At 42.3% G+C, this 288,358-nt stretch overlaps 8 protein-coding genes and 3 pseudogenes across 21 annotated transcripts; 6 read left to right on the top strand and 5 right to left on the bottom strand.

Moving 5' to 3' along the window:
- Positions 1–9,865: 9,865 nt before the first annotated feature.
- Positions 9,866–9,983, top strand: LOC118601527 (annotated as a pseudogene).
- Positions 9,984–25,260: 15,277 nt separating this feature from the next.
- GRHPR (glyoxylate and hydroxypyruvate reductase) lies at positions 25,261–35,530 on the top strand. Its single transcript, XM_016146224.2, has 9 exons — positions 25,261–25,418; positions 27,006–27,136; positions 27,551–27,623; positions 28,176–28,292; positions 29,582–29,670; positions 30,813–30,917; positions 31,670–31,805; positions 33,181–33,311; positions 35,190–35,530. Exons 1-9 carry the CDS (start codon positions 25,336–25,338, stop codon positions 35,309–35,311), a joined length of 987 nt encoding a protein of 328 aa, XP_016001710.2. The 5' UTR covers positions 25,261–25,335; the 3' UTR covers positions 35,312–35,530.
- An 820-nt stretch (positions 35,531–36,350) lies between these two features.
- Positions 36,351–57,680, bottom strand: ZBTB5 (zinc finger and BTB domain containing 5). 3 transcript variants are annotated; one of them, XM_016146222.2, is made up of 2 exons: positions 57,447–57,680; positions 36,351–40,770 (listed from the first exon to the last, which is right to left on the bottom strand). In XM_016146222.2, the coding sequence occupies exon 2, from the start codon at positions 40,764–40,766 to the stop codon at positions 38,736–38,738; it is 2,031 nt and encodes a 676-aa protein (XP_016001708.1). In that variant the 5' UTR covers positions 40,767–40,770; positions 57,447–57,680; the 3' UTR covers positions 36,351–38,735. The 3 variants fall into 3 exon arrangements, with proteins under 3 accessions (XP_016001708.1, XP_036095235.1, XP_016001709.1); XM_036239342.1 differs by lacking the exon at positions 57,447–57,680 and adding an exon at positions 57,313–57,415; XM_016146223.2 differs by lacking the exon at positions 57,447–57,680 and adding an exon at positions 56,111–57,259.
- On the top strand, positions 52,238–52,356 carry LOC118601419 (annotated as a pseudogene).
- A 5,493-nt stretch (positions 57,681–63,173) lies between the features above and the next one.
- On the top strand, positions 63,174–81,674 carry POLR1E (RNA polymerase I subunit E). Of its 2 annotated transcripts, XR_004956245.1 has the most exons (13): positions 63,174–63,443; positions 64,056–64,159; positions 65,431–65,507; positions 66,651–66,736; positions 67,918–67,976; positions 68,785–68,929; positions 70,582–70,689; positions 71,319–71,415; positions 72,878–73,011; positions 73,923–74,004; positions 74,792–74,923; positions 76,050–77,098; positions 79,494–81,674. XR_004956245.1 is itself a non-coding variant. In XM_016146227.2 (12 exons), the coding sequence occupies exons 1-12, from the start codon at positions 63,368–63,370 to the stop codon at positions 76,207–76,209; spliced, it is 1,260 nt and encodes a 419-aa protein (XP_016001713.2). In that variant the 5' UTR covers positions 63,174–63,367; the 3' UTR covers positions 76,210–81,674. The 2 variants fall into 2 exon arrangements, 1 of the variants encoding a protein (XP_016001713.2); XM_016146227.2 differs by having other exon boundaries at positions 76,050–81,674.
- Positions 81,675–82,233: 559 nt separating this feature from the next.
- On the bottom strand, positions 82,234–135,537 carry FBXO10 (F-box protein 10). Of its 3 annotated transcripts, none has more exons than XM_016146226.2 (11): positions 128,015–135,537; positions 105,772–106,362; positions 101,882–102,715; positions 99,280–99,429; positions 97,138–97,274; positions 92,997–93,067; positions 90,965–91,117; positions 89,652–89,921; positions 87,546–87,859; positions 86,267–86,448; positions 82,234–84,135 (listed from the first exon to the last, which is right to left on the bottom strand). In XM_016146226.2, exons 2-11 carry the CDS (start codon positions 106,354–106,356, stop codon positions 83,961–83,963), a joined length of 2,871 nt encoding a protein of 956 aa, XP_016001712.1. In that variant the 5' UTR covers positions 106,357–106,362; positions 128,015–135,537; the 3' UTR covers positions 82,234–83,960. The 3 variants fall into 3 exon arrangements, with proteins under 3 accessions (XP_016001712.1, XP_016001711.1, XP_036094711.1); XM_016146225.2 differs by lacking the exon at positions 128,015–135,537 and adding an exon at positions 118,204–118,829; XM_036238818.1 differs by lacking the exons at positions 101,882–102,715; positions 128,015–135,537 and adding an exon at positions 118,204–118,826.
- LOC118600854 lies at positions 115,277–115,395 on the bottom strand (annotated as a pseudogene).
- A 3,006-nt stretch (positions 135,538–138,543) lies between the features above and the next one.
- On the bottom strand, positions 138,544–142,304 carry TOMM5 (translocase of outer mitochondrial membrane 5). Its single transcript, XM_016146228.2, has 2 exons — positions 142,109–142,304; positions 138,544–139,079 (listed from the first exon to the last, which is right to left on the bottom strand). Exons 1-2 carry the CDS (start codon positions 142,227–142,229, stop codon positions 139,045–139,047), a joined length of 156 nt encoding a protein of 51 aa, XP_016001714.1. The 5' UTR covers positions 142,230–142,304; the 3' UTR covers positions 138,544–139,044.
- An 8,447-nt stretch (positions 142,305–150,751) lies between these two features.
- On the top strand, positions 150,752–267,353 carry FRMPD1 (FERM and PDZ domain containing 1). Of its 8 annotated transcripts, none has more exons than XM_016146230.2 (17): positions 194,416–194,521; positions 228,743–228,847; positions 237,234–237,391; positions 238,267–238,369; positions 241,191–241,236; positions 245,133–245,267; positions 246,799–246,906; positions 248,884–248,979; positions 252,471–252,596; positions 253,671–253,790; positions 254,628–254,764; positions 255,910–256,036; positions 256,177–256,272; positions 258,132–258,314; positions 259,162–259,309; positions 261,293–262,087; positions 264,860–267,337. In XM_016146230.2, exons 2-17 carry the CDS (start codon positions 228,747–228,749, stop codon positions 267,229–267,231), a joined length of 4,851 nt encoding a protein of 1,616 aa, XP_016001716.2. In that variant the 5' UTR covers positions 194,416–194,521; positions 228,743–228,746; the 3' UTR covers positions 267,232–267,337. The 8 variants fall into 8 exon arrangements, with proteins under 8 accessions (XP_036094897.1, XP_016001718.2, XP_016001716.2 ...); XM_036239003.1 differs by lacking the exon at positions 194,416–194,521 and adding an exon at positions 198,657–201,237; XM_016146231.2 differs by lacking the exon at positions 194,416–194,521 and adding an exon at positions 206,621–208,879.
- Positions 267,354–271,324: 3,971 nt separating this feature from the next.
- TRMT10B (tRNA methyltransferase 10B) lies at positions 271,325–281,497 on the top strand. Of its 2 annotated transcripts, none has more exons than XM_016146236.2 (9): positions 271,325–271,391; positions 273,620–273,822; positions 274,261–274,369; positions 274,985–275,109; positions 276,617–276,769; positions 277,881–277,959; positions 278,594–278,661; positions 280,383–280,506; positions 281,061–281,497. In XM_016146236.2, the coding sequence occupies exons 1-9, from the start codon at positions 271,382–271,384 to the stop codon at positions 281,165–281,167; spliced, it is 978 nt and encodes a 325-aa protein (XP_016001722.1). In that variant the 5' UTR covers positions 271,325–271,381; the 3' UTR covers positions 281,168–281,497. The 2 variants fall into 2 exon arrangements, with proteins under 2 accessions (XP_016001722.1, XP_016001723.1); XM_016146237.2 differs by lacking the exon at positions 271,325–271,391 and adding an exon at positions 271,495–271,784.
- A 1,557-nt stretch (positions 281,498–283,054) lies between these two features.
- On the bottom strand, positions 283,055–287,829 carry EXOSC3 (exosome component 3). Its single transcript, XM_016146238.2, has 4 exons — positions 287,395–287,829; positions 286,481–286,630; positions 284,551–284,702; positions 283,055–283,517 (listed from the first exon to the last, which is right to left on the bottom strand). Exons 1-4 carry the CDS (start codon positions 287,710–287,712, stop codon positions 283,316–283,318), a joined length of 822 nt encoding a protein of 273 aa, XP_016001724.1. The 5' UTR covers positions 287,713–287,829; the 3' UTR covers positions 283,055–283,315.
- Between the last annotated feature and the right edge of the window lie 529 nt (positions 287,830–288,358).

Here is a 288,358-nt window from a genome sequence, read left to right as displayed (position 1 = left end):
TATAACACTAGAGGGGTGGACTAAATGTTTGGGCATTTGGACTAGAACAATATTTCTCAGATGAGGTCGCTCAGGTCTAAAAGCCAAAAAGACACCAGTGACATCCTTCCATGTGTTTCTAAATGCATAAGAAACACAAGGCACATCTGTATCATTCTTCCTGCCCTGCAGCGACCCACCTGTAAAGGCTGTCCTGTGCAGAGCAGAGGGGGCAGTGAGAGAGTGCCCAGCGGCGAGGGGGATGTTAGATGCGTGTATCACATGGCTGCCGATGATTGCTGGTTTCCGTTCAGTGTCTTGTCTTGTAATCTCAACATGTATCTGTGACCTTGTTCGATGTTCATTGTCTGTTAAATGCACTATAAAATTTAATTCCCATGGTTTGTGGCTGAGCAAAGGAGCTTTGAAAAGAAAGGTGTGTGCATTCTAGCTCACGAGCTCTTCTCCTTTTTTAAAGATTTTATTTTTTTAAGAGCAGTTTTAGATTCACAGCAAAATTGAGAAGGTACGGAGATTTCCCATTGACCCCTCCCCCACACATGCACAGCCTTCCTCATTATCAACCTCCTACATCAGAGTGCTACATTTTTAATCAAGGATGATTAAAAATCCATGAACATATCGTAATCACTCAAAGTCCATAGTTTAAGTTAGGGTCCACTCTTGGTGATGTACATTCTATGGATTTAGACAAGTGTATAATAACATGTATCCATTATTATAGTATCAGTATGTTCACTGCCTTAAAAATTCTCTGTGCTCCATCTGTTCATCCCTCCCCATCACCCTTCCACACCCCAGCCCCACAAACGCTGATCTCTTTATCATCTCAATAGTTTCACCTTTTCCAGAATGCCATATAGTTGGAATCGTACAGTATGTAGCCTCGTCAGATTGGCTTCTTTCACTTAGTAATATGCATCAAAGTTTCCTCCATATCTTCTCATGGATTCATAGCTCACTCCTTTTTAATGCTGGATAATAGTCCATCCTCTGAATGTACCACAGTTTATCCATTCATTTCACTTACTGAATCACGTATGGAAAGCCCTTGGTTAGACACCGTGGTTGCTTCCAAATTCGGGCAATCGTGAATAAAGCTGCTATAAATATCTGTGCAGGTTTCTGTGTGGACATAAGTTTGCAACTCCTTTGGGTAAATACCAAGGAACACAATGATTGAATCGTATGGTAAGAAGAGTATGTTTAGTTTTCTAAGAAACCACAAAACTGTCTTCCAAAATGGCTGTATCATTTTGCATTCCCACCGGAAGTTCCTGTTCCACATTCTTGTCACCTTTTGTGTTGTCAGTGTTCTGATTTTGGCCATTCCAATCCGTGTGTAATAGTACGTCATCGCCGTTTTCATTTGCCTGATGACATATGATGTGGAACATCTTTTCTTGTGTTTATTTGCCATCTGTATATCTTTTTTGGCGTAGTGTCTTTTAAGGTCTTTGGCCTATTTTTTAAATTGGATAGTTTGTTTCACTACTGTCAAGTTTTCAGAGTTCTTCGTATATTTTGCATAATAGTCCTTCATTTTATGTGTTTTTTACAAATACTGTAGTGTCTCCCAGCCAGTGGCTGGTCTTGCACCATTTTAAAGAGCTTCGTGGACCAAATAAGTGGGTTCCAAGCACCTTTGAGCTGTAAGAGCTTAGAGAAGAGGTGGTGGTTAAGGCAGGAACGGGGATGAGGGGTGCGGTGCCTACTTTCTCTTCCCCAGCTAGGTTCAGAGGTCAGTAGTCCTCACTGACTGGGAATAAGCAGGGTGTCCAGTGGTACATATCAAGGGTCACTGCTCATGATGGCCTCATGGAGTGCAGTTTCTGAGGATAGAACTAGTAGTGTCCTGGTTACAGATTTTTCCTGCCTGGTCTGCCAGAAGAGATCTTTCTGACTTTTTGTGGCAGATGTATGGTTTAGTTTGCAAATTTCCTTGTGATAACCACTCCTCCTCAACATCATAAGGCTGTCAATCCGGTGGTTCCACCCTCCAACTCTGGCCCTCTGAGATAGATGATCCCAAGGATCACTGTGCCCCACCCCTCAGCACAGTGATTGGTTCATGTGACTCAAACAGCCAATCAGAATCCTTTTCTGGGTTGTTATATAGACCCCGGGAGAAAGGGATGTTCCTCTGGATAGTCTATCCAAGAAGTTATCTATCCAAGCTGCCCACCATCATCTTGCCTAACTTGTAGAAGGATAAAAGCCACACAGAGGCAAGAGATGGGGCTAGAAAGACAAGACTTTGACAACACTGCCTGATCCCCCACATCCTCCCATGCCTGGTTGACCCTAGACTTATTCCTTTCAGGAGCTAATAAATCCCTTGATTGCCTAGCCTCAAGTGAGTTAGTTCTCTCTCGTTTGCAACCAAGAGTCCCTCAAAACCCACTCGACAGGGTAACCATTTACAGTTGTGCAGCTTTGCATTGTATTACCATAGGGGTACCCTAAACTTATGTGATACATAGTCTGTTTGGCTGAATGCAGCATGGTGCTCAATCATTGCTCAATCATCACCTCCTCTCAGAAGCCCTCTTCGATTTCTCCAGGCAGAGTCAGTCACACCCTCCTATCTGTTTCCAAGTACCTTATAAAAAATATACAACATGGAGCTACACTCTCTGTATTGCAATTTACATACACATCTGCCTGTCTCATCACGCTGGGACCTTACCTTCTTCAGGATAGGGACTATGACTTATCTCTGTGTCCCCATTGACCCAACCAAGAAGTGCTTAAGTGTTTATTAAATGAATTATAATCAAATATCAGTACAGTACACAATTGGGATGTCCCATCTAGTTTATCGTAAAGAAAATTCCCCTTGTAATTGTCATGGAAAAGCACCATAGAGCAGGAGTCAACAGCCATTTTCCTATAAAAGGCCAGATAGTATTTTAGGCTTTGCTGGCCACTTGGTCTTTTCACAACTTCCCCACTCTACTGTGGTGGCACAAAAGTGCTACAGACAATGTGTAGACAGATGAGCCTAGCTGTGTTCCTATAAAACTGCATTCATAAACGCTGTAATTTCATATAATTTTCATGTGTTACAAAATATTAATCTTCTGTTGATTTTTTTCAACCATTTAAAAATGTAAAAATAATTTTCAGTTCTCAAGCCACATGAAAAGAGTCACCTGGCAGTATTTGGCCCACAGGCCTTAGTTTGCTGACCCTTGCAGACAATCACTGGGCATCTCCACTCACAAGGAATGCTGGGAGAGTTGGCATCCCTCCCTTGATTGTGGGTCCAGGAGCTGGTACAGCGGCCTCAGCTGTGGCCTGCTCTTACCATGTGGAAGGGAGATTTGGGCCAACCTCTGAGTGATTCACAGATTCTCAGGAGGTCAGAGCAGAAAGGACCTTGGATGACTACACAGCACAACCTCCTCACCGTACACCCAGGGAACTGAGGCCGTTTTATGCCTGCCAACTGTCCCGAGGCTACACACTTTGCTGAGTCTGGGTCCACAGGACTGGGTATGTGGTCCTCTAGGCTTTCACCAAACCATCCAGATGTGACAAAAGGAGATTTTCTGAACCATAACCTTCCAGGTGCTGGCTTCACGTTCGCACACCCTTGTGAGTTTGGGTTTTAGCTGCACCTACCTCCCCTCATCCCAGATTCTATCAAGCTGTGACAGTGCAACAGTGGCCTTCCCCACTCACCTGTGAGGCCCACGTCTATGCCGCATGCTGTGGGCCTCACACTCCAGGGCCCTCTCATTCCCCACATTCCCGAGAGCCCGGCCCATAGAGCCAAGAAGGCTGTACAAAGGTCTGCTTCAGAGGCCCAGATGGCTCCAAATGTGTCTTCTCCATCTTCAGGAGATAACAGACATGTATGTAAAAAAAAAAAAAAAAGAAAGAAAGAAAGAATAAATACATACTTAATGATTTAGTTTAAGTAACTGAGCAAATATTCATTTTCTTAAAATGTTAATACATAATAAAATTAATTGAGTAAAACAGTCTAAAAATAATGCAATACTTATTACATGAGGGAACATAACTGCATAGGAAGAGGTTTAATTGTTCCAGAGACCGACGAGTCCCCAGAAGCAGAAAAGGGAGGAGGCTTTCTTCTGACCCTTCTGCAAGAGCGGAGGAGGTGAAGACGGCCTCTTATACCTCAGCAACTTGACAATGGATTTAGAGCACATCTCAGCGTCCAGCCCAGCCCTGGCAGCACCCCTTCGCCACCACCAGTTCCAAAAAGAGGCAAGAAAAGAATAAATCCGCCAGACACATCCTTTTGTTATGGTATAAAGGGGTAGGCATGGGGGCTGGGGTGCAGTCAGAGGAGGGAGGACATGATCAGGGACTGGCTGGGACCGGGGGGCGGGGCATGGACAGTGCAGGTCAAGGTGGAGCATGAGCAAAGGCAGAGGCGGAGAGGCACAGGTGAGCCGCGGGAAACAGCTAGGATTTTGCCTGGCTGAAACAGAACACAGAAAGGGAAGGGCGCAGGGAGAGGTGGGGCTGGAGGGGTGTGCTGGGGAAGGGTGTCAGGGCACGAGAGCAAAGCAGCTGGGCTCCGCTGCCGCGCACAGGACAACCCGGCGGGCTCAGGGGCCCGCTGCAAGCCCTGCCTTTGATTATTAATCTCTCTTGTGAATTCAGGTGGGGAAAGGTCTGCTGAGAGTCATGCCAGAATTCACAGGAGAAAGATTCTGTAATTTCTTTTAGCTCTGTGACTCAGGACAAAGTATTCAGTATTAATGCAGCTGACCATGACGTCTTCTGTGTGTGCGACTGACAGACCAAATTACCTTTTCTTATCTCCCGGGGAGAAAAAAAGGACCATTTATTTGACATATTTCATAATCATTTCACCTGCTTGCCCCCTACAGAGAGCACCGGTGACCTGGCTCCCTCCTCTCCCACAAGATGCAGGAAGCATGTCGTCTAATAAAGCCCCGTTTCTAAAGAATGTTTTTAATCTTAGAATAGCGAGCATAATTTTCTATTGTATTTTTAATTCTCTATCTGCTTTTTAAAAGCCCACGTTTCCATTTTCTCTAATTTTCACCCCGCCTCATCAGAGCCGGGAGGGAGCGCGGATATCACGCTTCCATCTCCTTCTTGGTGTTTGACGCGTGGGGCAGTGGAGAGCAAGCTGGGGGTTCAGGACTCTGCCCTCGGTGCCCACCGGGCAGTTTTCTAAGTGGTGGCTTGGAAATACTCAGCTTGGGCAACTACAACACCCCAGAAACAATTTTTTTAATTGTGGTAACACACGACAAAATTTACCATCTCAACCATTTTTTAAGGGTAGAGTTCAGTGGCTGAGTACATTCATATTGTCATGCAATCATCACCACCATCCGTCTCTAGAACTTTTTCATCTTGCAAAACTGAAACTGCACACCCAGCAAACAACATCTCCCAATTCTCCCCCTACCCCAAGCCCTGATAAACATCGTTCTACTTTTTGCCTCTGTGAATTTGATTACTGTAAGTACCTCATATAAGTGGAATCATACAATAATCGTCTTTTTGTGACTAGCTTATTTCACTTAGTATAAAGTCCTCAAGTTTCACTCATGTTATAGAATGTGTCAGAATTTCCTTCCTTTTTAAGACTGAATAATATTCCATGGTAGGTTTATGCCACATTTTGTTTATCCATTCATCTATTGAGGGACACTGAGGTTGGTTCCATCTTTTGGATATTGTGAATAATGCTGCTGTGAACAGAAATATCTTTTTGAGTCCCCGCTTTCAACTCTTTTGGGCACATACTCAGAAGTGAGATTGATGGATCTTATAATAACTCCATTTTTAATTTTTTTGAGCAGAAGCATTTTTTACTTACCACCTTCTGTCCTTCTTTCATTCCTCGGGCCGAAGGCCAAGCCAGGTGGCACATGAGAGCATGAGAAAGCAACCTTCACCCAGAGGTTCCTGGGCCCACCAGGTTCCTGAGGGCTTCTCCAAAGGAAGGGAAAACTAACTGTGGGGTGTTCTGCACCCACCCACTTGGTTCCGTACATGGCCTCCTGGGGCTTCTTCTATGGATTTCAGGTCAGTGTTTCCTTGGATTACCGAGACCTTGGCTTTGGATCCTGCCCTTGGGAGCCAGTGGAGGACACACTCACACATCGCATAGAATAGTAAGTGCCAGGGGACTTTCATGCAATATCTCATTGAATCCTCACCCCAGCCCTGGAAGGTAGGAACAGTCATTATCCCATTTTACAGACGAGAGCACTGATGCTCAGAGAGGTTAGATAAAAGGCCCAAGGCCCCCAGCTAGAAAGTGACAAGGCTCAGACAGACACGCACTCAGCTCTGTCTCTCCCTGTTCTTTCCCCCTCAGGCTGCCTCTAGCGGCGTTTAGGTGCAGTGATGAGAGGTACTTTGTACTGCAGAACAGAGTGTGTAAGGGCGGGAATAGGGGAGACCACTTCTGTATTTTACTGGGACCTTGAAGAACAGATAGATGTTGGAAAGTGGAGAAGGTGGAGGGAACTGTGTGAAGAACTCCTCTGTTGGTTCTCTCTGGATGCAGACAAAGAAGGGCGACAGATCTTAAATGCGGTAGAGATTTTTTTAAAGATTATAACTAGCAAATTTGAAAGGTTTCCAGAATGGGTAATTTTCTATGAAAATAAACATTTTCAAGATTGACTCAAAAAAGATTAAAAGCATAAAAAGATCATGGAAGGAATCAGAAAGCTTTGACTTTCTGCATTGTATATTTTTATAATATTTGAACTATATAATAAAAATATGTTTCTTTTGGAATCTGAAAAATAAGTATATAAAAATTAAATTGATATATTATTATGGAAATGTATGTGATATATTGTTAAGTGTAAAAAGCAGATTGCATGTTGGTATACATAGAGAATGATCCCATTTATGTACGTGAACGTGAATGTGTATTTGAAAGAATATGCATCAAAATTCTATCAATATGTGTTCCTGAGAAGTAGAATTATGTGTGACTTTCTTTTTCTATTATTTGTATTTTACAACTAAGGAAGAAAAATTAATTTGAAGTGAAAAACTTAGATGACCTTGGATATAGTGAGGCCTTTTCAGATATAGCACCAAAGACATAATTTATGAAAGAAATAATTGATAAGCTGGACTTCATTAAAATTAAAAACTTCTGCTCTGCAAAACACAATATCAAAAGAGTCAGAAGACAAGACACGGAGTGCGAGAAAATATTTGCAAAAGACACATCTGACAAAAGATGAAGAACTCCAAAAACTCAACAATAACAAAACAAACTACCCAGTAAAAAAAAAAAAAGGGCCAAATACCTTAACAGACAGCTCACCAAGGAAGGTATACAAAAAAACAAATTAAAAAAACAAATAAGCTCCACATCATATGTCTTCAGGGAAATGCAAATGAAAACAACAAAGACATATTATTACACTTGGATTGGAATGGCCAAAATCAGAACACTGACTACACCAAACGCTGGCAAGAATGTGGAACACGAACTCCCGGTGGGAATGCGAAATGATACAGCCATTTTGGAAGACAGTTTTGTGGTTTCTTAGAAAACTGAACATACTCTTACCATAGGATCCAATAATTATGCTTCTTGGTATTTATCCAAAGGAGTTGAAAACTTATGTCCACACAGAAACCTGCACACAGATATTTATAGCAGCTTTATTCATGATTGCCTGAATGTGGAAGCAAACAACATGTCCTTCAATAGGTGAATGGATAAACTGTGGTACATCCAGAGGATGGACTACTATTTAGCACTAAAAAGAAATGAGCTATGAATCCATGAGAAGACATGGAGGAAACTTTAATGCATATTAGCAAGTGAAAGAAGCCAGTCTGGAGAAGCGGCACACTGTCCGATTCCAACTGTGCGACATTCTGGAAAAGGCAAAACCATGGAGACGGTGAAGCGGTCAGCGGCTGCCTGGGGTGCGTGGGGAGTGTGAGTGGAGGAACAGGTGGAGTAAGAGGGTTTTTAGGGAAATGAAAATATTTTTTTTTATATTATAAGGGTGGATATCCATCATTATACATTCGTCCAAACCCATAGAATGCATAACACCGGGAATGAACCCTGATGCAAACGATAGACTTTGGGAGATAATGATGTGTCCATGGAGGTTCGTCCTCGGTTAAAAATGTACCATACCGGTGGGGAACGTTGATAATAAGGGAGGCCGTGCATGCATGGGGGAGGAGGTATATGGAAAACCTCTATACCATCCTCTCAATTTTGTTGTAAACCTAAAACTGCTCTAAAAATATAAAGACTTTGTTTGAAAAAGAAAGAAAGAAAGAAAGTAAAGCTTGTTCGAGCGCTACTTGTGCAAAGGATACAGGCAGTTCTCAGGATGAATATTGTCAAAGTTTATGTAACAGTTAATACCTATGCAATAAACCTTTCCAGGGATTAGGAAATGTTTAAATGTTTCCAGTTAATTTTATACACTTAGAATAATTTGGATACCAAGACTTGATATACAAAAAAAATAAAAGAGCATAAGATAAAGTACATCTATCTAAAATCAAGGGCCAACATCATACTCCATGATAAAACATTCAGTTCTAGTCTAAAAGGATTCAGATTTGAGTCAGAATTGAGACTGGGTGTCAGGTATCAGCAGTGCTAGCTGCAATATAACAAACAAAACCCCAAATCTCAATGGCTTAACAGAATAACAGTTTATTTCTTATACATACAAAGAACAATGAGGGTTCCTAGTCAGCAGGCACCTCCCATGTGGCCTTTCAGAGACCCGTACCCTTTCTGCCTTCTGGCTCTGCCATCTTCTAGAACCTCTGCTGGACCATCTGACAACAGGCGGAAGAAAGAGAGAAGAGGATCGAGTAGGAGGTTTCCTGGGCCAAGTAGGGAAGCCCTGTACATCACTTTCAGTCACAATCCAATGTCTAGAACCCAGTCACGTGGTCACACCTAACTGCAAAGGGGGCGGGAAGTGGAGTCTAGCTTTGTGCCCAGGAGGAAAAAGAAACACAGGTGATGATGCATTGTTTCTTAACGAGTGCCCCGCTATTGTCTGCTGGACTTGTTCACAAGTGGCTGACACTTTCCACATATTTCGATGTGTGTAAGGCAGACAACAATGGCTGCCTGAACACCGGCGATGATAAACACATCCCAATTTCAAAGATTTAAAGTGTGGAAAACAGAATCAATGAAATACTGTATAGAAATATTAGACAAAATTATAAGAGATGCTGTCTTTCTAAAAACCTGTGGATAAGCAAGAACTTCCCATATATGATCTCAAAGGCAAAAAGCATAAAAGATAGACTTAACTACATAAAAATAAAAAATCCCTCACACCAAAAAAGAAAATTAAAAGCAGAAGGACCCATCGAGAAGGAAGTATTTGTAACATGTGTGATAGACAAAGAATTAGCAAGATTACTATTTTAAGGGCCCTTACAAATCAACAGTGAAAAGATAAAAATAGACAAAGAACTGTAACAGGAAATCAAAGAAGAACTAAAAATGGTTAAGTATATTAACTATGTAAATTATTTGGTAGTCAAAGAAATGCAAATTAAAACCACAAGATGATACCTTTTTTAAAAAATCATTATACTGGCAGAGATCTGAAAATTGATAATGGTGTTGGCAAAGACTGGGAACAACAGATTTACCTTTCTGGGAGGGGCGAAGTTGGTGCACTTTCCAGCACCGTGGCTAAGATCTCAAAAACAGGCCCATTGAGCCAGCAATCCCATGTTTGGAATTTAGTCTACGGAAACAAATGAAGAAATCTTAAAGATATACATACGAGGCTGCTAATCAGAGGGGTTTTTTTTTATTCGGTTTTTATTTTTTATCAAAGTTAGACATGTACATAATTTTAACAGTTGAGTTTACAGCCATGCCACCCTGAATAAGCCTGATCCCGTCTGATCTCGGAAGCTAAGCAGGTCTGACCTGGTCAGTACTTGGATGGGAGACCACTTGGGAAGACCAAGTGCTGTAGGCGTAAAATATTTTTAGAAAATAATAAGGGATTGTAAAATGACAAGGTCCTTGCAATCTGTGAAGTCAACCAAGGGTTGCTTTGCCTAAATTAAAAAAAAAAAATTATAAGTTGAGAAATTTCGCATGGAATTCCCGGAGGCCTCCCCTGCTCCCCCTACTCCTCCTCTTAGTCCCAGAGATAACTGCTTTCAATCCTTCTGGTATTTACTGTATTTTTGCTAAATAACGTACTTGTAATGCTACTTCTTTATTTTTGAGGTTCGGGCACTATCTAATGATTTCTCGTCAAGGAAAGAGAGGATTAACTCTCTCAGCAACCCTCTCCACTTTAACGTCCCCCACACGAAGCACATGTACAGACTCCGCCCTCCCTACCTCTCCCCCCAAATGCATATAACCCCTGGTCATCAGCCTCCCAATATAGTTATTTGTCATTCTGGTTAGATCAGTATTCATTATTTGCCTTATTTTGACTGTAAATCTGTTATCAAATGAAGAAGGTAGGATTCTATCATTTTATTTTCCTGTACAACACTTCATTTTCCCTGAAGTTAATAATTGACTTATTTTTTTTATCATTGGCTTAGTTTGCTTATTTTTATCACCAATTTATTTCTTTAACTTTTTTCAGTTACAGTTGACATTCAATATTGTTTTTATTATCACAAATTTAACTACAAACTCTCATTCAGAATTGACTGTATTACTCCATTGTGTTGTCTTCCACTGATGCTGTTTTAGAACTTCGATACCATTCTGAATTCTAATCCGTTGTATACAATATACTTTTCCTCTACAAGCTTATAGGATCTTTTCTCTGTCCACCTCATCCCATCCATACTAAGCCCAGTTCCAACATACTTGACATGCCTGGTTCTGGGGTCTCTTCAAGGTATAGTGGTACAAATCAAGCTTCTTTTTCAAGTTTGAGATTTGGCTTTCTTAGGCCTATTAAATACACCTTTTCAACTTACAAAATGCTGTTGCCGATGACTCCTCTATTATTCTCTTTTTCCTTATAGGTTTTTACTTTTTTAATCAGTTTACTACAATTTGTAGAGAAAGCAACAGTGAACCAAGGTTTGGCCTTTGGGTCCCGCTTTGTGTGGAAGGTCTCTGATTAGACATCCCCCATCCCACTGGATCCTGGGCCTCCACATCCATCTTCCTCTTCCCATAGTTCTCTGAAAGCAAGTGTTGTTCAGCTCAATTCAGCTGGGAGGCAAATACCCGCAGGGCAAATTAATAACCTAAATGTGTAATCTAAGAAGTTAAAACAAAACCTATAAACCTCAAAACAATAAAAGGAAAGAAATGATAAACAAAATGGAATTCAACGAAATAAAAAAATTCAATAGAAAGACCAACAAAACCAATAGTTGATTTCTTTGAAAAGACAAAATAGACATTTCTGGGAAGAATGGTCAAGAAAAAAAAAAAGAGAGAAGATACAAATAAATGACATCATACATGAAAAAGAATAATGTAACTATAGTTAAAACAGGTTTAAAAGATAAGAAGATAAAGACAGTCAACTCTCTGGAGATTTTGTCTTTTCATGTGACTATATTTGCAAATAAAACTTATTGAGAAAAAATAGTAAGAGAATGCTATCAAAAGCTCTATGACGACAAATCTGAAGATTTAGTAGAAATAAATTCCTACCAAAACTGAAAAAAAACCCAAATATTCCAAATAATCCTAAAACTTTTAAAGAAATTGAAGCAATAACTAAAAACATTTTCACAAGGCTCAGTTGGTTTTATAGCTGAATTCTACCAACGTTTCATACAAGATAATTCCAATCTTATATGAATTATTCTAGAGAATAGAAAAATAAGGAATACTCTCAAATTCATTCTTGAGGCCAGTATAATCTTAATACCAAAACTGGACAATGAAAGCATGAGAAAGGAAACATTACAGGCCTATTTCATAAATATAGATGTAATAATCCTAAATAACATGTAAGTAGAATAATACAACTATGTGTGAAAAAGGTAATGTACCATACCCAAGCTTATCCCAGGAATACAAAGATGGCTTAATATTAGAAAATCTATAAAGGTAATTTACCATATTAATAGATTAAAGAATAAAATCCATATGATCATCTAAGTAGATACAGAAAAGGTATCTGATAAATGTATATACTAATTGATGATAAACCTCTAAGCAGATTGGAAATAGATGAGATTTTCTTAACCTGATAAAGGATATCTATTTTAAAATTCTGAAGGGAACATTACTTGATATATAAGCAGAAATATTTTCTTTAAAATTAAAAAAGGAATCTTTGGCCATGCTACCCTTCAACAAACCTGACCTCGTCTAATCTTAGAAGATAACTAGGGTCAGGTCTGGTTAGTACTTGGATGGGAGACCACCTAGAAATACCGGGTGCTATAGGCATAAAAAATAAAAAAAATAAGCTATTGTAAGCTGACAAGGTCCTTGCAATCTGTGAGGTCAACCAAGGTTTGCCTTGCCCATAAAAATAATTAATTAATTAATTAATTAATGAAATTTTTAGAAGATAAGGATGCCTACTTTTTTTTATTCAACAATGTGCTTCAAAATTTTTTTCTTAAATAAATTAATACATTTAATGGCAGAAGTTTTTTAAATTAATTAATAAAATAAATTAATGGCATATATTTGAAAGGAAAGAAACTGTCATTATTTGCAGATGATATGACTATTTAGAAGACCCAAAGGAATCTACAGACCAATTATTAATTAGCAAGATTAGCAGATATGAAATCAATAGATAAAATTCAGTGACATTTCTAGTCATTAAAGAAGAAACATAAATGGTAAATAAACAAATGCAAAGATACACAATCTTGATACTTATCTCGGAAATTCAGATTTAAACAAAGATATAGCATTTTATACTTATCAGATTAGAAAGCGTTTTTAAAAATCTGACACCACCAAGTACTGGAGAAGACGTGGAACAGTGAGAACCCTCGCACACTGCTGTTAGGAGAGCCATTGGCACAACCACCTTGGGGAGCCATTGGTACCTTCTTGCTAAGGTGGAGAAGTCCCGGACCCAGAAAATCTATACTAGGGCACATGCCCCAGAAAATCTCTTCCCAGTGAGCACAAAGAGACATTTACAGGAATGCTTATGGCAATATTGTTTATAATGACCTCCCAAAAAAGAAATCTGAAGTGTTTATTGACAAGGGAATGAATAAAGATGGTACATTCATAAAAAAGAAAAATATAATATTGAGTAAATAAACAAGATACGGAAGGATATAATCTTACTTAAAATTGCAACATTCCACCTGCCTGGCTTTATTTTTCCCCTTTGCACCTCTTACATTCAAACATATTAGATAATTTATCTATAGTTCATAAACTTTGCTTATTGTTCGGCTCACTCCACAAGAATGTACACACCACAAAAGCATTGATCTTGTCTGTTTTGTTCACCAGTGTTCCCAGAGCTTAGAATGGTGCCTCACATACAGTAGGCACTCAATAAATATTTGTTGAGTGAATTTGTTAAATGAATACAAGACAGTATGAAATCACATACTGAAAGTTTTAAAGCATGCAAAACAGTACTCTTTAACATTTATTGATAAACATCCCATCTGGCTTGGGTCACCTCTGTGACACGGGTGGGGAGTGGGATCAGGAAGGAGCACCCACCCAGCTGCCTTGAAGTGTCCCTGTGAAGCTTTATTTCCTAAGGGGGCAATGGAGGTAGGAATATTTGGTATATTATTACCAACAAGTTTTGCATAATGAAGAAACTTCACACAGCAACTTCTTTGTTTAATCATAGGAACATCAAGCACCTGCAGCAGGCATTAGAGTTTCTAAGGGTTTCCCCACATGATGGTTTGGGTCGAGCGTGCAGAAGAGGATTCCTATAAGCCCAGCTCAGAGCAAGATGGGGTCTGGGGCTCAGGGTTCCTCCAAACCTCCTGAGGGGGAACACCTCAGGCTGAGAGAGAGGAAGGGCCAGTCCAGGGGCCACCTATCCTGGACGAGACAGATGGGGAAGGTGGGCGAGGACCCGGCTTTGTCTTGCAGTGTCCTCCCCTGGCTCTGGGGGTTTCGTTGCTGGGTCCCTCTGGAGGCAGCACTGGGTTCTACGTTACCTGCCTCCCTGAAAAATGATCATTTTTATTGGTTGAAGAACCATCAAAGACTCAAGCATACTTTACTCAGTCGTCTCATCAATCTCACATCAATCATTATGATTGAGTGTGCTCGCCTTTTCCCTCAACTATGAACAACACTGTGATTAACATCTGTGTGGGCTTCAATTTTTGCTTTGCTTTTTTAAAAAAAGTTATTTCACTAGGACAAATACCATAGGGAACAACTGGCCAAAGCATACAAATGGTTTCTAAGGCTCTTGATACGTTCTGTCAAATTGCTGTCCACCAAAGGGCTGGCCTTGGTGACATTAGGTGTGTATAGGACATTGCATCTCATGTTGAGAAGGTCTACTCCTGCTGTAGCACAATTCAAAATTCACCGAACTCAAAACTAATCCTGCTAAAAGATGGGAGAAGACATTTATATTTGTTTGCCACTTTGAAAAATGCCCTATTTGGCAATATCGTAAATCCAGTTTGCTGCTCAGTTAACCAGAGTTTTGAAATTGTTTCTTAACATGCATTTCAAAAGTTGGGAGAATTCAGACAAAATGAGGCTTTATTAATATTTAACATTTGATTAAATATTTACCCGGCAAGTTTAAAATGCTCACAAAAATGCTATCACACTGTGCTATTTTTGCCATACCATTTCCATTATTGGGTATTATTTTGGTTTTCTTTTTCTAGACAAATAGATAATTTAATGACTCAGTTTGCAGCTCCAAGCCCGTGAGATCCGTATGCAAGGCGGGGAATGAGGAGGCAATGTAACATGCGTACTTCTGTTGGAGCCAACTAATAATTATATGCTCCACCTAGTGAGAATTTACTGACTGCCAGGCAAGTTTCTTATGTTATTTATCTCATTTCATCTTTGATCCAGTTAGACAAGTACAATTGCCCCTGCTTCATAAATAAGGAAACTGAGGCACGGGTCCTAGGGATATAGCCATTACGGATGTCATGGCAGAGAACGAAAATTAGACTGATGCCAAGAGGCAGGGGCCCTGGTCCTGGCGCTGTTCCTTGTTTCTGACTCATCATTCAACCCTCCTGAGCCTTGTCTTCACCCCAGGGAGAGGCTGAGGACAAGCGCATGGTCATGCGACTCCTTCACACCCCACAGGCGGGTCCCCCTAGAAAGAAGACCGACTTCCTTTTTTTTCTCCTACGGAACAGCAGGAGAATTGCAATCTCAGGGCTCAGCCGAGCACAGGTTGGGCCACACCGGTCGCTGCGACATCATGCGCTGTGATTACAGCACCTTCTTCATCGTCTTTATCGCTCACTCAGGAGCCCTGGAGCTCAGGTAAACACTTTTCTTCATTTTTCAAAAACTTTTCAAGCACCAAGTGCAAACACAGCAGGGCTGCCATGAGGCCAAAAAGCCCAACTCCACTTCACCTTGTGACGCCAGGGATGAGGCTCGTAAGTCACTTCTGTGGCCTCTGACTGCAGTTTCCTCATCTGTAAAATGAGGATAATAATGACTACCTCAGAGGCTTGCTGTGAGGCTTAAATAAGGAAAAGGGCGTGACCAATGCCACGTGAGCTGAGCAGAAGCAGGCTCTCCAGGTGTTCTCTGGGCATGACTCAAGGGCCCACTAGGGAGCTCACCGATACCCAAAGAAACCACACCAGACGAATGGGGGCAGTGGGAGGTTAAAAAGGGGGGTAGGACGAACTTTCCCCAAGGGTTGGGAAGGGTTCTTGGAGGGCTCCCCGGAAGAGGTGGCGTTTGCACCAAAATCAGTCCTATTGAGTGATCAGAGCTGTCACCTGCCACCAGAACTTCCATTTAGAACCTGGACAGCAGATTTCACACAGGAGGGAATGTCAGGCTAACTCCACACACCCAGAGGGGACACCCCAGAACGTCTAGGGGAACTCTGTCAAATGACAGGTGTGCTCCATTCATTCATTAGATAAATATTTCTTGAGCACTTGCTACAGTCCAGGCATTGTCCTTGGTACTGGAGATACGTCAACGAACAAACAACCCCCCCCCCCCCCCCCGCCCGGGCTCTCAGAGTTTACATTCTTGCGGGGAACAGAGAGAAACTAAACAATAAACAAAAAAATAAAACTATATCAGGTCGGTGTGAGTGCTAAGGGGATAAAGCAGGGGGAGGGGGTAGAGCAATGAATGGTGGGGGGAGGGTGGTGCAATCAGGGAAGTCTGTGAAGGGCTGTTTTTTGAGTGAGATCTGTAGGAAACGAGAGGCAGAATGTCCCGGGCAATGGGAACGAGTGCGGGAGCCGCGCACACTCACTTGGCACAGTGTGAGACGGCAAGGGAGGGAGGTTAAGGGCACCTTGTGGGTGTGATGGGCTGAGACTGGACTCCAGCTTCCCTCGGGTGATGCGAGTCCTCAGTGAGCTCCTCGGAGGAGCCGAGGGCTCTGGCGGCCTGTGAGAAGAGACCGGAGCAGGCCAAGGCAGAAGCAGGGAGGGAGATGCCAGGAAGCCATTGCACAGGTGATGGTGGATTAGACCTGAATGGAAGTAGTGGAAGGGGAGAAGAGGTCAGATTCTGGGTGTGCTTAACAGTAAAGCCAAGAGGATTTTTGATAACCTAGATTCTCCCCACCCCACCCTGATGACCCTCATTCCCAGGCCCTCCCGGGGCTGCAGGACTGTGAGGTTCCCTGCGGCCTCACCTTGGAGCCTCCTCATTCCGCAGGTGATTGAGGAAATCAGACCTTAAATGGTTCATTTTTTTTTTTTCTCAGAAATAAAACCAAATGTAAGCACTGTATGAAATCCACCTCCAGGATGCTGCTCCCTCAGGTAGAGGCAGGGATTAGATGAGATTTGCAGGACTGTGTTGACTCCCAGTTTAGACGTTTTCCATAAATTAATTACAGAGACAAAGCCGGAGAGGGAGGCCTGAGGCCCGGTCCCAGGGCAGATCTTCCCAGACAATGGGGCTGCTTCCCCCGCCCCCCAATGCCCTGTGGGCTCTGGAAGCTGCTGGGACTCCTGATCGCTGCCTGAAGTTTGCTGCTGTCCGTCACTGTGGCTTAAGCACCTTCATCACCAGGAGAGGACTTGGAAGAACACTGGGGCTGAGGGTTTTCTCTCGAGGGCAATGGGGAGCCATGGAGGGTGGCAGACAGGGATGGGACAGGAGCAGATTTGCTTTTTAGAAGGGACTCCAGGAGACGGGATTATAGGAGGAAAGGCTGGAGGCCAGGAGATCCTGGTAGGGCCTGGAGGGAGGGAAGGAGAGAAGGGAAGTGGGGTCAAGGTACAGGAGTTGCCACTAACACAGGTGCACCCCTCCGGGTGCCCCTAGTCACTTGCAGCTCTGCCCTTTGGGCCCAGACCTGATGCCCACCTCATCCAGGGCCCTGAGCTCCTGTTGGCGCAGCCTCTTGGGGCCCGGGTCAGGCCAGTGACTCATTTCTGAATGGTTTTAGCTGAATAAGAGTTCTATCTTTCACTTGAGCTATTTGTCCTTCTTCGTCACAGTTCAGGGTTTTGGCCCCAAACAGCAGCACCTGAGAAAGGATTTCCGGAGGTGGTTTATGGGACTTTTGCTGAAACAGTTGAGTGAACTTCACCTGCAGCCTAGAGGAAGCTGACCCATTCCTCTGAGCTCCATGAGCCTCCTTAGCCTGTCCTAAATCAGGGATGGGGCCTTGGTCCTCCCCCACGTAGGAAGTGCCGACCTTGGCCCTCCGGTAATGTGTCTGAGCTCCAGCCTCAGCTCCTGCTCAAACCCATTTCCTCAGCAAATCTGCGTGTCCTGCTTGGTCATCACACATCACCTCGTGGCAAGGATGCGCCTCCTCCGGCAGGAAGCTGCCCAGATCTCCCTAGACAGTGCCGACTGGTGGCATAGGGGGAGTGCGGAAGCCTAGCTCAGTTACCTGGGGTTTCGACACCCCTGAGATGTAACTATATCCTCTACCGGACTCAGCCAGAAATGGGGCCACTTGTCATCCTCCCCTCTCCTGCTTCCTACTCCTTTTCTGTCTTGTTCTGGGAGCACTTCCTGGGTAAATCACTTGCACATGAATCCTCAGCTAAGAGCCTGCTTCTAGGTAACGGACCCAGGACGAGCTTCCATGCTTTTGCTCCTGCTGTTTCCTTTTCTTAGGCCATCTTCCTCGGCAGCTCCCACATGAACTAAAATAATGCCTGCCAGTCCCCACACAACCTCTCCTCCTGCAGTGACCTTCCCAGTGGGAATGGCCTACGCTGAGGTCCCCTGGCTCCTGATGGCCAGCCGGGGCCTCCTGGGAGGCAGCCGCTCCCCTTGGCTTTGCCCCGTGCACCCGCAGTCCAGTCTGCATATGGAATTGTGCTGCCCCCATTGGCTCTTGGCTCTGCTGCCAACCTCACAGCCTCCTTAGGCCTCCGTGGGTCCATTTGCATAATAGGGGTGCTGGGCTCTGGCTGGTGAGAGCATTGCTGCCGCTCCAGTCCTGGATATCTGCTCCCTAGTCCCCTTACAATATCTGAGCTCATAAAAAAAGAGGAGCTGGGCTCACTTAAGAAGGAACAGTTGTTCCCCATGCACAGAACTAAATACTCCGGCTGTTACGGCTCATTACTAAGTCCCAGCTATGCCCTGAGAAGGATTAAGGAAACAGCTCTGGTAAAAATCCCCAGAAATAGCATGCTCCTGCCACAGGGAGCCCCAGAACTCTGGATTGTCTCCTGGCCCCCTCCACCAAAGCGCATTCCAGTGTTTGCGAGTCAGCCGCATCTGGGCAATTGCCTCTGCCTGGCCTTTGGGCGGCACAGATGCCGGGGCAGCTTTGTTAGGCCGACTGCCCCGTGGGAGAACCTGAGTCCTGACAGCGAGAGGCCTGGTCAAGGCACCACTCTGCCTGGAGCCTGCTCGTGACCCAGGCAAGTCACTTCCACAACCCTCAGTTTTCCCGTTTGAAAAATGGGGCGGCGTCCACCCTTGCAGGGGTTTATTCACAGAGAACATGTTTACCCAGTGTCCACCTTGGCTGGGTGCTGGGGCCTCGGCAAAGGTTTGGATCCCACCCTGTCCTTGCCCTGGTATGGCTGCTGGTTCATCAGCAAGATGGGCAGGGAAGGGGAGTGGTGAGGGTCAGAGGGGAAATGGGGTGTGTATGGTGGGGGCCACATCAGCACACACCAGAGGCTCGCAGCCAGCATTCCAGGTGTTAGGGCAGAAGCAGGTGCCCAATATCTGAGGCCGTGGATGAATCAGCAGCTGGAGATGTGCCTGAAGGCGCCACCGGAGCTGGCTGGTGGCTCGGGTCAGGGGCAGTCATGGGTATTGTGGTCACGCTTAAGTTCACTCTGACCTGGCTCAGCTCAAACCTGATGACCTCGGGCAAGTCTTTCTACCTCTCTGAGACTCGGTTTTCTCTACTTGAAAGTAAGAATCATAACGGTGCCCACTCTGAGGCCTGTGTGGTGGTGAAGATCACAGAGTGAAACCCCACACAGATCCGGGCTCATTTTGGGTAGAGATGGCTCCCCGTGCCCCCAAGTCCCCAGAAGAGTAAGCGAAGGGGCCGAAAAAGGGGCAGGTGGCTTCTCACGCTGGATGCAGGGCTGCAGCAGGGCTGAAAGTCTAAAGGCAATCCAGGTCCACGGCCGAGCTGGGAGAAGTGAGTGCCCTACCCCCGGGCCTGAAGGGTCTAGCCTCTGAAAAGTCTGTGGGACAGGTTCAGTTAAGCATCCCTTCCTTTCTTAGGGAGGCCCTGACCCCTTAGCCAGTGGTTCCATACACTCACCCCATCCCCAGGGACACGTGTCACTGGGAAGTAAAACTCAAACACATTTCCCCAGGGCCTGGGCTGGCCAAGAGGGCCCAACTGGGCCCTGTACTACCCTCTGTAGCCAGGGCTCAGGTCCCTTGTCTGGTAGCAGCAGCTTCCAGCTACCAGATGAAAGCCCAGGCAGGGGCCAGGATGAAAGCCACACTGAACCTAGCTTGGTGTGCATCATCCGGAAGTTCCTTCCTCTCCCTGGGCATCAGTTTCCATACCGGTATAACAGGTGAATCAGAGATCTCTGCGGTCCCTTTACAAGTCATTATAGCCATTGTACTCTGTGGCCCACAGAGGTGAAGTGAGCCCAGATAGAGCTGAGACTCAGTGGTATCCTGCCACCCAGGCGGGGGCTCTAGGCCCATAAGGGTGAGCATAGGAAGGGCCCCAGATGTGCTGTCAAGCTTGAGACATAGAGATCAGTGCTCTGCGGCGCAGTCCCTACCTTCTCACATATGCCCTACCAACATGCCTTCCCATGCAGGCACAAGCCAGGGGCAGGCATTCCCATCAGGAAGGAGAGAAACAGTCACATGGTCTAGACCAAATCTAGTTCTGTTCCTTGCCAGCTGTGTGACTTTGGCTCAAGGCACTTCATCCAGCTGCGTCAGTTGGCTTATCTGTAAAATAGGGGCCCTAAAATCTACCTCATGGGGCTTTGCAAGAATTAAATGAACTCCTGTGTGTGTGAGGTGCCTGGCATGAATCAAACACTAAGATCAAATACTGACTTTCCTTGGGGCCTCTTTTCCTCCTCCTGTGTCACTATCCAGCCTCATCTTCCTCTGCCCACCTCAGCAGCTTCTACTTCTCGTCCCTTTTGGCATATGCCCTTGCTTTCCAGCCTCCAGACCTTTGCTCATGCTGTTCATCCTGCTAGGAATGCCTTTTCTCCCTCTCTCATTCCCACCATTACAAACCTTATTGCCTTCTCTGTTCAGCTCAAATGCCACCTCCTCCAGGAAGCCTCTTCTCCAAGGAGCTCTGTGCCTTAGGGAGGAACACAGATAACAGGAGCACCACAAGGGGCCGCTCTCGGCCCACGCTGGCCTCCGCCACCTTCTGTCTGGGCCAGATTCAAAACAAGTAGAGCATTTTTCTCCCCCACCCCGCAGTACACAAAAGTGTCCACTAGGTGGTGACAAAATGACAAATTCCCAGTGGGGGATGAGCAATAAGGGAGGCTCACCACCTGCCTCATTCATTGTTTCTTAAACAAATACTTACTGAGCACCTGTCCTATGCAAGACTGTGGCACAACTGTGGTAAACAAAGTAACAAGGTTCTGGCTCTCAGGGAGTTTATGTTCTCCTGGAGGGGCGGGGGCGGGGGGGGGGGAATAAATAAAGCAAGGAAAACATAGAACAGAGGTGAAGGCTACAAATGGTGGGGCCCACTTCATCTGCACCTCTCGGTGATCAAGTTTTCATTGAACAGTGGGATCAGTAAGCAAAGAGTCACTTGGGATCTCACAGGCTGGCCAAGTTGGAAGATTCCCTAGCCCCTTGGTATTCAAAGTGCAGTCTGTGGACCAGCAGCATCAGCATCACAGTGCAGGTACCCATAAAGGCTGATTCGGAATTAGGGGCAACTGCACTGTGCCGAGTCCTGGTGGGCACTTTTCTATATGTTGCCTCTTTTTCTCTATGTCGCCCTTCCCCATGGCCTGGGGAGTGGGTAGCTGTACTCTCCCTGTCTCTTACCCTGCAGCTGCCCCTGGCTATTCGATCTTCAGGGGTCTCTGGGACATATGCCCAGGCTGAGTTATTCTCTGCTGGAGTGGGTGGTGAGGGGACTAGGTTAGAAGTTCATCCCTGGGGTGCTACGGTGGGACCCCAGCCCAGAGGACCAAGGCTGGACTCTAGCCAGGGCTAGGGGGGACAGTGGAGATGAGAGTGAGGTCTCCAAAACAGCCGATCAGGGCTCAGGAAGGTAACTGTGTTGGCTCAGGCACCCAAGGTTCCAGATTCCAGAAGCCGGGAGTGGGGGCAAGTCTTAGAGATCAGACAGAAGCCAGATGACCAGAACAGATGCCCAAGGGCTAAGTAGACACCTCAGCCAGGCTGCCCTTAGCCAAGACCCCTGAGCACTCCACATCCCCTGACCAAGGGCAGGAGGGGTCCAAGGCCTGGAGCAGGAGAAGGTTCTGCAGGGGGCAAGTACCACAGCTATGGGGACAGGGAGGCGGGAAATGCCTGGCATGGTTTTGGACATGCCTTGGGCCCATTTTCTTCTCCTGGCTAAAGGGGTGAAATTGAAAGTCAATTCCATTCCGTCAACATTTCCTGTGTATCCTCTGAAGCCTCAACCCTGCACTCAGTTCATACTAACCACCGCGATATCAAAAGATTGTCCCTGTTCTGTAGTTTGAAAACCAAGAATAGGACAGAAGAAACGTTTTGCCTAATGCTACCTGGCCAGTTTGTGGCAGATCTTTGGAGCCAGCCTTGTCCTCGGAAAGCCTCGGAAACAACACAAGCCCTAGGTACCTACCTTTCTGCTGCTAACAAGCCCTTCAGATGTGTCCTCACCTGTATCAGTGCACTATTGCTGCATAACAAATGACCACACACTTAGTGGTTTAAACAACACCCCTTTACTATCTCACATATGACTAGTCACATATACTAGATAGATAGCTCAACAGAACAGAATATGAAGTTCAGAAATCGACCCTAGTAGACCCAAATTTAGTATATGATAGTGGTAGAATTTCAAATCAGTGGGAAAAAGATGGATTATCTCATAAAAGGTATTGAACAACTTGCTGGCTACCAGAAAAAAATAGAGAGAGAGATCAAAATTTTAGTGAAAAATTAAACCGTAAACATACTAGGCCTTATGATAGAGGCCTTGGAAAGCTCCCTTGCCCCTTCCACCATGTAAGGATACAGTGAGAAGATGAGCCTCTACAAGCCAGGAAGATGGCTCTCACAGGGAACTAAATCTGCCAGCACTTTGATGTGGGACTTGCAAGCTTCTAGAACTGTGAGAAATAAATGTCGGATGTTTAAGCCACCCAGTCTGAGGTATTTTGTTACCACAGCCCAAATGGAACAAGACGCTCTCCCCACTCCCACAAGGCTTACACAGTGGTTAAGAGCTTGGGTCTGGAGTCAGGGTGCTGGGCTTACATCCAAGCTCTGCCTCTCACTAGCTGTGTGACCCTAAGCAAATGACTTCATCGTTCTTGCCCTCAGCTTTCTCATCTATGGAGTGGGGCAAGTAACAGTATGTGCCTTACAAGGTGTTGAGAGGTTTAAATTATAGAAAGTTGCTTAGGACAGTGCTGGGAACTTTCTAAGAGCTCCGTCAATCTTAGTTACTTATTAGATGATCGGTTTTAGCCTGCAAAGTCCAGGCCAGCCCTCTGAATCCCGTCCAGTTTAGATTCTTCCTCTCCTGACCACTTTACTTGATGCCTCCTCCAGGGCCCTCAGCTGGCTCCATGTTCTGTCTCATGCCTATCACCCAGTAGAACTTACTAAGCGCCAGCTGGGGGCTTCATCTTAGAGGAGGGGGCCCACTGACCTGTCATGCTCCCCCTTCTGACCCTGGCAGACAGGCTTGTCCAGTGTCCTCACCTATCCTAGTGTGTGCGAGGAGCTGGGCTCAGGTGTCACCACTGATTAACAAAGGTTAGAGCCACAGAGACAGTGCTGTCGCCAGAGGGCCTGGCCTAGGAAAAGAAAAACATCTCATTGTGTCAATGTTTGAGGTGTTTCAGAAAGTGTCCCTGAGGTGCCCTAGCAGATAACAGTCTGTGGGAAAGACATTTTGGTAATCTGTTACTTAAGAGGGAGAGATGACAGGGTGGAGCCCTGGCCAGGGATCCAGGTGGCCCCAGATGCCAGCTCTGGCCTCTCCTGAGACTTGCTGTGTTGCCCTAAGCTAGAGATGTCACCTTTCTGTTCCTATCTCTGTTTCCCGTCTGGGCACTAAGTTGGCTGAATTGATTCAGGTAAAATCAACAGAGAAGAGACCACCAGGCAGGGATTTTTGCCCTCTGGGTGCTCCCAGGCCTGGGAACAAGTACTTGAACAGCCTCTAGCAGAGACAAAGGCAGCCGAACTGAGGGACAGGTCTGGGCCCTCCCACTTGTCCTGAGTCTGGCTTTAGTATCTGCATCTCTGACCAACTGTCGGTCCCAGGGCACTAGCATGTGGGGTTCCTGGGATGTGTTACTAGTTGTCAAGCACCCACTAGGTGTGTTACCTGCTGTCGTAGCACTACACCTAGTTCATCTTCTCAACAAGCCATGAAGCAGGTACTACCATTACAGGTGAGGAAACTGAGGCACACAGAGGTCCAATGACTTGTCTTTAGTCCGCGGCAGAGCTGGAATGTAAACCCAGTCTGTGTTCAAAGCCTGAGCTCCTCACCTCTCTCCTCCATGGTCTCCATGCTTAGTGAACATGGCCTGGGGTCAGTGCAAATATTGCTTGTTTAATAATCACAATAACCCTCAAAGTAAGTGCTCATAACCCCATGTTGTAGCTAAAGAAATTGAGCCTTAGGAAGATGATGGGAACTAAGACCACGCAGCTTGTAACCAGACCAGGATCCGGACCCATCTGACTGCAAATTCCTGGTCTGCCCATGATGACCCCACACAGCCCCATCCAGCACATCCTGCGCTGGCCCTAAGATGACCTGCCTCCAGCCAGACAGCAGGTGTCCAGGACGCTGGGTGGCCCATGACAGATTAAACTCCCCATCACAACTGTGAGCTTCATTTGGGAACTGCTCCAAGTATTAAAGAGGCCATTCCTGGACGCAGACTGCCCTGGTCCAGCCTCCTGTGTGTGTACAATACACTAGGTTCAGAGCCAGTCCCGGTGACCAAAGGACTCTGCCAGGAAGAGTGTGACCGTGATGGAAAAGACCCAGCAAGGATGGTCAGGGCACTCAGGGACGGTCCCTGATTGCACCCCCACTCCCGGAACACAGACACGCTCTCCCAGCTGTGGGCACCCTCACAGACATCCACACACTCCCACAGGACTCTCCCCTGGATGCACCGTGACCCACCCCAGACTCCAGACCCCCCTGCCAGTCACGGAGACCCTGAGGCAGTGGGTTCCCAGAGGGAGGCCCTGCGGGGCCAAGGGCCAAAGCATCAGCCTGGCCCCATCACCTCCCGAACAGTTCCAGATCCATTAAGGCTTAATCGCACACCTACAGCTGCAGCGAGGCACACAGTCGGGGCCCCACAGTCACACCGCACGCAAACACACGCTGTCACCGCCTGAACACGCGGTCCCCACGCCGCCGCAGCCCCCCACGCCGCGACTCAGGCCCACCCGCGCCCCGCCCACACCCGGCCAGCCCTCCCCAGCCCCGGGCCCGCCCCCTCCAGCCCCGGGCCCGCCCCTTCCGAGGCCCGGGGCCCGCCTCCACGTCGCGTGCCCCTTCCGGCCGCAGTGGTCCGGGTCGGTGTCCAGCGGCAGCCGGTTGGATGAGGCCAGTGCGACTCATGAAGGTGTTCATTACCTGCAGGATCTCCCCCGAGGGCAGGGCCGCCCTCGCGCGAGCCTCAGAGTAAGAGCCCGGCAGCCCGCGCCACTCTGCGCCCCGAGCCACCCTGCCCCCCCGCGCGGTGCTGGGGGTGGTCTCGGGGAAGGGGCTGCGGAGCCCCGGCACCTCCCCAGGATCTCCGGCACCCCCGCACACAGGGCCTCCAAGAGCTACTTTGGGGGTGCGCGGGTTATTTTTGGTGAGGAGAATGGGGCGGTTGCGGGGGCCAGATAGAGCCGGAATCCTGCTCTTGGGCCTTGACCAGACTTTCCAACCTTTGACCGGCGGGGGCAGTCTTGGAGTTTTGGGGAAGCGTAAAGTTTTTTACGGCGCAGCTTTCTCCAGGCGCGTTGCAGTGACGTTGGGACCTGCGCTCCTCTGGCGCTTGCAGTGGGGGTGAGGCCTGGGGAGAGGGGCGACCGCTCAGGATCCAAGGTCCAGGCTGTTAATCCTTTACCCTCCAAGGTCACTTAACGGGGTCAGAGACCTTGGCAGTCTCCCATATGGTCCCTTGCACGGTAGGCAGCGGCCTTTTGTGACACTTCTTAAATTGAAGCCCGTGTGCCAGCTTTGCCAAGTGCTTCACCAAGTGCTTCATATGTATATTAAACTCTTTTAATCCTTGCAACACCGTGAGGTGGGTATTATGGTTCCTGTTTTACAGATGAGAAAATGGAGGCTGGGAGAGGTTAAGTTTTTTTGCGGAAAGTCAGCTATGCATGTGGCAGGGCCGGGGTTTGAACTCGCTGTCTAGCCGCGGTCAGCGCTGCAGTCTACTGGTCTGCCCTGCTAATGTCAGGAAGGGAGAACTTTGCTGGGGACCTGTCAGGTACCAAGCATTGAGGGGAAGGGAAAGGCAGAAAAAGCGGCAGTATCTCACACTGCTGTAGCACAGAGCCATGCTCGTGGGAAGGAATGTGAAAGGGAGCTTGTGCCTGGGGCTTAGTTGGCCAGGTACTGCAGCAGGGTGCTCTGAGAGATGCCAGCAGCCATCTCGTGATCGGCATATGTAGATGCTCCATACATATTGGCTGCACAGAGTTTAATGGTCAGGACTTGGAAACATGCCCAGTGTCCATAAGTACACTGCTTTATGTTACATTGCTTTGATCTTGCAAAGTCCAAGTACTAGAATTTTTCATTTCATGGACTCACAGGACAGGACATGCAACAGAACGTGGAATCCACTCTCTTCTGATTCAGGAACAGCCCCCCCCCCCCACCCTGCCCCCCCACACGCGCGCCTTCCCAACAGTTCACCACCTCGGGCCAGGAGGCTCACTACCTGTGAGGCTTCCTGTGAGAGTGAGAAAGCTCTTTCTTGTGTTGAGCTGAGAACTGTCCCCATGACTTTCTCCTTTCAGTTTAGGCTCTTCTCATCCCTCTCTGCTCTGTGATAGCCCTTCAGCCACCCTCTCAGGATAGTTCTGTAGTTGCCCATAGCTGACCCCAGCTCCCTTCAGCCAGCCTCAGGGAGCCTGAGGCCAGAGGAAGCAAAAGGCAATGTTTCCCACTCTGAGAGGGGGCTGCAGATGTGGCTGGGGGTACTTTCGGGCCTGGGAGCATCTAAGGGGCTCTCCTACTTCTGAGTGGTCTTTCCTTTGCCTTTAGCTGTGAAGTGGAACAGTGGGATTCGGAGGAGCCCATCACCTACAAGGATCTGGAGCGAGGTCTGACTGGAGCACACGGCCTGCTTTGCATCCTCTCTAACCGTGTGGACAAGAAGCTCCTAGATACTGCAGGTGTGTGCCCCGGGCAGGTCTGGGGAGGATTCCGAGGGTGGCTTGGCCTATAGGGCACATCAGCTTGCCGCCACTAGCTCCCTGAGCAGGCCTGCAGTGACCTCTTTGAGTTGAGGCATTGGCTATAGGACTAGGCAAGAGGGAGCAGTTGTGCGCAGCTGCATCTGGCAAACGCATTGCTCCTCTCCTGCCTGCAAATCTCTGGAGGATGGACCTCAGAGGGCAAAGACCATGCATGGAGGCAGCAGGGTGTGGGGGAGGGCATCCCAAGGCCCTGGGCCCTTGTCCAGCCAAGACACAGCCTTGCTTTATGGACCCTAGCAAATCCCTGCTCTTTTGAGGCCCATCTGGAGTGCGTGGGAGAGTTTGAATCCCACAAGGAAAGATCGAAACAATGCTTTCTCTGAACAACAGGAGCCAATCTCAAAGTCATCAGCACGCTGTCCGTGGGCGTCGACCACTTGGCTTTGGATGAAATCAAGAAGCGGTAAATGCAGCTTGGGTTCTGGAAGGGGACCTAGGGTGAGGGGTGACTACCAGGCAAGGAGGAAGAGGAGCTGAGTCTTCGTTTTTATTTCATATCCTTGACCATTCAGTGAGACTGTGAGGTGGCTGATGAACAAAATCTGTCCACATATGCACAGGTCAGTTAAAATAAACCCAAGAAGTCAAAGACAGTGGTTAATCTCTGGCCAGGTAGCAAGCACCCTTTCACCTTCATTATCTTTTTGACCCCTCACCCCTGCAATAATCCCTTGAAGTAGGAAAGGCAAGTATTATGTGCTTCTTTAGATGAAGAAATTCAGAAAAGTTAAGAAATTACTTGCCCCAGACTTTGGACCCTCAGCTCCCATTTTCATGTCCTTCCCAAAATGGGAGCTACTGAAATGGAATGAGGGCTGACCACTCCTGAGTACTCATTACAGCTCCTGGCAGGCAGCACAAAGAAGGAGCCAAGCGGCAGCATGGAAATGTCCCAGCATTAGAAACTGGTGAAGGCGCTTGAGGCCAGTGTTACCACCAGATGTTTGATTTATAGCGGGATCCGTGTGGGCTACACCCCAGATGTCCTGACAGACGCCACTGCAGAACTTGCCGTCTCCCTGCTGCTCACCACCTGTCGCCGGCTGCCGGAAGCCATCGGGGAAGTGAAGAAGTGAGTGAACACCTGGCAGAAAGGTTGGCTCCACTCAGCAGCTGGCTCTGAGCAGTGCCTCCCTAGCCCAGATATGATCCCTGTCCCCAGATATGATCCCTGTCCCCAGATGTGCCCTATCCAGTGAGGGGGGTGGGGTCAGACAAAGCCAAAATACTAAAGCGCAAGGCAGAGCTGAAATAAATAGGACATGAAGGGAAATCCTAAGAGAAGAGAATAATAGAGATGAGAAGACGGGTCGAGGAGTGTAGATCAGGGGAGGCTTTACAGAAGTAGCAGGTGGGCATACTCTTGAGCGCTTAGACAGGTCCACCATTCTTTGCAATGCGGAAATCCAAAAGCTCTGAAATCTGAAGATTGTTTCATAAATCTTTTGGTAGCAAAACTTGATTTGAACTTACAGGAGGCTGCTCATGGTTTTTATTCCTCCAAGTCAGTGTGACTATTCATGTTTTGCTGCAGATATAGCATGGTGTTTGATACAGTATACCACCCCAGATGCCGCTGAGGGTGTTAGGTAGAATATAGCATATGCACCATACTACCTTTCTAAAATCTGAAAAATTTTGAAATCTGGCCTGCGGGTTTCCGATCAGGGATTTGGGTCTGTATATCCAGAAATGGGGAAGGTATTCCAGGTGCCGGGACCAGCCTGAACAAAGTCCAGGAGGCATGCAAGTGCAGGTGCTCGGAGAATGTGGACCCAGGAGCATAGGCTCTGCACAGGGGATGTGGCAGGGGCGGAGCTGGAAAGCAGCATGGGGCTGATCACACGCAATGCCTAATCTCCCACTCACCCTCCTATTTGGGGTGTCAGCACCTTCAATGGAGGTAGCTCAAGACAGGCTCTGTTCCTGTGTCCACCCAAGGCAACAGGGATGGGGCTATGGCTTTACTTTTTTTACCTTCCTGGGGTGCTGAGAATACTAATTTTGGAATCGGAGATCCCAAGTTTGCAACCCACTGTTCCCAACCCTGTGTGACCTCAGACAGGTCACCCTTTCTGGTCTCAGTTTCCCATCTGAAAAAATGGGGTGAGAACTTCTTTGGCCCCTTCCAGATTCTCTGTCCCCAGTGGCTTTAAAGGATGAGTCATTCCTGCTGCTTGTCAGCAGTGCTGAGTGGCTGAGGGGGTAACTTATGCCACCCTCAGCCGTTTGACCTGGAGGGAAGGGGTTACCCCTTGGACCACAGCCCCTGTCCCAGGGTGCTGGGTAAGTGCATTCACAGTGGGCCCTCATCTTTGCTCAAGGCTGGAGCCTCTTATCTACCCCTCTCCCTCCCTGCAGTGGTGGCTGGACCTCATGGCAGCCCCTGTGGATGTGTGGCTACGGCCTCACGGAGAGCACCGTCGGCATCATCGGGCTGGGGCGCATAGGTGAGGCCCCAACTTACCCTCTTGCCCACTCCGGCTCGCATGGCTTGGTTAGTCTCCAGTTCCATGTGTCTGGATACTGACAGTCCTTCTTTGGAAAGCGTTGCCATAACTGTATGTTATCAGTGCACTTTGCATGCAGTAGGGATACCTCTAATGAGAAGACACAGCTTCATAAAACAGGCAAAAACAAAACTGAAAAAAAGAAACACTGGAGTTCTTTAAGAACTCACTAGGTGGAAGGGCCAAGGTTCTTAATGACCACAGCGCCATACAACACAGGTGAAAGCAATGATGGCTGAGGTGGAGTCTTTAGGAAGGGATTCCTGGGGGAGAGCCCGTGCTGGGTTCTGGAAGGCATCTGACTTATAAAGCCTTAACTCAGGAACCCGAGGGTGCCATGGGCAGAGCTTACCTGTGAACCTGAGGATGGGGCAGATCTGTTTTTCTTCCAGTGTCCCCCATTTGGAGAAGCCTGGCATAAAGGCTCAAGCCTTTATGGTTCTCTGGCATCCTGCCTGGTGCAGAAGTGAGAGTGAGGATGGCAAGTGTGGATAATCTGTCTGGTCAGCTAGCAGCCCTGCCTTTCACACTGGAGAGTCGTTTGGAAGAACTCTCCAGCTTTGGGGCATGTGCTGAGTCTAAAATCCAACTGCTCAAGCCTGTCTCAGCAGCAGCATATGTGAAAAGGTCTTACAGATTGGGATGAGTTGGCAGTTTGGCAATGCCCTCGAGAAGTGAAATGAGGTCTGAGGCTGCATTAACGAAAGCAGAAGGTCCAGAAAGATGGGAGGAGACTGTTTGGTCAGACCTCTCCTGGGGTACTAGGCCCCATACTCAAGGTTAGTAAATGCCCCTCAGGGTGGCGGGGGCCGTGTAAGGACAGCAGAAGCCAGTCACAGCCACCGAGGAGGTGTGGTGCTGCCTCCAGCTCTTTGAAGGGCTGTCGCGTGGACCCCTGAAGGCTGTGAGCTGGCTGGGGTCTGGTTACACAGGCCGGACCAGTTAGTGTTGGGACTGTGCTGAGGAAGGGATCTGTCTCCCTCTCCCACCAAGGGCTCCCTGTCCCTTTAGCTGCTGGGTGCTGCTGCCCCTTCCCTCTGAGGTCCTGGGAATAAGCCATGACTTTGACTCCTTGTCTCCAGGCCAGGCCATTGCTCGGCGTCTGAAACCATTTGGCGTCCAGAGATTTCTATACACAGGGCGCCAACCCAAGCCTAAGGAAGCAGCAGAATTCCAGGCAGAGTTTGGTAGGTAAAACTTTGATTTCCACAGGAGCCCCATCTGCATGGTCAGAGCATTCTCCCTATTTTCTGTAATAGTAGCATTTGCAGGCAGAATGCAGGAGCTTCAGGTGTGTCCAGGGCCTGTGGTGTCCCTTAGGTGTTACCTAATCTACCTGCCCTGGACAGAGGCCCACTGAGGGAGCACAGAGACTTATCTAGGCCACACGGTGAGTTCTCTCCGTGCCAGCAGAACACTCAGGTCTACCTTTCAGAGTCCCTTGTAACCATGGGCAGAGCAGCAGGAATGAGGACAGACGGAAGGAACTGCTGGAAACTTTCACTCAGTTTCCTTAATAAACTGATGAGCACTATGCCCCCAGCCCATGTCCAGGTGGATCCAGCCCCTCGGTGGGATGCACAGCTTGGCGTTCAAAGGGTGGGGTGGGTTTCAGCCATTCCTTAGCGCCTTGGCACATTGGGCCCTGAAGTTGGTGAAAGCCAGAGTGGCCCAGTTCCTACTGTGTGACCTTGAACAAATTCCTGCCTCTCTTTAGCCTCAGTTTCCCCATCAGTTAGACCAAGAGGCTGGGTGAATATACTAGGATCCCATGAGTGGCTGTCGACTTTGTACAGCTATCAGAGTAGTCCAGGTGGAGACAAGGCCTTCAGGAAACACCTGGGGAGTTTCCATTATGGGAGGAGGAGGGAAGGGTCTGGTCTCCTACCCTCTTGCTGTCTCTAACCTGCGACTCAGCATCAGCCCCTCCCTCCCCCAGTGACCACCCCCCAGCTGGCCGCCGCGTCTGATTTCATCATCGTGGCCTGCTCCTTAACGCCTGCAACCAAGGGGCTCTGCAACAAGGACTTCTTCCAGCAAATGAAGAAAACAGCTGTGTTTGTCAACATCAGCAGGTATCCTGGGGCTGCCTGACTCCCATGGGTCACGGTGAGCCTACAGAGGGGTTGTCCCTGCTGCTGTAGTCTGAGGTTTTTCGTCCCCATGGGTTGTCGATGAGACCTCAGGCTGAGTTTGGCGGTCTCCACAAACCAACCAACCAGCCAACTCAGAAATACATACAGTAAAACGCCCAGGCTGGGTGGAGGAGCCATGAGAGCAAGGCCTGGTCTGTCTGGTTTCCGGCAGTCCCTCCGGCCTTGCTCAGGGCTGGGCACAGCACAGTGTTGGTTCAGTAAATGGAGGCATGATGGCAGCAGGTTCCCAGGTAACCTTGGGCAGCCCCTGTTCCTCTGTACTGCAGTCGGTCAAACGTCACTGTCTTACAGCCCTTCAGAGGCCACTTTCCTTTGTGTTGAGCCTGGGTTTGTCTGTGTGTCAGTGACAGCTTGAACCTTCATGCTTCTGGGAAGACAGACCTAAAATTCAGGCTGTCTTGGTTCCTCAGAATGTCCCAAGGTTGCCTTAAGGCCACTGGGCATATGAAGGGGGCTGACCTTCCTCTCTGCCTCTAACCCCTTCCTAACTGGTACCCTTAGAACCTGCTTAAATCAGTTTGGAGGCAAACAAAGGTGAGGGAAGGGGTTGGATGAAGTCATCCCTAGGGCTCTCCACTCCAGAGGCTCCCACAGTTACTAATGTTTAGCTACAAAGGAGGTATCTGGAGGTGGCGTGAACACAGGGCTCATACTGATGGCCTACAATGTCACAGCTTCCATATACGGACCACCCACTTGGACCCAATACTGTACAGGATGCTGTATTATTTATGACTGCTTGAGTATTATTTAGTGCACGATATGAAGTCTCTAGCAAATCAGTTCTTGAGTCATAGGAAGGAAGACTGCTTACTCAGATGGGTATAGTTAGGTGTATCCTCGTGCCTCTGCCCTCGGTTAGGCAGGTGTCTAATGGCATGCTGTGGTGCTTCTTAGCAGGTGGTCTGGGGACTCACTAGATCAGAAACACCTGGATGGGGCCCTATACAAATGCAGACTTCCGGGTTCATGCAGTAGTGCATGTCAGTACTCCTGGGAGTTAGTTAGGTGGTATTTTCCTGTCTTATGAAAGAGGAACCTGAGACAGAGAATTTGAGACACTTGTTCAAGGTCACACAGCTAGAAAGTGGCAGGGCTGGGCTTTTCTGATTGTTAAGACCTGAATTACTATACAGACATATACAAGTATATATAAAATTTTCCGCTTTAGAAGTCAGCGCCAAGGTTGGTGGGAAAATTCATTCTTTGGGTTGTTCTGCCCTAAAGGGTAGAGAGAGAGGGAGGCTGGGTTGAGGGAGCTTTGGGGCACCCACATCCCCACTGTCATTCCCAGGGGAGATGTGGTAAACCAGGACGACCTGTACCAGGCCTTGGTCAGCAACCAGATTGCAGCTGCTGGACTGGACGTGACGACCCCAGAACCACTGCCCACAAACCACCCTCTCCTGACCCTGAAGAACTGTGGTAAGAACTGTGCTTTCCCAACTCAGTTATCTCCCGTCTGACAGGACCGCAATAGTAGGTGGTCTGGAGGTGCTGTGTGTGAAGCTGCTGCGAACAGTACCAAACACAAAGGGACCGTAAACGTTTGTGCCGTTAGTGGCACTGGTATATAACGACACAGGGGAAGGACCTGCTGAGTGTGCTCACCTAGGTCTGTGTCCTTAAAGGAGTGAATGGAGGTGGGGGGGAGTGGGGAGTAAGTTTGTTTAAAAAGAGGGGTTTGACTGTGTGTCTTATATTCATAGCTAGTCACAGGTAACAGGTACAACCCATTACTATAAATTGCCGTTGTCAGTTTAAGTGTGAGAAGTCACATATGTAATTACAATACCTATTTGTAACTTGTGCCCATTCTTAAGCTCGTCTCCAAACCCACCCTTGTGTATTCTGCTTTGTGGTGCAGCGGCTGGGACTCTGCACACCCCGTTTCTGCTGGGCCCTGTCGGTATGGACGCCGGAGGCAGCCCGGCAGGCTGGAGGCAGCAGCCTTGGCTCCCTCCTGCCCTCCTGTCTGTGAGCGGCGTACAGCAGCTTCTTCACTAGCAGGAGCAGTTCCTTCCTGTAGTGGCTGGGGAATCCGGTTTGCAGTTTTCCCAGGACCCGGTTAACCATTGTGCCCCCTCAGACACAAGCCAGTCAGTGCCCTGGCCGCAGAGGTCTGAGTTGCAGAGGCCCTTCCTTCAGTCTTCTAAGTGTTAACAATCCCATCCTTTGCCTCTGTCCCCCTAGTCCTAGGGAGGTAGATGCTTCCGCCAGTCACTGTCTCTGTCACCTTAGTGCAGGGTTTCTTAAACTGTTACATTCCTCAGTTACTTGGAAGGACTGATCAAACACAGGTTGCTGGGCCCCCAAGGGTTTCTGCTGCAAGAGATCGGGAGTGAGGGGACCGGGGAATGTTTTCTTCTATCTAACATGCTCCCACGCCAGTGCTGCTGGGCCTGGGACTACCCTTTGAGAACTACTGCCTTGGTGTTCTCTTTTTAGCTTCCTCAGTTTTCTAGTTAACAACTTCATACCTAGTTAATAGTTCTTATATTAAGTTCTGTCTGTTCAGGTGGCTGGTATGGTTTCTGTCTCTAGACTGATACAAAGCCTGAGTGGCAAGGGCCTTAGGGCCCTTGTCTAGGCCAGTCCGTCCTTTATTTATATTCCGGAATAGAAAGCCAAAGAGAAGGTCCTTGGTTGCCTTCCCCAGTGAATGCTCCCATTATTGTAGCCCTTGGGAACTCTACCATCCCCACGCCCCCATACCAGCTGAAAAGGAATATTGGCTGTGTTGTCAAGCCTGTGCCCGCAGCCTAGAAAACTGCCCCATCCCCCCAGGGCCTTGGAGTTCAGCTCAGTGCTCCAGGGAACGGCTTTCGAGAGGCACTCTTTGGGAATAAGTGGCCTCACTTGCTGTGCAGTAAGTGGGGCCAGTGTGCTGTCCAGTATTTCATCTCGTCACCGTTTCTGTAGATCAGAAGCCAGGCGGTATCACTTTCAGGGAGCATAGGGTGTGGATGAGCAGTGAAATTGGCACCATTCACTATCTGATAACCAAAGGGTTGGATTCCAGATAAGCTCCAAGACCCCTTCTGGGTCAGCATTCTTGTTTATAGGAGACATACCCCTCGTCATCCTTGTGTCTGGTTGTCAGTAACCTGGATTCTCTTTGCTCTTACTCTAACCCTCGGCCTGAGGGTAGTGAAGTGCTTAGCGACAGCAGGAGAAAAGGCAGATCAAGGACTATTGAGGCAGGCTGTTTGTTCTCATGGGCAAGCCCTAGCCATGAAAGCAGTGACTGCCTTATGGCTCGTGACCCACCCTCTTACTTCGCTCTCGACCTCTTTTTTCCAGTGATCCTGCCCCACATTGGCAGTGCTACCTATGCAACCCGAAACACCATGTCCTTGTTAGCAGTTAACAACTTGCTGGCTGGCCTGAGAGGGGAGCCAATGCCCAGCGAACTCAAGCTGTAGCCAGATGAGACTGCGAGGGCCAGGAATCAAACTGGCCCAGGGTGGTGTCAGGTGCTTCAGGTGCTTGATTTGGACCCACAGGACGGGAGCTACGGAAAAGTTTGATCTCTTCTGATTCCATGGAGGGAACACTGGAGCTGACAGATGTGCTTGCCACTTCTGTGGTTGGAAACATCTCAGCCAAAAGCATGTAATTCTATTAAATAATTCTCTGAGAGACTGTGTTGGCCTGTAACTGCCAGAAGCTAATGACAAGAGCGTCTGCTTTACCTTTTCTAAATCAGGGCTTCTAGTGACCTGCAGGTTCAGCTTCCCATCTCAGTCCTTAAACCTCTAGCACTTTAATTATTAGAACCCTCCAAACCACTTTACCCCTCTTCCTCTGCTCAAATTCCTTCATGTGTCTGTCACTGAAAACAGGACAACCACACCCCCATTCATGAACATGGCATTTGAATCTGCAACCTAGATCATCAGGGCAAATTAAATATTCATGGCGAAGAGAACCAGGTAAGAATAACTAGAAGTAGGTGACTTTCTTAATTTTTATTTTAAAATTAGGTTCAGCACCTTCACACTTTGCTCCTTTTATCTATCTCAGCCTCATCCCGACCTCCAGGTGGATGCCCTTTTTCTAATCACCTCATTCCTCCCCAAGGCCCAGGCCCCTACTCCTGCCGAAAGTCAGGTTCCAGCTATTCCCCATAGCCAAGCCAAACTTGCAGGTGGAGGTTTTCAGCCTGGGAGGCAAGGAAAGGACCAGCAGAAAGCACATGATTAAGCAGGCGCTCCAAGAGTAAACTGGGAGGTCTGAGAATAAAACCTCACACATGTCCCTGGCTCAAAGACAGAAAGAGAGCAGGCAAGGCAGAAAGGGCTCAACAGAGGGGAATGACCGATAATTGTTTCTGACAGTACAGAATATTTTCCAGGTTTGATTTAAAAAAATACTGGTCAAAGCAGCATTAGCAAAGAAAACAATATTACTTCCCTTTTTTGTTTTAACATTAATAACCTAAACAAAGAAAAAGAACACATATTTAGTTAGAGGCATGAATGTTAACAATTTTTTTATTTCAAAATCTCAAATTGTGACCAGCATAGCACCACTGACATGGGTGCTCTGATAGAACTTTACAATTTAATCACCAGAAATGATTATGCCAGGCTATAATTAAGGCTAACCAATCAAAATCCAGGTACCCAATACGAGTGTAATTCAGGTAGAAACTATGGATCACAGGAACCCTGGGACTGGTTTTTCAGGGAACCTCTGAATTATCTTTTAAGTACTACGTAGCTTGTATGAGGACACTGGCCCGCAAGCTTGCTTCTCACACACAGAAACGGACTAAGAGGTAGATGAGCAATTCTAGATTCCATGTAGCAGAGGAGAGGCTGGGCTCCAGCCACTGTATCGGAGATAGGCCCCAAAGCAAAGTCCACTTGAGCCCAAGCTGAGGTGAGGGGTCAGCCTCTTAGCACCACCTCCTCAAGATGGAAGGGAAGAAGGGCTGCCACTGCTCTTCCCGGTGTCACTGGCTCCTGTCCCCAGGTAGGGCCTCTTATTGTCCATGCCGACCCACCTGCCTCCAAAGGGTAATCTCACAAGATATTGGTCCCTGCGTCGTGTAGAGGGGTAAATGTAGAGCCTCCTCCCATCGTCAGAAAACAGCTGCTCACAATTAGCCACACATACAACTGAATTTCACAAGTGACCCCATGTCTTCCTTTCCCAAATTTGCTGGAAAGGAGAGGAATTCCAGAGGTTTCCTTTCCTCCCTGGGAATCTGTTCAAAGAAGATGCTAAACCCGACCATGAACGTTTTGAGTTTATCCGCAGACAGATGTGAACTGCACACACTAGATTAAGAGGAGAAAACACGCTGATTTTCTTTCAGGCTACACATACTTAGCTTTCTAAATGTAAGAACTGAAGGATTGCTCTCAATTATGCACAATAGTTGGTGTCTAAAAAAGCGGTATAAAAAATGAACTCATGTTCATGCATGAATTATACTGACTTCATGAGCTCTACAGAGACACAGAACCTGTGCTGTTTACCAGGTGTCACCAACAGCCCTGATGACAGGATCAGAAGACTGCAAGGTGGGCTGGGGAACTGAGGCGGTGGGACCCAAAGAGGCCTGGGGCAGTGACCCAAATGTCTCTTTCAACAGTCTCAGATGTTACTTAGTAACTTCTGTACTGTGAGCTCCCCAATCCTCTTATAGAATCTGGAAAATATTTACCCATGAACAATGCTACGTTCGGATTTCAAACATTCAGTATTGGGCTGGGGCAACAACAAAAGTTCAGGTTCTACATTTTAAACTATATAACAGTAATAACGCCCATAGTGAAGAGGGTTGACCTTATTTTTGGTTAGTCTGTAACTGAAAACACCAACCTAGGCCTTGGAATGATGCCATACAGGATGAGAGTATGAAGAAGCGAAGCAGAGAACGGGCTTGTCATTGGGTGAGAGGTGTCAGGCTGGACTGGCCCCCAAAGTCTGGACGGAGCAAAGGGTAAATGCGCTATGAAAGATCCCACACGACAGGACTCCACGTCATCAGAACAAAGACAAACGCTAGCTCTTTTCTGACTTCCAAACATGGAACTGCAACATATGTATACAAGCTGGTTAAAATACTGCTAAAACAGCACAGAAACAATACCTTACTTGTTGTCACTCCCTACAAGTACATACTCCATTTACAACTTTGTTTTTAAAACCAGGAAAAATGTGTTAAAAACATCTATCCAACAGTGATGTTTTCAAAAGTATATATACACCTAACAGTCCAGAGAATGCTTGCTCCGGACCCAGTGTCAGCACCTTCAAAGTGCAGTGTCTGCGACTGCAAATCAGACACAAATAAAAAATACAGTACTTTCTGAGGCCTAGGACTAGCTCCTGATAGACTTTAAAGCATTTGTGGCAGACAGGCATGTCCTCAACGGCCTTTTAGACGGGCACAAAGTCGCCACTGGTTACACATAAGTGTGTTTTGCATCACTGTACAGTTACATAATATTCCCATTGGGGTTATAGGAAATTTAATTAAATGCTTCAGAGTTTTATAAAAATTGCTAAAAAAAATTTTTTTTGCACTTCAATTTTTAATTTTTACATGTGCCACTTTTAACATCAATTACAAACTACTTTCTGGCTGCGTTACTCAATCCTAAGGAAGAAGTTGGTTTGGGGGATTGCATCCCTCTCTGACAGCGTACATTTCACTTAGAAATGCAGCAGCACAAGTGCTACACATATTAGTTCTCCACTTATTAGTCATCGAAATTTGCAAGAGCCATTGGGCAGCCGGAAGCCTCAAACCCAAGGTCATTAGCTCCCGGCCAAAAGAGATTTTAGTTTCATTCCTACAACTGGCATCGGTGCTATCTCAAAAGGTCAGGGTTAGAGCAAAGTGCTGGGGAGACTGCTGCTCTGCCAGCGTAGGCAGGTAGTCTTCGAATGTTTATACAGGTGGCTGGACTGACTGAACCTCTTGCCACACTTGAGGCAGGCGTAGGGTTTTTCACCTGTGTGAACACGGATGTGCTTCTTGCAATCTGTCAAGGTCAGGAAAGTCTTGCAGCAGATTTTGCAGGCGTACTTGCGAGCGCCCTCTACAACCAAGACATTGTGCTCTGATAAGGCCTTCTTGCACTTTGACAGGACATCAGCAGATGCCCTGGTCAACTGCGGAGGGCCAGGCTGGGAGGGATGGCCGTTTTCAAATGAGGACGTGGCCCCATTCATTATTAGCTGGGAACTGGCAGAGTTTTCTGGGATCTGTGAGCTCCTGACAGAAGTTACAATTGGCATTTTGGGAGCTATGCGGCGGTAGTACGGAAAGTTACTGGCCTTTCCTCTTGAGGAGCCCATCATTACCCTGGAGAAGGAGGAGTGAAGGCCCAAACCAGATCTGGAAAAATCCATCCCAAACTGTTCTCCTTGATAGCCTGAAGTCTGCACACACGGCAGGCCCATCGCTTCCTGCATAGGCCTAACAAAGTGGGAATCTGCAGGCTCACTGAATGGGTTCTCCACATGAGGGCCAGTGGCTGAGGAGGGCCCGCCTGCAGGCCCAGCCTCTGGACTCAACAAATAAGGGGGCTCACACTCCAGCCTGCAGTCACTAGTGGTATTTGGGATATTATCGTCATTGTTCTGATTTGCACTGAAGTTACTTCCTCTGCTTTTGTTAAGAAAATTTGAAATGCTAAAAGTGGACTTATGATCCAAGTTATTTGTGACTTCCAAAATATGGATGTCACCTACCCTGTCAGTGCTAGACTGAGGATCTGAAAAACTCCGATCGCTGCTTTCAGGGCTGAGGTCTATCTTCTCAGCACTGACCACAACTCCTTCCACTTCCACAGATTCGCTGCCTTCTGCTTGTGAGGTGACATCACTCACTTCATCCTGAGGCTCAGGTGAGCTCAGGGGCTCAGATTTAACCACCACTCTCATGTGCTCCTTCTCACCAAGGCCAACCTCGGCATTTTCACACTGAAAACCACTTTTCTCAGTTGCACCTTCCTGCTCAAAACTACTTTCAACCTGAGTTGCACGAGAGGCCATGGACAACTGCGCCATGTTGCCGGCACTGTTGTCAGACTGGCTGGGCACCTGGGCATCTTCTTGAGCACCAAAAGACTGGTCAAACATGATGGTACCATCTTCCTGGTTGTCGGTCATTCCGTCGGCCTTAGGGTTATCCACAATTTTCAGAGAATCTGGGGAGAAGAACTCCTCCCGAGAATGAACCCCTGATGGCCCATTCTCTGGAGCAACGTTGGAAATGGCAGACTCATCCATGGCCGGTCGGAGGCGCTGCCTGGCTCGCTCCTCTGCAGACTGCTTGCGCTTATGAAGGCGTCTCATGGGGAAGGGTGTCCGCTGGTCCAGGTTACTGCGCATTGATGAGCTCATGGGGGCCGGCTGCTCCTCACCACCCTGGTTGGAATTGAGGGCTGAGCTCACGATGCTTAGCCCCAGCTGCTGCAACATAAAGAAGCGCTGCATGCGAGCACTCTGCTCCTGAACACGCTCACTGGGGGGAGACATGGGCAGTGTCCTTGTCGTTAGGTAATGTTTACATGCCTTAACAACAGAGTTCAAATGCAGGTGAGAGGCTGCCAATAAGACATCCATAACATTGCTCTCTCCCAGCATGAGGGTGGAGGTGTACATCATGTCAATCAGTGCGGCAAAGGCCTCCGCTGTCACTACCTCGCTATCCAGCTGGATCATGTTCATGGTCTGATCTCCCTCTGCCACTGAGAACAGGGCTCGGAAATGTGTGCTGCAGGCTGCCAGTACGGAGCGGTGGGCTTTAAAATGTCTATTCCCCACTACGATGACGCAATCACAGAGCTGGCCATGAAGTCTTTGGTAGTTCAGTTGCTGGAAGATCTGTTCAAAGTGTCCAGGAAAATCCATGATCCTATGGGAAAATAAAGAAGGTATTGAGACTTGGAAAAGCTTAAGACAAAGCCAGAGTACAGAGGGTGTGATGAAAAAAGAGGCGTAGATGGCCAAGCTTAAACATTTAAAAGCTTGTAATGTTTCTGATGATGGGCACACAGACAACCTGTCAAATAAGGAACAAATGCTCATTCAGCTACAGCCCTGGAAGCACGCGCACATGTGGGACCAGCTACTGTTTACAGGCTCCCTTTCACTCTTCCTAAGACCAACGTGTGAATGATAGAATATCTACCCCACATGAGTTCTACATTCCCTAAGGGCGATGAATAAACTCCAAGATATTCCAGTCACTTAGCAACCTTAAATAAGTGAAAAGGGTAAATCAATCTCAGTGGGGAAGATTTCTAGTTATAGATGGTAGTAGATTACACACATTCATTTACCCCCAACTCGTTCCTGAAACCCCATTAAAAATATGCTAAAGTTTTTTGGTTTTGTTGTTGTTTTAAAGGTAGAAACTCACAAGGAAAAAAACAATGGGAAAGAAATATCAGTAGCATTTGGGAAGCTAGTAAATACATGAATGAATGAGTGTGAGCTGACTTAGCACATCCAGAAAGCTAAACCCTAAACTGGTAGTGGATAAAACACCCTAACTTATATAAGCCTCCTATCCACCCAAAGGCTCAGGAACTGGTTGCTAAGGTACAAGCTGAAGTGGACTGAAGGTGATACTAAGACAGGAGGACTAGATGGAAGTCTATTCAATAAAAACATGATCTAATGGAAGCTCTGTGCCTGTGACACAGAAAAGGTACATCTATAGAAACAGAGTACATTAGTAGTTATCCGGGGCTGGGGGTGGGATCACAGAAGGACTGTCAATGGGAAAAGGGACTTTTGGAGGGGGATGATGGAAATGTTCTAAAATTGGATTGTGGTTATGACTGTACAACTCATAACTTTTCTAAAAATATTTGAATTGTACATTTAAAACAAGGAATTTTACGGTGTGTACATTATGCTTCAACGCTTCAATTAAAAAAATGAGATGAACAAGACTCAGACAAGGAGAACAGTAAAGACTAACTTTCCAAATAAATGATATTTCAACCCAGCATACTGATTTAAAAAGATGATATTCTGTCTAATGCCTTCTTCAACAAGCGGCAGAAGTATGATTATCTGAGAGCCTCCTTGTTTTCAGAAATGTCAGTTATCTTGGGTATAAGAAGAAACCACTACTCTTTCCCACAAAAGGTCATTCACTAGAATGTCAAACTTAATGTTCAAACCCTACTTTTTATAGGAAAGGCTTAAGCAGCAAGAAAATCATGGTCCCAGAAGTACCATTTTGAGGAAATTCCCAGTGCTCAGAGACCTTTGAGAAGAGACTACTGAGGTAGCTAAACATGACCCAACAAGGACAGAGGCTGAAATAAAGTTGGAAGATACATAAACAGTCCATACAATCATTTACCTTCTCATTTGCCTCAAGGCTGTCAGCCCTACACTAAATGCCTCAACATAGTCCTTTAGATTAACTCAAGTTCTCCAAGCTCTTCACAAACACCTTAGGGATGCCTGGAATGTCCTGCTACGCCTATTGGCAGGCCATCTGCAGGACAGTACAAAGTCTAAGGCTTCCTTTTCTCTTAAGGGGCTCTGGAAGTTGTGAAATGGTGATTTCACATGGTGACATTACAGATGATCAAAATGCAGAGAAACAGCTGTTCTCTAAGTTAGTAACAGTGTGCAATTATCCATTTAGAGATACTCCAGACTAATTTCTCCTTAATGGCAATATTCTTGCATCTCAATATCATTTAATCAATTTATGATCATTTAGATAAGCAATGGAAATCAAATCCACCAGATCAAAGCTAATGTAAGCCATAAAACTGACTAATTATTCAACTGTCCTTCTTTCCAATCTGGAGTGTCAGAAAGCACCTCACATAAATCAGAGTCCTTAACTGAATACAATAGTCTACTATTCAACTGATTTAAGAACAAAGAGATTTATGATTAAAGGATGTTGGGAAGCTCACAAAATCTCAGGAGGGTGGGAGAGCTATACACAAGTGCCCCCAGGGCACCGAACACTTGCTACATCGGCACTGTCAAACAGAACCTTCTATGATGATGGAAATTATAAGCATTGTTGCTATGCTGTCCACCAGTCACATGTGGCTACTGAGCACTTGAAATATGGCTAGTGCAACTGAGGAACTGAATTTTTAATTTTATTTAATTTTAATTAATTGGAATAGCTACTGTATTGGGCACATCTGCATCTAAACCCCACTCAGGTACATATGACCAAAGGAACCTAGTTCTTATATCTGTACTGTAGCTATGATTCTACCTTGGGAGAGTGGGGCTCACAATTTGCAGGCTATCCAAATATAAAGGAGGGGATATTCAAAAGATTCTGGGCAGCTGCAAATGATAAATGTCTACTACAATGTTCCTCTGACAATTAGAGCCCCTTTACATGTAAGTAATGTGCAGATGACTTTGGAAATGCATAGCTGTATTGTGTAAGAGGCAATCATCTAGAAGTGAAAGAAAAACAAAACAACAGAGGCCAAAAGAACTGGTGTTACAATACACATGTGCAGGTACTGTAGACATCTTCAACTAGCATTTCTTGAGCCCTGGCTCCTCTTTCATGGGCTGCAATAAGAAATTAGGGTAAATATTTAAAATTCAGGGGAATTTAAAACTAAAAATTTTAAAAATATTTGTTAACTTATTTTAAATTACATATTAATATAAATGACTTTTATGAAAAATATATCCTGCCCAAAAATAACAAGAGTCACACCATTTTACACTTTTGCATTAACAGAAGACATGTAGATTTTTATATGTGCTTGTGCATTCAGGCTTTTGCAGTTATCACACATCACATGGCCTCCGGAAAGCTCCACTGTGTACTCTGTATTATTATGAAAACAGTTTTGGCCTCACAGACCCCTTGAAAGTCTCAGGGTCTCTTATGGGTCCTTGGACTATACTTTGAGAACTGCTAATCTAATGAAAAATCTAACTACACTGGGAAGATGGAGAAATGGGGAGTGCGCATTGAAATGCAAAGAGCAGAACTAGTAGAATTAAAAGGAGAAAGTAACAAATACATTTTAAAAATCAAAATTTTTATCATTAACCAAGGGGAAGTCAATAAATAACGATAACTGAAAAATTAAGGTGCTCCATGTATGTTATTTTATATATGTTTGTAAATATCAAAAGAATTAGCTGAGAGTTGAAATGGTAGTATTAGGGAAGAGAAAATGGGGAACAGAGAGGCTAGGGTCTAGTGTATGTCTTAGCAAAGCGTTTGGAACTATTTGATTTTTTTCAGTGGTGTGTACTTAGAAAACTACATATACCTTTGGTAAAATTTCTTTTTAAAAATCAAAAAAGCATGAACAGACCATAGCCAGCTCCTCCCACACACACACTCTTAGAAAATTTGCCAACAAATTATTCCACCCGCCCTCCCCCCATACTCCCTGCTCGAGGCATCAGTACCAAATAGTTTTGTAGGAAACATCTACCAAATGCAATGGAAAAGATAACTACTATATTATTTAAGCCATTTTAGGCAAGGAAGCTTCCAATGATCCAATATTGAAATAGTTATTATAGCACATGCTAGGCAATGAAATTAAAGTAAAATATTGACCAATCTTTCTGAATGGATAAGTAAGGATAAGTTATACAGAGAGGACAACCTATGCTGACAAACTTTTAAGAGAAGTTATTTAATTTTAGTAACACATGCATAACTCGATTAAGGTTAAAGTGGAATCACGAGTTAAACCAAATGAGAAATGCAGCTGATGCACTAGCATCATTTTAAATATGTTTCAGCTATCCCAAAGTGCTACATTAAATATTCCAAGAATGAGTTGGAAATAGCAGGACATTACTGTGATGCCCCAAAATGATTCCAAAAACTATGAACATGAAGGTTTAGATTCATACCATCTTAGATAAGGTTTCCCAGAAGCAGATCATAAAAGAACTAGAGTGCAAATGATTTCTCAATGAGGTGTTCCCAAGAGAAACTGGGAGTGGGGAGCATAAGAAGGAAGCAGTAGTAGCCAAGCAAGGGTGCCATCTGGGGCAAAATCCCAGACTTAGCTTCTTCTAGCAGGGGAGCTCAGAAGTATGAGTTTGAGCCACTTCAAGACAAGGGAACTGGTCTTTTGTAGCCCTGCATTAGTCAGTCAATAGCTAAGAGCCTCTCCAGGGGGATGGAAACTGCCAGCCACTGCTTGGCTCTCTGGACCCATGAACAAAGTGATGCCAGTCACCCAAAGACCCAGTCCTGAAAAGGATCATAGATGCAAGCCATTAGAAGAAAAAGCATAAAGAAGCTGTACAACGGGCGTACAGAACCGGTAAAAAGAATCAAGGGGATCTGGTCAGAGACCAGACAGTATCTGCTACACATATTTGGTGATACTAAAGCATAAAGTGATGTGTAACCATATAAACAGATGCTACTGCCTTTTAGGAAAGGATATTTTGTATATATACTTATTATGTTTTATTTCCAATCCCTCATTACTGTCCTAAAACTATTATATCAAAGACAAATCTCAATTCTTTAATTCTAAGATGCCACTTAGCATTAAGAGACCTCACCGTAGTAAAAGTTAGTAAACACTGTTTTAACAAAAGTCATTAACAAAATAATATATCATAACAAACTTTCTCAATTGAGCTTTTTTATTTTTCAATTACAGTTGACATTCAATATTATTTTATATTAGTTTCAGGTGTACAGCATAGTGGTGACACTTCGTATAATTTACAAAGTGATCCCCCATTCAGTCTAGTACCCACCTGGCACTGTACACAGTTATTACAATATTATTGACTATATTCCTTACGCTGTACTTCACATCCCTATGACTATTTTATAACTACCAATTTGTACTTATTAATCTCTTGGCCTTTTTTCACCCAGCCCCCAACTCGCCTCCCAGCAATTGAGCATTCTAACATAACTAAAGAAATCTAATTAGTCTGGGACATTAAAATACAGCTAGTTGTAGTTATGATGGTCTGTCGGTTAAGGCTTTGTACTTACAACCAACAGAACCCAACTCTGACTTACTTGAACAAAAAATATCTGAGAGCTCAAAGTTTTGAGAGGTTGAAGAACCAGAAAGCAGTCAAAAGAACTTGGAAGGGCTAGGATGCAAAATCCACAGTCACACTGGTACAGGAGGAAGGGTCTCCTTGGGCTACAGCCTCTGCAAAAAATCGCTTCCGACAGTTCCTTCGGTATGGCTATCACATGCTCAAGATTAAAAGTTCCAGGGAGAGTTTCTACATACTGAGCTTAGGAACCCACCTGCCCCAACCCCTGACTGTGCTGGAGAAGCAAAGAGGAAGGGCATTTCTTTGTTTTTACTTCTGTAGTGGAAGGCTGGTTGCTGATTTATCCACCTAACAAGATTATACATAAAGGAAGTCAAGATATTTCATAAATAGGAAATCAGAGTGCTATTAGGGAGAAAATGCCAGAGAACTTTTTAGTGATACTATATGATACATTAAGCAACAAAGTGATTTGGTTAATATAAGGACAACCAAAGAACTGCCATAGCCTAACTAATATTTCATATTCTTTATGTAAACTAGTCATGTGAAATAAGGCAATGTATATAGCGGAGTGTATTTTCCAAGATGGCTGGCCATGCTAAGATTTCTCATCCCTCATGCTTTCTTACAAAATGATACTGATACTCCTTTCATCAATAAGTAGAGTCTATGTTCACTCCCCTTGAAACCAGGCAAAAATTACACTATGTGGCTTGTGAGCTAGGTCATGAAAGGCAACACAGCTTTCACTTGGTCTTTCTGGAACCCAGCCATCATGCTGTAAGGAAGCCCAGATGAAGTCTAGCTGACAGCACCAGGCATGAGTATGCCTTCAAGGTGACTTCAGCCCCTGTCAAAATATGACTACAAACACATGACAGCCCCCAAGAGAGAATCTAGCTGAGTCTAGTCAACTTCTAGAGCTGTTAGAATAATAAAATGATTTTTGTTGTTTTAAGCCATTAAATTTTAAATTTATTACACAGCAACAAAATTGCGACAATGTGAAATTGGTTAACATCTTCCCACAAATCAACATTCAAATATTATCATTAAGGGACACATCTTTTGATATTTTTTTTTGTTCTTATTTTTTCGTTTCTTGTCTGTCTACTACATCTTTGGGGAAAATCACTTTTCACCCATTCTTAGTCCATATGGTACATACATATCAGACTGCCCCAAACTTCTGAGTTCCAGGGACGGGCAGATGATCCAGGGAGGTCTGGCAATTTGGTATCCACTCCCCTTGATTACAGTGATTGTTTCAGAGATGGCTATGTGACCCAAGCCAATGAGAGTCTGTCCTGGAGACTTTTTTGGTACTGCCAAGAAAGATATGTTCTCTTCACCCAGATTGCAAGCTATGAAGAAGTACGTTTAACACTGATGGTAGCCACTTTTGCCTACCTAAGAATGAAGCCAACACAAAAGAAAGCAGCACCAAAGACAATGTCTTCATGACAACATCGAGACCCTGGGATCCAGCAATGACTGCTTAGCATCACCCCAGGATTTCCTATTTCATGAGCCAATGAATTCCTCTTTTACCTTAACCTGGTTTATATTGGATCTCTGTCACACTGTGAGGCTTAAGTCATAATCTCAGGAAAATCTAAATAACATGGCTATCTTGAAACCTTTTTGGATCTAGAAGAAATATTTTAAAAATTTAGTTAGTTTGGGAGAAATAAAATTTCTTACTTTGCTCCGATGGAAGGTAATCATGAATCAAGATCATTGTTCTTGAAAACTCTCAAGCAATTCTAGCAAACACAGAAGCCCAGCCTAAAAGCTATAAAAGAGCTCACAGTGAGATGTTTTACCAAAGGCTGCCTCTGAAGCCTTCGAACCAAAGAAAAAAGCTTCAGGTCTCTTTAAAAGATTTCAAAATGTGACTATATATGAGTGTATATAGCTGGGGGAGATATGGCAAGTATTCTATCAATTTATAACTGTGTCTGACCTGAAGCAAGTATATACTACAGTATTTGTTATCTGCAGGAACAGATTTTTAGTAATTTCCAAATTAAATATAATTAATACTTATACCACTGCTCATTAACATGAATAATCAAGAGTTGACTGCTTTATCAACAGATTTACTTAGACTAATAAAAATGTTCATTTGTGTTTTAAAATAAGTAAGTTAATAGCACATTTTAAACTATTTGATTTATATATTGACCTGCCCATATGCCTTTCAATAACATACTTAGTTCACAAAGAAAAGTACACCCATACTCAAACATCATCTACCACCATAGCAAGTGACTTGCTGCCTGTCTGCCAGGAAGGACACGCTAAGTTGCCACCTGCAGGAAGTATCTTAACATTCTAAGGAGCTCTTAACATTTGATGTCCCTAAATCTAGCAGAAAAATAACATAACTTTCCCTCTACTTGTAAAAATGATACAGATTAAAAAAATAAATGTTAAAAGAATAAAACTAGGCAAGGTCCCAGCTAAGCAGGTTAGGAACTTTGACAGGTCTCCAACTCCTGAATAAAGTCCTGGGACATTCACCCATTGTTCTGATTTGACCAACTAAGCGGAAGTCGGTAAAGGCTGGGACTAGGTGGGCGCGCAGGTTCCCAAGGTTAACCCCAGATACCAGATTTGTAAGCATGACTAATTTGATAATTGCTCAGTTTCTGCTCTGTCAGTGCTGGCTCAGAAACTGGACAGATTACATCTGTTAAAATGAAAATTCATCGATGACTAAAGGTGAGCACCACTGAGGAAGTCATGTTAATGCCAGAAGCTCCGACATTAACTTACCTTCCAACTCTCCTCACTTTACCACCTTGTTTTCCAGGTCAACTTTCCTGGAGATTAGTTGACCTAGAACTTCATAACTCAGTTTGAATAAGAAAATGTATTAGTGCCCTGTTATATTCCTAGTGCAAACTCAGTATGTGTTTTCTACTAAAATAGCCTGTTAAGGCCAGGGACTATATTTTCTCTCTCTCCCACAAAGTGTCTAACATACAGATCAGCAAATTATTTGTTGAACAAACTTGAATATACATCGATGAAATGTAACATCATATTACCCAACAGTCATTTTTCTGAGAGTCCCAAATATCCCTAAAATCAGCCAAAAACCAGAAAGAAAAAAGGCTCAGAATATCCAAAATAAATATCTAAGCTTATGTATGAAAGATTTCCTCACTGGAAAGTCCCTCAAGCCCTCAAACACTCTTTTGTTTTAAACAAAATTCAAGTTTTTTCTAGTTTTTTAAGCGACTGACGATGAGTGGCAGCAATTCTAGAATAAAGGCAAGAGGTAGCTGCAGGTTGACAACTGAAAAATGACAACTGAAAAAAGAGACAGCATCCACTAAGGGGGAAGAAACCCAGCAACCTGGAGCCATGTACTGGAGGGGCTATACAGCCCTGGAGATATCAACAGCCCAAGAAGGTGCTTGTGTATCTAGTATACAAATTCATTTATCCAAGTGCTTACTTCATTCAAGGTTAAACGCTGTGGAACAGAGATTTGTATGGCATAATCTAACTGCCACAGGTGCTTAGTAGAAACAAGACATACATAAATAACCATATTATAAAGTAGAAAGAATCGAGCGCCACGTAAGTAATGACGTGTACTTGGTGGCTCAGAGAAGGCAAGTTATTTCCAGCTTCATAGTGACAATGATAACAGAGCTAAGAATTGGTTTGAATTTGGATAAAATGAGATATAAAGTACGTTCTAGTCAGAGGTAAAGGTGGGAAGAGGTTTGAGGTGGGGGAAGCTATGTATCCATTCTAGCTGTTAAGAAGGTAAGGGTAAAAAGGTAAGTATTGGATAGTGAATACTCAGTAATTGATATTAATGATTATTGCAAGTCATCAGAAAAGTTAGCCATGAGAAATATAATTTAGAACTAAAAACTATCATCACTTTTCAGATAACTTTTATATAAAAAAAAAAACTTTTAAGTACAGTAGCAATCAGGGTTCTTGGTTACAGCAACAGAAATCGATTCTAGCTAACTTAACCAAAAACTCGGTTGCTGAAATGTTACTGGCTTATTTACAGAATTGATGGGAAAGGCTGGACACCTGAGCTTGGACTGGGCAGCTGGAACAACCTGGCCAGAATGCTGTCTCTGTCTGTGCCAGACACAGCTACTATTACAAGAATGCTGACTCTACAGGGGTCCTTATTGCCTCTTCCTTGCATTATTATTTAGTCTCAAATCTTGAATACATGTCTTTTTAAATACTACATGAGATGAAATAAAAAATACACTTGGGGTAATTGTGCTGCATACTGAAATATGATGTTGCCCCCAAGGAAAAATATTTGTGCAATTTTTGAGTCACAAGCTGCACTCATTGCTTCTTTCATGGAACACTTTTTATTTGGAAGAATGAATGACAAACTATGGTTATTCAGAATTGAGTATTTGCCAGACATTTTTTTGGAAATAAATAAAACGAGCTTGTCATTTCAAGGAAAACAATGTACAGTATTTCTTGCCTGTGATGAAAATCTGAGCTTTCAGGTGAAATTAGAACTCTAGAATATCTGTATCTGTCATGGTGAGCTTGACAACTTCCCAATGCTCAAACCCTTCTGATGAGATCATTAGTGATATTAATGAAATGTAATTTTTAAAAATATTGTATAGTAAATGTGTCAACAATGGGAAGACCTGCATAACTCAGTGAATCAATATTTTCCAAATGATTAATGTTGTAGCCATGATGTTACAAAATAAGTTATGGGTAAAAAATTCATTCAAAGTGCAAGATGAAAACTTATGCATTTTAATGTAACAATATGAAAAGTTCATTGATATACTTTCAGATTCTACTTTGCAACTAACCACATAAGAAAATATCATTTGCTGGGGGGCTGGGTGAAAAAGTGAAGGAATGAAGTATAAATCAATAGTTAAATAACAGTCTCGGGGATGTAGAGTATGGAATAGAGAATATAGTCAATAATATTGTAATAACTACATATCGTGCCAGGTGGGTATTAGACTAATCGGGGGATCACTTCATAAATTATGTAAATGTATAAACACTGTACCTGAAACTAATATAAAAAGAAAAAAATGAAATACCATTCGCTGAGTTTTGTTATAGTATCAGAAAAGAATATCCAAAATTATCTGGAAAAGCTACTAAAATACTTATCCCTTTTCCAACTACATATTTGTGTGATGCTAGAGTTTCCTGGTATACTTTAACCAAAAGTAAATCACAACAAATTGAATATGGAAAAGGTATAAGAAACCACTTGTTTTTTATTAAGCTAGACATTTAAGAGATTTTCAAAAAATGTAAAACAATGACACTCTGAGCATTTCCGGTACCCAGATTTTGGTTTCAAATACCATTTATTTAATAAAAGGAACTAAGGTTCCTTGGAGAAATGGCTGATTCTAGAAATGAGGTAGGAAATGTACAAGAATCTCATAGTGCCAAAAAGTAAAAAAAATGCTTCAAACAAACAAACATTAGTTTGTGAGAGTATGTGAAAGGGACATAGGGCCCAATAGGAAAAAGGAGTTCCAAAGGCCAAAGCTAGAACAGTTTGAGAAAAAGATAAATAAAATAGTATTAGATTATAACCCAAAGTATGAAATAAATATCCATAGGTCCATACTGATATAAAAAGTTGGGTAAATAAATGGGAGATATGAGAAAAATCTGTGCAGGAGAATTTATATAGCTACTCTACCCTCAAGGAGATGTAGCATGACTTCCTACTCAAGCATGGGCTGTACATAGAGACTTCCTTCCAGAGTGTAATAGGGAAAGGGAGAGGAAAAGAGTAACTTCATTGTGGAGAAATGTGAAAAACATTATCTAAGCCAGGTGACCAAGGGCAACATCAATGGTGATAAGTCATGTTGACAGTATGCATGTTAGTAGGCATCATGTATTGATGTTATGAGAATGGCACTTTTTCTCTGTGGCCTTTCCCCAAAAAACCCATAACCCCGGTTTCATCATGAGAAAAACATCAGAAAAATTCCTATTGGACATTCTACAAAATAAGTGACCAGTACTCAAAATTATCAAGGTCACCGAAAAGAAGGAAAGTCTGAGAAAATGTCACAGCCAACAGGAGCCTAAGGATACAAGATGACTAAATGTAATGTGCTGTACTTGCTGAGATCTTAGAACAGAAAAAGGATGGGAGGCAAAAACTAAAGATAACCTGAATAAAGAACGGACTTTAGTTAATAAAATGTATCAATAATCATTCATTAATTTTAACAACTGTACCACACTAATGGTCAGATGTTAATAACAGGGAAACTGGATGTGGGTATATGGGAACTCTTTGTACTGTCTTCACAATCTCTCTATGAATCAAAACTGTTCTAAAAGTCTACGGCCAAGACATCCTGAATATGCCCAATTCCATCTGATCTCGGAAGCTAAGCAGGGTCAAGCCTGGTTAGTACTTGGATGGGAGACCACCTAGGAAGACTGGGTGCTGTAGGCTTAAAAACAAACAAACAAACACTGTTCTAAAAAGTAAAGGCATTTTTTAATCCCATTCTTTTCACTAAATATTCATTTTTAAAAGTTATTTTTTATAAAAATGTTATTTCTGTTAACATGTAATGGGTTTATTATTTTCAATGAATGCTTAAATTTTTCTCAATTTTGATTTCTAATATGTTAAATACTGATAACTATAACTCACAAAAAAGCTCTTCGGAGTCATCAGTAATTTTTAAATGTGTACAGGATCCTTAAGTCAAAAGTTTGAAAACAACTGAAGTAGATAAGTTTCACATATATGGAAAATATATGTATGTGGAATCTTTCTTCAAAATATAGGATAAATGAGAATTTAGTGTAAAGGCAGACTTAAATTTATATACATATTGTGCTACTCAAGTTTGTGAAATAAATTGCCTAGAATTTTCTCAGCAATATTACTTTCCAGGATCATCAGAAAGTATTCCTGTTACTATGATAACAAACCGTCAAAGCACCTGTGCAGCATAAGTAACACTGCCCCACACTTACCATTATACTTCTATTAGCTGGGTAGGATGAGAGGGTTGAATGCCTACTAAGAGCCAGGTTCTGTCGGTACTTTACATATATTCTCTGTTATGGATGGTTGTCAAGCAGTGACTCGTCACCATGTCTAGGGCCAACATCACCCAACTAATAAGTACAGTAAGTGAAAAAGAGTTATAACCCAGGTCCAACCACGAAACCTCACTTTGCTGTAATGAGAGCAGCCCCCAGATAGACATGGGCCAGGTGGATGATGATAACAGGATACTTAGAAGAGAGGAGAGAACAGTATGTAGTTACAAGTGTGAGCAAAGGCTAGGTATAAGGGTTAAGAGATTGCGGGAGTAAGGAGATGAAGCTGAAAAGCAGTGTCAAAGATTGGGGGTGAGAATGAAAAGACAGGTGTGTAAAATAACAGCTAAGGGAGTGAAAACTAGAGCAAGGTTTCTGGAAGAGATGGCAGGAGGGGCATATCTTCTCCTCTTCTTTTACTCAGATCCTTCCTTGCTGTCATAGCCACATGCCACCACCACCAACCACTTGCCAAGTCTTCCCCACAGCCAACAGACCCCAGTTTGAAAGGTGAGGAGGATGCAGGAGGAGCTCTGTCTTCTCCTCTCACTGTCCTTTGCATTGTCTCCTCCCCTGACCCTGCCTTCCATGAGGCTGGTGCAGAATAAGAATCAGGGATCAGAGCTTTGGGGAGAAGAAGAAGGTAACAAAATACATTCCTGGCAGCAGGCTCACCTGTCATAAGGGGAAAATCTAGGTCTGCCCAAGCCTGTCAGGGAGGTGGTCTGTCAAGGAGGTGGCCCGCCAGCAGAGTGCTATCTGAAAGGTGGGCATGACCAAGACAGTTACATGACTGACTCTGAAAACACTGCATTTAAACTTAAAAATAACTTATGACAAATTTCACTGCATTATCCTGTTTAGAATTTTACACTTGCATTGTAACTGCCCTAAAATTTCTCTTTCTTGAGTACTTTTCTGGAGCCAGTTAGTGCTCTAAAAATCAAACTTCACAAAATTATCATCAATCTATAAAAACCAAACATAAATGGCTTCTTTTAGCTACTTGTAAATCTGAAACTGTATCTATTTTAGCATATGTTTAAGAAGTCTAAATGTATCTTCCCTCTATTACTTAAAAAATGTTGCCTGCCACCCCTCCGCTTCCCCTCAACACACAACCTTTTCAACAATTTTTAAAAATAGCTTTCATTGCCTTTTACTTGACAGATCAATAAATATATTTCTTAATGAACAAAAAATACTTTATCAAGAAAAAAGCCATGCCAAAGCATTTAAGACACTATTACTGATGGTGCCTTTCCAGTAGAAAAAATGAAAAATAGATTTAATTCATTTTTATACCTAGTTTACTTTCAAAGTAGTGTATTCCTGCACTTCTGAACCATTTATCAAAGCAATAGCATTCGGCAAGCAACTGATACTTTACCTGCTGAGTTGCTTTTGACATTCCACTCAAAATAAAAAATACAATGTATGTTACTAAATGTGTTTAGATTTTTGTACTATCCTTTCACAACTGAACCCCCAAATAGTGAGATTTTGTCTCCCTGTCCTCCTTCCTCAAATCCTCTCTGCAGTAGACTAAAACAAAAGGTGTAAATATGCAGGGTCTTGCATTTTTAGTGGAAGACTGAGTGGATTTTAAATTATAATAAAAAAATTAAGATATAGTGATGAATCAATTACCCCAAGTTAATAACGTATATTCAGAAGAAAAAGGATAGCAACTCACCCTAATCATTTTAAACTTAAGAAGTTGGAAATAAAGCATTTATAAACTTGTGTCAAGTACACAAAGTAACAGACTACCACTCACCAGGCAATCATCCTTTAAAGTTAGTAAAACAAAACACTTTGTTATTTTCCATTTATGTAAGAAAAAAGTATCACTTCCAATAGGATTCCTTTCAATAACAAATTTTCTTCAGAGTACAAAGACACTTTTGGAAAATTAATCGTTTATAATTACAGTGAATTAATTGCGTACAAAAGTCTTTTAACTGGACCAAATGTCAGTGATTATAAAATGCAACATATTTAATGTAACATTAGGAAAGAAAAAAAAAGCTGTTAATTAGGCTGGAGTATACTGCTTACCAACGGCATTCTGTCTTCAAGATTAAAATGAGAACAGAATTGTTTTTAAATCAAGGAAATACTGGAACCTTAAACATATCATTCAAATATATTAGAATTCAGAAGTAAAATTCTCTAAGATAAAATACAATCTTGAATACTAAGAAAGTAATCTATGCCCACTACATTGCAATAAAGTCAGTGCTTCAACACAATTCCTAATCTGTTTGAACTGTCTGAAAGTTAAAGCTTTTAGCAAATATATATGTAATTAATCAAATGAAAGGCATTCCCTGAAATTGATCTTGAGATTAAAAGCCACTATTCAGTGATGAAAATGATGAAAACAACTGTAAAGAGCAGCAGTTCACTCAGAAACAGCTGGTGTTTCAGCATATAAATTCACTGTATATACTTAGACCAAAGGTGCAGTATAGTGTTACATTCCATCCCAACTGCTACACTAACAAACACGGGCTCTACCACACAACATCCATGTTTGAGAAATGTCAAGTAAAGTAAGAGGAATCATGCTTAAAAGTGATGGGGGAGGGGCAAGGGAGTATTTGTTTACAAATTTACATTTTAAAAAATGTTGAAAGCCAACACGGAATCAATACTTTGGGGTTTTCCTTTTCTATTTCCAAGGAGAAACTGAGACAGATTCAAGTCTGTGCAAGCACTACAGGAAGCTCTGTTGTATCTTACCCACACTGAAGAACTCAATATTAATTCATGCTAAGTATTTTAAATACTAAAACATTTACATGCACTTTGTATTCAAGTGATTTTCTAAAATGACTTCAACTTCTTAGGATAGTCTTGTGACAAAGTTTCTTTGAGAGCACTGACCCCTTAATTTAGGAAAATACTCCATTTTAAGATGCTTTTCTTCCAAATCTTATCACTTTTCAGACTTTTGCTAGATACACCTCAATTACCTAGAAAACAGCTTGCTAGTATCTCCAGCTAAATACACTGTTTTGACACAATTTACAGGAGAAAAAAGGCAGAGGAAAAAACAAGTTGATTTCAGGACTTCTTGAAGTCCTGATTCACTTATTCAGCAAAACCTAAGGGCCCAGAACAAGTCTCTAACCAATTAGTCTTACCTGGCAAGTCATCAAGCTGGCTGCAGTAGCCCGGCCAGTCTTCCCAAGTTTGCTGGGATTTCCAGAGGAGGTTAAAGCAATAATGGGAAGCCTTCACTCGGTTTAGGGACTTTTCTCTAAAATTCTTTCTTCTCTCCCCATCTGATCTCTTTCCTTCAATTCTACTCGTTTAGCTTATGGCCAATCACCCTCACCATGGAAAACCTAAGACTTTAGCAAATGAAAAGCAAGTTCTCCAGAAAACAGAGGCACTCAGCCCATCCTTTATAATTATCTAAGGCACAAAAGCCCGTACAAAAATAACAAATCATCAATAATTCTCTTCAACCTCTAAAGAAAGATCTCAATGTATGTAATATCTTCTACTCAACGACTGAAAAGTATATTAACGTACTTTGGAATAATGTTTGCTTCAATTTTTGAATATGAAGGGTTTCTTCTATTCATTTAAATTAACCAAAACCCCAGCATACTATTTAGTAATCAAGACTACTGTGCCTTTACCTAAAAATTTTTCTCCAATTTAAATTAGAATTTGTCTTTAACGAAATTAGTTTCTGCAGTCCCTCCACTACACCGGAATGTCTAAGTAACAAGTGACCTTTTTTGGAAGGAAAAACAACTAATCTTCAACCCCCATCCTCCTGCCTTAATTCACTGCCTTATGTATTTATGTACAAATCTGCCTCAGCTCCAAACAAGAGAAGGTAGAACAGCTGTTCTTACACGAAGGCTAGAAGTAAAGGGCATTCAATAAGTGCCCATAAACACTTCAGCCCTCTGATAACAAGTTGGGGCATTCCAAAACACTGGCTCCACCCCTCCAGGGTCAACCGCCAGTTCTCAATTCCAGACCGCCTTGGCCTTGCTCTAGTGAGATGAAACCTTGTCGCTCAAGGAGAAACAGGGTGGGGGAAAGGGAGCCACTCGACCCCATCTCGCGGGGTGGCAAATGCTCTATTCACCCCTCCAGGATATTGGTCCAGAGACCTACCCCACCCCATCCCGGTAACCAGCGTCTTCAGCCCTAGGATCCGAGGGGGTAAGAGCCCCCGCCCCACCCCGCAGACAGACAGCCTGGCGTCGGGACACGGGGGACGCCTGCGCAGAAGAACCCGCCTCCCATCCTCCTGGCCCCTCCGCTAGGAAGGGTAACAATACCCCCTCAGAAAGACAGGCAGGGTAGGCTGGGGGCACCGTACGCGTCTTCGCGCTCTCCAGACGCCTGGTCGCGACCCTGCTTGCGCCACCAGCCCAGCGCCGCTGGTGCTCAACCGTCTCCACGTGAGCGCGCCCGCGCGCGCCACCACCACTCTAGCTGACAGGGTCTCCTCACCTGAGCCGGGCTCCGCCCCCCTTCTCCCTGGAGGAGGCAGTGACCCTTCTCCGATCCGACCCGACAGTGTCGGAGGAGGCGGGAACGTCCAGACTGGCGTCTCCGTGATGAGATTTCCTCTCCCTTCCGCCCACCCTCCCCGCCCACCCCGCCTCTCGTATGCCAGCTCCTTCAGCCCGTTCGCCACCGCACTCTGAGAGCACCGCCGCGGCGGCCGACAGTAAACGGAAGTGACGCAATGCGAGATCACCTACTCCTCCCCCTTTGGCCGCACTGCAACCAATCAGCAGGGGAGGGGGCGAGGCCAGGGCAAGGGAGCAGCCAGCCGGCGCGCGGAATCCGGAGGAATTTACTGAGCTACCCCGGAACACTGACCAATCTGCGGTCCCAGGAGCTTCACTGTGTTTACTACCGACCGAATCTGTGAACGCTGTGACCAATCACCGTTTTCCTTACAACACGCAAAATTGTTATCAAACGCCTTTAAGGCGGGATTTAGCACTAAGCGGTCCTAGGTTTGGACTATAGACAAGCAAATGTGTGTGTCGCCGCCAATCAAGATACGTTGTGGTTGGGGGAAACGGGTATTCTGCCTCATTTCACCAATCACAATCACGACTGCCGGGAGGCGGGCCCTCAGGGTAGTGCGTCCCACCATTCGCGGGACCTGAAGGATTTCCCCACCCTCTCGGTGCCGCCCCTACTGTAATGCCCAGCTACCTAACCAAAGCGAATGCCTTTGCGGGACTCACAGGAGCGCTGGGGGGAAGGTTGAGTTCCCACGTCGTAGACTCTGGAAAAAATAAAATTCCAAAAAGCTGTTTAGGTTGAACTAGCTGAAGTTCAGGCTAAAAACGCTGAACCCAAAATATTGTCCATCTGACAGCAGTTGGGTCCGACAGCTCTTCAAGTCCAAACCTGGGGGTGGCTTCTCGCAGCTCTGGCACCTGAGAGTGACGGATGGGTACGGGCTTCCGACTCGCTCATTGCTCCACATTTCTTGCTGCAGGTCACGGAAGTCTGCAGTCTCCTAACCAACCTCCCCCAAAACAAAGCTGGACACGTGGAACGGTCGCGGACTTCTCTGGGACGCTGTCAGAAAAGAGCAAGCTCTGGGGCGGCTCCCGGAATCCCAGGTGCATTCGGATGGAGAACCCGAGCCCGGAGGGAGACCGGCCGGCGTGTCCTCCGAGCGCGCCCGGCACTGGGGCAGGAAAAAGCCCTCCTTCCTCCGAGGGGAGAAGAGGAAAGAAGAACGCTCGTAAGGGGCCTTCTGGGGCGGTTAGGGGTGGAGGTGGGGTTTGTAGGTTGGAGCGACACAGCTGTCCGGGAGCTGGGAGGCTTGGCTCTGGAGACAAAAGCAGGTTGGGGAATGCCTCTGTATTCTTTTAGGGAGAGGAATGGAAGGAGGCGACTATTTTTTTTTTTAAAAAAAAGAACATCCCTCTGTGTCAGAACTTAACACCCAAATATTATTACAGCTGATCCGTCTCTTCAGACGTTACTGGTTGGAAATACTGCCCTTGGAGTTTTATTCTTTAAGGCCTCAATGAAGTCTGATGGTATATTCTGTTCTTTAAGAGTCCCTGACAGTTATAGCCCTTACAGATGTTTTATTGCCAGATTGAACAGTAAAATAATAATAATAATAATAATAATAATAATAAATACATGGAATGCTGACAATAAGCCAAGCGATGCAAGATTCAAAACAAAGGCAATGAAACTGATGGAACAGAGACGTTCTAAAGACTTAACGGTATTTGCCCTTGAGTGTGCTCTTTTCCGTTTTTTTTTTGTTTGTTTTTTTTTGGTTCCTCCTAGGAAGTTAATTCCTGAGGAAATGATCATGTGTTTTCATTCTTATATCTTCCAAAGTGCTTTGGATAGTGTTAGAAGACAGAATGAGGGTTTTAAAAGGTCTGAACGTTGTTTTGGAGTGAAATTGGACAGTGCGTATTAAGAATTTTTTGACATGTTCATGTTCGTTGACTCATTAATTCACACCCTAGGACTCCAACAAAAGGAATCCATCCAAAAAAGGCAGACAAAGTTTTATGCTTAAAAAGGTTGCAAGCAATGTGGCACGTAACAGTAAAAAAAATTGGGAATAGCCTAAATGATCAACTAAAGGATTGGATGTATAAACTCTGTGGCAACAGTTAATGGTAATGTGAGATTTGAGGAAATACTTACAGGATGACATTAAATTTTTTAAAAGGAGGATACAAAATTGAGTACAATAATATATCAAAGATATAAACATTCACAGAGACCAGTCTGGAAAGAAATAAAACAATGTTAACAATGTTTGCCTTTGGGCAGGGAAGGGATCATGGGTTACTATAGTTGCATTCTTTATATTTTTCTGTATTTTCCTCAATATTGGACATCAAAATTACATTGGTTTGATATTATTTTTGAATCTAATAAATGTTGGGAAAAATTAAAGTATCTGAGTAAGCTAAATCTATAAAGCTCTTGAATCTTTGTTTTACAAAAAGATGCATGGATGATGTGACTTAGCAGAAGCAATGTCAAGAAACTTTATTTATTAACCCTAAATAAGTTAACTGAACAGTAAAAATGCTTAGAATAAAAGCACTTATTGATTTCATTAGGAGAGGCATGGAAAGTAGCAAAAGAGAGGTAATGATGAGTCCTCTTTGTTCTGTTACCCATCCTTGAGCTAGAGTATTGATCCATGTGGGAACTCACAGTTTGAAAAAGATCCAGATGTATTGGTGTGTGTCCAGCAGTAGTGGCCAGAATGAAGAGAGACCTAGAAACATTGGTGTGTAAAATAGCTGAGGGGATGAAGGAGTTGCTGAGGAGAAGAGCAGATACATAGAAAGTATGATCAGAGTAGTCAGACTTGAAGGGCTCAGGGCGGAGGAGTTGGTTGTGTTCTATCCGGCCCTGGAGAGCAGAACTGGAACCACAGGGGAAAGCTACAGAAGACAGATTCAGCTCCGTGTAGCAAACAACTTGTCCAAGATGAAAAGTCTTCCTTATAATAAATGAGTTGTCCATGTCTGAAGGTATGCAAACAGAATCTGCATCAGAAATATGAAGGAAGAGAAAGGGAAAGACAGAAGGGAGAACAGGAGAGAGATAAACAGAAAAAGAGAGAAAGGAATAAAAAGAGGCAGGGGCCAAAGACAGGAAGAGAAAAGGTGAAGCAGAAGAAACATTTCTAGAGTACACAGTAAGTTGCTGCAAATACACTGTGGCATCTAAACTAACTGCCTTTTCAGGTCTTCATTAGCGATATCTTGAAATGCCAGCAGATGGAGATATTACCCCAGGAAAAGAGGACTCTGCCTTCTTATTCCTTACTTTCAAAATATGTATCAAGTTTTCCTTTTTTGAAAAATGATGCTAAGAGACAACTCCAGGAGTCTCTGAATTTCCAAAGTAAATTTATAAACATTTGCTATAAATTCTGCTTGTTATTACCCTGATTCTGATTTAGAAGAGGTCACTATAGTTTTTTGCATTTTAGTCACTAAGTAGGGCTCCATTTTGCCTCTATCCCACTATCTATACATGTGTGTATATATATATATATATGTGTATATATATATATATATATATGGTGTATATGTGTTTTGAATCATTGTTAAATAAGTGAACAACACAGGTATACCATAGTCCCCTTCTCAACCATCCTGTCATTAACACTTCCCTTCCCCAGAGACAACTTCTGTCACTTTGAATTCTTGCCTGTGGTAATTCTGGGAGTCTTTGTTCTTACTCCACCTGTGGTACTCTTTACTCTCTAACCCAGCTATAAAGTAGCTAGTTCTGAGGACTTTCATAGTTTTTGTCTATTGGTGAAGATGTATCTTTAAAGGGAAACGGTCTTGTACAAGAGTACTTCCCAAACCTCAAGAGCACACGAATCACCTAGGGATCTTATTAAAGTACAGATTTTGATTCAGAAAATTTGATAGGGCTGGAGATTCTGCACTGCTAATGACTTCCCAGGCGATGTCAATGCTGCTGGCCTGAGGCCCACATTTTGGGAAGCAAGGTCATACAATAAGTCTCTGGGGGGGGGGGGGGGCAGGACAATTCTCTCAAGAACTAAAACTGACTCCTTGAAGCCAATGCTGTCTTATTTGTCACCTCTTAATTTCGATTTGACTGTTCATATTTTCATTCAATCAATCAACATATACAGATTATCTGTTATGAGTAAACTCAATGGCAGTTAATTTAACCAACATTAAGCATCTTGAGTTCCAGTCCCTATGCTAGGCTCCGAGGATTAGTGAAGATTCAGAAAATAGCTTGATGGAGTTTCCTCTGGCCTAATCTGCAAAAATGTGAACAATGATAGTAGCATATTCTAATTTATTGAATAAAGTAGGAATTCACAATTCCATACTGATGTAAATAAATGAATGAATAAATTAGAAGTAAGACAGGATTTTTTCTATAAGTACCTGCCCATAAAATACTTATTAATTACAAAGGGAAAAGAATAAATTTACAGTGGTAAAGCCAGGTTGTTACCACTTTAAAAAGTTAATATAATCAGTAATAGGACAAATTGAAATTGTGTGTCACCTGATAGGATACAATGAGAACAGCTTCATATCTGTGATAACCTGAAACTAATCGCTTGGTAACATTAGACAGAGACTAAGGGACATTCTACAAAAAAACCTGACCTGTGATCTTTTAAATTGTCAAAGTTATAAAAGTCAAGGTAAAAGTAAAGAGCTGTTCCAGGTTGAAAGAGACTAAAGAGCTATAACAACTAAAAATGGACTATGATGATTATATGGTAGCAATGTATCAGTATTAATTTCCTGATTTTAATGGCTGTATGTAGTTATCTAGGGAACGTCCCTATCTGTAGGAAATACTGTAATTTTCAGGGGATGATGAGGCATCAGGTTGACAACTTACTTTGAACGATTCAGGGCAAAAAAAGAAGTTCTTTGCATTATATTTGCAATGTTCCTGTAAGTTTGAGATTAGGAAAAGCATGACAAGTGCTCAAAGGGGAGCTCAGGTGTTAGGGTTATTTGAAGCATCCGAGATGAGTGTCCCTGGCTGGATACATCCTTTAAGACCCTGGTTTGGCCTTCTTTCTGCTTTGATAACTCCCCTTGTGGAGGGATGGTTTAATCTGCAGGGACAATGGAATATGCCCATTATATCGCGCTCCCCACTTCTAGTCTACTGAAGAATCCACTGCTCAAATGCTCTTGGGCTTGCTGAGCCTCTCCTCTGGTCCATCTTCCCAGGGTTGAATGGGACCACAGGTGTATTCACGCTTGGGCCCAATGATCATGGCTAGGAGCTGTTGGCAGCGTTGTGAACGAAGCTTAGACTTAAAGACTGGATATCCCCGTATGTGGGTGGAGGCCCTAGAGAGCAACTGCTCTCTAGAGCCAGCTGCCACATCTAGCTGGGGCTTAAAGAGTGCCTGTCAGAGAATTCTAAATTTGAACTTGGCATTTCAGGTCTTAGTAAGATATATATGTCACCGTAGGAGAGATAGATCACACTCTATCTAGTCCATGCTGAGCAGGAAGAAATCCCACCAAACTGTTAAGCAAAAGCTTCTAAACTTTAGAGCTTCGGACCTTGTCCCACACGATCCTTAATGCGCAGGCGGAGTTGTGAGCCAATCAGGTGGTGTGCTCTGAAGGAAGTCAAAGGATGAGGCGGGGCACGGTGTGTAGGCCACGCCTCTTCGAGCGGAGGGTTGTGGCGAAGGGTGAGCGCGGTTGGCGCTCTCAGCGTTCAGGGCAAGGGCACAGAGTGGGAGGTGTCTTTGGGGGCCCGAACGGGGCGGTGCCGTGAGGCCACACCTTTTCCTGCCTGCTGCACTGCTTCCGCGTGGTACCAACGCGCAGGTTGCTGAGACTGTGTTAACTCGTGGGCTTGGCCGGAGAAGCGAGATGGCGGAGGAGGCGTTGCGAAGTGCGAAGTGGCTGTACTGTGGAGAGCCGGACGAGAGCCAGAGAGCTGTACTGGGTAAAGATTGCGGAGCTGGAGCAGTTCCCCGTAACTCTCACTTCCGTCTCGGTACCGTTACAGCCCTCCCGCCTCCTCGCCGGACCCTATTCCCAGCAGGGCCCTAATCACCTCTCCCCCCGCCCTTCCCCCCCGCCACCTCCCCGCGCCCCGCCGCTAGTGTCTACCACTACTTAGGGCTCGGCCAGAGCTCCTCTGTCATCCCACCATCTTTCACCACCTCACACCAGATGAGGACGTCTCTTTCACTCTCTCCCTAGGACTATCCAGTCTACTGTCATCTCCTCACTCACCAGGTCTTAGACTTGCTGCATTTTTTTCTCTCCACGGGAGGGGTATTTCCGCTCTCTCTAGGACTGAATGAGACCTCCTCAGTCGGTCGGTACCCCTAGTTATTCCTGTTGCAGCCCCACCCCAGGACTTCCCTCACTTCCCCATCCCCTGTTCCCAGCTGGACCAGGTCCTCCTTCATTCCCACTTCAGGTCAGGACCTGGGCTTCCTTGCCATTCTCATTCCTTCAGTCACTCTCTCACATTGACAGTCCAGTTCATCCCCAACATACATCGTGGGTTCTTCTGATCTCATCTCATTCTTGGGCTGTGATCTTACAGTCCAGTTCTCCAATGGGAAACTGCAGAATCCAGGCAACATTCGCTTTACCTTGTACAAGAGCAACGACTCCACAAACCCCAGGAAGAAGAGTCAGCGGATCCTGGTAAGTGCTGCAGTAGCCAGTTGCTCCACTCTGCAGGCCTTGGGAGACCCATGGACTGTGGTGGATGTGGGAGGGAGTAAGAGGAGAAAAGGGGGAGATAGCAAATGAGCCTTCGAAGGACTCTTCTGAGCTCCAGCAGGTTGGGATGTAGGGACAGGCTGCATTCAGTTTCATACTTTGAGTGAAGTTATAGCCTTGTATTCATTTGTTCATACAACAGCATTTATTGAGCAGCCACTGAGGCTATGTGCTGTAAGCTGCTAGGGAAACAGCTACATCAGGCCTGGTCCCACTCTGTGGGAGCTCATACTGTAGAGCAGGGTTTCTCAACCTTGGCACTATTGACCTTTTGATCCAGATAACTCTTTGTTGTGGGGGCAGTCCTATGCAACATAGGCTATTACCAGCTTCCCTGGCCTCTACCCGCTAGATACTGGTGGCACCTCCTAGTTGTGACAACCAGAATGTCAGACGTTCCCAGATGTCTCCAGAAGGAGGATTTCCTTGGGTTGAGAGCCACTGCTTTAGAGAGTTCTTTGAGCTTTTACCCAATCTCAAACTTAAAGAAACATTGCAAGTACAGTGCAAAGAACTCTAGAGAGGTGAGAGCTGGATGTGAGGGACGCTCATACAAATAAACAAAACTCAGGGCCCGAGGGAGGGAGAGTACAAGGCATAGTGGGCATGGTCAAACTTTCTGCTTACCAGAATGTTTTCCTGGGGAGGGCACAGGGAGCTGAGCACTGAAGGATGGAGGATTTGACAGCCGAGGTTTAGTATTCCAAGTGAAGAGGATAGCGAGGACAGACATAGGGAAGCTGGAATGCTTGGCTATGTTTGAGAAGTGAATTAGCCATTTCCATGGTCCTAACAGCATATGAGGAACAGCCATGGGTGAGGTGGGCAAAGAGGTTCAAGAAGGGCTTGGACTTTGGATCCAGGAGGTTGCCTGCAGAATCATTTTTTTTATATGCCTTTAAATGTAGAGGAGCCCAGGGTCTCCCAAGTCTTGTGATACAGTTTCCCCCAAGAACTTTTCAGACCAGCTAGAAGTCAGCACTATCTGGGGCTTCTCCCTCAAAAGACCTCTTGCCTTTTCCCCAGGGGCATCCCAAATTCAGTTAGTGGGGCTGGATCTTCTCCCAGAGGCTCTCTAATTCTAATCTGTGGTTTGGATTCTAAAGCTTTTTGCAAATGTGGAAAAGGGAAACAGTCTGCTTAATACCTTTCAACATTGTTTGTAATGGAGTTTTTCCCCCTTTACATTTTAGGCAGCTGAAACAGACAGACTTTCCTATGTGGGAAACAATTTTGGGACTGGAGCCCTCAAGTGCAACACTCTGTGCAGGTAGGGACAGGGGAAGGGACAGCTGGAAGGAGAGGGTAATGGTGGTGGCCCTGGCATTGCTGTTCTCAGTCTTTAGCGGTAGTAGGGGAAATCTAGAAAAGTCTCTGTGTTCCTAGACCCAGCCGCCCTCACCCATTCTTGAAAGTTGACTTACATTTGTTGAATTTCCTAAAAAACTCATTCATTAGTAATAGTCTTAAAATGTTTTAATTGAGATGATTGACATGTTTCAGGTATACAACATAATGATTAGATATATGTATAATGAAATGGTTACCAGAATAAATCTAGTTAACATCCATCACTGCACATAGTTATACAAATTTTTTTCTTGTAAGAACTTTTAAGATTTACTCTTAGCAACTTTCAAATATATAATACAGTGTTGTTAGCTATAGTCACTATGCTATACGTTATATCCCCAGGACTTATTTATAACTGTCTTATTTCCAAAAGGCAGCTTTCTTCGCTAATATGGTATGTATAATCAGTAGACTAAAGCTTGCAAGAACTTTGCTTTAGGACCGACTGCAAGAAAGAGATTTGGTAGTGTCAAAGGATCCAGCGTTTCTGTCCAGCTCTGCCACTGACCAACTGTCTGACTTTGAGCAGTTTTTCCCTTCACTGACCCCTAGTCGATTGCCCAGCCTGAACAGACTATAACTGACAGGGGCTGGCATAATGCAGTGTCCCTGTGATGGTATCCAATAGTGAACCCCAGTGGACCACCCTGATAGAAGTCAGATTCATGAATATGCTTAAAACTATTAATACCACATTATCCCTTTAGAAAGATTCTCTAGTTCAGACTGGTCTTCTCCCATTATTACCAAGGTTTTACTTGTCTTTGCTTCCATAAAATTTACATGTGCAGTAAATTCTAGTAAAATTCTAGATTCTAACAACTCAAAAGAGTTTCTCACTATAGCAGTGAGCCCAAATGTGGTCACCTACCAAAATCACCTGTAGATTTTTTTTCCCCAGAACCCCTCTCCCCAGCTATTGTGACTCCTGAGCAGGTGATGCATTCCTCAGGTGTATTGAGACAGAAAGGTTGAGAACTTTTAGGCAAAGTAATGAAGTTGCAAAATTAATACCTTTTGAATAATCCATTGTTACTGGTATTATTCCTTCTTTGTTTAGGCACTTTGTGGGAATTTTGAACAAGACCTCTGGCCAAATGGAAGTATATGATGCTGAATTGTTCAACATGCAGCCACTGTTTTCAGGTAGGCCCCAGTCAAGACTCACAGAAATGCTGCATATTTTAGGTTTGCAGGATGAGTTGGTTTGAGTTTTTGATTTGTAAAATACATTTTATAGTTATTTTTAAAAGGGTGCCTTTCTGCCAAGTTTTTTGAATAAGTTTTAAGAGTATTTTTACTCAGCACATATTTATTGAGGACCTATGTACTCTAGGCACAAATTAGAGGCTGCGAATGTAGCAAAATAGACACAGATCCTGTCCTCACAGTGTTTACAGTCTTGCGATCAGAAACTAGTCTTAATTAAAGCAAATTGAGCAATGATCAGAGCAGAATGTTGGAGGGCATGTCTGGTACTCTTTTCTATTGAAGGCCTTTGTTAATTCTTAACTGTTCTAGGTGGGGAGAGGTTTTAGAATCTCTGGTAAGTGCTGGAAGTTGCTTATATGTTGGACAGTAACTTTCATGTTCATGAAAAGTCTATGCTTCCTAATTTGGGAGGAGATCCTTTTCTTTTCCTTAAGCAGTGGGAGAAATTGCGTTGTTTCTCTGCTTTGGCATCTTAGCCATGATGCTTAGTCATCATGCCCATGGCTAGAGTGAGATCTTCCGAAATGATAGATAAGAGGGTCAGACTCAAGGGGCTCCCTAAATCTTAAATACTGAGAACCATGGTGGGCAGCATGTTTGATAAGGAGGGATCTTTAGGATTATGGTGAGTATGCCTGATGTCTTCAGAGGCATTTGTTCTAACTTTTTTCTCTCAAAGCAGTGGCCCTGACCCTTTTTAATCTGATAAAGATTAAATTATCTTCCAAATGCTCTTCTAACTTTAAAAGAAGCAAAAAAAAAAAAAAAAGTCATTTATTTCCTGATAAACTAAATTTTTGTTTTAACATGTAAAAAAAATTGTAAATATTGATTTATTCTATCTAGCATATTGACCTGGGGCAAGTCATTTCATCTGGAGGACTCATTTTTTTTTATTTGTAAAATGAAGAAGTTGGACCAGATGGCCCCTTTGTAAGACTCCTTAATTCTTTGAATTCTCTAAGTGTATACTAAAGCTACATACTAAATGTTCACAGTATACACTCATGTTAAGCACTGCAAAGTCCTGGAGAAAAGTTTCTTGAACACTATTACTATCTGTAGGCCTTACAGGTTGCTTTTTCTTTTTCCTGTTTTTGTTTGTGTTTTGATAGATGAATCAGTTGAGAGTGAATCATCATTAGAGAGTCAAGTCAAAACTTTTAGAGAGAAGGTAAGTGTGACGGAACTAAGACATGGGATCGTAAGTAAGTTCCTTCTAGGCCTGGGTTTTTCCATCAGTAAAATGAGCTGGTTGAACAAAGCGGTCTCCCCGGTTGCTCCCAGCTCATTCATTTGTGGTTGTCTGGATAGTTTCTACCTGCAGAGGCCTCCTTGGCTTCATAAAGAATAGTTTTCGTGTCTAGGGCAGCTGCGCACGGCTCTGTGCTGGTGTTTCGAACTGGTTCTCTAGGCTGATTTAGGTGTAGCATAACTCTTGTTTTTAAGATTTAATACAGGTTTCAGGGAATATAGGTTGCAGCCTGGAACCTTTCATATTAAAACAAAGTAAACTTTAGATTTTCAATGTAGAAGGTTCCTACAAAGCTAATCTCATCCCAGGATGGCAAATCTTCATTGCTGCCTGGAGAGCTTTATTGAGAAGGGGTGTGAGGCTATCTTCAAACTCAGAGAGAAAGAGTGAGTGCTCTATTAACAATGTCTGTTATGGGTGTAAGGTTGGAAAATGGTAAGCTGTGTGCCCAGATTTACGAATCTTAATTCAAGTCAAGTTTTTACATTTTCTAGGTAGAGACTATTGATTTGTAAATGGTCCATTACAGCTTACAAAGGAAGTTCTTCGGATCTGTTAGTATCACTTGTTTCTTACAGCAAGCCTCTGAAGTAGATAACTATGATTCAGCCCAATTTACAAATGAGGTCATGGTGGCTCAGAGAGGCTGAGAGTTTCCCCATAGTCACACAGCTAGGAGTGGCCATGCCCAGCCTGTCCCCAGTAATCAGATTTGTCTCTTGTACAGATGGACTCTTGCATTGAAGCCTTTGGTACCACCAAACAGAAACGGGCTCTGAACTCCAGGAGAATGAACAAAGTTGGCAGTGAATCTTTGAATCATGCAGTAGCTAAAGCTGCAGAGAATATTATTGATACAAAGGGTGTGACTGGTAAGCAGCTGGAACTTGGGGTAAGAATCCAGTCACAGAGACAGCCTTCTCTTGAGATCTTTTACCCATCCCACAAATGGAAGTGGTGGGAGTTAGGGCTGGATTCCTTCCTGCTTCTCTCTGAGGGCCTTTGCAGAAACAGACTCTGGAAGTAGTAAGAAACACCTGACATGACCTGCCCTAAGAGAACACACAGTTAGGTAGAGGAGATAGGCATGGGAACGGATATGTGCGAGCTGTGTCCTAGGTACCAGGGTTACAGCGTGCAGGGCACAGAGGAGGGAGGGAGAAGGCTTCAAGTCTCTCTGAGTCACAAGGAGGTTTTGGTCAAAAAGCCTGATGTGATAACAATGAACTGAGCCTCATGAGACAATGTTTCACTTTGGGGTCAATAGATCTTTTTCTGCTCATAAATTTCTCAGCAGCTTGAGTATATGTGTATTATTTTAAAATGTATTTATTGTTTTAATGTATTATAAGAACATAAGAGAAAGTTTATATAAGCAGTTTTTCAATTAAAATGGAAGTTTAGTAATTTTTAGAAAGTCTTTTCATACCCTATAATAATATATTTTCTTGTGTTTTCTTTCTATACTTTTATAATTTTATTTTTACATCTAAATCTTAATTAAGAATTTTTTTGGTAGATGGTACATACCTGATTTTATGTTTTCCAAATGATTAGCCAGTTGTTCCCAATTCCGTCCTTTCCTTTTCTAAAAGATGATTTAAGAAGTAGTGTTTATCATTTTACCACATTCTTAGTTGTGTTCTGGTCCATCGTTCTGACCAGTCATTCCTATAGCAGCACTAGGCTCTTTTGGTTATAGTAGCGTCATCATCCAGTTCATTGTCTGACAGGGCAAATCCATCTCCCTCTTTTGTTCTTATCTTTCACACACGTATTAGTTAGTGTAGCATGCTTTTTCTTCCAGGTACTCTTAAAAATTATTTTGTCAAATTCCCTCAGAATCCAGCTGGGATTAATATGGAGAGAATCAACATCTTTACAGTATTATATTTTTCCATCTGGGAACAGAAATATGTCTCCATTTATTCAAAGATGTCCTTTAATGTCTAAGTAAAATTTTTAATTTTTTCGTTCGGCTATTAGAGGATATATAAAAAGAAAAATAATTCACTTATTTCTTCATCATTCTGCCAGACCAACAATTATAATATTCTTGTTTTCCCCTATGTTCTTGTCTATATGCATACTTAATTCTTACATGGTTATTCCTGTATGGTAGTTAGTTTTATAATTGATATTTTTTTTCACTCGTATAATATGTGGAGAAATTTTCTGGAAGTTAAGCCATTAGAGGCTACTTTGAATATCCTTCACTTTTAGTTTCTCTCATGTATTATAAATATTTATTAGCATACCTGTCTCTCCCAACTATACTTTGAGTTACTTGAGGGGAGACCACACTGGATCCACCTTCCAGGGTTCCTCTTTAGGTGTGAGTCATCAGCGGACATTGTAGCACTGGAACTGTCAGCCTCATGGGGGATCAGGCTTTGGGTTGGGAGCATTCAGATTAGAGGTTCCCTGACTGATTAAGATCTTGAGTGCACAGGTTGCAAGGAGTATTGTGGAACCTGAAGCCATACAGGTTGATACTCATACCGACTCTTCTTTTATTGCAAAGCTCTGGTCAGTGATGCCATCCATGATGACTTGCAAGACGACTCCCTCTTCCTTCCTCCCTGCCATGCTGATGCAGCCAAGCCTGAAGACGTGTATAAATTTGAAGACCGTATCCTTTTGCCTTATTTCACAGGTTGGGATATTTGCACATCAGTGGAATAGCCAGGCTTCTGGAGGTGTCTGGTCCCTCAGTGCTCACAGAAGCTACATCCAAACTTCTGCAGTTGCCCAGTGCTGTTGCTGGGAAGTCAGCCAAGCTTACTCACTAGCTGAGGGACTAGCTCCAGCCCCAGCCTCTAAGCCCCTGGGATTCAAACCCATCCCTAGCAAAACACCAAATACCCACAGCTCAGCCCTGTTTGTGTGTGGGGGGGTCACTCTCCATAAATAGTCCAAATATGACTTAAGTCACCCAATGCCCAAAGTCTAGGACAGACTGATTTTGTACAAGGAATGGTTAGAGCACAGAATTTCCCTACTCATAGGTCTAATCAGATGGAAAATGCCCATAGTAAGTGTGTGATAAGAAAGAGAAGGTGGAAAAGCCCAGGCAGGGAATGAGGTCTGGGGTGGGAGTCTGGAGAACCGAGGCCCCAAGCTCTGCCCCAAAGTGCTGTGTGATCTTCCCCTCTCTGAGCCTTAGCTCTCCCGTCTCTAAAATGAGGCCACTAGGAGCAGATGATCCAGCTAGTTGAATATTTCCATTTTGGTCAGACTGAATTCTTGACAAGTCACTAGTTCTTTCTTCTGCGGAGTATGAAGCTCTTCAGAGTCCTTCTGAAGCTTTCAGGAATGTCACATCAGAAGAAATACTGAAGATGATTGAAGAGAACAGGTACCCTCACTTGGGCAGATGGAGTGTCTGGGGTGTGATGTCAGGACACAGCAGTAGTCAGTCATTGAGTGTCAAAGTCTATTCATCATTGAACATGAATGGATCAGTGTTTTCTTGAATGTGTGGGCTTCACGGCCTGTTGACCCAAGACTGTGGGTGGCATTCAAGGGAGAGAGTTGGCCTGAGCGCATGGAACCTGTGGCTGGGCAGAGGGTGGTGAAGCCTTATAGTTTGGATGGGAACTAGAGATGGCCTATATTCCTGAATGTTATATTTGACGCTGATTGTCACTATGGGGCCCAAGGGCTGGCTTGAGAGGAGATGCCAGCTGAAGTGATAATTTATCTGTGATAATGTGCTGCGCGAGCTTTTCTAAAGTAAAATTTATGTATTTTTTTATGATGATAGTGTTTTTTTTGTTTGTTTTTTTTTTTGCTTTTGAGTTTTTTTGTTTTGTTTTTAAAATAATTCCATCTTGAGAAAATAAAAAATTATCATCCCTAGGTTGGTTCCCTGATTTTTGTTTGGGAATTTTACTGGTCAGTGAAATCCAAGGCTTGGGAAAATATTTTTTTCCTCCAAAGATCCATCTCCAAAAAAAAAAAAAAACTCATTGCTGGTCATTACTGGTTCTTAGTTATCTTAATGTGGTTGTGGCTCAGGGGCAGGTACAGGCATGAGCTCTGGGCTGGGAGTCTAGAGAACTGAGTCCCTGAGCTCTGCAGGATAGACTGTGTGATCGTCCCCTCCCTGAGCTGTAGGGTTTCCTGTCTGTGAAATGAGGCCGCTACAAGATGATCTTGAAGACCCTTTAAATCTCTGCGAGCCCAGGATCCTGATAATGTTAGAACAGTACATAAAAATAATAGCTAACATTGATCAAGCTCTTATAGGTGCCAAGCACTGTTCTAAGCAGTTACTTGCATTGTCTTTTTTAATCCACAAAACACTATGAGGAGGGTACTATCATTGGTCTCAATTTATATGTAAAGATGATGCACAGAGATGTATAGAAGCTGTACAGAAACTTGTCCAAGCCACTAAAAGGAAGAGAGGGGATTCAAACCCAGGCAGTCTGACTTGAGAGACTATGCTCCAAACCACTATATCAAAATTTGGCAAACTGTGGCCTGTGTGCTAAGTCTGTTGTGCTGCCTGCGGATAAAGTTTTTTTGGAACACAGCCATGGTCATTCACTTTTGCACTACAATGGCAGCTTTGAGTAGTTGCAACAGAGACAGTGTGGACCACAAAGCCAAAAATATTTACTAGCTCCTTACTGCTCCTACGTTAAACCAAGCTCCTCCTATTGTGAGGATCATTGGTTGGGGGCCCTTCCTCAGCTGTCAAGTATGTATATGGGGTGCAGGGTGCCTGATGATCTTAATTGTGAGGGGGTGAATGGCTCCTGACAGATCTGGTCTTACCTGACACATTCTTCCCTTTCCCTCCCTTGTTTTAGCCACTGCTCCTTTGTCATAGAAGCGTTGAAGTCTTTGCCATCAAACGAGGAGAGCCGAGACCGCCAGGCCCGATGTATATGGTTTCTGGACACACTCATCAGATTTCGAGCACAGAAAGTAATTAAGCGGAAAAGTGAGTTCATGATAGACATTTTATTCTGGTTATTTCTAGTCCATTATTTGTCTGTAATGAGACCAGCTCTAGTGAGAGAAGAAAATGGGTCTGTCTGTTTGGGTCTTTATTTTTAATCGTGTGGCAGTGAGGTTCCTATTGGTACTGCCGGCATCCTGAGAGGACTTGCCAAGTTCTTTCTTCATCTGCAGGACAGGTTGGATTATGTTCTTGTTCAGAGCTAATATTTACTTCTTTTCTGCATTATGCAAAGTGTAGTATCCAAATTAAATGAAAATTTTAGACAACCTGTTAGACAAACATCAGTCATAGAGGGAGAAAAGTTGGCCTTGCTCATAAAGGCTTGTGACAGGTTTGTGTTGTGTCAGCTTATTTCTGATTGGGAGAAGAGAGAGTCAGTTTCTGCTGGTAACCCCAGTGTCATCTGTAGCTCAGGCCATGGTTGGCTGCCACATCCATCCATCTGGAGTTGGAAAGCTGGCGGGAGATGCCTGTGGTTTTAGGCAAAACCTGTATACAGTCTTCTGATCATGATTGGACACCCAAGAATCTGCGTGTTTTTCAGTACTTGCTTAATTCTTATTTTCGCATTCCAGTCTCCTCTCCTTTCTCTCTCCCTCAGCTTTCTCCATGGTCTATTTCGCTTTCCAACATCTTAGGAATTCTGTGTCTTCAGGCCTCATATTTTTTTTCTTATTGCCAACCCATCATAAACGTTTCTCATACAATTTCATTGGAAATGAGCACATTTTCATTTGAAAGTGGCCAGGCTATTTCATGGGCTCCTGCTTCTCTTACCACGTAGTTCAGTTCGTAACAGTGGTCCAACTGCTGGCCTCTTCTCCCAGCTCATGAATGACATGTGGCCTAGGATTTTGATGGAAAATGATAAACTCAACTTTATATTATAGGTGCTCTGGGACCTGGAGTTCCACACATCATCAACACCAAACTGCTGAAGCACTTTACCTGCTTGACCTACAACAATGGCAGGTCAGGGGGTGATTTTTTGTCTTCTGCCTATAAAGAAGAAAGCAGATTGGGGAGTAGGGGTGGGCAGTAGATAAGAGCAAGGAGTAGGGGCTTGGCTTGAATGTCATGTCCATAGAGATACTGTGCTGAAGACAGTACTGTCATTTGGAAGGGTTCCGAGCTCAAGTAAGTTTAGGAAACATGATATAGCACATACTCTATCCTCCTGGAGAAGTTCACTTTAAAGATTTTGGAAAGTCCTGCAACAAATTTCACTCCACAGACTTCTTTTGAGGAGCCCTCCCAGTGTCTCACAGAGCTGGTGTTCTGTGGAAATGCAGTATTGCAGGGAAGGGCAGGCCTCTGTAATGGTGCTGGGGAAAGGACCCTACGCAGTGCACCTGGGCTCCCCTCCTGCTGTTTGTTTGGAATGTGTTTCTTGCTCAGAGTGTGCTTGGAAGAACCATCGGCAACAGTGTGGGGTGACTGCTTTCCGGCAGCTTTGCTGAGCAGGTGGGGACAGACTCAAGGGTCCTTGCCAGTGCAAGGCTCTCACTATGCCTGAGGAAACTGTAGGTTTGGCCTTTTCTGTCCCTCTTGACGGGAACACTGTGATTGGCTCACCGTCCACTCTGTGAAGGCTTGGGTACCTTGCAGGACAAGGAATGTTGCTCAAATTTCTTTTCCTCGTCCCAAGATCAGAAGACATTGAGTACCTATGGGGTCAGGCTTGGATATTTTTATTTTGTTTTTGGCGAAGTCATCTTAGAATTTAATTTTGCCTCCTTTATTGCCACTGTTTTTGTAGTTTACGGAACATAATTTCCAATTCTATGAAGGCAAAGATCACTGCATATGTGATCATACTTGCCTTGCACATAAATGACTTCCAGATTGACCTGACGGTGTTACAGAGGGACTTGAAGCTCAGCGAGAAAAGGTGAGCACAACAGAACAGAAAACTCCCTTAGGGTGTCTTGAGGTTTATCTGGTACCACTGGAAAGCATGAGACTCCTTTAAGGGAACTGGGGACATTTAATATGGGCTAGACTTGGAACCATAGGACAACTGTCAATGAATGAATGAGTGGATGAGCAACCAGACATTATAGAGAGCCTTCTTTATGCCAGCAACAGTACTAAATCTGTGATAAGAACTGATCAATTTCCCTAAAAAACAACTAATGAATCTACATTTCAGAGAAGTCACTGGCTTTCTCAAGGTCACACAACCAAGAAGGGGAATAGCTGGGCTTTAAATCTGAGCCTTCCCACAGCATTCTGTCCCTGTGAAACCAAGCAGCTTCCAGTCCCCAAATTTCTTCTAAGGAGGGGCATTCTCTATGGTCCAGGGGTGGAAGTTATAAGAACTCAATTTCAGCTTAGCAAAATGACCTTTCTCAGCATCAGATGGAAGGGGCTACAAGGGTTGGCAAGGTTGGGCTGCTGTTTGGCATGGATGTCACATTGAGGCTTCTCTGACTGGACTGGGAGAGTTGGCAGATATGACCTTTCAGGCTCTTTCTAGCCTTGCTAGAAGGGATTCGGACTGAGTAGGGGGCAGAACTTTCCAGGAGCCTGAACTGTGGGGTTTGTTGGCTTTTGTCAGTGATTCAGGAGCATCTGACACCCAAGGACCCTAATGGTGTTCAAGAGAGCCTGTGAAAACAGGCTCTTCTAGCAGTCCACAGAGGGTTAATTTTGAGGGCCACAAACAGCGTTCTCACAGGCGGTGACACTGAAAATTAAAAACAAATACTTGGAGCCTATTCTAGCAATCTGCTAGCAAGTGCTCAATCCTGGTTACAGGAAGTAAACAAAGTTACTAATAGGATCTAGAGAGAGAACCCGGTTTTCAATCACCTATAAGGATATTTTCTAATGGCTATGTATTAAAATGAAATTGTTTGATGGCTCTTGCAGGGGCAGGTCTTGCCTGCCTCTCTCCTGGTGGCCACTTTGGGGATCCTGTCTCCGTGGCCTGGAGCATGAGTGTGCTGCTCACTCCTGCCCTGAGCAGTGACATTGAGGGGACTCTCCATTTGTTTTGTGTGTTTGTTCCTTAGGATGATTGAGATAGCAAAAGCCATGAGACTGAAGATCTCTAAACGAAGTGTGTCTCTGGCAGCCGGCATGGAGGAGGAGCACAAACTGGGCACTCTGTGCATCCCGCTGCCTCCAGCCCAGTCCTTGGACCGCCAGTCAAAGCGGAGGAGAATCACCTAGAGATGTGCTTTCCAGACAGGGCATTTTCGCCATGTGATAGCCACTACTATTTCCGTTTTTATTTTTAAAAGGAGAGGAAAAGAAGGCTTGCTTCGGCATGGATTTGAAGCCAGAAGCTGGCATTCACTTGTGCTTGTCTTAAGCAGAAACATAAAGTGACCACTGTATTGGACGTCACCTCCCTCCTTCGGTGTTGCTGTGATTATAAATGGCAGATGATCCTCATGTTGGTTCACATGTGGTGATGTGGGAGGGGGAGCCTGGGAAGTCAGAGTCAAAAGATCTCACAGGCTGAACCCTTGGCCAAATCTAATGGATAAAGGTTAATAAAGAGAAATGTGAAGTGCCATGCTTATATCCAGAAGGGCCAGTGGGGTACATGGTGAGGAGGATACAGCCCCAGAGGGCTAGAAGAGAGGCTTCAGGTTACCAGTGTGATGGGGTTGCCTAAACAGGCCAATTGAGTTTGAGGCTGCTGTAACAGGGTGGAGCTCTTACCGTACAGAGAGGAAGTGATTATCCCAGTTCCTCTGCTTGGTTCAGGCCACAAAGAGGGCAGAGGTCAGCTCTGAAGCTGTAGTTCTGAGGGGGATGAATCAGAGTTGAGTACAGAAAACAGATTGTTCCAGATATCTTAAGATGAAAGGCATTTACTACACAGGTAAAATGCTATCAAGTTGTTAAAGGCCTGCAGGAGTGGGAATCAGGAGGTTGCCACCAGAACTGCTCAGTTCAGGAACACACTGCTGGGCATCAAGAAGCTACTTCTGCCCCACAATTGCTTGAATTCATCAAGCTGGTGACTCAACACTGGAATGCTGAGTTCAGCTACCCATGCTTGTCAACACTAACAGCCAAAAGATCAAGAAGCCGGCTGCCTTCTTGCCTCGTGAGTATATAAGTAGGAACATAATTTGCATCTAGAGCAAGGGAGTCTTGGAAATAGGTTTTAGCTCTCCAGCACCTGGTTACAGGAAGGCACACCTGAAGGAGGTGGGCGTGGATGCTGGCTGCCAACCAACTTTTATCTGCCACAAGGGAGACGGAGAAGTCAGTGTCCAGAGGGGTACTATGAGGAATGGGAATATGTCATGGAGAGACTTCAGTACATGGCAATACTCAGACTCAGATCTTTAAAGCTATTCTAGGAGCAGCTGAGGTCTGTGGTGCTCAGTGCTGGGGAACGAGGAACAGTGAAGGAAGGAAGGTAGAATTCAGCTCTGAAAATTAGAAAGGAGGAAGTTTGCATAGTAGGGAAGACATGCTGGAAATGAGTCTTGGATAACTCATTTGGGACTGGTGGTCCTTGTATTTCTTTGAGCTCTGAGATGCTGTTATCAGAGCCACTTCTGGGGTGAGGCTGTGCTAAGTCATGTTTCCATGCTCTTCTCTGGTTTGTCTCATTTGTCTCTGATTCTGGGTGGTGAACATTTGTAGCATACTTCCTCTCCAGCAGAGATATGAGCAGGAAATCGAAATACCTCGTTTTTACTTATCTCAGCTGTTGTAAAAATCAAGTATGTGACTCTGCATCAGAAAAAGTATCCCATTCTGTCTCTGGGAAAAGAATTCCTAATGTTGCTTACAGAGTAGAATGTGTTTTCATGAATGCTTTTTAGATTCTGATGGGGTTGACACTCTGAGGCTTAATTTTCAGGAATGATTGGATCATAGCCTCTGAACAACTGTCTGTGGGGAAGCAGTCCATCTTCAGTCACTCACACAGAGGGGTGGTATTGACAGGGAAAATCTAGGATGACAACTACTTGTCCTGCATGACAACAAGTGTCCCTACTTCACTAAATGTAGATGATATATTCCCAGAGGTTGACTTAAAAGCACATTTCTGTACATTAAGGGGTTTGTGGGTCAAAAGGCTCAAAAGAGGGCCCTTGTTCACAAGAACGAGTCTCGTGAGAGCAGCTAATGCAGTGCTTGACATATCAGCAGTCAGTGTCTGTTGAAAGTCATAATATGTGAACTGTACCTTCTTTCCTTGGTGGGGCTACTAGGCAGTAAACACTTGTAGAGTAATGAATTGGACTTGGTTTTTTCTAGCTCTTACAAACCATTTATTTACTAATACATTCACAGTAGATACATTGCTCTCACTAAGTTATTTGCTATAATGTCTACTGATGTACTCTTTGAAGAAAGGGAGATTGGGCTAGATGCTGGTACCCTTAATAAGATTTGCATTTTGCAGACTAAACTTACGGGTAGTGATGAACAGAATGAAGTCTGTTCCCCTGGAGGGAGGTCTCTGCCTGTGGCCTTGACCAGTTGGACATTGTTAAATAGTGATGAAGTCAAAGAAGGTATATTTGGCAAAGTTGGAGAGGACCCCAACCTAAAAATAACTAGGCAAAATTTTTTAAAATATCTCCTCTTAACAACTTATTTTGATATGTCATATTTAGGAAGTAGTTGCAAGAATAGTACGAAGAACTCCTGTATTTTTTACTCAGAATCTGTCCAACTGTTATCGCATTGTCCCATTTATTATAAGTACTTATTCTTCTCTAACCATAGTACATTTATCAAAGGCAAGAAATAGAACAATGATAACAATACTATCACCTAGCCCACAATTCATCTTCATATTTTGCTAGTCACACCTCCTCAGTCTTGTTTAATCTAAAATAATTCCTTGGCCTTTGACTTTCTTCACCTTGACGTTTTTGAAGAGTAAGGTCAGTTATTTTGTAGGGTGTCCCTCTGGGTTTGTCTGGTGTTTCATTATGATTAGATTCCGGGTATGTTTTTGGCAGGAATATCATGGACATGCTGTGTCCCAGGTGCATCAGAGTAGAAGCACATGACATTTGTCTTCTTCTTGCTGATATTTCTATATTACTTGGTTAAAGTTGTGTTCTTTCACTATGAAGTTACTATTTATAATAAGCAGTTTGTGGAGGGATACTTTGAGACGCTAAATATCCTTTCCTTATCAAACTTTCACCCATGAGTTTTAGCCTCAATTGATCATTCTTGCTGAATCAACTACCAAGATGCAACATGGTGATTTTCTAACTTTGTCATTTCTTATACAATTATTATTGTATTATAAGAGGATATCTTTTTTTCTCTCCCATTAAATTTTTTTTTTTTTTGGCCATTTAGTTATCAGTATAGGCTCATAGATTCTTATTTTATTCCATGAATATTATACCGTTATTTATTTTGATGCTCAGATTGTACCACACTTGGCCAATCTGAGTTCCTTCAAGCTAGCTCCTGTATCTCTATCATTTTAATGGTCCTTGCTTACTTTCTGGCCCTAGATATTCCAGGCTTCTTTTCTCCTGCTCCAGCCTTGGAATCAGCCTTTTATCCAATGAGCCCAGCTGGACGACATGAATGATGGGACAAAACCAAGAAGCGAAATACTGATAATCAGATGGGAGCTTCAGCTACAGTCAGGCAGCTACACTCTGAGCAGAGGTGTCAGTTGTGAGTTGCTCAGACTGCACCAGGAAGGCCATGCTAGGCTTGACTTCATTTAAAAAGGACACGAATCACAGTGGATAGGCTCCAGAGCCCCATGGCCATAACTGCATCATCACTGTACCCTGCAAAGTTCTGGACAGGAAGGGCGAAAGAACTAATGGGATGAGCATGTTCACATAGGGAGAGACTGGAACAAACCCAACAGGCCCCATGGGAAACCAACAAGAGGAACCATTTAGAGAGGAGGCTTTCTCTGTTGTCAGAGGGAAGAAGGTGGGCCCAGGGCTGCTGCTGAGGACAATATAGGCTCATGTCCCAAGATCCAAATCTGGCTTTTTTCTGGTCTGGCCATACCACATCCACCTCCCTCCGATACTGAGGACCTCCTCTGGACACCAGGGCAGTGGCCTCAACAGAACTGGGAGGGAGGCCTGGAAGAAGTTGTGTTGGTCTTTGTTGGCTTATACACTCTTGTCAGCAGGCATCAACATTTGGGCCTGACTGGCCAGCAGGGAAGGCCAAGGAGGCCACAATATAAGGTGCTTGGGTAGGAAGAAGCAGAGACCTCTTGTGAGCTCTGGCACCAGGGTTAAGTCTTCACCTGTGGCAAGTCACCCTATGAAGGGAGGCCCTTAGCTACTGCAGGCTGAAAGCAAGTGACCCCAAGGAAACAGGACCCTTAGGGAATTCTATCTTGATATCCATAATTGATACAGGAAGAGCTGGGCCATACTTCCTGAGACGTATGGCAGGACTCCTAAATTCTGCCTTTGGGCTCTTCCAGGCCCACTCAGACCACTGGAGTGGGTCTAGAGAAATGCCCAGGAGGCGAGGAGACAGTCTGCAAACTGGCATGTGTGAGGAACCCAGGAGCAGAATGAATACCAGGGAGATAATGATGCTGTCTGCAAATCTTTGGAGAGTCATCACAGACAGAAAGGAAGAGATATCTCCAGAAGGTAAAGACACTAGAAATGGGGTTGGGTTTTTCTTCCTTTGTCCATTATCCATCTATCTATTCATGCATCAATACTTCCTGAATCTTGCGCTGTGCTGGGCATAGAGAATCAACAGGGCATGACTTCACTGGGCATGGTAGAGTGGGGAGGAATGAGACAAAGAAACTTTTTCCAAGACAATTCAGTGCTACTGTGGGAACCATAAGGTGGCAGTGGTATGAAAGCATGGAGGAGAGGTACTTAACTGAGATTTGAAAAGACCAGGGAAGTTACTCCATGGAAGTGATGACAAAATAAGATCCTGGAGTATGGGTAGGATTTAGCCAGGGAGATAGATTTTAGCTCAATTAAGGAAAAAATAATCAGATGGATCAGATGAAATAGATTCTCTTAGGCAGGTCTGGCCTGATTTGTAGGAGAGCAAGCCCTGCCCACTCAGTACAGGCTCCTACAGAGCAGTCTCTCTTCCCCAACTCTAACCCAACCATAGAAGAGCTAGGATGTGTGTTCTGTTCCTCCCACTTCTGCCTGCAAATGACTGGAGGTGGGCCTTGTGTGTCTCAGCTGTTCTTTTTTTTTGCTACTGAAGCCCTAGGTAACAGCCCTATACAGACCTCTCCTGCCTAAAAGCTCTTAGCATTTGATAGTAAACTCTAACCAAGTTCACCACCCAGGGCCTCAGTTTCTTCTGTAAAAACTAGGGCAATGACCTCACCAAGTCAGTGTTTCATATACTATTGATGGAACATAAGATGATTTTAGTGACACAAGGATATATCAAAATACACAAAGTATTTTGTGTATGCTGGTTAGGTTAAACTGCAATAACGAATTTCTCCCAAATGTCTGATTTCAACAAAAGTTTATTTGCTTGTGGTACTATAATTATTTTCATTTAATAGTTTGCTTAAGTATTAGAAAACACTAGCTTTTCATTTATAGTAGTGATGTAAATCTTTTTAGTTCAGCAAAGTTAAGTGTCCTGGATAGGATCCTAGAATGGAACAAGGACATTAGGTAACAACTAAGGAAATCTGAATAAACTGTTCATAGTAACATGTCAGTGCTTGTTCATTAATATTCACAAAGGCAAACACTAATGTAAGATGCTGGTAATAGGGAAACTCAGGGATGGGGCCGGGGAGGGTAGAATGGGAACTCTACCTATCTGTTCACTTTTACTGTACATCTAAAGATCTTCTAAAAAATAGCCTATTAACTTAAAAAAAGGATGTAAAGAAAAATATTAAGTACTAACTTTCTCCTCTGGTGATGTGGATATTGCAAAAACTAAGATGCTGAGTAACTAAAGTTGGGAAAAATGTGTTTATGGATCCGCAACCTCTTTGCAGACCATCAGGTCATCCACACCAGGAATTGTCACTGTTGATCTTCACAAAGCCCACAGGGCAGGACTATATTACAGTCCCTCACTGTCACATAGAGACTCACAACTTGGAACCTGGAATCATGGTGGGAACAAGCTGAATGGACAAGATGGTTCTGGGATTCTGTGTCCTTCAGTGGTACCTTGGGAAGGTGAGCAGTGGGGGACCTGCATCCAGCTGACCAGGAACTCCAGCATATACCCAGACAAAGGAAAGTCTCCCAAAAGTACCTCTTTTAAAATATAGAACTTTATTTTAGTTTCTGAGATTTTCATAAGCACTTGGTTCACAAAAAGTCATTTCTTACAAAATAATAAAGGCAGCATTTTGTACAGCGAAGTGCAAAGGACAGTGTGGGGATGGGAGGGGCCAGCGCTCTTGTGCCCAAAGCACTCGAGAAGAAGCCAGTGTCCCTGGCTCCCTCCAGCCACCTGACTTGCGAGAGCAGCACCGAGGGCCTAGCGGAACCAGCCTGGGAAGCCATTGATGAGGTGCACAATGGCAACCTCAACAGGCTGGTGAAGGCCCTGCATGAAAGGCTGAGCGGGAGAGGGTGTTCAGGCTGGATGGGTCCTGTGTCCAGCCCTCTTCCTCAAGCGGTCAGGGCAGGGTCTGAACCCATATGCCTCTGGAACCTTGACACACAGTACAGTTCAGTAAAGTCCTTTGGGAACTGGCCTTCCTTTCCTCACTCAGGCTACTGACCTTACCCCAGGCCTGGGCTGCGTACTAGGGACACAGACAGTGAGACCTGCTCCTAGGTAGGTGAGTGGGACAGGGATGGACCTGGATAACTCCAAGGCAGAAAGTGCTCAGTACGGGAGGGGACAGAGAAAGGGCAGGAGAGGGTCAGAGAGGGAAGAGCATTGTCTTCTGCAGGGAGATGAGTAACCTCTGGAGATGGCAGTGTCTGAGCTACACTTTGAAGAATGGGTAGAACCTGGGCATGGATAGTTAGAAGGGCATGCCAGGAAGAGGGGAGAGCATGAGCCAAGGCACAGTGGAAACCATGGAGGGTCAGTAAAGGCAGGTGGTTATCCATGAGAACATGGATACAGACGAGGGGCCTTAGGCACCTCCATCTCCACCAGTCTGGTGCCCGGAAGGAGGGCAGCTGGTGTGGGTGTGCTCGTGGGTCTGAATCCTCCTTGTGTGGTAGGCACTGAGCTAACGTCCTCCCGAGTGTGGGAGCTCCTTGAGGGTAGAGGGGAGTCGTGTGCATCCCCACACCATTCCTGGCACCTGAGCCACTTGAAGGAAACCACGTGTCCCTCCTGTTTTGGGCATGTCCCTTGTCATCCCTAAGGCAGCTTTTTAAGAAGGGCTCCCTATCCCAAGCCCCTTCCTCCTTCAGAGATTCATGTCTAAGAGAGCTATGTTCTTAAGGAAACCAAACTCAGCTCCAGCCTCTGCAGGCAGGTGTCTCTGGAGAGACTGAGCGGTCTAGGAAAGAAAATTCTGGGGCAGCTGTCTAGACTTCCAACTCATTAGAATCATTTCCCTCTCTCAGGAGTAAATCTCTTCCCCGAGAAGAGTTTGGATTTGGTGTGTGCAAAACAGCTCCCTGTAACTCAAACAGAAAACTTTGCCAAAGCTTCAGTGTCTATTTTTCCCCAGTTCTTCATATCTCTACAAGAGCTTGAGTGACCAATTTCTGTTCCTTTTTCTCTTTGAAAAACACTTCCAAGTTCCTTCCTACTGAGGATTGTTGAGCTGGAGGGTTTTGGAAGTCCCTTGTTCTTAGTCCCCAGGAGCTCTAGGAGCCTGTTTTATCAGGGCCATGGTGAGGAGGAGGACCTGGAATCTTCTTAGGCACTGTTTCTTCCACCCTGAAGGCCTCGCCTCTTAGCTCTGCTGAGCACTGTCTGGGCCTGAGCTTAAGAGCAGGGTATGTGGTTGCTGCTCCGAATATTTGGACAGCGCTCTAGTTGCCCCTCTCTGTGACTCTCCATCCTTACAGGATGGTGCAGAAGATGCTACGGTTGCTGTGGTACCCACCTTCCACATGGGCTGTAATCCTGGTTGCCATGGCTGTCACTTTCTGCCCACTATGGGCTGCAGAGGGGCCTCGGAGAGAGTTTTCAAGGTGAGGGCGTGCTGGTGGGTTCACCAGGCGCCACGTATCAGACCTGGAGGTGCAAAATAATAGTCAATGGACTCTGAGAGTCTACTGCATTTGCTGAATGCCCTGCACAATCTTACCTTTGGCTGAAGCTCATTGGATCCAGGAGTTTAAATCTGGCTGTAGGTTCTTTCTCCCAAATTAGTGATAGCCCAAGGAAGTGGGATGTGTGAAGCTAAGGGGCAAAAGTCCTGCATTCTTATCTCAGCTATGCCTTCAGTTCTGCAGGTAACCTTCGATAAGTTCCTTCCAGAAGCCTTAATTTCCCTGTCTTTATAAGGATCTAGATATGATCAGTGGCTTTCTTTTTTTTTCCATTATGACCATAAATGTTTATAGCTTTATTCATAATCACTCAAAAATTGAAATTACCTAACTACCCTTCAGCGGATGAATTAACAAACAGTGTGTGGTACAGCTACACGATGGAACAGCACTCAGCAACAAAAAGGAACACGCAACACCACGGGCGAACCTCCACTACGTTAGGCTAAATGAAAGACGACAGACTCAAAGACTACACGCTGTATGATTTCTTTTATATGACATTCTGGAAGAGGCAAGTTTATAGGGGACAGAAGTTGGTGGGTTTCCAGTCTCTCGAGCTCTAGTGGAGATAATGAAGGGTTGGGGAAAATGAAACGCTAATGAAGCTTGGCTCGGGGCTTTCTGTCATTTGAGTTACAAGGAACTGCCTCTTATCGCACACCACATCCGAAATTGCTTAAACCAGCAACAATGTCTTCTATGTACTTTTATGCTGATAGTATTACAGTGAGTAGGACTGTAAAGGTGTAGATTAGATAAAGAGGCTGCTATGTAAGATGAGTAAAAAGCCTGGAGGAGGTATGTTCAAAGAATACCAAGCATTTGAGTTTGGCAGCAGAGGAAGCTCCTGACAAGGAGTGGTGAAAAAAAAGGGCTGGAAAGGAAAATCAGGACCTGGCAGTGCACAGTGGACTATGCTAGGCTGACAGGCCTGGGGTCTTCAAGTGGAGAGGGGGAAGCAGACCTCAGGAGTTCACAATATGATCTGCTGAGATGTGGGAAGAAAAGATTAGACTTTATTTATTTTTCATTTTATACTTTGTAAGTTATGAATATATAATTCTTACATATATGAGGGGGCTTCCTCAAAAAACATTTTTACTGAGAATGTGTATAATAAAAAAAGAGATCATAACTTTGGAAACAGGATCCATCAAAGTTTTTTTTACTATGGACATGATATGACCACAGCTGATTAAGAAAGTTTATCTGGCAGGATGCTTCGGACAGCCTATAGGTGGGTAGAGGGTGCTAAGGGCAGGGAGACCAGGCAGGAGGCTGAGCAACATGACAGGGATATTAACAGTGTAGGAGTGATAGCAACAACAACAATGATAATTATTATTTTTATAACCTGTATGGCAAAGCACCAAGCAATCAGAACAGAGTCCACTAACAACTGGATCAGCTGTACTGGTAATAGGGGTCATAGGTCAGGGGGAAGGATGCTGAGACCTGAACAAGGGTGGTGGCAGTTGAGGAGAGGAGGTGCCAGATACAAGAAGCAGAATCAAGAGGACCTGGTAACTGACTGATCTTTGGTGTTAGGAAGGAGGAGGAGGCAAAGGTTTTGCTGCCAGAACAGAGTGAAAGCTAATGTCATTGAAATGGGGAACAGGGAAGGACTAAGAAGTTCAGGGAAGATGAATGTTAAGCAATGATGGTATGGTGAGGCAGAAGTACTAAAAAAAGTGACAATAGTGGCAGCAGCAAATAACATTTTTCTAATATCTGAGGTGTTCTGCTAAGTCACATGATCTTATTTTATCTTAAATGGGTGCTACAAAGCAGACATTATTAACTGGATTTTACTAAGGCTCAGAGATGTTGAGTAATTTGCCCAAGATCACACAGCCAGTGACTGGCAGAACTGAGATTTGAAACCACATCCCTCTGACTTTTAAAGGTTGTTTCTTCCCAGGGAATCAGGTGCAGGTCTTCACCCCAAGCCTGACACAAAGGCCAAGCACAGGCCTTTATCTGACCAGAGCTGAAAGCTAAGGAGCAAGGGTGGCCATAATCACTGGGCCTTGCTTCCCCAGTGACCTCATTGTTCTAGAAGATTGGTTTAAGCAACCCCAGGCACTTACGTTTTCTTGAAGACCAAGAACTTGTTGTTTTGCAAGATGCATTCTCGGTTGTTTGAGATCTGCTGAAAGATGGTCTTGTTGGTCTTGCCCTGGAAGATGATGTTCTCCTGCACCAGAGCCTTGGTGCGGCCTCGCACTGCGATGCCATAGGCCCGGAATGAATGGATCCGGTTCTTTATTACCTGGGAGAAGCAGCCAGAATCTGTCACACCTTAGGGACTCCCAGGCAAGTCAATCACCAGTTATAAAATAAGAAGGGTAAGAGCATGCTATGTAGGTCAGCAGTGCCATGGGAGCTCAGGTAAGGGGTATCAAGATCAATGGGGGAACCAGGGAAGGCTTCCTAGAGGAAGTGATATGTAAACTGTAGGAGTTTATCAGGTGCAGAGCAGGGGAGGGAAGAAGAAACAATGTGCAACGGCCTGGCAGAGAGATGTGGTGCCAGGAGCCAGGGCCACTGCAACCCAACCACATGGCAACGGCACACTCCCGTCTCCCTTCCTCTGCTCCCACAGATGCAAAGCCAAGGAAGTCTATGCTCCTTGCCTAAGCCACTACTCATGAAGCTGCAGAGCTGGAAAAAGGCTTTGGGATCGTAATTCCACCAGGGCAGGGAATGACTTAACACGGCTTAACATGGAGGCCCTAGCATCCAGTACAGTGCTTTGCATAAAAAAGGAGCTCAGAGCTCACTGTCCCATGGGGGAGACAAATAGGCAAAGGAACAAATACAAAGCACCACAAGAAGTGCTCTGTGAGGCAGGGGTGGGCATAAACACCTCAAATCTAGAGAAGGGGTACCTCAAACAGTCTGGGGAATCAAGGAGGGCTTCCTGAAAAAAGTGATCACTAAGCTTTAGGACTGAGTTAAAAAGTGGGGGAGAAGTGAGTCCCAGGTATACACGGAATAACTTGTGCAAAGGCCCCAAGGCAAGATTTCTCATTAAGCACCTATTGCATACCAGGTCCTGTGTGAGATTATTCCGTTAGAGTAAGGGAGCTGAAATAGCCCTGACCTTGACTTGGAGACCACAAAGATGGCACCCCCACCCCGGTTTCCTGCTGGCAACTCTAATTCATGCTTCAGGGCCCAGTTCATATGTCCCCTCCTAGGTGAAGTCCCACCTTCGTCTCCCAGGCTAAGTTTTGGCAGGAGGAATGATGACCCAGCAACAGGTACGTAAGTGCTTTATGCTTCTTAACAGAGAGAGCATGAGGGCTCTCCCAGGGCTGTGCCCTATGTGGGCACCACATGGCATGTGCACACACACATACACACCTTAGTGTCAGACTTGGGCAGCAGCTGCAGCCCACTGCCCCGGTTGCCAATGATGTCATTTTCAATAACGACGGTGCTGTCGCCCTTGGTGATAATGCCATGGCCTCTGTTGTCATAGATACCATTGCCCCGGAGCTCCACTTTGCACTGGGCCTCGACCTTGACCCCACTCTGGCGGTTGCAGGAGATGCTGTTGTTAGTCACACGGGTGAGCTGGCTGCTCTGGGCCACAGTGATACCTCTGTCCCCATTAGCGTGGATCACGTTGGTGATGACATGCAGTGCCTCACTGCTCTGGACATAGAGTCCTGAGGCTGCAGGCGGAGGGGGTGGGAGGCAGAGAAAGCACAGGGTGGTCCCAGGGTCAGCCCTGAAAATATCAGTCAGGAAAATCCTTCCTGGAACTGTGCCCCCCAGGAGACAGGTGGGGAAGAAGAGGTAGTAACACTCAGAACCAGCCCTTGGGAGTTGCAGCTTCCAAGCTGGATGACACTCAGAGCAGGAGGAAACCTGGGAACATCGAGAAAATTCTGTTGCTTCTGAACTAAGTCCTCAGTATAGCCAGGGAAACGTGATGCAAGAAGGTTGTTTAGGCTCAGCTGGTCATCTGGCCCAGGCTCTCATCCTGTGCGAATGCCTCCTACATCATCATCCTACCGCTGTGTGTACCTCCTGTGAGGGGACACTCATTACCCGCCCAAGGCTGCCTATCCCACCTCGACACAGACAGGCTTATCTGCAGGAAAGCTTTTTTTGTTTTCCTGCCCATACTGAGTTTGAATCTGCCTCCCTACTGTTTATGTTAATTTTCTGCATAAGGGAAATTCTATCACTTTTGAGTAGAAAAATTTATTAAGCTAAGTAACTGTGTCCGAAATGTTTTAGAAATTTTGGAAAGAAAATAGTGTTTGGGGTTGGGTATGCTTAGAGGCACTCTGTATTTATAGAAAAAAAGCACAAAATCAGCAGGCTCAGAGCTGCACGACTTGGTCAGGAAGGGAAAGTATGGCAGGCGGACCCAGGGTTAGGAGGAGGACTTGCCAGTGGCGACATCCACCTGCCACCAGAGCAAGAGGCACTGGGGTAGTGTTGCGGGGGTGTGTAGGGAGAACAATGACAAGGGTCACGCGGGAGCAGTCTGAGCCATGAGCCTATGAGTTCGAACCTCTTGGTGGCACCTGCCTATTTGCAATTGATGCAGCTTTGCCTATCCTACTGAACGGCATGGCTACATGGAGGAAACCCTGAACTGGGAGGGGACAGAACTCATTTTCTGGGAGAACTGGCCGGGGCCACTGGCTCTGCCACTCCCAGAGGAATGAGCTTACCAGAGCCCAGTAAAACCTCTTTCTAACAAGCCTTCCTCCATCAGCACCCACAGTGATTCTGATAATCAGCCAGGTTTGAGAGCCCTGAGTTAGATAAACTCCACAATACGTTTTTTTTTTTTTCAATTCAATAAACATTGAATACCTACTACCATTTTTTGTCAAGTATAATAGGGATTTAAAACACACTTGTTTTCTGTATATCTAAGAAAAATCATTGCCAATTAAACCATGATATACCATCAATTGTAAGATGCATCTCATCAGATATTACAATGTAAAAAATGTGTCTCAGAATATACTAGAAATGTATATGCCAGGGGTAGATTTGGTACTGCAAGGGCAGGGGGCACTGGCAGGCGTGGGATTCAGCTCTTTGCCTCAAGTTCACAGCCTATCGGAGTTGATCAAAGAGCCACAGAAACAAATAGTGTCAGGTCCCCTAACAAATGCCACTGGGGATGGGGGGAGGGCACAGTTCAAAGGAGGAAAGGATGGAAGGTGCATTCTCAGTGGGCTTAGCGGTTCAGGTTGTTTGGGATGTGTGGGTGGGAGAAAGGGAATTTCAGGCAAGGGAAATAGCATGAGCAAGGTCAGGGGTTGAGAGACAGGAAAGAATGGATTCAAGTTCAGGGGACTGGGATATCAGGTAAGTGGCTGAAAGAAGTGGCCAGTGAGGCTGGAAGGGCTGAAAGGGCCAGTCCATCCGTGAAGGGCCCTTAAGGCAGTGAGAGCAGAAAGGCTCTAGAGCTGGGGCTGGGGGGTAGGGGACACTCACCTCCATTGTGATTAATACTGTTAGACTCAACAAGAGCTATGGTGACAGGCCTGCGCAGCGGGTCCTCGTCCTTCTCCAGCTCTGTCTCCCAGAGGATGGCATCCCCATCCTCACTGAAGTTCTCCTGGGCCCCATGGCCTCCAGGGAACTCACCGGAACCATCCTTCTGGCTAAACACTGCCACTCCATACAGGCCATTGTAGCTGACGTGGTTGCTGGTGACGTGCGGCAGGCTGGATGACATCATCCACACACCACAGCCCTTGTTAGCTGGGACAGTGAAAGGAGCTGGTCACTGACACTGAGCAAAGGGTAAGGCAGCCCCTAGTGTCTCCCCAAGAGGGGAAGCAGAAAAGGCACTGGCCTGGGAGACAGAGTGCCTGATTTGTTAATAGTCTTGGAAAAGTCGCTTTATGGCTCTGGCTGTAGGCTTCTCCTTCATACAAGAGGGAAATAACAATCAGGACAATATCTCAATCAGGATCATTCCACAGGGTGTAAAAGTGCTCTGAGAACTGTAACACACAAGCACACGGTGATAGTGCCAAAGGGCCCTCAGAGTTCATCTAGCCCAACCCCTCTCCACAGAGAGGAAGGTAGCCTCGCTTTGAATCCCAGCCCTACCACTTCCTAGTTGTGTGATCTTGAGCAGGTTATGGAACCTCTCTGTGTCTCAGGCTCTTCATCTTTAAAATGGGGTTCATAACTGTAGCTACCTCCAAAGGCAGTCATGAGGATTAAATGAGATAACACATATAATGGGTCTAGTAGAGTTGGGCCTGAATACATGTTAGCTGCTATCATCATCATCATCATCATCATCATCATCATCATCATCATCCGTCATTGTCATCATCATCATCCTCATCATGATATACAGTCCAGAAAGATTAAGGCTTTGCCCAAAATCACAGAGTGAGAACAGTTTTCTTTCTATGATTATCCTATTTCTCTCATTATACTTTTAGTTCTCTGGATTAAAAGAAAGAATAAGTTAGATGCGTATTATGTCAGAGCTCAAGTGGCTCTGTCCTTACACGAGACCCAACTCCTGCTTTTTACTGTTTTAAATGGGGATAAAGAGCTCTCTTTTGCTGAATCCATGGGGTCAATATGATTTACGGAGGCTTTTGCATTCTGCAAGGGGCTGTGTGGCTATGACCTGAGATCGATGCTGTTCTTCAGATGAGGTCTTTGAGGCCCAGGGAAAGGTGATGATTTAATCACGACCCACAAACTAGAGATAGAACCTGGGCTTCCTGCCTCTCAGACTGGGCTGGACCCCAACCGCTCCCCTGGAACATGCTCCTCACCGTAGATAGTGTTTCCTTCTATCAGTCCTTTGCCTTCATCTCCTACGACCACACCATCTGAATAGCCAAAGCAGATGAGGTTGCTCCTGAGAACAGGGACCCCTCCACGGCGGATGTCCACACCTCCCCACTGATTCTCACGGATGACGTTTTCTATGGAGAGAGGCAGAAAAGAGAGTCAAGAGCCAAGAGCCTGCTCCAGTGCTGGCAACAAGGGTCTGGGCAGCTGAGAGGACGGACAGGCTGGACCAGGATGCCCAGACCTTACCCTGTGAGCAGTCAGCGTCCTGAACCTCATTTGGTGTTTGATGCTTCAGAGTCTTGTTTGCTGTCTGCTTTCCCCAAGGGCAAGGTTTGTGTCTGTCTTGGGCTCTCCTACATCACCTGCACCCACTATATCCAGTGGCCTTGGGGGCTGATGATTAAGATGGTGTTAGAGCCCCTGGGCCAGGCCAGGCAGGAGATATCTTTCCTGAGTGGCTGTTTCTAGGATGCTGAGGCAGAATCCAGCCATTCCTCCACAAGCCTGGGGAAGCACCAGCCTGTCCTTCTCAGCGTCAGCTCTGGACTGGCCACAGCCTTTTTCAACTCTCCCCTCCACCTTTCCAAGAGAGGGCTGAAGAGTCACAAGTCAGAAGGGTGGTCCTGGGACCATCTATCCCCAGATCTGTGGCAGTGCATACTCCCAGCCTCCTGTTTGGAGTGCAATGGCTCATGAGACCTGTGTGACTGGCCCCTTCATGCCCCTGTGACTCCATCTTGAACACCTCACTCAACTCACACTAGTGCTCTCCCTGCTCCTCAGGCACACCAAGTCTATTTCTACAGGTGGCTCTACATGGAATTCCAGTTCTTTTCCCAGGCTCCTTCTCATCATTCAGGTTCTGGCTTACACGTCACCTCAGAAAGGCCTGCCCTGACCGCACAATCTTAAATTCCTACACCGTCCCTCTATCACCTTATTTTAATTATGTATAAAGCGCTTATCATCCTCAGATATGACATTTCTTGCTTCGATATGTATGGTTTTATTTTCATTTTCTTTTCCTAAAAAGTCAGCTCCTGAAAACAGGGATGGTGTCTGTTTGTTCACTGCTGTATCCCTGGTTCCTGCATACAGTGCGTGCTCAATAAATGTCTGATGAATGAATGAAGTCTAGATTCAGACAGTGGGATTCACTGGGCCAATATTTACTGAATCCCTTTTATGTCCCAAGTATGGCTATGCTCTGTGCTAAGGTTACAATAATGCACCAGACAGATTTGATCCTTCCCTTACAGAATTTACTGCCTTATAGCAAAAGAGACTGACATTAAAAAGATCACTAAAAAATTAAGAAAAATGTCCTGCAGAACAGGCCTACTGGGTACAGTGTCTGTCAGTCTTTCTTTCTTTCCCTTCCTTCCTTCCTTCCTTCCTTCCTTCCTTCTTTCCTTCCTTCCTTCCCTCCCTCCCTTTCCTTCCTTCCTCCCTCCCTCCCTCCCTCCCTCCCTCCCTTCCTTCCTTCCTTCCTTCCTTCCTTCCTTCCTTCCTTCCTTCCTTCCTTCCTTCCTCTCTCCCTCCCTCCCTCCCTCCCTTCCTATCTATCCTCTATCTATCTATCTATCTATCTATCTATCTATCTATCTATCATCTATAGGAGGTCAGGGCAGGCTTCCCTGAGGAAGTGACACTTAGGCCCAAATGATGAGCAGGAGGTGGCCAGGCAGAGCAGAAATGGGAATGAACTCCCAGAGCAGGCAGAAGCATGTACGAAAGCCAAAGGGAGAAATTCAGATACTTTGTGTGGCATAAATGTTCCTGGCAGTATTATGTGAGTCACTTAGTAAGATCCTGTGAGCACTGGGCCTGGTGAAGAGTAGACACTCCCTGACTGCCAGATCCTCCTTTTGATTAGCAGGGCCAGTGCGTGAAGTCAGCATCCCTGAATGCTAGCCACTACTCAGAGCAGGGGGCCAGTCTATGGAGGTGAAGGACTGGGAAAGGGGAGCCAGCTGCATGGTGGGCGAGGCTCCAGTGTTCCCACCCTACCTGTGATGAGGCCTTTGCCATTCTCGTTCACTGCTATGCCAGCTGCACGGCCCTTGAAAATGTGGTTCCCGCTAAAATGGAAAGAAAACAAGGCAAAGAGGTGAGACCAGACTGATGTCATGCATCATTGACAATGCCCACACAAGGCAACTGCCTTCTTCTGTGGGCTTCCCCAGATGGCTCAAGTCCATGCGGGGATAAAGCACTTCCTGAAGTCCTAGAAGTCAGGCATTTAGTAATCATCAGTTAACACTTACCAAACACTAAACCTACAACTATGCCATAGAAGCACAATGATATCTAAGTCTCTTGCCCTCTCTTGACCGTCCTCCACATATGAACACCACATATGAACATTTTAAATAGAAGTTATCGTGGCACAAGGGTCCCAGGTGAAGTGTTGGTGGTTACAGAATTCCAAGGCTGCTGTGTTAAACTCATTTGGGAGTGACTGTGTCCAAAACCTGAATCACATGGAGCCTACGACCTTCTGTTTTTGTCCAAAAGCTACTCTTTATCTTATTTTCTGTGAACTTAACCATCTGTCCACCAAATAACAACATAATGGCATGCTTTAAAAGAAGAAAACAAGATTTTTTAAAAAGAGGGTTTCAAGAACAGCAGGCAACATGTATGTGGAGCGTCCTGGCTTGGGTTAGCCACAAATGATATAGGAAAACATTCCTGCTCAGAGGAACACACATGTGGCCCTCGTTGCCATGTAAAGGCCTCACAAATGAGTTCCTCAAAACCAGACACTTGAATATGTGAAAAGACAAGCATTTCTTTCCAGTCTTTGGTTTCCTACCTATAAAAGCAAAGTCAGTCACACCCAGATGTTAGCAGAATTGGGTTATCCCTGGAGGCCACATTTGCTGTTTTTACTAACAGGAAATCTGTGATCCCCTTCTCTACTGGAAGGGCACCTTTTAGGAGGTGGCACTCCTACTTCCTACCAGGTAGCTGAGAAATGTAGGCTCTAATATTCATCTGGCCATTCAGAACCTAACACCCCATAGAACATCAGGGCCTGGCACCCCATAGAACATCACTGAATAGGCATTGGCTGGTAAATTTTCCCAGCTTCTAGGGCGGGGTCCAAATGGTTTATTTCCTTGAGGAAAAACAGCAAATTATGTTAATGTTGGGAAAGCCAGATGTCAGGTACATCTACACTATGCATTTCAATTGAACAAGTGAAATTGCCTGTTAAAAACATCCCTATTTTTTTCTTCAGACAGATCTGAAGAGTCTGCTTTGATGTGGTTACAATTCAATTGGCTAATGGCTACTGGGTCTCTAGAATTCATAGTCAGAGGAAATCCTTGGCTTAAGGCATATTTCTGAGAGCTGTGCCATAGCAGAAAATGCATGACCTGTATATTTTTAATACAGATCTCACTTACCTCCAGAAATGATCCATGGCCACTTGGAGAAACATATATGTGTGTGTACATAGAGCGGGCAGAATAAAGATAAAAGAAGTATCAGAAAACATTTGGGAAAAGGGGAGAGATCTTTGTTCCAAGAACCGAGGGTGGGATATTTACTGCAAATGAGCCAGTCTGAGCCTTGTGCTTCCTTGCAGCCAAGGCAGTAAAAAAAAAAAAAAAAAAAAAAAAAAAAAAAGAATAGGTAATACAGCTCTCACTGGCAAAAAAAAAAAAAAATGTTTTTACCTTATTCATGCAACTTCAGAGATCTCAAAATTCATTCTGTACCCTCCCCTAAATCTTTACGTACCATTACAAAGAAACATAAAGGAAAAAAGCACAATTTATTTTCTCAAAGTGACTGTTTTAAAAACCCCAGACACTAATGTGATTTTATAACATTCCTTGCTCAAAACACTTCAACAATGCCCCAGAAATCATAAGGTAAAGTCCCAACTTCCTGGCTTACTGTATGGCTGCTATAACAAATTATCACAAACTTAGTGGCTTTAAACAGCACGAATTTATTATATTCTAGTTTAAGCAGTCAAAAGTTCAAAATGGGTCTTAAATGGCTGAAACGAGGTGTCGGCAGACCTGCATTCCTTCTGGAGGCTCTGAGGGGAAACCATTTTGATTTTTTGCAGGTAGCTTCTTGAGGTCCCCCACACTGCTTAGCCTGCGGCCTCATCAGGCTAAGACCTCTGCTTCTGTTGTCACATGTCCTGCTCTCTGACCCTGATTCTGCTTCCCTCTTCTAAGGACCTTTGTGATGACACCAAGCCCACCTGGACAATCCAGGATGATAATCTCCCCATCCCACTTTAAGAATTAACTCTTAAACTTAATCACATCTGCACAGTCTCTATTGTCATTTAAGGTAAGATATTCATGGATTCCAAAAATCAGGTCATAAATTTATTTGGAGGGTCATTATTCTACCTGCCACCTTTGGCATCTAAGGTCCTCTGCACTCCAGCATCAACCTGCCTTTGTAGGCCAATCTTCTGCTCAATCCCCCAGGACATCTCCTGTCTAGACATACATTTTTTCCCCCTCTTTCCCCAAGACATACCTTGAATTTCACTGTCCTTGAGCCCAGAATGCCTTTTCCCTGGCCATAAAACCCTATTTATCCCTTAAATATGCTTGTCCCTAACTCGCTCAGCTGAAATTGTGGCTGGACTCCTTTGGCATCTGCATAAAGAACTATTAAAGTGCTTGTTTTGGTGAGTCTTCCCTCATGGTTTTTTGTATTTCTATCTCCAACATGAAATGGTAAACTCCACAAAACAGAGACTGTTCTTACACACTTTTTATATCACTGTCTCCTTACAGAGTGTGTGTTCAATAAATAATATGCATACAAACGAATATACTCTTATCTTAAGGCAATAATGCAAAAGATGAAAAAAGAGCCCTATGGCCACTGTTTTTTAGTAAGTTGTCTATAACAGTAAAAAAAAAAAAAAAACACAAATGACTAACAGTTATGGGACTGGTTCAAAAATTACAGAATATGAAAACAATGGAATGTTCTGTTCTGAAACTTTCCAAAGTGATAAAGGCCATGCAACAGCATGGAAAAGTACACATGGAATAATGCAGGAGAAAAAAGCCTCAGAATGTATTTACTGCACGTTGATGTCGGTTATTTTCCTAAAGCACAGACATAACTGTGCAAGTCTTCTGCTCAGAGCCTTTAACAATTTCCCATTATCTAGACAAAATAAACCCCACCTTTGTCGGCTTGGTCTACATAAGGCCTCCCTCACCTGGCCCAAGGCTTTCTTTCCATCATCCATTTCCGTTATGCTGCACAGCAGAGATAGACTGCCACCAGGAAATAAAAGGTCATGCTATAGTAACTAGGGTACCCAAGATTCTCTGGGATAGTCCCAATTTAAAATATTTTATACCAATGTCACACCTTGTGTCAGACCTTTTCTCAAGCCACGGTGGACTGTTTGCTAACCCCTGAATCTGGTGTGCCCTGCTGCTTTTGCTCGGGTTGTTCCTCTACTAGGAATGTCCATCTCCATTTCCACCACAGTCCAAGTTCTACCCAATTCAAAGTCCAACTCCAATGCCACCTCCTAAATGAGGCCTTCCCATACTCCCCTAGAATGGTTCCTTCCCGCTCTTGGAACCACTTTGGTAGCATTTACTACAGTCTGCCCGAAATGATAGCTGGGAGGGGAGATCCATGGTCTCTATAGTGCCACTGCCCCTTCTACCGACAGTTTGATTGAGTTTGGCGTGCTTCCATGCTGAGGCCAGATGTAGCCTCCAGATCTTTACACAGCGTCCCAGTAGCCACGACCAACTGACCAGTGTTGAAATCTCCATGCCATCTCTACCTTAGAGTTATTTCTGCGCAAGGATGTGTCCTCCGGACTAGAGTAAGCTCCTAGGGAGCAAGGCCTGCCCCTTGTTTACCTTTGTTATCATTATTGGAAGTGTTCAGTAATGTCTGCTGAATAGAATGGCTGCAGAGCTAACGGGAAGGGAGCACAGAAACACAAAAGTGATTGTGCTATTGTGGTGGGATTATGGGCGAAGTCTCTTCTTTGCTTGTGTCTGTACAGTTGTTTTAGTAAATGAAAATGTTTTCAAATGGAAGAAAGACAGGGAGTAGGAAAACAGAGATGAGAGAGGAAAGAAGGGACCACGGGTGAGCAGGACAGTCTGGGTACAGTGGTGCATACCTCACAATTGGATTTCCATGGTATAGGATATAAATGCCAGCTTCCTTATTTGAAAAGATTTGGTTGTTCCGGATGATGCCTTTCCCATTGCCAAGGACGACAATGCCAGAGCGAAGGCCATGGTGGATCTGGTTACACTGTAAGTGAACATGGGACACCACAGAAGACAGATCAGACATGCCAGAGCGAAGCAGAGTACTCAACCACCTTCCCACGGCAGCGCCGGGATGAACACAGTGGAGAAAACAGCATCCCCGGAAGATCCCTAGCACACGACGAAGTGCATGGACCCTGCTGCTGCTCTGCCCTTCCTGCACAGGTGCACATCTGGGAACCTATCAGGGAGAATCTGAAGGTAGGAGTGTTCACTGCCCTGCCTCTTGGGATATAGTGATGCCAGCTCTTACTGCTGAGGGCTCTTGTTCTTCACTGGCAAGGCATGCTCCTGGAAACAGACTGAGTCTCCAAAGAGTCCCCCAAACACACAATCATCTGGCAAGGCCATGCCTGCCAGGGTCTGGGGAGCCTGGGAAGGGCAGAACCCCAGCACACAAGAATGTTAGCCAAATGCAGTCCCAAGGGGGCCATATCCAGGGAAGGGTGAGAGCCATTTGGCTTCTAGTCCTCACTCCTTATTCAGGGGAGGGTAAAGAAACAGTGTGGTTCTGGGGAGCTTAGCTGTTTCATGGGGCATGAAGTCATAGGTATGTGAGCTACAAGGAACCTTAGAGATATTCATTTAATACCTCTTTGTGCAAATGGGGAAATAGGCCCAAGGTCATACAGTATGTTTGTGGCAGAGCCAGATCTTAACTTAGTTTTTCCGTTTCCCAGTCAGTTAGTTGCTTTTGCACAAAAATTTTTGATTACAATAAACTATAATAAAATTGTTTCATTCTAATCATTAATTTACAGCCCAAATACAATCCCATACTTAAACTAGGAAATTAGCTGTTTCTCTTCCAAAACAATTTGCTTTAAAGTATTCCAGGCTGCAAGCTGTCCTATTCCTACTTACTTTCCAGATTTCCTCCTGACAAATTTAGCCAACTCACCAGGGCAACCATGGCCTACCGGAAGTCCCTCACAGTGGGTGTATGGAATGGCATTTCCATGGATACCCTTTCACAAAGCCAGGGCTGATATGCAACACCCCCTTCCCACCTCCACCTGCGAAACTGGCCCTTGCCAGTCTGTCTCTGGGAAGCAAATTCATCTCTCTGGCAACAGTGGCAGTAATTTCCTACACCAAGGCCATGCATCAAACACCAGCTGCATAGCAGAAACACAGTGAGAGGAAGGGGTTAGAAGAGGACACTGGCTAGGCAGGTCTTTTTAAACATAGTTAGGACTTTCCTTTCTTTGCATTTGCAAGGGCAGTCTATATATAATGGGTTAAGAACATGGACCCTGAGACAGCACAGATTCAAAACTCAGCTTGGTCACTAGTTGTGTGATTTGGGGCAAGATCCTCAGCCTCTTTGTGCCTCAATGTCTCACCTATAAAATGAGGATAAAAATTCTACCACATGAGATTGTGTAAGGATTAAAACATGATTAAATAAATACAAAGTGCTTAGGATAGTGCCTGGCATATAATAAACACTACACATAAGGGAGGATATTACTTTTCTAGACCCACAAAAAATCTGTCATAGTTTTCAAATTCTGAGAAATCTCTCTTAGGGAAGGCCAGGGTGGAAAGGGGTTGCTCTCTCATGTCACAGGCCTCATAGTCTAGGATTTTAAGTCTACGTTTTTATACTGGTATAAAATTGAACTCACTATGGCCTCACGATATCCATGAAAGACTCTTCAGAACTAAATACCATTTTTATAGTAAAGAATGAACTAACTTGGTGTTTTATTTTTGATCCATGTGTCTTTTAGGGCAGATGTTGTGATTTTCATTCTTACCAAAGTCAAAGCCAACCAGAGCATACTAGGGCTGAGGGAGGATCCTGTGAAATTTCTTTGTCATCTTTCTTACTGACAAGGAGACTACAGGGAAAAGGGCAGGAACCCCTTGGAAACAGGAAGCAATATAAATTTGAGATGGCAACGTTTATTTAAATATCCTTGGAAAAGGTTTGTGAGAAGTAAGAGCCGCCCTGAAAAGGGCATGAAGACAGAGAGAAGTACCAGTATGAGCGGGTTGGACTTTTTCCGGATGTCTACACCAGCCTCCGCATTGTGGTAAATGTTGTTGCCAGCGATCAAGCCTCCGCCCTCCAAGCGAAGAAAGATGCCCGATGCTCTGCAGCGGTGAATGTCATTCCTGAGCATGACGACCTAAACGGAGAGGAGAAAGCCATTTGTTTCCTGTCACAAAGGTCTTTTAAAAAATCACGTGGGAACAGAGCCTTTTCCTTAGCATCTGATCCATGCTGCTCAACCTGTAGGCAAGAGGAGTGCCTCAGCGCCAGCTCTGCCACTATCCAACTGTGTGCTCACAGGGACAGAGCCATCTCTGTGTCCTTTCTGGCTTTGCCTTCTTCACCAACCTCACACTGATTCCCTAATAAACGTGGATCAAAGCTTGGCCCTGTGCTCCATACTCACAACTTCCGAGCGGAATAAAGGACCCTTAGAGAAGGTGAGACTCAGTTGCTTCAAGCTGCATACACTGGGGTTACACAGATTTCCCCAGGGATCCAAGGGCACAGCTACTTTGAATGGAATCAAATTCCAGATCCATCACTTAAACGCATGCCTGCACAAAAACTCACCTGCCTGAGAAAGTACTGGAGAGTAAGGTTCTCATCTCCCACCTTCCCTTTCACTTTATAAAACAAAGGCTTATTCTTGCCCACTCTGAAACTTTCTTGGTTTATTATCCTGAGTGGAAAAGCCACTGGAATTCCCAACTAAGGGACAATTAGAAATACTGATATAAGGAATCCTCCTTTAAACAAGGTACCATTACCCAGCACACAGCTTATTAAAGGAATGTATTGCCACTCACATTTTCTTTTTGCATTTAATAAGTATATTAAGAACTGATAACATACTTACATTGTTTTAAATAACTGGGTATTAATAATAAAAGTATATTATGTTGGGATAAAATTCTGGGAGAGGTAAATTAGAATGGAAGTATAATTTTAAGAAACTTTCAGCTTCTGCTTAGGATGGAGAAAGTTGGAAAGAGCTTTGCTCCTATACTTACTAGAAGATACAAAAACATAACCTTCCTGACCCATCAGAGAGCTCAGGTTGCAGGACAACCAACTAGCCTGAAATCTAAGGAAAACAGGTGCTTCCCAGGAGACAAGATGTAAGCAACTGCTTATCTGAATGGATGCAGGTGTCATATAAGCTGGGAAAAAGAATTTAGTGAAAAGTTTAAACAGATTGTTAAAGACCAAGTGTGAACCAGTATGAAAGTACAGAAACTCTGGGAGGAGCTGCATCTATTCACTTCATGAACTTCACGAGGAGCCCACGAAGAAAGACTGGAAACAGGACAAGAGATGGAGACAACCACCCTCATGGTGGAAGCTTGGGGGGAAAGTACAGCAGCCACTGTGGGAAAAGCATTAAGCTCCTCCTGGATTTTTCTCCCTTAACTTTCTTATAGGTCAAGCCTGGCACTCTCCAGGAAGGGAAGAGAGAAAAAAAACCCTTTACCCCTGGGGGAGGTGGGAAAAAACATCTGGAGTCTAGACCATTAGAGGCCCTCTAGTGCTGGGAGTGAGGCAGGACCACTGAAAAGGGCCTGCTCCTGAGGTCCTCGACCAAAGACTAACAATGAACCAGGACGCAGTGAAACCTCGCCACCATGCCACCAGGCTGGCCAGTGCAGAGCCGCAGATGACAGCAGTCTACTTCTGCGAGGGCCACAAGCATAGAGAGATCCTTTCCGAGGAGCAGGAGCAAAGGGAAGGCCTAAGGAGGAGAAAAGCCACTGGCAAACCAGCACAAGGCAATGCTAGAGGAATGTGAAGCTGTGGGACACTGAGGATAATCATAACCACAACAAAATCCCAAATGGTTCCATCCCTGACAACACTGACTCAAACCCTGGCCCCCTAAGAGCCTCACAAAAGAAGCATGCCCATTTCCACACATAAATACGATATACCTCAGTCTCTGATATCCTATACAAGATACCTTTCAACTAAAACTTACAAGATACACGAAGAAGAAAAAACATCAGTCAGTGATACTTTTCTTTGTGGAGCCCCAAGTGACCAGGCTCCTTTGGCCAGCCTTTGCCTTTCTGGGGAGGTTCTAGAGGGCAGAGACAGGGAGGCTGCTCTTTGGCCGCTACATTGAGGCCTTGGTCCTGGGCACAGGGGCCAGCTCAGGAAGCCCTGTGCTCCTGCCCACAGCTCCCTGCTTGTATTGAGGCCACTTATCATATAGTTGTACTTATGAGACACCATGCTTTTTTTTTTTTTTTGTCAAAAACCCTGAATATCAGTTTTCTAGGTTCCTTTACAATTGACTCACTGCTGCATGATTCCTGCCAAAATCCCCTGAGGGCCATAGTTCAAGAGGGGTATAATGGTGTAAAATGAGGAAAATAGATTTTTTTTTCCTCTGTACAAATTAGATGATATACATGAGGCAAGTACGTGTTATAAGTTGCAAAACAAGGTGATTTTTAAAAAAAATATGCAATAGCCCCATCAAGGCCTTGCTGCATATAGCCACAGGAATCCTCTCATCAATCAAAAGTCATGTTCCTGGTCACCCAGTAAGGCCTCATGGCTCTGTAGAGGAAGCCTTGTGACAGCACCTTGCTATTATGTATACACCGCACTGCATAAGTCAGGTTCCGGAAGATGTTTCCTTCCATCTTGGCTCGGCCGTAGGAGCACACAAAGACGCCTCCCTTCCCATCCCGGAAGAGGCACTTGCGGATGAGGCAGCCCTGCACGGAGCTGGCCAGTGCCATGGCCTCCTTGTCTTTTTGCAGCTCCTGCTGCAGTGAGTTCAGCACTAGGCAGCTGGGCAGCTGAATGGAAGCTCCTGGCAGAGGTGGACCCAGAAAGGAGCCTCCCAGAACAGGGCGCGGGCCCTGCACTTGGTAGGATAGTCTGTATGTGAGCTGGTCCTCGTCCTCATCCTCACCACTGGGACTCAGGCCTCCATCGCTGCTGTCTGGGGTCCGGGATACCCTTTCCCCATCACTGCCCACTTCTGCTTCCTGTGAGCCAGCCTTGGATCCTGGCTTTGGGGAGCTAGCAGTTGGGCTGGTAGGGCTCTGGCTGCCCTCGATGACAATGTCACAGGTCCTTGGGCTCCAGGCCTGGTCCCTGCTCTCCAGGTCCAGGGACAGTAAAGAGTCAGAAACCTCTGTGGGGAGCACACTGGGAGAGGATTTGATGAGCCCTAGTAGGTACTTGTAGGCCCAGTTCTTGTCTGCAGACGGGTGGCCCTCAACAGTCACAGAGTTGTTTTCGCTGCCCACAAATTCACAGTTTTCCAGGACACACAGGGGCACATTGTGCAGGAAGACGTGGGTGTTTTTGAAGGTACAAAATTTCACTTGACAGGTGCCAGGACCATGGACCTGGATGTGCCCATTTTCAAAGTTGCAGTTGTCAAACTGGACATGACCTGATGTTGTCTGGGAATGAAAAAGAGAAATGGAGATAACAGGGATACGATCTGTTGTAGTAGTCTGTACTCTAACTGCTCTTTAGGGGGGTGAAGCATGCAGCAGCCATTTGTCCTGCTGATTATGTTCCCTTCCCCACCAGGGCAAGTGTTAGCTGGTCCTAAGAGAAACCCGGAAGCTGCTCTGCATCAGAGAGAAAATAATTTGAAGATGGTTGCCCAAATCTCCCTCTAATCCCAAAGGGAGGGAGACAAGAATGGAAATAGAACATGGCAGAAAAGTTCATGCTCTGCAGCAGGGCCCTTCTTAAAAATCTCAAATCTCAGGTAAGTTCTCCTAATACTCAAAAATGCCTAGTGACAATAAAACTTTATGGGGGGGGGGTAAAAATTGGGAAGAAAAAAGAAGCTGAAGGATAAGGGGGCTATTTAGAGAAATCGAATCAACATGTTAACACAGGTGAACCAGGAGAACGTCACTCTAGGGCTGATCAGAAATGACTGGGAGAGCTTTGAATTTTTACAAACACAGGAATTAGCTGGAATGTGAGCCCAACTTTACCAAGATATCTAAGAGTGACAGAGTCTGGCTTTTATAAAGAATGTGTCAAATTAGGTGGTGTTTCTCTTAGGTCTCACTCTTCTAAGCACTTTCCTTCATTTGCACCTGCTCTTAGCCCTGCAGGTGTGTGCCCTCCCCTGAGCCTGCCGCTCTGCAGCACACGCAGCACACCAGCTTAGTGTCCAGACTCAGGACAGAACCAGGCAGAAGCCTGAGTGCTTACAGAGGACAGGACAGAGCAGGCCAGGAGGGGCTGAGCCCTGCTTTGGCTGGGGCAGGCAGTGAGGAGGGACAGCCACAAGTGCTGGGAAAGAGTCCAGTCTGTGTGGCAACTGGTGCATGTAGGGCACAGAAAGAGCCAACAGGCCATATTCCTAAAGAGGGGGACAGGTATGCTGCCATAGCCAGGCAATGTTGAGCAGTGGTTAGAAGCACGGGTTCTAGAGTCTGACTGCACGGGACAGCTCCCAGCTTTGCTTCTTTCAAGCGCTTGGACAAATTACTTCACCTCTCTAAGCCTGTTTCTTTGTCTGCAACATGGGGCTTACCAGTCAAAAAGGCACAAGGCACAAAGTTGGCACCCAATAAAAGTTAGCTATTATCATATGCAGTCAGGGATACAAAGGGCAGAGAGTCCCCTGGGGTGGAGTGGGGAAGTGGCTAAATCCCATAGTATAACTCAACTGAGCCTCTTCTCTGGGCTTGACTGAGAAGCCCAGCCACTATATATTTCTGAAAAAGAAGTGTTTCTGGATTTTGCGCCAAATTTCATCAGATGGATATGAACCATAAAATGACAGAATATTTCCTGATCCCAGAGTAATCCAAACACATCTACCTCTTGAACAATTCTTACATTTTCTAGCAGTGACTTCCCTTGAGAGCCTGTCCCAGAATTTAACTCCCCTTAATCTCTCTAAGTTCTTCCCTATGGCTAACCTAGTTTTTTCCTTGCTATAATTTAAGTCTATTTTCTCTTACTTGGTCCTCTGTAGATAAATATCAGCTCTCTGGAGATGCAGATCCATTGCTAAGGTTCTCTTCAGAAGTCACTGAAAACTGCTGTGAAATCACCCTGGCCTTTGCATTTTTCAGTGAAAGTCATCCTAGCCTCTAGCCCTGTTTTTAGTGAAAAGATAATCATGAACTGAATGCTAATATATACCAAGCAGTAAGCCAGATGGTGGGCTGGTCTACAAAGAAGTCTAGGGCCAGGCCTCATCCCTTGAGGATCCACGTGACACTTCTACGGAAGAATTAGAGCCAAATGAACACATCTCTAAGAATAAATGTTATATGAATTGTGAAGGGCCTGGAAACAACTCTTCTTCTGGGTCTGCAAATCAGCACAGAAGGAGATCATCTGAAACATTCTAGGCCTCAAAAGCAAGAAATCCAGCATAATCTAATTACAGAAGTGCTTAGAATCCAAAGGCCTGGACTTGGGATCTAACCTTACTAATTATCCACTTGAGAAAGTAACTTGGCATCTCTGAGTGTCAGTGTCCCTCATCTGCAAACAAGGATACCACATCTACTCTGTCTACCACAGACATTTGTTGTGGAAATCAAATGAGGCCATAAATGGAAAGTTACCTAGATTATAAATATAGACTTTGGATCTTAGCTCTATCCCTTACTAAGTCCGAGACCTACATATGTCACTTAACAGTGTTGAGCCTCCGTTTGCTCATCTATAAAACCAAATGACATGATCTGTCTTAATAGTGTCCATAAAACATATGCCTGGACACAGTAAGTACATTGTAAATATTGGTGGTATAATGATCAGTACAAACCTGTGAGACAATTTAGTTGCTATTGGTGGTAATGGTGGCAATATAATTTTTATTGACTAGGTATATAATCTAGGTATTGCAATCAGTTTCTAGGCAATGTTAAAGCTATAGACTGTTCTTCCAGGAGCTACCAACACGTCAATACACACTTCGCTCTGAACACAATCTCTGCTCTGTATTTCTAAAAAGAATGTGTTGGGACTGATATTTCCTGACCCTCTCTCTCTCTAGTCACCCTTAGAAAAAAAGCTTGACTTTCCTTGACACGCCACAGAGTGGGGCTAATGCACTGAAGGTCATTGGTCCTGCAATACCACCTCTTTATCTGGCTCTCTCTGGGTATGCCACCATGAAGTGTTCTTTGCTTTCTGTCACTGTGTGGCACGCTCCTGGAACCTGGCTTTCCCTCCTAGCTGCTCCACCTGTGACTTTGGCTCCTCCAATTTTGAAGGAAGAAGTACAAAACAATTTTGGCCTTAAGTTTCAGGTTCATTTTTTAATACAGCTTTGCCAGGAATAAAGCAGAACGTTAATCTCTACTAATCCCTATGCCTATTCTCAACTGGTACAGAGCTCAGAGGAGTGTATTACAGAACTAATGACTAAACTCTAAATTCCAACAAAAAAGGGGTTAAAACCCACTGAGAAGACACCAAGGCCTGGGAGTCAGGGCTAGAGAGGCATCCATCTGGTGTGGACACCCACCTTAAACATGAATGGTGAGAACCAGGCCGGCATGAAGACGAGGTTGCACAGGCGTGCGGTTGAGCAGTGCTGATCAATGCTGGCTAGCAGAGTCACTTCGCCCAACTTCCCTTGGCCTACGATCTCCACGGGAACCTTCAGGATGATTTCGCCTTGCTCTTCGTACACACCCGGGAACAGCACAATTCGGTCATAAAGGCTGGCCATGGCCAAGGCACTGCCCAGGCTGTCAAAATCATGGCCTGGCCCAACACTCAGAGTACGACGTTCCTTCCTCCGACGAAATAGAGAAAAGCAGATCGAGGACTCCAAGTCCAGGGCATTCTTGGTCCATGTCTTTGAGGCAAGGTAATGCTGCTTGAAGGCCTCCCTCCAAGACTCAGGCTCCACATCAGGCTGGTTGGGCCAGTTAGGGTGGCGGCACTCGGTGCAGCCCAGACACAGCTGCCGCCAGCGAGTGCTGTCGAGGCTGAGGATCAGCTCATACCAGGCCCTGCAGACCAGGCTGCAGCGGCCCAGGTCAGGAAGGTGCAAGTAGGCTAAGATCATGCGCCACAGCTCCAAGGGGAGCCCGCCAGCCTCCATGGTCACCTGGGGGACAGACACAGAACAAAAGAGGTTTTTGTTGACCCTGCTTATGGTCCCCCTTAAAATATTCTCTGCCTTTTCCTGACCCTAGGAGTGAGCAAGTGAACAGGCCCAGCCAATCATAGGACTCCATCCCCTCAATCAGAATCTTTCTCTGGGATTTTTCTACCTGAAATCAGCAGGTCAGACTCTCTTTTCTCTTTGGTCACACATTATAGAAATATGATCCCAGAAACGTTGGCAGCCACATTCCCCACCTTGTGGAAAACCTTGTGGTACCAGAGCCAAGCAGAAATGAGAAATGAAAGAAAAAAATTGAAAAAGAGAAAGAAAAAAAGTGAGCACATTATATGTCCTAGTGATACCGATTCCAGATTCCTGCAGATGCCTTGGAAACTTCAGTTCTTCCTTCAGTTCTGCGAGGTACCCTCAATGGCCTTATAATAAATGCCCTTTTTGCTTAAGCTGATTTGATTTGGGTTTCTATCACTGGTAACTAAAGGAGTTTGGACTAATACAAAGGAAGCCCACCTTTGGCTGCTATGGTCTCAGAGCTCTCTGGATCCCCTAGACTCCCAGGGAAGGGACCTCTATTTCTTCACATCAATAGAAATGAGAATGGAGGCAGTGAGTGTCCATCTGTCTGTCCCTCCTCATTACCAGATGAAATAATGACTACTGCTTCCCTATGTGAGGCAGCCTCAGGAAAGACTGCTGCTTGATTGGAGGCTATGGGTCTTGGTCCTGGTTCTGCCCATGGTTACTAATGTAACCCTAGTGTCCTAAACATCTACTGGGCTGGCTGGAAGTGGGACATCTGCCCCCTTCTTTTCTTCTGGAAAATATCCTCCTTTCCCCCCAAGCATTTGCACTACATGGTTACAGAGGTAGAGCTACACCACAGTCCAGTGTGTAAAACAATACTACCCCAGCTACAAATGCTTGGACTCTAGATGGCTCCAATTGGGCCCCTGAGACCTTTTCCAGGAGAATATGAGTTATGATTCTAAAATCAGGTTGACTTCTTTCCTGAACAGAGGGGAATGAATGACTTCTTTCCTAAGCTATAAACTCAGGAATAGCTGCTGGTGACTATTTTCTTGGGGCTGAGGGGAGGGATACACTAGAACCTACTCTACAATGAGAGAAGAATGACTCAAAGACACAGAAAAAGGGTGAGAAAGGGAAGCAACAAGGGTCATTCCAGTTTCTCTACAGCACTCAGGATCATGGCTCCAGGCTATTTTCAAAGATCAGCTTTATCCTTGCCTTTTGAATTCCATCAGCTATCTCTGTATGCATAATAAATTCTCCTTTTTGCGTAAGCTAGCATCACTGAATTTGTTACTTATACCTAGTTAAAGCCCTCTCAATTATGAGTGTCAGTTTCTCTACCTGACAAACAATGAGATTCTGTTAGATGACCTAAAGGACCTTCCAGGTCTGCCACTCTATAGTCTCCAGACAACTAGAAACTAAAACTAGAAACAGGTTAGACTCCACAACTGAGTTTAATCAAGTTTTTAACTTTTCCAGTGCCTTGATTTTCCTCTCAACTACAGGAAAACGATGGTCATACTTGTCAGCTGTCTAAGTCCGCAGGAGGCTAGAAGCACAAATGTGTGATTATGTCTGGAAGAAATTCTGAGCTTCCTCTAGAAGAGTGTGGCTTTAATGCTACAAATTAGTACCGAAGCCTGGATATGTAGGTTTTTCTCTAATGATCACCCAGTGAGATTTACTAAGGCCTCAGGAGCAGCAGAGAAAAGCTGGGCTCTGGCCAGCTTTTCAAATACAAATACAGAGAAAAGGCTGGTTTCCTGACAGCTGTCACTCCCTCAGATGAATGCCATTTATTCATGGTGGTTGCTGTGACAGTGATGTCTTGTTCCTCGCCCATTTCTTTAGTTATACCTTCTCAAGGTTTTTAATAGAAAAATGTTCTACCCCTTTCTGTAGCTAAGTGATCACATTCATACCCTTGGCTTCAACTACCACTGAATTTGTGACTACAAAATCTGAATCTCCAGCCCCAATTGTCTCTTTCCAGACCCATGCATGAAAACCCAACTGCCTTTTGGGCATTTCTACTTGGATTTTCCACAGATATGAAAAATTCAGCATTGTATCCAAAACTGAACTTCCACTTCCACCTCAGGCCACAGTAGAGTAACTGGAACTAGATTCACCTTTCTGCTATAAACAACTATAAAGCTATACAAAATATATGAGGTGACTGAATATATGCTTTCAGGCATTGACTAGCCAGCTGCACAGGACTGTGATCTTTGAGAAGAGAAACACAGGAGATGAGTGTATGACTGCCCCAGCTTTCATCTTGGGGCACCTTCTTATTCTGGTGTAGGAAAACGGAGCTCAAGCAGAGTGGTGGTCTTACTGAGCAGGCAGATTTGAGCTCTGTGCTGCTAAATCTGTAAGGCAGGGTACCAGAATGGAGCGAGGGGCAGAGTAAGGGTGGGGTGAGTGGGGTGAGTCGGGTAGGGTCAGTTTCTTGGCTGAAAGCAGGACTGCACATGCACAGAGCAAGACTTCTTCAGGCCTAGCAGAGATCGCCTGCTATGGGGTAAATATGATACCCTACACAGAGCTAGGAGACATGGGAATTCCATCCCAGAATATGGGCTGTTCATGCTAAGACTCAGGCTATGCCAGAGGAATAAATTCAGATTAGAAGAATAATAGCAAGTTTGATGGGATCAAAAGGTCCCACCAGTATCTTAACTGCCTGATAAAAGAAAACTTATCACTTAAACCACCCCCACAATTCAGACTCCCTCAACCTATCAGCCACAAGACAGTATGGTACTGGCATAAGAAAAATAGAGTCCAGATCCTCTCGGAGCCCAGACGAGGATTTCTTTTTATTCAAATGTCACGCTCCCTGTTGTTCCATGTAGCTTTATTTACTATATCTTTACACTAATCCATGGGGATCCACACAGCAACAGGGATTTCCATAACCAAGTAACACTTAAAAAAACTGTATTCAAGTTTTGCCCTTCCTTTCTGCCATTGGGGCCTCTGAGCTATGGAATTGAGAGTAACAAATGTCCCGCAGGGCCTGTGCACCAGGAGTGTAATGCCTGTAATGGGCTGGAGAAACAACAGTGGGAACTTGTTAGGGATGGGGGAGAGCATGTAGTGAGGTAGGCTTCAAGCTGTTCCTTTATTTATGTGTTCCCAAGAGTGTGAGAACTCAGGGTTTCTGTGTGACACCTCCTAACTGCCCACTGGAGGAGGTATCCACATGCTTCCGGGCCATCTGGTGTCCCCGGCCTCAGTGCGCAAGGCAGAGGCCACCCTTTTGGGAGGTGAGTCCCACAAGACTTGGCTCTGAAAAGCAGATTCTACTGCTTCCCAGTCTGGTGACTTGAGGCAAATCTTTTAACCTCTCTGAGTTGATTTCCCATCTGTAAACAGGCTGATGATGGCTGTCCTGCTATACCTTGTGAGGTCTTTGAGAATTTCCAAAGTAAAAACAAATCAACAAATATTTGTTGTTTATCAGCTATTGTACTAGGCATTGTTCCAAGTACTGACTAGCAGTAAACAAGACCCTACCTTCAGAGACAGACAATAAATTTTAAAAATAATAACATAAGTGCTATAAAGAGAAATAAAGCAGGTTAAAAGGTATGTGTATGTGTGTGTGTGTGTGTGTGTGTCCGTGTGTGTGTGTGTGTCTGTGTGAGTGTGTGCATGTGCTATTTTAGATAGGGTTGTTAAGGAAAGTCTCTAAGGAAGTGACATTTAAACAGATACCTAAATGACATTTAAAGCCATGGGATGGGATGAGATCACTAAAGAGAGTGGAGAGAATGAAAAGAGAACTCTGCTGACCAAGTCCTCACCAGCGTTAACATCTAAAAGACATGAATTGGAAAAAGACATGCTAAGAAGAAATTGGGGGTAAATAACCTTAGGAAACTCTACAGAAGTCTCATCAGCATAAGGCACTAGAAGTAAAGCTTTGTCTATGGCCAAGCCTGATCCCATCTGATCTCGGCAGCTAAGCAGGGTTGGGCCTAGTTAGTACTTGGATGGGAGACCACCTAGGAAGACCAGGTGCTGTAGGCCTAAAAAAATAAAAAATAAAGGATTGTCTGCTGACAAGGTCCTTGCAATTTGTGAGGTCAACCAAGGGTTGCCTCACCTGAAAAAATAGAAGTAAAGCTTTGGATTTGTTTTGCTGTCTAGACTCCCACTGCTTCTGAGAGGGTGGGTTCTATGGGCCATTTAGTTTGCTGAGCATCATGATGGCGAGGCAAGTTGGGGTCAGGAATAAAATCTCTAGTGACATCTATCTAGCTCACTAACACTTTTGTGTGAGTAGATTTGCAGGGCGAGTGAACAGGACATGAGGAAGTACTGTGTTACACCACAGGGACTATACATAAGAAAAGTGAAACGACATATACAGATTTGTAATGTGACCAGGTGACATCGTGCCAGAACAGCTATGATGAGGAAACTCACTTGTGCCAAATTAGACACATTCTCTGTCCTCAAAGAGCTTATCGTTTTATATATAATATGCTTTAGTTATTACCTGTCCCCTGAGTAAAATGTCAACTCCTTAAGGGCATAAACTTTATCGCTGCTTTGTATTATGCTTAGAACTATGTCTGGCCCATCGTGGGTGCTCCATAAACATTTACTGAATGAATGAATAATCACTGTCATTATTATCTGGTGTATTGGCAAAGCTGAGGTTATTCAAACCATTAGCTATGGAATCCCTACTGTGACACAGATCCCCGTGGAATAAAAAAAGAAGTAAATAGAACTTAAGGAGGTATGCAACACTTACTATGTACAAGACCAAGTAAGCACTCCTTGAGAGTCAGGAATCAGATAAAGATCCCACCCTCAAGTCTGATAGGAGACAGAGCTATGCCATCAAAAAAGGCCTGGAAGAACAAAGAAGCCAAAACCTCAGTTAAAAGGGAAAAAGTGCTGAGTGCCATAAAAGAGGGAAAGCCCTTGTTCAAAGAATAAAAATGTGACCTTCAGCTAGGGAAATCAGCTAATAAGAATAGAAGGCAGCAAAAACAGCAGCTACCATTTACCAAGCAAGACTATTTGAAGGGCACAATATGAATCACTTTCCATGTCTTATCTCGTTTTATTCTCTCAACATTTCTCCTAAGCCTTTCAACTCAGAATGCTGTTCCCAGGACCTAGGAACTGGTAAGAAATGCAAATTCTTAGGCACCATCCTGCACCTGCTGGATTAAAACTGGCATTTCGACAAGATGACCAGGGAACTTGTGTGTACTATATGTTTGAGAAGCACTGATTAAAGTATTATTGTCTTCTTTTTACAGATGAAGAAATTAAGTTTGAAGGAACTTATGTGACAAATGACTTATCCCAAAACACTCTGCTAGAGAGCAGCAGAGCCCTCTTTTGAAACTAGGCTTCACCCGAAAGACTGGGTTTTTAATCACTAAACCAGGCTTCATGGAAGAGCTGGCATCTGAGCTGGACTCTGGGATTTGGGTGGGGGTGGGGCCAGAGAATGGAGGAAAGGGAACTGTAAGTAGAGGAAACAATGTCAGCAAAAACCCTGGGGTAGGAAACCTCCAGCAGGGTTTCCAACATAGTAAGAGGCTCAGTCTTGTTGTAGCTTTTTGAGTCTGAAGGAGTCAGGGAGAAAAGCCAGCTGTATCAGTTCATATAGAGTTTTTTTTTTTTAATTTGGGGGGCAGTGGGGAGCTGCCTTGAGTCCCAGCACAAAAGATCCTACCCCATGCTGAAATGACTGAGACAAAAGGGACCCAACAGGCTTCTAGTTTCTGCCTCTTCCTCACTGGGCGATCTAGAGAGCAGGAGACTTAATTCTGCTTACATGTCCCATGTTTGTATAATGAAGAAAATGCACTTACTTCAAAGCTAGGGAAGGGCATCTCAGTATTAGTGTGGTAGGAATTCTGCTTTTAATAAAAAAGTAAGGAGGAAATAGTATCTAGAACAGCTCAGAACTCTATTTAGTATCAACAAAGGGAAAAAAAGATATTTTCTCCCCACATTACGAAGCATACAAAGATCCAGTGTAAATAACTACAAACTGTATTAAGTAACTGTAATAGGTTAATGATTTTAGATTTTTCTTCAAAGTAAATCTCCCTAAAGTTTTGTGAATTTTTGTTTGAGAATACAGAGAGTAAAATATTACAAACCACAAAAGAGCTCTGTACACATACATACACACCTACACAAATACACACACTATAGAAAATGAAACAAAACTTAAAACTTTGAAGATGACGAAAATCTCAACTGGGCTTTTCATTGTTTCTTCAAACCTTAGCTCTCTTCAGCCTGAGAAATCAGCAGCTGTTTCTTATTTTCAGCTTTGAAATTTGATAACATAGACCAGAACACTGTGATCCGGTGCACATATGGTGCTTTCGAGTGTGGGTGAGGGCCATAAGGCCCTCTCTCTCTCCTTCAATGCACTGCTCATTCATTGTGGTTCACCTAGGAGACCACACTGGATCAGGAATCCTGAGACCTGGGTCTTAGTCCTGATTTAACATGAATTTGTTGGGTGACCTTGAGGGGGCTGTGAAAGGTTTAATGCAGGCTTACCAGGTACTTTTTATATGGCATCTCAATGAGCACTTACAACAACCCAAGAGGAAAGAGTCTTATCCCCAATTCCAGGAATAAACAATTACTTCCTTGTTTATTTAGTTAGTAAGCAGCACAGCTGAGGTTCCTAACCTGGACTGAGTCCAAAGCCTCTGCACAGGTCCCAGGTGAGCCCAGAAATTGGCTGTTCTTGAGTTTGATATCCATCTCTGGTCCAGTAAGTTTCAACTACTATACTTCATCTTAGCCAAAAGGCCAAGAAGCAAGTTTCGATGAGGGGTTAGGGATAGAGCAAGAGATCATGGTAGAATGCATGACTGTCTGGAGCTGCTCCTACAGGAAAAGGAATTGTGGATGTAGAAGTTTTTCTTAGAAAGGGCTGTGGGAATAGCAGGCACCATGGCTACCATGTTGAATACATCTTCGCATATGAAATACCCTATGCTAGCTCTCTCTCACCTCTGCTGCAGGGGACACCAAGATGTCCTCAGCCAACAAAACCAAAGTGCCCAGTGGTTGGTGGGCAAAGGAACTGTTTGACAGGCCTCCTTCCCTGTCAGTGGGCTCAAGAACAGGTGATGTCTTCCTTTTTTTTTCTTACACATATTAATGGAGATAATTCTAATTGCAACCTCTCTAACCTTCCTCTTTCTTTATATCACCATTCCAGTCATTATTCAGTGTAGTGGGCTGTAGTAGTTATAACTTTTGTCTGTCCAGCATACCTTCCCTCTTCTGGTTCCTTAGAGGAATTCTGCTCCCACTCCACTTAGTCCTGGAGGGGCTATCATTCATTGTGCCTCATGCTTCCTGCACACAGGATGGATACTTGACCCAAAGTAGACAATTAGAGCATTACATCCCCCTTGCTAGGGATGGGACAGCACAGAAGAGTTCTTCTGAGGAATGAAGCCAAATTAAGACAAGCAAGGTTGAGCAATGGGAGAGATGGGGGGTGGGGGAGGGCGGAGAGAGAGACGCACACACAAACACACAGCCCTGAATGTATTTTTTGAGACCCTGGTTCCAGCTATGTGGTTTTATAAGCCAACAGATGTTCTTTTTAAAGTTAAGAGAGTCTAAGCTGATCACCTGCAACCAAAAGAGTCCTGACAAATATACAGTTTTCTCAAGTAAATTCTTTGCTCTCTCACTTTTTTCCTCTCTCATCACATTTGTTCCATCTGTGGATCCTTAAATGATCTAATCAAAGCTGATGCAGTGTATTACAGCTAGTCTATCACTAAGAGAGAAGGAGAAAATTGGAATTCAAACAGTCTAAGGTCCCTGTACTATACAAAAGAAGAGTATGAATAGTAATCATCTCTAATTTTATTTTATCAACTTAAGTTAAATTAAAATTCCAATGGTAACCATTAAAAAGAGAAACTGAATAACATCCAAACTAATAAAAGAGAAAAAAGTGAATGATTAAAAATAACCCAGAAGAAGGGAAGAAAGAGCTAAAATTGAACAGAGATGGGACAGCGCAGAAGAGCATAAAACATTAAGAAAGACTTAAACCTAAATATATCAGTGGTTATATTAAATGAATAAGACCTAAATGTTCCAGTTAAGAGACAAAGGCCATCAAAAACCAAAACCTAGTTATATGTTGCTTATAAGAAACAGAAAGGACAAAATTAAAAGTTTGGAAAAAGATATATTTTGCGTAGGTTAACAACAACAACAAAAAAGATGGTGCAGCTATACTGAATCAGAAAAATAGAGTTTAAAGCAAAAAAAAAATTATTTTACTAGGGATAAAAAGGACAACTTCATAATAATAAAAGGTTAATTCACTAGATATAATACTTTATATTTGTATGTGCTTGATATTGGGGCTCCAAGATAATAAAGCAAAAAATGAAAAAGTGAAATAGATAAGTTCATAATTAAAGTTGGATATTTTAACACATTTCTCTCTATATTTGTTAGAATAGGCAAAAAATCAGTAAGGATAAAGAATATTAGGATATAATTAAAAAACTGAGCTAATGGCATCACATAGAACACTGAATCCAATAACTGTAGAATACATATCACTTTTGAGCAAACATGTAACATTTTATAAAACTAACTATAAACAGTGCCCTAAGAGAATTTCAATAATTTTTAAAGAATTAAAATTATACAAAACAAGCCCACTGACCGCAATCAATTAATAAAAGATAACTAAAAAATAATTACATGTTTGGAAACTAAGAACTACATTTCTAAGATATCTATGAGTCAAAGGGAAAATCACAATGAAAATTATAAATTATTTTTTAAATTATTTTATTACCATTATTATTTATGCCTACAGTATCTGGTCTTCCTAAATGATCTCCCATCCAAGTACTAACCAGGCCTGACCCTGCTTAGCTTCCAAGATCAGACAGGATCAGGCTTGTTCAGGGTGGCCTAGCTGTAGACCATGGACTGTGGCTCCACTGGGGTGCGAATCCAGAATCTTCTGTGTGTAAAGCAGATGTGCTAACTGCTACACTATGGAACCACATCCAAAATATTTTTAAATAAATGACTAAAATAACATTGCAAAATTTGTTAGCTCCCACTAAACAGCACTGGGAGAAAAAATGTGTACCCTTAAATGGATTGAATAAAAATAAAAAAGAAAAAAATGAATGAATTAAGCATCCATTTCAGGAATTTAGAAAAAAATTATATATATATATAATATATAATTAATATATAATATATATAATCCTAAGGAAAATAGAACAAAAAAAATAAAGCATAGAACTTAATGAAATATAAAATAAACTTACTATGAGACTATCAGTGAAGATAAAAGTTAGTTCTCTGAAAAAGAACCTCTACTGAAACTGAAGAAAAAAAAGGGCAAAGAATAAAAATGAAATTGGACTGCAAAGGGGGATATCTTTATAGATGTTGTAGACATTAAAGGAATAATAATGAACTATTATAAACAACTTTTATAAATAAATTTGAAACCTCAGAAAGGACAAATTCCTGGAAAAATATTACTTACTTACTAAAATTAAAAAGAAAAATTTTAAATTGTCCTAGAACCATTAAGAACATTGAATTTTTGGTCTAAAAAACATAAAAGATAGTAAAATCTCTGGCAAAGAAGAGCTGAGTGCTTACCCAGCTCAAAGAAGAAAGGTATCATTTTGAAGTATCAAGTGATTTAAGGCATAGACATAAAATTAATGTCCTATACATTTTGTGCACAGAAAAAATAAAGCATATGGTCAAGGCAAAAAAATTAAAAATAAAAAACAAAAGAAAACTCAGAACCAGGTGACTTCATCATTGAGTTCTTTCAAAAATTCAAGGGTCAAAGGTGGGGGCACTAAAATGAGTGGTGGAGGAGGATGCTAATGGGTATTAGTTAGATTCGTGGACTAAAGACAGCAGCAATTGTAGTTTGTCCCACTAACTTTCCTCTTGTAGGTTTTCTCAGAAATTGTGACCAACCAGAATCCTGGAGAAGCTGTATCTGGATGGAGTAAACTTAAGTAAGATAAAAAGGGAGCAGACTGTAGAGAATACTACTGGTGCCTCACCCAGATCCTCTTTACTGGCTAGCTCTAGCACCCAACCCCCAGACAGAAGTTCCAGCTGATAACAACTCACAGATGTCCCTTCTCCAGAAAACGGCCACTTCACCTAGTTATACCTCTCTTTCCCTCTTCTCCCCGTTCTGCTTTCCTAATTCTCTTTTCCTAAGCACTACTTGAACAGGAAGCCCCATTTCCAGTCCTGCTTCTACAGAACAGGATCTAAGATATCACCATTTAAGATATCCCATGAAAGAGAGGCACAGAGTAGAAGATACTTTTGAAACATATAACTGACAAGGGACCACTAACCAAAATATAAGAAGTCTGACAAATCAAGGCAAAAGATAGGCAAAAGACTTAAATAGGCAGTCACGAAAGAGGTCATCTGATTAATCAATAAAAAAGTGCTCAGCACCAGGAAAAGAAAATTAAAAACACAAGAGATATCACCAAGAATAGTTTAAAAATTTTAAACTGACAATACCAAGTACTCACAAGGAGGTGAAACAACTGAAACTCATATACTGCTAGCTGGAAGTAAATTGGTACAGTGACTTAGAAAACTTTTTGGCATTATCGAGCAAAGCGATTCCACTTTGATACATATAACCTAAAGAAACCTGTACACATATAGAAAATGTTTAAGGATGTTTTTGGTTGCACTGTTCTTAGTAGTCAGAAACTATAAGTAACACAGGTGTCCATCAACTACAGGATGAATAAATGTATCATGACATATTCATGTCATGAAATACTATTGGCAAAGAAAACAACTGTGGTCATTACCTGGATGCAGCTTACACACACCTTGAGCAAAAGAGGCAAACACAAAATATGCACAGTATGGTTTTATATGCACGAAGTTTAAAAACAGTAAAAATAAACTGTATTGTTTAGGGATGCAAATGGAGGTGACAAAATTACAAAGAAAAGCAAAGAAACAATTATCACAAAAGTCAAGATAGTGGTTTTTTCTGGGGAAGAGGTTATAATTTGGAAGGGAGTGCTGCTGAGCACTGGCAATGTTCCATTTCCTGATACAGGTGGTAGTCACAGGTATATTTCCTTTAGAATTGTTAAACTATACATTTGTGGTTTTTCCCTGAAGACATTCTTGTTATAGCTCATATTTCTAAAGGTTAAAACAAAGATAATGAAATAAACGTACTGATTATTGTTTGATTCTAAAAAAAATTTTGAGGGAACTAAAAATCCTTTATGTTGAAACTGAAACCTTGTTCCCCAAATCCCTAACAGGGTATATGCCAAGTAAATTTTCAATAATGCCTATCTTGGTGGAGACAGTCTCCTGGGAACAGATCTGTGCTTTGCCAAGAGATATCAGAGGGCCCCTCTAACATGAAAGTAAGGTGAGTAGGCATCAAAGGAAGTTATCTTGTTGAAGGTTGCTCTCTGTTCCTGAGAATCCTTGGTAGGCACAATCCTAGAGTGGAAGTAGAACTAACCTGCCAAAAAACCTTGGAATAGGGTTAGGAAGAGATTTGAAAACAGAGAAATCTCTTAGATGCTCTGCGGTGACCGTAATCAAGTCTGCTGGCAGGAAAGGGTCCCATATGCCCCCAAAGAGAGCTTACCAGGAGACAGGAGGAACATAGCCTAGTGACTGTCAGAATACAGTGCTTTGGGGAGAATGGCTAAGCATGTGGGCATAAACTAAAAAAGCTCTAACCTTGGAATCCAAGCATGAGATCAAGCTGGCAGGAACCTGGTCGAACAGGGATGTTGAGAGGCAGTGACCACACATCTTTGGACCATGTAGGACAGCTCTTCAATAGTGATACCATATAGCTGTGTCAGAAATAATGTGGATGGACTGCTCAGACTGTAGTTCTTGCTCCTCTGGAGAGAAGGGGTAAGACTGACCTATTTAGACTGTTTAAATTCCCAGGGGGTTTGGAAGTGGGAGACATCGGAATTCTCACCAATAAGGGCATTAAGGAACTTGGGAGATTACTTGGAAAAATAAAGAGATATGTGACTGCATTAGAACCCAACTAGTGTAATGAGACACCCAGGTTAAACACCTAAAATGAAATAGATAAAATTTTAATCAAATGTCTCTGTTTATTTACCTTTATGTATACAATATCATGTGTATGAGTAGGAAACCAATATATTATTAAGATAACAGAAAGAAGGCAATGAAGGGAAATCAGGCATTTCAAATGAAACCTATGATAGGTGACTTAAGAGAGGGTTCATTCATTAAGGCAAAATGAAAGAACGAAATGCTTCTTGTACCATCTATTATCACTATGCAACTAAGACAAGTAAAAGGAACTTGTTTATTTTACATCTTCCTTGAAAAACGTCTTGGTATGTAGAGTCTTTTATTTTTTTAATTTTAATTTTTCAATTAGAGTTGACATTCGTTATTATATTAGCTTCAGGTATGCAGCATAGTGGTTAGACATTTATATAATTTATAAAGTGATCCCCTTGATTAGTCTAGTACCCATCTGACACTATACATGGTTATTACAATATTATTGATTACATTCTCTATGCTGTACTTCACATCCCCTTAACTATTTTGTAACTGCCAATTTGTACTTCTTAATCCCTTCACCACTTCACTCAGCCCCTCAATGCCCCACCCATCTAGCAACCACCAGTTTGTTCTCTGTATCTATGAGTCTGTTTTCATTTTGTTTATTCATTTATTTTGTTCTTTAGATTCCACATATAAGCAAAATCATATGGCATTTATCTGTCTCTGTCTGACTTATATCACTTTGCATAATACCCTCTAGCCCCAACCATGTTGTTGCAAATGGTAAGATTTAATTTAATGGTTGAGTAATATTCTGTTGTATATATGTACCACATCTTCTTTATCCAATTTTCCACTGATAGGCACTTAGGTTGCTTCCATATCTTAGCTATTGTAAATAGTGCTATAGGGAACATAGGGGTGCAAATATCTTTTCAAATTAGTATTTTGGTTTTCTTTAAATAAATACCCAGAAGTACAATTGCTGGATCATAAAGTAGTTCTATTTTTAATTTTCTGAGGAACCTCCAAACTGTTTCCAAAGTGGCTGTACAAAAGTACACAAGGGTACCCTTTTTTCCACATCCTCACCAACACTTGTTGTTTTATGATTTATTGATGATAGCCATTCTGACAGGTATGAGGTGATTTCTTATTGTGGTTTCAATTTTCGTTTCTCTGATAATTATTGACGTTCAGCATCTTTTATGTTGCGTGGCCATCTGTATATTCTCTTTGAAGAAATGCTTATTTAGGTCCTTTGCCTATTTTTTTTTTTGACGTTGAGTTGTATGAGTTCTTTATAAATGTTGGAATATTAACCCCTTATCTAATGTAACATTGGCAAATACAGTCTCCCATTCATTAGGCTGTCTTTTCATTTTGTTGGTTTGCTTTGCTGTACAAACCTTTTTAGCTTGATGTAGTCCCATTTGTTTATTTTTTTCTTGTTTCCCTTATCCAAGAAGATACCAGAAAAAAATATTACAAAGAGTAATGTCGGAGAGTTTACTGCTCATGTTTTCTTCCAAAAGTTTTATGGTTTTAGTTCTTAAAGTCTTTAATCCATGTTGAGTTAATTCTTGTATATGGCATAAGAAGATGGTCCTGTTTTGTTTTTTTTTTTTTGCATGTATCTATCTAGTTTTCCCAACAGCATTTATTGAATAGGCTGTCTTTACCCATTGTATATTATGCCTCCTTTGCCATAGATTAAATGACCATACAGACATGATTTTATTTCTGAGCTCTCTATTCTGTTCCATTGATCTATGCGTCTGTATTTATGCTAGTATTGTGCTGTTTTGATTACTATAGCCTTGTAGTATAATTTGGTATCAGGTTCGTGATACCTCCAACTTTGTTCTTTCTTAAGATTGTTATGGCTATTTGGAGTCGTTTATGGTTCCATATAAATTTTAGGATTTTATTCTAGTTCTGTGAAAAATGCTATTGGTATTTTGATAGGGGTTGCACTGAATCTATAGATTGCTTTGGGTATTATGGATATTTTAACGATGTTAATTCTTCCTATCCATGAGCACAGTATATGTTTCCAAATACTTGTATCTTCTTCAATTACTTATAATTTTCTCAGTATATTCTTTTACCTCTTTGGTTAAATTTATTCCTACGTTTTTTTGTTTGTTTGTTTTTTTGCAATGCAATTGTAAATGGAATTGTTTTCTTAATTTCTCTTTCTGATAGTTCATTATTGGTGTATAAGAATGGAAATGATTTCTGAATAATTTTGTATACTGCTACTTCACTGAATTCATTTATCAGTTCTAACAGTTTTTTGGTGGAATCTTTAGGGTTCCCTATATGTATTATCATGTCATCTGCAAATAATGATAGTCTTACTTCTTCCTTTACAATTTGGATGCCTTTTATTTCTTTTTCGTGTCTGATTACTGTGGCTAGGACTTTCAACACTATGTTGAATAAAAATAATGAAAGTGAACATCTTGTCTTGTTCCTGATTTTAAGGAAAATGCTTTTAGCTTTCCTCGTTGAGTATGATATTAGCTGTGGGTTTGTCATACATAGCCTTTATTATGTTGAGGTATGTTCCTCTATTCCCACTTTGCTGAGGGTTTTTATCATAAATGGATGCTGGATTTTGTCAGATGCTTTTTCTGTATCTATTAATATAATCACATGATTTTTATCTTTCAATTCATTAACATGGTGTATCATATTAATTGATTTGCAGATATTGAACCAACTTTGCACCCCAGGAATAAATCCAACTTGATCATGGTGTATGATATTTTTAATGTATTGCTGAATTCAGTTTGCTAATGTTTTTTGAGGATTTTTGCATCTATGTTCATCAGGGATATTGGCCTATAATTTTTTCTTTTTTCTTCTTTTTTTTTTTTTGTAATGTCATCTGGTTTTGGAAGCAGGGTAATGGTGGCCTCGAAAAATAAGCTTAGGAGCCTTCTATCCTCTTTAATTTGGGGGAAGTTTAAGAAGGATAGGTTTTAATTATTCTTTAAATGTTTGGTAAAATTCACCTGGGAGCTTGTTGATTACTAATTCATTTCATTAGTAGTAATTATTTGGTTCAGAGTTTCTGTTTCTTCTTGACTCAGTCTTGGAAGATTGTATGTTTTTAGAAATGTACCCATTTCTTCCAGATTGTCCAATTTGCTGGCATAGAATTGACTGTAGTATTTTCTTATAATCGTTTGCATTTCCGTGGAGTCAGCTGTCAATTCTCAATTCTCCCCTTCTGTTTCTGATTTTATTTATTTGGGTCCTCTCTCTTTTTTCCTTCATGAGTCTGGTTTAAGGTTTATCAATTTTCTTTATCTTTTCAAAGAACCAGCTCTTGGTTTCAGTGATCTTTTGTACTTTTTTTTTTTAAAGACTATTTCATTTATTTCCACTCTTTTATTATTTCCTTCCTTCTACTCATTTCGGGCTACTCATTGTTTGCTGGGGTTTTTTTATAGTTCCATTGGGTACAAGGTTAGATTGAGATTTTTCTTGTGTCTTAAGGTAAGCCTGTATTGCTATGAATTTCCCTCTTAGGACTACTTTTGCTATGTCCCATAGATTTTGGGTTGTTGTGTTTTCATTTTTATTTGTCTCAAAGTATCTTTTGATTTCTTCCTTGATCTCATTGTTAACCCATTCATGGTTCAGTAGCATGTTATTTAGCCTCCATGTGTTTATGTACCTTTCAGTGTTTTCTTTTTGTGATTTGAGTTCTAGTTTCAAACCATTGTGGTCAGAGAAGACACTTGATATGATTTCGGTCTTCTCAAATTTACTGAGACTTGTTTTGTGGCTTAACATCTGGTCTATCTTGGAAAATGATCCATGTGCACTTGAGAAGAATGTATATTCTGCCGCTTTGGGGTAAACACTCTAAAAATATCAATTAAATCCAACTTGTTTAGAGTGTCATTTAAGACTACTGTTTCCTGTTGATTTTCTGTCTAGAAAATTTTTCCACTGGTGTCAATGAGATTTTAAAGTCCCCAACTATGACTGTATTTCTGTCAGCCTCTCTCTATGTCAGTCAGTATTTGCTTTATATATTTAGGTGCCCATATGATCCGTGCATAAATGTTATATACTCTTGTTGGGCTGATCCCTTTATCAGTCTCTTATTATAGCCTTTGTTTTAAAGTCTATTTTGTCTGAATAAGTATTGCTACCCCAGCTTTTTTTTTTTCACTCACATTTGCATGAAATATCTTTTTCCATCCCTTTACTTTCAGTCTGTGAATGTCTTTCAATCTGAAGTGGGTTTCTTATAGACAGCATATGTATGAGTTTTATTTTCTTATCCATTCAACTACTTTATGCCTTTTGATTGAAGCAGTAAATCTACTTACATTTAAAGTGATTATTGATAGGTACATAGTTATTGCCATTTTATTATTCATATTTATGTTCTTTTTTTTCTTCCCCTTCTTCTACTTAAAGATGTCCCTTCAACATTTCTTGTAATACTGACTTAGTGGTGATAAATTCCTTTAGCTTTTTCCTGTCTGGGAAGCTCTTTATCTCACCTTCAATTTTAATCGATAGCCTTGCTGGCTAGAGTAGTCTTGGTTGTAGGTTCTTGCTTTTCATCACTTTGAATATTTTGTACCAATCCCTTCTGGCCTGAAAAGTTTTTGTTGAGAAATTAGCTGACATTCTTATGGGGGTACTCTTGTAAGTAACTAGCTGCCTTTCTCTTGCTGCTTTCAGGATTGTCTCTTTGTCTTTAACCTTTACCATTTTAATTATGATGTGTCTTCATATAGATCTATTTGGTACTATCTTGTTTGGGACTATCATGGACTTGTATGCCTATTTCCTTCACCAGGTTAGATAAATTTTCAGTCATTATTTCCTCAAATAGGTTCTCAATCCCTTGCTTTGTCTCTTCTCCTTCTGGTACTCCTACAATGCAAATGTTGTTACACTTGATGTTGTCCTAAACATCTCTTAAACCAGGGGTTCCCAACCTCACCTCCCCTGCATGGCAGGAGGTAAGCAACGGGCAAGTGAGCAAAGCTTCATCTGTATTTACAGCCACTTGCCAGCACTAGTATTAAAATCTCAGCTCCACCTCAGATCATTAGGCATTAGATTCTCAAAGGAGCACCGGTCCCTGGTGCCAAAAAGGTGGTTGGGAACAACTACTGTAAACTATCCTCATTTTTTTTTTTTAATTCTCTTTACTTTTTGCTGTTCTGATTGGGTGTTTTCTGCTACCTTGTCTTCCAAACCACTGACTCTGTCCTTTGCTTCATCCAGTCTACTGCTGATTCCTTCTAGTGTGTTATTCATTCCAGTTATTATATTCTTCATTTTTGACTGGTTCTTTTTAATGCTTACTATCTCTTTGTTGAAGTTATCACTGAGATCATCTATTCATTGCCATTCAAGGATGTTCATTGAGCATCCTTATAACCAGTGTTTTGAACTCTATATCTGGTAGATTGCTTGTTTCCATTACATTTAGTTCTTTTACTGGAGTTTCCTCCTGTTCTTTCATTTGGAATATATTTGTTTTCTCATTTTGGCTGCCTCTCTGCATTCATTTCTATGTATTAGGTAGATCTAATACATCTTCCAGTGTTAGTCCGGTGGCCTTATGTAGTATGTGTCTTGTGTGGCCCAGTGGCACATTTCCCTGATCTGCTGGGTGCTCCAGGGATGTTCCTTACGTGTGTTGTGTGTGACCTCCTATTATAGTTGAGCCTTGATTGCTGTTAGCATGTCAGTGGGTGGGACTGACTCTCAGGATGACTGGCTGTGAGGACTGGCCATGCCCACAGTGTATGAGCTGCTGTGTTGGGCTGACTCCATTGAGTGGGATTTGCCCCAGTGAGCTCATTTGTCTCTTGAGACCACCCTTTAGGTGTGCTGCTTGTGGGACTCATTAGGTGATGCTCTGTTGATGTCTAATGCCAGCTTCCAGGTGTGTTGGTTCTGAAGCCACTTGTGAGGGGCTTTCATGTAGGCGAAGGTCAGCCACTGCCTGTGACTGGCTTGAGGCCAACTGGTAAGAGCTACAAAGCTATCTGTGGTTGGTTGTTGTCTGTGCTAGACCTGGAGGCATATGGAAGAGGCCATGTGGTGAACAAAGACTAGCTGCCACCAGTATAGGGCCTGGGGCAGCTCAGCAAAAGGCTCAGGGCACACCAAGGTCTTAGGCTGTATGTTGGTTACCCATAAAGCTCAGCAGCTGAAAGATCTTCCGGCACTATGTGAGTTAGATGAGGCAGAATCTCAGGGAGTTGCCAGGGTGAGGGAAGTAGTGTTTCCCAGGTTAGTGTAGATTCAGATTTGTTGCCAGTGCTGAGCCTGTGGTCACCAGCAAAAGTCTCAGATCACAGTGAGGCCAGCCACTGCCCTCCTTGGGCCCGCCAACCCCTGAGTTTTGTTCAAGAAACACTGCAGCTTGGGCCCAGGCTGGTTTCTTGCCAAAGTGTCTCCCATGGTGTACAAGCCAAGGCCTGTTGATTGCTGCAGAAGAAGCCCAGTGCTGACAGTGTGGGGTAGGGTTTGGTATGCAGCAAGCAAATTGCCACCAGCAATTTGCAAGTTGGGTGGGGTAGGGTCTTTAGAGAGTCACAGAAGTGGAGCAAGCAGATTTCACCAGGCCAATGCAGAATCAGATTTGGCCATAGGGTCGGGAGGGCTCAACACAGGGAAGATGGCACCCACTAGTAGGCTGCACAGGAGGAGGGCTCCACAAAGGAAACAATGGTGGCTATCCCTCTGCCAGAGCCCAGGTTGAGTACCTGAGATCACGTAAGCCTGTGAGCAGGCCATTTAAGGGAATGTCTGCATTTCCGGCTGCCTTCTGTCTCACTCAGATGGTTGGAATACCCACTGATTTTCAATCAGATTTTGTGGGGGCTCTTCCTATCAACACTGGAATTCTGGGCCAGAGAGCTCTCGTTGTGGGGCTAGGGCCCCTCACTCCTCTGGGAGGACCTATGTAGCCGAGATATTTCTCCTAATGCTCAACCATCACATGTGGGTATGGGACAAACCCATTTCACATCTCTGTCCTTCTTACCACTCTCAATGTGGCCTCTGCTTTATAGCCTTAGTCACGGGATTTCTGTTCAGCTGATCTTCAGATGGTTTTCCAGATTGACTGTTCCATACTTTAGTTGCAATTTTAATGTGGTCATGGGAGGAGGCATGCATAGTGTTTACCTACTCTACCATCTTGACTGGAACTCTTTTGTGATTTCTTTTTCATTGTCCAAGACACCATCCCTCCTACCTCTGAGGGCTCTGGCTGGCTCCAGATCTATACCTATCAGAGCCTCATTGGTTTGCCCTTTGCATATAGTAACGCCCACAGATTATCTCCCAAAGATTCTGAGGTCCCTAAGCCAGGGTCTATATGTGTTTTATCTCTGTTTCAATTTATTTCCACAACTCTTGGCCCTGCCATCCATGTATGTTTGTTAAAGTAAAGAAGGAAGGAAGGAAGGAATGAGGGAAGGAAGGAAGGAAGGAAGGAAGGAAAGAAGGAAGGAAGGAAGGAAGGAAGGAAGGAAGGAAGGAAGGAAGGAAGGAAGGAAGAAGGGAGAGAAGGATAGTTTGACTGCACTGCAACTGAAAAAAACCAAAGGACCACCACTAGAAAACAGAAACCCATAGAGAACTAGGGACTATTTGACCATGTGTTACTTAACAGCTATTTGTGCTATTATAAAAATATAATTCATCTGATAACCATGGAAACCAAAATGAAGGCACTATGGTGAAGGTGGCTCTTCTCAGAAACCTAAAAACAATAAGAGGCCTGAAACCAGAAAGACAAAGAACTCCAACTGCTCCAAGCAAGAAGGAAAGCGTTTCCTAAAAGCCCTGACAAAGCTGCATTTTCTTCAGTGTCTAAAATCTCACCAGCCTTCAACAAGGGCTCTGGGACTACTGTGACTGATCATGAAACAATTCAGGCCTCTCTGTGTGCTTCTCTCCCTTGGGGCCAGCTGCTATGAGGCAAGTTCATTGGGAGATGAAACTTATTATTATAAAATGTACTGAAAACCAACATATATATGTATACATATACATTTTTTTCCCCCAGCTCCTAATAGGTATACAAGCACACAGCAGGTGCTCCATAAATACTTTTTTAAATAAATGAAGAATTAGGTTAGAATTCAGGAAAAGAACAGAGTCTGGAAAACAGTGTGCGTTCTTTCCGCCATGCAGTGCCAACATTCTGTTTGGGCCGGAGAAAATCAAAGTCATTCTGGACCTCATTCTGGGTTCCGCTTCTCCATTTGCAAAAGGAGCCAGTTGGATTAGATGGTCTCCCAGGCATCTTCTAGCTCTGACAGTCAATCACTGTACTGTGCTTTTTTTTTGGTGATAGCACATGCCTGGCACTTTTCTTTCCCCTCAGAGGGAATCTGATACCCGTCTGCTACTGCTAGAGTACATTAATGTTCCCATCCTGCCTGAGTGACTCATTTGATAGGAACAACAGGTTCACATGCCAACTGTAAATGAGAAGACAAAAGGGTCTCAGAAAGAAAAAAGGGGAAAGGGTCTCACTTGGCCCTTAAGAAATCAAAACAGTACTCATTTTAGGATTAAATATGTAGAAACTGAAGTGGGATTATTCTGAACACCCTTCATGCGAAAGCTTACTAATTTAATAATACTTAATAGCACCATCTACTGAGCACTTCTGTGCCAGACACTGTGCTATCCCTTTAAACTTAATCCTTACAACAACTTCATGACCTAAGAACTATTATTACCTTCTTTTAATAGATGAAAGTTTTATGAGGCTCTAAGTTACACAGCAAGTAAGTGGCAGAACTAGGACCTGAACCCAGGTCTAACTACGTCCACAGTTCCAGCTCTTCAAATGGTTTTCCATTCTTCACTGTACTCCTACGCGGGAGGCAGAGCAGGGGTCATCATCTTTACTCTAAAGATGGAGAAACTAAGTCTCCGAGAGGCTTGCGATTTGCACAACACACAGAAGACACTTAACCGGTGCCCGGCTCAAACACTCACTCCTACGTTCCTAGGTGAGAGCTCCTTGCATCCCAAGAGTCTGCTTCCTCCTCTTGGACTTACTTCACTTACACAACTGCAAAACCTCAGAGCTGAAGGCAACCTCAGATATCCACCTTCATGGCCCGGTCATTGTGCAGGAGGAGAAACCAAGGCACAATTCTTCCTCGGCGCGGCTAATCATTCAGGTGCCAACTAAGCTTCCAGGTGCCAGCAGAGTGCAGGAGCACGAGGCCGCGAGGACACCCCCCCACCTCCCACAGCCCACGCCAAGGCCAGATGCTTAGCCTCTGCCCGGACCGAGCGGCGCCTCCTGGAAGGGTTACCTCATGAAGCACCCCAGGTTCCCCGCAGCGACCCCCAGGGACCCGAGCCCCGCCCTCGGGCCGCCCCCAGCTCCCGGCCCGGGGCATCCGGGGGATGCGAGCAGAACAAGTTCGCCCATAGCCTTCGAGGGCTAGCTGCTTCTCACCTAGTCAGGAGTTTTCGGGGGCGCTCACCCACGCAGTCCGGGTTGCGGGCGCCAGAGCCGCAGCAGAGCCGCGAAGACTGCGGCGCGCGGCCAGAGGCAGGCGGACGCGCCGCGAGCCCCGCCTGGGGGCGGACAGTTGCCGGGCTTGTGCGGGGCGGGGGCAGTCACGTGATGCGTGAGGCGGGGGATGCTGGGAGCCGCGGGTCCGCGGCAGGCGCAGGCTTCTGGACCACTCCAGCGGAACAGGAACCCCAGGGAATCTCTTGCAGGGAAGGCCCAAGAGAGAAGAGACACGAGGGGGGGATGGATGGAGCTTCAGATGCTGCGAAATCGAGCTTGTGGGAGGACGATTAAGGCTTGTACTGCGTGGCCCCAGAAGGGGCAGAAATAGAATCGGTGGGCGGAAATTGCAGGGAGGTGTGCTGGGGTCAATATAAAGATTCTTCCAACCACCAGACTTATCTATATTGGGCTGTTTCAGGAGCTGATAAGCAACTTGCAGATATATTCATAGGGGCTGAGTTCATTCAACAGACTGACTGACTACTGGCTATGGGGCATACAAGATACTGGGAGGATGTGTAAAATTTTTATAGATACAGGGTTCCGCACAGTCCCTGCCACATAGTAAATGTTAGTTGTTGTTGCTGCTGCTGCTGCTGCTGCTGCTATTGCTGCTATTATGGGCATGGAAATGGTCAAAGCTGATAAGGTTCCTGTCCTCTTGAAGTTAATTCTCAAGTGGAGAAGGTAATCATTAATCAAATATCATTTAAATAAATATGTATTTTAAGTTATGGTAAGTGTACTGAAGGAACCTTGATTTAAAATTAGGGGGAAAAGGAGGGTGGTCAGAGACCTCTCCAAAAGGTAAGGAGTAATGTAAGAGGGAAAGCCAGTGTTAAGTCTCGGGTGGGGTGCGTCTGGGCAGAGAAGCTTGCTTTTTGTGTAAATGGAAGATGTTTGTCAGAGCTAATTGGGTTAAGGAGAGAAGAGTATGAGTGAAATTAGAGAGGTAGTTAGGAGCCAGATCATGCAGCACTTAGTAGATTATATAAGGATTTTAAAATTTTATGTAAAAGGAAGCCATTGAATGAGTGGAAATGTGGGTGATTTGATACTTTTTTAAAAAGTATGCCAGCCACTATGTGGAGACTAGACAAAGGTAAGAGTGGAACCAGTGAGATTGGTTAAGACTTGGAATGGAGTAATGGTAGTGAAAATAGAAATTGATTTAAGATACATTTTTGAAGTAGAGTCAAAATTGCCTTGATGTGGGAAATTAGGGGGTTTCCCAGCCTTCTAGCTGAACCTACTGACTTGGCCCATGGAGATGCTATTTATTGAAATATGACTGTTGTAAGGAGAACATAGTTGGAGGTGGGAGGAGGTCAAGAACTCAATTTTGCACTTGCTAAATTTAAGATGCTTGTTTGTCATCCAAATAAGGTGATCAAAAAGACAGTTGGATATAGACCCTGGATTTTAGAAGAGAATGTCAGCTACAGAAATCTAACTTGAGAATGCTGTGAAAAAGAAATTATTGCATCAGACTAAGGTTTGTAATAGCTGACCCCTGTGGCTCCATTGATCTGTCAGTCCCTGGTTCTATAGAGTGTACTTTATAAAAGTATCTCCATCTATTATTACCATATGAATTTGGTATTACTGTAGATTCTGGGTGAGTCCCAAGTTACCATGCAGCTGCTCTCTTTTATAAATGGAAACAAAAGAAAAACACCCTAAGCCTAAAGCCAACAGTTTATTTTAAGCAGACACAAAGTTGTACACATAGTAACCAGACTTAGTATAAAGACCACTGTGACTTAGGTCAGGTCAGATCAGAATGGTTGGTTCACACTACAATGAGTTTGATGATGTATCTTATTGATGACTGGCAAAAGTTATGACGCTTAATCCTTTGAAAAGTACCCCATTGTATGAAACTGGCAGTCTAGGTATGTCTATCGATAATTAAAGTCTGAATTTCTGGATTTGTGCCAGCAAACATTATTTTGGCATTTCTATAAAACAGTTAAGACTTTTAAAGTAAGAGTGCAACAGCAGCTTTCTACAAGAATATGCTTTTTCCTCTTTAGCAGTCCTGAATAGAAAGTCTGATTTTGTATGTAGGTATAGTTAAAAATAAAAACATCATTCGCAAACTGCAGTTGCACCTTCTTTTTTACTGCTCTCATTTCTCCTGTGTGTGCCTCTATCCTACCACTTGCTATGGATTTTTCTCCTCCATTAGAGAGCCTACTTGCTCATCTTTGCTTCTTGACACTTAGTTGGTATTGTGAAATGAATGAGTATACATACAATATCTACTTAGCCATGTGAACTTTACCCTTGCTTTACAGAAAAGTAACCTCAGAGGGACTTGTCCAGGGTCAACATAATAGACTTCTGTCATATTTTTTTTGTTTGTGCAGAATCTTAACACTCTTCCTACATTTGGGAATTCCCCATCTTATGAATTGTTGAGAATTAGCGTCTGCCTTTCATTATAGAAGCTGAAATCCAGATATTTTTTGTGCTTTCTCTATGTGACATTACAAATGAAATATCCCCCTGGACTTTGAATTGTGAACCAGAGACACAGCAAGGTAGTCATGAAATAATTTGGTGATCATAGCAAATGCAGCATGATGAAGTTCTTAGAGCAATACTAGCTGTCATAATAGTCCAGGGTTCTGTGCCTGTGGCCTTGGTTATAAATGATGGCATCTAACTCTCAGCAGAGATGGCGACTTCACATCACCATGATGTGTGGAATGGCCACGTGACAAAGGGTGATGTTCCAAGTCTCCAAGCCCGATTCTCAAGGCCTCCTGGTGATGCTAAACTACCTATAATGTTTTTAATAAATTATTTTTCTCCTTAAATCTACTGAAACTGGATTTTGGTATTTGCAAGTAAAAATTCTGATTCATATAGTCACATAACAGCAGAGCTGAACCTGTAACATAGGACTAATTCTAGTGCTCCTTCCTGATGTATACTCTGCTCTCCAACTCACATTTTCACATTACATATTGATGTCTCTAAATCACCCTTTGTTCACCAAGTTCATATTTTTAATGTCAGCTGATTAATATTTCAAGCAACTGTATAGTGAGGCAGTTGCCAGTGTAACTTAAGTTTCAAATGCAGCAGTATCAGTCTGTACAACTGTTTATGTAATATTATTGTCCTTTATAGACTAAGTGGAAAATTAAGATTTTCTTACTAACGTGACTGAGAAAAATGGTCAGACATGCTTAAAGCAGATCTTCAGACTCAGTAGAATGCTTATTAGACTAAAGCCAGCTATGTGTTTTATTTATGAAGGAATATGTCATCAGATGTTTAGAAGACAAAGCAAATAAGTGATTTTGTAATGTTTTTATATCTCAGTAACAAGTCTGTTCAACTTTTATATTTGTGATTTCTATATAAGCTTTTCTGAACTTGTACAAAAGAAGGCAAATAGCACCATATGCATGTGATAGTGCATGCAAATAACATGTAGGCAACAACTATTCAGTCTCCTGTATGATGGCTGTAATACAAAGTAAGGAAAAGACCTGGTGCTTTATTTCCAATTTATTATTGTAGCCTTCAAAAAATAGGTTACTGAAGGTTGTTCCACAATAAAATTTGGAATTGCAGTATATACACTAGCCAGTAGATGTCAGAATGGGATCTTTCTTAAGACTAAAGTTTGTAACTATGTAACGGGAGTTTCTGAAAGGACTGAAGGTTTTCTTTCCTGACACACTTCAGTCACACTAGCTTTCATTATTCCTTAAACAAATCTGCTTTAACACTTTTTCAAAGGGTCCTCTTTTATCAGGTCAAATCCTAGTCATCCCAATCTTGCTCTATGTATTATTTCCTCAGGGAGCTGTCAGTTTATAATATAATGAAGTAATCAGTGATGAAATGATGTATTGTCTGACTCCCCAGCTAGATAGTAAGCCTCTTCCCAGTAGGTATTTGTGAATGTGAACAGATTGGGAATCTTTTTCTAAGGCCAGGACACATATAGTATCTGGAAAGTCAATATTTTTTCACCTTAAAATTCAGTAATCAATTTATTCAGCCCCTTCTTTGTAGATATGTGGGACAGAAAAATGTGAGATAGTACTTAAGTAGTATTTAAGTAGTTTTCAGTAACAGGAGGAGGGAGGGGGGAGAGGGGAAGAAGGGGAGATATAAAAACAATGAAACTTTCTCCCCTATAGTGGTAAACCCTGCTTCAGAGTATCCATTTTCAGATTCTGCTTATGAACTTAATTCCAGCCCCTTCTAAAACCCAGTCCATCTTGGTCACAGTAGTTGTAAGTTTAAGAATATTCCTTCTTTCTAAACATTTATCTGCCTTCTGAGACAATTCTTCTTTTGACATGACAACCCTTTTGGTTTTTAAAAGCAGCTCTGACTCCTACTATAGGTCTTCTCAAGGCTAAGCACCTTTAATTTTTAAAAATTGTTTCTCTAGTAACATGGTTTCCAGATACTTTCGGTACCCTAACTACCAAACTCTACTCTGGCAAGCTGGCTACTCTTAAAGCATCTATCAGACCTGGAGACTATAATGTTGTAATTTTATTAATGCAATCTAAAATTGCTTTCATTTTAGTTTAAGTTGATTCTTCTTCCTAAACCAGTCCAGAATTTCAGAACTGAAAGGGACCTTAAGGTAAATTCACTTACTGGTTACCCAAAGCAGATCCTGGGCCAATTAAATCACCAGAATGCTTCTGAAAAAAGATTCCTGGGCTCCATCCATAGCAATTCTGATTCAGTAGGCCTTTTGTTTAAAGCTTCCATGTGATTTGGTGTGCAGCTTGTTTTGGAAAGCACCTCTGCACATGACGCCTGACACAGCCTTATGTAACATACTCATTAAGCTAATAATATTTTAAGATTTTTTTAGGTTCAATAGATTTAAGATTTTACTTACACTTTTATGTTCAGTAAAGATTCTTTGTCTTTCGTTTCAGTTGCTTGAAACCAATGAAAATAATGATTATTAAAATTGCATACTTTAAATTTTATAGATGTAAAGATTCAATAGTAAGCTTATAAATTTTACAAAGTACAATGAAAACATACAAAAGCTGTTAATGATGTTAAGATGAGCAATTCATTTGATCATTTTCCTACATTCCTTGTTTTAATTCTTATCTATCATATTTTTATTGCAGTATCTTTATAATTTTATATTATCCGATATATTGCCTCTCCCATCAGCTCAAATGATCAGAGGCAATGCAATCTGAATTCTGGGAAGAAAAGCATCATATAAGCTCCCACTGCTGTATCATATCCAGCAGTAGACTCATATTCTGTTTCTACACTGTCCCATAAAATTAGTCTTCAGTCTCTTGACATCATGAACATATTTGCACTTAGCAATTTTCTTTCCTTGTAAATGAACACATAAATCGGGGGAGAGAATGAATTCTCTTTTTAAAAACAGAGACTTTCGCCTCCACTGAAAGAGAAGGAAAGATATTTTGGGCATAAAGGTCTTCAGGGCTGTTTGTTGCTCCACTGCTCCAACTCCTGTACTTGCCCTCAGAGGAACTGACCCCTCTATTTTCTTCCTGTCCATCAGCTCCCTCCTGCCCGTTCCTCTTTATCCCGTTTGGATGCCTTATACATTATTTCAGTCATTCAGTGGCCCTGCCATTTCACTCTATGTGGCAAGCCCCACTCCTGGATGAACAACTCTCCACCTTCTCCCAGCCTGCCTCTGGGGAGCAGAGCAGTGCTAGAGACAAAGCCCACATCCAGGGACAGAAAATTCGTGACCACTGTCTTAATTGGGATACTAATATCATCTGACAATCTTACCTTTTTCTGGCTCTCACACTTCCCACGAATAGTTAAAAATTTCACTAATTCTATATTCAATGAATACTCAGTAGCTACTGGGGCAAGGCACTGTTCTAGGTACTAGTATTGTACAGTGAATACAACAGACAAAATCTCTGCCCTCAAGTATATAGTTAATGAAGGGAGACAGACAATTAACAAAATAAACTATTAAATAAGGGCCAAGAAGAAAAATAAAGAAGGGGGATATGGAGTATCGAAGAGGTTGTAATTAAAAAGAAAAATTATTGAACGATAATGCAACTAGAGAAAAATGCACAGTATCATATAAGTATATGACTTGCTGCATTTTCACAAACTGAAACATCCTATAACCTATAAAGGCATTGGGAAAGGCCTCACTTGGAAAAATAGCATTTAAGCAGAGACCTCAGCAAGAGGCGTGAGACCCTTGAAAATCTAAGGGAAGAGCATTCCAGGCAGAAGGAACAGTACAAAAGCCTTGAGACAGCAGCATATCTAGTTTGTTTGAGGAAGCAGTGAGGCCAGTGTAGCCACAGTACAGTGAGAGACTGGAGTCATAAAAGATGAAGTCAGAGAAGTGATGAGGACCAGACTGTACAGAACTCTGTGGGCAACCAGAAGGACAGTGGCTTTTACCCTGAAACAGGAAGCCATTGAAGGGTTTTGAGCAGAAGTGACATGTTCTGGCTTAAATTTTAAGACCATTCTGATAGCTGTGTTGAAAACAGACTTAGAGGGGTCAGGATGGAAGTGTAGCAAGCCTTATTAGGAGACTGTTGCAGTGACTCAGAAGAGAGATGGTGGACTGGGCCAGCATGGTGGTAACAAAGCTGATGAGGTCAAGTTTTGATTATAATTCAAAAGTAGGGCCAACACGTTTTTCTGAAGGATAGGTGTGGGATGTAAAAGCAGAGTCAAGACAACTGGAAAGATGAAATTACCTCCTGAGAATGAGAGAATAGTTTTCATGAAGGGGGAAGATTGGGTGTTTGTTTTTGGACAAGTGTGAAATTAAGAAGAGAGGTATAGGCAAGAAATATAAATTTAGGAGTTCTCAGCCCATAAACAGCACTTAAAGCCAAGAGACCAGATGAAATCACCAAAATAGTAGAGAAGCTACACTGAAAAGAAAGAGGTCTGAGGGGTGAAGCTACGGTACTGCAAGTTTCAGGGGTTAGAGATGAAGAGGAAGCAGCAAAAAATCTGAAGAAGGGTGGCTAAGTGCAATAGAAAGGGTGCATAAGAGGAAAATTAGGAAATTCGTATTATGGAAGGCCCACAGGTGGTTACAAAAATGAGGCAGTGTGTTAAATGAAGCTGACAGAGTAAGCCAGGTCAATGTTAACTTTGACAAGAGCAGTTTCAGGAGACTGGTGGGGATACAAGCCTAACTGGAGCAGGTTCGAAAGATAATGGGAGAAAGGAAATGAAAATACAGGTAACCTTACTGAGGCGTTTATCTGTAAAAGAGAGGGGAGAAATGGGATTGTAGAGGGGTGATGATTCAAGAGGATTATGATGGATGGTGCAGTGAACCACCCAGATCTCGACTTTAGCACCAACGTACTCATTCCCTCAGCAGCTAGGAGTGTTGGCTGCTGACAGCTCACTGCTCCATCTCTCCCAGAAACTGCCCTCAGCTGAAGAAGGAAATGCCTCCAATAGTTACGTACCACCACCACCCCCATTCCCCCCCACCCCCCGCCCCTGCCACACAGTCTACAACCAAAGACAATCTGATGTAGCAATTCAAAGGCTCTGCTCTCTTGTCTTGATTCAGAACTTCTTTGAAGGGTCATCCCAGCACCAAAGATACCTGTGAGATTAACTAAAGCTGCTGTTGCAACTAAGGTGACTGACCATCCTGGTTTCCCCAGGACTGAGAGGCTTCCTGGGATGCAGAAGTTTCAGTGTTAAAACTGGGCAGTCCTTAGATGTAGGTCACCCTAGTTGCTACTGCATCACAGTTCAATTTCTCCCCCTGCCCACACTGTTTTACTTGCTTTCTAGTGTTTTTCCCAAAAATATTGCCTCTAAAACCTGCACCAAATCTCAGCATTTTCTCCAGGGGACAGACTGGCAAAAGAATTTTTTAAAAAATTCTTTTTAAGACAGAAGAAATCACAGCCCTTTGTATGTTATTGGAAATGATCCAACAAAGAAAGAAAATTTCATAAAGAGGGAAAATTGTTGGAGCAAGAACTTTGGGTAATTATTGGGGGGTGGGGAACTGAGTGCATATAGGACAGGACTATCCTTAAATAGGCGCACAGGAGGTAGACTACAAACGCTGGAGTGTGGTTAGGTATGGATAAGTTTATGGACATTTTCTTTTGGATGCTTCTATTTTCTCAGGGAAACACAAAGCAACATCAGCCAAGCTTGAAGATGAGAGAGGAGATACTGGAGGTTTGAAGCAAGAGAAGGTATGAAACATGTGCCTAATAAAGAATGACATGGAAACGCAGTGGTCCTGCAGGACCCAGCTGAGGTTAAGAATTATTTTCCAAGTTGATCCTATCTGCATGCTTGTTTTTTTCCCACCCACTTTCAATTGCACAGGACAGACAGAGCAGGCAGTTAGATTTAACCAGAGTTGGGTTTTGCAAGAGAAGTACAATGAAGCTAATGAAGGAAGAGAGTTGAAGGTGTATATACAAGAATGATTCCAATGATGGCTAATGGAATCTAAAATGAGATGAGGGAGGTGAAGCACAGAAACTATGTGGTAGGGTGAATACACTATAGAGCTTGGTGGGGCCAAAGTATTAGTACTGGAGAAAAGCACTTAAGGATAGGATACAAAACAAACATTAAAAGTTCCCTAGCCGTGGCTAGCTGTTTATTAGCCAAAGAAACTTCCAGAATCTCAAAATCCCGATCTGTAAAATGGCACTAATATTGATGGTTTAATGCTGTTTTCAGATAATGAATTTAAATGTTTGGTAATTTGAAGCCTGTAAACAATTAAGAGGATAAACCATGCTATTTCACAGCATCTGGAAATATGAATGAAACCTATTAATGCAGTGAACAGCAGCATAAATCACTGCTAAACACCTTCTCTCAAAGACTAACCATCAATAGTAATTAGCATTTACCAAATGTCAGGCACTGCACTAAACTGCTCTACTTGTGTTCTCTCATTTCATCCTTATGACACTTTAAAATAGACAGATATTTCTATTGTGCTAATTTCACAGGTAAAGAAAATGACATTTAGTGATTCAGTTGTTAAAAGCCATCCATTTCATATGTTAGAGCCAGGATTCAAAATCGAGTCTGCCTGTCTTTAGACCATGATGTATAGCACCTCTTTAAGTCAGGAATGGATATACATTGCCAACACCAAAGACAGTATCACAGGGTTAAAATACATACTGTCTGGGTAAAGATGGTGGATTGAGCACATGCACCTATTTCCACTCCATCCTGAAATTCCATTAATCGACAACAAAGATCTTTGTCTGTTTTAAGGTATAAACCCAAAAGGATAGAAGAAGAGGGGAAGACAATAGCAACAAAAAGTTAGAAGTTGGAAAGCCAATGGACTAGTAAATAACATGGCAGACCCAAGAAAACTGAATCCTGAGTCAACAATAGGAAAAGCAAAACAAACAATCCAATTTACAACACAGAATCCCTAACAGGCTCCAGAACTGGTGGTTTCATGTACCTGTGGAAGTAGGAGGTGAAGGGGTAGACACTAAAATAGGAATTGGTTGAAGGTTTAAGTAGGCGAATGCTCTCTGCAACTCTACATCGCTAGGCAGACTCATCTCCCCAAATAAGTTTGTTTTTCTGAGAAGGGTAAATAGAGGATTATCTGGATTGTGGAATATCAAGCAATTATGGGAAGGGGTACTGTATTCAATACAGAGATTCAGTGAACAAATGCACACTGGTCACAAGATCCAACATGAAAGAAGAAAAGGAATTCCGAGGATAATGGTGAAGGGAAATCCCAGAATATAATCATATGTCAGGCATAGAACACATTAGAAAGCTCTAGGAAAGGCTTATTCAGTAAGATGAAAGAGCATATCTAATGAAACTGAACATTGTGAGAAATTTAGATAATAAATGGCAAAAAGTTTAGTTGATTTAGTGGTTAAGTTCATAGAAAACTAAGCCTAGGAAAAACAAAAAGATGTACAGGAAACGAAAACAAACAGCATCTGGAGTCCTAATGAAATTGAATTAATCAAAACCACACTAAGAAGTACAATGGAAGAAGAAATGAGATGTGCAAGTAATGGAGGTAAAGAAAGGGACCTAAATCTTTATGTATATAGAAGTCAGGAGGCAATGTCTAAAACAGAAAAATCATAAAGTAAAATACAATCATGTTATTTAGAGACACGAGGTAAATACCAAAATAATTAGCTAAAAAGAGGTGAATGTAGTTGTGTTGCCTCTGGGAAGACTATTCCCTTTCCTAACAAACCTGGAGAACTATGTGATTTAACTATATATTACAAAGTTTCAGCTCCAAGCAGCAACGTTGCCTTTCATAAAGACTACTCAACAATAAAACAATGTCACTTTATCAGGATCAGCAAATTCTCCAGTTAAAAACAAGAACTCAATTTCATGTAGTTGTAATAATCGCACTATAGTAGTCTTACCAGTGACTGTTGGCATATAGCAAAAAGCAGGTTAAACAACAACAAAAAAACATTTTTCTTGATTGATACATTTATTAAAAATATAGACTAGTAGTCCTATGCTTAAATGTTGTGGTTGTGTGCTGGCTTCCTTAAAACAGAACTAATCATAAGGAGCTTGTCACCAAATATACTCCAGATAGAAGTAAAAAGGCAAATAGAAATGACAAGACAGTGCCATTGAAGATATAATTCCCTTACATAATTCATACTTGCTAGAAAATGGAATTTGACATTATTTACAATGACACTAACATTCATGGAGGCTGAATATCACAGGTAGAAGGGCATACTATGGCCACAAAACATCTTTCATACTTCCCAAATAGTTTTATATGTTAGCTATGAAAGTCAGTCACCAGAGTCAAACTTGTTCTTGACAAGTAGAAGTTTTACGTCCAGTCCGAGTCTCTTACATCTTTCTGGGCCTATTAATTTGTAGATTCATTTGCAGAGTAGAAACTGTAACCAGGTTCTTCATATCATGCATTCACATGTGATGTCCAATCTTTATATGCTGTCCAATTTCTTTAAGATAAAAGGAGCTGTAAGAAAAATAAACCCAGCATTTGTTTTCAGACTAGCCCACAAGTGACATTACATAATTATAAGATCGGGGGATAAACCTTACCGTTTTAGTTCAAAATAGTTCTGAATACCACCGCAAGTAGTAGCTAAACCTCCACCTGCAAAACCCAGCCAAAAGGACTCACTGTCTTTCCAGGAAACCCATTCCAGTGTCATGCAGCTGACTATTATGAAGTCCATTCATACACTATATGAAATCTTTTCTCCAGGTAGTTCTACCTCTTAGGGCATGAAGAGTAAATCCAAATCTCTTTCAAGTGACAATCCTTTACTCGGGTGATATAACTGGCAAAGGCACAAAATTCTAAAAGAAAAAAACTGGCATTTCTTACCTTTAAAAATGCATTTGAAAGAAGGCAAAGAGAAGGAGTGGGGACATAACACTAAACTGGGAACCAGAAGGGCCATACACACATTTTGATTGCCCCATTTATTAGTTCTCTATCACTTATGTACACCAGATCACATATGGTACAGTCTTTCAGTTAGGATGGGCTTGATAGGATGATGTAGATAGAAATGTCTAGAAAACTAGAAAGTATTGTCCTGGGATCTAAAGAAGTGATATGATTGTCTTCTGTAAAAGTGCTATGGCCAAAATAAGTACATGAAAAAATGCTCGACATCACTAATCATCAGGGCAATGAAAATTAAAACAATGAGATACCACCACACACCTATTGGGATGGCTACTATCAAAAAAAAAAAAAAATGTTGGCAAGGATGTGGAGAAATTGTACGCACTGTTGGTGGGAATGTAAAATAGCACAGCTGCTATGGAACACAGAGTAGTGGTTCCTCAAAAAATTAAAGAGATACCTGTACATCGATGTTCACAGGAGCATTATTCACAGTAGCTAAAATGTAGAAGCAACCCAAGTGTCCAAGACGGATGAACAGATAAGCAAAATGTGGTATACAATGGAATATCATTCAGCCTTAAAAAGGAAATTCTGACATATGCTACATGAATGAACTTCAGGACATCATGCTAAGTGAAATAAGCCAGTTACTGTATGATTCTACCAAATGGGGTACTTAAAAGTAGTCAAAATCATAAAGACTGAAAGTAGAATGACAGTTGCCAAGAGCTGGGAGGATGAGGGAACGGGGAGTTATTGTTTAGTGAGTACAGAGTTTCATTTTTACAAGATGAAAAGAGATGAATGGTGGTGATGGTTGGACAACATTATTCAGGTATTTAATACCACAACATTGTACACTTCAAAATAGTTAAGATGATAAATTTTGTGTCTTTTACCACAGTTTTAAAAATTGGGGGGAAAAAAAGAGCTATACCAAAAAGCTGTCAGAATCTTTTCTCAATACCCCTACTAAATTAATCAAACATTTGCTACAATTAAATTGAAGATACGGAGATAAATGAGAAGCTAACAAAGTTAGCAGTATGTCCAGTTTTCTCAGATTCTTATCATAAAAAAAAATCCACTGAAAGAATGGATAAACAAAATGTGGTATACCCATACAATGGATTTGGCCATGAAAAAGAATAACAATATATGCTACAATACGGATGACCCTGAAAAACATGTGAAGTGAAATAAGCTAGACACAGAAGGTCACATATTGCACAAATCCATTTATATGAAATGTCCAGAATAGGCAAATCCATAAAGACAAAAAGTAGTGGCTGGCATGAGCTGGGGAAGGGGTTAAACGGGGTATGACAGCTAATGGGCATAGTGTTTCTTTTAAAGGGAAAGAAAATGTTCCAAGTAGACTGTGGTGACGATCGCACAGCTCTTGACTACACTGGAACCACTGAACTGTACATTTTAAATGCATGAATTGTATATCAAATTTAAAAAGTGATAATATGAAATAGTATTCTGTATATTTAAAAAAAACAATTTATATAAAATATAAAGATGACTGAGAAGCAGCAGATATTCTGCTGGCAGCTAAGTCAACAAAAAAAAAATGGTAAGAGGAAGAAACAAATGGGAATTGCCAAAAGCTGTTGAAGGAGCAGAATGATTTGGGAATTTCTGTTCACCAGGGCTCTCTCTCCCAGGTTAGCGGAGTAATACCATAGAAAGTGAAAGGGCAAGGAATAAAGGCAACTGGTCCTCAGTGAGCTCTGGCCTAGCCCCAGTATGAGCCTTCTACAGGATGACCTTGGTATGGCCTTCATTTATTTGAATCTTCCCTGCCTCTCCATCCAGACCTGCCAAGGAGGAATGAAAAAGAGTACTGAACTGAGAATAAGAGTGGGGAGTGGGTGGGCGGGAATCATATCTAAAACTAGAAACGTCATCTACAAAGCTGCTTCCAGCTGTACTATTCATTGTGTCTGCGACTCTCATATCTTGCATAAGTCCCCTTTGAAAGCCGAGCTGCCGTCAACGAAATGGATATACGGCATCTCAGGCCCTGCCTCTCTCAAAGGGCTACCGTCAAGACCAGGTAATGCCAAATGTAAAATAAAATAAACTGTTATTATCGTTAAATCCTATGGACTCATATCCTTTTCTCATTCTTTCCCCCCGAAAGCAATTATTTGCCTTATCCACTACACAAATAAACAAAAGAAGCAAATTTTTTGGATTTCAAAGGTTACCACTGAAGGAAACTTAATATTGAGAGGTCTGGATTCCCGATCAAGCTCATTTACTGAACTGCTGAATGACCTTGAGCCAGGCACTTCTCTATTCTAGATCTCAATTTGTCTGTCTGCACAACGAGGGAGTTGCTCAGGGTTATAATCCTTGAGGCTCTTTTAATTTAAATGCTCTTAAGGCAGGGCGAGGCTGGACGATTAACCACGCAATCCCAGTCACCGCACGGATTTCAGTACCCCCGACCCCAAGCCGCGCATGCGCCCACTGCCCTAGACGCGCCGGTCCCTCGATCCCTGCGACCGCTCAACCTCGGCTCAAGGGCCCCGAAAGGCCTGTAATGTTGAGTGGGCGGTGTTGGCGAGCTCCATGCTGGTCTCATGGCCACAGCCTGAAAGGACACTCACTGACTCGCAGCAGGGCCACGTAGATGAGGAAGTTCCGTATGGAAGAGATCACATCCTCGCGCATCTTCCGTTTCATTTCTTCAGGGTCCAACTTCGGCGCGAGGCCCTCGATACGGAACATCGCGGCTCTGCCTCACCGGCTTCCAGCTGCCGCGCTCTGCTCTTCTCAGCGGCCGCCTCGCGCCCGGAACTGGGCTCAACCCCGTTTCCGGTTCCCGCCCCTCATTTTCGCGCGCGGCGACGGAAGCTGCGAGGGTCAATCCTTGTCCTGCCCGTGCGGTTGTGAAGAGGGCTGCCTCAAGGGGGCGGTCGTAATCCTAGCAACGCAGGATTCGGGTTCCCTTAGGCTGTTCATTTAATAACGTCTGTCTGGAGCCGGGCGCGCTACGCTGCCAAGTGCTTAACCCCCGGAGGGGGCAGTGTACAGGTACCACCATAAAGTGATAATAGCTAACATTTATTGAGTACTCAGTAAAGTTCTACCCTATGAATTAGATGTTGTAATCTTCATTTCCTAGAAGAGAAAATTGAAGAACAGAAATCTTTATCACAACAACTTGCCCAAAAGTGCTTTAAAATACCTCAGGGGGAAAAGCTTGAGGAAGAGAGTTGAAATGATATTAGCAAAATACTGAAAATCGCTTAAGCTAATGATTTGTACATCATTTTAATTATTCTAGTCTATCTTTTGTGTGTTTGAAATTTTTCGTGAAAAGTTAAAAAGATGAAGATGATGAAATTTGTTCAAGATTACACAACTAGTAAATGCAGAGCAGGGTTTTATACCTAGTTAGGCCTGTGGGACCCCAAAGACAAGAGTTTTTGTTTTTAACATTTTCCATATTCTTGCCGTATTCTCATTTCTTATCCTTACAAATCAAATTTGCCCAGTAATACAGTATATATAAAACAAGTTCGAATCAGTTCAGCATTTTACAGATGAGAGTGATCCTTAGAACCAAGTACACTTCTTAAAGTCATTCTGATAGCGATGGTCAGAGGCAGGGTTCTAATGCAGATATTATAATGTCATATTGAAGTCTCTTTCCCCTGTACCCTACTGCTTCTCTGCTAGTCTTTAACAGTTACTGCCTGCCTGTATGGGCATCACTGGAGTCAGAACATAGGTTTAACGAAACCAGATTTCCTGTCGCAGAATCATCAGAACCAGTGCTGCCCCAAATTATCCATGCCAACTAGCAATATATAATTCTTATACATGAATGAGATGACTGAACTCACATAATTCAAAACCAGAACGTTCCTTCTTGATTGTACATTGCATAACAACAATGGATTTTTGAAAAATTGGAATGGTAATTTACTATGGGAGCAACTGATAACTATAAGCATTGTCATCCACCCACTTCGTTGACACAGTGTAAGACACTGGGACAAGAAAGGGAACTCATTTGCTTTTTCAGGCTTTAGTAACCTCTTATATCTATAACTTATGCAGTAGAAGAGCAGAGGTAGCTTTGGAATGAGAGGGGCTGACTCCCAAGGAATAGCCTCCATCAAGCCCGTAGATGGTGTTTAGAAAGCCTGCACTGATCCTGGAAAGCGGCAGCAGCTGTGGAAAGAACCTGGACAGGAAGACTGGACACATGGCCTCTAGATCTGTCACTGCCACTATCTGGCCATGTGATGAGGGACAAGTCTCTGCAACTCTTTTTCTTTAGTTGTAAAGGAAGGAGATATGATTAAATACTCTTAAGAATCCCTTTCAGTTCTAATTATCTATGCATTTTGAATTCTAGGATATTCTGGTCCTGAATATATAGTAGATATCAAAATATTATCGAATGTGGTCAAATATCAAAACAGCCAGTGTGTGTGTTTTCTATAGTAGGAAGAATGTAACAACAAGACATATCTCATCCATCTGAATAGTGAGGCAAACTGGATTGGCAAGGAATGAGTTCTTATGTGATCCCAGTAACTTAGGTCTCTAATGCTGACCAAGTTTAGATAAACAGCTCTCATATAGAACTACCAATTTTTTTCTTTACTGAGATACTTTTGAGTATCGTGTTTGGATTAACCAGAAACCAAAGAAGTGAGAAATTAACAAAAAATCCTGTTTCCTGGTAAAAAGAACAGATTAGCATTTGAATTTTATTCATCCAATGCTAAAACAGCACTTGTTTAGTTGGTAGATGATACGGTTCTAGAGTCTAGGAGAGTGAACTGTTCCTGTCGCAGAAATGTTCACCCTGATGAACACTGTCTTCCCCTTGCATAGCTGCTCCAGTTGTAATAGAGGAAACTCATTAAAAGAGGTTAGGCTCCTTTCTTTGTCTTTTTCTTTTTCTTTTTCTTTTTCTTTTTCTTTTTCTTTTTCTTTTTCTTTTTCTTTTTCTTTTTCTTTTTTTCTGTTTGGCATATAGTCTGTGGTATTGTCCAATTACCATAGGTTTAGGTAAGGCAAATTGTAAGAACGTACTTCAGGAAGTTAACACGGGAGTGAGCTGTTTAATATCTTGGACTCCTCACTTTTTTCTTTATTGGAAAGATGAGATTGGGGCTAATCTTTAAAATTACTTGCAGCTCTAAATCCTGAAATTATGTGTTCAATTTTCCTGTTCTTCCTTCATAAACTTGCACTAAAGGCTAAAAACAAAGGATTCCCTGTGATTTGCTATGAAAGGCAAAAATAAAAAGTATGCATGCATAATTTAATATTGATATTTGTATTATTTAGTCTGATCACAGAGGAAATGGTAGCTGATGTCATAGCCTGTCTTGTTTGTCATTTCTATCCCAGGAGTGATTTAGGAGCCATTTCCTTTGCCTCAATTTTCCAGAAAGTAGTGCACACAAACATTTGGTGTGTACAACCTTTCCATAAGTTTGATTTCCATCACTAGGGAGTAATTTGTATTTGCAAGGTCAGAGATTGACAGATGACTCACGACTGGGGAATAATTCCAACATATAATCACAGTAACCTTGTGGTTTCTCATTTATAGGGAGCTGTAGGCTTTGGGTATTGAACAGTTCAAACCCTTCATCTGATAGATGAGGAAACTGAGGCCCAAGGGGAAGCTAGTTAGAGGCAGAGCTACCTGGGACTAAGGTAGGTCTCTGGGCTCTCAGTTGAGCATTTTTTCCCAATCATACCCTGCTGCTTTCAATACTTGCGAATATTCTCATCGATAATCCTCCACTTGGAGGTAAAGATTGGAAGAACGGGGTGTCATTCAACCCCAGTTTGGAAAGGCCAAGGTGGGTGGCTGCTTGTCCACAGTCTGAGGGCAACCCTTCTTTCCATATTTCCACATCTATTGCAAGTAGTTAATTTAGAATTTAGACTGTGTTGTTTTCCAGCTCCACCCTCTCCTTCCTCATTCCTTCCAGAGATGAACATGGTCTGGAATTCCCCAAAATAAAATTGCCTTTGAAGGCCACTCCAGACCCAAGATGAATGTAATAAAGGTCAGGGCAAAGGACCCTCACTAAGGATTACTCTGTGCTAGATGTTAACTGGAGTCCTCACCCAGCAGATAAGATAACTTACTTCTAGAAAGTATTGCTTAACAAGAGGCACCTTCAGGAAGAGGGGCCTTTTGAACCTTAAAGGATGAGTAGAATTTTGATAACTTCCACCTCACTAGCATTTGCTTTCTATAACACCCTGTTCTCTGTTCCCATTTTTAGGGCTTTGTTGTCTGGAGGATTCATGAATGTTTGATCTCACTCCAAGCAAACTGTAAGCACCTCGAGTACAACATGCACTTTAATCCTCCAAACAACTGAGGACAGGTATTTATACATGGTAAAAAAAAAAAACTCGGAAAGTGCTCTCTGAGTATATGAATGAACTTCAGTTTGCTAACCTTTAGATTTAAAAGATTTGTGGCTTAGGTTGAAAGGAAATTGTCCCCCAAAGTTCTACATAGTATTTTTATATAGGTAGTCATTTCTCACTGTTTTTGTACAACTTGTTTTTGTTTGCCTAAATAAAAATTGTTTAAATAATTTAAATGTATCTTAGGCAAAGTCAACAATTGAACTTTAAAATTTACTTGCTTTATTTATAGCAATGTAATTATATAAAACCCATATTATACTTTTAATAACTTCTTTTTCACAAAAATACATGTTTACTTTTTACAAAATTTAGAAAATAAAGAATTAAGGGGGGAAAAGAAAATAACCCCCATAATCTCACCAGCACTGTTGACATATTGGTGATATTTCTTTCAGCCTTCTTCTTCTATCATATACGTGAATAACTATGTGTGTGTCTCTCTCTCTTTCCTTCTCCCTCTCTCTGCTTCTCCCTCTCTCTCACTCTCCCTCTCTCTCTACATATATATGTACGTGTATATGTGTATACACACACACACACACACATACACACACGCACACCTAGTATAATACATATTTTTTAATGGATCATGCAGTATATGCTATTTTAACTTGCATTTTTCATTTAAATTATATTGACTATCTTCCTATATCTTTAAATATTCTTCCATACATCATTAATATAGTTGTATAGGGACATGCCATAATTTATTTAAATAAGCCTCTACCTTTGGGCATTTACCTTGCTTCCATATTTTCTCTGTAAATAATACTCTGTAACATATAATATATAAAATAATGTATTACATGTTATATATACATAATATATTATATGTACATAATATATAATATAAAATAATCCTTGTAATACTATCTTCGTGTACACAAAAAAACTTTTTTCAATCATTATAGTTATTATTTAAATTCAAAGTTCTCAATTTTTCCCATGCCCTCTTTTATTTTTTTGAGACGGAAAGCACTCTTTGGCCAAGAGCGTAGGTGTCAGAACTTTGGGAACTACAAACAAGGGATAAGAAATCTTGTTTCTAGAAGAGGTTTGCTTTCTTGTGCTAAAAGTTATTATTTTGCAGCAAGAAAAGTAAAATATGGGCTTAAAAAAGGCTTAGTTTGCATTGACATTATTTAGAGCAGGGGTTCCCCACCACCCACCTCAGGCTGCACAACAGGCGAGCTACAGGCAAGCCAGCAAAGCTTCATCTGTATTTGTAGCAGCTCCCCAGCGCTAGCATCACCGCCTCAGCTCCACCTCAGATCATTAGGTATTAGGTTCTCATAGGAGCACTGTCCGTGGTGCCAAAAAGGTTGGGGACTGCTGATACGAGCACATAGTAATTACCAGCCATCACCCTGCAGAGGTTAGAGAGTTGATTTTGCCACAACTTCCATCCTTCCCCGTTGCAAAGACACGCTTGTATATGTTATGTTTATACAGCTGGGTGTAACTTCTTGCTTTTCAATAAAAATGCGGTGCCTTTAGTATATTAGGTACTCAATATTTATCAACTGAAAAAAAGAGAAAGAATTTTTTTATTGATTCAGGTATCACAGGTCCACCTCCTATACTGTAGAAGTGCTTTCTCACTCTATGTCAGGAGCCCTTTGAGAATGCAGGAAGTGAGCTCCATAATTCTAGCCTCCATAGCAAACAAAGGTGAGGCTATCAGTATCCATTGTCCACACCCTGTCCCAGATATTTTTAGGATGACAGACCTGCCTGATCAAACCAGTAGATACCCACAAGCATATTTTTTTTATCTTGTAAAAACCCAGAGCTTCCTAAAGGTAGGAATACATTTTGTTCTTGCATATCAAAGTTGAGTTGCTATACATTGTTTGTACAAATTGTGAAAGAAGGAACATGTCAATCTTCCCATCATAAAAGTTTTAGAAATCATTTGGGGAAAATAAAGGCCAGGTCTTAATCTGTGAAACCTTATCCTAACCATTCTCTCTAGAGGGTCTGAAATGGCCTGAAAGGCCCTCTCTGATGGCCCCCATTTCCAACATCCCTGCTTCTGTTTGTGCATCTCCAGTGATGGGGGAGCTCACCACTTTCCTGGGCAGTTCTAGCCATCCTTGATAGCCAGCTCTTCTTGTTAGAGCCAAAATCTGCCTCTCTATACCATATTCCCATTATTTCCAGTTATGTCCTACAGAATGTCAAAAGTAAGTGTCATCATTCTTTCTCATAGATATGTAAAAGCAGCTTGAGTCTTTCCGGATGCCTGTTTCCTCCAGGCTAAAATATTTTTTCAGAATTTCCTTAAAATTTTCCAGCTTTTCCTTACCCAAACCTTAACTTATCTTGTTAGCAATGATGGGCTGATTTATTCTGAGCCATCTGACCCCACACCACCCCCACTTCCCAAACACCCACCAAAGGGGGCATACTAGGTCCTGGCAAATATCTCTGGGATTCAAAGCCAGAGATTATTCTTTACTCATAGATTTTTCCCGAACAAGAAGTATAGGCCTGGGTTATCTGTCTCTTACCTCAGGCCTCTGACAGTGGTGGATGCAATTCCTTGAACATCCATTTTAGTTCTTGGCTTTTGCACTGGGAAACGAAGGCCAGCCATAGGAAGTACTTAAGAGAGGCATTGTGGTTGCAGCAGAAAAAGCATAGGTTTTGAAGTGAAAGTTAGGTTTAAATTCTGGCTCTTCTATGAAGTTGTTTTGAGACCTTGTACAAGATGTTTAACCTTTCTGGGCTTTTGTTTCTTTATCTATAATGGAGAGATCTAATATCTATTTCAAAGTGTTGTTTTAAGGCCTAAATAGGATAATCATGCTTAAAGTGCCTGGCTTATGGTCACATTCCAAAAATGGTAGCTACTACTAATAAGAAAAAATAATTTTTCACTAGAAAATGTATGGCTTAGTAATATTCTAAATGGAACCAGTAATTTTTTACTACCATAGTATCTATTATCATTTGTTAGTCCTATTTAAGTTATCTCTGGCCTCCAATTCACAGTAAATCTTTTTAAAAGAATGACCCATATCCACAGTCCTCTTGTTCTTACCTTCTATTCATTCTGCAGCCCAAGAACAGATTGGGCTTCTGGACCCACATATTCTCTGAAACGACTCTTCTAAGGGAAGTCTTTATATCCAAATCAAAGGGACTCTTGTGGGCCTCTATCCTTCTGCAGCATTTGACACTATTGGTCACATGACCCTTTCAAGAACACCCTTCCCTCCTAGGAGATACCACATTCTTCTGGTTTTCTTCTCTGGATGCTTCACAGCCTCCTTCCATACCTCTTCCTAGGGTCATCTCCTAAATGGCAGTGGTTTCTTCCTGGACCCTCTTTTCCTCTGTACTTATGGTCAATCTAGTCTGAGTTCAACTGGCAGCCTGAGACTAATGATTTGCCACATATGTCTCCAACTCATATTTCACAACCTGTATATCCAACCCACCTCTTGACTTCATTGTCTCCTTGCACGTCCCTTAGGGACTTCACTCTCCATTTGTTCAAAGTGGAATCAATCATCTTTCCCTCCAAATCAACTTTAGCTCCTGTACTCTATATTTTAATGACTGACACCACCACCTAGTCCCACCAGTAGCTAAAGCCAGAATTCTGAGAGTCAATCTTGATTCTTCTCTATATCTATAATCACTAAATCGTATCAATTCTGTTTTCTTAATATCTCTAAAATCTATTATGTCCTTTCTATCTCCACCACTACTTTTGCTAAGGCCATCTAACAAAAAATGGTCTTCTTTCTTCTGTCTTATGCCTACCAGTAAATTTTGCACCCTGCAGTCTAAGTGATCTTTTCAAATATAATTTTAATAATGTTGATCTCCTATATAAAATGTTTACATTTATTTTCTGTTGCTCTCAGGAAAAAGTACAAATGCTTTGGCCCTGTTTCGAAGGCCTTTAACTTATCAGGTTCCCATTTTCCTCACTATCTTATCCCTTTCCACTCTTCTTCCTACACCTGGTACCTCTTCCCTCTTTTTCTATTCTTCTCTTTCCTTCTGAATCTCACACCTCCATCCCTACATACTGCAACTGGTTATTTCTTGAACTCACCAAATTCTTAGCTCTTTGCACATGCTTTTCTAATTAAATAAATTTTTCCTACCTGTTAGTTGGGCTAACTCCTAATGTTATTCAGAAATCATGTTAGATGTCACCTCCTTCAAAAAGCCCCTACTAGTTTAGTTAAAAGTAATATGCTGATGTTGGTCCTTTTGTTGTAATAAATGTACCGCAGTAATATAAGATATTAACACTACGAGGAACAGGGGTGAGGGATACATGGGAACTCTGCACTATCATTGCAGCTTTGCTTAAACTAGTCCAAAATAAAAAGATCATTTAAAAAAAGTCATCACTAACCCTTTTGTGCCTGCTTAGCACAGACACTATGAAATGACTACGAAGTCTCAGACACTATGAATGACTTGTAGGCTCTGCTTGCTTCTCACCGTGATGGATTTGGCAGACATGAAATGATGAATACACCTGAATACTGCACGGGTCCCTACATGCTGTGTGTGTTTCCAGGAGAGTCACATGACACTTGTTCCTCTGCAGGTAAAGAGTCCTGGGCCAGCTGAACTGGGTTAGTTCACTCCAGTTGAGCCTTGCAGGCTGCTGGCACATCCCAGGAGGGTGTGTCGAGTGCATGAATGCCAACTAGGGCAGAAAGCACAAGAACCAGTTGGAAGAAGAATGACACCACAGGGAGCTGAATCTCCAGTTCAGCTATTCTAGTCCCAGCTCTTTCATTAATGAGCTATGTGACCGTGGACAAGTATCTTCCTCTTTGTAGGCTCCAGTGTCCATATGTGTAAAATGAAGGCTCGGATTGGCTGGTCTCTAAAGTCCCTTCCAGGATTGATGCTCTGGGATTCTGCGATCACTGTGAAGCGTGTGGACGCCAGTGGAAGGAAGTGGGTAAGTGTGCATTAGGAACATGTGGCAACCAAACCATTGGTTCTAGGGTAACAGCGGTCTTCAGCAAAAGGAAACCAAGCTAGGGTAGAGCTTTGTTTAAGTCACCCTGGGGACAGAGACCTCTGGGGCACAATAGCTCACTATTGTGTCTTAAGGATCTAACTCTGGTCTGTCAGAAGGAAGCATTTCCAAGGATTGGAGTAGGGGTGGGGGCAGGGGGTTAGATGGGTCACAGAACAGTGATAATTTTCACTTGATAATAAAATGACCACATTTGGGGAAAGTTTTGGTATTTATTGGCCAATAGTTTTGATTATTTTCTTTACACTGAAATTATCCAAAATTTAAGCATTGGAAATGATGCAAAGAGTACCACCTGGAAGTTGGCTGGGACAGGCATGACAGCAAGGCAGTGTTTTTGAATGGAACTGTGAAGCAGGTGAATTGAGATTATTTGAAGTTTGAGGGTGTGACCTATCAAGTCATGAAAATTCAGAACTGCCTTAGTCAAGAAAAAAAAAGTTTATTTTGATGTTTTCCTACCTTAAATGGGTGGTAGTGGCTTTGATAATCATATTAAAGATGACTTGGAAAGCACAGGGAAAAGTACATATTTGCCTAATTGAATAAATACATCATAACCAACAGTTACTGGTTAATTAGATCTAATACTTGCTAGATAACTTGGGGTGAGTAGAGAAGAAAATAACATAATTTTTAAAAACCATAGGGATGTTCTTTTTGTTCACAGTTCAAACACTGTTCTGGTATCAGAATTTCTGAGAGGTATGGGAAACTCATGTCTTTGTCCTGGAAAAAAAAGGAACTATATGGGCACAAGGTGTGTTCAGGAACCAGCCTTCTGGCTCAGGGTGACTCTTTTCATATCTGGTCTTTCCTCTGTGTTGACCAAGAGTTTCTTCACCTTCTTAGAAAAATACTTCTGTAGTAATTCATTTATTCTCTGTGTTAGCCATGGAACCTTCTCTTAGGTCAGGTGTCTTGAATGATGAAGAAATTTTGAAAAGGTAGACGATCACTTAACCTCTTAAAGACTTTGGATTTGAATCCTAGTGCACAAACACCCACCAAACATTAGGGTGGAGAAGTATCATTTTTGACCCTTGGCATTGAGGTGGGCCAGGAGCAAAGAAAAGCCCCTCCTGGGAAATGAGGGAACCAGCCAGATGCAGGGAGAATTAAGGAAAATCGGTCAAGCTTTTCTTGGAAGAGGAGCCAAAACACGAAAGTAGTAATAGTTTAATTTATTGAGTATTTACTCTATGCCAAGCATGATTCTAAATCATAATTATCATATTCAGAATTATAATAATAATTCTCACACCCACCCTCTGAGGTACATTCTTATTTCCATTTTCTAAATGGAAAATTCAGGTCTGGAAATGTTCAATATTCATTCAAGTTGTAGAGCCTGGATACAAACCCAGGCAGTTGGGCAGCAGAGTTTTTACTGTTAATCGCCCATGTCTTGGTACATATACAACCTTTCAAGGTTGTACGATGCTCATTCTGTATCTCCAGAATTCAGCTTGGGCCTGAGAAGATATTGGCTTTGCTGAGTGTCCCCAAACTGAACAGAACCAAGCAGACTCGGACTGTGGAAGTCTCTGTTTGGCTCAGCACAGTACTTGAGGAGTGGAATGCTAGAGAAGGGGCATGCTAACAGAAGCCCAGTCCAGCCAGCTGAAATGGGATTATGGGCAGAATTCTCCCCATCACTATACAGAAATGGGGAGGAAAATCATAGGTACTCAGGAAGGAGCCCAGAGCTGAGGGATGTGAGAAAGCAGCCTGCTCTTTCCATAGCACATACTGAGAACTCACTCTACATCCGCCCCTGTGTTGGGTGCTGGCCACTGCCGGTATAGAGTCGGAATGTGCACATTCCATGCCCTGCTAGCATCGGGAAGGGCTGCCTATCTGACAGGGCCCCAGAAATTGCCTTAGGACCCCTGTCTCGCTTTGTAGAGGCAGACGAGATTTGTTTTAAATCCTTTTGTCTCTCTTTGTGGAGTTTTAAATATTCAGCTCACTGCCCACTAACTATATTCAAAAGATGGGTTGTATAACTTTCAGATCCCTAAATGAACTTTCTGGATCAATGACATAGGGGCTAAGATTGTGGCAAGGCCGTGTAGACAGAACCTGCAGTAGGACTCCGCAATTAAAATGACTAGAGAGATTGTTAGATAAGAGAAAGGAAAAGGAATGAAAGAAAGATACCTGCTCTTATATTCATAAAACATTAGGACCATTTATTTCAGTAGGGAGAAGAGGGCATTTATTCTCTGTGTTAGCCATGGAACCTTCTCTTAGGTCAGGTCTCTTGAGTAATGAAGAAATTTTGGTAGACAAGGAATCATTTGGTATGAAAGTGATGTCTGGTTTGTCTTCACAGTCTTAGTTTATGCTTGTTATGCTGGTGGCATTATTTTTATTGCCTTGTTTCACTCTAAAAAGCGTTCTGGTTTGGATGATAAATTTTATCCTAGTGCTGCCATGGATAAAAAAAAAAAAAAAAACACCTATATTTTTCTCATGAACCCGAGTACTGAATTTTAAGGCCAAAGGGATGTTGGGGTGTAAACACCATTTGCTGACCTAGCCTTTTTCTCTGTTGCCACCGTGCATGATACAGACAAAACTCTTTCCTTTTCCCCCTTAGCTTGGCTGGAAAAATAAAAAGCTAAAATTTACTTTAAAAATTAATAGAAAACAAAATTATTTAAAATAGAAAAACAGACACAGGATATAAATTCATTAAGTACTTGTCACAGATCGACTTGACTGGTTCCATTTAGAGTTATCAGTTCTTGGGTCTTTTGTTTTTCCTCCACCCAGAGTTCTGGAGCACATAGCCAGAGAGAGGCTGGGGTGGGGTACCAGTAGGGAACCATAGATGTGGGGCGCCTCAGCCCCTCACATGTCCTGCTGGACTATGGGACCCTGAGATGTTAGTCCTTGACATGTCCTCTCCTGACTCCTGCAGGGAGAAAGGAAGAAGAGTTATTTTCTCATGTGGAGGCAACCCTGGAGATCTGCTGAAAGCATAGTCACAGTGAGTGTAGCAATTATTAGAAACTTGCAAAAGAATCAATGAGAAGGAATGAAATTGGTGCTTCATGAAGTTTAATTGAGCATTGCCCTGCTCATTAGCAACAATCGACTCAGTTCATGTGGCCTCATTTACAGATAGAAGGAAACAGGATGTGGAGAAAGAGCCTTTCTTTTGTGTCCCTTCCTCTCTTTCTCCCCTCACTGGTGCATCTACCTATGTCTGAGTTGTCCTGCTGCCATTGTTAAATCCATCAAACAAGATCTGCAGTCGTCGTTGACCTTAGTCATCTATTTGTTACAGACACATTTTTAGACTGTTTGAACCACTTCATCACCTTTTCCCTTTGGATACAGATGGAGATAAAGAAGATTATTAATAGATAATTATTGAGCATTAGGCCTGTCATAGATGTTGAAGAGAATTACAGGGTCAAGGATTTACAGTCAAAATTCAAAGAGATGTAAAAAGAATTAGAAACCTCAAACATTGTTTAGGTTTTGATGTTAGAAACTTTTGCATCAAAGATCTAGAAGGGTATAATAAAACCACACCAGCACTTGTTTCCGTTGTCTCAACATAAAATAGCTAAAGATCACTGAATAAATTAATAACAGAGAGCTAGGGCGTGCTTTCTCAAGGAGGGTTCCTCTACGAGCTTGCTATTTCAGGAAGACATGGGGCATGGCTTTTGTGAATCAATGTTAAAAGAAGCCAGATGAACTTGTGTCAAGCAACAATGCAGCTATTGAAGTCAAGACAGAATAGTCGGTTAGTTCTCATGCTTCCTTCCATTTAAACCTCGTGTGCCACAGAGGCCACATGAATGGACTGGGACTGTCTTCCTTGTAGGGTTCTTGCTGGTATTTAATTTCTTCTAATAAACTGCTTTATTCTCCATTTTGAACCCTCTCTGAAACTTGAAATAAATTCTGGCTTGATTATATAAGAAACATGATATAACCTACCTTTGAAGACTGTTGAATGTATGCAGATTTTTAAACTTTAAGGGCTAGAGACCAGTTCCAAAAGCACTGCCATTGCTCAAGATTTTGTTTTCTTTTGCAAAAATCATGCTTGGGAACTGACACCAGAAACAACTTATCAATTTTAAAAGCAACCGTACTCATAACTTTATAGTATTGATAAAAATACCAACTGAGAGTGTTTAAGTTTTAATAAAAATAATAGTTAATATGTAGTGAGGGCATATTGTATGCTAAGTCCTGCACTAGGAGCTTTACATGAATTGTCTTGTTTATTCCTCCCAATAATAAGCATTATTATTTAGACATTATTATGTTATTATTCCAATTTTACAGATGAATATTATTAAAACCCCAACTCTCTCCAGAATTCTTGACCAGACATATAACTGTCTGCTCAACATTTTCGTTGGATATTTAATAGGCATCTCAAGTTAAAAATGTCCAAAACCCGGCTCCTAATTGTTCTCTCCTCATTCCCCTGCTTCCATCAAACTTACACCCTTCATTCTTCCTCATCCCAATAATGACAACTCCGCCTTCAAGTTGCTTAGGCCAAAAACCCTGGTGTCAACTTGACTCACCTCTTTCACTCACATACCACATTTAATCTGGTCAGCAAATTCTGTTGCTGCACCTTCAATCTATATCAGAACCTGACCACTTCTCACTCCTCCACTGCTACTACCCTGGTCCAAACTACCATCCTCTGTCATCTGGATGGTTGCAGTAACCTGCTTCTGCTCTTGCCCTCTTCAAGTCTGTTCTCATAATAGACTGCTCTTGTTAAAAGGCAAGTTCAAAACCTTCTGTGGCTTCCCATCTGACTCAGAATGGAATTCAAAGCCCTTGCAATGGCTACAAAGCCTCAGCAGGGGCCAGTTTCTTTTCTGATCTTTACCTCCAATTCACAAGCATTGAATTTTATGCAAACTTCTGAGCATATGTGAATCTGTGCACTTTTCTGGGGAGAGCCCATGTAACTGTCAGCAGGTTCTGGAAGGACTCAAAATCTCCCAAAAGCTTAAGAATTGCTGCTTAGAGGAAGCCTCATGCTTGAAAATCCAATTTTAAGAAGGGACTTACTCAAATTATAAAGTAATTTGGAGAGGATTTTTTATTTCATGAAAAGAATCACTTAAAATATCTTGTGCCTTTACAATACAAGGAAATAGGTAAAATTAAATATATGCACCTATTTCAGTAGACTCCGTGACTCAAGTATATGAGTTCTAAGAGGAGTCTGAGTAAATCCCACTACAATAAATTTATGTGTAACAAAAAGATGTTTGCGCCTCTAGCTAACAGTTCTCTTATTCAAATATTTTCAAATCTCTGTGCTTAGCTTTGGGCCTATTGTGTGTCAGGTGTTGTATTTGGAAAGGTTTTTGACATATTTCGGTACACAGAGCTTAATGCAGAGTTTGGCATACAGCAAGCCCTTGAAGTCTTTCTGCATGCTTTCACCCCTTTACCCCTTATCCTAGAATTTTTAGCATTTCACCAATCTGGTTTTAATGTGATTAAATGGACTCAAAGTGATTCTCAAGGCCAAGGAGAGAAATTAATGGTAACTGTAGGTGGATCAGCCTAGATATGGGTTCTTGAGTCAGTGAGACCCCAGCACTACAATTCTCTCCTTCACTTGGCACCAGCATGTATGAAAACATGCCTAGGTCCTTGTCTTCTGCCTCATTGACCATTTATAGGCCTAGAGACCATGACCTATATCCTAGGGGTGTTATGTGGATTAACCAGTAAACCATAATTAATTGTGAAGTAAACGTTGATTATTGTTATTATTATCAGTTCCGGTCTGGGTTTCTGGCCTGGAGAGAGAACCTGCTCAGACAGTGGCTCTCTGTGGGACTTCAGAACACACCACAAACCTATGAGGGATGTGTCTTCCTTTGAAGTATGTTAGGAGTACTTCAAAGTATTTTAAAGTACCTGAGTTCACACTAGAGAGGTGTCCTGTTTGTAATTGACTGCAGGGAACATGGTCACTGTCTCCAACATCAGAAGGGCTGCCACTGGGCAAAGGATTTGGATTTGTTTTTCATGGGCCCAAAGGGCAGAACTTGGACGAGCGAGAAGGCAAATGTTAGCACAAGAGTGGGAAGAACTTTAATATCTGAAGTAGTTCAACTATGGAACCAACTGCTTGAAAAAGCAAGGAATCCTTCCTAGTCATGGAAAAGTTCAAGCAAAGTTAGATGACTTTTTATTTTCAAATAATTTATCAATCAATTATCTGCTCTGTGCAGGTCATTGTCCTAAGTGTTGAAGGAATCAAAACATGAATTAGGCAGGTACTGTGCTCTTAAAGTGCTTCCAGTGAAAGTGGGAGGATAAAATCCATCCAACCATCCGTCCATCCATCCAATGAATATGTATTGAGCATCTACTATGTGACAGGCATCATAGCACTGGGGATACAGCAGTGAACACAACAAAGACTTTTGTCTCTCACAGGTGGTAGATGAAATTGACAAGAAGAAGAAGCCCTAAAGCATAAAGTTACTGTCACCTTTTGAGAATGAAATTAGGAATTGTTAAGATGAAACAAAATCATTTAGCTAAGGGGGATGTAATTATAACTAAAAAAGCTTAGGTATAACAAATCATTATACAGTACTTTGAAAACTGTGATGACTTTTTTGGGTAAAAGGGATGGTCTGGCTGGAGACAGGATATCAGAAGAAAAAGATTTGTGAATTTGTTCCTAGCATTATCTGAAGACAGGATAGTCGACCAGGGACTGAAGATATCAGGCTGTCATAGCTCAGTGATATTGGCCATTGAGATAAGTCAGTTCATACTCTTTTAAGCCCCTCTTCCTCTTCTCCTAGCTAACTCCTACTTACCTTTGGATTTTAACTTAAATGTAAATTTCCTGGAAAAGCCTCATCTGTATTCTGACAGTACTATGTAACTCTCCTTCATGGCACTTATCATGAATTTACTAGTTGTTTCTTAGCATCTATCTTCCCCACTTAGACTGGAAGAAGCCACATGATGGTAGAAGCCTTGTCAGTCTTATTTAGCCCTGTGTCTCATTGCCTGACACATAGAGGCATTCAATAAATATTTGTTAAATGACTGAGTAAATAAATGAAAGACTGAATGAATGTGGTGTCCCAGGGAATTTTTCCTATAAGGGAAGAATGCTCTGAGTAGAGAAATGACTTATTTCTGGAACTCTTGGAGATTTCACTCTTATGTCAGAATTCTGATATAAGATAGAAAATGAGAGTGAACAGGAAGTGAGTGATGGAACTTTTGAGATAGAAGAGCAATTATGGAAGCGGTTATAGAAGAGAGGGTACCTAACTTGAGTCTTGGATCAAAGATGGGATTTGGCATGTTGAGCTGAAGGGTAGAGGAAAAAAAGTTATTCAAGCCAGAAATGGATAGCATGAGAAAATATATCAAGGTTGGAACTCAGAGTCTGTGTAGGGGAGTTATGAGACATAACACGGGGAAGGCAGGCTGAGATCCCAATGAGATAAGCAAGATAAAGCACTTGGACATATTTATCTGTTGGCAGGTTTTGCCATAGAGGGGATCCCTGAATTGAAAAGCGGGGAAGGTCAGTTCTTTCTGAAGCATTTCAATAGAAATGGTGTAGATATGACAAGGATTTGATTACACTAGAAAGCTAGCTGGCTGTCTCCCTAAAGCCTTCACAATGGGCTATTACCACAGTGATGTCGCAGGATCCATGTTCTGGTCTTTTGCCTGCCAGGCTCAGCAATCTGATTTTTTAGCACTCAAGGGTAGATATAAGCTCAAAAGTCTACTATATATAAACAGGATGCTAATTTAGTCATTTACAAAGAAAATTAGAATTGCTAAAGATAGTGAATGCTCAAATCTTATAATAGAACATTCTAGCCCTCTAAATAGGCTGCATATGAAGTCATGTCATAATCAGGGATCAGTTTATTAACTCACCATAAGAAATATAATTGGCAAAAGATTCCCAATTCCAGTGGTTTGTGCATTAATTTTCTGTAGGTGGATCTACATGGGAAGCCAAGTTAAAATCAGGTTGCTTGATAAGCTTGAAGTTAGGACAAGGGGAGATTATTAAAAGGCTGTTTAGAGACATCTAACCTAGACCTCTGTAATAGGAAGATACTTTTCACCAGAATTCCCTAGGTCACCTTCTTAACCAGATCCCATCTGCCCTGGATGGTATTAGATGGGCAATGACAAGTTTTGCTTGTCTGACCTCCTTTCCTTGCATTTACATGCTTAGCCACCCTCTTTTCTGTCTAATGTGTTCCTTTTGCTGTATTATACTTTCATCAGATTTCATCAAGTTCTCCCAGTCTGAGAACCATTCTGTTTCTTTAAGGTGACTTAGCAAATCTCTGCTGTAATCAATTATGTGTTGATGTCCTAGTTTAACTCCCGAAGGAAAATCTTATTTCTATTTCTTTCAAGATTACTCACTGACAACACTTTGCAGCCTCGAGATTCTAGGGCACCCTAAGTCCCACATGACTCAGAACAATCTTATTTAACATTGTCAGAATTTCACAAACTAGATAAAACCTCAGTGATAATAATGCCTTCCATTCAATTTGTATGCTTCTTTGTAGTCACAACACATGTTCACTTCTGCTATTTTATTCCATCATTCTAAGAACCCTTGAGGCAGAGGGCAGGGATTGGAGTTGCTCATGGTCACATAGTTAATAAGAAGCAGAGACAGAGTTCAGACCTCAGGCCACTTTCTAGTATATCCCATTGCTTCATCATGAAAGAGAAGAGAGTTTTCTTTCAAATTCCACCTACATTGAAAAGAAAAATCAAACAACACTATTGTTTAATTTATGCAGTTGAAGATCAAGTACAGAAGTCAGGTATTGAGGCTTAGCATGAAAGCCATGATTGAGAATTCTGGTATCAGAACCAGGGTTGGTTAGCGGTAGATATGCCCAATCTTGTTTCTTATCTCAAGGAGGCAAAACAATTGGGTTGGCAGAGCTGGCAGGATCAGTAAGGTCAAAGGCCAAACCACAGACCAGAGGCTCATTCGTAAGCCCAGAGCTGGAAAAGAGTGGACTGGTGTCCCTAAGGGATATTGCCACCAAGCTGCAGGGGAAACAGGGCTGAATGGCCCCTCTCAGACTTTCTAGAATCAAAACATTCTTTCCTCTAAGCACAGTTGGATATCTGATGATACATTCTTACTCTTTACTTCCTTGCCCCAGACTTTACGTAACTACCTTACTTTATGATAATGATCATTATTGAGCACCCAGACTGTGCCAATTTGAGACTGGATACATTATTTTGCTCATAAGAAGCCTGAAGATTGTATTGTCTCCATTCTATATCCAAGAAACTGTAACCCTTAGAGGTTAAGTAACTTGTCCAAGGTCACTCATATATATGATGAAAATCGGGTTTTAAAGTGAGTCTGTTTGTATGTGAAACTCAAGCTTTTCCCATTGTGCCCTGACCCTCAACACATTTATATCAAAGAAAGAGATGTTACAATTTAGGCCTCCTTTGTCCTCCTGGTCAAAAGTGATGAGTACGAGAAACAAGAGAAATGTAGGAGAGTGTTGCATTCACTACATATTAGAGCCAGACTGCTTGGATTCAAATTCAGGCTCTACCATCTGCCCTGTGATGTAGGGCAAGTCTCACGCTCTCTCTGTACCTGATCCTTTCTTGTAAAATGAGGATAATAATAGTACTCATTTTATAGGGTTGTTGTTAGGATTAAATATGATAATATAACTACAGTGCTTAGAAAAGCGTCTGGCACATAGTAAGTTCTCAGTAAAATTAGCCATTATGATTATTGATTAAGTTGAGGTATTGACCTCAGTCCAGTCTTCATTAGATTCTAGAGACACTGCAGCCTCATTAATTCCATAATTCTAAGCCATCCCTTGAAGTGGGTTATTTTTTGGATGGGTCATCTTAACAACTTTAATGGATCATCCTACCAGATCCCTACTGATACAAATATTAGACCTCATCTAGAATTTTAGAATTACACCATGGGTGGTCCCTACAGTTTGCCTCTGCTGTACTCTCCTCCCGCTTTTCCTAGAAATGGCTGCTTAAAGTGACTGAGTTTACTGGAAAGTTGACATATTGTGGCTCCAAGCAGCCCTTTGGCCTTCGAGCACTCCAGAGAACCCATTCTTTGCATGTTTTGGGGATAAGCAGGAACTCTGAGTCTTCTCAGCCTGTGGTGTTCCAAATGCCTGAGTTGGCAGGAAAGGGTGGGGCAGCCCCAGTTGGCTCCAGAAAGGAAGCCAGGTCTGTCCACACAGACAACTACAGACCAATTAATATGGTACATGAACTAATTAAGGACTGCGAATTAGATGCCACATAAATGCCAGATAATGATGGCCTTGGGGAGGAACCTTCTATGACTTAGAATTGGGTGACTTAGGTGACAGGATTACAACAAAAAAGACAGAACTCCTGAAAGACATACATTCATATTTTCAAATGGAATCTTTAATCCGGTTCATTTTTAGAAATAGTTATGAAACTTAATCAGGGCAGGGAACAGGGCTGGACATTATGGGGACACAAATGGGTGACACTTAGTTCCTGACACAGGGGTGTTCTCTATCTCCACTGACACTTTTCACCATCACCTGCAGTTTCTCTCATCTGGATTATTGCAATCACCCCCTAACTGGTCTCCTTATCTCTTATCTTTCCCCAGCCACACTCCATACAAAACAATTTTGGTCACATATTTCTCCATTTAGAATGGCTTCCCATTGTCTATACATTAAATGTAAATATCTTACCAATATTTAAGGGTCACATGAATTGGTCCAAATGAACCTTTCTAGGTTTTTCTCTAATTACACTCCTCTCCTCCACCGTACCCCTTACATGCCAGCCTTATTGATCTACTACAGTTCCCTCACACATGCTTTCTCCATTCTCTCCCCATCCTCCCCGACTCATTAGAAGGCATAGCAGGCCTTCCCTTTCCATCTCAGACTAGAGAGATCGCGCTCCCCTTTCAAAGCTCATCTCCAATGCAACTTCTTTCCTAAAGCATTCCATGATGTTAGCCTCTTCTAATGGGTTGTCATTGATCCCCATGTTATCCTTCATGTCACTTGATTCATCTTTCTCTATGTCACAGAATTTTCCTCCTGAGAGTCCCCCAAGGAACTGGTCCTGGGGCTGGCTTTGTCATTTTCCTCTCCCACAGCATACCTAGGACAATATTCATGTGGAATGAATGATACTGAATGGAATGGGGGCGATAAACCCAGCCCAAAGTGACTAATACAAACCAAGATGCCACAGCGTTCTATGACAGACCTCCAAAGTGGAATAGGATTTGGGATTGGAGTGAAGATGAATATATTCCAAACAGGGAAGACTGGGAATGATTTCATTTTTTGATGTAAACCTTCCCTGACTTCTCTTCCTCTGTGACATGGGTCCCCACTGTACCTGCCCTCCTCTGTGGTGGTATTCACAGCCCAATATTTTAATTTTATGTTTACATATCTGATTTATCTACTACACTAGAAGATCCTTGAGGGTAGGGACCAAGTCTTAATCCCTGTTATATTCTTGTTCCTAGCCCAGTGCTTGGTACGTAGCAGATGATTAACAAATATTTGTGAGAAGAGGAAAAAGAGGGTGGGAGGGAAGGGAGGAGGGTTTATTCACGTAGAGGTCAGGGAGAGTGGAAGCTACAGAGAAACTGAATCCAAAGAGGTACAGTCATATGTGGGGATGCTGCCATACTGTCTGGTGGATTAACTTACTATGATGAAGGTGCTTGCTTACTACATACTGCTTTTTGTGGGTGCTAACACAGTAAATAAGAACAAAAATAACCCCATATTCTTAGATCCTTTGTCCCCCTCTTCTTCCTCCCCACCCTCCACAATCCTGGAATTGGTGCTGTGATACATTCCTCAATAGAAGTAATTAGGAGGCAGTTGGCAACTGCACTCCATCCCAACCCCGTAACAGAGGGTCATTGTGATTGCTGGAGATTTCATTAACACAAAGACCGATTGAATGACCACTTAAAGTTAAGGTAGCCCTTTAAAAAAATCAAAGGCTTCCAGATGAAACTGAAATTCCTTTTCCCTTGCTTCTACATAAAATTAGGAGTGGAACATTCATTTTTATCTGCCTCCAGGTAAGAGTACCTTAGCCTAGTAGAAGAAGCAGTGGCTCTGGCATCATTGAGAGCCGGGCATAGCTATCAGTTTTGCCACTTACAAGGCACACAAGTTAGCTATGGATCACCACGATTATTTTTAAAAAAAAAACTTTGGGATAAGGATTCAAGAGCTTAGCAAAGTAGAGAATTGTTATATGATATTTCAGAAAGCCTAATAGATGTTCCAGTTGTCTGGTAGAGCAGTTTTAGAGCACTTGATATTCCTTTAAACTCCTGTGTTTATTTTATCCCATTTATATGCCTGATTTATATGCTGCAGAAAGTATGGCACAGTTATGCTGTTTCCTTAGTAATAGTTGAGTTCCTTACTGGCCTCTTTTATTCTCCGCTTGTTTCCTACTATCTCAGGCCCCATGTATGAGGAACACATGATAAAGCACCCTCTTCACTATAACATTTTAAAGAGTGTGTGTTTGCAGTAGCTTCTCAAGAAGTTTGCAACTTGAACTTTGGAGAACTCAAATCCAAATAGACAACATTCTAATACTATGCTTGTAAGATAATTTGACATCCGATGTTTTCATTGTTGACTGTAGTTTTTTATTTTAATTTTTCTCATTTTGCTTTTTATCCATTCTGGTACAGAAAGTGAAAACATTTTCTCTCATGTCTACAATGATAGCTGGAAATTCGTGGGGAGGGAGGAATGGAGAAAGAGAGAGAACAATTGATTCTTCATCATACCATTTGATAGGAAGGTGAAGAACAGAATAAACCAGGCAGAGAAAGGAGGAAGGAGCAGGAAAGATCCGCATGAAGGTAGACTTTCAGTAATTGTTCCTGGAATACCCCCAATGAATTGTAACAGTGTTCGAATGAATCGTAACAGTGTTTGAATGAATTGTAACAGTGTTCAGCTGAAAGTTCTCTTAGAGAATCAAGACATAATAGCAATCAGATACCCAAAGTTGTGGAACAGACCAGCCAGAAAAAAAATATACAAAAAGGAATTAGCAGAAAAGTGGTTACATGACTCTTGCATTCTCACCCACATCAAAGGTTAAAAGGTGCCACTGTTAAAAGCTTTTGAAGAGGATTTCTTTGAAAGCAGTAAGTGTGATAAGGTCTGCTACTGGCCCCAAATGGAAAGGGATGTGGGTGCCCACTTCACCTCACTTCCAGAAACGGGACCAGTCAGAGCTTGAGCTGTGTCTCCTGCAGTTGGAGGTCTGAGGACTGGGTCTGATTCTAGGTCTGAAATTAATGCAAAAAGAGTATGGCCGGCCAATGCTTTGGCAGCAGAGCAAAGGAGTTTGCTGCTGCTTCTGGATTGGCCAACACTCCCAGAATTAGTTCAGGCAAAGAATGCTCCATGGAGCATATGGGCCCCTGAAGGAGAGAGCCAGTGTGGGAATCACCTTAGATCCATTTGGTAGGGAATGCATAGCTCCCCAGCTAAGGAGACGCTGATTGAGGATTGCAGCAATTTCTAGGGTATGGGTGAAAGCTCCTGCGAAATAAAATGTTTTTGCTCAGGTTAAGGAATTGTTAAGTGAGAGACCACCAGGGTTGGTGGAGGGGGCAGGTCTCTGAGAAACTCACAATACAACATAAGAGGAAGTCAGTTTTTAGACAACTGCTGGGCCCCCTGAGGGTGACACCATCTTACCAGGGTCCCAATCAAACAAGCACTTTTTGCTTACCTTCCTTCTTCTCCTCTCACTCTTTGTCCAGGAGGGGTTAGGAACTCTATTTAGCAAGATGGGAGGGTAAGGAAGGGAATTGAAGATTATAGCATGATTTCCCACTTGTTGAAAGCCCACTGAATGAGGTTAGAAGTTTCTATTACCACATGGATGTGGATATTTTAATTTACTGAATTGAAACTGTGTTTATTATCATTGTGACTTAAAGTGAAGGTAGGACTTTTGGCTACTAAGAGTGACCACCAAAGCCCAGGGACATGTTTAAGTTTATATCTGGTGGCAGAGGTAAATCTCTCCATATTCTACCCCTGATAAGGTTAGAGGAGAATAGAAGCTTTTTATTATATTCCATGAATTTTGGTTATTCAGCTTACTGGCTACAGACTAAATATATGAACAGATGGATAAATGAATGAATGAGTAATGATTATATTAAGATGCACCATGATTCAAACTCGGGCCTTTTAAAAATTGAATTATTCTTATAACATTTTATTACCTTCAGAAGGTATGTACTTGTAGGTGGCAGATTATTTTGTAGCTCTATTAACATCCTATGTTGAATTAACACCACTCTGCATGTTTCCTGTTGTCTCAAAAGCTGTAGCAAGTGAAGAGTGTTAGCAATGTCTACTTGTTAAGCCCCTAACCTCCTCTTACTCTCTCACCACATGTATGATCTGCTCAGAACTTCAGCCAGCTGTTGTGAAAAAGCGCTGAGAATGCATTCATACCTAGGTGTAAATGAGTTATAGAGTTGGCTATGTGCTTATTTCCAAAGACATTTTTGCTTTAACAGTAAAAATGCCTGAGTTCAAAGAAGTGATGCATTCATGGTGGATTTGGGGGCATCTGCAGTGGCAAATGTCAATGGAGATTTCTTTGGGAAGGGGCTCCCAGGTCCCTGGGAACCATGCTTGGTATGCCTCATAGCTCTGGGCACCTGAGTGGCTGCCCACGTGCATACCATACTCCAGCTGCACTTGTTTGAAATGGTGAATGTGAAATCATGTTGTAAATTATTACTGTACCACACGAATGTGAGCCGGGATTGTTGTTATTGTTCTTTAATAGATGTGACTACAGACAACAGATTTGAAAGCTCTTCTTAAAAGGTTAGTTACCCACACAAATGCCTCCGCTGTCCTTCTCAAATTATCTCCTTATAACTGGAATTTCTTGAGCATCCCAAAAGGCCAGAAGCAACTCTCACACAATAAAGTGCTAAAATTAAAGATTTAGTCCCTCCCCAGGGCATTTCTTCTTTCTCCTTGTCTACTTCCACCTGTCTAGAGGCATTTCTGCTTCAGATCCTATCAATCTCATCTCACAACTGAGGCAAAGACCTTTGCCTGGCCTGAACTTTTTTTTGGTGGTAGAAATGATAAGAAACAGCTGTCCTCGGCTTGATGCCATCATTCCTGTTATGATTCAACCATTCAGCTTGTGGCAGCAATTGTGTATTAGATGAATGTCTTTCTAAATTCAATCTCCCCAAAATAAATACGTTGCAGTAGCCTCATTAAACAAAATTGGATGCAAGGAGAGGATGGGGCTGATAGGAAATGAGAAAGAAGTAGACTATTTCAAAGCTGCACACATCTGATTGCCCTTCAGAAATCTCTGCTAGGTTTGTACAGCTTTAGCACATTTAGTTTTTTTTTTTTTTAAGATGCTTTTATATATGTACCACTTTTCCCCCAAAAGAGACCTTTTAAAAAATATCATATGATAAAATAATACATATTCCTACTAAGATGTCATACAAAATAGGCACACATGCAGATGTGTTTATATGCAGCATCTCCCATATGACATTTAGCATGCATTTTCCAGCTTTTTCAGCTGATCATTCAAATTATTTCAAAGTCAAACCACACAGCAGACACCATGTTAGGTGCTGAGAGGGTGTTAAATTGAATTCATTCATGTATTCATTCTTCTAACATGAATTTGCTGAGACCTACTCTGTGCTATGTCCAGTGCTCATCGTTAGGGGACCACCATGAACCAGACAGCCTTCGGCTGGGAAAGATGCTTAGAATGGGTGTGGGAGAGGATGGACACAGATAACTATACTGAGAGATTCAACATGCTAAGTATCATAAAAAAAGGAGATACAAAAAGACCCAGGAGAGTTTCGAAGAGAAAGTGGTTGTTTATCTGTAAGGAAACAAAATCTTCAGGCAGGAGGCAATGTTTGGGCTGGATCTTGAAATCTGTGAATAATGTTAAAGTCAATGCCTTTCTAGGCTAAGGGAACAGTGTAAACAAAATGAAGATTATAGATTTTGGTGAGGGGTTGAGAACAGAGAACACAGATGCACATAGGGGAGCTGTAGATAAGACTGGGCACGCAGGTGAGAGCACTGCATGCTGGGTGAAGGCTTTTGAACTTCACACCATGATCACTTGGGAGCCAATGCAGGAATGATATGATCATAATTGTGCACCAGGACGTTTAATCAGTAGCAGGCAGGGGATAGAATAGATTGTAGGTGAGAGACTTTAGAGATGGGGGTCCACTTAGGAAACCATCACAAAAGTTCAGGCCAGGAATAAACAAGGGCCCCAGGTAGAACAGTGGCAAATAAGCACTTGAGAAACAAATGTTAATTATTAAAAGGGAAAAACCAATAAGTTTGTGACTGTGGATGTTTTAGGCTCACTGTGCTCCTCTGGGCATTAGACTTATTTTTCCTGGTTAGGGCTAGGTGGGAGAGAGGCTTGTATGGCTCAGGTTCCAGGAGGGAAACAGAATCTGAGGTGGTTCAAAAGATGGTAATAAAGACACTATTTGTAGAGGCGCGGGTGGGGTTAAGAGAACCTGGAAGGGTTGGTAAAGTACCCAGAGATTAGGTGTTAGCACCCCTAGGGATCAAGGGGAGGAAATGGTATTACCGATTGCCAAGGAGAGCTGGAGCCATGGAGGTGCTGTGGTCTAGGAAGGCCAGTCAGGGAGCCGACTCTTACTTTTCTCCATTGCTGCCCTTTGGTTCGCTGGTTCCTTTCATTCGTCACACTTAATTGAAAATTTGACTAGGTAATGCAGTTATAAGGTCGGACCTCTTCTGGCGCAGAGCAGGGGGAAACGTGAGTAGAAATGCATATGGGAGAACAAATGGAGAATAATCAATATACAGTGCTAAATGGTGCCATATATTTGATGGTATTTAGGGTCTTGGAGCTTCTTAAATCCTAGGGATTTCAATATGATATTTTCCAATATGATAGTTATCACACACTTGGTAATAAAAGCTAGCAATAAAATCTAGATAATGAAAGATGAAGGCCAGGCTTAAACATATATTTTAACCATTAAATTTCAGTTTATCCATTGGACAATATTAATTCCTGCTGTGCCTACTTTGTAAGGTAATTCTGAAAATAAAGTGAGATTAACAGTTGTAAAACTGTTTACTAAATTCACTTTTGGCATAAATCACTAGAAAGATGTGAAGGATTGTTACTGTCCTCTTATATCATGCCTCTTTAGTTTGGGTGCTCTCTACCCCACCAGCACAGTGTCTGGCCCAGGGGGCTGCTCAATCTACATTTACAGTATTGAATAAACTTGAATTCTGGACCCACACACCCTTTCTCCCATGATTCACATACAACCTCTTTCAATCAGCTTCGTTACTGTGGACTTTTTACCTTCTCCAACATATTCCACCCTTCTAATAACTCATCAGGGAAAAAAGAAGACCACTCAGAATTAAAATAATTGAAAACTATTAAACTTTACTCTATCAAGGGAAAGTGTCTTCCTACATTCTTAGAGTGAGACATTGGTAATAGCTTTGACCAAGTATCCCAGGTCTGGACATGAGATTCCTTACCTGATTTTAATAGTTCCTTTCACAGCTGAAAACTGCTGCACACAACTGTGATTTGGAGGAGGTAGCAGTTTGAAAGATGAAAAGCTCTTCCAAGCTGTATGAAATCTCTAAATCCCATGTGTGAAAAGACTTAGTTCTTGTTTTGCAATGGCTTTTCTTAGTCTGGCCCTTAGGGATAGGCCCTAAATGAGATTTTAGGCTGGTTCCATCTCTAATACTTAAGATTTTGCATTCGGATCTCTGATTTTGCCGAAGTATTTAGATGAAATGCCCGGCAGAGAGCTCCCTGCTGGGAAGTCACTTTAGGGAAGTCCCGTAGATTGCTTGCTATTGTAAGCACAGGGAGATTCATGCACTCTCAGGACTACTCCCCATTTGCCCATCCCAGACGTTGACATGAATAAGTCTCCCCTGAACTCTGGGCAGTTCCAAAATGCTTAGGGGGCCTGCTGTCCCCTGTCCCAGGGTCCTGTTTGATATTATTGCTTTAGACCAAAGGATATGGAGAAAATGTGTACGTAGCAGAAGGAATTGTAGATGTGGAGCATAGAGACAAGATAATTAGGATGGGAAGTATTCACCCTGAAGCCATCTCAGAGAGTGAGGAAGTAGTCTCTTCCAAAGTGGACATCTCCTGTGTCCACAGCTTTGCCCTTCCGGGCCTGGAGCTTTGCTCCTTCTGACTAGGTTGGCTGTGTGAGCAGTGCTACTCAAAGTGTGGTCAGCAGCAGCAGCAGCAGCAGCAGCAGCACCTTGGAGCTAGTTACAAATGCATATGATGGGTCTCAGCAAAGACCTACTGATTCAGAATCTGTGGTGGTGATGGTTGAGGGTGATCCTGAAATCTCTGTTTTAGCAAGGCCCCTAGGGGATTTGTGTGCACTGAGAAATTTGAGAAGCACTGGTTTAGAGCACAGATACTGCTTTGCTGAGGAATGTGAAGATCTTGAGAGAAATCATTTGCAGAGGGGTGACCATAAGTTTGTTTTCATTCTCTTTGATGTAACAAAGGTGCACACGGAATTGGGCTTTTATTGTTATTGTCTGTTTCTCCATCTTCCAGGCCACTGCTAATCTAATTTTTCTTACATTTGCCCAATAGTTGTTTATTTCAGTTCCGAGGTCTCAAAGAAGCACAATTCTTTCACTCTCCACTGTCAACTCCAGTTTGAAACTATAGTCCTCAAGGTCCTCTCAAGTCCAGCTCAATTTCTTTACCTCAGTTCCCTGAGTTATGGAATTTCTCTGGTCTTTCTCCTTCCTGGCTTATGTTAAATTCCTAAGAGACCTCTTTTCTCTTTCTTTAAAGTTTTTCTTTTTTGTTCTCTACCTTCTTCAATTTCTGAAATAATAACTCTCCTGACAGAATTTTATTTCTTACTCTTTATATATCTCTGGCATCTTCCCACATTGCTGCCCATGAGAGTTTTAAGACTAAGGATCTTCTTTCATCTTCACTCATCATTGGGTTTCCATTTTGAACAACTCAATTTTATTTCATCATGCCTTCCCCAAAGTAAGTTATTCCTAATCTCTTTAATTTGGGGATGTTGTTTGGAGGAGGATATGTACTCAGGCACTATGATAAAGTTGCCAGATTTTGGTTGGGAAAATATCTAGCTTATTCTAGCTGCAAATAAATAGGAAGTATGAGATTCCTAAAGGTGGTTAGCAGGGTCAAACCAGGCTTAAACTAAGCTCAATTCAATATACACTTATTGAGTGCCTGAACATTGAATAGAATGTGTATTAGGTGCTTGGGAATAGGTCCATGACATACAATAACACAGTTAAAAGCAGGATAAGGCTCAGACCAAAAGGAAAAACTACTACTGGCAGACCCCAATTGCACATAGTAGAAACTTAAGAAAATCTTTGTTAAACAAAGAAAATGATTTTCTGACTAACGTGCCTTTGGTTACGTATGACTTTTCACCTAATTGCTGTGAATTTAGGTTTCCACAGAAAGCGTTCGGTAGTGTTTTTGTTGCAAGGCTGGGTGCACCCATGCTTCCAGTCCTACTTGTCTTGCTTCTGCTTCTGTGATGATGGATGGGGCAGCAATGGGATGGAGTTTTACTGGAAAATGTGAAAGAGACAGTTGGACTCAAGACAAAAGAGAACTTGTAAACATATTAGTCTTTGGGGAGATCTTACTGCAAATTGCTCTGAAGAATGTAGATAGAAAAAGGACACAAAAAGAAAGGGTGAGGAAGGAGGAATCAAGTTTTAAAAGCAAATAGAAATTATAGCTTAGATTGGATGGGTTTGTTTCACTAATAAACCTAATGACCTAAGGGGTTTCATTTGATTATTAGCAACTACATTTAAATTTTAAGTAAAAACTTAAATTTTCATAGGTAAAAAGTACTTATTGGACCCTTTATTGCTCCTCTCTGGGTTGGCAAGTAATGCAGCAACCTGAGGGGAGGCCACACGGTATACCATAATGAGAAAGGACTTAGGTCCAGGCCCAGCTTTACCATCATCTCAGTATGTGATCTTTGGCAAGCCCCTTCCCTTCTTGGTGCTCCAGTTTCTTCTCTGTAAAATGAGTAGTTTAGTCTAGGTCAGTGGTTCTTAATGTGTGGTCCCTGAACCAGCAACATCGGCAGCATCTGGTAACTTGCTAGAAATGCAAATTCCTACTGCATCAGAAACTCTGGGGTGGGGTCCAGAAATTTTTTAACAAGCCCTCCAGGTGATTCTGCTGCATGCTCAAGTTTCAGACCCACTGGATTAGTCATCCTGTGTTTCTCTAATAAAGTAATTGAAGCGCACACAAAGCAGATGTAGACAACTGAGGCAGATGTTGGTGCTCAGCTCTAGGGCACTGGGAAGGCAGGGCCACTCACAAACATTATCTTTGTATGGAAAAAACTGATACCCGATGTTTTCCAGAAAACATTAAAGTGGTCCTCATAGGAAAAAAATCAGAACTTTGTTAGAACTCTTTGTATTTAATTTATAGCTTAGTGCTTTAAAAAAAAAATGAAATTCTCAGGGCAGGGATGGGGACATGATAGATTGTTTTTTAAAGTTGAGGGTATTTGAAATCCTCCATCCTGCCCTGCCTTCCTCCTTGTGTTTCGATGAGGTATGCAGGAAGTCACTTACCATACTCCATAGACTATAAGAAGCACATCTTTTTACCTCTGAGATTGGGATTTTATAATGGATGGGGCCTTAGATCTAAAGAAATATGGTATATTTTTGGCACTGTTGATGTCCTAAGAAGCCATTCTATGTCAGGCTTTCACCCATATCCTTTTCTGAAGTCTGAAGCTCTTTCATAACCGCTGTCTGGGATTAGAGTTCGTGGGCAGTGTGCACCATGGTTAGGCATTCTGACAAACTAAAGCTGAGGAGATTTACTTGGTTCCTTGTAGGGTTCCCCCAGTTGCAGTGGCCCCTGTGTTACTCAGTGCTGGGAAAAGCAGCTTCCTCTGGGCAACTTGACTACTTTTAGGCAAAGATTAATATTCTGGAAAACAGTGTAGTGAGTGGGCAAGGCCTTACACACACAGCCTGCCCTTAAGGAGCTCACATTCTAGTGGACACAACATAAGTATCGATAAACAATAATAAGGTAATACGCTAAATGCCATAACAGAGGCAAACGTAAACTTCTACAGAAGGGGAAAATGGGTGTGTTTTTTGGGCGCAACTTCACAGAGGAGGTGATATATCCTGGGACTTGAATAAGAAATCACTAATTGAGAAAGGAGGGCAAGCACAGCACATTCAAAAGCACTTAGAGTACACTTAAAATGGGCAATTTTTTTATGGTATGTAAATTATACCTCAATAAAGCTGTTTAAAAAATTTTTTAAGGCAAGTGCTTAGAAAAGTACAAGGTATATTTGAGAAACAACAAGGAAGTCTTTGTGTCCAGCAAAGAGGATGCTTGTATGAGTGATGAGGAGGCAGGAAGGCGTGGTTGTAGTCTGACTGAAATTTTATTGGTCATATTGAGAAGTTAAGGTGGTCAGAAATTTAGGAGAGAATGTTGAGAAGAAAACAGAGATTTGGAAGTCGGCAGGATAGACTGTGAAGCTGTGGGATTTGTTGCTATCTGCCAGAAAAAGTTGCTGTCATTTAGCACTAAATGTAACTTGAATTTTCTCTGCGGCCCAGGCAAAAAGAAATGTGTGGTGAATTCAATAGCTTTCATTAACTGATAAAGGGAAGCATGTTAGTTTGTCAAAAGAGACAAATTATTTTCCTATTGCTATATAGTAAGGAATTTCTAATCTGCACCTTAATATTGGGATCTTTGAACAAAACAGTTTAAAATGATTTCGTGAATTTCACATTTCTTTATACTAACTCCTGAGTCCATGAGGATGGCAAGTCTGCGAGTCATCTCTGTAACCCTAGAAGTTGGGGCTCAGTAAGTACTCGTAGAATGACTGAGTGACTCTCCGAGGCAGTGGGAGGCTTGGGACTCAGGACTCTCTGCTTCCTGGTCCTGTGCTTAGTCACTGAGGTCCCACAGGGCAGGCAGCATCACAATGATAGTGGTGGGAGAGAACACCCTGCAATTAACTCATCATGGGACTTTGGATTAGATTCAGCTGCAAATAACAGAAAATCCAAAATAATAGTGGCATTAACACATAATGGATTAATTTTCTCTAATGCATTTTCACAAAGTGAACTCATCCATGTCACCAGCAGTCAGATTTTTAAAAAAACAGAACATTACCCAGAAACCCTCTTGTGCCTCCCTCCAGACACTAGCCCTACCCAGGGTTGGCTACTATATTGATCCCTAACACACAGATCAGTTTTGTCTGCTTTTGTTCTTTATTAAATGGAATCATGAGTATGTACTATTCTTGTCCGGATTCTGTTTAACCTCTTTTTATTGCAAAATCATATGCAGATATAGAAAACTGCAAACAAATATGTATTTTAATGAGTTCTTATAAGGGTTATATATAATGAATTCTTGTAACCTAGGTCAAGATAGAGAATTCTGTAAGCCAACCCAGAGGCCCCTCCAAGTTCAGTATCAACTCTGCTCCTCTGAAAGTATCACTCTTCTGACTTTAGAATGACCATTTTTTTTTTTTGCATTTCTTTAGTTTTATGACTCAACTGTATATCGCTAGACACTAAATCTTACTCATTAAAAATGATATGTCATTTAAGTCTCTTTTAATCTACTAGCCACGCCTATCTTTTTCTCACAATTTACCCATTGAAGAACCTGGACCATTTGACCTGTCAAGTTTCCCACAGCCTGAATTTGCTTATTCACATTCATGGTGCAGTTCAGTATATTTCCCTGTTCTTTGTATTTCCAATAAAACTGACAGTATCCACAGAGGCTCTACAGACTTGGATTTAATCCCACTGGCAAGACCCTGAGTGGCATGGCGTTCTTTTATCATAGGGTGCATAATGTTTTATTACGTCTCCTAGTGTGATATTAAGAGCTGTGGGGCTCAATGCCAAGATCCTCTAATTCACTGGAAGTCACAAAATGGTGATGTTCTAACTCTATCATTTCTTATTCCCTTACAAGTTGTGATACTTTTGATAAAGAGATGTTTCCCTTCATTGACTATTTTTTTACTCAGAGATAGTCAGCCAGCTTATGAGAGCCGATTGCGCACATCTCTTCTCAACCCCGTGTTCACTGATATCACATTGGCAGCTTGAAATTGGCCATGGTAGGAGTATTTACACCATGAAAATTGGCAAATGATATAAGTCAGAGCTTCCTCCCAGGAAGCCAGTTGTTAAACATTCACAAGCACACAACTGGGTATGGTTCACATAGGAAAGGCAGGAGAAATATTTGAACTCTTTCTATCTTCCAGCTTTTAAGATAATGAATAGGTTCCCTAGCATCCTCCAAAGGTGGCTAAATAGGTCTTTTACATATCATTATGAATTCATGGATTTAAACATATTGGATGTGTTCAATTCAGTGCAACTCATTATTCTCACTGAGGCTCAGATTGTACAGTCTTGGGCCAGTGCAGGGAAATGATAGCTGGGGCTCTAGCAGCTATTTATGCTTGTCATTTATTTGAGTTTATAGCTACCATCTTACTAGTAGTTCTCCATTTGTCCCATTTGTTTTATATTCTTTTTCCTTTTGTTATTTGCCTTATTTGAATTAATCAACTATTTTTTATTATTCTATTTTTCCATATTTGAACTTCTTAATTATACATTCTTTTGCTATTATTTTAGTGGCTACCCTAGCAATTACAACATATATTCTTGACTTCTTATAGGTCCAGATTGCTTTCATCTTTTTGTGTCACAGTCTGTAGCATAGTTTCCCACCTTCCAAGTCACCTCATGGTCCCAATGGCTGCTAGAGCTCCTGCTATCATATTTGCATCTCAGGCAACAGGAATAAAAGGGGGAAAGGCAAAAGGGAGCACTCCATTAAAGAGTTTTCCTGGGAATCTCTTCCCATGACTTTTTCTTAAATCCTGACGGGTACCTTTATCTAACTTGGGGCATACCAGGAAGTATAATGTTTCAGTTGGGCACAGTATCTGGGCTCTGCTACAAAGGAGGAAGTACAGAATGAATATTGGGAAGGGAATGAGCAGTTGCAGTCTTGCTTTCTCTAGACCTCATCTGAAAAAGCAGGCAGTTGGATTAGATAATACCTAAGGCAATTTGAGATTTCTAAGATAGTCAAAAATACTTTTATCTCTCTGTTTTCTTAGTAATTTAAAGACAAATAAGCAAACATTTCTCCTTAATGAAAATTCTTTATTACTTTTCTAACCTTTCTAAAACTCATTTTTTTGTGTGTTGCGAAGAAAATTTAGTGTCAAAATCTGATAGAAATGTGAACAATTGAACAAAGCTTTCCATCTGGCTCTAGGAAAAGATATTGTCCTATACCTTATTTCCCCATCTTCTACCATGATCTGTACTTTGCCATCAAAAAATATTTGAGGCAAGTGATTCTTTGCATAATTTGGAGAAAGATTATTGTTCAGGTGTTTCAGGAATATGGTAGTATTAGAGCAATACAGCAATCTGTCTGTGGATAGGGAAGGATGGTGTAGGTACAAGTACACAGAATTATAGACCGAGACCTGTAGGGCCCCGAGGGACCTCACATATCATCTTATCAAATCCTTTCATTTCTCAGGTAGACAAACTGGAGTGTGAACTGGGCTATGGGGCTATCCTAGAAGACATTACTTAAAAATTTTTTTTTCGTGTATAATCTTATCCTTTGCTTCTTAAAAATCAACCCGGCTGCAGTTAACTGGGATTTCACTAAGATTGCACATGGCTCCAGGAAACCTCCCTCAGGCAGTGCTGCACTAAATTCCACATAGGAGAAAGCTGATGAAAGTGAGCACTATCCTAAGAGCACTGTGCTGGTGAGAAGACCAAGAGACAGCACCCTCTGACCTTCCCTCATGCTGTTTTCCTAGCCCTACAGGTCCTTCACAGGCATCGCACTGTTCACGTTGCAGCAGAGCTGCTTTCAGTGGGGCAGACCTGGCTCTGGGTCTTGGAATCGGTAATAACAGTGGTGATGACCATCCTTTGAGTTGTGTAGAGTACTTGCTTCTATAGTATCTCTATGCAGCTGACTTGTGAGGCTGGCAAAGCAGATAGAAAATATTCATACTTCAGGGAGGGAGCTACTGCGTATGCAGGCCAAATCCCCTTGGTCTACAAATGTGGAAACAGGCCCAATGAATTTAACATTCTTAAAATCGCCAAATTAGCTTGAGGAAGAGCAAGGCCTAGAGTTCAAGGTTTCTAGGTTAGTCTCAGATAAACAGGTGAACTGAAGGACATAATATATCAATGTCATTGTTGATAAAATCAATTGAGTTTGGTTTAACTCTAAGCTCTTAAGAACAAACAGGCTTTCATCATTTACATTACTTAGAGATATGTTACTTGTGTGAGGGAAAATAACCCCAATTCTTAATGAAGCTAATATGTAATAAAATGTTTTTAGAAATTGTCTCTCTGGGGACTATCCCTGAACCAATCTCTTCTGGCTAATTTTAATATTATCTATATCTTGTACTTCAGCTGATCTGGACACTGTGTCCAAGTAATACACTATACTTAAAATCTGAAAGCTTCCTAGAATTAGGTATTAAATGACAAATCAAAATGAAGATATTCAAAAGATTAAAGAAATAGTTAAGAAATTGTTATCTTGGGATATTTGGGATATTTGCCTAATTGGTAGACTTGTATCTCAGAGAGTTTAAAGGTTGTTTATCTTTCTGAAAATAGATAGCTGACCTTGAATAATCAGAAACCATTGGGAGAGAAGGGTCACACATTCCTCCGAAGCAAAGCTTCCTCATCTGTGAGATGAAGGTGTTTGTTTCCAAGTCTATCATTCAGACTGGGCTCAGCAAGAAAGGCTCATCTGCTCCACATGGCATCAGCTAGGTGGCTCAATTGAGGACTGGAGGATCCACTTTCAAGATAGCTGGCCAGTTGGTGCTGGCTGTTGTCTGGGAGTTTAGGCAAGTTGAGTACTAGGGACCTCAGCTTCTCCCCATATGGCCTGAGCTGGGTTCTCAGGACAAATGTCCCAAGAGAGAGAGCAAGCAAGGTGGAAGCTATATTTCTTTTTTATGACCTAGCTTTAGAAGTCACATAGCATCACTAATAGGGTAAAATTCCTATACCTATCAGTCCTGACACTTATTTTCTCGGGTTTAGAAAAAGCTCTCTTTCCACTTGTTTCCAGAGAATACTGCCTCCATGTGGAGCTTCCCTGGATGCCATTTGGTGCTCTGTCCACAGATAAGAGGAGAGGAAGGAGAGGTGGAATAAACCAAATAGGGAGTCTAAAAAGCACAGGTACCTAGCTCCTCAGGCCCAGTTCACCTGCTATGGACTCTGAACTTCCAGAGCCCTGGCCTAAGAGGTGCTACACATGTGGACTTCATAGGCGAACATCTTAAGTGTCAGAAGATGGGTATGATAAAAAACTGTGGGAGTCAGTAAAGGAAGAGATTATATCCACCCTGGCTGGGAAAAGGCCTGGAGAAAATCACAGAAGACTTCATAGAAAATGTGGTGTTGGCTCTGGCCTTGAAAGATGCTTACGATCTAGACATATGTGAGACAGGGAGGGAGGCAGATTCTGAAGAGAGGCCAGTATTGACATGGCCAAGGAGACTGGAGTGTATGGGCCACATTCAAGACACCGGAGTGGTTCAGTCTGCCCAAAGCCTGAGGCACAAGGAGGTGATAGGTGAGAAGATCAGAATGGTGAGTTGGGCCATATTGTGGAGAGACAGAATTCAGTGGAAAACAGACTATAAGCATCATGAAATCAGAGCAATATCTGCTTTATTTACCATTGTATTCTCAGTGCTAAGCACACATAATCGGTCTGCTTGTTGAGTGAATGAATATGAATGAATGAATGAATGAATGAATGAGTGACTTATTAAAAGTTATGGGTCCAGGGAGTAATGATATTAGACCTGTGTTTTGGTAGACACTCCAGCAGCAGCATGGTGGATGGCCCAGGGCAGGTGAGATGGGATGCAGAGCTTCAGGCAAGGAGGAATGCAGACCTTATCAGGGTAGTGGAAGTGTAATGGAAAAGGGGGAATGGCTGTAAGGCGTAATTAGGGGTAGAGTTGATAAAACTAGTCATTGGATGTGTAAGGCAAGGAAATAGGAGAGTCAGGGATTCTTGGGGACTTAGAATTGGATACGGCTCCCTGTCTCACATATGTGAGACAGGGAGGGAGGCAGATTCTGAAGAGAGGCCAGCGTTGATAATACTGTTTTGTGTCCACCGACACTATATTTGATGGGGCCCAGTGTTGCTCTCATTTATTGTAAAGTCAGATACCACCACCCTTGCCAGTCTAGGAGAGGAGGAACTCTAGCAAAGCCCCCACCCTCAGAGCTTTGCTATGAGTATCTGAACTCAAAGCTCAGGAGGCAAGATATTACCTTTTCTATGTGCCTCATCAAAGAACACGGAAGCCTGACTTAACTCCTGAAGTTCTTGCTTTCATCGATTCCAGCTCTGCTTCCCAGCCACTTCCCCCCAGTGGTTATGGTTCTGCCCTGTGAGGTACACAGAACAAACCTAATTTGTCTTGTACCACATGGGCCTCCAGAGAGTTGAAAACAGCCATCATCTTCCCTCAAATGTCTTATTTTTCCCCTCTGAAATAATGCCTTTCTGTAACAGAGAACACCTGCAGTTCACTGCATACTGAAACAGCCTCTAGAGTGTTTGATATATAAAGCTGTCACTTTACATAGCTCCCAGGAGCACGACCTCACAAACGAAGGGTACTAACATTGCGGCTGCCCTTGCGGAAGCTGAAGGCCCATGGAAGAAGAACCCTCACACTTTTCTGGGTTTGTCGGACAAACTGGTAAACTAGTCCAACCGTCCACAGATTAGTTACTCCAGAGACTATACATAGCCTGTGAAATCTCACCTTCCCATCAATGACAAATAGAGTGTCAGAGCTTGGAAGAAACCTCTGGGATCACCAGGTGGACCCTTTTATGGGAGCAAATGATGCACAGTTACATCCATTGCTGTTCCAGCACACCATCTCCTCTAACTCATCGTATAGACTAAGAGCCCCTCTTCACCCTTCCCAAAACAATTGCTTTCCAAACAAACAACTTATAACCTTGGCTAAGAGCCTTCTATCCCCAGAACTTCATTTTCCTTATGTGTAAGGTGAAGGGGATGTCCTCAAGATATACAGGACCTGTTTCAAAATCCAGGATAAGTGAGGCTAGAGTCAGAGACTGAGCTAGGAATAGGATCCAGGCATTCCAACCTCCAGCCTCTTGCTTGCTAGCCTCGTTTCACCCCTACACACAATGAAATCAAAAGAATCCTTTCTTGCCTTTTCAGAACTATGTAATACACGTTTTCTGATTACTACCGAGAGCACTTACTACTAAACGTGGAGATTCATTTTCTGTAATGCTGATATTCCATATCAGGATCCTTTTAGGCTCAATTAGCCTACTGGAAGATAATGGAGGTCAATTGAAGTTTGTATTTTGAATGTACAAGCAGTTGTTTAGACACTTTTTGTGTGTTTTGCACTGCTACTCCACAGGAGAAGCAAGTGTTGGGTAAAAGTGCTTACATAGAAACAGAATAATCATAATCAAAATGTTGCTTTATTAACTTAAGTTCTGACAGCACTAGTAAACTAGTCCAACTAGTTTATATAACTCTCCTGAAATCTGAACAACATTCAAATAGGACCCAAGACCACAAACTTAAACTGATGATTCATATAATAATTATAAATATTGATAAGCACATGAAAATGCATTTAACTTTATTTTTAATCAAATATATACAAACCATTTTAAAAATAATGAGGTCATTTTGTTACCTATAAAATTAGTTGTGTGTGTGTGTGTGTGTGTGTGTGTGTGTGTGTGTGTGTGAGAGATAATGCCCAGTTTGGCAAAGGTTAGGTGAAATGGGTACCTGTAATGGGCACAGTAAATTGGTATATTCCTCCTGGAATGCAGTTTAACAGTATGTGTCAAGAGTGCTTTGATTCAGGAATTTCACTTTTAGAAATTTATTCTAAAACATAATCAAGGAGGCAGATGTTCATCACAGCAATATTTAGGGAAAATTGGAACTAAAAGTCTAAAAATAGATGAATGATTAAGTAAATTACAGTGCATCTTTATGAAAGGGCATTTTGAAGCATCACCAGTACTGCTTTTGAAAACAGTTAATGTGGGAAAATGTTAGGTTGTAATATTTAGTCAAAGAACAGAATAAAAAATGTGTATTGGATAGTTAATTTTGTAAGAAACAAAATAAATAGAAATAGAAAAAATGATGGTATGTGCTAAGATTATGGGTTTTCTTTTCTAAACTTTTCTGTAGTTTCTAAATTTTGTACTGTGGATGCATATTATTTTTATAATCAGAAAAAATAAGCATTATATTTAAAAGAAAAGAAAGGCCCAAGAAGGGCTAAGGTATCTAGAGTAGAAGTACTTGGAGAAGCCATGGACATCTACCTTGCCTATCCCAGAGCAGCTCAAAGACTTCCTTACAAATAATGCAGAGCCACAGAAAAGTTGAGTATGTGTGAGCACATTTTAAACTAGTTGTGGATTCACCGTGCTCTTCCCCATCAACTCTTGGGGCTGCTTTTGTGAACATAATCTCTCACCACCAAACCACCATGGTATTTCTCACATTTTCTTAAATGTTTCGTGAATTCATGTTTTCAAGTAGGTCACCCTGTGTTCTAAACTACCTCCTCCTTCATCCACTCTGAATCCAGAGTCTGCTGCAGGTAAAAGACAACAAAGTGCAGGATGGCCACTGCCCCCTCCAGGAAGAAACGAGAAGCATCCAGCTAGCCTTGCCTCAGTAGTCTGGAGGCAGGGGCACCTCAGGGAACGATGTGTTCCTGCCATTTCCCACTGGCTTAATTCTCCCCATCCAGGACAGGAGTCTTTCAGAAGGAAGAAGGTGGAGGGATGACAGCAGCCCACTCTACTGCATGGAAAAAAGTGCTCAGCTTTGGGAAATCCTGGGACCTGCGAGGGTCCAAAGATGGAAACCAGAATAAGGAAGGACCTCTCCTACAACAAACAATTTAGGACTCTGAGATAGCTTGGCTGGAGAAGGAAAAACTCAAGAGTATTCAAATATCTCAAGTGTGTTTAGTAAGAGAGGGGTTAAACCTAATTTATATGTGACTCCAATGATAGAACATGAATCAACAGGCAGAACCCACAGGGAGGCGAAGTTCAACTCAATACAGACAGAAAGTCTCCTATTTTTTAACATATTGCGTTTAAAAATCTTTTGTTGTTGATTAAGTAATATGGTAAAACATTCAAAATCTACAAAGGGATATACAGTGAAAAGAAAGTTGTCTTCACGTGTCTGTCTTTCCCCTAACACCTCTGGCCCCCAGTGAGCAATATTAGCAGTTTCTTGTATATTTTTCCAAAAACAGTTTATGATTTTGTATAGCCTATATACAAGCATACTATAAGCATACAATATAGTCTATTTTTATATTCAAAACTATTTAAGATTATTCCCTATTACTCCATGTAGTGCTATCAACTTTTTTTTCTTATTCTTTTTAACAAATGTATGCAACTCTTTGCATGACTGTACTATAATTTATTAAACCATCCTCTATTAATGAGCTTTAGGATGTCTCTAACCTTTTGCCATTATATAAAACAGCAGTGAATATCTTTGTACTATGGAACTCATGTGTACATACATCTGTAGAATTAATTTCTAGAATTGGAATTTCTATGTTAAAATATTTTTTTACCATTAAAATTTAAAAAAATATTTAATAGAATTTCACAGTTCAAAATTCAGAAGATACTAAAGGTATATGTGAAAAGTCAAACTTTCATTCCTGTCCTTCAACCTTCTAGTTCTAGTCCCCAAATCAACCACTGTTATCATTTTCATGTATATTCTTAAAGATCTATCTCCTTCCTTTTTAAAAAATACAAATGGTAGAACATTATATTCATGACTCCATGCCTTACTTTAAAAAAATTCAACAATAAACAATATCATGAAAATTGTTCTCAATCAATAGTACCCAAAGAGTTCTCTTTTTTATTTTTATGGTTAGATGGCCTTCCATTAAATGGATGTGCCATAACTTATCTGTTCTTCAATGAAGGACATTCTGGTTGTTTAAAATGTTTTGCTATTGGTAAACATATAAAATTTTTTCATAGATATTGTCAATTTGCTCTTCACAAAGGTTGTACCAATTTACACTCAGACCAACAAAGTAGAAGAGTTTGTTTCCCCACATCTTCAACAACATGGTGTATTATAAAACTTTTTGATCTTTGCCTTATGATAGGTAACACATGATATCTCAATGTTACCTTTATTTGAACTTCTCTTATGAATGAAGTTGAGCATTTCTGTATCTGTTTAGAGCCATTGATAATTGCATTACTAAAATTATCTAGTCCTGTCTTTTGCCTATTTTCCTACTCAGTTGTTGGTCTTTTAATCATTGATTTTTATAAACTTTATATAGAATAAGGATATTATCTCCTAATTTATCATATGTATAGCAAAAATGTTTTCTAATTTTCATGTATCTTTTGTCTATGTTTACAGTGTTTTCTAGCCATGAAAGAGTTTTTATTTTTTAATAATGATATCTATTAATCTTCTATTTAATGCTTATGACCCTCTTTGCGCCAAGATTAAATTACCCCATATTTTATTCTAGTACTTTTATGGTTTCACAACTTAAATATTTGATTTATTTGGATTTTATTTAGGAATAAATACTGAGACATAGGAAGTAATTTTTTCAGATGGTCACATAATTTAATTAAACTTTAGAGTCTTTTGGGGGTCAGGACCATGCTTGATTCATCTCTGTATCCTCCATAGCACCTCTCACTAATAATAACTAGCACTTAATAAGCACTTACTAGGGCCAGGATATTCATATATCCATGGACTGAATGACTCCAAAGCCCTTTCACTTCTCAGGAAACACTTTTCTCATAGCACAGTGCCTTTCTCATAGCACACCAGTCTTGAATTAATGAATAAATTTGCATATATTTAATTTGGGCCACATCTTGATTCAGGTGGGCAAAGCAGAACTAGTTATAGAACTTATTCAGGCCAAGTAGTGCCCCTACACATCCAGCATGGGGTTGGACCATTGCACTGGACTAAGCATAGCTCTGCCATTTACTTTTGATCTCCAATCAAATAGTTTAACTGCTGTGTGCTTCCCTTTTTCTCATCTGTGAAAAAGAATAATTTATACCTGGCTCATAATATTTTAATGATCAGATGAAATATTGACTGCTTAAGGGCTTTGAAGGACATCAAGGTGGTGTGCCTTGAGGGTGGACTGTGCAGATACCATTAATAAATGACACACCCCTTACTATACCCTCTCTTTCTGGTAAGACTGAAAGAAAGATGGGAGGCTGAACAGAGGACAGAGTTGTGGGAGAAGTGAAAGATATAAGTAGCTATTTCTGTTCCTCAAGTGACCATTCTCTAGGCATAGACTTAAATTCCCTCTGGAGCCACACTAATGGACACATTAGTGTCAGTTGACAAAAATACCATATGCTCTGAAATGTTCCACCATTAAGCTTCATGGGAAGTAGCAGAATTCATAGTCCATTATAGGAAATCTTCCATAACTTTAGCCTCTAGTAAAACACACTCCTAGATCTCCTAGGCTATGCCACCAACTATATGATGATGCTCAAGACATCATTTATCTTAAGACAGAAAGTCTATAAAGTCAGGTTATCCTTGTCTGTCAGTACTAGGATCATAAAAGCAACTTTTATTTTTGAAAAAAAAAAGTTTATTTTCATAATGGATTATTTCGTGAACGCTTTTGCTGTTTGGTTTCAAGCTAATTGGCATGTATAACAGTCATTAATCAGGGGCTAGAATATGAAAATATATCATATCTCCAGTGTTATTGATAAGTATGTGGTTTTTCATAATTTACTTTAAATTTACAGTACCTTCAGCATTCCTTTGCAAAAAGTATCATCTCTTTTTGTACCAATCAATCTGTATAAAAAAAGAAAAAAGAATTAAAAAAAAGATTTGAGTTCCACAAACTGTAAAAGAAAAGGCAAACTTAATGTGTCAAGATCTGGGAGTTAGTTGCAAAGTACATAATAATAGTTGCCTTTTTATGGAAAGTCTATAACACCTGTGATCAAACACTAGGTACTTTGTCATTATTTAATCTAATCCTTACAACTCCCTTCAAGGTCAGTACTATCTCTTTGTTATGATGAGAAAACTGAAAGATTACATTAGTTGTCCAAGGTCACAAAGCTAGCAAGGGCTGGAGCTGGGATTCAAGCCATGTCTGACTCCATAGCACAGATCCTTCCCAGAACATCCCTCTGATTCAAAGACAAGACTGAATACAATGTTGCAGTTCACAGTACATAGTAACAAAACATGAATAAAGCCTTGTTTTTAAGAAAATCTAGGTCATCCATCTCTCTCCCTAGTTTACACTGAAGATGGGACAGAATGCCTTCAAGTCTCTCTCCTGTGCCCAGGGCCTCTCCATGCACTATTTCCAGAATTTAGGGTTGCAAAGGAGTGTTTTAACTGAAGTGGGTCCAGGCTAGCACCGTCCCTACACCCTCCAGCTCCCTCCAGTCAGGTTTGCTTTGCCTTGACCTGTCTTTTACCTTGGGCTTCTGTTTAATAGGATGTGAATTGGATAAAAGATTCCACTGGTCTACCCTCTACTAAAGTTAGAAAAACACCCATGTAGCCCAATTCTCTGTTTTATAGATGATGACACTGCCAAAATGATGCAGAAGGGCAGGACAGATCCTTTTCTCTTCAAGATTTTAATTGCTGGGTCACTACAGGGAAACTATTGGGGTGACAAAGGCATCCACCATGTAAAATATGTTCTAAAAGCCTTTCCGGCCTGTCGATTTAATAGGAGATGGTGGCTAGTCCAGATTTAAATTCTGGTTCCATTGCCTACTAGTGGGACTATTTTGAGCAAATTACTTAACCTTGCTGAGTCTTGTTATCTACAAATGGCCACCCTAATACCTGCTTGTAGAGTTTTGCAATAATTAGTAGTATATTTTAAAAACCCAGTGTATAATAGGTGTTTCTTTCCATCCCTAGAACCTTCTCATGGACTGTTCTCTCTGCCTGGGAGATTTATCTAACCTTTCCTATTCTGGTAGCAAACTTGGACTCATTCTTCAGCTTCTTTCGTTAGGCAACCTGGGTTTGAATCTAAGCTCTGCCACTTACTAAGTGACCTTGGGAAAGTTAGTCTTAGTTTCGATTTCTATAAAATGGCGATACTAATGATACATACCTCATAGAATGGTTAAAATGAGACAATATACACTACTTAGAACAGTGTCTAGCAAATATTAGGGTCAATAAATTTTAACAGGATAGTTTATGGGATCCACAAAAGAATTCTGGAGTGTTCTCTTTCTTTCACAAGTAAGCTATTCATATTGTCTAGAAGTGCATAACATTTTCTCTTTATTCTAGGAGTATAGAAATTTCATCAGGGCATGTTTTTAGAAATCCATTCTGCCAATCTCAGTCTTTTAATTGGCATATTTTAGACTACTTACATTTAATATAATTATTAAAATTTTAGGACTTAAGTCTAACATTTTATTATTTATTTTCTGTTTGTTCCCAAGTTTTCATTCCTCTTTCCTTTTTCCTGCCTTTTTCCTGTGAGTATTTTTTAGAATTCCAATTTGAGTTGCCAGTAATATTTTTGAGTGTATCTCTTTGTATAGTTTTTTAGTTATTGGTTAAGTATTAAACTATACATACATAACTTATTATAGTCTATTGTGTTGACATTTTACCACATCAAGTAAAATGTGCATAAGTTCTTTTACCCTTTCCTATCTTTAATATAATTATCTTAAATAGTGCTTCTGTATACACTGTGAATATCTAACAATACTGTGATTTTTGCTTTTACTACCAAACATACACTTAAAAACTTAAGAAGAAAATAATAATAATATATAAACCAGTATTTTTACCCTTTCTGTTATTCTTTTTTCATTTCTGATATTCCAAGTTTCCTTCTTTAATAATTTCCTTTCTGTTTGAAGAATTTCCTGTAGTCATCCTTCAGCATAGGACTATTGGTCATGAATTCTCTTAGTTTTCCTTCATATTAGATGTTCACCTTCATTCCTAAAGAATATTTTTACCGAATATAGAATTATGAGCGGACAGTGATTTTTTTTTTTTTTTGGTGGTTGAAAAATGTTATACCACTTCCTTCTGGCCTCTATGATTTCAAATGAGAATTCAGCTGTCATTTGAATTGGTGTTTCACTACAAGTCATGTGTCATTTCTACTTTCAGTATTTTTTTGTTGTTGTCTTTAGTTTGCAGAAGTATAATTATGCCTTGGTGTGAATTTCTTGTCTTGAATTTATCCCCTCTGGAGTTTGCACAACTTCTTCAATCTAGGCTTACGTGTTTTGCCAAACTGGGGGAATTTTCAATGATTATTTCTTCAACTACTTTTTCTGTTTTACTCTCTCCTCTCCTTCTGCAGCTATGATAATATGAATGTTAGCTTATTTCTGCTATTTTTTTAGTCCAAAAAAAAAAAAGAACAATCCCACACCACAGTACCAAGCCAAAACTACAAAGATTAAAAAACATGGATAAATTTTCTAGAAGATGTGCAAATAATAAGAATATCAAATGGAGCAAAAATAAGAAGGGCAAATTCTATTAATCTGCCCTTAAGCTCACTGATTTTATCTTCTGTTATCTCCATTCTACTATTCAACCTATCCGGTGAGTTTTTTAACTTCTGGCATTGTATTTTCCAGTTCTGTAATGTCTATTTGGTTATTTTTTACAACTTCTTTTTCTTTGCTGATATTTTTTATGTTTTCATTTCTTTCAAGAAAATTCATAATTGCTTGTTGAAATATTTACACGATAGCTGCTTTAAAAGCATTGTCAAATAATTCTAACCTCTTTAGCTTCCCTGTTTTAGCATCTGTCATTGTCTTTTTCTCATTCAAGGTAAGATTTTTCTGGTTCTTGGAATGATGAATGATTTTTTTTTTTTTGTATCCTGGACATTTTGGGTATTATGTTATGAGATTCTGGATTCGATTTGAATTTTCTATTTTAGCAGGCTTCAACTGATGCTATACTGGTGGGGAAAGGGAACACGCCTCATTATCCTTGGATGGGGATGGAAGTCCAATCCCCACACAGCCTTTGCTGGTACCACCCAGGTATGGAGCAGGAGGTATGTCTCCTTATCTCAGGGCAGGAGTGAGTTAAGTTTTTAACTTAACTTAACCTCTACTGACCAGGGGCAGGAGAGCAGGAGTGTTGTGTGTCATTTGTTCTATGATGTTTGGCTGAAATAGGGTGGATGTTGTTACAAAGGCTTCTATCTTCTTAGGCTGCCCTTTCCCATTTGGCTATGAAGATCAGACTTTTCTTGAGGCTTTCTTTATGCCTATTGGAATTTCCTAGTTGTGCTAGTGCTCAGTCTGCGATATATAGGAAACAAAAAGAAACCCTAGGGAATTCATTGTCATTTTGTTCCTTGACACCTGAGATCCCTATCTGGTCTGTCTTCTCTCTCCATCATTCGTAGGGGTTTTCTTATGTTTGTTTGATACAGTATGTCTAGGGGTTTTAGCTGTATTTAGCAGGAGGAATAGAGAGAAATGTAACTCCTACATCTTGTTCGGAACTGGAAGTCCTAGATATGTGTTTTTAAATTATAACTGGTAGCATTCAATAAGTCTTTTCTAACTGAAAATTCAAGTTTCCTAATATCCATAGATTTTTTCCTATTACTTCTTTATTGCTTTGCTCCCCTCTTATTTTTGCTCTATTTGGTACTCTTATTATTTGCATATCTTCTAGGAATTTTATCCATGGTTTTTCATCTTTGCATTTTCGGCTTGATACTGTGGTGTGGAATTGTTCTCCTTTTTCATCTTTCAAACCATTAAATCAGTTTTCGGTGGTGCTCATTCTGTTGTTTGCTTCCACAATCGAAATGTTTAAGTTTAAAAATTGTTCTTTTAACTTCCCCCAAACCATTTTTTTTAATCATTTTCAATCTCTACTTGAATCTCTTTAAAGTTCTTATTTAAAAAATGTACTTTTTTCTTCTTTGAAATCTATCTCAATATGAGCCCTCTCTTCTAGTTATTTAGTTTTCTTCATCTCCTTTACTTTTTTTCATAGCACCTTATAGTTCGTAAAATAGCAGACAGACCAATCGCCTCATTTAATTCTCTAAATAGCGACTTGACGTATGCAGGACAAACAATATAGTTTCCATTTTACAGATAAAGAAATTGAGACAAGCTCAGAGAAGTCAAATAATTTGTATGAGCTGGGATTCAAATTTAGGTTTATCTGAAGAAAGTGGTGTCGTATGAGCCGGGATTCAAATTCAGGTTTATCTGAAGAAGGTGGCATCTGCTCCTGGGGCTGTGGGGATAAAAGCAGTGGGGTGAAGCTGTAGTCATCCAGCAGATTCAGAGCAGAAGGGAGCCTGTGGTAATTAGAGCAGACATAGTGACAAGACCAGGGTAGGGTGATGCAAGACACTGGCCATAACCTCAATGGCATGTCTTTGGACCAAGCTGAACCAACAGAGGAAAAGAGAATTTTAAAAAGAGATAAGAAGGAAGGAGTAACAAATGCTAAAGCTATTCCTATATTGTCAAAGCTGTCGATCAGAGCACTGAAAGATTTATCATCTGAGGGATGAGATAAAAACTTATGTCTAATAGAAGACATAAGGAGCTCAAGTTTTTTTTTAAACTGTGATAATCATTTCCAAATCTATGTAAATATCCTATCCTTTCCCTCTGTCTCCAACCAAGTCATTAAATCCATTGTATTCACAGTAGATTAAAATTCCAGTTTTATCAAGGAGCAGAGACTGTGATTAGGAACAGGAAAAGAAGTTTAAGCAGACAAAACTCATCTGAGGGCTAAGAAGCAATCCAGAAAGGAGACATGTTTTCCAAACTTCCATCTCCCCACCCCCAACGTAAAACTAGGTCATTTTTAGGAGAATGACTGTAATAAGTGATAACACAAGGTTTGGAGAGTATTGGGAGGCTGATGTCTCTTCACTAATACACAGATAATGGACTTTCTAGCCCAAATTCCCATTCTTAGTATTTTACAGTGAATTGGGCGATTCATTTTTAAGAAGTAAGCAGAGAAGTTCTGCTTCTGTGTCCTAGAATCTTGGGAGTAAGAACATGTTATGTTTCTGGCATCATTTCTCTCTGTAAAGCAACAATTTGCTTGTCTTCAAGAGAAATTATAATCCTCATAAGCACCCACTTAATTATTTTGCAGACAACGGCAGAGCCTCTCTTTCTGACTAGATAATATTTCCTTAAGCTCAAAGAATCATTCAGTTTAGAGCTCAGGAGACTTTGATTATCAAAGGTATCATTCCCTCCTTTTAAAGAAGAATAAACTATAACCTAGAGAGGTGACTTTTGCATTGTCACACAGTAAGACAGGGACAGAACTAGGTCCTAGAACTCTAGGGCACTGCTTTTCTACAAGGAGCTCTCTGGAAGTGCTCGTGTGGATCTCAGATAGGGCTATTCCTAATGGTCTTCCTATAAACTCCAGTGGTCCATGAGCCTTGGCTTACCAAAATCTTAATGAAACCGCCTTCATTATAGTTGAGTATTAAGTAGATCTTGAATATTAAAAACACATAATCAGCCAGCATATGTGTCATAATAACACTATCTTAACTAAACCATTCTATTCCTCACCCAGTCTGGATATATATTTAAATCACTATACTTCAAAAGGCATGAGCCCATAGTAGGCACTCAACAGTGTTGAATATAAGACCACTTGGGGGCCCAATAAGGAATCATGAATTTTTGATTCAAAAGAGACTATGAAGGTCATTCTGTCCTACTCCTCCTTTCTTCTTCTGTAGAGTGGTGAGGGGTCTTGGGCAAGTGGCAGAACAGTACCAGAACCCTATTTTTCCAGACTACTGGTTTTTTTTTTCACCTACATTGTTTCTCATTAATTTGATATGAAAACATTAAAATTGCCAATTTTTGTTCCAGTATACAAAATAAATGTTTCTAATATCTAATTTAAAAACACTATTCCATACAAAATGACAAGGTCAGGGTTTTGGATTTTTTTAGCTAATTTTATCATTCTGAGGACGAGCAGAAATGTGTCCTAAATCATTGCAGACAGTAAAGCTGAAATTTGAAGCTGTAAACTATTCTATTTTGGGAACAATAGATATGAAGTCAGGAAGAGTTAGGGATTCTAAGAAGGAAATTGTATAGAAACTCTAACTATTAAGTCAGTGCTCAGAAATATTTGAATACAAAGGAGATTAATACAGATGAGAAGGTATGGGCACTTAGCAGATGACAAATGGTACACTCATGCCATAGAGAAAGCAAACTTAGCTGAAATAGTACTTATGGGAAATAAATTCAAACCTCAGATGTTTTAGTCAGGAAGTCTCATTAGGTTGTAATACAGCTTCTCATTATGGATTATTACATAGTGTCACTAAAAAAAGGGGACACATCTGAGAGAGACAAGTCATGACCAAATAGCAATATGAGAAATTTTGGGCTTGCCATATCTCATTCTATAGTTCTATTGGATCATTTGATGCTAGCCTCTCACCAAAAATGACTTCACAGTGACGAAAACAGATTAAAAGTGATCAGTATTGAAATGACAGCTGCTAGGGTAAAACTCTTTTAAGAATCTTATGTATATTTTATTCATTGATTTATTCATTCACTCAACAAATATCTCTAGCATTCTAGGAAGACAAAAATAAATAAGATATTGTCTTTCTCAAGTTGGTCTCAAGAAGACAAACAAATAATCATTATAATGGGATGTGCTTGATGCTTTGTTTGAAGAATAAACCAAGTACAGCACAGGCACAAAGGAGAGACTGGGAAGATCTCATAGAGGCAATGACATTTTTGACCAGGATTTAAAGAAGGAAGAAGAGTTTGTCTAACAGGTTGTGGTAAAGGTGGGGAAATGAGGAAGCCTCTCAGAGCGAGGTAAAAGCTTGTTATGCAAAGTATTTGGCAGTATGAGGTTTAGAATCCCATATGAATCCCAGTGCAGCTACTTTGACACTGGAATTTTAGGTAAATGACTCTACCTCTTAGAGCCTCATTTTCATTCTTTGTAAAAGGAGCATAGTGATTCTCACTGCATATACTGATTAGAAGCAGAACTAACAGTGATGGCTAGCAGGTAACAAATGCTGTTCCATCTCTAGTAATTCTTTTTAGAACATCCCTAGGTTGCAAGTATTCTTCTTATGTTCTCTTCGTGGAGGAAGAAACATGGAACTGAGAGGTTATGAAACTTTCCCAAGATTATGCATTGGGAGTTGAACCCAGGCAGTTTGGCTCAAGACTGTATTTTTTAGTCCTATGCTCTATGCCTTTCATTACATGTATATTGTGTGTTAAGCACTTAACACAGTGCCAGACACATCAATTATAGTGGTTTTCACTATTGTAAAATAGGATATGCCCTGGGAACATAACATTTGGTGTGCAGGTATGAGGTGAGGTGGAGATGGGGCTGCAGCAGTAACAGGTTGGATGCCTGAGGGCCTTATGCCATGCTAAGGAATTAGGACTCTATTGCAAGGTCAAGAAGGAACAATGGAAATGTCTTCAGCTGGGGAGTGACTTGTCAAATTTGTGGTTTAAAAAGATCGCCTGGCAGCATGTGGTGAACTGTAAATAGGCAAGACTGGAGGCATTTACAATAGCTGCACCAAGAAATGGTGAGGAACCAACTAAGGCTAGGGCAGCAGGATGAAGAGGAAACATACATATAAGATGTTACAGAGTTGACAGGACTCAACTACCAATGCAATATTAGGGAAGAGTCTAGAATGTCCACTGGTTTCTGGTTTAAGTGCCCCTACCAGTTGAGATATGGATGCAATGCAGAATGGGTTTAATTTAAAGGAAAGATATGCTTGCTTTTGGCTCTGTTGAGACTAGGGCACCTGAGAGGCATTCAGGAGATGTCCAGTGGGCAGTTATGTCTCTGGGTTTGGAAAAAAGAAGGCGATCTGGGCTGAAGCCATGCAGCCAATAGAATTGCTCAGTGAGGATGAAGAGAGAAGAGATCTAGAGGGGACATGAGAAGCCTCGGCATGTAAACAGCTACAGCTGGTAGACAAGGAAGGCTGAAGAAGAAGAGCAATCAGAATCTGAATGTGGACAGAGTGGGGACCTAAGAGCCCAAAGTGAAGTCGTTTACATATAAATACATAAAGCATCTGAAGAGACACATGTTCCCATCATGGGCAGCAAGAAAATTGAAAGGACCAGGACAAAATTCCATGAGCAAAAGATATGTGCTTACTGGACAAGAGAGTCGAGTTTTTATTTTCCTTCCTGACAGTCTTTAATCTGCATTAGGAAGAGTAATTTGGTTATTAATCTGTACAATACAATTTTTAAAATTAAACTTTATTTAGAGATAATTGTAGATTCGCATGTAGTTAATAAGAAATAACGTGGAGGGGCACAACACTTAAGTCTTTTAGAAGCTTACTTTATTTATTTTCATCATGACTTCAGCATTTTCCCTTTTTCTCCACTTCCCCTAATGGTGCTTATCCTGGGGTAGAACTTTGTATACTATATCTAGAGTGCAGACAGGTGAGGAAGGAGACCCCAAGGAGTGAAGGGCTAACTCAACCCGTGAAAGTGAGTAGCAGAGGGGCTGAGAGAAAAAAGGAGCTTTGGATGCAGGAGGCCTTTCAAAAATGGAGCCTCTCAGGAGAATTTTTGGATGGAGGCTTGGATTTGGGAATAAGGATATAGAGGCAGTAGGCGCTGAGCACCTTCATCTAGGCCTGGTGGACTCCAGCATGCTATTGTCACCCTCATTTTGTTCTGTTTTGTTTTCTAGATGAAGAATTGCACTCGTTAACTTATATTTGTGTTCTATCACATCACCAGAATGATCTAGCATGCCAATCTGATGGTGCCTCTTCCCGGCTCAAAACTCCTCCCATGGTCCCTGCTGACTCTCCTGATTCAGCTCTCAGCTCCTACCCCTTCCTCACTGGGATCTCTCTTATCCTGGAGTTTTTGTTCCTGTGGCTTCTCTCCACACTCTTCTCTTTCACCCCGTTGGCCTTTTAGATTTCTATTTAGAGGGTCACCTCTCCAGGAGGTCTTCTTCCCTCACCCAGCCAATGCAGACACCCTGGGCTCAAGCTATTGTTATTATTGTACTGTATTAACAGTCCACTAGACAGTACATTTCCCCAGGAGTGAGGTGCTTTATTCGAGACTATAAATCCAGTGTCTAACACAGGGCAGGGACCTAGCAGGTTTTGAGTAGATATTTCAGCGAGGAAAAGAGTTCTTGGACAGAGGAGAGCATCTGGTATGATAGCTGGAGAGACAGTAGGATCGGAACCAGAGGAGTGGGTGAGATGGACCAGGGAGTTGGAAGAGGGCTGAGTGTGGATTTCTAGGGCACTCTGGCATTTTAGGGTTTGGGGGGTCTGAGGAGCACTCAAGGAGATCCAAGGAATGGTTAAAGAGGACAGAGGAAAGACAAAAGAGCCCCACGTCTCAGCACCCAAGGAGTTTGCAGAGACAGAGGAGGTAGTCTGTAGTGCCAGATGCGAGCCCACTTCTTCCATCTCCTCTCAGCCCAAGCACCTGGGGACTGGAGGGAGAAGGGCAAGGCGGGCACATTTGCGTCCTCCAGAGTCCCTTATAGCTGGATGCTTGCTCCTCGAAAGGCCTTGGAGTAGGAGAGGCGTGTTAATGGGTCGTTCCTTGGGATTCTTTCGGGTACCAGTTCTGGCCTCACAGCCGCCGATCTGGGTGACCTTGAGGAGGCCCCTTTCTCTTCCGGCCTCAGTCTCCCTGTGGGTGCTCGGTGGACGCTGCGTGCCCAGGCAGGGAGCTGGGAAAGGCCGACAGAGGCAGGGCCCGGGTGGGAGCGGGACCGCCCACTGCGGCGGGCCGGGACCTCCTGGGCCCGCGGAGGCGGCGCGTGGGGCTCCTCCCCCGGGGCGGGGGTCGCGGCGCCGGCAGCTGGCGGCTCCGCAGCTGCAGCCTCAGCACCTGCCGCGGCCAGACGGCGCGGGCGCGGGCGCGGCGGAGCCCTGCGCCCCTCCTCCGGCTGCAGCCGCGGCGCGGGAGGCGGAGCCCCAGCCGAGCCCGAGCCCAGCCGCTGCCCGAGCCTTGCCCGCGTCCGAGCCCGCCGCCGGGCGGGGCCGCCCCTCTCCGAGAGCCCCAGGTCCGCGTTCTCGCGGGCGGCGCCTCCTCCGCAGGTAAGGGCGAGGTCCCCGCGCTGCAAAGTTTTTTGGGGAACGGCCGGTCCCCCCTGCTCCGGGCCTGCGCGAGCTGCACACTGCCTGCCGCTTGGCTTCCTCCGCGCCGCCCGCCGCCGTGCGCTCTATTTGCACCACCGGCCCCGGGTGACCCGCGACCGCCTCTAGTCCTCGTGTCCCCAATCCCGGCGGGGGACAAGTCTCGCTCAGGGCCTGCTTCAGTTAAATCTTAACACAATATAAATGTGTTGCTTAAGTTTTCGACATCTGCATGGTGTAGTGCAAAGAGCGGCAAACGGGGAGGTAGGAGACCTGGGTTCAGGTGCGACCACGGCAAGCACCAACTTTCTGAGTGACCTCTGCCTGCCCTGTCGGGTCTCGACGGCCACACCTGGACTGGGAGGGGTTCGCCTGGGACGATCACCTAAAGCGCCATGCCTGTATTGCCATTTTGTGAGTTGAGGGGCACCCCTGAGTGTCCTCAGCTCCAGGGCTCCTTGAGGGTGGAGAAGAATGTTGGGACCCACAGAAGTCAGTCTCGGGAGTCATGTCACTAACCTGCAGCAGCTTCGGCTGAGTTGTTGGAGGGGTATTAAGTCAGCCTTGGAATAGAGGATGCTCCTGGGATAGGAGTCAGGTCCCTGGCTCTCCTGGTGGCTCCTCTGCCATCCATTGAGTTTGTGACCTTGGACAAGTCCCCCCACTGGTTTGCAGCCTATAAAATGGGGGCGGGGGGAGCGGTGCAATAGATGATTGTTGAGGTGCTTCCGCTGTAAACTCTAGAGAAGTGGAACCTCCAGGTGTCTGTAGTTAGGGTCAGTTTGAAAAGAGGCAATATTTCACGAAGAATTCATCCAGCACTTACAAATGGGCCTTTAAAAAATAAAGGAAGCATTTGCAGCTTGCTTTGGGAATCCTGAAATAGATATGGCAAAGATTGGTGAATGCTCGCCTTCCCTCCTTCAGTGCTTTGGACCATCATAAAATATTCAACGGGCATAATGATTTGTTTTCAAAGTGGCATATAGATCAGGAAGCATTTCTGTTTGTGAGTCAGTTATTTTTGTTAAAACCTCAAAATAGTCGTATGGGAAAAAAATGATGTACAGCTCTAGGGGTCCTGACATGGAGGCCAGCATCTATTTGTTTCTAATCTAAAGCAACGATTGAGATATTTTCCGATCAAGACAATGTAAAATCACTCCACACTGGGCATTCTTTGGTGAGTGTTCAACATAGGTGTTGTTGGAGAGGCCTGTAGTTTGACAAGTGCGTATTTTCCAGGATAAGTGAATTCTGGTGCAGCTGTAGCGGAACAAGCTCCAGGTACTTAACTGTGACATCCTAGAAGGTAACCTTTGTTCTTTTGCCCAGTCTCTTGTCCCTTTGTGCTGCAATTATGGTTTCCCCAGTGTGTGGGTGAAATCCATTACTATGAGAGAATTCTTAGGGAAGTGATTTTATTATTTTATTCCTTCCTTGACTTCCTGGTTTTAAGTTTCAAGCTTTATGAAATGAGAGGACTAGTGAGAGTATGCTTTGTGACTGGAGCAGGAAAACAGTAGAGCTGTGGTACATACATTTGCCTTTCCTGCCCAGTACCTCTGTAGTTGAAGCTTATTTGTCTAGAGCCTTTGATCTCTCAGATGCATTCAACTGCCACCAGTCTTTTCCCTTCTTCATTCTTCAGTGGTTCAGCACGAGCACTTTCTCGCCACTCATTTGGGAGAAAACAAACAGGGATACTACTGATAGGCCCTACCCTCGAAGAGCTTAGGTTCTAGTGAGGGATAAAGAGGATTAGAGCACAGGCCATTCTGGGAGTTATCACCTGAGACCTTTAGGAACACTGAGGAGGGCAAATTCTAACCGGGGAGATTGAGGAAGCCTGCACGATGGAAGGTGAAAGGAAGAAAAGGATTTCAACAGGTGGTGAAAAATGGAAAGGTCATTTTAGGTCAAGGAACCAGTCTGAGGAAAGGTACAGAGTTAGGAAAAGCATTGGGCCCAGAACAGCGTGTCTGGTGGAAGCGTAAGAGAAGGCAGGACACTTCCGAGCAGAGGACAGTGGGCAGAGGTTCAAGAGGCTCCGAAGCCGGCCTTGAATCCACACTGGCTTTGGGATATTGGGCTTCTGAACCTCACTTATCTCATTCGTAAAAGGGTAATAATAATAATTTCAAACTCACAGGTTTGATTGAGATTGTGTGTAAAAGTGCCTGAGTATTTGCATACAATAGGTGTTTGATAACAGTTAGTTCCTCTTACTAGTGTATTCACAGGCAAGCTCCATATATGTTGCTAGACACCATTGGGGTATCTAAATGGTGCTTTTTGTTTTAGCAATTGTATTGACTTAAACCTCACCACAAGGATGGAGTTCGTGTGACAGTGTCATTTGTATTCAAGATGCCTCCTGATTCAAAGGGCGTTTTAGTCATTTGCAGGGTACTCAGATCAGGCACTGACAACAACATCCAGTGCCCTGTAAATACTGTTAAGTGATGGGAGGCCCCAGAGGGGTTAATTGGAAGACACAATCCCTGCCTCCCACAAGCTTATCACTATATGCTCAAGGACCTGGGTGGGGAGTTTGACAGTCAGACACAGTCATAAATATATCAGCATTATCCCTATGTACTGGGAACTGGGCACTGGCTCTTGTCTGCCTTAGTGTAGGTTGCTGGGATTTGCAGTAGCCGAGGAAGGAAACTAGGACAGAATGTAAAGAACGATGGTGCGATACCTTATGACCCTGTGTACCACCATGTAGCATCCATGATACTGTTCTTCATTTGTTCATTCAACAGTTATTCATAGAACACCCACTCTGTACCAGAGAATTATTCTTGGTGCTCCAGGAATACATTGGAACAAAAGGAAAGATCCTGGCCTTCCTGGATTTATATTCTAGTTGGAGAAACAATAAATAAGTAGATACATAAATAAGATAATTACAAGTTGTGCTAAGGGCTGGGAAGGAAATAAGCAGGGTAATGTGAGAGAAGGTAATGGGGGGTGCTCCCTTTGAGGGTGGGCAGGGAAGGCCTGTCTAAGTCACTGAGAGCTAAAGGAGAGGAGCCAGTCATGAGTAGAGCTGGGGCAGCGGCAGTCCAGTTCTGCAAGAGGCAGCATAGCTTTGTGAATGAGAAGGCAGACCCTTGAGCCACACCACCAGGATCTGAATACTGATCCTCCTAAATATATTCCATGTTCAGGTTATTTAATCTTCTGGGCTTCAGTTTTTGAATCTGTAAACTGAGGATAATAACCCTACCTGATAGAGTTGTTGTGAGGATTAAATGAGTTGATGTATGTAAAGAAGTACTTAGAATAGTGCTGGGTATATAGGAAGCACCAAATAAAAGTTAAATTAAGGGGGCCAGGAAATTGTTCCAGGTAGAGGAAACAGCACATGCAAAGGCCTAGAGGCCTGAAAGGGCTTGGTGTGTTCCAGGACTAGACACACTATCTGCACAGATAATGTCCCTGTTGTCATCTGCCCCTTCTGTACAACGCTATGGTTTAGGAGTTTTGAAAAGAGGAACACCTAGCCTCAGCACTCTCACCTGCAAAATCAGGCCCTAAGTGGTGTGGTGAGCTGCTGCTGCTGCTGCTGCTTTAGGGACATTCAACCGTACACCCACGTCTTCAGGATCTCTACCCTCCTTCCCTTCATCTCTCCTTCCCTCTCTTACCCTCACTCTCTTGTCTCCTCCGCTTCCTTTTTGCTCAGTCTCCCCTCCCGCCTCTTCTCCTTTTCCCTCATCCCCCTTCTCAGTAAGCCCTGAAGAGTAGTTCCCCGAGAGGTGCTCATTGATGTGCACAGGAGAGCACAGTGAGCTGAGCTCATGGAACCACCAAAGCTAGCGTCACCCTCTCGCCATGGTATCCCCGATGGCCAGCCTCCCTCTCCCATTCCCAGGCTGGAAACTCTATAGCAATGTAGCATAGTCATCTAGACCTTACCCTCTCGATAGATCCCTCCTTACTGAAATCTTGTCACTCACTAAGTCCTGTGGCCAAGAGACCTTCAGCGGGTCCCCTGTGCGTGGATAATGAAGTCCAGAGTCCTCTGCCTGGCAGACACGAGGGACTTCTCTCAGTCCCCTCCTCCCTCACCCTCTCCCTCACACGAAGCCCCCACCCCCACGTCTCTAGGCTCCTCCCTTTGGCCCCTTTGTCTAGCATGGGCCCTGGTGGTGTTGCTCGGTCCTGAAGGCCCAGCTCAAATCCTATCAGCCCTAGGAACTGTCTTCCGGATCCCTGTGTCCCAGGGTTTTCATCTTCCCCTCGCCGCCCACTGCACTAATGCCTCTCACAGAGATGCCATCACCATCAATCACCCTTAAAGGGTTTTGTGTGTGGTACTTGTGTATATGGCCACAACCTTGAGTAGTCCTTAGGAGGATGGGAACAGTGTCACTACAGCCTTCCTCACAGAGCCTAGCCCAAGTGCAAGCTTGATATATATCTGCTACACTTGATTGACAAAAGCCTGTGATTTTTCCCGCAAGCTGGTTCGAGTCAAGCCAAAAACACGATACTGATGCTCAGGGGTTGTGGTTCTCAGCTGAACTCACTTGTGGCATTGAGATACCTTGAAATGTAGGTCCTTCATGTGATGAAGAGTTGATGTAACCTCAAAGATGAGTCTGAATTTTGAATTTAGCTTTTCAATATGGCCTATTTCAATAAATATCCTGTGTAAAATTTGAACTTCCAAGCTACATAAACTTGGCAATTACTATGTATATCATAAAAGGCTTCCTCGCCATACCAAAAGATCTGGTATGGAAAACATTCAAATACCAAACATGCCTGTGTACTTAACACCATTTAGTATATAAAATTTTGATTTATGCACAGCTGTTGTAGCTGTCCTACTATAATCTAAGATATACACCAAACTTGATATATATTCATGGAAACAGGATAATGTGGTCTTAAATTTGTTTTGGTAACTGAAGATTACATTTTGCAGCTCTGCAGATATGAAAGTTAAAAGAAAATTAACTATCTGCCTGACAGACAGTGGGAAGCTCGATTTGGTGCTTGGCTGATTGATGTGAGGGCAGTAAACCATTATTTACGCTGAAGCGACACTACTTTCAGGGACCCACCTGATGTTCGGAGACCTTTTTGCCAGTGGTTAGAAATGGTTCAGGCTTCCAGTCTTTTCACAAACTGGCTGCTAAATGATGTGTGTGCTTAACACTGTCTTTTGGGGGAAAAGAAGAAAGAAAAAAATAACACTAATTATAGGCTAGAAAAAATGTGGTAAATCTAAAAGTATGAAGTATGTTCTTTTGACCTCCCTTGAGGAATGATCTGAGAAGCTTAGCCATTTCAGTAAAAGGATAGCATGGCAAATTTTCAAAATCCTGAATGGAAAGAGCTTAGAGGAATTCATCCGGATACAACAATGCTTAAGTTCTTTGCGATTTTGACTTAAGACAGATGTGCAAGCAGATGAGCAATGCTGCGCTTCCTGTTCTCTGAGTATCCAGAATGTAGGGTGTAGGCTAGACCTTGTCACAACCAGCAATAGCAGTACCACCACGACCCCCAACCCACACCAGGAAAAAAAAAAAACTTCTCTAAGGCTAACTTGTGAGCATCAATGTAATTAAGCTTCCAAGTTCTGATTTGTTTTTTCCTTTGTTCCAAATGTAGAATTCAAAAGGATGCAAAAGGAAAGGGAGTTATTAAAATAAAGATAAGGATGCCATTTATTTGTTCTTGTGAAAATAATTCAGTTGGTAGCTGGAGTCTCTGTTCTTTCTGTGTTCCCTGGAGAAAGACATCAAATCCAGGCTGTCCGGAGCTCCCCTGCTACTGGACCATGTGCTGTTGGCTCCTGGTCAGGTTAGAGGGTGACATCTATGGAGATATATGCTCCTACTCCTTCTTCCTTGCTAGGGGTGGGGTACATTTTGTGTAAAGGAGCAAGAAGTGATTATTTCTTTTCTGAGTTCATTCCTGGGTAGTTGCAGTACTTAGTTCTTTGCAAAAGCTGTGTAATACTTTCCTTAGTGAGAGCATTCCCTGCCAAAAGCCCAGATTCATGCAGGACGTTTTACAGGATATTTTCGCCAACAGTCATGGGCCTTCAAACAGGGTTGCCAGCTCCGGAGATGATCAAGTGCAGCCTTTGTCTGGTGCAGGAATTCCCCTAGCAGAGCCAGCCTCTCTCTGCTCAGACCCACAGTCCCTGAGGCACTCCTCTTCCATTGTCAATTGGCTCTGATTATTAGAAAGTTCTTCATTATGCTGAACCAAACTCTTCCTCCAGGCAGTGGCTGCCCCATTGGCCTTGATTCTGCCCTTTGAAGCCCCATACAGAAATCCATTTCTTCTTCCCCTTGACAGCCATTTAAGCCACTTGGACATTCAAAGAGGGATTGAGTCCTGAGTCTTCAGTTCCTCAGTCAGAATGTCCCAGTTTATCCCATCCCCTGAAAAGGACACAGCTGTGCAGATGGACCCTAATCAGCCTAGAGGACCTTGGCAACCTCACTTCACAGTCTGTCTTTGTATTAGCGTAGCTGGATGCCCAGTTAGGCTGCCTTTGGGCGCCTCCCTAAAATTTGCCATCAGGCCTTCTGATGGGCTCTACACCGGGCCACTGGGGAACTGCATTTTGGTATCAGAGAGGCCTGGTGCGCTGTGGAAGAGCATGTCCCAAACCAGAGGATGAAGGTGGATGGCTCTAGGTGAGTCATTTTTCTCTCTGGAACTCAGATCCCTCATCAATTCTATTATTTCTAAGGTGCTATATTAGTTTCCTGTGGATGCTATAACAAATCGCCACAACTTCAGCTTAAAATAGCAGAAATTTTCTCACAGTTCTGGGAACCAGAAGTCTGAAATCAAGGTGTCGGCAGGGCCACACTCCCTCTGGAGACTCTGAGGGAGAATCCTTTCTTTGCCTCTTCTAGCTTCTGGTAGCTCTTGGTATTTCTTGGCTTGTGGACATGTCACTCCAGTCTCTGCCTCCCTGGGTCACATTGCTTCCTTCTGTCCATGTCAAATCTCCCTCTGCCTCACTCTTAGAAGAACATTTACCTGCGATAAAGGCGTGGATGTACTTTTTAGGGGCCACCATTCAGCCTGTGCCTCTCCACTTTCTCTGCTTACCCGTGTAACTCTTTTTTCTCAATTGTGTTCGAACCCAGCTCTCTGGGGTCACCGGCCTCAGATCTTCATTCTGCATGTTTAATGTCTCTCACTTCCAGGATTGTGGCTACTGCTGTGAGGGTGCTGGGGCTGCCGTAACCATCCCTGTTCTGCAGATATGAATGGGGCTCAGGAATTAGGCTGTCCAGGAAAACGCAAGTCTTTCTGGCCTACTCCTTCTGGCTGGTCAGTGGAGTTTTTATCAATGGGAAGGAGAAACTATGGCTACTAAAATATCCATTACCAGTTCTTAGACTTAGGGGAGATCCCACAGTGAACGTGCTCTGACTAGAGGAGAGACACAAAGAGGAAGACTGAATGTCGTTATATTTTCCCTCTAATTTAGTTCGAGATTGCCTCATTGAACTTGAGGGTAATTATTTATATTACCAGTGCCCACGTACATATCTCTTTCTGTAAAAATCAGAAAATGCCCCTGTGCAGACCTGAAAGTGCATCCTAGTGCTAGCCTGTTTCAGAAGTTTCATAGTCCTTTCAGTGGGGTCTTCAGTCTGCTGCTGACTAATGAGCTCTCTAAATGCAATGCACAATAAAATGTGCTTTTCTCCAAAAAGTGTCTGCAACACTTTGTTTACAGTTGATTTTCCAGAGTGACAAAAAGGGCTAGGACAAGCAGGAGTGTTGGGTCTGGTGAAGCCAATAGTGGAGCTGGGGAAAGCAGAGGGACAGTGGACTGAGAGGGTCTGGCACGAAGTAGCTACGTACTCTTTGCTCATGGCTGTCACTGCAGCTCCAGGATTACTGGCTCACACCTGCCCAGAGCATCCTCCTGGACTGCTACTCCACACAGTTAGTTCAATATGCTTTGCTAAGAAAGGCCTGCACAGGTATGGGGGTGGGAAGGGGTGGAAAGGAGGAAGGAGACAGGTGAATCAGACAGTCCTTGCCCTGCCTATAGCTGGAAGCAAGTCAGTGAAAGGCAGGGTGCTGCATGTTACAAAGACCCATGGGAGTCCTGCAGAGGGCTCGCCATGCTTTGGGTGAGATCCAGAAAGGAGACCAGAAGGGACTGGCCTTTGAACTAAGCCCTCATGGGTAAGCAAGAGAAAGAGGGAAAGGTGGATAGAGCAGTGCATCCAAAGGGGCCCTCCTTGTAGGCCCACTGGGACTCCAGATCGCCCCCTTCCTGGTCATCCAACCCGAGCTAAATGAGAAGAAACGCAGATTTGAAAGGAACCGTGAAGATCAGCTGGTAAGGCAGATATTTCAACTGCACTGGAGCCCTAAGGACAGGGAGGAGGAGCAATCAGAGATCTCTGCTTCTTGTTTCGCTTATGGGTTTAAAGAACAGTGATTTTCCATTTGACAGGGCTCGTTTGATGTAGCTGCTTGGAAATATCCTCATATCAGAGTATCCTGCTTTGTCTGAAAAGTCCTTTCAGGCTGGAGAAACTCTCCCGCTCCTGTTCCCTTATCCCTCCAAGATAACACTCTCCAGATCCTGTGGTCATGAGGTTTTTCTATGTGATCTGTGGACCTGACTCTGAGCTTCTTCTGGGCAGGGGCTGAGCCCTGCTGCTGGCTCAATCAGAGCTGAGAAGATGGCTGGTCCTAGGCAGAGACTTGGCATACAGTGTAGACTGATGAAATGAAGGGCCATCACTATGATGACTACCTTACTTGCTTCTGGTTCCCAGCTGCCCTCATTGTTCTTTACTGTCACCAGTGGTATCCTAGCTAGGTCACGGGCAAATGTGGGCCTCTGTGTTTCTCCTTCTTATACCTGCTCCCAGAGTGGATCTGGCCCATCAGCCTAGTACTAGCAAAAGGTGGTATCTGCTCTCTTTCGAGGGTGGGGAGGCTTTAGACCTAACAACATTCAGCCTCTGGAGCTGCTGCCTGTGGTCCTGGGACATGGCCAAGCCCACCTGTGAACTAGCTCACTTGGTCTAGCTGGCTCTTCCTTGATAGCCCAGAGCCTCAGGACTAGGCTCAGAGAGGCAGTGTGTGGGGAAGGTGCCTGAGACCAGTTCCAGCTGCATAACCTGAAGCACATTATTTACATGCTTATTTAATTGATTACCTGTGAGTGTTAGACTGAACAGAAAAGAAGACACAGGGAAGTCATGATCGTTATCTTCTACCTACACGTGGTAAATATTTAATAAATATTAGTTTCCTTTTTATATTATCTGAAGGGCTGTCATGGAGGAGAGAAAAGACTTGTTCCATGTGTTAGAGGATGTCCAGAACCAAACTGAGTTTCCCCCCAAGTCTTCATTCTTTCCAAGTTCCATCAGGCCCCTCAGCCTCCTAATCCCACAAGCGTTGCTAACCTCTTTGATATCTTTCTTCCATCTTTTAATTACCAGCAACTCTGTGTGTATTTGGAGAACTTGCTTCCTCTGTCTAGGCTCAGTTTCCTATCTGCGGACCGATTAGTTCTAAGGTTCTTTATAGCCCCAGTACTACATTTAATTCCACAACATGGATTGATCATCTACTACTTGGAGGATGATGTTCTAGGACCCAAGGCAATAGAGACGGAAAAACAGTCATCAGCCTTGTAGTGGTCACAGCCCAGCATAGTGTGATGAATGCTTATGGTAGAGGATGAATCCAGAGCTGAAGAATCTCAACCAGAACAGGGAGAGACTAGGCACATGGGGAATGTTTGGGCTCTTTGCCTTCACAGAAGAATTGTCTAGAAATGCTTGTTGCTTGCATGACAGCATGAATGATGGAGACTGGTTCCTCCCAGGTGGCATTAGGATGTTTGCTTTGAATTGGAATTATCAGTATGGAAAATCCCAGCAGAGATGGCCTTGTTTCCTTTCTTCTCCTCCTGCTTCCTGCAAAGAAAAAAAACAAAATCCAAATCTCCAGAATATATTGACTTTTATTCACAGAAGCTCTTAGGATGTGCAGCACAGTTTAACAAGTACTGTTTGTGTGCCTGAGAAATGTCTAGGTGGATGCAGAATTACAAACCTAAAGAGAATTAATCTATCTTTTACCATGATTGTGTTCAGAAGCTAATTTTCAAAGACAGTTTCAGTTTTCCCAGTTGTCTGAATGTTAGATTTGAACAAACTGTGTACTCTCATCCCTTCTCTTATATTTATTCTGCTCAGTTTAATTTGGTTAGATTCAATAAGCTTGTATTGATTGCCTGTTATAAGTTATCCCAGTGTCGAGAGACTAAAGGTACAAGAGAATGTATCACTATCCAGAAGTTTCTTTTCTAGCCTAACTGATAAAATATATACTCAGAAATCAGCCAACAGAGCCATCTATTCACTGGGGATTGCTGAGTAAATTGGTGTGAGTGCCAGGATTCCTGCCCCAGGAAGAGAAATGTGGAGAAATGGATGGTAAGGAAGGTTCTCCAGAAAGCTTTTGGAGGAGTCTGCATTGGAGATGGGCCAGTGATTGCAAGCAGAGTGGAGGTGCAGGGAAGAGAGCAGAACAGCTGGTGAATTCAGTATGAGTTAACTTTTCAGTCTCATCTTCAGCCCCTCATTTTTGCACCTTAATAACGAAAATACTTCTTCAACACACAATACTTTAGCATGGCTCCAGACCTTTGCTTGTGAGGTTCCCTTTGCCTAGTCTGCTCTGTCCTCTCACCTACCAGTAGAACTTCAAGTTATCCCATAGTTCACGTGTACTTCTGTTGTTTGAGCCTCATTGATTCTCTTTCTCCTAGCTGTTTATAGTATTTTGTTTATACTTCTTTCTCAGTACAGTGCCTGGAGCATTATAGACCCCAGAGTAATAGCAACTGAATAAGAGGATGAGAGAATAAATGACTGGTTACTGGGTTCTGAGTCTGGAACCCAGACTTACTACTGGAACTGTGAAATGTTAAGAAAGGAATGGAGGTCGATAAGGTGAAAATGTGGGTGGTGGGTGCTGAGCAGGGGACGACCAGGCTACCTTTGGAGATGAGGTACAAGAAATACCCCTTGGAACGGAAATAGGATGTTTGTTGGCTTTCCAATAAATAGAAGCACACAGTAAAAAAAAAATTCTGAAAAAATGTCATAGACACTTAAACGCATGGGGGAAAGTCACCCTCTGGAGTAATCCAAGGAGTGCAGGAGTAGCTCCTTTATAACTCTACTAAATTAGAGGCCAGTGAGAAGTTGGGGGAAATAGCTTTCCCACTAACAGAGTGAGTCTGGGATAACCTTTCTGGAGGGTAGTTTGGCCATATCTAAAGCCTTAAAAACTTGTGCACAATCTTCCACCCAGCAGTGCCACTCCTAGAAATTTAACCTAAGGAAATAACTAGAGATGTGTTCGGCAAAGATCTGTATCTCAACATTGTTCGTAAAACAGACACTGCTAAAATAAACCAAATGTCCAGCAATAGGGGATTAGCTTTACGAGTGGCACTTGTTCTAAGAGGAAAATTAGGCTATAACCAGTATATATAGTAAGTTCTTAATTATGTTGAAAGTGTATGTTTTCACACCAAAGGCTAGAAGGGCAATTAGCAACTTATAAGTTATAGAGCATAATTTTTATTCTTTCCAAGAAGAAAAATTTCAAAATTTTCTACCAGGCACATATATTACTTTTATAATAGAGGGGAAAATGAGTGTCATTTAGGAAGAAGAGATAAATTATTGGAGAGCATCGTTTGAGCTTTGTTGGGTTGAAAGCAATATGGGCACATCATTTATCTTGCAAATTCCAGACAGGTAGTGTTTTCATAAGGAGGAGTGGTCTTAGGTCCATTTGCACGAGTATATTTATAGAAGTGAAAGCTTTGGGGGAAGGAAATAGATTGATTTTTTTTCCCCTTGAACTTTTGAAATTATTTTTTTCCACATCATCTGTAATTGAGCCCAGGGAGCTATTCTTATTTCTTCCTTTCTTGGGTACTGTGTTAGACCTAAAAATGTTAACTGGCTTAGGATGTGGGTTTTGCTAAAATGATTCCCCTTGAAGTCTTCACTAGACTCTCTCTCATGCTTAAAAAATTAAGTCCCAAGGAAGACCCACCACCTTTTGAAATCTATTTTGCTCTACTGTCTGATGTGCTTTGCCACCACTTCCTTGAATAAACCTGGATAATCCTGGATAACCAGGTAGGAAACCATCCCTGCATTGTTGCGGTCATTTTATCAGCCACATGTAAGGGACTTAAGAGAAGGCACCTGCTTTGGATGCTGTCTGTTGGAAAGGTTTAGAGGCCAATCTAGCATCACCTTATCCTGTAGACGTAACATTAGTCTGCAGAAAAAGAGATCAGAGCTGGGTAGAATCTCTTTAAATATTAATTATAGTGATGCCTTTTGCCACACATCTTCAAAGAGCTCTGAACATTTCACAGACATTACCTCATCATTAATTTTCACAGTGTTCTTGGGTGAGAAGCTGATGGCAACTATTGTAGTCTCGATTTGGGGCAGAATGTAACATATATTTTAGATAGTTAAAATAAACAGGAGTTGTCCTGGCTAGGTATCAATTTGATTTTAAAAATCGAGGCAATTTTCTGGGCATTTTCTTTCACAGTTGTCCTGAATTTCCCACGAATTACATTGCCTTCCTGCATTTTGCTCCATCAACATTTATTGAGTGCCTACTGTGAACAAGGTATAGTGCTCAGCACTGTACCTAGGAGTGAATTTTAACCTCCTTAGTTCCACACTTAAGGCCTTTGGTGATATAGCTTCTACCTGCCATTCTTACCCTAAATCTCTCAATCCTTTATACTCTACATCCCTCTTCCTGAACTTGTCTTCAGGGTAGCCCTGTGCTATCTCCCTCTAGGCACTTTCTGTGCCATCCTCCAGCCATTACCTGCAGTGCCCTTCTCTCCACCCCTGCAGGTCTCACTTTCCTATCTTTCATAGCTTGGTCACCTCCTCCACAAGGCCTGCCCTGATATCACTGTACGATATCTATAGCTGGGTGAGATCTTCCACCATCAAACCCCAGGCATTCTACCAGCCTCTTTGCTGTGGTCCTTACTAATTTTGCTTTGTATTTTAGAAATTTGTGTGCATTCCTTGATGACGTTTCAAGCTTCTTGACTGCAGGGATAGTCCAGTTCATCTTTATGCCTGTCCCACATTAGATGTGTAAGTACTCGTGTAAAGGAATGAAATGGACATGAAGTCAGGTCAGAGATCACCAGTTTGTGCAGAGTCCTGTGAGGTGCAGAGGATGGAGGTCACTGATAGAGCCCCGCCTGGCCTGACCCCTCCTTTCATCCTAGTTACTGAGATCCCTTGTTGCCTACAGGCCTGTTTTGTCTTTTCACTGCATGCACATCATCTTTCACCTCATACTCGTATTAAAAATCATTCTTCTCTCTTGGGAATCTGTGGGAGACACAGGAAAAGAGACAGTTGGGATAGTTTTAAAATTACCTCTGTGCTAATTTCTTTTTCACCTCTGTTGTACAAATCATCCGCACTGCACAGAACCCTTTATCCAGAGCATTCTCCGGTCATGAGCTGGCATGAGGGCTGGGATCGGCTTGTGCTCCACCTGTGGCAGGCTGTTGAGGCTGGGCAGGTTATTTAATCTTCCCATGGCGTCATTTCCCCATCTGTTAAGGGGGGATAATGTGTTTGAGGGTGACCTGCCTCTCTGGGATGCTGCTAGGCTTATCGACTTAATGCCATTGCTATTTAACTGAAGATGGCTGGGCAGAACCAGCGGGAAACCAGGCACAGAATGAACTCAACAGCCATAAAATGGATGCCCCACGAGACCTTGGGCTTTATCTTCTGTGTTGTCCTTGTCACAGAGGAAGCCAGTTAGCCAAATCAAGGACGTCTAGGGTTTCTTTTCTCGGCTGGTTCTAGTGGCTGAGTTCTTGAGGATGTGAACAGCATTTGGAGTACTTCTGGGCCTGTTGTACTGAAAGGAGAGAGGCCAGACTCATGTGGAGGGCAGAGGGGCAGCTGCCCAGTATCACCAGATGAGTGGGACCCAGGCCACAGATAAACCATCCAATTTTACCCACGTGGCCTGGCAATCAGTTTTACTTGGGTTCATTGACGTTCTCTGGGGAGGCCGTTTGAGATTCACATTCTTGTGGCCACAATCTTGGGAATGTGGCTTTTTATCTTTAAAAATAGCTGTGTGTTGGAAGGCCCAAAAGCAGTGTCCTGGGATGGAGGGGAGGTGCCAGCATGGAGAAAAGGGGCAGATTTCTCTCTTTGGAAGATTCCTTTCAACTCCACTCATCTGGTGAGTTGATGTTTTCCCATTCTATAACACATTCTGTTTTCAGAAAGGGAGCTGTCTTTTTTTTTTTTTTTTTAATTGTAGTATCTTTGCTATATATTTAAAAGATCTATTTCCATGATTATTTGTTCTTGAGCACTTCTTATTTGTGAACATTTAAGTAAAGGTTCTTTTAGTCTTCATAATTGCAATTTATTTGTTAATGGGTTCTTCTCAGATTTCATTGGTAATTATTTCTCATTTGTTTTTTGTTTTAAAGTTGAAGTATCTTTAATCATTTTATATAGAGATGAGATAACCATCCAGTTTTGGAACTAAATTGCCAACAGGTTTTCAAACTTGTGAGATCATAGGTTGTAAGATCTGACACTGGAGATTTTCAGGTTGAGTGTCTCTGTGTTTCAGGTGCTGCAATGATGTCCTGAGAGAGTAACAAGTGGTCTGTGGTTACATAGCTAACTAGTGACAGAATCAGGACTTGAACCCAGTTCTCCTAACTCCCTTATATGTTATAGAATTTAACTTCTGAATTGCAAATAAGAAGAAAATACCACTATCTGATTTAATTTTTCTGCGTGCCTCAGTCTGATGAAACTCTAGCTTTAGAAATGCCTGTGCCCTATACCACAGGGATCCTCCTATCTTGAATCCCTTGATTGTTCTTTTGTCCCTCTACATGAATGACCTTTAAAATGTGGTCCCTATCAGCTTTACCTGGAGCTTTTTAGAAATGCAAAACCTCAGCCCCACCCCAGACCAACGGAAACTCTGGGGGTGGGGCCTCTCTGTAGTTTAACAAGCTTTCCTGGAGATCCCATACTCTGCAAGGTCAGAGAACAGCAGGACTTAAGTCATCCCTTCCCTGTGTTTGACAGCCATACAGAGATACACCTTGGCTCTTTTGTGGATTTTGAATTTTCTTCCCTGAAGGAGCTCCTCCATTGCCACTGCCAGTTTTTGATAATAATCCCCCTTCTCCACTCTGCTTCTTCCCATCACCACATTAACACTCTCTCTCGCTCCCCGCTGCCTCTCCCTCCTTCACTCCTCTCCCTCCACTGTCCCTCTCTCATACATCTAGCAGTTCTGTGGGCAAATAATGAAAGTAAATAGGCGATTTCAATAAAAACAGGTTTCTAAATACAAAAAACAAAACAAAACAAAACAAAACACTCAGTCCTAACCACTGAGGTATATTTCCTAAGTTTTGAGATTTGCTACTTCTCCAAGCACAATGATAATGACCACATTGTAATGTTTGCTGTCGTTTGTTATTTTAGTCATTTATACAACAAATATTTGCATGGCACATGTTAAGTGTGGGGAGGGCACGTATTTGAGTTTCTAGTTTATCAGGAGGTAGAGAATCTGCAAGAAATAACTGTAGCACAAGCCAGCCCATGAGAACCAGCTCTAGTAAAAGGGTTGTGGAAACCTAGAGGTGTTACAGAGCATGTTTTATGGAGGAGGATATTATGTAAGACTTCTTGAAGAAAGTAACATTTGAATGAGCCTTAAAAAAAGGAGGTAGGTTCTGACATGGGGGAAGTTTGGGGTGGGTAGAGAACATTCTAGGCAGAGGTGGAAAAAAGATAAAGGCATGGCGGGGACTCTCAAAGCATTTTGTTTGGATCAGGGATTATTTGAAGGTGATTAGAAGGAAATGAGGCTGTACAAGTAGGTCAGTGCCAACAGGAGGGGGATCTTCAACACCCACTTAGGAATTTGTTCTTTATCCTGAAGGCAATGGGGAGCCATTGAAGGGTTTTGAATGAGGGCAAGCTATGACCAGAGCTGTGCTTTGAGTAAGATTAACCTGCCATCAGTATATGAAGTAGATTGAAGTGTATGGGGAAAGGCATGGAGGCTTTTGTTTTTATTTTGTAATTCTTCTGCAGCAGTATGTTGACATATTGAAAAATAAACTTAATGTTTAATTAAGAGGTAATTGCTTTTCTTATTATGGTCATTGGATTTTGAAATAAGCTGCCAGGTTATAGGCTATTGTCCGGGGAACACGGCTCTAATTGTATAATGAGAAATCTGCAAGAAAATGGAAATTGCTTAACAGCATGGCTTTAAAGGAAACTTCCAGAACTAACTTCTTCCTTCCTCCTTTGTTTTATTTCCTTTTCTAACATTTTCTTTTAAACAAAAAGTATTTATACTCATCTTACTTAGTAATGACTTGGTAGTGCCAGGTCACAAAATTCACCAATATCTGACACCTGAAATGTGAATCTTCTTTCTACTCAGCCTCCAAACCTGTTTTCCCTCAGACTCATGGACTTGCTTTGTTAAAGCACCTGAATCAACCTCATTTTACAAGGATCTGCTTTACTGCAGTGGTGGCCCTATTGGGAATAGTTGTAGGAAATTTGAAAGTCATAAATTTTTAAATATGTTGTTACTCCTAGTATTTGTAGTTCACAGAAGACTCTGTTATTGTTGATTTTTTTTTTTCAGTAGAGCTGTCTTCATAGGGCCTGGGCTTTGGCTAGTTAGCATCATCAATTGCAGTTATTCATCATTATTTACTGAAAATCTGTTAAGCACTAAAGAATCATGGTGATTCAACCACAAGCCTGCTTACATGGAGCTTATATTTTAGCAGAGGATATACATAAGTAAATAGTCAAACAGTTCTGGGAGAGGGAAACTGGGCACTTTGGAAGCAGCAGACCCAGAGTTGGAGGTCAGAGAAAAAGTAACAACAAGTAAGATATAAACTGAGACCTAAAAATCAAATGGGGTAGGCTAGTGGCTGCCTCGGCCTGGGGGCTGAGTGCTAGTGAGTGTGGAGTTCCTTTTGGGGATGATGAAAATGCTTTAAAATTGATTGTGGTGATGGTTGCACAACCCCACGAATATATAAAAACCATTGACTTGTACACTTTGAGTGAATTTTATGGTGTATGAATTATATCTCAATAAAGCTGTTTTTTAAAAAAAAATTCAATCAGACAAGCCAGGAGTGGGAAGAGTGTGCCTGGCAGTGAAATGGCAAGTGCAAAACCTCAGCAGCAAGGGCAAGAACGAAAGAGGTTTCGAAGGGCTGAAACTCCCTGGGAGGTGGAGGGCAGTGAGATAGAGAAAAGCTAAGAGGCCGGAGAGCTGAGTGGGGCCTGAACAGGTAGGGCCTTGAAGGTCTATAACAATTATAAATCGACAAAAACAGCAGCTACTGTTTATGGGAGTCCTTATTGTACGCTAGCCATTGTTCTAAGCAGTTTGCATGCATTATGGTCATTAATCTTCACAACAACCTTATGAGGTAGGTACTATTATCCACATTTTACCAGTGGGGGAACTAAGGCACTAAGTGGTTCAGTAACCTGCCCGTAGCCACAGATCTAGTAAGTAACAGAGCGATGAGGTGAGCCCGGGAGATCTGGCTCCAGTGTTCATACTCTAGACCCTAATACATCTTCCTTAAAGTTATGGGTGACATAAGAGTTTTATGCAGGGGAGTGACAAGGTCAGATTTACATCTCAGAAAAAGATTGCTCTGTGGTATGGAAAATAGATTAAAAGGTGAGCAAGACTGAAGCAAGGAGACCAGGTGCTGCATGATCCACATGAGAGATCATGCTAGCCTGAACGTGTGTGATGGCAGTGGAGATGGAAAGAAGTGGAAATTTAAGAGATATTTAGGTCACGTTAACAGGAGTTGGAGGAAGGGTACACAGGTTCTCACGTGGGTGCCTGAGTTCCAGGCTTGGCAAGTGGGGGAGTGGGGCATTTGATGGTGCTTATTATGTCTGTGCCACAGATGTGCCCCAGTGTGGGCTGGTTAGTGCCAGTCACATGAGGGTAGATTAGACTTATGACCTCTCTGCCAGGCAGAATCATGGACTCCGAGGTGGCAAGGGCCTTAGAATCCTTCTCGATCTGGAGGTGGAAGCGGAGGTACTGGAAGGAGGAAGGGCTTGCTGAGGTCACAGTGCCAGGGGGCAGTGCCAGGGCAAAACGAGGTGCGCATCTGCTGATGCGCAGGCTGGTGCGCCTTCGCTTATGTTGCCTCTCCCCAGGTCAGCACTTTCGTTCCATTCTTCAAAACTTTGATTCTCTTTCTCAGAGATCATCTCTCTGATCCTAAAAAAGAAGTATCATTGTGCACAAACAATAATTATGGAAATTAAAGTACAAACGACAAAAATTTCCTGCCTAAACCCATCATCCATCAGATCAAACTTGTTTTGTGTTTCCTGCTTGTCTCTGCCTAGCATCACATTCACAGTTGTACCCAAAGTCTGGATACGGATTTATAGCCTCTGGTTTACACCTTACATGAAATCAACTGCATTTCCTGGAATATTATATGGTTTCTGGTTAGCATTTTTTAAAGATTCAAGAAGGGATATGCTGTAACTTACCCATTCTCTGTCGTCAGTTTTCTTTTTCATCCTTAAAGATACTGCCTCTGTGAGCATCTTGTTGCATACATAGCCTTTTCCTTAGGAAAAACTCCCAGCCAGGATAGTCTACATGTCCTTTTAAAGTGGGGACATTTTCCTCTACTGAGGTCAGGGACAGAAGGCAGAATGCTCAATTAGGGCTGAATTTCAGTGTTTCTGGCCCCTGTGGTTTCCAGTGATCTCTGAATTGAGTTGGCATTTATTCACAGTTGTCAGCACTGCTCCTAATGGCTGTCATCTCTAAACAGCTGACCCGATTCCTTGAATTGTTTGCTGTAAACCAGGCAGTTCCACAGGAGGGAGAAGTTGTTCCTGGGAAGAATGCATAATTAGGGCTTAATTATGACAGCCAGAGTGGCCCATTGGCTTGAACTCTTGCACAGGGTCCTGATTGGCAAGAAGCACCTGGTGTTCTTGGCTGTCTGACAGCCATCAGGCATTCCCAAGCCCCATGCAGAGTTGAGCAAGGCACATGCTACTCCACTGGTTGGCAGGAGTCATTTTATAGACTTCCTGGAGCATTTTAGACATCTCTTTCTCATGGGCCCCACGCTCTGCCTCATATTGTTTAGGAGTTATTTATCTAGGTGTCTTACCTTCTTTATAACACAAGGAACTTTTAAAGAGTAGGGGCTGTGTCTGGTTAACTTTAAACTCCACCATACCCAACACAGGGCCCAGCAGAAAGAGGGCACTTGATAAGAATTAAATGAAAGACACTGATTTTTTTGGACCAAATTCTTTGACTTGAGATGGCTATAGACCCTTCAGACTGGAATATGAAGACCTAGAAACTAGACTTGAAAAATGCAAAGATGGGGGACCCACAAGTCCATGATCAGTGCCAAGTCTATGGGAAGGGTGAGGACGTTCAGAGAAGACCTCAGGATCTCTCCGGTCAGGACAGAGCCTGATGTTACAGGTCATCGGGCAAGAGCTCTGTCTTGGGCCCAGCTCTGGAAGCCATTCTCAGTCTCTCATCTACAGTTGTGGTTGTTATTGTTTGTTTGTTTGTTTGTTTGTTTTTGGTTTTTAGCATGATAGATTTAGAATCCTGCCTTCTTTCCCCAGACACAGACAAATGGAGTCACATCTCAGTCCACTGGGGTGACAAGATGCTTCCTTTGAGCAGCTCTGGGAGTCCTCAGTCTAAATTTCCCAAGCACTGCACTTACTGTGGGTTTTGTCATTGGTGCCTGTGGTATCAAACATTCTTAGAGGCTATGGAAAATTAGTTAACGTGTAATGACATTTGATGAATCATTTGATAGTAAAAATATAAATCTAGCCTTTGAGTTTACATCCCACAATGTTGTTGAATTATACTCAGATGGTCGTCAAGAGGATTTTTCTTAACAAGTTCAGGGCATTTGTAATCACCGGCAAGTCTATGGAAAGGAAAAGAACTTTACATCGAATGTCGACAGGGTACTAAAACCACAGGATTTTATGATCTCTGAGCTGCAGCAGCAGGTGGCACCAGGGAGAATGTGATATCAGGAAGCTCCCAGTCACCAAGTCTGTCGTCCCTTTCCAGGATGGATCTTTTAGCTGTCTTTGGTATGATTAGTCACAAATCTTACCATATACACACATATCCTCTTGTGTGTGTATGGTAAGATACATATAACATAAAACTTATCTTTTAAAAACCACTTTAAAGTGTACAGTTTTGTGGCATTGAGTGTATTCACAATGTTGTACAAACATTTCCACTAATTCTTGGACTTTTTCGTCATCATCTCAAAAGGAAAGCTTTACCCATTAAATGGACACACCCTATTCTCTCTTCCCCTGAGGCCCTGGTGATCACCAATCTGTTTTTTGTCTCTACAAACTTACCTATTCTGAATATTTCATATAAATGTAATTATATAACAGGTGGCCATTTGTGCCTGGTTTCTTTCACTTAGCATAATGTTTTTGAGGCTCATCTATATCGTGGCATGTGTCAGTACTTCATTCCTTTTTATGGCTGAATAATATTCCATTGTAGGTATTTACCACAATTTTTTTATCTAGTCATCTGTTGATGCACCTTTGGATCATTTCCACCTTTTGGCTATTGTGCTTAGTGTCACTGTGAACATTCCTGTACAAGTTTTTGTTTAAACATCTACTTTCAGCTATTGGGTATATACCTGGAACTGGAATCACTGGACCAATGGTAATTTTAAGTTTAGTGTATTGAATATTACCAAACATTTTACATGCCCCTTTTTGAACCCTTCTTCTCCCTGGTTGTTCTCAGGCCTCTGTCACCATTTCTTCTGAGTTTTCCTTAATGACTCCCTTGGATCTCCAGCCCCTGAAATGATAGTGCCACCTAGGGCTCATTCATTTCTTCCTTAGTTCTCTTCACTCTCCTCTACCCTAACGGTGTTCAACCCTAGTTGCACATCACAGTTATAGCAGTTCCTTTAACTAACTCTGCCCAGGCCCCATCCCAGACCAGTTAAATCAGTGTCTCTAGGTGGGTGGAGGTTGGGTATTGGTGTTTTTTAAAGAGTCTCCATGATTTTGATGTGCAGCTTCTCTAAGGATAATTATTCATTCTCACGGCTTCAACCTGGTGCCTGTCCAGTTTTTATTTTCAACTCCAACTACCTACTGGGCATATCCATGAATGTTTTTCAAGGACCTCAATTCACCTATTCCCAACCAAACTCTTCATCTTTCCTCTCAAACCTGCCCTTCTCCCAGTGTTTCCTCCTTTGGTGAAAGGAACCACCGCCTCCAGCCATCCAAACCAGACAGCTGAGACTTACCTGTGTCTTTTCTGAATCTCTTATTCCAGTTACCCCTTCATTGATTCATTTAGTCACAAATTCATCACCCAATAGTTAGGACAGAGGGAAGTTGGAGAGAAATGCAGTCTAGGAATTATGTTAGGAAGACTTAAAAAAGACATAGATGAGTCACATAGTTAAGTCACAATATAGACAAGAGGATAACCTGAAATTAATAATCACATTTTAAAAACTACCATTATTGAGGACTTTCTTTGTCCCATGCATTCTGGTAGTACTTTATATTATCGAATTTACTGTACAGTAAATGAAGTCAGCCCACTTCACAGATGACAGTACAGATTCAGGGAGCCCTATGTACTTGTCCAAGGTTGTGTAGTTAGCACATGGTTAGTGAGAGTTGGGACTGGAACCCAGGTCTGTGCTCTTGACCTGAGAGGTCACTAGGGTAGAGCTTTGAGCCCAGCAGCACTGTCAAAGCATGGAAGGAGGATCAGGACGTGACCACCACCTGAGGTCATCCATGACCCTGAGAGTGCTTTGAAAACTGTAGAGTGTGGTGCAAAACCCTTGCCGCCTTTGCTCATGTCTCTAGCACAGCACCTCTTCTATTCTGCTCTGAATTACATCTCTTATTACCCGGGTGAATTACAGACCCCGCAGTGTGGGAACTGTGCTTGCTTGTTTCAGTGGCCCCCTCAGCCCCTGTACTGGCGCATTGTTTCCGATCAGTAAGTGTTTTTTGAATGAATGTGTGGATGTTAGAGTTGACTCAGAGAGGAGGGAAAGAGGAGCCATGGGGACATTTGTCCAGGTGTGTCACAGCTAAGCACTTGACCAGAGATTTGACTTAAAGAATTAGAAAGAAAGAGAGGAACTCTGTGGCCCTCTACAGATCTGAGTGGAAGAACCCATAACAAGATCTCAAAGTGAATGAACTTCAGCCTGACTTCCAGCTCCATGGCACCGAATCTGATTCTTTCTTTTTTTTCTCCCTAGTACTTATCACTTTCTAACATTCTTAATTTTAACTTTATTATGTTTATTGTTTCTTGTCTAGTGAGAGCCTCCACCAGAATGTAAGCTTCATGAGGGTACTCAGTTTTGTCTATTTTGTTATGCTCTTCTATTCTCCATTTCCCAGCCTAATAAGCACTAATTACTATCTGTCACTATAGATTTGCCTTTTCTGGACTTTTATATCAATGGAATCCTATAATATGTGGTCTTTGGTGACTGGTTCCTTTCACTTAGCACAATGCTTTCAAGATTCATCCATGCTTAACCCCTCAACTTTACAGGTAGGAAAACTGAAACTCAGGGAAGGGACATGACTTGGGCCATGTGTCCTGCTGGTAGCAGAGCAGGAACCTGATTGTATATCTTCTGTCTCCCTATGTAGTATTCTGTTCCTGCCCAGGGTGGACACAAGGGGCTCAGCAGCCACAGTTGACTCAGCAAGGTCATTTCACCATCCATCTTTGAAGCTGCTTACGGGAACCCTTCAGGTATAGTCGTGGTGAGGTGAGGCCTTGCAGGCAGCATCACCGTTAGCGTCGGCCTTTCCCACATCCTTTCCAGGACTCCCTGTGCATCTGATAAAGTAGATGGCTTTTGTGACCAGCTTCTAGTCTTTTATTTGGAGTGGCCTGGGTCCCTGTGCCCTCAAGAGAAAGGCACAGCCTAGCCCCCATTAGTGCCGACTGTTCTGCTGCCGCCCGTAGCTCCCAGAGGGCCATACAGCGGCCATCTGTACGGAGCTAGATAAGGAGCTAAGCCCTTCCTAAGAGACATCTAATCCTGTTAGGCAGATGTGAAATCTGAGTGGCATGACGATGCTCTCTCTGAACCCATGTTTCCCAAAAGCTTGTCTTTGTACCACATGGCATGTAAGATGATTTTAGGTGATGTGCGAACGAACATTTTTGTTTATATAGTTGTGTATTTATTTTAACGTGTACCAGGAAAAAAGTCATATCCAGCATGACCAGACCTGTGATTTAATGAATGCTATTATCTAGGATGAAGCTAAAGTAGGAGGCACTGCACCATAGAATCCTTTTTACGCAGACTGTGTATATTATAGGTGTGGTAATCTGGCACTTTGCCAACATGGCAAACGTCATGAAGGGAGTTTGAGGTCAACTGTTATTTGGGGACTGCCACTCTGGGGTGATGATGATCCAGGGTACTTTATCATGAGCCACATCCTGCATCTTTTTTTTTTTTTTTTTTTTTACTTGCACAATGCGAGATGGCGGAGGGTGTTGGGGGCCAGAGTTCCTTTACATGACCGAGGGGGTTAGAAAAGCAGGAGAACCAGCTGTGAGATGCTAGTTTTTCTTTGGTCCATGATAAATCTCCTTTTACATATTCAAAGTCATATATATATATATATATATATATGTAAAGGGCGGGGCACGGGGGGCGGAATGCCTGTTGGAGACAGAGGCTAAAAGAGGAAAGGGAATACGGAGGAGGGACAGGGATGATATGTGATACAATTCTACAATAATAAATGAAAATAAAATAATTTCATTTAGCTTCGACTTTTTTTATGACCACGAGTAAAATGACCTGTGAAGTCTGAGTGTGAGAGCTTGGGTAGCGGTGAAAGACTTGACCAGGATTCCTGTGTTGGGAAGACAGATTTAAACTCTTTCATGGGGTCCTGGTTGCAGTTACAATTTGAGGAATGATAATGTGGTATAATAGATAAGTCCCCCTTCCTTTCTCTGACTTGTTATTTTTCTGATAAAGCATCTCCTTAATCTGAATTCCTTTTAGAGAATTAATGCAGTTATGGGACACCAGCCCATTATCTCTCACTGAGCTATGATTACTGTAATGAACCAAGGCAGCATCACATGATCTACATTAGACATGCAAGTGAGTTTCCCTAAAATATTTACAAATAACTTTTTCTTTTGGCTTAGAACATTCGAGAATTAAAGCCGCTTATTGTTCTAGTGTTGTGATCTTACCATACCACTTCAGATATCCATAACCTGCCATTATTAACCCAACAAATGTCAGCTGAGTTCAAGGAATTCTGCTAGACCCTGCAGGGATTGTAAAAAAAACAGGACACCTTTCTCCTACTCTCTAGGAGTTTACAATATTGGGGACAGAAAAACAAGACCCAAATCCATATAAAATTTAGAAACACAAGACAAGTGCATAGATGAGGTCACAGGCTGGATGGAGGAGTAAGACACAGTACAACAGCTCTGGGATTGGGGAACTGGGTAGACAGGTAGGCAGAAACCCATCCTACTCGTGATGAGGCTTGAGCTGGGTTTTGAAAGTTAGGATTTAAATATGTTTCAGAGAATGGGAGATCTTGAGCAAATGCACAAGGAGGAGCCACCTAGGGCTGTTTTGAGAAGCACATGTGTCAGTATTTCATTCCTTTTTATGGTAGAGATAAACTTCTTATACTTTAAACTTTTGCCTCAGACAAATTTGGTCATACAGCTGAGCTAACACTACCTCAGGAAAAGAGGTTTCTCTTGGGTACATTTGCATAGAACTTTACAGTTTTCAAAGAATTGCCACAATCTAATGGAATGTAAGTGTTAAACCCGTCCTGAAACACAGCTGGGCAGGGGTCATTGTAATTATTTTTATAAAGAAAAGTCAGAGAGAGAAGTGTTCTGTGCTAGTCTAGTGTACTACCATGCACACTCCTTGAAGTGTGAGTGGGACTTGATGGAAAAATCATCTGCAGAGGTGTGAGGGTGTGAGAATTCAGGGCCTGTTTGGGGAGCATTAGGTAATTCAGTTCTGCTGGAGTGTATAGTGTGAGGGAGATGAGACAGACAGGCAGGGACCAGATCACAGAGGGCCTTGACTACTACCTCAAGGCTGGGAGGGAGACAGTGGGATGGAATGGTTGATTCCAGCTCCAGAGACAAGCAAGCTAATCTGATTTGGAATTCCACGTCTGCCACTTCTTTCCTGTGTGTTCTTGGACAAATTTCTTAACTTCTTCATGCCTCAGTTTCCTTTTTGTTAATGAGGATCGTAATAAGCATTAAAGAAGATAACACATGTAAATTGCTTAGTCCAGTGCCTGGCATGTAGGAAACCAGTCATATTCTTAATACAGTCATGTTAGTAATATTATTGTAATTCTCGAGCTTTGACTTTAGTCTAAAGATGACGGGGAATCACTGAAGGATTTTTAAAATAAAAGTGATCTGATTAGAATTACATGTTCTATCATTTTGGCAGCCTATGGAGGATAGATTGATGGAGGGTATACCTAGAAGCAGAGAGACTGGATAGGGGGTTATGATAGTATTTCAGACAGAATCAAAGTTTGAACTATGGCAGTAACCCTAAGGAGAGAAGGTGAGAGGTTAAAATAATTGGGAGCAAAATCAGTAGAACCTGGTGACTGGCTCAATGTGGGGTATGAAATAGGGAAAGAGTCAAGAATTATATGCCAGTTTTTGACTTGGGAAGTTAGAGAATTAAATGGTAGTCTCCTTCAGCAAGATGTTCCACTTTAGGGTGGAGGGGGGCATTTGAGGAGTGGAAGAAAGGAGGTTGGTGAATTTTGTTTTAGATGTCACTGGCTCAAGTGCTTATGGGATATCTTGGTAGAGATCCTAAGGACACAACTGGTTCTCAAAGCAGCTAAAACTGTAGGAGTAAATGACATCGCCCATAGAGAGTGTTTAGAGCACTGAGTCTCAAACTTTGCTGTACATTCGAATCACTGAGAGAGGGGTAGGACATCTTTAAAAACTACCAGTGTCTGGCTTGCACCCTCAAAACATTCTGATTTAACTGGTTTAGAGTGCAAGCTGGCTTTGTTAAAAGCTTCTCAGGTGATTCTAATGTGCAGTGAAGTTTGGGATCCATTGATTGAAAAACAGTAGGTACCATTTATTTGTATGAGAAGGGAGCTGAGAACTAAGAAGGCTGAGTAGTTGTAATCTGAGAGGCTGGAGAAAAATGTCACAGGAGCCAAGGGAGGAAGGTCAAGAAGTTTTAACACTTTTATTTATGTTAGTTTAAGAGAAAATGTTAGTTTGGTAATTTATTCTCTCATTATTCAAAAGCTAGATATTTGCCATGTGTTTTGGTTTCTTGCTTGTGTGTGTTTTTGTTTTTCTTGTGTCAACAGTTGGTTTATATCCTCGGGTCCTTGTGTAAGTGATTTCTCTCCTATCCTTTGCTGCCTCCATCAATGTTTTTCATTTCTCAATAGCAGGCACTAGTTTCCTGAAGTCTTTTATTATCACCTCTTATATCCCTTTTGAACGGTTTATATCCTTACTTATCAATTTGCTTTTGAGATAGCTTGCACCCTGATGTATTTATTCTTCTCCATTTGCAAAATATTTTGAGTTTGCCTTTTTGTTTTACTTTGTTCCAACCAGAAATGTGTTCAGTTTGGGGATTCATGCCCCCATGGGGTTTTGCCAAACTGGTGTGTGTCAAGAGGAAGGTCATCTAAAGTGATCTGATCAAATGAAGAACTGGAAGGAACTGAAGATGTTTATTCTGGGGCAGAAGAGACTTGAAGACAAGATTCCTATATTAAAATCTAGAAAGGCTGATGTAAACAGAGGGAGCTGATTTATTCTGGACGGTGGTGGGCGGAGGCTAGCAGGCAACACTACTGTGGAAGACTGAAGCAGCAGGGAGATGGAATTCAGCTTTGCGTAAAGAAACTGTCTAGTTATAAGATAGGTCCAACAGTGAATGACAGAACAATTAGAGGCCAGATGACTTCTTGGCAGTGGGAGTGTAGAAAAGGGGATTATCTAGGCTCTTATTTGCTTCCATTAGCCTGGCAAACCAGAGGCTAATACTAGAACCATTAGCAGGTAATTTTCTTGACTTTAAATTTTCCTGTTCAGACCTGGCCTAGTCAGAAAGCACTTTTAATGACTTGGTTGATGTAGTCATATTTTTGGTCTTCGGGGATCCCTGGATGAAGACATGTGCCTACCCACAGGCCAGATGCATAATGCAAATTAATTCTTTTAATAAGAGTCATATACGTTTATAGACATTGATTAGCTAAATTATATTTGGCGGAGGTTTTGTAACAACCCCCTGTAAGTAACCACCGCGGTTTGATGACCTTCAAAAGGAATTGAAAAACTTGACAGTCTTCATCCTTACAGATATGTCTGAGATCCCTGACAACTCTACAGTCATGTGGAGACTGAAAGAAGGTAGAAGTCAAAGATTTTGTGTCTTCCAGTGCTGTGATTCCTTCAGGATTTCCAGCTACCCCAGGGAATATGGGTCTTTGAATCTCAAGACAAAACAACAAATACTCTCTTGCCTGGTTCTTGGATCTAGTAGAAACGTCAAGTTGCATTGGATGGAGGAACTGCAGAAGGCATCTGGTCCCTGTGTTCCATTGTAGTGCAGAGTTATTCAGCCTCTGTCTTCCTGCCTTCAGCAACTTGCTAATTCTTGAGAAAACTCATTCTTCCCTTTCATCGCTGGGAACACTGTGGAGGCCTAGCCTGAGCTGGAGTCTTCCTCTCTGTGATGTTCCCCCCAGTAATCCTGGCTCTGCACCCCAGAATCATCTCTCTTCTACCTGGTGGCCTTTTGGCCGTATATGAACCATAATCATATAGGCCTTTCTTAAAAAAAAAAAAATTCTCTGATTTCCTAATGCCTTGGCTTTACTTTACCATCCTAGACCCCTATAAAAAGATGCTAAAAATGTGATGCTCAGACATAAGACAAACCAAGTTAATACCCTTATCCTAGAATTGCCAGTTGACTCACTCCTGCTAGGGGCCTGACCAGGCAATTGATATTTAAAAACAATATCCTGTGGGCTTCCCTGGATGTTTATTCTTCTGTCCTTTGTGATTAATCTCTCTGTTTTCAGGATGCTAGAACCTACATTCTTGACCTTTTATAGTAAGTCTTAAAGAAATATGTGGTTTTGTGTTCTTGAGAAAGGGACATTAAATAATCCATATTATAAAAGTGGTTTTACAATAACAAGAGGGCAGACATTCCAGTGGGGAAAAAAGGGAAAATTGGAAAAAAGAAAGTAACAAAAAGAAATGTAAATGGCCATAATGCATGGAAAATGTTCAGGTATACTAGTAATCAAATAACTTTAAATCAAAACTATAATGATCTCTGATCTGAAAAGATGTCCATGATATATTCACAGGTCAAAAAAATGTGAGGAGCAGACCACTGAGTATAGCATGATTCTATTTTTTATGGATTATACATTTTAATACATGTAATATAGGTCTCTATAGATTTAGGGCAAAGTTAGTGTGAATACCCACCAATATCTAACAGTGGTACCCTGTGAGGGACTGGATTGGATGCTTAAATTAGGATACTTTCTTTATGTAATTTTTAATGTGATGGAATTATGTATGATGTTTACTCTGTTTTGCATATTTTTTCAAAAAATATATTTAAACCAATAATTAGGTGCTATTTCCCATCCTATTAGCAAATATTTTTTAAATAATAAATACTCAATGTTTATGAGAGTGTGGATGATCATTTAATTCTCTATTTTTCAAAATATAAACATGTAAATCAATAATTAGGCACTGTTTTCCATCCTATTAGCAAATTAAAAAAAATAATAATATTCAGTATTTGAAAAGGTTCGTCCTGGCAGGAGTGCAAATTGATACCTTCTTGGAAGTAATTTGACAACACACATCCAGATTCTTATAAATATGAACATATGCTTAAATCCAGTAATTTCACTTCTAGGAATTTATCCCAAGAACATACCTGGGGAGTAGCCATTTACAATGAGTAAGGATATTCATTGTAAAGCTTTTATAATAGTGAAAAATTGGAAACAGCACAAATGACCAATGATAGATTTATTGAATAAAGTATGACATGGTCAAAGATAATAATACTACATAGCAATTTGAAACGATATAAATGTTTAAATATTAATATGGAATGATGTTCATGAAATATTAAATGGGAAAAGTATATCTCGTTTTAATAAAATATATATCATGTATGAGCATAGAAAAAGAATGAAAAATTAATAGTCGATAACTCTGAGAGGTAGGCTCATAGGTGATTTTATTTTCATTATGTTTTCTTTAAGTTTTACTATATGCATATGTTCAATATTTAAAATTAAGTGAAAATAATTTAAAATAGCTAAAAAATGCAATAGTACTAAGGGCTTATACTAGAAATCGGCAATCTCAGCCGCGGTCCCAGCCCCATTCCTCCTCAGCCTCTAATTTCTTCGAAGCAAACTTTGTCAACTCTTCTAGCTGTTTGTTCTGTTTTTTTCTTTCCATATTTCTGAAAAATATGCTTGTGTTACTATTTCCTAATTTATTAATTTTAGGCATTATCTAATTATTATGGTAGATGAGGGTTTACCTCTTAAGCCAATACCCTGTCTTCCCTTTACCATATCCTCTCAATGTCATTATGTCACTGTTGTGAGTGTTTACATTTTCCGCATATACGTTATTATGACAATGTAAATATTTTTCATTGCTGAGCCAGGTAGTGAATGATAATTTTGTTTCCTTTTTTTGTACATTTTGTTTTTCTTGGATTTCATAATTCACTGGTTTAGATTTGCTTACTTTTCCATGTACTTGTTGCTAATTCTTTCTATACCCTCCAACAGCTGTTAAGTGGAATTTTCTGTACAAACACAACAGCTAATTCCTATCCATTCTTCTTTTTTTTCTAAAACCTCGGTCTTTATGCACCAGTCTATACTGGTTACTCTGTTGGTTTTATATCTGGGTGTTACCATAGTATATCCCTTCATAGTCATCCTGAGTGTTCATATGCCTCTTGTGTGTATTTCATCCCAAATTTCCTGAATCTCATTTCTTCATTTATATACTTCTTTGTTTTACTGGAACACATCTTCTAGTAGCATCCTGACAAAGGGTTTATGAGAGGTTAATTTCTTGAGACCTGAACATTTGAAAATGCCTTTACTACTCGATTGACAGTTTGGGTGGATATAGAATTCTAGATTGAAAATTATTTTCCTTCAGAAATTTGAAGACTTGGCATCAATGTCTGAAAGCTTTCATTGTTGTTACTAAGAAGTCTGATGTCATACTTATTCTCAATTGTTTGTGGTCTAATTTTTCTCTGGAAGTTTTGAAGATAGTCTGTATCTGGTTTCTGAAATTTCACAGTGTTATTTCTTGATGTGGGTCCTTTGTCATTCATTGCACAGGGCGATTATTAGATGTTTTTAATCTGGAAATTTAGGCTTTTCAGGGAAATTTTATTATTTAACAATTTCCTTATTGCCATTCTTTTTACTCTTTCCTGCTAGAACTCATATTGGATGAATATTGGACCTCCTGAATTGATATTATACATTTCTAATCTTTTCTGTTTCCCTGCCTTTGTCTTTTGGTTACTCTTCTTAATATTTCATTGACTACATTTCTCAACTTTTTAATTGAATTTTTTTCAGCTATCTTATTTTTTAATTTCCAAGTATTCATTCTTGTTTTCTGATTCTTTTTCAAAGAAAATCTTCTTGTTTCATGGATGTAACATTTTATTTTTTTGAGGGTCTAAATTATAGATTCAATTTTTTTTCTTCTGTTTCTTGCATTGTCTCTGTTTCTTCTGAGTTCCATTTGTTTTCAACTGTTTTTCATAATTCAGGCTCTCTTTAAATATCCATTCATATTAATTATGGATATACCACTGCAGTTCGATGACAGCACTAAAAACAAATGCCTGGAAACTTTCTATGAAGGATGGGGCTCATTGACTAATAGAATTTAATGCAGGGTGATATGGCACCTAGAATTGTCAGTATCTGAAAATCTTTTTTTTTCTCATGCTATTCAGTTCTCCAGAAAAGGATTCTCTAGTTTCTTTTTTGGAATATAAAGTCCTAGCTGCCAGTATTCTGGGAACTGGGCAAAGGAAAGGACTGGAGGTCTCATTATTCAGTAGGAAGAGTTTTACTTAATCTTTCTATTTTCATTCCTGTACCCTGTATTGTGCCAAGTCTCCCCAAATCTGAAGTCTCTTTTATTTGATTTCTCCAAAGAATAAACCTCTTGTTTCCAGTAGAGTGGGAAAGGTGTGGTCACTTACATGGACCAGTAGAGTGGGATTGTGCCTGCGAACAATGGCTGCTTATAGAGATCTATTTCCATGTTTTCAGTCTTGCAGTTCATCCTTGCTTTCTTCCATACCTGCTGCCTCTAAATCCTGAGCCATCTTGGAGCAAATCAGCTAATTTTTCATCAGAACCCACTTCTTATAGCATATAGGTTTCTGTTTCCTTTGCTTTGCTCAGTTACCTCTTCTCCAGATAATTTCTACCTTCCAAATGTTGTAAACAGCTTTTATCTGTTTTCTTTTCTCTGGTCCTCTTTATGCGATGGGTTGATCCCCTTTTTATTCTTTTACTGTAATTTATTTTAGGAAAGAGAAGAGATTATGACATTGTTTCAGTTCACCATATTTAATCAGAAATCTACTCTCCTTTTATAATTAAAAAAACAGGTGAGATGCCTAGAACTGAAGACAGTATCCAGGTCTGATGACCTGGACTAAAAGCTAGATTAACACATCCCTTGATCTAAATGGAATTTATTTTTGGTTGCAGCCTGTTTTTTGTGCATTAATTTCTATTTGGCTGCCGTTTGACTGAAACATGTGTCTCTAGGCTTTCAAAGTGATGAGTTTGGTGTCCTGCTTTCATTTTTATGTGTCCTGGTTAGTGCACTCCTGGTATAGATCCCACTATTGCTCTGCTGATTGCCGATAGAGTCTTTTTGCCAACATTTTATTTAGAATATTTACTTTGATATTTACAAGAGAGACTGCATTTTTACCTTATTATACTTTTTCTTTTAATAACAGAATTGGTGTCAATATTATACTGGCTGCTTTATAAGAATTTGGAAGTTTTCCTTCTTTGTGCTCTAGAACATCTAAAATAGCATTTGGGGAAAAGTAAACTAAGCTAGTGAAGAGTATCATGATATTCTTGATTGGATCCTGGAATAGAAAAAGAACATTAATGAAAAAACTGGTAAAATTTGAATAAAGTCTATAGTTTAGTTAATGTTATTGGACCAATGTTAACTTCTCAGTTTTGACAAAGGTACAATGATTATGTAAGGTGTTAACATTAGGAAAAGCTGAATGAAGGGTGTATGGGAACTCTGTATTATCATTGCAACCTTTTATACATCTAAAGTTATTCCAGATAAAAAGTTTTTATTTAAAATAAAACAAAAAAAGTTTATCAGGCTGAAGTACATTTTATAGGTTTATAAAAAATCACCCTTGAACCTATCTGTGCCTGGAACTTTTCTTTTTGCGAGGGTAGTTCTTTTACAACTTTCTCTTCTTTCGTAATTGTCTTTTTAGATTTTCTATCTTTTTAAGGATCATTTTATATTATTTTATATTTTCCTTGAAAACCAATTTTTTCATCAAGGTCTTCAAATGTATTTGTGTAGTGTTAAGCAACATAAGCTCTTATTTGTTTTTATTTTCTCTGTATCCACGGTATTTCCCAATGTCATAGCTTATTTTGTGTGGTTATTTTTTGGGTTGTGAAATTAATTTGAATACTTGAGACCACCAATATTTTACAAAGCGAACAAGACTAGGATAGAAAAACGTAAATATGTATTGTTTGACTAAACTCGAATCTCAAGCACATGTATTGTTTTTCTTGGTAACCTGACAATATCTATCAAGGCACAAAGCATATAACTGTTGACCTAGCAATTTAATATTTGGAAACTTATCCAGAGATATAATTGCATGCATTCAGAAATGATACGTGTACAACATAATTCATTACAGTATTATTTAGAATAGCAAAAGATTTGTAATAACCCAAACATCTATCAAGAGAGGACTACTTTTTAAATTACAGTACATCCATACAATATAATACTCAGTAATGGTTAGAAAGAATGAAGAAGCATTCTGTGTATTGATGTGGAAAGATATCATGGATTTACTATATTCTAAGGAGAAGAAAGCATAGTGCAGAACAGTGTTTATAGTGTACTATTCTTTGTGTTGGAAGAGGACATTTAAAATTCATATTTGTATTTGCTTGTATAGGCATAAAGAAACTCTGGAAAAACAAACAGAAGGAGAGCAGCGATAATGTACGAGTATAGGAACTGGGTAGGTGGGGGCACAATACAGTAACTACATATCTTTTTTTACAGTAGGGTTTGAAATACACAAATGAATTACCTATTCAAAAATTAAATATAAAATATTAATTAAAAGAAACACAACTCAGAACAGGCATGTGCATGCCATCCCTGATGCAGGCAGAACTGGGCTGCACTGTCCAGGGATGCACACAAAGTCGAGGGCAAGGCCTGTGTCACGCAGCAGGGTATGTCTCTTACACTGGGTCACAGTCACTTAGTTTGAGAAACCTTGTCTATTTTATTCCCTAATCCTTACGTTGAACTGTTTAAGATATAAAGTCAGTCTGTTTTCCATGAGACTGTGGGCTCCTTAGGGCAGAGGGCTGATAAAGTTGTTCACTCTGTGGACATTGAGCTCCCATGTATGTTCACGTTAGATAGAAGGAGAGCTCTAGTTATTTGATTAGCATGTCTCAATATGGGCAGATATAGGAAGCATCATAGTGATTTGTCAGAATCATCTTCAAAATGTGTTGGCTCGCTTCTTAAGAAAACTCTTCTTCCTCTTAGGTAAATGGAAGAGGTGGAGACCAATCTATTCCAGACACGGAAAGCACACAGAATAGAACAAATGGTGGCGAGATGGCTTCGGCGCTCCCGGGACAGCTCGGCCCGGTAAGGCTCCTGGGCTGGCAGAGATTACTGTCTGTAAAGGTTTGGTGTCCCTGTGGGAGATTTTGCCAGTCTTGGCAGCGCCCAGGGATCACTGTCACTGGTCAGATCTGTGTGGGAAGTGGTGCAGCTTTCTTCGTTCTTCCACCGTATGGTGAGAGAAGTGTAAACAAGTCAGCAGTTTTGCTGGAGTGCATTTCTCTCTGGGTCCCTCAAACACACATCCACATAAACACAGACACACTCACACCAAACTCAGACACGCATTTACAGAGAAAAACACACACAAACACTCCTGCTGACACACACGCACATATGCCTACACACTCTGGAACACACTCATACACACTCTTGAACACACACTCATACATACTTGCTCACTCTCTCTGTTTCTTTCTCTGTCTCACACATACCCTTCATCTTCATATTTAATATGAGGGTCAGGCAATCTGCTGTTTATACTCTTTCCCTGTCTTGGTTTCTAGCAGCTGTTCCTTCTTTGCAGTCCCTATTTCATTCTAAACAAAATAAAATGAAATCAAATACAGATCTGATTTGACTGCTACAAGAGAACCTAAAACATGTTGTTTCGAAGAATTCATTTTCCGTCTCCAATTTCCCATCTGGCCCTGCCACAGAGATGAAATATCACATGTCAGGTGTTTCTGAGACACACATTCTTCTAAAGGAACTGGAAACAGCTGTTCTGCTGCTGAGCAATAAACCTTGCTCGGGGCTGCACCGCCCTGCGGCCAAGTGCTCTGATCCTCACACACTGCAATGACATCAGGCTATTAGAATTAGTCCCATTTTACACATGAAGCACCTGAGCCTCAGAGAGTAACTCATTTAGGACCATCGTCATCCCTTGTTCAGAAACCTTTGGTGGGACCTCATTTCTTATAGGATGAGTTTAAACATTTTGGGTTTGATATTCAAGGCACTCTATGATCAACCACTATCCTCTACAGCTGTTTGTCTTACTACTCTGTTTTGTTCACATCTTACTCCAGTTAAAATAACCTACCCATTGTTCCCTTACTATAAGGACCTCTGCCTTGCCTTCCATCCCTTAGACCAGGGCTCCTGTACCAGATCCCTTCCTCCAGCCTCCATGTGTCCAGAACCCTGCCCCCCCACACACAGTTCAAGTTCTGGCTGAAATGCTGCATCTTCCGTGAAGTGGTCCCCTGGCCCACTGTCAGAATTAATTTCTCCCATGGGACCCCATAGTATTTGATTTGTAGCATTGGCGTTGTGCTCCTCCTGGTGTGCCCAACCTGCCTGAGCACGTCCCTTTTCTTCTAGACTGTAAACTCTATGAGGGCAGGGAAGGTATGGGCCTCATCTCATAGCCCAGAGGTGACTGAGTTCCAAGAGACTGTAAATGCTTAAATAGTGATTGGTGAACTAATGGGGAAACTGCTAGGTACATTGTTTCTTAAAGTGGTTTCTGTAAAACCCGGTGTCACACTGCTCCACTAAAAAAGGTTCCATGGTCAGATCGGTGTGGGAAGTGATGCAGCTTGCATCCCACCCCTCTGCAGCCCCCGCCACCACTTGGTGATTCATCATGCTTTTTAGCACATTAAAGGCAGTGAGGACTCCTGCAGAAAAGAGGTGTGTATAACTTTAACGTGATGTTGCCTAAATTTTAGGGTTTTTATTTTAGAGTTCTAATTTCAATACCCCCCAAAGAAACTCCCTACCCACTACTAGTCATTCCCCCTTTGCCCCTCCCCCAGCCCTGGGCAACTACTTGTCTACTTTCTGTCTCTATAGATTCTCCTCTTCTGGATATTACACATAAATGGAATAATATGACACGTGGTCTTTTATGACTGGCTTCTTTTACTTAGCATAATGTATTCAAGGTTCATCCATGTTATAGCATGTATCAGCATTTCATTCCTTTTTATTGCTAAATATTCCATTATGGAATATTTACTTTGGTCATTCATTAGTTAATGTATACTTGGGTTGTTCCCACTTTGGGGCTATTACGAATAATGCTGCTATGAACATTTGTGTAAAAGTTTTTGTTTGAACATATATTTTCATTTCTCTTCAGTATATATTTAGGAATGTAAAAACTGGGTCATATAGCAACTTGATCTTTAACCTTTTGAGGAATTGCCAGACTTTTTCCAAAGTGTCTGTGGCACTTTACATTTCCACCAGCAAGGTCTGATGGTTCCAATGTCCCCATATCTTTTTCAACACTTATTATTATCTGTCTTTTTGATGATAGCCATCCTGCTGGGTATGAAGTAGTATCTCATTGTGGTTTTGATCTCCATTTTCCTCTTGGTGGATGATGTTGAACATCTTTCTATGTGTCTAGGGAGTTTTATTTTCCAAGTGCTTAAGAAAAAATAGAAAAGTTCTTGGCAGTGTCTGTGGAAAACATAATTTATGTGTTTCTAGGATAAATCACACGTAGCTTTATTTAAATTGCTTCTCATCTCTAATTCTGCAACATCAATAGAGGCTGGGTCCTTGGTGCTTTCAGATTATGTGATGATCAAGAACGGAAAAGCTAAGCAAGTTCGGGCCTGGTTAGTACTTGGATGAGAAACCACCTAGGAAGACTGGGTGCTGTAAGGCTTAAAAAAACAAACAAACAAACAAACAAACAAACAAACAAAAAAAAAACGAAAAGCTAAGTTTGGGATACATAATTTCAGTTTCCTTGGAGAAGAGTAAACGTTACCACCTTTCACCCAGTTGCTTAGTCAAGAAACCTAGGAGACATCCTGAATTGCTCTGTCTTCCTCACACTCTGCCTCTGTGCCATCAGCAGCTCCTGTCAGCTCACCTCAGATCTATCTACCTCACTGTCTCTGGGGACACCGCCATAGTCACTCTCTTTTTCTCTGCTCCAGTCTGTTCTCCACCTAAAAGCCATAGTGGAATTTTCAAAATACAAACCACTCCAGTCCCACACTTTCACCTCCAGCTCCATCCACCCCACCCCAAACCATTCGGTAGCTCACTGCCATTGTGTCATGGCCTGGAAGTCCTTTTATGATCTGGCCATGGCCCAACTGCTCAGCCTCGTCTTGTTCCTCCTGCTTCCTTGGCACAGTAGGTCCTTGGCACTGTTGTTTCCTTCAGAGTGCTTCTCCCCTCCTCACACTTTCTAATAAATCCATTCGTTTTCTTATTTATTGTCTACCTCCCCCATCTGTTTATTATATGGCCATTCTCTCCCAAACCCCCTACCACATATGAGACCAATAACCGTGGCTGTCTTGTTTTACAAAGTATCTTCAACCTGGGAAGAGTTCATAGTATATTTACATTTTTCATCCATCCTTCTTCCAAAGGGGATTTTTGATGGCTTACAATTTAAAAACATGTAGAAAAATTTAAATCAAAACCAGAAAGGCTAAAAATGGATTATAAACCAATTAGACATAGGATTTTGCATTTGAATACAAAGATTGGCTCTGTGTTTCCTGATAGCCAAGACAAGAAATGAAAGAAGTACATCAAAGTGTTTATAGTCCAAAAAAGGGAAACAAATTCATCTGCAATCCTATAATTTTACATGTATCTTTTAGTAATCTTATTTTTCATATTTTTAAAAGCCGCCAATCATTTCAGCCAGTTGTACTTTCTTTACTTGTAATTACTATATTTTTCATATCTTTCATGAAAATTTAAACCTTATCTCTGACTCTAATTGAATCATCTAGAAACAAATTAGTTAGAAATAACTTTTCATTTTTTAAGCATCACTAGACAAATTGATAACTTTTATGAAGCTGGGGTAGTGTTAGAACTTTATAATGCATCTTAAAATGTGTGTTTTTCTGGAGAGGAGTGTCAGCTTTCAAAGTTGCTTTGAATTCTTAAATTTTGAATTAATTTTCAGTAGGTGGTTATTGTTATAAATTCACATAGTGGCACTCAGTTTGAATGAGTATGTGTGCTTGGGTAGGTACAAGTCTAGTGATACAAAATTATTCAGATATGAAGATGAGGACTCTCTCACTACTTAATTTCACATTCCAGTATAAAAATAACATTTACAGTATCAGTGCTCTTTTAGAAAAAGCTAACTCTCCTAATGATCTCTGTGACATGTTTTGAATTTCTGTATAAATAATGCAGTACAAACTACTTAATAAAAGCTGCAACATACTGACATATCATAAACTAATTTTAACCATTTGTTTTTAACTTAATTGCCATCTTAAGAGCTTTGTACAACTGTGGAAGTGATAAAATGAGGAAGACATACTTTTCCACTTATACTGATTTTTTCTCTCCTACAGAAATTTTGTTTTTTATGTGGTTAAATAGTATTCTCTTCACAATTTATTTGATTGCTTCTAAGTTTAGAAAATTCTCACCCAATAATTAAATTGATTTTCAGTTTAATAGCTTAAAATGCTTTATATTTAATCCTTTAATGTGGAGTTTATTTTAGTATAGGCTTGCAATGAAGCTCTAACTGGATTAGTTTGCATCACCGTTAATTGTGAATGATCTTTCCTTTCTTCACTGATTAATGATCCTTCTTTTATCATATGTAAAAACTTGTGTTGTGAGTGGGAAGTTGGATTTTTTTCTAAGGCTAACTCTTCTAGTGATCTAACCGCCTCTTTTCACACACCTGTATTAAAACTATTTGCATTTTATTATTTATTAAACTAGACTTTTTTTACCCTTTGTTTTCAGTTTTTTCACTCTCACCTGCCTATTCTTTCATGTAAACGTTAGAATAATTTTATTGTATTAGGAAAACAATTTAGCATAAGTTTTACTGAATTTTCTTGTGTTTAATCTGAAAACGTTTTATAAAGCAAGATATAAAGAAACAAAGAGCTTAATGCAACTTGATGCCTACTTCTTAGTGCTTGGTTTTATCCTCACGCTTAAAAAGATGATTCCTTTAATCTTGAATCTTAATGCTAATGAACACACATGCACATGTCTGCACACATGTGCACAGACACACAGGCTTTTGGTTTTACATGCTTTCCAAATTTACTTGTTCATTACAAACCAACAATGTCTATTTACTGATTATAGAGATGGCCTCATTTGGCCTAATATTCCTAATGACGTGGAAAGACCATTTCAGATACCAATTTTTTATTTTACGCATGGGCAAAAGTAGAAAGATTGGAGAAAAACAGGCTGGAAGGCTCCTGTGCTGCATATGCAAAGTTACTATTATCTCCTGAATCTTCTTTTTAAAGAAATAATGGAATAATTTCTCTTACTCTCATCCATAGGCCTTTGCCCTATAGCACTATGCTCACAATATATATGTTCAGCGGTCTCCTAGAAACTGTCACAGCCACAACCGTAGTCCTATGATTACAGCTATGTGCTAAATTTCTTAGTGGTATAAACTGCTACTTCCATTTCTTCTTTCTTTGAATAAACTTTAAATTAAAAATCTAGTTTATACCAGACTTTAGTTTTTAAAATCACTCAAGCTGAATAAACATAATCCAGTGTTTAAATATAGATTCAAAATAGTTTCTCCACATCCTGCTGGAACTCAAAGGTGAATTCTTTGTTACAAGATAGAGTAAAATGTTTTACCCCTATCACAGATCAGATAAAAAGCCTGAGAATATTTGAGGCATAATCTGGTATTTTTCCTTTTTAGTGTTATTGATCAGCTCAATATGAACTTATAACCCATAAAATATAGATTTATTCTACCTGAGACTAGCTTTATGATAAATTTAACATGTTTTTTCTAGTTCTACCTTAGAGTAGATCCGGTTATCAGACAGGAATTCCATTAGTTTAGTAGCCACAGGTCTTATGCTGCGCCAATGTAAAATCACAGTAATGACCTCGGATTTATGATTTGAAACCATTACGAAGGTAGCAGACGTAGGTTTTTGAATTATCAGTGCTCAGTTTGATATTTATAAGACACTTCAGAGGAGGACATTTTGCTACGGAGATCATTTCCTTTCACTCCCATTCAATTATTGAACATTCTTTGTAAGGAAAGCCCAGTTGGGTCATGTTCTTAAGCAATCTTTTCCCAAACAAAAGCTGAAATGTGGCCTTTGGGAAAAAGGTCAAATCCAGACTTTGGGCTAAAGCGACTGATGCTGTCCAGGGATTAGTCAACACAGTGGCGCTTGTTTGTCTACCTTTGTTGAGGAGCGCACCCTTCCAAATGGAGAAGTCAGATAACTGAAGCCTACCCATTTGAAAAGCATTCAGTGGATTCTGTTTTAAGTATGTGATGAGGCTTGTTTTTTCTTCTGTTCTGCAAACATTTATCAAGACTTGCTCTATGCTCAGCATCGAGTTCAGCACATGGGACAAGAAGGACATGAGTTTTGCCATACAAACTATAGACAGGACCAGAGACCTCACAGTGGTCATTACAGATATGATGTGTTTCAAAAAGGGATGTGCAGTTTCTGTGGGTGCGCTCAGCAGAAGGCGTGGGATATTTCCACAAAACCAGGAGTTGGGCAGATAAAGTATATGGTTGGGGAAATCTCTAGAGAATGTGTGTTAGGGATGGAGGGGTAGATTCTAGGCAGAGGGAAGAGTTTGCACAAAGGCCAGTGTATCTGAGGAACTCCAAGGGGTCTAGTTTGGAATCCAGTATAATTTTGACCAATTATTTGTGTCTTCCCTTATTGCATCAGCTCATTAAGAATACCTACCACCTAATACACATTCAGCTAATCTGTTTTTGATGAATCATTGAATGCTTTTGTGGCTGTGTTTTGTGTTTTTATCTTTCAACTTCACCAAACTGATTTTTTTTTTTAGCACTAGCAATTCTCTTTATTGATCATTTTCTAGTTATAGATCATCATCTGTTTGAAAAAAAAAGGTGGTACTTTTCCATTTCCTCTGCTTATTATGCTGCTTATTGTTTTTCCGTCTGTGAAAACTATTACTACATTTCTCCTACTGCATTAAATAGGTGTAGTGTCTAAGATATCCATCCTGTTGCTTTTTTCAAGGAACATAGATGTTGATTTTTGGCTTTCAGTATAGTGTATTATTTTTATACTATTCAAAAAGACCTTTTCATAGTTTTAAGGTTTTGTTTTTTTTTAAATCAGGAATAGCTATGGATTTTATTCAGTATAAATTTTCACAGCTTTCTGTTTCTTCCCTCTCATTGGGCCTATCTGCTAACATTTCTCAGTATTACTCATGTGCTTGCCCATAAGAAATTGCTTTGCTTCTAAGTTGTGTGGGTCAGGTCATCCTCTATTCAGACAGCTGAAATCTGTGTTAAGCCAGGGTCTGAGGAGCTCCTTGATAGATAATGTTCAGGAGGCTTTGTAGTTGGACTTGTCACATGAGTTTGGGCTCCATGTGACAAGTTTGGGCAGTTTTTCATATTTTCTTGTGCTCGTTGAAATTGGAGATCATTATAAATGACAGAGAGGTGATTTTCAGATAAGTGAGGTCCTATTGCATTAGTCAGAGTTCCTAGTATTTAGTAAATGGATGAGAATAAATGATAGACCTTAACTACTGAGCCCCGAGGGAGCTGTTACTCCTCCACATTTCTGTAGTTTATAGTGACAATAAACAGCTCATCCCATCACAATTTGACCTTCCTCAGAAAAAAACCACTGACTCTTGAAGAAAAATCATTTGCCACAGACAAGTGAGAAATAGTTAGTGACTCTCTTTGTGGTTTTGTAAGATAAAAAATGCAACTTTCCATTTATCTCATTTAAAACTTATAGAGAACATGTATGTTTTTAAAGATTAATATAGAGAGAGTCCTCCCTGTCTCAGGTTTCATATGAAATTCTCATAGTTACCAAGTTGAAGCGGAAGCAAAGTGAATCATAAAGCAAAAAAAAAAAAAAAATCATCAAAGATACAATCCACCTGTTAAGTTAGTCATCCAAACTGAGCAATTCCTTATTCTGTTTGCACTCTGTGTTTTTCTTCTTCTGTACCTCTTCTCAAGCAGTGCCTCCTGCCTGGAATGCCTGTCTGTGCATCCGTGCATTCATCCATCCGTCCATACATCCATGCATTCATCCACCTAGCAGCAGTTACTGAATATCTTCTGTGTGCCAGGATCTGGGCTGTGAGGGTGTGCTCTCAACATCTCTTAAATGCCACCGCTTCCAGATAGCAGATGCTTCCCTAATTTTTTATCTTCTACCTCACAACGTTAAAAATGCTCCCCTTTTCTCTGAGTGCCCATAGCAGTGCATGACTTCCCTTTTAGGGCACGGTGCTTTATTCTACTTGGCGTTTAATCTACTGGCGTTTGTGTCTTATCTCTGTCAAAGGAGAGATAGTGTCTGCTCAGCTCTGCATCTTCCTCCTCCAGGATGCCTAAGGCTGACCAAGTTGTGGCCACCAACTAGAATCCCCTCTCTCTCTTCTTTACACTCTTCTTCTCTTCCAGGGCTAAAGTTGCTGCAGCTGATGGGGCCCCCGGGATTCCAACCCAGACCTTCACCCCTGTGAAACACACAGTAAAAATAGACAAAGACATCCTCCTGCAGGACTATGGATTTCACATTTCTGAGAGCCTTCCCCTCACAGTGGTGGCCGTCACAGCAGGTAGGGGCTGACTGGGAAATGAGAAAGGAGCTTGGCTTCCTGGGTGGAAACAGCCCTGGTTTTCTTCCCATCTCTCTGTCCTAAACATATTTAAAAAATGCTGACCCTGGACCTTAGAAAAGGAACATCTAATTCTGGTCTAATTGTGACCTAATTCCCTCTTGGGCTTCGCACCTTCCTTTGGTGCCAGGAGGGAGAGAGCTGCAGGTGCACTTGCTGATCCGAACCTCAGGGTCCCATTGGCCTCAGACAGGGCTTTGCCCACCCTTGGCTCCCTGGACAATCTCAGGGGGCAGAGACAGTGTTTGGATCAGCCAGTGCTCCTCTTTGAACCCTGCGTGCTATAAGCTCGGAAGTTTCTAGCCAGACCGTAATAGAAATTATCGATTTGTTTTCCCTTGAGTCTTTGTAAAATATAAGCTGTATCAGGGTGAAGAGGAACAGGCTGGAAATGTCTAATGTTTTTATACTTCCACTATGTATTGATGTTAGATCTGGGACTAGTTAAAAGCCATTAATTTCAATTTACACACGTGCACAGGTGTGTGCACACACATAAACACACATACATACACACACCCCACAGTTCTTTAGAAATGAATGTATCAGATTCGCTGGCCTGCTCTGTTGATTCAGGGGGTTCTGCTAGTCATCTTTCCCAGACAGCCTGCTAACATCCCTTGAAGGTGATGGATGATAGGTATATTATCCACAATTTGTAAACAGGAAAAGTGAGATCCGTGTGAGCCCAAGGCTGACTGAGGGTTAGGATTAGGAGGGGTCAGGGATAGGCTGCCATTCAGGTGTGCTGCTTTGGCACATGGGGTCTGGGCCCTCCTGGGGCGAGCACCAATTACTTTTTTTCTGTCCAACAGGAGGCTGTGCTCATGGCAAGCTTTTCCCCGGTGATCAGATTCTCCAGGTGAACAATGAGCCTGCCGAAGACCTCTCCTATGAACGAGCAGTTGATATTCTGAGGTACTAGATTGTCTTCCATCATACAGAGTCACATGGATTATCATAGAGCAGAGATGGGCAACTGGAATGGCGTAATGGATCTCCCTGTGGTTTTAGTAGGGTCCCGTCTCCTTTAGAGCAGCAACAAGAGCCTAATTTTAGGATTCCATCTCAGTTACATTCTGTTCTCTTTCATCTGCCTACAGAAACAACTGGGAGGCACAAGGTTCTATATGTATCGAAACCCCACTATGCCTAAGACACTGTGCTAGGCACTATGGGAAATGTAATTATGAATAATATATAGACCCTACCCTTTAAGGATTTATAGGGTTGTGATATATGTCAAAGATTGGACTAAATTGATCCTCAGTCTGTTTGTTCTTCTTTAACTCTTTCTATATCTCTTCATAAATGTTCTTGCAAACAGCCTGTTTGGCGTTTATGTAGTTTCACTGATATGGCACCTACCATCTTCTACCTGGTGTCAATGTGATTTGTTTAAATGCCTCCCTTTCTGCCTAGACCATGATCTCCTTGAGACCAGACACATAGTGGTACTCTGTTGAACAGTGGATATGGTTGGCACTGACAATTGGTGACTCTGATTTTAAGATGGAGGAATGTCAGTGATAGGCGTGAAGAGGACTAACGAACATTTCGTAGGCATATGCAGGCTTTGTCTTTTAAATATTTTTACTCAACCCTGTTTTAATGACTTTAAGGAGAAATAAGAAATTGAATTGGATGAAACTCAACTTGAAGATGCTTCAAGTTTGTATTTTAGGTTTTTTGTGTGTGTGTGTGTGAATGGCTAATCTGGTCTGGTTGGCAGGGAGGTGGTCCATTTCATTATTCACAATGAATAATAGGAAACAATAACAAAATCAGAGAAAGAGAAAAATGATCCTAAAGATGCTGTCTCCAATCCTAGGAAGCACACGGTTTTGCTGTGGAGAGAGATACAGCTTAAGATTTACAGAAAATCTTTCAAAGTGTAGAAAATAAAATTCTTTTAGCCAAGCCCAGTATTGCTTCGAGATTGGCAGAGAATCGGCTGGGTGAGTGGGACAACTTGGAAAGGATTTGGTGATATCTTTTTAAAAAATGAAGTATGGTTATGGAAATCGTGAAATTTGCTTTCCCAATTATTGGATAATTTTCCCAAAGACAATCAACTCTAGCAAATAAATTTTAGATTTTCAGTACTACTAATATTTCTGCCAGGCTAGATCAAACTGTGACTAATGAACAGAAGGATTCACAGTTTAAAGCAGTATACCAGAATTTGGGTGTTAGGTAACTTTGAACCCCAGTCTCTTCACTGAGCACCTTCTCTGGGCAATGAACCCTGTAGGGCAAAGAGGTTCCCTGTCCAGACGCTTATAGGCTGGTAGTGCAGAAACAACGCATGCACACCCTGCTGGGATTGAGAGCAGACATCACATCCAGAGAAACAGAGGAAAGAGACTGTAAATGCTGGAGGTTCCTCCAGCTTGTGGGAAAGTTGTGGTTTGACACAACAGAGAGAGAGTCCAGACATCTTCCAGCTGTACCTTTAATGCTGGGTAGGATTTGGCCCACAAAGATGGAGGTGAAAGGTAATCCAGGCAAAGAGATAAGCTGGAACGACAGAGTGCAGAACGGAGCTGAGCATTCCCCATGGGACCTAAGGCACCGGATGCCTACACAAAAGTTCTGTGAAATGGGGCCCAGGTGATGGAGGGTCATGAGTGCTGACACAGCAAGTCCAGGTGTTATTTTACTCCTGGAAGGATGAGCCATTGAAGACTTTTGAACAAAAATGTGACTTGATGTGCGCTGTGCGTCTGTGCTCACTGCCATACATCATGTGTGGGAATCCTAGGACTTCTGACTTCTTTAGCTTAGTTCCCAGTGTCATTGCCACTTCTGTGGGGGGGAAAAAAAAAGCAAGCAGAGCAAAATGGCAGAACAACAAAACCAACAAAACCTCTCTAATTCCTCCAGCTCTTTGTGAGGCCAAAGTGTCCTTTTGTGAGAACTTGGAGCTTTGGTTTGTTGTGAATTATCTTGGAAAAGGTCTGTTCTCATTTAAATGGAAGAGGCAGTCCCCAGACATTTAGAAACTTCAGGTTGAGCTTATTATCCATTTGAGGAAGTAACACACCAGCAGCAGTTGGCCTAGATGTTCATATTGCAATAAGTCAAATGAAATGATTTTTGCAAACTGCCTCTCTGTGTAGCAATGGCAAAGAAAAAGGAAAATATGAATCTATTTTTTGGTTCTATTCTCTAATACAAAGTGAAAGTTTAATAGTTATCTGGTTGATCTGATGACTTTGGGAATCTAAGAAATAATAACAAGACAAAAATGTCTAGTATCTTGATTGGGCTAATTACACTGACTCTGTATGCCCAAACACCATAAGTTGGTTGGCTTTTATCTGATAAATGTTATTCACATTCATTTTATTTAGTGTTCTGATATAGTAACCCAAGTTATCTGTGTTATTATGTTTCTCTTAAAAATTTGTTTTTGGACATAAACCTAGCTAGTGGTTATAGCAACTGGATGAATTCTCCTTTATATAGACTAAACTAAGACTAAGTGACTTAATTTAGTAACTGTAGGTATGGACTAGGTGGTATAGGCAAGTATCTGACAATTCCTTCAAGGTAGCAGGGGCACTTTGGAGCAACTTAAATTCCTTTTTTTTTTCCTCAGTGTCCTTCGCAATTTTGCTGAGCCAAAGAAGTCGCTGCAAGAGAGGCTGCTTTGTAATTCTGCCAGTCTTTTTGACACACACATATTGCTCAGAATGATCAAATGTTTCTCTCTCTCTCTTTTTTTTTTTTTCAGAGAAGCTGAAGATTCTCTTTCAATCACAGTTGCTCGCTGCACATCGGTAAATTTCTATGTCCCGTGTGTTAGTTTCACCCTTCTTGACCCCAAGACTCTGTCCTTCCTGTGGGATATCCCTCAGGTGATAAACAGGGAGGGCAAAGGGCAGAGGGGGCAGCTACCAGGCAGTGTTGCCTGAAGACCACCTATTCCTCATTGTGTTAGAAGAAACAGATATGAGTCCAGCCCTCAAGAACTCATGGTACAGGTAAGGAGACAGACCTGTAATTATGCAGAGTGGGATGATGAAAAGGACACCAAACTAGAGGTCTGAAGACAGGTTTAAGTAGTTTGACTTTGGACAAGTCATTTAATTTCAGTTTTCACTTTTGTAAAACTGATGATGACAATAACTGCTTTGTCTCTCTAATGGGTCGTTATGAGGACGAGATGAGGTATTGGATATAATAATGTTTTATCAGCTGTGACGTTCTTCACAAGGCAAGGTGTGCAGAGATGATGCACAGAGAGGAAATGGCAATTTCCTGCACTACGGGCCGAGGGGCCCTTTACATGCAATGCAAAGGAAAGTATATATCAAATTACAAATTATAAAACTATCAAGAAGGAAAAGTCGAAATAAAATTCTCATTCTGAGAGACTTTAATACATACCTTATAGCTTTGGCCATATAAAGACAAAAAATAAATAGGGGCATAGAGAATTTTAATAATGCATTTAATAGTCTAACTGACTACATTATCAGACTACCAGAAATCTCACCAAATTCCTCAAATAAGAAACTGTATAGGTCTTTTTTCCAGAATATAATGAAATAGAAGTTAATAACTATAAAAAACTTAATTGAAACCACCTAGCCGTTTGGAAATAAAAATACAATGTCCTAAGTAAAGATGGAGGCAAATAAAAAAAGCAAAACTACAGTTAAAGACTTGTTAGAAAATAATTAAAAATTACATCTCTACTTCTTAAAACTACATGCAGGTGAAATTATACTTAGAGTAAAGTTAATAGCCTTAAATGATTTTATTATTTAATAAGGAAATAGGTCAAGTGACTATTCAGTATAAGAAGCTGGAAGAAAAGACATATAAAACAATCATAAAGCAGAATAAAGAAAATGATAAAAATTAAAATCTAAATGATACTTTGGAAAACAGAAAAAATTATGAAGTTAATAAATCCAAGGGCTAGTTCTTTAAGGGGAAATATCAAAAAATAGGAAAACTTAGGGAAAAAAATATGTGGGCCCTGTGTGAAGGAAACTAGAATATTACTGAAGGATGTAAAAAAAAATTTTTAGTATAAAAGGTACCTACCATGTTACTCAATGGTAAGGCTATTATTAATACAGCGGTTTTTCTCTTATTAATGTACTGTATGCTGAAAGGTAATCACTATAACAAGCTGTGCACTTGAGAGATCCTTTTTATTTAGCTGATTAGCATCTCAGTGGAGACCATCTTAATCTTGATTGGGTGGTTTTCTTCCTGCTCTATTTCTAAAGAAATGGAAGCAAAACATAACACTTGTTAAGAAAAAAGATAGAGAAGTGGTATATAGTTGCAACCTTTAAAAAACGAAAAGTACGGGAAGAGGAAAATTAATATGTTCTAGTACCACTACCAAGATTCCTATGGGGTTCACAAGAAAAGGAGACTGAATGCTGTGCTCTGGAGGTCCTGTAGGGAAAACTGAAATTAGCCTAGTCGGTGGTCCTCAGCGCCTCCCAGAAATGCCCCGAACATTGTCTAGCCAACTCCTCTCACCGTAAGTTATATGATCATAAGACAAATGATATATGTCTTGCTTCAGCAAGGACACTCATCTTGCAGTAGTAGATGCTTAGAGTCCTCAAGTGACTTGAAATCGATTAGGAATGATAAAACCCAAAGTTGGAATATCAATTACTGCTTCTCTCAGGCCTAGAATTTTATGGGGAAAAAATTGGTTTAGTTGAGTAGATCTACATTTATGTTAATTATTTGTATGTGTGTGTGTATATATATATACACACACACATATAACCATATATATATAGTTATAATATTAATACTAATATTTACTGTATTAATTTTTACCAAAAGAAAATCCTATAAAGCAGATATATTCGTTATCTCCCTTTTATAGATGAGGTCACTGTGGCCTCACATGCCCATAGTCTTACATGAATAAATTGGTGGAGCTGGGTTATTTTGCAGGTAGTTAGACTCCAGAACTCACACTTATTACTGTCATGCTATTCTATTTCCTAAAAACCCTGTCATCTTCATAAAATGGCATTGGCCAATCCAGGGCAGAGGGAGGGAGAAGATTGCAAAAAGATAAAGAAATATTTTCCAAGTTGTCCTTTTCAGTTCCCTTTTAGCATTAACTCTTAGTTCAGCAAAAACATGCACAGAGTTTTTATCAGGTAAGGTCCGCTGTTCTCCACTAAATTAATTTAGAACCCAGGAGACCTTAGATATCCTAGAATAAGAGGTAACTCATATCCTTTGTCTCTCTTTAATATTGGATGGCTCAAATGAGTGGTTTACAATATGCTTCAGATGCCAAGGTACACAGGTAGCAGAGCTGACACTTAGGTGTAAAAGTACAGGAGGCATGGTGGGGCCTGTGGATTGGGCATTTCCATGACAGAGAGCTTCTTTGTCAAAGCAGCTGGTTTCATGCTTGGGTGGTTTCACATGGAAGACATGTCCTTCTTCCCCATGATCCCCACTAACTAATCCTAGTTCAGAACAAGTCTACCTTGTACAAAATAGCTTTTCAAAGATTTGGAAGTATGGCCATCTCTTCTCCAGGCTTAACACTGTTCCATCAGTCTTCATTATATGATATGTTTCTCTGATAACTTTCTGGACAGCTTCCCATCTGGACAGTGACACTCCCAACTGGTGGCACCCAGAAAGGAATGTAGTCCCACCTATGGTCAACTGGTGTGAGTACCACAGGGAACAGAGGGTGCAGTTCCAACATGCACCAAGAACACTACTGAAGCCCAAGATTGGCTTAACATTTAGCAGTCCCAGTCACACTTTTGGCTTGGGTGACCAAAAACTTGTGGTTGACCAAAAACTGAGTTTGTTTTCAATTGAATATCTTCCCAGGCAGCCCTGCAAGCCACCCCACCCCCCACCCCCATCCCATGCTTGTGCAATTGATTTTTTTCCAAACCTCAATACCACATTTCACATTAATTCCCTGTCAAATCATGTTGCTTTGGCCTAATGTTCTGTCATGCTGAGATTTTACAGTCAGGGAGTTGTGACATATTTGTACAGTCATCAGTTGTAGTCATTCTCCCTTCCTGTTGAGGAACCACCTCTTTCCAAGTCTCTTTCATTTCCTCCATTATCCAGCCCCTTGATATCCATTAGCCTGATCCAGCTCTGGGCCTAACTCTTGTAGGATTGCTCTCCCAGGAGTGAAAGACAATAGCAGTTGCCTCTGCAGATTATTTTTCTCTCCATTTCTTTCCTTTGTTCTTCCCCTGATTTCTCATTCTTTTGAGTCTTTAGGGTGCTGGTGGTTGTGCCTGTTCCTTTTAGCCCTCACTTTACTCTGTTCCCTTTAGCTCTTGATAGCCCTGCCCTCCTACACTCTCTTATGCTTGTTCTTAGTGATTGCCTGGCCTCTGGACCTATAGCTTCCCCTCATCCTCAAGTTTCCCATACATTTCTTTTAGATTCCTAAGTCCTTTATCTTTCTTCTTAAATTTCTGCTGCCTGAGATCTGATGACACTTTGCAGCTCCTTGTCATTCACAGGTTTAGTAAGTCCAATTTCTCTGACTTCATCTAGTGTATTGCTAAACATCATTGATGAGAATTGAGGTAAAAGGAGCCCGAGTTGCTTAGCTAGAAATCAGGACAATTTTGCGTATAGGTCAACTAGTTTTGAATCTACCTAATGGCTCTGCATCTGGCCTTCTCCACAGGGGGATTATAGGAGACCTTATCAAATACTTTGCAAGAATGAAGGAATACTACTGTATCCACAGGACCCTGGTCTACCAATCTGGAATCCTATCTTCAAAAGAAAAATGAACTTGGTTGACTCTGACTTGTTCTTGGTAACTCCACATTGGTTGTTAGTGATCAATATCTAAAAGCTCTCTGACCATCTCTTGTCTTGGTTTTTGCCAAGAATTAATGACAAGCTTACTAATGTATGTTTTCTTGAATCTTCCATATTTATTTTCTGGGAAATTTGATACTTAACCATCTTTAGTCTTTTAATATTTCTTCCATTCTCTGTTTTGTAGGTGATGCCAGCTATTACATATAAGCCCCTTAGATTCACTGGTATAGGTGTCTTGAACTCATTCAAATCAGTCTGATAGTCTCATCACTAATTTTGGGTTTTAATTTTCTTTTTCCCTTATTCCTTCTATTTCTTCTGGTTGGAAAACTATTCTGCTTGAAAAAGAAAGCACATCAAGTTTAAATAATTAATTGGGGGATTATGACACGAGTGTGTCTATTCTCTGGGGACATTACTATTCCCCCTTCTTCTACTAATCTTTTTTTCAAAAAGTAAACTGTGTATTTGAGATATTAAATCCTAGTCATGAACTTTGTCACACCAAGGTTCTCGTTGCTGTGAGATCTTATTTATCTTCTTGCATTAAAATTTCAGGGCCATATATGTTCACTTCATGTACTTCACAGCACTGATCTATTGATATCTGAGTCTGTGAGCATTGTTTCCAGCAGTTGGTGGAACCAGTTGATTACTGTTCCATATCTCTTCCCTCAGCCACTCAGAACACGGCCCAGAGCGCCATCTGAGGACTCTTACACATGTAAACATTCTAGAGGCTCTCCTAAAGGACAATCCAGATTAAGGAAACATAAGATGTCAGGCCAGGAAATAGCATATCAGGGTTTTATCCAGGTATATCCCATCCTATTGGTCTAGATCATGCAACTTGCTGTTCCTTAAGTGCCACAATTTAGCCTGATATGGTGTAGGCCCAGGGCTTCACCACATACTCATACCAACCTGTGGTAACTCTTTTTACATCTGGGGAAAGAGGGTGCCGCCCAAAAGATATAAGAAGATCAAAGAGGGGTCAAGGATAAATCACAGGGGTCAGAGCCTCAGGGAGCCCTGGAAGCGTCTGGTCCAACTCCTACATCATACAGGTGGGAAGACTGAAGACCAGAGGGGCAATGACTTGGCCAGCATCACACAGTTATTTTGTTTTGTTTTACACACACGTGCGCACATGCACTCACACTCAAACAATTGGTGAGAATTTGTGTTTGAGGTAGTTCTCACAACCGTTGAGTAGCAGAACTTGGGTTGAAATTAAGGTCTCCTAGTTCACAGGCCAGTACTCTTTGTCTTCGTCATACAGCAGCCATTTTGCTACTGTATCGAATCTTCAACTGTTCTCAGATATGTAAGAACATTGTGTGTGTTGAGATCCCTAGATTTTATCAAAAGAGAACTTTCATGGGATGTTGTCTTCCCCTGTGGGTGTTAATTGAATCCTTAGTAGCTGTTGGAGTTTTTGCTTTTATTTTTAAGAAATGAGAATTTGTACACGGCTTTTATGGAAGACCTGTTCTAAAATGTGTCATGTTAATGTTTTTCAGGGAGTCCCCAAATCATCCTTTCTGACTGAGGAGAAGAGAGCCAGGCTGAAGACCAACCCCGTGAAGGTGCACTTCGCTGAGGAAGTGCTCGTCAGTGCCCACAGCCAGGTATGCCACTAGTCAGGGGCTTGAAATGATTTGTCATGAGGTTAGTGAGCTGCCTTCTGGCACACAGCACCCTGAGACTATAATTCCACAGCACAGAGAGAATACAGAGAGAGTGCAGTGGGTTTGCTGGAGGTTATGCGCACCCCTAGTAAGATGCCTGCGAACCATGGACGGGGAGAGGAGTGGGGCCTCTGGTTGGGGGCCAGGCAGAGAAGCAGTAGGTGTGGCTCACTGTTGCTCTGTGACTCCATTCTCCTGCCCATGAAATTTCAACGGATTTCAACTGTTAGGTTCTCATTTTGAATCTTTAAGTATTTCCTCTGAAGGTGATATACTGATAGTAGTGATGGTGGCGGGGATGGCTTTTTTTTTTTTTTTTCTTTAAGAGCCCATCTATTCTGTGAACCTAAACTTTTTGTGTACATAATCCTTAGTCATTACAATACCCTTCAGGGGAGGGATTTTAACAAAAGAGAAAGCAGAGGCTCTGAGAGGTTAAGAGAATTAACCTCTGAGATCAAATAGCAAGAAAATTTAGGAGCCTAGGTCTCTGCGACTTGAGTTCTTCAGTTTTCTGTTATGACATGCTGCTTCATCCTTTGTGATATGAGGAGATCCAGGGTTGGGGTTCAGAAGACATATTTCTAAAAGGAAAAGATTGGCTGGAGTTTGATGTTTTTAGTGTGGACTATTGTATAAAAGATTCATTTATTCATAATTTACACATTCCCTGCCCCCCCCCCAGTAGTCTGTAACTTTTGCCATAATTCAGTGATCAGTTTTCAATTTTGAAGCTTTCAGGTCAGAGCTTGTCCTTATCTGGTCTTCTCACCATAGACATCAGTGAATGGGGAGTCATGGCCATTTTAATAAGGATCTAGGTGATCTGGTTCACATCTGCAGAACCTTATTTTCTACTTGTCCTTCCACTTAACAGACCACACCTTCATTAGACTTGAGAGTGAAAGCTGGATTTGTTCAGGAAAGGGCCAGCGAAATGCCTAATGGGTTAATCAGAAGAGACCTGAGATCCTATGTCACTCAGCGATATTTGAGTCTCCACATGTCCACATTTGTGAAAATTGATTGAACCTCATTCACAAATTAAATTCAGATCCAAACACTTATTTTTAAGAGTAGTGATGAAAAGTAGGGTCTAGAACCAGCTATCGGGACTGGTTCTATCTCAAGTTTTGGGGACTCTAGAGCCTTTACTCATTCTAGAGGACACCAGCCCTCCAGATTTTTATTTGCAGCGAAACACTTAGAAGTCACTTGTGAGAGATAGCCTTGGAAAGATTCTCCAAACCTAACGGGAACATTCCCCTGTCTCGCTCCACCTCAGGAATTCTGGCTGGCATGGGTCACTAAACACAGACCAGTCGCATACCTCCTTCCCAAAAGGCCCTCCAAGAGTAACAGAGCCCTTTAGGAGGTCCTGGAAGTCTAGGGTGATGGTGGGGATGAGTGAAGGCGGAGAGCAGCCTTCTGCCCTTTGGTGATGCTTCGCTACGGGGAATGCAGCAGTAAATGGGGCAGTGTGTGTGTGGGGCTCTCTGAAGGGTTTCACTTCAACCCCACAAGGCACAGTTTGGGACAGTGTGCATGATTGTCATCTGACTTGCTGAACTGCATCCCCTAAGGGTGGCAAGCAGCAGTGAAGTATCAGCTGATCATGAGACATCATATAGGCTGGCGCAGTGCTATCAGTAGGCTTGTGGCAGGTCTCACTCTTCTCCATCTCTCGTGTCTCACAGAGACTGTCTAGTGGCTGTTCACTCTGAACAAAGTGTGCCTCTCTCTCTGTGTGGCCTAGGCCTCGACCATTGGAGAAATCCCTAGATACCAAGAATTCACCCATGGCATGGTGAGGAGGTTAGGGATGATCCTGTTCTCCATGCCAGACAGGGCGGGAAGCTGAGGATTTGTCACTGGGGTAGGAAGGGCCAATTTCAACACTGTCCTTTTGTTTTCCAGGGAAATTCTCTGTTGTGTATGCCCAATGTGCTCAAGTTATACCTGGAGAATGGACAGACCAAAGCTTTCAAGTTCGAGGCACACACAACTGTGAAGGTATTAAGACTAAACTCGAATCTTTTTTCCCCAGTGAGAATTGTTGGCTTCCAGAACCCCCAGGCTGCCCTGGAGTTCTGCCTTGGTGGGCTCACAACCACTGTAGTCTGAGTACTGTGCTATCTCATTTAGTTGCACAATCATCCAGCAAAATTTTATCACCATCTTGCAGGGAAGGAAATCAGGGCTCAGACAGGTGAAATGACTTGCCCAACGTCATATTACAACTCATAAGTTTTCATCGTTAACCACTGGACTTCTCTGCTTCTTACACGTAAACCTACCTGCTACCCAAAGGACAAGAGCAGGTGAAAACCCAGGCGAGGTAGCAAGGCAGGCCCAGGCCCCTGAATATTCTGTTCTAAGTTGAGGCCAGTTCAACTTATATTTAACAAGTTCCATTATATGAAATGCTCTGGAGGGGGTGCATACAGAGTTAGGTGGTCTCCATCATCCAGGAGTTTACAGCCTAGTTGAGGGAGGATGGACATTCAAGGACCTCCCAATAGTCCAGCGCAGGATGAAATGAGGGCTGTAAAAGAGGGACAAGGAAGTGCTCTGTGTGCAAGGGAAAGGGTGCCATCCGTTCCATCCCATCAGGAAGTCAGAGAAGGCTTTGGAAAGAAGGTGGACCTGAGCTGAGCTTTAAAGGACAACTAAGAATTCAACAAGAACGGGTGGAGACAGGGCTATGGGGGTGGGGGGAGAATGGAGGGTGCACATCAGTTGGAGGGAGGTATGTAAACTAAGGCAGAGAGCCAGTAAGACGTGTGTTGCCCAAGAGTAGCAAACCACCCAGCGGGACTAGAGCACTGGCTGTTTTCTTGCGGAATGTGAGAGACAGCACAAGCTGGTCGTGGAGGACCTCAGATGACAACAGGGTTTGGGTTTTATCCACAGACAATAAGGGATGGCACTCTAGTTTCTGAAGAAGGGAGTCAATAGTACTAGAGTGAGGCTTCAGGGAACAAGCAAACAAAGGGGTTGCTCAAACATTGAAAACGGTGTAAGAGTAAATACTGAACCCAGCCCTTCTGATACTAGGGGAAGAGCAGGTTCAGATGCACCAGTGCTATAAGTAATGAACAGTCGCCAAGACACACACACATGCACATGCACTTGTGTATACATGTGCACATCCACATGCACATGCATGCACACACCCAACGCACCAACACATGCACACAGCCAGTGTTCCTCTCTGGCACCTTCCTTTGGCAATTCCCAGAGAAACTCCAAATGCCCTATCCAGTTCTTACCTCAGTGTGACTTAGAAGCTAGAGAAAGCCACTCAGTGAACCTGATAAGCCCAAGCCCAGAGGAAAAAGGGAAGGGAGGACCAGATCTGTTAAGTGTTTACTACCTGTCTGGCACTCTCCTGGGCACTTCCTTGTGTACTATCTCATTTAATGCTCCCAGTAGCCTTGAGAAGTGATGAGTGTTATCCTGACTTTGCAGATGAGAACACAGGTTCATGCAATCCAAAACTTGTCAAAGTTAGCTAGCTCATAACTGGCTTCAAATTTGGTCTGTTTCTGAATCTTGCACTGGAGCTTGCCACACTACCATTCTGCACAAAAGGGAAGGTTTGCAAATGAATTAGACAAGGTTTCTACTTCTGCCATCCTAAATCAAAGTGCATTGGAATGGGAGGGATGATTTACTTAAAGTGGATCTCTTTTTAATGGCCAAAAAGCTTTGAGGTGATTTATAATAAAAGCACATACCACGGGAGAATTAAATTAAGATGATAGATAGAGTTAGAGAAATGAGTAAGGACTTAGCTGATATAATACTGGTTAATCTTACTCATCTATAGCAGCCAAATTTTTAAAAGCAAATCTTTTCACTCTTTATGACAGAGAGAGGAGAGGAGGGATATAAACAAATCCTGGGGTAAAAAAGGGGAAAATCACTGTCAGTTCATCCCTTACCAAGGGAAAAAAAATTCTTATATTAGAAAACCCTCTTTCTCTAAATCAAGAAAAATAATGTCATCTCACCCAGCAGACATTTCCTGACAATTTTTATGAGCTCAAAGGAGGTGTGGGAGAATGGAGAGGGGACAGGGCTAAGAGACAGGCTGTCTGTCATGGCCAGTGCACAGCGGTCATTGGACTAAAGTGGTTGAGTAGATGGACTTCTGGACTTAGTCACTGGTTAACTTATGGAGGGTGATGGAGTAAGCAGAAAGAATATGCAGAACTGGGAGTCGTAAAGAGCAGGTAGCACATGATGGTTTGACACTTACTGAATCTGAGGTTCTGGCAGGACATCTATGATGAATCTGTGGCGATTGCTCATCAAGTGAAAGTTTATTGAGCATCAGTGAATGACAAGCTTTAGGAATATAATGGAGCACAAGACAGGCCAGGTTTGTATCCTCAGGGAGTTTGCCATCTAGTGGGGGTGAAAGACAATACACACACACACACACACACACACACACACACACGCAAAAACAAAACAAAACAAAACAAACAAACAACAAAAAAAAACACACCCAAATATTAGCAGGTAGCATGTATTGAACACTTGCCATCTGCCAGGTACTGTTCTAAGTGCCTTAGATGGGCACTTATTGGGCACAACAACCCTGCGTGATAGATGTTAATATTATTACCACTTTACAGGTGAAAACACTGAGGCATAAAGAGAATAAGCAATTGAGCCAGGGACAAAGAGCTAGTAAGTAGCAGTCTGGTTCTAGAACCCATCCACTTTACTATACAGTTTCTCACTAAAGAATAAAGCTGATATTGAGAAAGATAATATTAAATAGTGATAAGGGAAATAATCTAGACCCTGGGACAGAGAATTACAGAGGCAATCACCTTTACATACAGCAACCAGAGAAGGCCTCTCTGAAGAGAAACAGGCTTGTAAACAGTAATGGGAAAAGTGCCAGGCAGAGGGAAATGCTGTGTGAATGCCCTGAGGTAGCAAAGGCCTCGTGAAGACACGGCTGCTGTAGGTAACAAGGGGAATGTGGCATGGCAATTCTAGTGGCACAGTTATTATCATTTCATCCTATCAGCCTGTCTACATAGGCATCATATCCTCCATTTTGCAGGAAGATACTGAGGTTCAGAAACATCTGATTGGTTTTCCAGTCGTGTAGTGGGTAGGTGGTGGGATTCTGTCTGGTAAGCAGTTGAAGATGCAGAGCCCGGAGAGAAGATGAATCTGTAGACCTTGAAGAGAGGCATAAGCCTCCAATGGGTAGCTTCAGCCTTCCAAGTAAAGCAAGAGAGGATGGCCGCATGAGTGGCACTGGAGCCCTGTGGGTGAGGGGCCATGAGAAGTCCCACATGTGGTCTGCCAAGATTCAGCTGTCTGAGTTGGCAGTGGACCCAGTGAGCACAGGCTTTTCTCTCCCCAGCTGCACTGAGGAGCAGACAGAAGGTCAGGGAAGCCCTCCCTACTCTGTGCCTGAGCATGAGGGCCAGGCTGCTCTTCTGGTGACCCTTATACCTCACTGTGCCTGGCAGGACATCATCCTCACGGTGAAGGAGAAGCTGTCGATCAGAAGCACAGAGTACTTTGCACTGGTCCTGGAAGAGCAGTACAGCATCTCCCGGTTGCACCTGCTGCATGAAGAGGAGCTCATCCAGCAGGTACGACCTGCTCCTGCTTCTGGTGAGGAGATCTGGTTGGGCAAGCTGCATGCCCCAGCCAGGACCTTTGGGGACAGGGCTCAGCACATCATCAGGTTTGATGTACTTCTCATGCCCAAAAGGCACAGAGCTCACTCAGCCTGGATAACGAGATGAGAATCGGGTCTAATTTTCATACGAGGTAGGCAGGCCCTGTTTTGTAGATGTGGAGACAAGAGGCTTAGAGAGGTAAGGTGACTTACTCAAGGTAACACAGCCAGTAGAGCCCCATCTTTTTCTTCCAGTTCTGGTGATCTTCCCTTGAACCTGCTGCCTTTGAGATGTCAGGGAAGCATTGATTGCTGTGTCTAAGCCCTTTCTGTGAGACTTACTCCCTGAGCTGGTCCCTAATGGCAGGACAGTGCAAACACAGTCTGTCTGTATCACTCAATCATTCGGTTAGTTCAATAAATCCTTGTTAAATATATACTATTACAAAGATGAGTAGTATTTCCACAATTGGAAAAGGAAAAGAGGAGTGTTAAGCAGGGAAACAGCGTGAGCAAGGCATGACCTCATGGAAGCCACTCTGAGCATTCCTCATTGCAGATAAATTCTTACCCTAGTCACTTACCTGCTAATACTGCTCCATGCAAACTTTTAAAAAAATCACTGGAAAAGAAAATCAAATTAAATCCCAAAGATAGTCGAAGTAAAATAAAAAGTAACATGCAGAATATAGATAATATATACTATGCCATTATTTGTAGAAAAGAATATACATGTAAAGAAGCATGTGTAATGTATATACACTGTTCTTGGGAGTACATATAAGAAACTGGAAGCAGAGATTTCTTCTGGAAAGGGGAACGGGTTGATGGGTCAGTGAGAAACTGTTCTTTGGAGACTTTTACATTTTATACCCATGGGAAAGTCAAGTTAGGAGCAAAGGTCTCTGCTGTCTTGGGAAGCACAAAAACTGAAATTTTTAGGGACTATTTTTCATTGTCTTTTTTTTTTTAAAGTTGTTTTGTGAAATAGCTTTGAGAACAAAAGCAGTGAGAAGATTAATGGTATCTCCCTTACCCATCGCAGGTGGTAGAAAGGGAGGAGTCACATGACTGCCGCTGCCTCTTCAGGGTGTGTTTTGTCCCCAAGGACCCCCTGGACCTCCTGAAAGAAGATCCTGTGGCCTTTGAATACCTCTATCTGCAGGTGACCAGGTCTAATGTTCCTAAAATAACGGAGGTTTTTCTCAAAGATGACACATTGGGTTATTTTGAACATGAGCTTAAGGCAATTAAGCAACTCCCTGGTAGGGCTTATCTTTATCTGGAGGAGAATGGGCCTGCTTACCCCTCAGAATTCCTTTATACCTCACCAGGTTGCTGTGTTAGGAGATTAGTGATATATAAAGAAATTTAAATTTAGTCCTCAATGTAGATGACACATTCCCTAATACCATTTAGGATCTTTAGAGTTACAGTTTTTATTGCTAAAAGGGGCTTTTGTGCTTTAAAGCCTTTTTTTAGAAATGATGAGACTGAGTCTTGGAAAAGTCACATGATAAGCCTGGGTCACCCATTTTGTGGTGGAGCCAAAATGGTTTCCTTGACCCCTAGCCTGGTGCTCCCCCTACTCTACCTCCTTAGGTGAGATTTATTATGTCATTTTCATTCTGATGAAAAAGAATCATTTGGGAGCCATCACCATTTTACAGATAAGATAATTCAAACTAGATGGATTGATTTGCCCAAAGTCTTAACAGAAATGGTGGCAGCAAATAACAAAGACACAACTTTATATTTGTATAATACTGCTTTCATTAGCATTATCTAATTTGAAACTCACAGAAACCATGTAACATAGACTTGACTCTCCTCATTTAGCAATGGGAAGACAGCTGTGTTCAGAGAGTCCTAGTAACTCAACCAAGGTCACACAGCCAAGAGTTGGCAGAGCCAGACCTCAAAGCTGCCCTCCACTGGAGAGAACCAGGAACACCATCCATCTGCTTTTGTTTCCCAATTCCTCTGATCTGATCCCTTCTAGAGCTGCAGCGACGTGCTCCAGGAGCGCTTTGCTGTAGAAATGAAATGTAGCGCCGCGCTCCGACTTGCAGCCCTGCACATCCAGGAACGGATCTACGCGTGCGCCCAGCCACAGAAGATCTCTTTGAAGTACATAGAGTGAGTGGCAGGGGCCTTCTATGTCCCATCAACAGCAGCTGTGTTGCATTGATAACTTGGCTGGTCCCTGGCTGGGATGGCCGGATTCCACAGAAAGCTGATATTCACCTACTACTTAGCCATCTACCCGTTGTCTTCCCATCCATTTCCCTTTCTATCCTCTCCAACCCATTTCCCTTTCTATCCTCTCCAACCCGGCCGGTCAGGCTCTCCCAGTTGTCAAAATCTGGCTGCTCTCTCTGGGGCAGAAGCCAATTCCAGATGGAATGACATAGGATCCCTCCGTAAGTTCCTAGTTCCTGGGAGAATGTCTTGGGAAATCATTTGATAGCCTCAATGAAAAGCTCTTCTGAGGACAGGAATGCCTTGGAAATTCATGTTGTGTGAACCAGTCATGTTGCACTATACTCCTATTAGGGCAGTTTCAAGTCCTGGGATTCCTGATTCTTAGCTTAAAATTTCACTTAGCTCTTGGCACTGTCACCCAGGTTTGCTAACCCTCTCACCAAATCTCAGCTCTATTCTGTCTGGGCATCAAAATCAAATGAGAATCATCTTTAAAAATAAAACAGATCCTGGGCCCTGTCTCTGATATACTAGCTCAAATCTCAAGGGGGTCAAATCTGAGAATCTGTATTTTTAACAAGTTTGTTGGAGGATTTTGAGGCTGTTAGGCTGGCACTATTTTGAAGCATGACCTTAGGGATTCATAAATCCCATGTGTTGCCCCATTAGGGGCATGTGTTATACATGCATGATCATTATTTATCACATATATTACAGTAAAAAAGAGACTGAGATCTCCTGCTCTGAATAACAGTATCACACCTCACCAAGAGTAATGAGCTCCCGGAAAGATCAGTGGGGTTTAATTCCTGAATGGGTATGAGTTTTGTGTGTCTGTTAGGGAGGAGGGGACAAAGTATATATAAATATTTATAAATTCTATTATAAATTTATAAATACAATTTATAAATATTTATACACACATATATGTATATATGTATATATCTTCTGTTGAGAAAGAGGCTCATGATTGCAGTATTCCAGGAACACTAAGTACTGAATCAAATGTAGTTAGGCTCTTCATTAGAGCCAAGTACACTGTAAAAATGGGCCTCCTTGTCTACAATGTCTCATGGCAGGAAAGACTGGGGAATAGAGAACTTTATATCTCCAACTTTACTCCGAAACATGAAAGGCAAAGACATCAAGAAAGCCATAAACTTTCACATGAAGAGGAACCAGAATTTGCTAGAACCTCGACAAAAGGTAATGTATGTGGCTGTAGCCCTTGTCAACCCACACAGCTGTCTGTTGTGAAACCTTAGGGTTTCACATTTTCAACACTGCCTTGATTTTAGGCAACTGAATAACTCTGACTTAATGGTCTTTTTGTTTTCCTACTTAAGCAACTTATTTCTGCTGCCCAGCTACGTTTAAATTATCTACAGATCCTTGGGGAACTCAAGACATATGGCGGGAAAATCTTTAATGCTACTCTAATGGTACGTATTAGAGAACTGTGGAATCACACTCTTTTTTTCTTTTAATTTTTTTTTTCAATTACGATTGACATTCAATATTGTATTAGTTGCAGGTGTACAGCATAATGGTTATGGAGAAATCCCACTATCATAAAAGACCTGACAGGTCCTCTGAAGATCAGTGTATCTTCTAGCCTAAAATTCTTGAGCACTCTGTCATATACTAGAATTTGTTTGGGACACTAAATATTGTACCGGCAGAGAGTGTTTATCATGTCTTTGCTTGGTGCTAGCCCTAGGACAGATGCTGGGAGAGGTGGAGCCGAATAAGAAATGATTTCTACCCTCGAATAGTGGAACAAAGTAGTTAACAAGACAAAACAAAGCCAAGCAATGAGGGAGTCACAGGGATATTGCTGTGGAGTTAGTTTGAAGACAGAAGGTACTACTGCTAGCCTCAGGTCAAGTATGGGAAAAAGAAGGAATTAAAGAAAGGCAAGAAGGTTGGATTTGACTGGTTTTCACAATAGAGGAAAGGCATTCCGAGGAAAGAGTACTGTAAACTCTTTACTCCGGAGCTTTTGGTATATGAAGGTGAAGAGGAAAAATTGGAAATCAAAAGGAAAGATAAGAATGTTAGACCAACTGCCAGGCTGGGGTCCTATTGTTCAGAAGAAAGGAAGAACTAAATGGTGGTCCTGAGAAGAGGAAAGAGAAGCAAAGGAGCCCTCTGCTCTGTTACCCATTCCTCCTCCAGCTTCCTTCCTGGAACCTAGGCCTAGAGCTCTGGGCCTTTCAGCAGTCAGTGACTGGGGGATGTGGATTAAGGGAACTCTCCCCTACCACCCTGGGTCAGCCCAGAACTCTCCAGCACAAAGGCAGACAATTTACCAATTAGAGATTTTTTTTTTTATGTTAACAAATCTCCTTTCAATGGATTTGGAGTACCTCTCAGTCATTTACAGTGATGGATTAATTTAATCAGATTGCTGACCTAACAGTATAGATCAAAAAAGAGAATCAATGTTTTGAGAACAAGGGAGAGTATCAGATAGTTAAGGAGAGGGGAAAATACGTGGAGCCTTGTACAAGTAGATGACCAAAAGGTGGAAAAGAGACTAGATCACAGAAAGGAAGTCTTAAAGGTACAAGAATGACTTCCCATTTTCCCCAGAGCTAATCCTGCTTTCTCCCAGCTCTCCCCAGACCCATCTTTACCTTTCCTGTCTAAGGAAAGAATTGGTGATGGGAGAAGAAGCCAAGCTCATTGAACATGCTCAGGGTGCTTGCTGGGCACTGGGGTCACAAGCGTAGATAAATACAGACTCTTGTCAGGAACTTAGCAGGGAATATGAGACTTGAATATAAATAATTACAATAAGAAGCTACAACTCAGTGCCATGAGAGAAGTACAGGGGAAGTGATATGGGAACAACACAGAGGAAAAGAACTATTCTAGTTTGAGAAGACAGAGATCAGGCAGATATTTTCTATAGATGTTTGCAGTGGATTTTGATGGAAGCTTTTAAAGAAAGTCAGGATTTCAATAGGTAATGATGGCAGGGAAGGGATTCCAAGAGGAGGGCTTGACATGAATATAGGCACGTAGGTGTGAAAGTACTGGTGGTGTTTATAGAACAGGTAACAGTCCTGTGGTTTGACTCTATTGTGAAGGGCTTTAAGGAAGATAAATTTATACTTAATTTAGCTGTAGATGGGACCCGGTTAGTCTGTTGCCTAACTTGCTAGTCTAGGGAGTAGTTATGGGGACCTAAAGTAGGGATCAAGGGGTCTGCAGAGAGAGGTGTCATGTCTCACATGTGCAGTGTATTTTCACCAGCTCGTGAGTAGAAACTAATTCCCCTTCCACCTTTCTGCAGTTACAGGATAGAGAATCCTATGTTGCCCTTCTAGTTGGAGCCAAGTATGGGATAAGCCAAATTATCAATAGCAAACTCAACATCATGTCCACGTTGGCAGAGTTTGCAAACATCAGCCGCATTGAGCTGACAGAAGAGTCTGAGAAAGTGAGCATGGTCAAAGTGTATCTTCAGGACATCAAGGTAACACATGGGGAAGAGATTCTGAATCCAGCTTCTGGAATTTGGGGCTAAATTACTCTAGGATAATTTACATGAGTTTGGACATTAACAAAATCTAACCTCCAACACTTGCTTAAGAGGGTGAATTGTCCATCTTGTCCTGTCAGACAGAAAGTGGTAAACAGGGTGCATTTTCCTAGGCAGTTCCTCAAAGATTTTTGTTTGTTTTTGTTTGCTTGTTTGTTTGTATAAAGTGAGCCAGACCATGTACTTTGCTGATGGCTTAGAAACTTAGATAGGAGTACCAGAGGATTTTATCACATGCATGGGACCAGAATGGCTGCCCAAGAGTAGCAGCAATTAAAATGGGTAAAATGATGCAGGGTACTTCCCACGCCTCTCTGAAAGGCCCTTCATTTATCCCACCTTCTTTTGCTTTAATCTCAACATGCTCAAGGATGATGCTTTATGCTTATCACCTTCTCCCTCCTCCATTTGCTCTTTGCTCCTTTTCTTTCTCTAGGTCAGGTCTTGAAGAGGTCCCACTGTACAAATGAGCAGGGTGGGGGTAGGGATTGGGATGGAGGGGTTGGGGTAGGGGTTGGGGAGAGAGAGGCAGGAGATATTGTAGAGATTCAATGGGAGGAGCCCAATATGCATGTGTGAGCACATGTTTATGTGTGTGCACATGCAGGCGTATATTCATTTTAAGTCTTGTAGGTGAGAATACAAGACATGAGGCCTGCCTGTGGACCATGGCTCGGTTTACTTGGAAGCTCTCATTGGTTCCACATGGCCTTGTTGTCGGTCTTCATTCAGACTGTCCCTTAGCCCTTTATAAGCTGAAGAGTTCTCTTTACCTTCAAAGGTTCTGACATTGCTGCTGGAATCCAACAGTGCAAAAGACCTGGCCTGCCTGATTGCTGGGTACTACAGGCTCTTTGTTGACCCGGTTACCTCCATTTTCCTCTGGCCAGGGAGCAAACAACAGGTTCACCGGGTATCTGCTGAAGAAGGTGAGGTGCTGAGGCTTGCCCCAGTTAGAGAGGCCCATTTCACTGCCTCGTAGTTAAGGGCAGCCTAAAGGGAGGGGGTGAACCGAGTTAAGCTGAGGTTTCCACTTAAGTCAGTAAGAGCTATTTTTCCATTTATTTCCTGGTAAACAGTTGATCTTTCCAAAATCCTACATAGAGAAGTTTTCTTTGTACTTGAGAGTCCACTAAAGCCAAGGAAAGCTGTTGTAGGTCTCTGATTCCCTGTAGAATTTTCTAAAATCATTTCTTAAGATCCACTTTATTTGCCAGGAAAAAGAGATGTCACTTACTTATTCAGAAAGTACAGATGACCTAGCTTCTCTTACATGCTTATGTGCTCTTCCATTCTCTTGAATTACAGTAGAAATTCTCAACCTTAGCTGTATGGAAGATGGGGGTACCTGGAGGTAGAAGGAACTCAGAATCATACCATATAAGGGATGACATAGTGGAGGCCACATGAGCAAAGTTTTCCAGCTCCACTTTTTATCAGGCTTTTGCATCAGCACTATTGATGCAGCATTTTCCCAGTGGTTTTCTGATAAAAGTTCAACAACTGTCTCTGCAGGGTGGGTAGGTAAGTAAGTAAATAAATAAGTACATACATACATACATACGTATGTACATACAAACGAACGAACATACAAACCAACCAACCCACCCACCCTGATTTGAAGCAATTGTCTCATGGTATAAACACTCCCACTGTGGCCAAATTCAAGCTACCAATGTGATATCCCCGAATGTGAAGATGGGGAGAGATGCTCAGTAGCACCTCATTACCTAATATTTTCTCCATAGGACACAATAGTCATAAATAACCTCAAGATGATGATAAGGTAAAATAAAATAACTAGGCAGTGATGAGTTTGGGGTATTTGTTACCATCGTCTTTAACACAACTTATGACAAGGGATGATACCTCAGAGTCTGGCCAGAGAGACGGAGTGGGGCCGACATGGAGGTCTGGTGCTGGGAGGGGCTGCTTCTGCCGGGGCAGGCGGCAGTGGTCAGAGAAGGCGCTCCAGACGGGAAGGCATTTGAACTAGATTTTGAAGAACATGCTTACCCAAAGAAAGGAGGAGCGGTCATGATCTGTGAGAAGCTGCCTGTAGTGGAGCATGGGAAAGGTGCAGGAAGCAATCAGGCTGCTGAGGAGGGCTCGGGGCCACCCTGGAAGGCCTTAGCTCCTGTGGGAGCTCTTAGGCTCTTTCCCACAGGCAGGAGAAGCTGTCAGAGGGTTTAAGTAGAGGAAATGTAATCAGAAATAAGTTTTTAGAAGATCACCTTGGAGGCCTATGCTGGAGGAGGTTAGAGAACTGGCTCAATGCCCCAACTCTCTCTCCATGGATCCCTCCTGAGTACCAGCATCTGGATGAGTCTTCACTCTTCTAAAAGCCCTGTAGCACCAGTGGGTTCTCTAGGCCAGGCTTCAGAGTGGTGCCAGCCACGCAGCCTCGGAACCTCCCATAAATTTTCCAAAAATACAGATTCACAGGTCCTGCTCCTTAGGTATTTGACTTAGTACATTAGGGGTAAAGCCAAGGTTCTTTTTTATGTTTTAAACATGATTCTCATCTGATTTTGATGCCCAGACAGGACAAAACTGAGATCTGGTGAGGGGGTTATCAAACCTCGATAAAGTGAAAACCAATTAAATACCTACCACGTTTCCATGAACAGACAGCTCTCCTTGGAAGTAGGGATGGAGGTAATCCTCTCTCCATTAAGTAGTGCAGATAGATACAGGAGAGGAGGCCTGATGTGGGGAGAACATGCCATCTGGAGTCCCATGGGTCTTGTGTCAGTCCCTATCATGTGACGGGGCCGGGCACATTCCTGGACCTCAGTTTTCTCAACTCGAATATGGGAGAGCTGGCAGCATGGGGGCAGGAAGATATACAGACCTCTGCCAGTCCCCGAATGCTGTTTCATAACCCTTGTTGTCCCTCCCCTGTGTTTCAGGCTATGAGTCCAGGGTGTGTAGTGACTCAGAGGAATCCTCGGAAGTAGACTGCGTGCTGGAGCCTCTCTCTGACCGATGCCTGACAAAGCTGGGCCCTTGCAGACCACTTATAAAAGAGGAGCAGCCTCCTGGGGACAGCCCCACACCTGAAGTGGCCAAAAGAAGCCCGAGCACCTGTGGGGCCAGCAGCATGACAGACAGTGCCGAGTCCGAGGCATCAGACTCAGCCAACACCGAGAGCCGAGGTTGCAGAACCAGCGGCTCCAGTGAGTCCATGGATGCCCTGGAAGAGGATGACTTGGATGCCTGCTCCTCCAGCAGGTCTGGCTTCTTCCACTTTGGCTCACCAGGCTTCCCAGAGAGAGTTGATTCTGACAGCCAAGAGGAGAAGAGCAGGATTGAAACCAGTGCTTTCCTCTGTCTCTTGGACCTGGCCCAGAGGGCCAACCCTCAGTGCCAGAAGACAGAGCTTTCTGAGAGTCCTGCTCCTGGGACATTCAGCTGGGGACCAGAACTGAGTGCTGTCAGGCTGGACCCCAGGCTGTATGAGGGCAGCCAGACCTACTACTACAACCTGTGCTCCAATGTCTCCCCAGCCAGCCACCTGAGTGATAGCTCAGAGAGCACAGCTTCCCGGCAGGGTGGGGGCCCACCAGCCTGGGGCCAGCAGGGCTGGACTGAGGCCCAGCCCAGTGCCATGCTGGAAGCCCTGGCCCCTGCCTATGAGGATGGCAGCTCGGATGAGGAATACTATGATGCAGCTGACAAGCTCACCTCGCCGGACAGCCTCTCAGGTGAGCTCTCCTTCACAGGTCTGCAGACTCAGCAGGTAGCTCCTGAGAATGCGCTGGGACAGGGACCAAGCTTGAGGGAAAACACTTGAGTAAAGCAGGGTCATGGTTCTCTCTGAGGAGGCCAGCCTGGGCTCAGTGGACTAAATTACAAGTATCATGACTTCAAGTCAGGGCTATAAGGGAAGTTCAGGGAACTGTGGGCAAGTAGAGATGGGAGGCATTCATCTAACAGTGGAAATCAGGGAAAGTTTCCTAGAAGAGGTGGCAAATAGACTGAGCCTTGTGAGGTAGACAGAATTTACATGGAAAAAGATTCGACAGGAGCGCCCAGCAGAGGGAAGCAGCAATGTCATTATTATTGACTCTGAACCTACATTAAATGAGGACTTGAAACAAAAAGAACCTACCTGACAGCCGTTGGTGGCCCCTTAAGCCTTATGGCTTAAGTGACTGACATAGGCAGGAAGATCTGTTGGTCATGTTTCTCTCAGGCTCCTCATCCCTCCCTCCATAGAGTATGGGAGTCTTTCCACACAAAATGACTTCCCAGCTGACCTGAGATCCTTGCAGGACATTTACACACTCTCTCTCTCTCTCTCTCTCTCTCTCTCTCTCTCTCTCTCTCTCTCTCTCTCTGTCTGTCTCTTTGTCTGTCTGTCTCTCTGTCTCTCTCTCTCTCTCTCATACACACTCACACACACACACACACACACTGCATGCTGTAGAAAAAAAATTGGAAAATAGCACACAGACATTAAGTGTGACTAGGAGCTGGAGAAGCTATAGCCCTTGTATTTCTGTTCCAGACCTTTCCTGTTGTTCCCTTCCCTCGAGTGGCTTCTCATTGCTCATAGGAGAAAGGCCAGCTCTTTAGCAGCCTCTGGAAACTCTTTGAGGCTCTCTGTGACATGGCCTCTGCCTCTCTCCTTCTCCTGAGTTCTTTCTCTGCATTCCTGCCACACCAACCTCCTTTCCATTCTTTAAAGTGCCAAGCTCTTCCCCACCCTGAGCCTTTGCACATGCTGCTCTTTCTGCTTGAAGCACTCCTCACCTTGATCTCGGGCTGCTAATACCCATCCATCTATCGGGCCCCACCTGGAAATTCTTCTTTCAGGAACTTTAACCAGGCCACCAAGACTAGGGCAGACCTCCCCATCCATCCCTGTCACATCTTCCTACAGCACCCTGTATGCTTCCTGCCTGGCACTTGGTACTGCCTGTAATTATTTATTTGGTTTTGTGTTGATGTTTCTCTCAATTACTAGACTGGGAACTCCTTTGAGTGTAGGAGCTGTGCATCTCTCACTCATGTCTGTGTCCCCAGCACCTAGTACCTGGAAGTTGTTGCTAAGTGAATGAATGAACTCTCCACCATCTACCCTGAGTTCATTAATTGACAATGTACCTAGGGAAAGGAGAAACGTTTCTAGGAGCTGAAGAAGCTGCAACAGTGGCTAGATATTACACTGCTCCCCAAAGAACCCAGCCAACTTCCATCCATGCCCTGAGCCTTGCCCTGTTGGGCTAGCCATTGTGCTGGGAGCGAGATGGGAACATGAGAGACCTAAGTCAAAGCCTTCCTCTAGTCAAGGACATAGGTCCATACGGGACACTCCCTTTTTTATATAGAACCAGTGTGGTACTGGGGAGACAGCTCAGAACTGGGACTCTTGGCCCCTGACTCTCTGTGAAAGCCTCTCCTTTTTTGGTCTCAGAAACATCTTTGATCAGTGGCTGTCAGTGGCCTAGAGCAGCGGCTCCAAAATGTGACTGGGCATCAAAATCACCCAAGGGACCTACTTGAAATGCTATAGATTCTTAGGTCCCAGCCTCAGAGATTCCAAGAGGTCTGAGGAGCAGCCGAGGATTCCATAAGGTTTTTCATAAGGTGAAGCCATGTTGGAAACAACTGGTTTGATTATAAGAGCCCTCTGATTCTCAAGTGCTAGGCTGTGATCGTCATTCCTTCTAGCTGATTCCCAGGACTTCTTCACAAAAATGCTTCTCTGCTCAGAAAGCTCCATCCTTGTGTGCACAAAACCCCACACCTTGCATCTGAGAGTCATGACTACTTTTTGTCAAAAGAAAGCTCCTTTAGAACCCTCACATGTAGTTACAATAGTAACAGCAACAGCAGCAGCAGCATCTTCCTTTAAAGTGAACACCTGTTAGGCACAAGCCTTGTGCTGGATGCTTGATAAGCATGAATTCTTTTAACCTGCATGGCAGTGCTGCTTAGGATATAAGAGAGCTTAGAAAATTTCCATAAAGGTGAAAAACTGCTTCAGACAACAGCAGCAACTGGACCAGGAGGCTGGGTACCTCTTGGTCATACTGTCAGGATCCTGTGGCTGTAAAGAATGAGCTCTATTTTTATTTTTATTTTTAAATCAATGTGTTTGAGTTTGAAATTCTAGGAAATGAGTGGCTGGCTTTCCGGGTCATACATAAATCTGACCCTTCGACAGGGCACCTTCATTGATAGTTCTAGCAGACTGTAATCACTGGGGAGATGTCATTCCCTGAAAGGAAGTTGGGGTACTGTGACCAAATGACAATGAAATGGATCTTGAGCAACCAAGAATCAAAAAAGTGTTCACCCCAATTATTATCCCAATCTTTCAGATGAGGAAGTTGAGGAAATCAAGATTTAATTTGCCCAAGGTTATACAGCCCAGCTAGGGTTTGAACTGAATCCTGAGTCCTGAGCCCAAGCCTGTAAGCCTCTTTGTTTTTCTGCTTTTTATGTACTTTTTTCTTTTTGACTTTCAGGGCCCGGAGCAGCTTCTGTTGCAGAACCCAGTACCACAAACTTGCCGAGTAAGGCTAGCACCTATAGCCCTAAAGACAGCCTGAATCCTGGGCTAGACAGAGGAGAGTCAAGCAGAAGGGGAGGGACAAAGAAGTATGCCAAGACCCTGAGAAAAAGAAGGTCTTTTCTACAAACTGACTACACTTGTCAGGTCTCATTTCCTCTGGCGCCCTCAGCTTCCCTAGAGAGCATGGAGGACCTGTGCTACTATGACAGGGAGCCCTACCTGGCCCTTGGTGCACCCTCTCCAACTGTGTCCTCTCTGCAGGATATGCAAAGTGAGCCTGGCCTCCTGGAGACCAAGGCCCTGGGGCTGCTGGCTCCCCTGAGGGAGGCCAAGAACAAAAATCCAGCCTCCCGGGTCATGGAGATGGAGCCCGAGACCATGGAAACCAAGTCGGTCATCGACTCTCGAGTGTCTTCTATTTCTGCCATTCGCCTCCGGATTAACCCCAGTCCTAGAGAGAATTCTGGGGGTGCCCCTGTGACTGCCATTGTTGCCAGTTCCCTAGCAAGTACCCCTAACTGTCCCAACTTGGGTTCATCCGGCCCAGATGCTGCTCAGACAGGGCCTTCCCAAACCTTATCTTCATTTCAAGACTCAGATGGCAGTGCCCCCAAAGAACTCTCCACAGAGCTTGGGGACAGCACCTCCTGCCTTTCCAGTGCTGACCCTAACCCAGACAGAGTCTGCCTGACCATCACCCTGGGGCCACATCATGTCTCTCAGGGAGACACACGAGAGCTGAGAGGAGTCGGGCTGAAAGCAGGGCTAGGATCTTTGTTTACAAATCAGATGCAAGAAACTGCCCCCAAATACACAGAGCCTTTGTCATCTCCTCAGGATAAGCCTAAAAGTGGCGAATGTGAAATAAATTCAGGAGAAAAGATGGCTTCTTTCCCTACAAAGGAGGAGCAGCTATCTTTGGAGCATGATGGAGAAGTTACAAACAAAAATGGCACCAATTTATTTCAGGATGACTCTGGGAAAGATTCAGGTGACCCTAAAGGTGATGTGTCGAATGCTATTCCACACACTATTGGTGTTAGTGATCCAGATGGTGGAATAATAGCCTCTCTCACCTTGAAGACTCCTGTAACAGGAACTGAGCTGACCCCACCACTCTCTCCCACAGACCCCAAAGGACAAAGCAGAGAAACCCCAGGGCAAGCTTGCCGGGCCCAAGAACAAAAACTACTGGCAGAGCTAGATTTAGACCCTGATTTCTTGCTTGAGAACCAGACCATCCCATCAGGCTTCCCTATAGAGAGGGTCAAAGCAGAGCCACTTAGCCATGTACTAGAGGAAGACACAGCCCACAGAGACAATCCTCAGCAGGTCTGTTTTAATCCTAGTCCTCTGCAAGAACCACTACCAAGTCCCCAAGGGGAGCCTCACTTAGAAAGTTTAAACCATTGTTCACTATCAGAAAGCAAAGATAAAAGCCCTAGTATCTGCCTTCCTGCTGAGAAGTCTTTCTTGTGCTTTGCCCCGGAAAGCCATCCTAAAGTTTCTGCCAGTCTTAGGATGGCCACATCTTTGGGGTTTGCTGGGGTGAATGAGACCATGGCCCCCAGGATTGGGATGGAGCAGTGCAGCTGCCAGTTCTCTTATGCCACGTGCTTCCGCAGCCTGCAGCCTGAGACAGAGGATGAAGACAGGGACTTGAGAGCACACTCCACAGCCCCCCTCACCTCACCGCCCTCTGCAGGAAGCCGGCTGGCCCTGCCCTGGAGGCATGCCCGGGCCCACAGCTGCAGCACTGAGCCCCCATCAAGGAATAGCCACATCTGGCCGGAGTACTGCTCCAGGGCTCTGAGACAGCTGAAAGCTGCCCCCACCAGCACCCCAGAGGGCTTCATCCGACTCACAGAGAGCTTGCTGGAATTACAAGACATTTTAGAAGCTTCCTGGGGGAATGGGAACAAACACCCCCCAGAGAAGTGTACCTGGCACTTTTCTGAAAGCCGGAGCCACCTCTGCATGGGCTCCCAGAAGCTCCTGTCAAGCTGTCAGCATGTGATCAGAATGGACCAGTCCCCCGAAGAGATGCAGGGTGCCGTGCGTGACACCTTCCAGCACCTGGTCCAGCTGGCTGGCCTGTGCTTCCAGTTCACAGACTGCAACCGCTGCTCCGCCCGGCACAGGGAAGCAGCAGGGAACCTGAGGGACGTGGTGTACACCTACTGCCAGTTTGTGGAGGCCGCCAAGCTGACCTGCGAGAGAGGCTACCATGACCTGAGTGTTAAACTTTTGGCCCGTCAGTGCACGGCCCTCACAGCTGCCGTGTTCTGTTTGACACAGAAGTTCCGGGCATCCACTGCCTTGTGAGCAGGCTGGCTGCCCAAGTCCCCTGCCCTGGACACTTACCCGAGAAGCCCCTTCCATTCCGCCATCCACTCTCTCAAATGTTTACTATTTAGAGCATTCAAATAAATTGCTGCTTAATCTTGATCTGAATCATACAGAGCAATATGTTTGAGTCAAAACATTCACTCATATTCATTCAACATACATTCCCTGAATACCTGCTCTGGGCCAGGCCATGGGCTAGGAGCTTAGGGATATAAAGAGCAGTAAGACAAGTCCCTCCCTGGTCAGGATGCTCACAGACCCACTGGGGATACAGATAAACAGATTACCATCAGTAAAGTGTGTATTCTAAAAGGAGCATACCCTGGGGGTGTGGAAGCAAGAAATCACAAACTGTTCCAAGAGGGCAGGGATGAGTGAAGAAGGTGGGGGTCACTGAAAAACATAATCTTCTCATACCACACTGACTTGGCAATAACTTTTGCAAAAGGGAACGAATACATGTGATATTTGATAAATTCTATCTTCCCAATTTTCGCTGTTCAACACCTGCACTAGGAGGCCTGGTTCTTTTTGGTTGCCTTGCTGTGACAAGCACAGGTTACCACTAGGTGGCAGTAAGTTCATTAGCTGCAAGGCCACACTCATCCAGGTGTGCTCTGTGCTTTATCTGAAATGATTGCACCCCTTAACCTTGCACCCTATTTTTGTTTTAAATAACTAAAAAGCCAAACATTAAAGCCCTGAATTATATTTGCCTTTTAAAGAATAATTTTAGAGCAAAGTAAATATATTCAGTAACTTTCTCACTAATTCCAGTTGAGCCAGTTAATTCCAGTTAATCTTGATGAAACCTTAGACAAGCTACTTAATTTCTCAGTGCTTTGGCTTTCTCTTCTGTAAATTAGAGATACTAATGGTACCTGCTTTGTAGGGTAGAAATCTAGTAAATAACCTAGTAAATACTCAGAACGTAATAACCCACAGCCTTTATGAATGCCTCTCGTAGTCTGAAATCCTTCCCTGCATTTTGTTTCCTGTCTCCAAACTGATCTCAAGATACCCTTGGGATACTTTTTCATCTGGCTTCTCTGTCCAGACCAAAGGTGGTTTAGACACTCATTCAAGGGTTCCCTCTGTTCCTCTGGTGCTCCTGATCAATTGTGAACTCAGTGCTGTCTCTGTGGTTCCTAGTTCCTCTACTTCACTCAGCAAAAGCAGGAGCAGAGATGGTGTTCAGTCATGTACCCAAGCTCTCCCCTATCAGAAGGCATGCAATACTTTGGGAGAAAAGGCATCCTTCCCATCTCCTGTTAGCAGTTACTTGTTAACTAGTAACCAGTTAACCAGTACTTTTGCCAAGAAAAGATTGATTTTCTTAGAAACCTGTTTCTTTTTCATAGAATACTTTCAATAAAATTTAAATAAGCCTCTTGAATACAGGTTTGAAGTGATTTCATGGCCACGGCAAATAGGAACCATAGGACACCAAAATAATAAAAACTGTATGAACTTGAATGCTTTTCTCAGCAGAAAGCTAGGAATATTACATAATATTTATGTGAACACAATCTATATGTTCACAAGTTTAGGGAAGGAGCTCAGGATTTCAACTCAGTCGAGGCTTGAATCCTGGCAGTGTTGTTATATGCCCTTCTCTCGGTCTCATCCCCATCTGACAAAAAGAAATACTAGTCCCCATTTAGTGAAGGCCTACAATGTGCCAGAGGCCTTGAATACATTTTCTTATCCTCGGCACTCCAGAGTAGAGATTGTCATATAAGATACATTCAGCATTATTGTGAGAAATAATTACGGAAGGCAGGAAGAAGACTGAAGCCTCCAGCACAAGCACTCCAATGTTTGTTTCCTCTTTGCATCCTCTCACCTCAAATCCATTAACTTTCTTAGGTTGCTATAGTATGGAGCTGGCATTTTGCTCTGCAGCTCCCACAAGGAGTACTAAGTCCCAGAAGTTCTGGGAAACCCTTCATTGTTTGTTGAGACGCTAAAATGCAAGGGGAGTTGTCCTGTTTAGCACTGTCTTTGAGATATATAGCCCCCCTACCTCAGATAGCCAGAGCGGGACTACCTGTTCCATAATGCAAGAGTCAATTGTTTAATGATAAACCACTGAACATTTACATTCCTCTTTCCTTTTCCCACCCACCATCATATTGGCTGATTCATTTCTTTCAACAAATATTTATGGTACACCAATGCTGGTGATGACTGATCCAGGGTTATAGATGTAAATATCTGGGTGAGAATCCTGTCTTCAAGTGCTTTTGGTCCAAAAGATAAGATGAGCTGTAGAGATAGAGACCTACAACATAAGGCATGGTGTGCTAAGGGCCACCAAAGAGAACAGATAAAGAGAGCTCAAAGGAGAGAAGCATCATTGGATGTGGGGTAGAGTAGTGATCAGGGAAGGCTTCCTGAAGGAGGCAGCATTAATAGAACTAGTCCGTCAAGAGGTATTTTTGAGTAGCTCCTGTGAGTCACGTCCTGGATTTGACACGAAGGTAAATTTTGAATGTGTCAAGAAAGAAAATTCATTTGTTTATTCTGTCAACAAATATTTACTGTGTAGTGGCACTGGGAATACAATTATCAACATAATGTAGTTCCCTCAATGAACTTACAATTAGTCTGAAAGTCACAGAAAAAAAGTGATAGATGATATAAAGAAGAGAGTGCCAAGATGGGGTGGGATGAGCCAGTCTTACTTAGAGCGATCAGTAAAGACCTCTCTGAAGAAAGAATGTTTAAGGTGAAGCCTAAAAAATAAGGAGCAAGACATGGAAAAAGAGGAAAAGGAAGAGCATCTTCCTTTGGTGTGGTTGAAGCATTTCAAGAAGACAGGTGCGACTAAAACACAGTGAGCTGGAGGAAGAGCGATGAGGTTGGAAGAGCAGTCAAGAACCAGGCTATGCAAGGCCTTGGGAACGTTAGATTTTACATCCAAGTACAATGGGAAGCTACTGAGGGGTTTGTAATAAAAGAAACACATAATTATTTGGCAAATGGATGGGGACCGGGTGGGACTGGGGGAGCAGGCAGTGAGACCAGCTAGGAGGCCTTCGCTGTGGGGAAGTAGCCACAAATGAGCTCACTCAAAACTGAAGAAACACAAGAGCAGTGGCAGGGGCAAAAGGTATGCAGTATGGCTGAGTGCAAGAGGCAGGTACTGGTGGGTGTGGTAGGAGCCACTGAAGACCACTGGAGCCACTTTGCAAGCGCTGCTGAGTGGGGAGCCAGGGCAGCTTCTGAGCAGAGAAGAGAGACATTAGGGCTGGGTTTTAGAAAAAGTCTTTCAGGGGGGAAAGAATGTTTAGTTTTAGCATTTAAAAATTGCTCCAGTAGCAAATAAAGGATAGAGCATGGCTTAGGGACAGAGTGGGAGGTGTTGGCAGAGCTGTGGAAAGAAAAGTCCAGAGAGGGAAAAGGTGAGAGGCCAAGGAGGTATCCGACAAGGCTGTGGTTTCTTGGGTGGGAGATATTTCAGGCTCATTCATGGTAAGGTCTCTCTGAAAGGGTGAGACTTCTAGGACTGCAGAATAAAAGGGAGAATGATAGTTTTTATCAGGACGAGGCTTGGGCAAGTCACTTCAGGTGTCTGAGCCTCAGTTTTCTGGTGGATATGTGAGGAGAGATGGAGAAGGATCAGTGGCCAGAGGCTAGGCACTCCTTACCTGCTCACGCCCGAATTTTTCTGTTGTGAGCCTGGACAGCCAGGTGAAGAGGAATGTGTGCTCAGGGAATGGCTGTGTAAGCTCGTGGGCCCTGCTTGTTGTAGGGAAGCCCAAGGCAGGCCAAGGTCTCCAGGCTGCGAGATGAGGGGGTGGTTCAAGTCTGGTTTCAGCCCAGTTTTGCAAGTCCAGTCCTTGATAACCATCAAAGCTCCTGGTCACCTGCAGCAGCCCTGTGGGGATCGGCAAACGGCTGGGACTGTAACCGCATCTAACAGTCAGGGAACGGGGCTCAGAGAAGCCCAGCAACACTTTCGAGGGGACGCCAGGGTGGGGCTCGAAAGCCAAAGCCTCAGCTCTTGCCCACGGAGCAGCCAGGCCGAAACCTACAATCCCCAGAAGGCCATGGGGGGAGGACAGGAACCGGAAGTAAAGACGGAGGCGGGGCCTGGTGTGCGCCGCTGCTGTGTGAGGTGATGGGATCAGGTACGCCCGGGGCTCGTGGCCGGCGGGGAGTCGGGGGGCGGGGGGAAGGTGAAGGGGTGTTGGGGGTGGGGTAGGGTCTAGGGTTGTCCGACCGGTGCCACCGCAGCATTAGGGAGCAGGGAAGACGCTCGGGAAGCAGATATTAACAGTCGTGTGACTTGATGTCCCACGCCTTCTTGGTGCTTTCCCTCCCTGCTTCCCCTCGCACTCACAGCCTTTGGGCCAGGTGGAGCCCACGGGCGGGGTACTTCGCAGTCTGGGATCTAGGTTTTCTAGTCCTGAGGGTGCTAGAAGGGTGGAGCCACCTTCAGTGGACTAAAATTTAGAATGAGAAAATGAGGGAAGCGTGCAGAGACTGGTCTTCCGCTTAGAGCCCAGGGACACGCTCATCAGGTGGGACTTGGGTTGGAAAACTCCGAGATGGGGGCGGGGGCGGAAGCAGGGGCGCGGGCGGGATTTGTTAATTCGGCAAGTATTAATTGAGCATGTAGTATGTACCAAGCCCTTTTCGAGGCGTAGACGACATAGTAGTGAACAGAGAAAGCAGAACACTTGCTTACAGTGTAAGAATGGGGAAGTTCCGACAGAAAAGTAGAATAAGTGCCATGTTGGGTAGTGAAAATGCGAATCAACTGAGAAAGGTAATCATATAATTACCTAGGGGAATAGCATGGGAGGTACAAAGAACGGCAAGTGCAAAGGCCCTAAGGTTAGAATCCTTGGTATGTGTGAGGAAAAGCAAGTAGACCAGACAGTGCAGATGATAATAGCTCAGGGAGGTAGACCTTAATGATCTGAATAGGCCATTGGAAGAGTAAACTTTAGCTTAAGCAGAAAAATGAACACAAATTTCAAATCTTAATTTGTTGCATTTTACTGTAAGTAAATTATACCTGAAAAAGAAATTTAAAGGTCAAGGTAACTAACAGAAAAATGAAAGGTAATTTTAATTCTAATATTTCATATGGAGTTGATAAAATTCAAAGTTGTTGAATCAAGAAGTAATAAAAACAGTCACAGGGCTGTAAAATACAGCATAAAGAATATAGCCAATAATATTGTAATAACTATGTATGGTGCCAGGTGGGTACTAGACTTAATGGGGTGGTTACTTTCTAGGTTATATAAATATCTACTTATTGTGTTGTATGCCTAAAATATAATGTATGTCAACTATAATTAGAAGATTTTTTAAAAAAATGAAAAATCAATAATGGTATAAGCATATGGTTTCAGGTTAATGAGTTAATCACCAGCACTAAAACAACTGGTTAACGGTTGCCACTAAAGGTGGAAGGAGTCAGAGTGAGGATCATTACTTTTATTACAAATAGATCTTTTTACCATATGCATAGATTATATTACATAGATTTGCTTTTTCAAAGTTATTCATTTTTCCTAAAATGGTGGTAGCACACTAGACTCGGAGCAGCCATAAATAGTGGTCAGTCCATTCTTCATGATACTTAACTGTAGACTGGAGTGTTTTATGCTCATATCTTTCTTGGGGATTTTGAACACCACTTAGAAATTGTGACATTCGTTAAGTGTGTTGTATCAGTGGTTCTCTGTATTTTTCTACCTCAGGACTTCTGAGGGATATTAAATATTCTCACTGGTGACTTTGGCTTTCTGCTGTGGTGATACTTAACTGAGTTAGGGGCTGGAATACATAGTTTGGAAAAACAAATTCTGATACATCACCAGCAACCTAGAAGAATTCTTAGCTGGTTTCAGGCCACTCTTTACCATAATTTTTGGCTAGCTCTTCATCTTCCAAGGATGTTTCTAGTGCAGGACTTTACATATAATAGGTGCTCAATAAATATTTGCTAAAGGAATGGTTATGAAAATAAACGAATATAAGGGAGGTGGCTTTTTCCCTCTCTGTCTCACCCTCAATTCATGCATGCATTTTAAAGAACACCATAAATGATTTGGTTTTCTGTGTGAGTGCAGCAGTGAAAAAATCATTGACTGCTTGGAGGTGTCAGAAATTGTGCTTGTCTTCTAAGAAGTGGATTTGGCTCCCTTACTGCTGAAATGTTTTTGTGCTGACTCATTTCTCTGGAAGACACATGCTTTTCAATAAATCCGTGTTAGTATTTTATATACTTCTTCAGTAACACAAGAACACTATTTGTCACTTGGATATACGGAAACACCTCTGTAGGTGAAATAATATAATGCCTTACATATATGTGCTTTTTTCTAATCTGGGTGAAAAGGACAGAGAACTAAGCACATGGACTGGAAATTGGAAGGGAGTGCCCAGAAAACAGAGTCACATGTGCTGCAAGAGCAAGAAGGCATCCTAGAGGACACAGGCGAAGATGGCATCTCTGAAAGCTTCCAGCTTCTACAGATCGATGTGGCATCTGAGCTACAGGAGGGAGAGACGCTGCCCACAGGCAGTGCAGTGTGGTGCTCGGTAAGTGCAGGGTTGCGAAGAACATGGACTTTGAGATGATGAAATGTCCCAGAGACCCCTGTTCTAAGGGTAGGTTCTGGTAACAAAAAGATTGGGAATGAGTTTGGTGTATTCCAAGGGTAGAATTTCCTACTAACTGATTTAAGGCTTCAGTTCCCTTTGAATCACAGGAAAAGTAAATAAAGTTCAAGAGGAATTTTTGCGATAAAAAGTCAGGAAATCTAAACTCTGCTTTAGGCCTAACATGTCACATCCCTTTTCTGGAGCTCTGCTTTCTCTAAACACAGTCTAGTCTATTTTTATTTTTAAGACTAATATCCTTTTTCTCTCCTAACTTTATATCTAAATTAAAAAAAATAAGTAACTGTTTCTAATATTCATTTTCCTTTTTGGTGCTTATGAAGTTCTCAAACAATTTTGTTTTCTGGATAACCTAAGAAAAATGTCCAAAGAAAACAGCGACACTGGGAAAGAATAGTTGCAGCAAAGAAGAGCAAAAGAAAGCAAGAGAAAGAAAGAAGAAAAGCCAATCGTGTAGAAAATTCAGGTAACAATAAATCAGATTGCCGGTATAATTATATTTATTTCTTAGCAAATGGGTATCTACATGTTCCTAGGAGAATAGGAATATTGTTTTTAAGTAAAAACAAACATCTGAGAGATAAGACCTATCTTTGTATTTTGTTGAGAATCAAAATATCAAAGAAAAGAAAATTAAAGTCTGCCTTTCAAATATAAGCTGTTTAGTATGCATATATTTTATAAGCTCCAAGGTAGAAGGAATAATACCGGCAACAGCTAACATTCAGTAAGTGCTATGTGCTAGATTCAGTGCTAAGAATTTTATGTGGATTTCCCTAAGGAGTAGGTACTTTTATTATCCCCATTTTGTAAGTAAAGAGACTGAGGCTCAGAGTAATTAAATAACATACTTAAGATGATACAGGTGATAAATGAACAAACTGAACATAGATTTAGACCCAAGCAGTGTGCTGCAGAGCCCACACTCGTCACCACTCTGCCATACCTAAACTGCCTAATAAATGAAACCTTGCACAAGTGTTAAGTTTTTCTTCATATACAAATAGTGAAGATTTGTTTCTTACTGAATATTGTTCCTGTGTTTTCCCACTTATATACTTTTCTGATACTTCTCCTCTAGGCATCTGCCCCCAGCACAGCAAACGTTTTCTGAGATCCTTAACCAAGGAGAAACTTTTGGAAGCCAAACACTCAGGACCAAGGCTCTGTATTGATTTGAGTATGACCCACCACATGTCTAAGAAGGTAGAACATCTACTAAACTCTGAAATCCTACTCACATGAGGGAAGTCTAGAAGGGAGCAGCTTTCATGAAGAGCATAGTCAGCTCTACCTTCTGTGATTCTATAGTAAACCAGCAAAAGTGTTTATTTTCTACACATGACTAAGTTCCAAGATGGCTGTCGTAAAGAATCAGGAAGAAAATAGACATCTTCTGGTTAAGTTGGGAAATTTTTACCTTCTGTTTTGAAATCAACACTTTGCCCCTGTGTTCATGTAGTCCCCAGTCGAGATGGAGCCTTTCAGGTTCAATTCTCCAAAGATCTTTGGTCTTTTACTAGGGAGAGAAATATTTGCCTAATTGCATGTTGGGGAGGTTACCTGGTGGGAGGTTTTCCTGTAATGTATGTAGTTAATGGTCTTCCATTTACCCTATTGGTGAAGGAGGGATTTCAACTCTGGAGTATTTGGGGTGGCTGAACACAAACGACACTTGGCACTGGTTAGTTAAAATTGATAGCAGTTTATTAGTCACTATGCTCAGCCCAGGAGGAGGATGACACTGACACTCAGAACAGAATGAACAACCGGGGACTTTGGGAGGCAGGCTTCGTAGTATCAAAAGGGTGGAGTGCCCCCTTGTTCCTGCAGGAAGATGTGATTGGTTTGTTGGAATAATTCTGTGGGCTGGCTCAGGGATAGGCAGGAAGTACACCTGGTCCCTTTGTTAAAAGGATTGTTTAGCTGGGGGACCTTATCTGTGGGAGCAGATCTGAGAGGCTCTTGCAGTTAGGACCATTCATAGCCCACTTATTTTCATCAGATGTCAAGGCAGCACACGATATTGGGCCTTAATATTTGGCCTCACACTATAAAACAAATCTTTTAGTTTTCCAAGATCCCTTTTGTATGTGCTAGTGTTTGCATGTTTTTCAGAGAAATTAGAAAAACTGAAGATCTGCAGGTCTTACTTGGTACCTCTTACTATAGCCCTCTGAAAAAGTCAGCAAGTATTTTCTGCTGTTTATATTGATATATCAGATTAAATCAAACCCAAAGCCTTTTTTTCTCTACTGAATCAAATAAGGCAGATTGTGAAACTACCTTCTGTAAGGGTGAGTTCTCTGAATCAGGACGGAAGTTAAAACTTCCAATCCTATTACATCTCCTGGAGTTAGGGAGAAGGTGCTAAGTTTATCTGATGGAATATAAAAATGTCTGTATAGTAATCTAACTTTAATAAATAGTAAACATCACATGGTAAGACTTTAGATAAAAACTAAAAGAGCAATTTCATATATTATATACATAACAGCAAGTCCACAAGGAGGGAGAGTTCTCAGTTTTTCCATTAACTCACTGTTTCTAGTATGATTACCTTAATGTTTCATCTATAAGGTGTGATGCCATGGAGTATCACACATACTCACACATGCATGTGCTCACTCCTGGAATAAAAGAGGTCCTTCTAGTTCATGAGATTTTCCAGAGTGGCATCTTTCCACCTTAAGTCATCCTTATTTCTTTGAAGGAGTTAAGTAGACTGGCTGGACAGATCCGAAGGTTGTATGGTTCAAATAAAAAAGCTGACAGGCCATTTTGGATCTGCCTTGCTGGATTCGCAACAGACAGTCCCCTGTATGAAGAGTGTTTGAGGATGAATGACGGATTTTGTAGTTACCTGGTAAGCCTCATTTTGCATATTATTTGAATTATCTAAAAAGTAGGTTGTGGGTAATTGTTGTTTTACTTTTTTATATTTTGGTATATAAAAAATATATAAAATTATGTTTTCACTATTCAATCTAAAAATTTAGAACCCCTCATCAGTTCTTATATTTAAAATTTTTCATCTTTCCACTGCATTGGCATAAAAATATTGCCAGTATCTAAGGTTGTGTTTTGTGACCCATATATTATATGCTAGAGGGTATACTCAGGAATGTTTTGGGGAAATGCCATGACTCCTTTCTTGTTCTCAATAATGCAGAATTAGGAAATACGAGTTTTGGGGGGAAGAGAAACAATTCTTATGGAAGTAATATGGATTTAAGATGAGTTTTAGGGAGAACTGTTACTTTCCCACTCTTTTCATCAGGTCTCACAAATGTAATGATTGATACCCAGGGAAGAATCCAGTTCATTTCCTAAGAAATGCCACTATAAATGCCCTTCCGTGTTTGCATTAGGTGGCTGAGACTGGGCGATGCGGCCTTTCCTAGGGAGGTCCACGGAGGCAGTGAGTGTGAAAAGCGCCCTCTGCGGTGCTGCACAAATTCATCATGGCTGCTGTTACTGTCTTAACAGTCCCTCCTATAGTACAGCCGTTTTTAGCCTTACTTTTCTCTATACATGTTTTATGATTCCTCTCCATGAACCAGACAGACCCACTCTTTTGTTTTCCTGTCTTCATGCCTTTCTTAGATGATTCCTCCCGCTGTGAATGCTTGCTTTTGTACATGTCAGTCTCACCACTTCAGAAACCCAGCTCCAGCATTCCTTTCACTAAAAAGTCATCCCTGGTGTTGGCACTCTGTCACCTATGGTCCTGGGACATGCTCCCTATAGACCTGTTAGGGCCTCTTCACTTTCTCATTTTGTAAGGTTCAATGGCTATGCCTTTCTACTTCCCCCTCCCCAACTAAGCACTTTCTGAGAACAGGTTGTCAGACATGTAGCCCCTTGATGTACCTAGAGCCTGATAGAAACTAGATGTCCAGTAACTGGTTGCTGCCGTGTCAGCTGTGTATTAATCCTGGTTCACACTTCATTGGATTATTTGCATTTTTTTTCAGCTCGACATAACAGAAGAAGACTGTTTTAGTTTATATCCCGTGGAAACCCTTGTGTACCTGACTCCTGACGCAGAACATGGTATGTATTTTCCTGCATGGATTCACGTAGCACATCATACATAGCCCCTTGTTTTAATATTCCCTGTAGCAGAATTTGTTAAAGCCACCTAAGACGTATCATTCCCCACCCCCGCAGAAAAGGAATGAACTTTACTTGAGTACCTCTCATGGACAGATGCCTCGCTGAATGCTTTGTCCTGCTGTGGGCACACAGCTGCACAAATTTAGTGTCTCCCTCCTCAGCCAGACCTTGTGAGCTACCTGGTGGCCCTTAGTTTCCCTGGTCAGCTCCCCACATTGACCCTTCTCGGATCAATGTTAGATACATCTTTTTTTTTTTTTCCATAAAATCATCTATTGCACATAATTTGATATTAAGTTGATTTTTGTATTTTTTTCTAATTATTTCACATTTCTCTGTAATTTTGTCTCCTTTCTGAACCCTAATATTGATTTGAATCTACCACCTTTTTTTCTTGATTAAATATGCCAAAGTTTTGTCTGTTTAATTGGTCTTTTCAGAGAATTAGCAAATCTATCTTTTTGGTTTCTATTTCATTAAATTTCTACTTTTATCATTTCTTCTTTTTACTTCTTTGGATTTAGAAATTACAAAACAGATCAAATCACAATGGTCTTCATTTTTTCATTAGCTCTTGAAGACGTCGATCTAAACAAAGTTTACGTCCTTGGTGGACTTGTGGATGAAAGCATTCAGAAGGTAAGTGTACATTTTAGGCCTAAAAAACTGTATTTTGAAAAGTGGTGCTTACTTTTAGAGGCACCTACCCTGTTATAATTTTACTCAAAAGGCCTAAAAACTCAGGAAATAGGAAGAAAGAGCCTGTTCTGCCTAGGTTGGCCCTTCCGCCTCTGACAGTCCCGCTCTTCCCTCTCTCCTCATCAGCACTGTCAGAAATCTTGACCTGTGAGATCCAGTGAGAACTGGAATGAGGTGTTTTTAGTAATTACATCAATAGCAGTTGTTGACTCCTTTCTTCTCTCTTCATTCCTGTAAGGATAACTCTGCCCTTGACCAAGGAAGCATTGACTCAGAATTCTTAACAGCTTAACAGTTTGTTCTTTGTGAGAGTAGTTTGCTGCTGCTTCGTCCATTTTCCCTGCCGACATAAATCTTATCATCTCAGCCTCAATAGTACCGTCCAGATTTCCTTTGTTGAGTTGGAATTTTATTACAATAATTAGCTTTTCAGTGTTTCTATCATATAAATATTTGTTGAGATGTTATTTGTATTTACTAAATAACATTGCATAGATAATAAAGAATGATATAATAGTTAAAATGTATAAAAAGGAATACAGTGAGAAATGTCTCCCTCCCATCTGTGTTTCCCAGTGTCTCCCTTGAGGCAACCACTATTTTCTTGTATATTCCTCTTGATATATGATCACACAAGTATCTGTTTGTGGGTATATTTTTATATAAATGCTTTTCATACATGTGAGTGTATTTTATATTTTTTTCATGTATGTGTGAAATCCCTACATGTTTAACACAGATGATATTTAACTGAATTGCATTTATTCTGAAAAGGTTAGTGTTCCATGACTTTATAATGATAATCTAAAAAAATGGAGGAGGGGAGAACTCTTATTAATGCCAGCTAATAAATGAGAAGTGCATAATAGAATCAAAAAATCATCATTTTGTCACTCCCATGGTAATCTTTGATTCAGGGAATTGATTGAACAAAAGGTTATTGAAGAACTGACTGTTCACATGGTCTTAAGGGCAGATGACAAACCGTAAGCTAGAACAACATCAGAAGAGGTTGACCCAAAGGAGGAAGGTACTCAAAATTAAATCATGGTCAAGGAACAGTTGATAACTGAGACTATGAGTCTGGAGATGAGAGGATTCATAGTGGCATGATCACTGCCTTCAAGTATCTAAATGGCTGCCTTATGGAAGTTGCCCTTCCTCTTAATTGGGCTGTCTTGCTGCTAGTGGTGTGCTTGACTTGAATCCCATCTCCCTCTCTAATCTGCTACCAACTGGCTCTAAACTGAAAACTCCAGATCTCCAGAATTGGGTCTTACTGAGTTAGGGCTAGGCATATTTTCTTCTGATTAATTAGTCGTCTGATTGATTAGCATGGACTTTTGGATGCAGACTGTGGCTGCAGATGTGCTTCTTTTTACTTATTTCTTTCTTGGTTGTAAGTAGTAGTGAGTGGAAGCTAGTGGATAAATGACTCCCAAATAAGTAAGGTAGGTGTTGCTGCACAAGCCATTTCTTTTCTTGGGATAAGTAAATACTCTTCGTTGTCTGCAGTTCCTTCCATTCTACCATAGGCTACTATTTTTAATACACTTATCATTAATTATGAATACAGAGGGAAATTCAAGTGGTGGTAAATGAGGATTACAATATCTTCATGTACTGTTTTTAAAAGAAAAATATTTAACTGTGATTTACAGAAAGTTACATTTCAAAAGGCCCAAGAACACTCTGTCAAGACAGCTCGCCTGCCAATCCAGGAATACATGGTCAGACGCCAGAATGGGAAAAACTATCATTCAGAGATACTGGCCATCAATCAAGGTACTGCTCACATGGCCCACGCTTAATGAGCATTAATTCTGGTGCTGCTTCTTTACATCATGTTTAAGTGTGAATGGCCTTTGAAGCAGTCTTCCCTGTGACCAATGTGCTTGGACTTTATTGCATGAGAGACAGTTTTCATTTTTTTCCTGATTCCCAAGTCAATATGGTTGAAATTGTTGTCTTCGCCTAGAACGCCCTGTCTTTAACCCATCATTGACCAGTGAAGTCCTATTTGTTCTTGAGGATTCAATTCACTGGCATCTTGGCTACTCCCCTCCCAGACCCCAGGCCTGATAGAAACTCAATGTTCCCATTGTATTCTGTTCCTCTCTGTAGCAACTTTGTCCATTCACAGACCTGTATCTCTCAGTGTAGGCTGAAGTCCTTGTGAGCAAGCAGGACTTGTATCTTAGCCTCTGTCTCCCTAGGATCTAGTACCATGTGTGGTGCAGTAGGTTTGTTGAATGAAATATTCCAGAACATCTCTTTTCTTATCATTTACTAGTTCTCTTTTAACAATGTAGTCACTGTGCTTTCTGTTTACCCAACAGTATTTGATATCCTGTCCACTTATTTTGAGACTCAAAACTGGCCTGAAGCATTGAAGAAAGGAGTTTCTTCCAGAAAAGGCTATGTTCTTCAGAACTCAGTGGAATGATGGCAGCCTAAGATTGCAGCTGCAGGAGGTGAAGTTGCTGGAGGGGCCTTGACCAAGGAGCAGAAGGAACAGTGGTGTTGGCACACTTTTGCCTTTACTTGACATCTTGGATATTCACTAGAATATAGGTTACCAGTAACAAGGACCACATTTTATGCTCTTTTTTAATCTCCTACAGTGCCTGGCTCACAGGAAGTGCCCCCAGATATATGTTGACTAAAAGTTTACGTTAACAAGAAGTTAGCTCAACTGCATGACTTTGGATGTATTAACTCATTTTTGTAAATCTGTTTGTGGAAACCTACTCTTTAAAGATGGTTTAAATAATTACTGTTGTATCAAGAGTTTAATTTTCACTGAACTGCTATCATAAAGTTGTATGACTTTCCAGCTCCTTTTGATCATGCCATACATGTGCTTTGCAGGATCAGCCTGTCCTAATCTAGGCCTGCTTTAAGCCCCATAGCACTGTTCTCACCTGTGGCTCCTACCCTGTCTTCTTCCTCTGCATATGGGCATGGAGGGCTTCTCTTCCTAACTGTAATCCCCTCTAAAAGGGCAATTTGTGGAAGTACCTTTGTATCCTCTGAGTCTTGCACAAACTAGATTCTTCGTATATATTTATTAGGTCAAACTGAACAGTGAAAACACAGTATTGATAAGTCTAATTTGAAAATAACCAAAAAATGCATTTTATCTGACACAAGCATTAAAGAACCTCTTAGTACACAAATCCCAGAGATCTGTTTTCTCATGTCCTAGTTAGATACAGTTATTTCAGTTACTCTGGCCAGTTTGGTTTACTCAACTTGATAGCTAAACTGCTAGCAAATTCAAAAAACGTATTCTGTATCTCAAAAGAACCAAAAGGTTACTTCTCTGTTCTGTCCCCTTCCCTTCATAACTTAATCCTTCAGGATTAAGAATAAGAGCTATGACCACTTGATAAATTATATCAGTCTTTTAATTACTTAAAAACAACCCAGTTTTCAGAAAACATCTTGAGTTTTCCTATTGTTCCTTCGTCTTTTTCAACATATTGAATGATTCTATAGTCTGTCATTCAAAAGAGACCTGTGGATAGGCTTCAGTGGTCTGTAACTCTAACCATATTTTCAGCAAGGTTTCTGACCCCAGAACCACAGACCGAGATCATCTGCCAGGCTTCATTCACCTCTAAGGCTTTGTTTAAAATACCAAATAGCAGAAGAATTTCCCCTCCAACTCCATCACAAACCTCTACCAATTTTTTCAAAACCTAGGCAGGTAGTTTTTTGTTTGGCTTCTAGGAAACAATCTTAGTAAAATAAGATTTGGTTGGACTTGGATTCAGAGATCCTTATTACAGTGTTTTTTTGATATTACAACAAAAAAGATATACCCAAAATATCCTATAATGTGAAAATATACAACTATTGAATTTTAAATAGCAATCATGAAAGAAATACATTAAATGTTGTTTGAAGTGGACAAAGTCTATGACTAGTATATAAAGTATAATACTGTATTCCAACTTAAGAAACACACATTCACATATAGTTGGGAGGGTAGGCCCAGTTAACGTCTGTGCCTCAGTTTCTTCTACTAGGAGGATTAAGTGTCTTCTTCAGTTACGAAGAATAAATGAGTTAATCCAAGCAAAATACTTGGAACAATATTTGATCCGTGGTAAACACAATAATCGTTAGCTGTTACACACTTACCACTATGTTACAGGATTACAGTTAGTTTTTATTTGCTTCTTTATACTTTCTATGTAGTCTACATTTTCTTTGGTGAGTATATTTTATCATTATCAGAAAATAATTATTTTAATGCTCACGTCCAGTTCATTACAGAAACTGCACTCTAGCAAAACTAAAGTTAATACCAAATAAACCATAACACTAACTTTTAGTAAACTTTATTGCAAAGAACAAAAAAACCCACACCATTATTTTATAATGATTTTTTTCACCCACAAGAACATGGGTAGCAACCAGTTTCTTTTTTATAAAATTATTTCCTTTTAAGACTCCAGTAAGACAATATGTACATTCACATCTTGTCTTCTGAAGATTTAATGAGGAGAGGTTCACCTGAAAAAAATTTTCCTTGGGAAATCCACAGTCTCTTGGCTTAATTGACCCATAAAAAAGTCCACATAGATCAACTTTCTGCCAATCTAGAAAAGATTTGTTTCCTTTGATCTGCTGTCATGTGTTCACAAGCTTCTAAAATGTTTGCCAAGATTAAGGTTTGCTGAACTGTTTTTGCCTTAACCCATATTCTTCCATTCATCCCAAATACTATTTCCAGTGGGTAGAGTTTTCCTACTTCCTGTATGATTTCACAGTCTGGAGCTAGCAGCCTGGTGAGAACGAGGAAAGAAAATGAAATTGAACAAAGTGGTAGGGTGTGACACGACCCTTCTTTAGGAGACTCCTTTTCTAGGCAGTTCTCCATACTTATTCAAAAGCCCACCAATATCTTTCCAAGAACAAGGCACATTGACAACATTTGTTACCCCTTTTCTTCCAAAAGGCTTTACACTTACCAGCATACCAGAGAGTCACAACAGTGGGCCATCCTCAACAAAGAAATTAAACTCCCTGTGTTGCCAACTTTACTAAAAATATATAAAGTTCTTCCCCTACATAGTTAGAGTATCTTAATTCTAGGCTTTAGAATCCCTGGTATTAAATTCAGTACTTGGAGAGAAGCATGAACTCTTTCAACCCACAATGGTACTGCTTGGTTAATAACATGCTTCTCTAATGTCCTGAACTAATTCTCCAAATCTGCAGAATAAATAGCAAAGAGAGGCATGCATGCAAGATAGTTCTGAACTTCAGGATCTAGAAGTAAAGCCCTTTAATAGGGCACCAACCTTGGGTAGGTAAAGGTCTAAACACCTAATGGAGAATCTGCCTCTGGGAATTATTAAATCTACCAGAACAGAATAGCAGGAGACTTCGGTGAATGTCTGCATAAACTGAGGATCACATCAGTCTAGCTGCATGGGCTCCTATTATTAGAGAAATTTGGTGATTTTCTACAATTGTAAACTGCATATGTATTTAAGTGACTTAGAAGGGTTGGAAAGGCCAGTTTTTACATTTGGGCTGAGTATATCAGCTATAAGGAACAGCATACTTTCTGGGAGAGAAGCTCAGACTCCATATCTACACACAAACTACACTGTTAAGTACATTTGAATTTTATATATTCCATTAAGAGAGGATAGAACTAAATGCATAAGTTTACAATTGTGCTAATATACTGATTTTTTAACTGAGGAGATTCACACATTGTTACAAAGAACCCAAATCCCAAAGATCAGTTAGCTTTCCAAGAAAGTGTAATTATAAAAGACAGGCAAGCCAGAAGGCAGCAGGACTTACTTTCTAATTAAGCCCAAAGTCACTTTAAAAAGTAGACCATCCTGTCCAATCACACCCATTCCATTGGCTCGTCCACAGCTGTCAATACAGACCATCTCTGGTTCCATATCTTTATTAGCAACCACAAATTGTCCATAGACGAGATCTCCAACCTACAATGATAATTAAAAACAGTTCGTCCTTCTGAGCAAACCACTCTTAAGTGCTAATGTTGGTTCTTTCCTATAGACAGCAATGCCAACCGCCTATAGTTCTGTGGCTTAATGTACTGACTACACTCCAGCATTCCCAGAGGCACTCTGGAGTTTGGTCTTTAAAAAAGGCAACATTAACACATGTACCCTTCCCCTTCACCCACCAGGAAGTCCCCAGACAGGGAGCCAAGTCAAAGCCAAAACCTCTAAGGTTACACCATCCAATCTGGTAGCTGTTAACCCACAAGTAGTTATTTAAACTTACTTTTAAATTAAAATTAGACACTTAAAATTCATTTCCTCAGTTACATTAGCCACATTTCAAGTACTCAACAGGCATCTATGGCTATGGGCACCCATGTTAATCAAACAGCATCATCACAAAAATATCTATTTGTACTGCTTTAGGGAATTACAGAAGATTGATGGATAGAAAAACTGGCATGTGTATTATTCATAGCAAAATGGAACAATGGTAATTCACTGACACCTCTCCATGCAAGATTTACTTAAGAACCACCTCAGAGATGAACTTCAAAATGATGAAACTAAAGAAATTGAGAGTGAACTTATTCTGTTAAGTACCTACTATTTGTTGGTGACTAGAGGAACTAGAAATGAACAAAATGCTCTGCCTTTCAGAGCATTTGGTCTTGGAGGGCAGCAGAGATGTACATATAAATAACAAACTTTATTTCAGGCCAAATTCAGTAAGTGCTAGAACAAAGTTATAAGAATAAGTGCCTTAGATTAGGAAATGACTTTACGGAGATGGTGGTGGTTAGCGTGGGTTTTAAAAGATGAGTATGTGTTCCACAGGCTGAAAAGGGGATAGAGGGAACATCATGGGCAGGAAATTTTGAGTTCAGTAGTGCTGTTAATTAGTTTGGTATGGGTCAAGCATGCTGCATGGAGATGTAATTATGGATGAGGGCAGACTTTTAGAGTATAATGCCAAGGAAATCTGCAGGCTTTGAAGAAAGGGGAGTGTGAAAGGCTATCAGCTCTCAAATGCCTAGATGGAGGGGCAAAAGTGTATAGGCAGGGATGTTAATGAGGAGGAAGTACTTGACCAACTCCAGTCAAGAGGTAACTAAGGCCTGAATTTGTAAAATAGAGATACAGGGGTAGACTTAGAGAATCAAATAAGATCAGTAAGATAAGATTAAGTAACAAAAGACATGAAAGGTGAGAAGGGGCAGAGAAACCACCAAATTTCTGGCTTAAGTATAGAACAAGTATGGTTTTGTCTCCCAAAAAGCCCAAATAGAAAACTTAAGGAAACACAACTGCTTCTCTATCGACTCCAGGAAGAGACTGTTGGGAAACAGTGATGTGACTGAAGTTGTGAGATGACAGTCCCAGGACCTACAATCAGGATAGATGGGTGGCTGATAAGGCAATTTGCACCATTTATTCCTCTTTCCTTCCTAAGCCCATAACTTACTTCTTTGTCCAGTGGATATGGGCATAACAGATAACGAGAGAAAAGATATAATCTTTTAACTCAGTAGAGATGAAGTAACCCCAAATATAGCAAATGTAATAAGTATGTGGCTCTGGCACCAGAGCTGGAGCATCAGAAGAAATTCTTGGGAGCCTGGATCACAAAGATGCTCAGAGATAAACCTATATAGAACTGGGGGCAAAAAGGTCATGCTTTGGAACAATTCAGGTAGCCTACTGGATATTTGGATGGTTTCTTTTTTTTTGAAACCAAAAGTTACCATCTTTACCTGCACATTTGGTCTGTTTCTTTTAGTTGCACCTTCAAATGCCAAGTAAGACAAAGAAGCTGGCTCACTCCCTCCAACATCAACTTTGAATATATCTCCAGATTTAGCTGTCACTATGCCAATCACATGGTCTCCTTTCACTGGGACATACTACAAAAGAAATCAATGAGAAACAACCATAAATGACAATAATTTCCAAGATATCTTGGAAGATATCTTCAGCAAGTCTTTAGTGGTTATTTTAATATGTTTGTCATTGAGATATTTAGAAAATATTTGAAATCCAAAATTTCAAAATTAATACAGGTCTTACAATAAACTTGATCATATGCTACTATCAGTAAAAGAAAACCAATCACATCATAAAACTCTCAGGTTTACAGCTTCTAATAGTCTGTTCATCTGAGCCGGTATCCCATACCTTTTCGGTACCTTTATCAGGGAGTCCCTAGCTTCTACTTGCACTTAAGTCTGGTGGCACAGGCGGTCCTCAAAACCAAGGAAGGCTATTAAATCGTTAGACAATTTTTCCTATGTTAAAGCTCTTATTCTAAGAAAAACCTAATTCCCTGTGACATCTACTCATTGAACCTAGTTCTATCCTTTAGGACCCCTTAAAGGTAAGCCTAGTTCTCCCTGACCTTTGGGATTTTGAAGGCAATGACCACGTGTCACAGTCCTTATCACTTATATGCCAAGATTTCTAGACTCCTTTCCCTCCTAGTCGCACTTCTAGGGCCACGTCCCAGTTGTGCAGTCCCGCTAAAGGAGATGCAGAGGTGGGCACAGACACGTTGACTATAGGCTAGCCTTAAGAGAGGAGGGCTCCAGCGCCCCCTTCCTGCTTCCGAGAAATCTCCCCAGAACAGGGATACCACTCACGGCCGTACCACCCCTCCGGAGTCCCAACTCACGCGTTTCTGTTGCGAGTCCACCCAGTAAACGCCGCCGCCGCTGCCGCCGGGCTCCTTGTGACGGAGGCGGCCGCACTTGGTGACCAACAGGCGGTCGCCACAGCGCCGCAAGCCCGGACCGCAAACAACGCGCACCCGGGGGCGCGCCCCCGCATTTAGACGCAGTCGCTCCCCTGTACCTCCTGGGCCTTCTGCGTCCTCCTGCTCCGGCAGCAGAAGCTCCTCACCCGGGAGCACCACCTGATTTAGCACAGTGCACGCCGCCCGCGCTCTGCCACCCACAAGGGACTCGGCTGCAACACCCGCAGCCTCAGCCATCCTAAGCGCCACCAAACACTGTTCCCAGCTTCCGCTTCCGGCGCCGAGTCCAATCACCAACCCGCCCAAGGCTTTCCGTTTTCCGCCGTAGCGGCCTATTGGACTTGAACCTTCGGCTGCGAAGTTTGATCCCTGTGGACCAGCGGGTCCTCACAAGAAGACTATGTTTGTGTCTCTAACAGGCCGCCTACCCTGAAGTCTGTTCGCCGGTCCGTGCGAGAAACACGCGGCTTCAAGTCATCGCAGAGCCTCTACTTCCGGTGTCTCGGGTCGCACCATAGGATACAAAACGCTCCCACTTTGGGTTCCGAGGGAACGTTGGGAACTGAGCAGAGGCTTTGGGAGTTAGCCCTTCTGATCTCGCCCTCAGAAGGAAAAGCAGTTTCCTATTTCAAAATAAACCTTGGTTGTTGCTAGAGAAGATATCTATTCACACTGTGGAAAACATATAGAAGAATAAAAATTAAATAAAACGTACTAGTCTTGCCCCCATTTGTCTCCCTTGCTAGGCTGTCATCTAGTTTTCATTCTTTGCAGCCTAGGGTCTGGCACAACATAGCTAATACCCGACGAATGAATAAATGGTAACATTTTGGCGTGTATTTCTCCCTAGACTTTTTTTTCCCCTGCAAATATAAACATGCAC

This window comes from Rousettus aegyptiacus, unplaced genomic scaffold, assembly GCF_014176215.1.
Source record: "Rousettus aegyptiacus isolate mRouAeg1 unplaced genomic scaffold, mRouAeg1.p scaffold_m13_p_3, whole genome shotgun sequence".
Lineage (NCBI taxonomy): Eukaryota > Metazoa > Chordata > Mammalia > Chiroptera > Pteropodidae > Rousettus > Rousettus aegyptiacus.
This window is presented reverse-complemented; position numbering and strand designations above follow the sequence as displayed.

Coding starts and splice junctions, on each gene's coding strand:
- FRMPD1 (XM_016146230.2), top strand. CDS start 228,747: ATGGAAGAGGTGGAGACCAATCTATTCCAGACACGGAAAGCACACAGA. Junction 246,907..248,883: donor TCGTCAGTGCCCACAGCCAG/GTATGCCACTAG, acceptor TTTGTTTTCCAG/GGAAATTCTCTGTTGTGTAT. Junction 248,980..252,470: donor AGGCACACACAACTGTGAAG/GTATTAAGACTA, acceptor TGTGCCTGGCAG/GACATCATCCTCACGGTGAA.
- EXOSC3 (XM_016146238.2), bottom strand. CDS start 287,712: ATGGCTGAGGCTGCGGGTGTTGCAGCCGAGTCCCTTGTGGGTGGCAGA. Junction 284,703..286,480: donor GAAACAGACCAAATGTGCAG/GTAAAGATGGTA, acceptor TTATCATTGTAG/GTTGGAGATCTCGTCTATGG. Junction 283,518..284,550: donor ACTTTGGGCTTAATTAGAAA/GTAAGTCCTGCT, acceptor CGTTCTCACCAG/GCTGCTAGCTCCAGACTGTG.
- TOMM5 (XM_016146228.2), bottom strand. CDS start 142,229: ATGTTCCGTATCGAGGGCCTCGCGCCGAAGTTGGACCCTGAAGAAATG. Junction 139,080..142,108: donor CGTGGCCCTGCTGCGAGTCA/GTGAGTGTCCTT, acceptor TTTTTCTTACAG/CTCCTTTTATCTTAAAGAAA.
- TRMT10B (XM_016146236.2), top strand. Junction 273,823..274,260: donor GCAGTGCAGTGTGGTGCTCG/GTAAGTGCAGGG, acceptor GGATAACCTAAG/AAAAATGTCCAAAGAAAACA. Junction 275,110..276,616: donor CCCACCACATGTCTAAGAAG/GTAGAACATCTA, acceptor ATTTCTTTGAAG/GAGTTAAGTAGACTGGCTGG.
- FBXO10 (XM_016146225.2), bottom strand. CDS start 118,278: ATGTGTGGTCACTGCCTCTCAACATCCCTGTTCGACCAGGTTCCTGCC. Junction 102,716..105,771: donor TCTCACCATTCATGTTTAAG/GTGGGTGTCCAC, acceptor TTTCATTCCCAG/ACAACATCAGGTCATGTCCA. Junction 97,275..99,279: donor AGTCCAACCCGCTCATACTG/GTACTTCTCTCT, acceptor GTTCACTTACAG/TGTAACCAGATCCACCATGG.
- POLR1E (XM_016146227.2), top strand. CDS start 63,368: ATGGCGGAGGAGGCGTTGCGAAGTGCGAAGTGGCTGTACTGTGGAGAG. Junction 63,444..64,055: donor GAGCCAGAGAGCTGTACTGG/GTAAAGATTGCG, acceptor GTGATCTTACAG/TCCAGTTCTCCAATGGGAAA. Junction 70,690..71,318: donor CGTGTATAAATTTGAAGACC/GTATCCTTTTGC, acceptor ACAAGTCACTAG/TTCTTTCTTCTGCGGAGTAT.
- ZBTB5 (XM_016146222.2), bottom strand. CDS start 40,766: ATGGATTTTCCTGGACACTTTGAACAGATCTTCCAGCAACTGAACTAC.
- GRHPR (XM_016146224.2), top strand. CDS start 25,336: ATGAGGCCAGTGCGACTCATGAAGGTGTTCATTACCTGCAGGATCTCC. Junction 28,293..29,581: donor GCCATCGGGGAAGTGAAGAA/GTGAGTGAACAC, acceptor CCCTCCCTGCAG/TGGTGGCTGGACCTCATGGC. Junction 31,806..33,180: donor GTGTTTGTCAACATCAGCAG/GTATCCTGGGGC, acceptor TGTCATTCCCAG/GGGAGATGTGGTAAACCAGG.